The sequence below is a fragment of the Balaenoptera acutorostrata genome, chromosome 2, assembly GCF_949987535.1.
Source record: "Balaenoptera acutorostrata chromosome 2, mBalAcu1.1, whole genome shotgun sequence".
Lineage (NCBI taxonomy): Eukaryota > Metazoa > Chordata > Mammalia > Artiodactyla > Balaenopteridae > Balaenoptera > Balaenoptera acutorostrata.
In genome coordinates, this window is record NC_080065.1 from 102,297,878 (window position 1) to 102,586,235 (window position 288,358).

Below are 288,358 nucleotides of genomic sequence, written 5' to 3' on the forward strand. Positions count from 1 at the left end.
GAAGTTTCTTTCTATATATCAACTGAACCCCAGGCAGAATTTCAGGATGGCTAGTAAAAAAAAATTTTTTTATAAACAGAAGGACACTAACTGATGACTTCTCAGAGAGCTGAGCAACAATCTTCTTTATCACCTTTACCTTCCAGGTATGTTTTCCTGCTTCTGCACTTGGATTCCAGTAAGTTGTGAGGATAGGTCTGTGAGTATAGCCCCATTCTCTGCTTTGGGTTTCTCTCTGGAAATACAAAGATTTTTGTTTGATCCTAGCTTTATAATTCTCTTTTTGTATTTATCATCACTATGTCCTTTTTTAATTTATTATTTTTAAAAATTTATTTTATTTTTGGCTGCGTTGGGTCTTCATTGCTGCACGTGGGCTTTCTCTAGTTGCGGTGAGCAGGGGCTACTCTTTGTTGCAATGCACGGGCTTCTCATTGTGGTGTCTTCTCTTGTTGTGGAACACGGGCTCTAGGTGCCAGGGTTTCAGTAGTTGCGGCACGTGGGCTCAGTAGTTGTGGCTCGTGGGCTCTAGAGCGCAGGATCAGTAGTTGTGGCGCACGGGCCTAGTTACTCCACATCCTGTGGGATCTTCCCGGACCAGGGCTTGAACCCGTGTCCCCTGCATTGGCATGCAGATTCTTAACCACTGCGCCACTAGGGAAGCCCATATCATCACTATGTCTTTTGGACAGAGATAGTATATTGAGAGTGTGAACAAATGGAGACTTAATCGGAAACCAAGCATAGCCATTATTCAGAAAGTTTCAGATTCCTCTTTGCCTAAGATATTGACTTCTGAGACACCACATGAGGATTCATATGTTCAATTCAGTTGTGTTAAAGTGCATGACAATACCCAAAATGAAACTTCACGCTTGAAAATTGGACACCACTGAAGCTATTTAGTAACTATTTAGAAAGCATTATTTTCACCTTGGAAAATAAACATTAAAGTTTATTTATGCTAGTAAAATTATGTTTCCAAAAATGTTACTTCTGAGGCTTAGTTTATCTTAGTATAAACTAGTTGTTCTCTTTCAGGGGTTATGCCCACCCCACCCCAACTGAGGACATTTGGCAATGTCTGGAGGCAATTTTGATTTTTGTGACTTGGGGGGGGTGCTACTGGCATCTAGTGGGTAGAGGTCAGGGATGTTTCTAGACATCTTACAATGCACTGAACAACCCCACATAACAAAAAAATTATTGACCCCAAATTTCAATAGTGTCAAAATTGAGAAAACCTACATCATTTGACTGTACTCACCATACAAAAGCAAAAATCATTTAGGAGCACCTGTTGACACTTTTTTGTCCCCTGAGATTCCGTTACCAAGGCTGTTGCCCCAGAATCATACCCCTGCCCCTCCCTCGAATGGAAACCAGTTGTTCTTATCTAAGTTCAGGAGGAAGCTGCAAAGAGAAAAGCAAGGACTGGTTAGAACAACTAGACCCAAGATGACAGAAGATTTGACTTCCAGTAGACCTTGATCCTCATTATACGCTCATTGTAATACGTTAGCATGCTAAAGGGCCCATCCACCGGCACCATGACAGGTGACGATCGCCTTGACAACAACTGGAAAAGCCCATACAAGGACTGAAAAAGAGTGTTGCATCAGTTCTGTGTCCAAACCACAACCCTGTTCTCAGATAAGACATGAGTATGCCTCCCACTCTTTCCAATTCCCTCCCTTTTACCTCGGCCCTCCTAAACATATGGTGTCTCTGTCCCAATTGGGTTGTGAAGTTGATTTGCGAACTAAATTTGCGCTTCTCCATTCTTTGGCCATTAATGAAAGCTTGTGCTGTTCCAGTCTCAGCATAGGTTTCATTATTGGCTGTGCGAATCTGCGCGGAAAAAGAACCTCCCTGGGTGTCGGCGCCTGGCTAGGACTTTAGTGAGGGTCCAGTTGACCAGTTTGGTAACAGTTCCATTTAGGAGGTCAGCCTGGGGTCCCAGGACTCTGCATTTTTCCAGGTGGTTTCCATCCAAGAGGTCCAAGGATTACATTCTAAGAAATCTTTTTTACCCCTTGCTATTTCTGAAAGCTACTTAAGGATAGGGGCTGCATCCTCGCCTAAATCCAGAAAACGCTTGTTGAGTGAATGACAAAACGATGGATGAAAGTATGAATGAAGTTAGGGGAGTCAATCATTTTACTACACAGGTCCCAGCAGCTCCCGTTACTTCCGGCCGCAGAACTGGCCGGCCCTTTCAAGCCAAGCCTCTTGGGCAGGCTCTCGCCGCGACTGGAGGCATGCTGGACTACATTTCCCAGAGTTCCAAGGGATCGCTGCGCAGGCGCACTTGGAAAACTCGGGCGTCTCTCTCCTCCGCAGAAACTGGCAGGTCGTTGCCGTCCTGCCCCAGCCTGTCCTCCTGTCCTCCTTGTCCCGCAGTCTGAACTCCAGTAGTTCTCCTCGTGTATGTGTGTCGCTGCAGGCTAGACTTATGGCCTCGCCGTTGAGGTTCGACGGGCGGGTGGTACTGGTCACCGGCGCGGGAGGAGGTGAGTACGCGAAGGCTAGAGGGCCGGCGTCCTCCAGCGGTCCGGGATCCGCACGCAGCTGTAGCTGCGATCTCAGCATCTGGGCTGCGGGCAGCGGTGGCGGGGCGGCTTGGGGAGCGAGCGACTGGACTCGGTGGGGTTGAGGGTGGGAGGACGGACAACGATTGTTCTCCGGGCGCCTAATCGGCTGAGGATGGTGAGGAGGGGCTGGCCAGCCTTGAGTGGGGAGCCAGAAACTCCTGGTGCAGCCCACTTCTCCACCCGCCCCCAACCCTGTGGGAGCTTCTCAAGGCTTCAGATCTTGAGAGGAGAGAGGCCCGGCTCGGCTGCGGGTTGCAAAACTAGGTAAAATTCATCCCGACGCCCGTCTGTGCGTATCGATTGCGACTCTTCCTGTTAATAGACTCCCTAGGCCTCTGTCAAGTGTTTTAAACGTGGCGGAAAAGCCGCCTGGGGGCTGGAATCACCCCCGCAGGAGTAGAGATGTCAGCCCCTTGCCTTTGAAAAGTCAATCATCTTTCCCTCTGTCGGATGATTTTAAGTTCTTGAGAGGACCTTCTTTAAAAAAAGGCATCTGATAAGAGTCCTCCTTTTTGGACTTTGTGTGTTTATCAAGCGGATTGCAAACTCCAATGCCTGCAGGACTCAGGCAGGTGATAGAGGAATAAAATGAGAGTGGGGTGGGGGCAGTAGGAAGTAGAGAGCAGAGACCTTTCTGAAGTGAGCCAGATCTTCCTGTATTTCAGAAGCCAAGTGGAGATTGGTTATGTGAAATAACCCTATTTTTATTTCTATTTATTTATTTATGGCTGCATCAGGTCTTTGTTGCGGTGCGCGGGCCTCTCATTGCGGTGGCTTCTCTTGTCGCAGAGCCGGGCTCTAGGCGCGCAGGTTTACTTGCTCCACGGCATGTGGGATCTTCCCGGACCAGGGCTCGAACCCGTGTCCCCTGCATTGGCAGGCGGATTCTTAACCACTGCACCACCAGGGAAGTCCCCAAATAACCCTATTTTTTTTTTTTTTTTTTTTATGTGGGATCTTCCCGGACCAGGGCTCGAACCCGTGTCCCCTGCATTAGCAGGTGGATTCTTAACCACTGCGCCACCAGGGAAGCCCAATAACCCTATTTTTAAAGGACAAAATTTAAGACAAACCACTCATACCCACACGGATGCTTTGCAGTGAGGTTTTACACTATTTCCCACCTGTCCATGATCTCTGTAATCTCCAAGTGCAGGGATGTTGACCTTACGGGCCTTTGATTACCCACTGGTAGTGCCTTATACCTAGAATGGACCTAATGCAGAATTAATATGAATTATATATTAGAAGTCACAAACAGTGGAATTCTGACAGTTAATTCATACGTATTTTCACGTCTCCATTTATAAAATGGATTCACATGCTTCCTTTCAGAAAATATCTTTAGTATTAATTGGTGGCCAAATGTTTTATATCCGTAGCTATATTTATTCTAAAATGATTATGTTTTTGGGAAAACATTTTGTTTACACTTTGCTTTTGATGGAAATAATTAAGTAAAGCACTCATGTTTTAAACCTCTTTTGACAGTGAGTGATTCACAGTATGAAATACATTTTATACCAGGACCTGGTATGCACACACACACACACACACACCATATTTGAAACAAGCTCATGACACGGTACATAGTAAATGCAGTGCACTTTGAACGTTTCTATTCTGTTTCATTAAGTAAATGCAGATTACAACCCACTAAATTGATTTTGTGAAGTATTAATGGGTTGTGACTAGACAGTTCTGAATTTAGCACCTCCTGTTCATGAACTGATCCGTATTTTAAAGAGCCTGGATTATGATACAATTACTAGCCATTAGATTTGAATACTGATCTGGGGCAGATATAATTTTGTGGTAAAGTTGAGACTGTCATTAGGTCTACACTGGGCCATCATTATGAAAGAGAGAGTGAGATCTAATTCCAGTCCTCTCATGAAGACTGTTGTCCTTGAGGTCTTGGGGTTCTCATTTAAGGATACATATCTGTAGAATTGAGGCACTGCTAAACATCCCAGGAGGGTGTCCGTGAATGCCTGCCAGGCCTGTGTCTGGGAATTAGTCTGACTCCAACCCACGCATGTTCTAGAGATGAATAGAAATATCTTTGCACTATTCAGGTGCTGTTGTTTAGCTTGGAATATTGAATAGTTTAATGGGAGACCTGGAAGGAGAGGTTTAGAATTGTCTAGGATTAAGGGAAACAATTTTGCCATGATGGGTGGTATAACGGGAATTCGTATTTATTAGCTGATTGTAGTAGTTGCTGGGGATGTAGTTGTGAGAGTGGTGGAGGTGGGCCGTAGAAGAAGGGAGTCTGGCCATTGTGAATTTGAGATGGTTATAAAATAGCAAGCTGTAGATCTGGAGATAGGGAGAAGTGTGTGAGTAGTTGGAGATTCTGGAGTCAGGAGAGGTTTCGAAGTCATTTGACTTCCTTTGATTGGTAAAGCTAGAAGGTGAAATAGTCCAGGAAGCTAATCTCAGAGGCTCTGTCAACTTGAAGCAGAGAGAAGTCTAACCCACTGAAGAGAGCACTGAACAAGCACTGTGAGAAAAGAATCAACTGATATTTGACAGTGCTAAAGAAGTTAAGGTCAGAAGAGAAGTGGGGGAGAGAGGACGGTTGACAATGAACTTAGGTGTGGGAGAAAGTTAAGACAGGATTTAAAAGAGGATTAAGAGAAAATAGAGGCTCTTGGCTTTACCTTTTTGTGCATTTTGACTGTAAAGATGTGCTGGGCATTGTGGGAAATGTAAAAGAACGACATAATCTCAACCTACAAGGACCTTCTAGTTTAGTTGGGGAGACAAAGACACATAAAGTATTTAAATAATGTTTATGTAAGCACAGATATAAAAACGTTGGAGGACACTTAACGAACCTGTTAATGGACGAGTGGTATTACAGGGAAACCGGGAGGAGAATGTCACTTTTAACATACAGATTTGTGTACAGTTTGCATGGGCCTTTATGGTAAAAGTAGATTACTGACATATCTTTTCAGAGAATTGTATGCTTGGTTTTGAGATAATTCTCTGATTAACTTAGATCAATCTGTACTAGAGACATACCCCATTCCTTTCATCTGACGATTTTCTACTTTGTTACCTTTTTTTTTTTTTTGCGTTCTGGTTATGAGTATTTGATTTCTCTGAACACCTCATGTTTAGAGCAAGTGCTTCAGCCTAGATCTGATAAAATAGGAGGAGACTTGAGTTATTATATTGGGTGGGTTCTCTCTCATCCATTCAGAGTGGATTAAATTTTAAAATAAATTATTTGGTGATCTTTTAGTTTTGGAAAACTTTATAGTTTGGGTTCTTTTTAGAAGAGCCTGATAATTTAGCCATCTCAATATTTGTTTACATGTTTATCAATTAATTCAAATTAAATTTAAACTACCAATTAAATTTATCAATTACATTTTAAAAAACGTGTGCACGGGGCGTCAGGGGCACGAGGCGGCGCCGGCCTGGCGCGGGGCTGCGGCGGCCGCGTGGACCGGCGCCCGGGGCGGCAGAGCGGGGACGGGGCCGTGGTTCCGGAGCGCAGCCCCGCCGGCCCGGCCGAGGCGCTGGGGCGCCGGGGACGCGTGGTGGGCGTAGGGCAGGGGCGCCGGCCCGGGCAGAGGCTGCCGGAGCGCCGCAGGCCTGGAACTCCGCGCGGGTCGCCGGGAGACGACGCCTCCGCCAGGCCCTGCTCGAGCCAGCCCCCGCACCGAGGCGCACTTGGCCGCCCGGTGCCCACGGCGCCCTGGGTCTCAAACCATGCTGGTGTCTGACCAGGCGTTTGTCACGCTGGCTACCAATGACGTCTACTGCCAGGGGGCCTTGGTGCTGGGGCAATCATTGCGGGACCACAGGGCCACCAGGAGGCTGGTGGTGCTGGTCACCCCTCAGGTGTCCAACCTGCTCAGGGAAATTCAGATGATCCACATTGACACCAGAAGAAGTGAAACCCTTCTGCTGACCAGTAACAACGGGAGACATGGAGAATGTTATCAAAGGCTTATCTGGGGGGAAGGACCTGGGCCTGGGCAATTGTAAGGGATGTTCTGTAAAACTGGGCACAATAAATTTCCATGCAAAAAGAAAAAAAACAAAAAAACGTGTGCATGTTAAAATAATTTAAACAATGCAGAAGTAAGCTTTCCACTCCTTGTTGCTAGTTACACAATTCTGTTCCCCAGAGGTAACCACTAATTGCCAGTCTCTTATATAGTCTTCCTGAGATATTCTCTGCCTCTAAAATTTATATGGGCACGTATCCATTTTTGGATGTATAAATTTACACCTCATACCTTTGAGTCTGAATTAAATATTTCCTGTGTGTGGTGATTATGTAGTCAAGGTTCAGAGCAGGATATAGAAACCACTAGATATTTGAAACAGGAAAGGACTTAATTTAAGCAGTTGGGTTTTAGGCAGTTCCTCTTGGAATTCCTTATGGAACAGTATAAAACTGGTCCATTAGGGGAGCCACTACCTCTGAGGCTACCATTGGAACTGCCACAGCCCAAATAGCCACTGGCCCCAGGGATCTAGAGAATGGAAGCTGCCATCCAGAAATTAGGGAGCTAGATCTAGAAGCTGCCACTATACCTGCTTAATACCTAGGAAGCCTCAAGAAATCAGCTTCTTAACCAACAGTAATATCCAAAAGTCACAGTAAGGTGGCTTCTGCCTCATTCCCTCCTTCCACATTTCATGCAAATGCGTTTAATGGTGGAACCCAATTCACATCTAGCGTCCATCCTAGAAGCTAGGTAGAATGATAGGAAATGGTAGGTAGAATAGGTGGAAAATACAGTTTTAAGCTTTCCAACCCCTGAAAGTAGAAGTAGGTGAAGAAGTAGAGGCTGAGAGTACCAATGAAAGCTCTACCTTTGTAATGTAATTAATTGTTCACCAGTTACTTTGCAATAGGGATTGAGTTGAGTGGACCAGAAAAATTGTGCTAACATTTGCTCAACCTTCTGATTTTTTTCTTTTGTTTTCAATAGGATTGGGCCGAGCCTATGCCCTGGCTTTTGCAGAAAGAGGTGCATCAGTTGTTGGTAAGTTGATACATTTTTCTTTTCATTCAGTAGCTGGGAACTAAAATACAGTCTTCACAAGCCAGAGGCCTTTGTATTCACATCAAATAATTTGTTAAGGTCAAATTTCATCACTAATTTTTTCTTGTGCCAGCAAAATTTTTTTCTCCATTGAGGCTAACTTTGTAACTTACTTTTTAAAGTATACTAGTTTCACAGAATTTGCAACTTAATAGAACTGAGAAAGATGAGCCGACATTCATTATATAAAAGGAAATTCTTGAATTTGGTCTATTGTGGGCTGTAATTTTTCGATGTAGAAGACTGGTGCAAGATGAATCCTTGTAAGTGTAAATATATTGATAAGGTAAGAAATAAGTGCATTTTCATAACTAAATGTTTGGAATCAGGGAATGCAAAGTGTTTTCTTTTTAATCTCTTTCATAAAAATTTTTCAAATGGAAGCTTTTATAACAGTTAAAAATTTTTTAATTAAAGGGGCACTTGCATGAATTTTATTATGGGGGGATCAGTTGGAAGATGGTGTATTGAAGAATACACCAAAAGTGGGAGGTTTTAGTAATCTCAGTGGTTTGCCTGATGTACTTGGCAGTTGGTATGGACCTAGGAGTGGATTTGTCTACAGCCAAGTCTTTGTGGGGAATATCTAAATGAGTGCCAGGTAGGTACATAGGGCAGATGTATGGCCCAATATTTATTAATATCTTTCCTGGGCTAAAATTGTTGGCCCACATTATTGTCCTCCCAATCCCAGTTTTCCTACATCTTATCAGGGAATACAGAGAGCCAAATTTCTCCCAATTTGTTTACGGAGATGTGTAATAAAAGACTGAACAAGCAGCCATGTTTTCTAAACAAAGAAGACCTAAGCAGGATATTGAATATACTTTGCTTCCTCAGCATATATCTTTTTTTTTTTTTTCATTCATGAGATATTTATTAAAATAACACATTTCGGGAAAAATATCAATACAGTTGTATACATCATTACTGAAAACTGTATACCATCATACAAAAAAGGATTTTATTTTGGGAAATCAATTCCTAATTTATGGCAAGTTTTACTTTCAGAAATAAAACCACAAAACAACACAATCTAATTCAATCTTAAAGGCTGGCATGCTGAGCAAGGAATGTTCTTATTCTTTGTAGGAGCTCCTTCTTTACACTGTCAGGTACCAGGGCTCTGCCTTTTGGTGTGATTTCAGCCACCAAGTCATCAACAGTAACGTGTTCTAGTCCTTTTTCTTTAATTACCTTTACAGTGTGCCTTCAACTGATCCTTCCAGCCACATTCAATTAATTTAGCTCTCAGCAACTCTTTGAGGCCTTCTCTTTCTCCGGTTTCTATCAACTTTTGGTTAATTGCTGCTCTTATCTGCGCACCTTTGTTCATCTTGCTAACCACACTGTTCGGCTGCCCGGACCTAGCATATATCTTTATGGAAGGGACACAGCGACTTTGGATGTTCCTTGTTTAAGGTCATAGCCACTGGCTGTTAATCCAGTCTACTTCTTGGGGCAAGGACAAATTTTGATATTGTGGTATTTGGTCAGGGTGTGTATAGTTCAGGCCTTTTTTGCCAGGTTTTCCCCAAAATATTTCATGTCAGGGCCTAAAGGCACATGTTGTTACTTTTTTTTTTTTCCTTTAAAAAAAAATATTGTTATTTATTTATTAATACTTAAAACTTTTTATTTATTTACATCTTTTCCACTCAATTCCGTAAGTGCAAGTATCTCATTTTATCTTTTGTATCTCCTAAAGTTCTGAGAATGTTGCCTTTTGTAAAGAAGGGACTTTGTTCATTCCTTCCTTTATTGTTTGCTGTAGCCCTTTTCTGGGGGTGGGGCGGGCTGGGGAGTGGTTGGTGTGTCTTTGAGATTGGTTGAATAAATTTCTGCTTTTTTTGTTGTGACTAAGTTATAATCTTAGTTTATAAACTTGTTTTGTAAAACCTTTTGCAGCAGTATGTGTTTATGTGGATCAGTTTTCCTGTATTTATTTATTACCTTTGAATTTGTTGAACTCAGATTGGAGTTTTTCAGTTCTAAGAAAAAGGTAAACAGGGACAGTGTATCTGTTTATTTTGTCATTGCCTCAGGGATGGTATCGCAGCAAGTGCTTGTGAGAGTCCAAAAAGGCAGAAAATTAGTGTTTTGGGAAAAATATTTACCAAACTAGGCTGGAGAGCCAGATTTAGTTTAGCTTAGTTTATGTGAAAATGTAGAACTTTTCACTGATGGTTTCTACCACTTTTTAGCCTGTGACCTAGCTGTGAACTTTCTGGGCTACCAATGGGTTTTGTTCTTCCCTAACCACCACTACCCTCTGCTTTAACTTTTTTAAAACACAGATGCCCTGAGTCCAGGTTGTATCATGTGCACTAACATTTCTCCTGTGTTAATTTTGTTCTGCTCAGCATATTTTTACCTGAGTAAGCAAAAAATAGTAAAGAGGAGTAAGCAAACCTAGGATTTATGACATCAGAGTATCTTGTTTGTGGAAAAATTACTAATCAGTTAATCCTATGACTAGCTCAGAGGCCAGTAAGAAGTAAGACCTTAAGAAATGGAGTACCTTGTTTCTCATATAAGTCAACTTTTGCTAGGTTATGCCGAGTTAACAGACAAATCTCAATGGTTTATAATAATAAAGGATAATTTCAGGACTTCCCTGGTGGTGCAGAGGTTAAGAATCCACCTGCCAATGCAGGGGTTACAGGTTCGAGCCCTGGTCCGGGAAGATCCCACATGCCGCGGAGCAACTGAGGCCGTGCGCCACAACTACTGAGCCTACACTCTAGAGCCCACGAGCCGCAACTACTGAGCCCGTGTGCCACAACTACTGAAGCCCATGTGCCTAGAGTCCGTGCTCTGCAACAAGAGAAGCCACTGCAATGAGAAGCCCACACACCTCAACGAAGAGTAGCCCCCGCTCGCCGCAACTAGAGAAAGCCCACGCACAGGAAGGAAGACCCAACACAGCCAAAAATAAAAATAAATAAAATAAATAAATTCATAAAAAAAAAAAGGGTAATTTCATACCTACCTGACCTTTCAGCTTCTGGTCAGCTGTGTCTCTGCTTTATGTGTCGTACTAATTTCAGGATCCCAGCTGAAGGAGCAACTTTCATCATGGCTGTTCTTCCGGCAGAAGGAAAATAAAAATGGATCCCCTTGGTGTCTCATAAAGCTTCTGTTTAGAAGTGGCATGTCATTTCTACTCACCTTTCATTGGCCAAAGGAAATCACCTGGCCAAGCCCAAAGTTAAGGGTATCACTTAAGATATTCTCTTCATGTAAATATGATTGCTATGTTTTATATTCCGTAATATAAAGCATTATGGGAGATTTAAATCTGGGTATAAGAACTGCTAAGCCTGTGGCTGATAATTACAACAAGGGACATTTGGTTTCGTACACGTTACATCTTTCAAGAAATGTTCGCACATGTCTGAAGGAAATGTTGGGAATGGAATAGGTTTGAGATTTCCTCAGTAGGTGAGCTGTATCGAGTTCTCTGAATATTAAGTTTTGTCTTGAGGGCGTGAACACAAAGAAGATGGAAGTGTTCCAGCAAGGAGAACCTCTTTTTGGACAGTAAGAAAGGCAGAATGCTTTCTATTCTTGAACTGGAGGAGTAGCATTTTTGGGTAATTGAAACTGCAATCTTTTGAAGTAAGATCGACATGATTTCTTTTCTGTACTGCAGTTGCATAATCACTGGTAAAGATGAGTTACAAGTTCCTGTGGTCTGATGCCAGAGCCTGTGTTTTTAACCGCTGTGTGATCCTGACAGCCAGAAGGTGAACTGCAGTGGGGAAAGTGAATTGTCTTTGAAGTTAGGTCAGGCTATAAATCCTGTTTCTGCTGTCTAATTACATGACCTCTGAATATTAGTAGCCACCTTACCTAATAACTTCCAGGATTATGATGGGGATTAAATGACATCAAGAATTAAAACCTTTTGTAAAGGGGGTAAAAAGCCAATAATAGTGACTGCCTACCGTGTGCTGGGCACTGTGCTCAAGATTATGTCAAAGTGAGCTTAGGGGGCATCCCAGGCTGGCGTGAAGTCATCTAGGGGAACAAAGTGAGAGATGAGAGATCACAGGAGGTCAGGTCATGTAGGATCATTTAGTTCAGAGTAAGGACTGGCTTTTACCCTGATTGAGATGGGAAGCCATTGGAGAGCGTGGGGGAGCAACATGACCTCACTTAAGGTTTAAGTGGATCATTCTGAGTGCTGTGTGAGGAATAGGTTCTAGGGGAGCAGGCGTGGAAGTGGAGAAGTACGTTGGGCATATTGGGGTCTATTATCCTATTAACAATTCTTGTCCACACTTGTGATTTTTTTGTTAAAAAAAAGAAGACGAAGCAGAGAGATCTGTCAGGTTATTGCAGTAATCTACATAAGAGATGGAGGTGATTCAGACAGGTGGTAGGGATGGAGGTGGTGCAAAGAAGTTAAATTCTGGATATATTTTGAAGGTAGGTATGGCAGGATTTGCTTATTTGCTGATGTGGGTTGAAAGAGAGAGAGAAGGATAAAGTGGTGGTTTACCGAGATAGGAAAGACTGGAGGAGGGCCGGATTCGCAGAGAGGGGACATTCCCAGTAGACTTTCAGATGGGGATAGTAGGTAGGCAGTGGGACATAGGACTCTGTAGTTGGGGGGACAGGTTGAAGCTGTGTAAATCTGTTTTCAGTTTCTAGGTGGTATTCAAAGCCAGGAGACTGGATTAGATTACCCAGGTGGTGAGTGCATATAAACAGGAGATAGGGTCCCAGGACTGAACTCTGGAGGGGACTCAGTCTCTCATTTTCAGTTTCTAGGTGGTATTCAAAGCCAGGAGACTGGATTAGATTACCCAGGTGGTGAGTGCATATAAACAGTAGATAGGGTCCCAGGACTGAACTCTGGAGGGGACTCAGTCTCTCATTTTCAGTTTCTTCTCCCTTTAAGGAGACCTTTGATGCCTTCTTGTTGTTGAGACAGATTAAGTCCCTTAAATTAAAGAGCCCTAATTTAAGACGTTGCTTTCTAAACTGTCACAACATTTTGGAGGTCTTCAAATATTTAGATACATTTATGGCCATTCTGGAAAAGACTCTGATGAACTAGGGTGATTGTATCTTTCTACCAAACGTGAAAATAGTATGGCAGCTCTGTGTTTTCCGCCTTTTCTTTGGCTGTCAAGAAGCTTGAGGGTAAACCTGACACTGTCCCCAAATAGAGTAACTACCATTAGCATATGGTTTGAGTAGGCTTCTCTTTCTCTGATGTAACGTTTTCTTAATTTTTCCATTTTTTAATAGTCCTTGCACATTTAAGCCACCTTAAATACTTTTTGGTAGCAGTCAGGACATGAACAGAATACAGGAAGAAATCCCCATTGGGCCCACAGCTCTAAAATCAATGAAATGATTCTTAATGCTATTGTTTGCTATCGGAAACTTTATCAAAATAGGAGGAAAGGCATCAAGCATAGAAAACAGAAATGTCTGGAAGAACATCCAAGAGATGGTTAATAGCAGTTACCTCTGGGGTAAGACAAGGATTAAAACGACTTTTTGAATCTGCAGGGTTTGAATTTCTTGAAAGCATTAAAAAAAAAAAAAAAAGTAGGGCTTCCCTGGTGGCGCAGTGGTTGAGAATCTGCCTGCTAATGCAGGGGACACGGGTTCGAGCCCTGGTCTGGGAAGATCCCGCGTGCCGCGGAGCAGCTGGGCCCGTGAGCCACAACTACTGAGCCTGCGCGTCTGGAGCCTGTGCCCCGCAACGGGAGGGGCCGCGATAGTGAAAGGCCCGCGCACCGCGATGAAGAGCGGTCCCCGCACCGCGATGAAGAGTGGCCCCCACTTGCCGTAACCAGAGAAAGCCCTCGCACGAACCGAAGACCCAACACAGCCAAAAATAAAAATAAATAAATAAATAAAGTAGCTATAAAAAAGTTATTTAAAAAAAAAAAAAAAGTAAATAACCTCTCCAAAAAATAAGTACACTTGTAGTATAATATTGCCCGTGTCATCTTTTTATATGCTTCTCAGATTACTCATTGTAAAGGATGTCACTCACAGAATCAATACATATGCAAGTTATTTTGATTTTGTAAATTTGGAAGCACCATTTTACTTTGGAAATAAAAGTCGTTTATAGATATGTCATTGGTAGTGGATATGACTCAGCTGGTGTCAAACCCTTGGATTGAATAAATATATGAACACGAATATGTGTAAGCACAGTGATAAAGCACTCTTCAAATACAAAGCATTATAACATTATTACTCTTGATAATTAAGTGGCAAGTTAGAAACTGCTATATAAGCAATTTCCCGCACTGAGCTACAGCAAAAAGGACGAACTACTTATAGTAAAGTGAAACAGTAAAGTGAGGGCAGACTTTAAGGGATCTTGAAAGTTAGGCAGTGAATAATTAGGGTTCCACTGCAGATTTTGAGCAAGGGGATGACGTAGTATAAAGGCTGCCTTTGGGCCATTACCCAGCAACAGTCTGCTGATTGCCTGGAAAGATTAAGATTGGAGGCAGAAGACCACCGGGAAGGCAACTGTAGTAATCTGGGCATGAAATTATAGAATAGGAAAGAAATGGCAGTAAACGATTCCTCGAAAGAACTGGAAACTCCTCAGTGCACAAACTGTCTACCTTGCGAGCTTAAAGCACCTAGCACAGTGCTGGATACAGAGTGGGAACAGAGTGAACATTTGAAGAATCATAATGAAATTGATGTCAAGCCTTGATGGCTCAGTGACATGTGCTGTTCAGAAATGGGAGAAAGGAAAGAGTACCTGGGAAATAACTCACCCAGCAAACTGATGTTGAGAAGATGGGACAGTTTGAGGAAGATGATAATCAATTTGCTTTGCTTTTTTTTTTTTTTTCCTATCAAACTATAAGTGACGTATATTCCCTCAGCTGGTTTAGCAGCCCTGATATCAGGAGACCCAAAGCATGTTTCTTGCTCTAGTCTTTGGAGCCAATAGTCAGGGCTGAAGGATAGCAAGAAAGAACAAGAAAACCAACTTCTGAGAGCAAAGTCCTGTACACAAATAGGATTGCTAAAGACAAATCCAGATTTCTCAATCTGGTTTATGTAACAAAACACTGGAAAACAATGTATGTAATGCTCATCAAATAATATTAATGCTCCAATGTTACCTCTGTTTCTCTTTCAACATTTCAATAAAGGAACTTATGATCTGCAACACATATAAAGAATTAAAATCTTTTATAAGTAAGGGACACGTACACATCTGTAAGAAAGAAAAACACCCCAAATGAAACGTGATTTAAGCAGGCAAAACAATAAGAAGTATAAATGACCAATAAGCCCATGAAAATAATGTTACCTTACTAGTGCTCAAAGAAATGTAAATTAAATAATGAGCTACAACTTGTAATCATTTAATTGTTATACTGAAAAGAATGATGATGTCCAGTGTTGGGAGGATATGGGGAAACAGGCATTGTCACAAACATGGTTCTGTTTTCAGGCTTGGATAGCTGATAACTTGATACTTTGTATTTAGGTATCCATTTACCTATTAATAGAGTACTTTTACAGGCTCCAAGTGTGTTTTAGAATTCTCTGGATTCTTATATCCCTGCTCTAGTGGTTAGCATATTGCAGGTATTTAGTAAAATCTTGGGGTGGATTTTTAGTAAAAAACCTTATGTAGTCTTTAGTAGACTATCCAAGTCATTGATTTATTTAAAATGACAGAAATAGGAAAAAGATTTTACATCTTAAAAAAAACAAAACAAAACTCTTCAGAGCTATAAACTGGATTTTATATGGAGGATTTACAAATATATCACTTTGGGGGATATTTTGATGGTTTTAGCTGAAAAGACTCTGTCCTTAACTATCATAATCTTAACCATTTTTACTCCCTAATTTAAAGCTATTTGTTTGACTGGGGTGGCTGATTTACTGTTCCTTCTATATTCTCCCCAAGCACATGTGATTTTTTTTTTTTTTTTTTTTTTTAGTGGAAATAATTAGGATAAAAGAAACTTGTTTACAGCATTAGAGGAGCAGAGTGGTATTGTGGTAGGTCCAGGTTCTAGTCTGAATTTTACCATTTCCTACAGCCTTGGAGCCTGGACAAGCTTTGGAGCCTGGAACAAGTTACATTACCTTTCCTAAACTTTGCTTTTCTGCGAAAATAGGAACAACTGTTCCTGCCAAACTCCTAAAAAGCTGTATGGAGATCAAATGCAGCAATGTACATAGATGGGTCTTTGAAAATGTAAAGTATATACATACCAGTATAAGGCGGTAATGGTATTTTAAAATATTATTGTGATTAGAATTTTAGTCATATATTTAAGCTGAACAGTGTCACATAGTGTGGATGCATTTCTCTTTGTATACAATCTGTTAAGATTGTTGCTATCCAAGCCCTTCAGCGTGTAACCAGTGCTTTTCTAGTTAAGCCTGAAATCCCTGTGATTTAGCTCTGGTGATAGTGGGATAACTGAGTGGGGTCAGTGTTAAGTTTGTACTCTCTAAGGTGGAGACTTGTCTTGAATAAATCTATTCTGAAACTGTTTCACTGCACATCATTGATCTCAATAATTATTTATACAGTCTTCAGTTCTTACCTTTGCTTGCACTTGGTTGCACTTTGAACAGTTTCCACTTGGGGGTAGTGTTTCATTTCACAATTGAACAATTCTTTCTTTACTTTAGTATGGCCTTTGCCAGTTTGCTCTTGAACTTTCCCTTGCTTAGTTAAAAAGGGTCTTAATAGACTGTTAGCCGCATGTTTTAAAATCTTGATTTTTAAAAACTGTTTCCTGTCATTTGAGTAATTGTACAGAAATGAGTAATTAATAGGAATTTAGTCTTGAGAATCTTAACACTTTTTTTTTTAAATCTCTGAGGGATAATGTAAGCCTTTTCCCCATTATTTTGTGTCTTTGCGGCATTTTTTATTTGCAGTAAGGCTGTTAAGACTATATTGTTAGAAAAAATATATCCCAGTCCACATTTTGAAAAACTCATTTCCTTTAAGAGTAAAAGCACATTAGGCTAGCTTTGCTCGGTATCATCCCTGTATCTCCCTTTACCACCCAACCCCACTTGCAGCCCTCACTCCAGCCCCCACCAAAAGAGACCCATTGTTGAAAAGAAAAAAAGATCTTGTGGGTTTTTCTTTTTTCCCCAGGTATGGTAATTATCAATTTGGTAATATTAAGAGACTTTAAATTTTAGTATATACCTCTATGCCATTTATTAATTAGTAATTTTTAAATTGTTATATTCTGCACAGTGTGCAATAACCCTATAAAAATGATCACTTTGCAATGCAAATTAATTCTTTGTCCCAGGTATTTGTTTTAAATTCTGTTTTTTCCAAGTTATTTGGCATTGATCTATATATCTTTTCATTTGTTTTTGCATGTTATTTTGTAAATAATTAAATTATTGTATAAATTACCTTCGTTATCATATTATTTAGTTATGTTGGCTTTTATAAACTTTATGATGCAATTAGTGCATTAGTGTAGTTACCACATACTTAACTTTCAGTAGATTATAAACTCTGAGGATAGGCACCATTCTTATACATCTGTAGATTTCTGTAGATTTCCTTGCAAATAGTAAATGTGCAATTAATGTTTGTATCTATATAATTGGATATAGGGAGATGTTATGTGGTAAGTGTGGTCAGTTGTTAAACATATAAATTACATATATGCTATAATTAGTGACTGAACACATATTAGTTGTGTATGTAATTTTTGACCTCTTTCAATAAATAGTTTTTATTTCTTTTTTTGGTAGACCATGACACACTATGTTTTATAAAAATTCACATGTGCTTCTCCAAGAGTTTAATATTGTGCTTGTTCTTTTTTTTTTTTTTTTTTTTTTTAAAATTTATTTATTTATTTATTTTTGGCTGTGTTGGGTCTTCGTTTCTGTGCGAGGGCTTTCTCCAGTTGCGGCGAGCAGGGGCCACTCTTCATCGCGGTGCGCGGGCCTGTCACTGTCATGGCCTCTCGTTGCGGAGCACAGGCTCCAGACGCGCAGGCTCAGTAGCTGTGGCTCACGGGCCCAGTTGCTCCACGGCATGTGGGATCTTCCCGGACCAGGGTTCGAACCCGTGTCCCCTGCATTGGCAGGCAGATTCTCAACCACTGTGCCACCAGGGAAGCCCCGTGCTTGTTCTTTATCACCATTCCTGTAAACAAAGACCTTCTTGACGTGGAGAAGATATTTCACATTGTGTATTTAACCTTTCTTTCTTTCTTTCTTTCTTTTTAATTATGGTAAGAACATTTAATATGAACATTTAACAAATTTTTAAGTGTACAATACAGTATTATGCACTGCAGGCACTATGTTGTATGGCAGATAAGATCTATAGAACTTATTCATCTTGCATTATTGAAACTTTATGCCCACCGATTAGCAACTCCCCATTTTCTCCTCCCCCTAATCTTTGCAACCACCATTCTACTCTCTGATTCTATGAGTTTGACTATTTTAGGTACTTTGATGTAAGTGGAATCATGCAGCATTTGGCCTTCTGTGACTGGGTTACCATATTATCTTCAAAGCTCATCCATGTCATTACATATTGCAAAATTTCCTTCTTTTTTTAAAGGCTGAATAAATACATTGTATTTATGTACCACATTTTCTTTATCCATTTTTATCTGTCAGTTGATATTTAGATTATTTCTACATCTTGGCTATTGTGAATAGTGCTGCATTGAACATTTGGAGTGCTGTTGTCTCTTTGGTTCCTGATTTCAATTCTTTTGAATAAATACCTGGAAGTGGGATTGCTGGATCGTGTGGCACTTCTAGTTGTAATTTTTTGAAGAATGTCCATACTGTTTTCCTGTGTATTTAATCTTAAAAGTGATCTTTAGGTTTTTTTCTTTTCTTTCTTTTTGCTAAAAGTGGTTTGAATCATGGTCTTTTTCTTTCTAAAAAAGGAGAAGCATTGCACAGTTAAAAATTTCATGACATGAACCTGTGTTTAAATATTTTTCTGCTTCATATCTATATATATATATATATATTCATATCTATATTTAAAAACAAAGAGGCATGTTTTGAAAGTACGTATCTCATGGTGTGTTCAGTAAGATGGGAATATAGTAGTAGGGAATTAGGAAGTTGACTGAAGAAATACACTAATAATATAATTTCATTTCCAACTCATATTTTTAAGGTCTAGAACTGAATTCTTATTTGTTTATTTTTGCATTGCAGTGAATGATCTAGGAGGGGACTTCATGGGAGTTGGTAAAGGCTCCTTAGCTGCTGATAAGGTTGTTGAAGAAATAAGAAGGAAAGGCGGAAGAGCAGTGGCCAACTATGGTACAATATTTGAGAGAACTGTACTGCTTGTTTTATATTTCCTCCACTGATGCTGTTTCTCATGTTAATAAGTATTGAGCAAATATCTTGGCATTCCAGTATAATTATGAAATTAGATTTTACCTAAGTCTGCCAAAGATGTTTAGTGACGTATTTTTTAAACTTTTGATGTAGATTATTTCATGAGTCTAACTTTTATTCAGTTGTCTATTTAATATTTTTAATAATGAGCGCATGATATAATCAGTACATTACTGTAGATGTGAATATGAATATGGTCTTTTCTTAAAAGACCTGCCTTAGCTAAAAGGTCTTATGTATTTCTACAGAGTAACATTAAATTCTTCGTTTTAAAATTGCTTTTAAAAAACATTTCTTAAAGTAATATAGTGTAAGAAGTGAAGTGCCCCCTTTCTGCACCCAGCCTTCATATTACATTCTGCACAGGTGATCATTGCTGTATGCAACTTTCTTATCTTTATGAAAATGTAAGAGTCAAAGTTAGGCATTAGAAATAAAGACAGCAAATACAACCTGTATGTTTGATGTATTGATTCTAATAGTATTTGTAAGGAATCCTCTTGAGTAGATTTACTTTAAAAAGCTAGTGCTTACTGACTTTTCTGCAAATTAGATTGTTTTTATGGACCAGGGAGAAAATTAGATTGCCAGTGACTTTATTCTGAAATTTTAGAGGAAAGGAAATAGGATATGATTTGTTTTGAGAGTTCAAGGGAATAATGAGACAGACATTTTAGTATCTTATTTCCACATTGAGAGTCTAGAAAAATGTTTTCAACTTAAAAAAATTTCTGGGGTTTTAAAACCTATTTTGTAAAGATAAAGATTTCAGACTCTCTTCCCTGCCCCTCAGTTTTGATATTCAACCTGTATCAATCAGGATTCAGTCAAGAAAACAGAAGCCCCTCTCGGTTTTCCAAGTGTGAAGGGTTTTATACAAAGAATTAGAGACTTACCATTGGAAGGTCTGGGCAGGTGCATGTCAGGGAAACTGTCGATGACCATCGCAGCCTGTGGCAGGTGGTTTTCAAGAGCTCACCTGGATGTGCTGTCAGTCTCACATCTGCAGCCTGCTCACAAGATTGCCTGCGTTTACAGTCTCTTCCTACTTTTCCTCCCTTTAAGCGAGTATTTCTTTTTGGCAGATCTAACTCAGGAGCTTATGGGTCCCAGGGAAGGGACCTGGCTCCCGCTGTGATTGCAGAGGAAGTAGAAAGAGGCAATGGTGATGTTGAGTTGACAGCTGACCATTTGACACACAGCTCTGGGGATATGAGCCCTTCTCCTGGGCTGATTAGCAGAAAATCACAAATCCGTAATATTTCATTGAGCTTTTATTTTTGTAGTTAGTATTACAAAAACAGTAGGTTTGTTTTCCAAATGTAGTGATACAGAATTGAACATGCTTTTTCAAATTAAACACGCTTCTCCTTCCCTCCCTCTGAAAGTCTCATTTGCATCCTTAAGGGGAAGTGCTTATGTGGCTATTTAAAATTCAAGAGAAATGAAATAAAATAAATTATTCCATTTGTCGTACTAGCCACACTTCAGGAGCCACATGTGGTTTGTGGTTACCATGTTAGTGCAGAAATAGAGCATTTCCATCCTCACAGAAAGTTCTGTTGGACCATGGTGTCTTGGATATTATTTGTCAAATACTTCTCATTTACCCCCTCTCTCTTTTTTTTTTTTTTTTTGGTAGGTTAAAGGAGTGCCTTAGGGACTAAATTTCTTTTGTAACATGTATCATTTATATTTTAGTTTGTTACGTGCCTGCAATATAAATGTATTTTCCTTGGAAATGAGTTCTGTTGAATGAATAGTATCTGTCATGTGCTCTGAGCCACAGAATTTAGAAGTCGTTTGTAAGGGATATTACTGAAGTTTTGTCCTAATTTCCCTTTCCCTCAGATTCAGTGGAAGCAGGAGAGAAGGTTGTGAAGACAGCACTGGATGCTTTTGGAAGAATAGGTAATGTTTCTTTGCATTTATGGTACTAACAGAGCAGCTTCTACCTTTCTAATGAAATATTTTTTATTTCACTTTTGTTTATTAAAAACTCTTTTTTGGTAATCAAATTTTTAGATTTGTTTTAAATTTTAATTTTTTTACATACCCTAATCTTATTCCACAAAGGGCTTGAGGTGACAGTTTTTATGCATGTATGTGTTGAGTTTGTTTTATATTTTTTTGTACTTTAAGAGCCTTTAAAAAAACTTGTAAGTATTCTCTAAGTTTCCTTTTTATAATAATTTAATCATACCCCAAATATATTTAGAAAATAAAAAATAAATCAGTATTTTGGCAATAGAGGACCCAGTGGAATATTTTAGATAATTATAATGATTCAGATGAAAATGATTCAGTATCTTGCAAATTAATTAAGATGAATTATATAAAATAAAAATCTTCATTTTTAAGAAGCATTTCAAGCATTTCAAATATATTATTTAATTTTCCTGACTTAGTCCCATACATTGTTAGTAAAAGGTTATTGAATTACTAGAGGGAAACTACTGCAGATAAGCCCAACATGTTTATAATCTGAAAAATGTTAATTTTTGTAGTTTGAATGTGTTTCCCCCCCCCTTTTTTTGGTCTAGCATATATGTTTTTCTAGCTATATTTGGTTGAGCTTGTGAGAGACATGTTCACATAGTGTCTGACACAGGGATAGAGACCACAAAGTTTTGAAGTCATAAGGTGAAAATAGCCACAAGATGGTGGTTGAACCTTAAGAAACAATCCCTTCTATTTTATAGTGAGAATGCAATTATGTATGAAGACAGGCCATCAGTTTCTAACTCTAATGGTTTCCTTTCTGGGCTTTTGACTTTTGAGTGGCAAGGAAAAATCTTTTAAACTTTTAACTTTCCCAGTGAATTTTGAAGTTAATTGAGGGATGGTTTACGATTACCACTGAATTCTAAGAACCTAAGAGTTGTGTGACTGCTAATTCTGTAAATAAGCTCACAGAATTTTGGCAGGAGGTAGAGGTGGAAACATTTAGGTATGTAGACTTGAGAGGAAAGCACTGATATAATGGGGTACTTATTGTGCTTTTGTGAATCCGATTTTTTTTTACTATAGGTATAAAATTGTGTTCTGCTAGCACTTGTTACCTATTATATCTACTTTTCCATGGGCAGGGGGGAGGCAGGGAACGCTTTTGAAAGAAATGTGTTGTAAGCAAAGGCAAATTAATATGCTTGCTTTTATATTTGTGACTTGAATATTTTTATATTGTAGATGTTGTGATCAACAATGCTGGGTGAGTATTTCTTTTTAAATTTCCAATAAAGTAATGTACATGCAAACTTTTTTTAAGTGTTGACTTTCTCTTCTCAACATATATAATATCAGTTTTTTAGAATTTTGAGGGACCGTTCCTTTGGTAGAATAAGTGATGAAGACTGGGGTAAGTTATTTTAAATATACGTTCTCTGGAACATACTTATCCATTTAGCCTTCTAATATTTGATACATTTCCACACTTAAGGAAAAACTTGCTTCTACCTATTTTTGCTTCTGCTAATATAAGTGATGAGTAAGCTTTACAACTGAAAATGAACAGTTGGAAGAAAAGGCTTTTGTGACTTTCGTTTCCCTTTTTCTCTTTGAGAGATTGTCAGCGTTTTCTTGCAGTATTAGTTGTTTCTAACAGCCTTTTGCATGCTTGTCTGGCTGTGTGATTCTTATTTCAAGAGCAAGAGTAGGCTATGACTACTGTAAGCAGACAGAAGGAAATGCTAAAAAAATCAAAAGGAAATGCTAAAAAACAAAAACTAAAAACGATGGAGATCTGAGAACTGGGTGGGAAAAACCTAGATATAATTTTGAAACTTCTAATAAGTAGGAAAAATTTCCATTAGGAATGTCATGTTGGAAAGATTGAGTTTAGATGATGAACAGTCACAGTTATAAAATTTTTTTATCCTGTTTGCTCTTTTTTGCCCTTACTTTCATTGGCTATCAGAACTAAAACAAGCATTGGTGGCTGAGACGGTGGCAGGCATGGTAACTGAGATGAATTACATCATTGTTTATAGAGTGTGTTTCTGGGAAATATTGCCAGAAGTTCTTTTGGAAGAAGGAAGATATCTTTCTGACTTAGAATTAAGCAAAGACGGCTTTTAGCTTCCAATTCCCTTGTAATAACTGGAGAAAAAAAGGAGCTGAGAAAGATAGAATTTGTTGGCAGAGGGGACTTAAGTCGGTGCTTTGCTTTGAGCTCTGATGGGGCTGGAGTGTGTCCTCTTCTGGTTTCATCAGAGTAAGATTAAATCTGGAATTGTTTGTTTATCTGCATCATCCTCCAAGTTGTCTGTTCATTAGATTGACATTTCAGAAAGCAGGCTTCTCTGTCTCTCTTTTTCCCTCTTTCCCTCCCCCTCTTTCCTACACCTCCACGCCCCGACCCCCAGCTCTCTCTAACTCATTTGCAAATCCTGTTAAAAATAGGGATTTAGGGATATACTGAACATTTTATAAACATTTCTTGATGAAGAACTGAGTGGTTTTTGATTATGCTTTAACTAACGTTTGTGTTGAGTCCCAATTATATATGTAAAATTCTTGGTTATTTGTATTATGAATTTTTATATAAAATAGGCAAAAATTAAAGATGGCATTGCACTTAGATATGCATAGGCATCGTATTTAGGTGGCATTATATTTGTGATAAAGTTAGATATATTAGATAATAATGTAATCATAAATTATAGGCAAAATAGGTATGAATTATTGATTGGTTATGTAACTGGAACTAAAGCAAAAATGATTACTCGGAGTGCAATGTGACAATAGCTGATTTTGAATGCTAGGTATAAAATGAACATCTTTGTATAAGTAAGTCTTTGCTTATGTTGATTCTGAGATAGGTCTGTCTAAATTTGACAATATTCATGATAAAAATGTCTTGTTTTAGATATCATCCAGAGAGTTCATTTGCGGGGCTCATTCCTGGTGACCCGGGCAGCGTGGGATCACATGAAGAAACAGAAATTTGGAAGGTAGAGTTGTATGTGGCTGTCAAGGGGGATTGGAGATGCCGTGTGTGGGTTCTTATGTACAGAGGAAAAGAATTGCTTTGACGTTGAAAAATATACCTTCAGATATGCACAGGCTTTTTAAATGTAGTTTTGGAAGATGCCTCCCCGTTACATTGGTGTCAGTCATAGATTAGCGAGGTGGACAACTTAGTATTTCTTTTCACCTCCTACTTTTCATTATTAATGATTCTCCTGCTATTCTCTGATATTTTAGCAGTACAAACATTGAGGATTCAGCAGTACTTTATTCTCTAACCAAAATATCATTTTTTGTGCCCAGTGACCAACTGGGGAGAGATGAGTGGCTGTTTTCTACTGGCTATCACTGGTCAGACATGAGTTAGTCTTTGTAAACTAGGAACGGTAAGACTCTTATAGTTGCGTCTGTGTGACTCAGACGTGGCAGACCTAGTAAGTGGCCCCATGCTCTCTAACATAAAAGTTATTCCTGTTAACTCAGGGTTCACACACATCTACTAGAAGTAAATTGCGTGTGATATCTGTTCTTATTGGAGAGTTCTAGTATATCTTGATACTAGCAGTTTCTGAAAGTCAATGATAGGATTTACTTGTTCTACTAAGTAGAGTAAGTGAGATTAGGTCAGATTATGAGATGGTATTATTTAATATGAGGCATTTAATATTATCCAGAAAGGGAAAGGAGCAAAGTTCTGAGGACTAAAGAATTAGAACTTCATGATCTAATATTTCTTACTAAAATTTTAACTTGTAAATTGGCAGTTTATTTTATGTTTATAAATACTTATTGTTTTCAGTACATAATGAATATACATTCTTACACTTGAATTCATTTGATCCTGACCAGGGATTCTTTCTAAAACAATAAAATCTCACAGTTGAATTTTGAGAGATTACTTTTATTATTTATATTAATTTAGATATATGAATCATGACTTTAAGAACCTAATGGCAGTATACAGAGTTGCTTTTGACAGGTATAATAGTAATGAAAAAGAAAAAAAAATGCTTAGAGTTGCAACATTATCAAAATATAGAAAAGATGATGTTGAGAGATTGATTTTCCTTTTAGGATCATCATGACTTCATCGGCTTCAGGAATATATGGCAACTTTGGCCAGGCAAATTATTGTGCTGCAAAGCTGGGTCTTCTGGGCCTTTCAAATTGTCTTGCAGTTGAAGGCGAGAAAAGCAACATTCATTGTAACACTATTGCCCCTACTGCTGGATCACGGTTGACCCAGAACATTTTGCCTGATGGTAAGTAGTTTAGATTTTTTTTAATGCTGTTCCTCACATACCTGTGTGGCGTGAGCTTTGTAAAAGTATTTAATTTTTTGAGTAGCTAAAAAAATTTCCTTACAATTTAAAAAAGCATTATGTGTAGTTTATGTTCATTATAGAAAATTTAGGAAAGCACAAACAAACAAAATATGACCCATAATTCTACCACACTGAAATAAACTTTCTCTTTGTGTAGGTAGACATACATACATTTTTTCTTTACAGAATGAGGTAATAGCATTCTTACTGGTTTAGAATAATAATTATTTAAAACAATTAATAGATTGTTTTTTAGGGCAGTTTTAGGTTTATAGAAGAATTGAGCAGGTAGTAAAGAGAGTGCCCATATACTCCTCCTCCCACACAGTTTTACATCAGTGTGCTACATTTATTACAGTTGATGAACCAGTATTGATCAATTTTTATTTATTTATTTATTTGGCTGCATCGGGTCGTTGAGGCATGTGGGATCTTTCGTTGTGGTGCGTGGGCTTTTCTCAAGTTGTGGCACGTGGGTGTTCTCTCTCTAGTTGCGGCGCATGGGCTTCAGGGTGCGTGGGCTCTATATTTTGTGGCACGCTGGCTCTCTTGTTGAGGCATGTGAGCTCGGTAGTTGTGGCACCCGGGCTTAGTTGCTCTGTGGCATGTGGGATCGTAGTTCCCTGACCAGGGATCGAACCCGCATCCCTGCATTGGAAGGCAGATTCTTTATCACTGGACCACCAGAGAAGTCCCTGATTGATTATCATTAACTATAGTTAATAGTTTACTTTAGGGCTCACTCTTTAGGTTGTATGATTTTATGCGTTTTCACAAATGCATGATGTTATGTACCCACGATTCTAGATCATACAGAATGGTTTCACTCTAAAAATCCCCTGTGTTCCATCTCTTCATCCTCTCCTCTTTTTCCCAAATGACTGGGAGGATTGAAGCTCATTTCTTTTTATCACTACATAATATTACATGGTATGTAGGTGCCACAATTTGTTTTTTCATTCACCTATCGTGGAACATTTTGATTGTTTCCAGTTTTTGACAGTTGTGAGTGAAGCTGCTATAAACATTCATGTGCAGGTTTTTGTGTGGACGTAAGTTTTCAACTCATTTGGGTAAATATTAAAGAGGATAATTGCTGGATTGTATGGTAAGACTGTCTTTAGCTTTGTAAAAATTTCCAAACTGTCTTCAAAAATGGCTGTATTGTTTTTCATTCCTACTAGCAGTGAGTGAGAGTTCTTGTTGCTCCACATCTTTGCCAGCATTTATTATTGTTTATCTTTTGCATTTTAGTTCTTTTAATAGGTGTGTAGGGTATTTCATTGTTTTAATTTGCAGTTCCCTAATGACTTATGATGTTGTGCATTTTTTTCCTGTGCTTATTTGCCATTTATTTGTCTTCCTTGGTGATGTGTCTGTTCTTATTTTTTGCTTATTTTTAAATTGGGTTCTTTGTTTTCTTCTTCTTTTTTGGGGGGGGGTTCTTTGTTTTCTTGTTGTTGAGTTTTAAGAGTTCTGTGAATATTTTGGAAACAAGTTCTTTATCAGATATGTGTTTTGCAAATATTTTTTCCCAGTCTTTAGCTTGTTTTTTAATTCTCTTTAGTCTCTTTCACTTTTGAAGGATAATTTCACTGGGTACAGAATTCTGGGTTGGTAATTTTTTTCTTTCAACACCTGAAATCTTTCACTCCACTCTTCTTTTGCTTACATGGTTTCTGAAGGAAAGTCTGACATAATTCTTTCCTTGTTTCTTTATGCATAAGGTATTTTTTCCCCTCTGTGTTCCTCCAAGATTTTCTCCTTGTTTTTTCTGCAGTTTGAATATAGTATGCATAATAATAGGTGTAGATTTTTGGCAATATTCTACTTGATGTCTTCTGAGCTTCCTGGATCTGCGGTTGGTATCTGTGATTAACTTTGGAAAATTCTCAGCCATCACTGCTTAAAATATTTCTTCTGTTGTTTTCTTTTTTTCTTCTACTTCTGGTATTCCCATTATGTGCCTGTTCTATCTTTTTATTTTAATCAATTAATCGATTAATTTATTTGATTGGGCCGGGTCTTAGTTGCAGCAGGTGGGCCCCTTTAGTTGCAGCTCACAGGCTCCTTAGTTGTGGCTTGCAAGCTCCTTAGTTGCAGCACGTGGGCTCCTTAGTTGTGGCATGCAAACTCTTAGTTGTGGGATCGAGTTCCCAGGCCAGGGATTGAACCCGGGCCTCCTGCATTGGGAGCGTGGAGTCTTAACCGCTGCGCCACCAGGGAAGTCTCAATGTATCTTTTGTAATTATACCACAGTTCTTGGATATTCTATTCCCTCTTATCTTTTTGTCCTTTTTTCTCTTTGCATTTCATTTCAGTTTGGGAAGTTTCTGTTGACATATATTCAAATCAAGCTTACTGATTTTTCATTTCAAAATGTTATATTGTTTTTGTTTTTTAGCATTTCCTTTTGATTTTTTTAGCATTTCCTTCTGTCTGCTTACAGTAGTCATCTGTTCATGTAAGTTGTCCACTTTTCTCCATTAGAGCCCTTAGCATGTTAATCACAGTTATTTTAAACTCCTAGTTTGAAAATTCCAAAATCTCTGCTATATTTCAAGCTGGTTCTGAGGCTTGCTTTGTCTCCTCAGCCTGTACTTTTCTTGTCTTTTAGCATGCCTTGAAATTTTTGTTGAAAACTGAACATGATGTATTGGGGTAGTAGAAAGTGTGGTATACAGAGCTTTATTGTGAGGTTTCATGTTTATCTGGCTAGGGTTAGGTTGCGTTTATTGGTTGCTGTAGCTGTTGGTGTCAGAGGCTACATTTTCCTCTTTGTCGTTGTTTTTGTGTCCCCTGTTGTCTTTGGGTTTCCCTAGGTACTCTTTGTGTTTGCAGCTCTCTCAGTTGTAATCCACTGTTGTTACACTGGAGGCCTGTTGAAGTGTCTGTAAATTATGGCGAGGGGAAGTGTTCTATAATCTTATGATTAAATCCGCAAGTTTTTTAGCAGGTCAAAGTCTCTGGACTCTGAGCTTCAGTAGAGTTTTTTAGCCTTTTTTTTTTTTCTCCCCTTATTTGAGACAGGAAGGCTAGAGGAGTTCCACTAGTCTAATTGCTCTTCCCTTAGGTCAAATAAGGCTCTGGTAGCTTCCCTTGAGGATAGGCCTTTGTTAAGGAGAACAGAATGCTCTGGGCATATTTCAAAATGATTTTGTCTTATTGATTTATTTATTTTGTTACCCTCTCCCTTTTTCTCTGTAACATTTCAAAGCAAATCTTAGATGTTGCATTTCACCTAATAAATACTTGGAAATGTGTCTCTAACAGATATGGACATTATAACCACAATGCCAATATCACACCAAATAAAATAATTCATTAACATTGTCTAATACCAAATTTATATGGAAACTTCCTCGTTATCTAAAAAATATCGTTTTAGAGTTAGTTTATTCCACAATGGTCTAAACAAGGTTCACAGTCGTTTTGTTACTGTATCTCTTAAGTTTTATTTAACATATGATAGTTCATTCTCCTTTTTGAAAAAGTGCCAATTATTTGTTGAAGAAACTGCGAGTTCATTTGTCCTGAAGACTATTCCTCATTCTTGATTTGGATTGCCTTTGCACTTTTGTGGAAAATCAGTTGACCATGTATGTATGTGTGGGTCTATTTCTGGATTGTTTGTTCTGTTGTATTGATCTATGGGCCTGTCCTTTTACCAATACCATGATGTTTTGATTACTATATTTTTATACTAAGTCTTGAAGTCAAGTAATGTGAGTCTTTCAACTTTGTTCTTTGAAAACATGAAATATAAAGTTGTAAATTTAAAAATTTAAATGTATGATTGAGAGCCAATGCTTATTTATTTAGTTATATAAGAAATAGAATACTTGACTGGTGGAAAACTGTATGGTTTTTGATACTCCTGGTTTTAACATATATCTAAAATGAAAATATCTGTAATACTTTAAAAGTAGTTTCTGTGAAACAGTACAAAACAATTGATGAGTGAAATTACTTTAGAATTAGCTGCTTCATGGCATACAAATGCTTATTCACAGTACCATTTTACTTTCCACGTTTGAGCTAACATTCATTTTAGAACTTGGGATTTGTAATACCAAGTATGTACTCGCTAGCTTTTCCTAAGAGCTGTGCCTAACCAGTTTGCTTTAGTGTAGAATAGCTATTTGTACCTGAGATCTATTTTTTTTTTTCCTTTTCTTTTGTCAACAGGGCCATTTAAAAAAGTCCCTTATTTTAAAAAAACTTTATACTCTCATGTCTTATTGAAGGAATTCTTGTTAAAGAACTGGATTATTTAAGTATAATGCTACATATATATGCACAACAGTGTAGGTTACTGGCAAGAAGTAAAGTATCAAAATGTAATGCATAGTCATGAACTCACTGCTCAACCCAAGAATTGGAACATTACTTGCATCTAACTTTATACCTTCTATTCTGTTCCTCTGCTTCATGCCAAGAGATAACCACTATTTAGAATTTTATGCTTATCATTTCTGTGCTAGACTCCTACCTTAGTCACTTTTTGCCATTGGCTGTAGACTTTCTTGGGGAAGCAGCAAGTTTCCAAGAAAATATTGAAAACTTTAGCTTTTAAATTTGCTTTCCTTTGGGAATGTAGCTTCCATTAATTTTGACCTCTAGAGATGTTAGGTCACTGTTTAATGTAGTATCTTTTATGCCCACCAAACCCTAGTGAAAGATGTTTGGAGAATAAGATCTACTTTAGACAAATAATTTAATGTTTCTGGACCTGCTTTCTCTTTTGTAAAGGAAGAGAGTTGTTACAGATCATTTTTAAAAGCCCTTCAGATTCTGAATTCCTGTTATTTTAAATTTTGGTATTTATTACTTTTTCATAGTTTAGAAAAAGCCGAAAATTTATTTTGCCTCAGCGTTTTTCCTCTTTTCCTCTGAAATATTAACTTACAGGCTGTCAAAGGAATTATTTGTTAAAGAACCAGGTGTTATGAGTAATGTGGGGAGACATTTGCAATTTCATTTCCCCCTTTGAAATATATTTGAAAAATGGAAAGTCATGTATGTGACTTACATGTTTCTTACATGAAATGAAACATAATCTTAGGATGAATACCCATGAACTAACTTCCCAAGCTGTATTAGTTATTTACTGCTGTGTAATAAATTACTTCAAATTTTGTGGATTAAAACAACAAGTATATATTATCTCACAGTTTCTGGGGTCAGGAATACTGTAAAGTGAAAGGTTCTTAGAGCTGCTCTTTAATTTACAGGGACTGTAAATGTCATCTTTGTCACTTTAAAATATAAAACTGTATTTTGTCCCTTCACAGTTAAAATTTACATTTATTTGATTCTTTAAAGATTATAAGATGTATTTACAAATCGTGTCTCCTTTGAGCCTTGCAACAACTTAGTAGAATAGGCAGGTAACGCATTTTAATTACCATCTTACAGATGCAGACACACGTCCAAGAGAGTTGAGCGCTGTGCTCAATGCCCTAAATTGCCTACATGGCAGGGCCAGCAGTAAAATCTAGGTGTTCATGCTCCTTGTGTAGTACCTTTCTGCTCTGTTAAGTTGCTCACAGAAGGTATGCAGCAGGAAAATATTTCTTACACTTTGTGACTCATCAGTGACGGTTGCAAGGTCCATTTTACATCATCTTACTGCCATTACAGTTGTCAAGGCTGTTTTGTAGTTTTCTAGCTTCTGGGAGAGCAAAATAGTTTTGGGAATGAATGGTACCTAAGTTCATTATGCTATGTATGCCTTTGCTCACCAGTCTTTGCCAAGGCAGCTTTAACTTGTCTTCTAAACAGTATGTTACCCATCTTGGAAAGGTATATCTGATGCCTTCTATGTTAGAAGCCTGAATACATCCATTGGGATGAAAAGATTCTTCTAAAAGCCTTGGATGTTAATACTAATTATTTATGTATATCTAATTTTTTTCTTATTTATTTAAAAAGTCTCTGAACCTATAATTTTATAAGTGAGGAATTTTCAGAAAGTAAAATGATTGATTGAATATGTATATATTCTTATTGATAGATTTTTTTTTTCTTTTTTTGGCTATTTATTTCAGATCTTCTGGAAGCTCTGAAGCCAGATTACGTGGCACCCCTGGTCCTTTGGCTTTGCCATGAGAGTTGTGAGGAAAATGGTGGCTTGTTTGAGGTATTCTGCACCTTTGCACTTTCTCCCAAAGCAATATTTGTGTAATTAAATATAAAAAATGATTCAAAAATCAGTATTTTCCAGTTGTTCACATTCGTAAAAATCTGCATCAGTTGGTATCACTTGTATATTTTTTAATATTATGTATTTGTTATAATTAAGGAACAAGTATGACTAATGTCCTTTTTTGAGAAAGTAACAGCAACTTTGTAAATTGTTCTTCCCTAGTTCTTCATTTCTGATATTCTTGTCAAATGAAAATGTGACTGGCTGGTTTGATGTGTTTAGTCAGATACAGAAAGTCTCATTTGGTTAGAGATGCTGAGTAGTAAAGTGAAGGGACAGAGGTGATGGTTTAAAGTCAGCCAGGCCAGGTTTTGATTTCTTGCTCTGGTAATTGCTGGCTCGCTGGAATATTGTACAGATTAACCTCCCTGAGTTTTAGTTTTCTTGGGGTTTTGTTGTGAGAACTGGAGATCATATTTTTAAACTCTTAGCATACCTAGCAGTCACCCCTCAATTTTAACTATTATATCAGTATAGCAGGAATTCAGTCTGGGTATGATAGATCAGTAAACACAACTTACTATTTGTATTAACTTTAAAAATAAACTTTGCTATGTTTCCCTATCGCAAAGCTTTACAAGTTTGCTATAAAAATAAAAACCACACATAATCCTACCATCCAGTGAGGTTCAGTTTTCACTCTATAATCAAAGTCCCTTTAGATTTCCTTATGCTGATTTATATATTTTTTGGTCCTCATTTGAGTTTGATCTCTTTTTTCTTTTCTAGCATAAACTGTTATATTTTAGGCCACCCCCCTTTATTTGATTCTCTGTGGTAATATAATAATAAACCTGTTGCATGCGGAATACATGACATCCAAAGATATTTCTTGGTAGCAAAATTACCTGGCTCAGTTTGAAGTGAATGATATATTAGCCTGATGTATTTGAATAAAAAGCTGTTTAGTAAATGAAAAACAGTCTACACCTGTCTATGCAGAGATAGGCACCTCTGCTTTCTTAATCACAGTCGTTGATTGTGAATTGTGGAAAATTAGAGGTGGAAAGAACTTTACAACTCTAGATTTACAGAAGAGAAATTTAATAATATCAAGCCATGTGGAGCTCCAAATTTGGTCTGCCTGTCTTTTATCTCATTAAGGAATTAAACAAAAATTCTTTGTCTTTTACATTTATATTTGTTATTAATTCTGTGAACAAAAATAATATATGCTTTTTGTAGAAAACTTCAAATATATAGGGGAGTTTATAGAGGAAAATAAAAATCACCCACATTACCACTATCGAGAGATAACTCCTATTAATATTTTTATGGATATTCTTTTCCAGTCTTTTATTAGATGTGCATTTTACATGAGTAGTCTTTTTATTTTAGGTATACAATTTACACACATACCCAGACATGCACAGATAACTAGGATAATGCTGTAGATGAAGTTTTGTATGTTGTTCTTTTATTTTACTATATTGTGAACAGTTTTAGTAAGGGACATTTGCTGTGTGAGATTGAGTGCAAAATACAGTAAGAGCGGTGTGTAATATCCTGACTTAAACCTTGAATGTAAATTGACACTTTGTTTGCCAAGTTTTGATAGATATCTAGAGTGGCAGATAGAGATTTTTTGGATCGACTGGAGCTGTCATTTCTAGCACCTGCGAGGAGTTTGCAGCTTGTTGCTTCACTCCCCAAATATGATAAAAGATGATATTTTTCTTGCCTGTTATCAGTACCACTGCCACTTTAACTACTCTGACAGCATCAAGGCCGATTGTCCTGTTCATATACGTAAAGGAATGAGTGATTTTTAAAAAGCCATACCCTTGAGCGTAGAGCCACTGAGAAGTGTGCTGTCTGCTGGTACAGTTTCTTCTGTTATATGCATGTGGAACACTGTAGTTGTGGTGTTTGAAGATATGACAAACAGATTTTCTTACATCAGACATTTTCTTCTGAGGATTTCCTTGAATGTCTTCTAGAAAAAATACCATCTTTCTGTACGGTGATTAATGTATTTGGTCATTTGCCATATTTCTATATAAAGGTGTTTCATTAAAATGAGTATATGTAGTTCATTAAGTCAAATCCTGGCTTTATTTTTCTTTGCTCTTTATTTTTTTTTATTCATTAAGTCTTTCTAGAAGGACATGTATTTCAAGTGATGTGCTGGGCAAATTTGGTATTTATATTGTTTAACCTTCATGGTTACTTCATGAAGAGTGTATTATTATCCTGATTTTATATAAAGGGAATCTTGAGTTTAGGGAAGTCAAATTATTTGACCAGGAATCAGCTAGTCTGTAGAAGAACTGGTATCGCACCTTGGTTTCTGTGCAAAGTCATGCTTTTCTACTACATGCATTTCTGCTATATTGTGTTGCTTTATTTTTCTACTCTGATAACATGAATAGTGCAAAGTCATGCCGGCCAACGGACTTTTGTAGAGCTGCATTATTTTCATCCATTGTCATCTAGCATTCGGATACTCGTAAAAAGATAGCTGCCTGTTTTGTTAATTTCATAAAAATTCTATTAGTAATTTCACATTAGATGGTATAACTTCTTCCTCCTCTTTTTGGTAGGTTGGAGCAGGATGGATTGGAAAATGTAAGTCTCTTTTGGTTTTTGGTTTGCCATACATTATTTCCATATCTTTAAACCTGCATATCCAGGTAGAGCTGGGTAAAGACCTTGTCAAATGCCGAACCATTGGATTTAGTGCACGCATAATCAAACTCAAACATTGTTATAGCAACAGGTCTTCTAAAACATGGAAGTTGTCCTGCAGGCCTGTGGTATTTTCAAGGATCTTTTCAGTTTTTTTCCTATTAGCAGTGCTTATTCAATATTTGTCCTGTCCTATTCAGAACTGGCTGTTTTTTCAGACAGCACAGTCTCTCTTTATATTGATGTTTGTCTTCCCATGTCTCTGGCACCCCACATGCTTGTTCAGCAGAGTAGTGAGTGGGAGGGAGGGCGTTTTTTGAAGATGGGAAGAGCTCTGTCCTAGGCAAGTTCTCCAATTCTCTCAGTGATTCTTTTCTTCCTTGGAGCATGAGACATCAGAAGGAGACAGTGGGGAATCACACTGGACAGCTTTCTAGAAGAGAAATTGCAGCTGATCTATAGAAATTATTCTCCTTCAGCCCAACAGTAAATTCATCTGGCTTAAGTCCTCTTTTCCCCCAGTTCTTAAACCTTGTGAGCTCCAGATTGGATAATTACTTTATGGTGTTTAAAAAAAATTGTGAACATTCCAATATCCCAATTCAAGTTTTCAGTTGGATGCTGGTATCAAAATTAATTGAATTATTTAAAAGGCTGCCATTACTGGATGACATTGTTACAACATATTGTAGAATATTATTAATGACTGTTCTCTAAGTTATGAAGTAACTTATTCAAACATTTTTAAGTGTCTTATGACATCTTTTAAGAAAGGAAGATCAGTTGTTGCAATAAAAGCTGTATATGGGACTTTATCAATAAGAAATCTCTAGAAGCTTCTGTCATTCCCCAGGACAAATCTTCGATTTAGTAATCATCAAAGTCTGACCATTCTGTTTAAATAAGGTTCTGTTTATTCCTCAGGCTTTTGAAAAAAGACACAGTGTTAAAAATTATCTTCATGGAACTTATGCAGCAATGATGATTTTTGTGAATCTGGGCAATCTAGTTGACTTCCCATGGACAAGGAGGAAGAGCAAAGGGAGGAAACGGGAGAATTATGTGGGGTTGTCTGATATATTAATTTGATTATCTGGAGTCTTTGGCCTGTTATCACCACTAGTTTTCAGTTTGCTATTCAACAAAGCTCTACTCTGTTCTGTTACCTTAAAGTGTATTATCTAAGTGATCTGTGGTGACGAAGACAGTCTTTTGGTGTGATTATACATAATTTAACTTTCTGATTCAGCATTTCATCCTACCTTTAGTAGTATCTGGCATAGTCAGAGGAGGGAGAGGTTTTCCCTTCAGCTTCAAATATTAGAAAAAGAAATTTGACATCCTAATGGGTTTGTTATTCTTTTAAAAAAAATTTGTAGTAAAAATCTTTAGAAGTTAGAATCTTTTTTCCAAATTCCATTTTTCTTGAAGTTAAAAAAAAAAATTCAGGGGACTCATGAATTCTGCTTTCTGTCTCGCTCTTAAACTGTGTGTTCAGTATCTTAGTTTTGTTTCTATAACCAGTACGATGGGAGCGGACCCTTGGAGCCATTGTAAGACAGAGGACTCAGCCAATGACTCCTGAGGCGGTGAAGGCTAACTGGACGAAGATCTGTGACTTTGATAATGCCACCAAGCCTCAGAGAATTCAAGGTAAAGAGTCCCAAGTCAGTTCAGTCCTGGTTGGGGAATGAGAGGCAACAAAGCATTCTCTTCTCTTATGGAATTGTCTTCTTAATTGTGATAACTTAGATGCTCAAATCATCTAGAGCACATTTTCTGCTCCAGTAGGTATTAGAACTCTCCAATTTAAGGTATGTATGTTACTCCCACTGTCAGTTTTTCAGTTTTCTTATGATCCTGATTTTTTGGTATATGTGTGATTGAGAGGATGGTAGGAGGTGTTTACCCATTTGTGCTCAATGCATCTATTCCCCATCTGGTGGTTGGTTTCAAAGTCTTGCCTTATCTAATCACATGCTCCTTATCTGACCTGATTTTTCTTTATTTCCCCAAAAGTTTATTTAAGTCTTATATTATTTAGGCTTAGGTCTTTTCTCTCTAGTGAATAGATTTTGCTTTGTTTTAGCACTTTGTCTTTGCTACTGTTTCTCTGCCTTTCTAAGATGCCTCTTATTCCTTTTATCACCTCTGCTAATCTCGGTGCTTCTTTGGAAAAACTCAAGCCCCAGATGTTCAACAAAACCTCCCCAGATATTCTGGGCTTCATTGATCTGTTTCTTAGCTGAACTCTTACAACTTGAGCGTCTAATCATGACTGCTTTCCACTGCTTTTGTTTCATAAGTGTGTGGTTTCTTAGCTGCATAGTAAGTTCCTTTGGAGGCAGAGAATGTATCTTGTATGTCCTTTTGTATTTGGTGCTAGTATAGTGCTGAACTCATAGAAAGGATTTAGTAAATGCTTGTTACCTTGAATTATTGAATCATCTATGATATGCCACAGGAAGAGATGGCCAATAAAAGTCACATTATTTTTTCTAGTATAACTCACATATGTATATAATATATGAAATTTAAAGGACCTTTCTGGGAAGGATCATGAATCAGGATTATTTTATAGAAAAATCTTTTTTTCCCTTCCTAGTATTATATTTAATGTTTGATAGAAGAATATATCTGAAAAATGACTGTTCTTTTTTTTTTTTTTAATCCCAATGTTACTTTCCTGTCTGCTGGTACACTCACTGAAATATTCATTGTACTTTTCTCAATCAGAGGATAACATGATTGTTATGTCATTAGCGGTAGCATTTTCTGTATTCTTTTTTTTGATATTTGAGATAAATTTAGTCTCCGAATAGCAGTCACCTATCAATGAAAATTAGGAAAAGGAAAAAGGAAGAAGTATCTTAAAAACTCTTCTCTGAGGTCAGAATTCCATTTTATTGCCTTAGAAGTATTAGACTAATATAAAGAAAAAGCTAACAATGAATTATATAGTTATAAATGAAAAGATACCCCTAGTATTTGAAGTACAGTTAGAAAAAAAATCTTACACTTTCTGTAGAATCACGACTTTCCAAGCACCCATTTCATCATTCTCATTTTACAGATGATGGAACTAAATCCCAGAAAAGCTGAGTAAGTGGCCCAAGCTTTCTCAGTGTTTGAGCCAAGAGTTAACTCAGGTGGTCTGTCTTTGAGTGCAGTACCGCCAGCCTGTACCGAGGTTACTTTCAGTTAAATAGCATCCCATCTAGGCAGCAGCCTAAATGGGGTGGTAAGAGGAGGATTGGTAGGCAAGAAACCTACCTAGTGTCACCAGGAATGGCAGAGAGCCCTGGTCATCTCACATTCTGTAGTTTAGTTATAGTTTTTGTCTGAGTTTAGAAGGAGGTTTGTTAGAAAGGTCCCAGAGCTTTTGGAACCTTATGGCATATGTGGATACTCTGTGAATCTCCTTTATTAACCTTTTAGACCCCAGAATAGCAGCTTCTGAATTCTGTCCATAGGCACTGGTCATAATGGTGGTTTTCTCTGGAAGAATTTTCAGTAATATTTTCTGAGCAGTTACCTGTACAGAGACCTGGGGGGTAATCTTGACATTGTTGCATCCTGGAGGAGGGGTGATGGTGGGGAGAGAAGGAAAATTGGTTGTCCCTCCACCAGATGGAAATTGCACATCTGTGGACAAGGATCCGACTTTACAGAGTTGTAAAAATCACTCAAAGACTGCAAAGCTCAGAGCCTCTTTGGAATCATAACGTGGGGAGAGTATGTTGGAAACACCCAGTTATCTTTGGTCTGTTCAGAGTCTCACGATTTTTTCCTGCAATAGCCTGACATCATACAGTCAGTTCATGAATGCCAGCGAAGGTTCTGCAGCAGGCTTGCTGGATGTTATAGGAATGATTGTCTAAAGCATTGTAGCTTTTCTTAGTCACGTCTGTAACAAAAGCTTTTTTTTTTTGGAAATAGCTTACATTTATTTGGATTTCACCAGGAGAATGTTAGCTCTTTAGGATATTTGAAAGATGATGCTTTTATGATCTTTATGTAATAGGTTTACCAAAGCACTCTGTCTTATTTAAATTCCAGTGATCCTAAAGAGAAAATTCAGTTCGTTCATCCTTATTTATCCTGAAGTTGATTGACTTGAATCATTCATGATTTAAATTTTTTTTCAGTACAAATGAAATATAGTTCAACTATATAGGAAAAATCTGGAAGTTTGTCCTGTGGGTCACTATTTCAATAGCACTGTAAAATAACTGGCTAGATATTTCACATATGCAAATGCTCTTCCCACACCCTAGTGGGACTGATTTTTCTTTTAATTAATTTTTATTGGAGTATAGTCGATTTACAATGTTGTGTTAGTTCCTGCTGTATAGCAAAGTGAATCCATTATACATATACATATATCCACTGTTTTTTAGATTCTTTTCCCATATAGGTCATTATAGAGTATTGAGTAGAGTTCCCTGTGCTATACAGTAGGTTCTTATCAGTTATCTATTTTATATATAGTAGTGTGTATATGTCAATCCCAGTCTCCCAATTTATCCCTCCCTTTCTCCCTCTCACTTGGTAACCATAAGTATGTTTTCTACATCTATAACTCTGTTTCTGTTATGTAAATAAGTTCATTTGTACCATTTTTTTAGATTCTACATATAAGTGATATCATAGATATTTGTCTTTCTCCTTCTGACTTAACTTCACTCAGTATGACAATCTCTAGGTCCATCCATGTCACTGCAAATGGCATTATTTCATTCTTTTTTTATGGCTGAGTAATATTCTATTGTATATATGTACCACATCTTTATCCATTCGTCTGTTGATGGAAAAAAGCATTATTATTGTTATTTATTCCTTTTTTTAGACTCAATTGGCGGTATAATTGAAGCTCTAAATAAAATAGATTCAGATGGAGGAGTTTCGGCAAATCATACCAGTAATGTGACATCAACAGCTACATCAGGATTTGTAAGTGGAAGAGAAAGCCTAACGCTTTGCCTTCTCTGGAAACTTTTTTCTTTTCTTTCCTTTTTTTCTTTTTTCTTTTCTTTTATGCAAAAAATGCTTTTCCAAGCTATTAATTTATTGTTAAATAGGAAAGGTGAGTGACCATAAAATTTTATAGAACATGTACTGAATGTTTATAAAATTTGAATGAACATAAAGCTAAAATATTAAATGTAACTTTTACTTTCTCTTCTTCAGTGTAATAAACAAGTGTTTTTTTTTTTGTTTTTTGGAGCATTTTTGATAATTGTCCTTCAGTCACTTTCTAACTCTTTAGAAAAGGATATTTAACTTAGTGCCTCTTTTGAGTCATTTCTTTTAAGGAAAAGCATTGATAGGTTGTATTTTGGAAATATTTCAACATGGCTGCAAGTAAAAAGTCTCCCATTGTGTCAGAAATTCTAATAGAGCTGTGGTTATAGCTCTTGTGAAGTTTGCTGATTAACTATCTCCAGTACTTCTTTTTTAAAAAAAAAATTATAGTGCATAAATAATAAGAAATAAGTCATTTGACACATTCAGTTGTGGTGTTTTGTGACTTAGGGGAGACATAGTGATGAAATAAACAATCTAATTGTAACCCTGAGAATATGATCAGTTTATAAATGTGATTTTACTTTAGAGCAGGGGTTGGCAAAGTTTTTTGGTAAAGGGCCAGATGGTAAATATTTTAGGCTTTATGGCCCACGTACTGTTTCTGACACATAATCTTCTTTTTCTTTTTTTAGACCACTCTTAAAAAAATGTAAAAACCATTCTTAATTCTCAGCTGTTGTTTGCTGACTCTTGCTTTAGAATGAAAGTGATCAAAAATTGGACATGATTCTTTTATAACCTAACATATGCTTCACAAATTAGCTAGGCATGTCATCACTAAATAGAAAAATACAATATCCAATTAGATAAAGGACAGTCCTGGGTAGGAGCTTACAGTAAAATCTAATTATAACCAAAACCATTATGAGGGAGTCTGATTTACAAGCATTAAGCAGTGTTTTGCTCATCTGTTTATACTGACTTTTATAAAATAGATCTTATAGAGCCATTCATTATCCCTGTTTATAATAAGTTTTTTTATTTTTTGTAATTTTGAGTAGCTAACAGTCACTGTATTAATAGGCTTTTCCATCAGCAGAGACAGGAAAGTTGAAAATGAGATGTACTATCTGTTAGCAAGAAGCGGGCAAGAAAAAAGTACTTATTTGTAAATGAGGTCTTTTTCCATACATTATAATTGATTTTATTTAAAAAATATAGTGAAACAATTATGATACCCTATCAGATTTAGTAAAATGACATTCTATTCACAAAGCTAAGTATGTAGCAGTTAATAGTTTTGAAAAGTCAGAAATTTAAAGATTTGACAAGAATATCAGTGAAAAAAATAACTTTCTACAATTGTTCCATAGGCTGGAGCTATTGGCCATAAACTTCCTCCATTTCCTTCTTCTTATACGGAACTGGACACTATTATGTATGCCCTTGGAGTGGGAGCATCTATCAAGGAACCGAAAGATTTGAAATTTATTTATGAAGGGAGTTCTGATTTCTCCTGTTTGCCTACCTTCGGAGTTATTCTAGCTCAGAAATCTATAATGGGTGGAGGATTAGCAGAGATTCCTGGGCTCTCAGTCAACTTGGCAAAGGTATGCATAATAAGAAACCTTTATTTTGCTCTTCTTCTCTTTCTTTAAATATGATTGGTAAATGTCACATGCTGTGTGTGTGTGTGTGTGTGTGTGTGTGTGTATGGTGTCTTAATACAATAGTTTATAGTGGTTGATTCAAGGATAAAGATTTAGCATGTCTTTTGATTTTTCTTAAAAAGAAAAAAAGGGTAGAGAGTTAGTTGAAAAGGCAAGCAAAAAGAAGACAACAATAATTATGTACAGTCCATAACCCTGGCATAATGTTATTAATTCTCTCTCTGCCATTACATGCTATTTGACCAAGGGTAAATAACTTCTCTAAGCTTCAGTTTCCTTATGTATAAAGTGGGTATGATAATCCTCACCTGACGATAGTGATGAAGGAGCAAGAGTGAAGAATATTTGAAGCAGAGAGAACAGGTGTAAAAGGCCCTGAGGCAGGTGCATACTTACCTTGTTTTTGGAACAGCAAGGGGGTTGATACAGCTATAGAATGAGCAAGGGGGCAGTGGTAGGAGAAGAGGGCCTTGTAGTCATCATAAGAATTTCACCTCATACTCTGATTAACATGGGAGGCCATTTGTAGTGCTTTGAACTGAGGAGTGGTATGATCTGGCTATGTTCACTCACAGGCTCATTTTTGCTCCTCTGTGGAGAATAGATTTATGGGAGCCAAGCATGGAAGCAGGGAAACCAATTTGGAGTTGATTATGGTAATTCCAGCACTAGTCTGGATATGCATGGAAAGAAAGAGGAGTCAAGGAGGAAGGTTTTTGGTCTGGTTAACTGGGATGATATATATGCATATATACCCATATATTTAGAATTAATTATGTACAATGTATTTAACATGTATAGTAGTAGTAACATGTATGATATATTACTATGTATAATAAAATAGATATATACAGTTACTTTAAGGTGGGGATGATCAGGAGTTGGTTTTGGACAGATTTGAGATGCCTATTCTACATTCAAGTGGAGGTATACAGTGGGCAGTTAAATATGTGAGTTTAGAGTTTGCGGGGGAGGCCCTACTGGGATTCGTAGCATTTAAGTGAGCTTTAAAGACATGAGGCTGGGTGAAATCACCCATGTGTGAATGTAAGTAGAGAAAAGCCTGAGTTTGGTGAGAGGTGAGAGGTGGAAGAGATGAGGAGGAGTGAGCAAGAGAGACTGGGAAGGAGTGGCTGGTGAGGTATGAGGCGTATCAGGAGAGTGTGGTATTTGAGAAGCAAAGTGAATAAATGATTTCAAGAAGGGAGGAGCAAACAATTGTGAGAAGGCTTTGCGGTTATTTTATTTCTTGAAGTAAGGGTCAGACCATGAGTCCAGTTGATAATTGTTGAATCGTAGACTTTTGAACTGATTTCTGTGATTTTGACTGATTGGAGAACCCATTTACTGGAGGATCGATTAGCTCATTGCTGCTCTGAGTCTATGAGAATCTACGGTTATTTTATTAAAGTATTCGATGAAGTTGGGAGGGAGGCAAGAAATAGATGCCAGGCAGTTTGTTGTTTTCATCACTCTCTCATTGTATTTGTTGCATACAGTTCTTCTGTTTGGGTAATGTCAGTACAAACAATTGAAGTAAATGTTTCAGAATTCTTCCTCAGACTTGGAAGGAGTTGGAAATCATGAATAGTGTTCAAAATCTGTCACTGGGAATGATAGCCGTCTTGGGATTTGAATCCCAGTCTTCCTAACCTTGAGCTTCCAGGTCGTATGATAGTGAGGCAGTCCTTCATTTGTCCTCCCATCACTACCCTCACCCATTTTCTTTTTCCCTTCTGGGTTCTGAGGAAGACTGGGAATTAAACTGTCCCATAGCAGTTGAGTGTGGTCATTCGGATATATGGGTCAGGTTTTGTTTTTACTGTCCTATTGTATTCCTACATATATTTTTATATTCTTGCTTTGATACGTTGAAGTTAAGTGGCTCTGAAGTTGCACAGGGTCTTTAGTATTTACTCTTACACTAAGGAAATGTTGACATTGGCAGTGCTTTTACTTGAATGTGGTTGTAAGATTTCTATTAATGTTTTGGTTGTGTCATTTGTATTTGGCAGGTGTGACCTGAAATTACTTTACTAGTACTGACCTATTTGTTCATTTTTATTCAATAGATATTTATTGGATACCTGCTGTGTGCTAGGCGCAGTGACGAGCACTGGAAATACGCCTAGTTTAGTGTCTCCATTGGCAAATAATCCACAGTTATCAGTCAACAAAAATTTATGAATGTCAAGAAAGAACACAAATGTATCTTTTCTATTCTAGAGAGCTGACAGTCTTTAGATTGGGGGACTGATTATTTCTGAATCATATAATTAAGAAGTGGGAGCCAAATAGTTTGAGACAGATAGTTTGGGGGAAGTAGTCGCGTGAACGTGTGGACAGTGAAATGCCACTTGTGATTAGCGGTATCCACAGAAGAAGCTGTGGAAAAAGAAAGTCTACTAATAAAATTTTGCTTACCCTAACGTAGGTTCTTCATGGGGAGCAGTACTTGGAGTTATATAAACCACTTCCCAGAGCAGGTGAGTTCTTGATGGTTTTATTTTCTGACTAACCTTCCAAACTGTGTCAATGTGTTAAACTGGCATAGAGCAACCTAAATAAACTATATTATAAGTTATTCATGTGCATGTCAGCCATTAGAGTAGATTGATGTTAACTAGTACCTATTTTGGTTGCCTTAAACTTTGTCCTATTTGAATAGTCTTATTTAATAAATTACTTCAAAATACTAAACATCTGGTCAACAGTTGAAAGGAGCATATTCTGTGTGTGTCCTAAACTTAGTGATTGTGTATAATCAGTTATGATTCCCATGAATATGATTCTTCATTCTTTTGTCAGGTATTTGTGTTGGTACTGACTTTCAGAACGCAAACAATGTTAAAAGATACAGAATGTCTTGTAATTAACTTTTTTCTATTTTCTTTTAGAGTAAGTAAAACCAAGGCTGTCTTAATAATCAGTTTATTTTTCTCAATAATATCTTACTTGTTCAGTAAATCTTCTCATTATCTTTTCACTTTACTTTGATATGTTTGTTTTATGTTGCTACTCTGATGTCAGAATATTAATTATATACTGACCATGTAAGGTGGTAAAATAAAAAAAAAGTCTTTTTCATTTCACATTATATAATGTAGAGGTCAGCAAATAGCTAGAATTGTACTTTAATTTTTTTTGAGATTTTAATTAAAAAAAAAATTCGTATTGCTTAATGCTGAATAGTTCTGTTTCAGTGTTAGTGTTACTTGTTTCTGGTTGTTTTTGTAGTTCTTCCCTGTTTTTTTCTTCTTTTAGTTTTTTCCTTTGTGGTTTCATGCTTTTCTTTTGCTTGTGTTCCTTTCTCTTTTGTTTTTGGGTATCTGTTGTAGATTTTTGATTTGTGGTTACCATGGGGCTCATAGATGTTGATCTATGACTGTGTTTATTTGTTTTAAACCAGGTAGTCCCTTAAGTTCAAACACATTTTAAAAGCTCTACATTTTTTACTCGCTTCCCCCATACTTTGTGTTTTGTTTTTTTTTTAATTAATTAATTTTTATGGCTGTGTTGGGTCTTTGTTTCTGTGCAAGGGCTTTCTCTAGTTGTGGCAAGCGGGGGCCACTCTTCATCGCAGTGCGCAGGCCTCTCTTGTTGCGGAGCACAGGCTCCAGACGCGCTGGCTCAGTAACTGTGGCTCATGGGCCCAGCTGCTCCGCGGCATGTGGGATCTTCCCAGACCAGGCCTTGAACCCGTGTCCCCTGCATTGGCAGGCAGATTCTCAACCACTGCGCCACCAGGGAAGCCCCCATACTTTGTGTTTTTGATGTCATAGTTTACATCTTCATGTTTATCCCTTTACTGATTATTGTAGTTATACTTGGTTTTACAATTTTTTGTGTTTTAGTCTTTGTACTAGCTTATTTAAGTGGTTGAGCCTCAGCCTTCCCTATATATTTGCCTTTACTAATGGGATTTTTTCTTTTCTATATACTTAATTCTTGTTATAGCTTTTTCTTTTCCACTTAGAGAAGACCCTTTAACATTTCTTTTAGGGTTGCTTTAGTATTGATGCCTATCCAAGAAGTTCTTTATCTCCCCTTCAATTCTGAAGGATAATCTTGCTGGGCAGAGTATCCTAAGTTGTAGGTTTTTCCCTTTCAGCACTTTAAATATACCATGCCACTCCCTTCTGGCCTGCAAAGTTTCTGCAGAACAATCAGCTGATAGCCTTATGGGCATTCCCTTGTATATGCTCTTTGTTTTTCTTTTGCTGCCTCTAGAATTCTCTCTTTAAGTTTTGCCATTTTTATTATGATATGTCTTGGTGCGGGTCTGTTTGGATTCATCTTGTTTGGGACCCTCTGTGTTTCTTGTACCTGGCTATCTGTTTCCTTCTTCAGACTTGGGAAATTTTCAGCCATAATTTCATTAAATATATTTTTACCCCCTTCTCCCTTTCTTCTCCTTCTGGGATCCCTATAATGGAAAGTTGGTATGCATGATGTTACCCCAAAGATCCTTTAAAATGTTCTCATCTTTGTTCTTTTTGCTGTTCTGATTGGGTGATTTCCATTTTCTATCTTCCAGATCACTTATGTGTTCTTCTGTATCACCTAGTGTGCTGTTAATTCCTTTTAGTGTGTTTTTCTTTTCAGTTGTTGTATTCTTCAGTTCTGATTGGTTCTTTTTAGAATTTTCTAGCTCCTTGTTAAAACTCTCACTGTATTCAGCTATTCTTTTCCATAATTCAGTTAGCATTCTTATTACTAATGCTTTGAATTCTTTATCTGGTAAATTGTTTATTTCTATTTCATTAGTTGTTTTTTTCAGGAGTTTTCTCTTGCTCTTTCAGTGGAAACAGATTCCTCTGTCTTTTCATTTTGCTTATCTATTTCTTTATCTATTGAAATTTGGTGAAATAGTTACCTATGGTGGTCTTGAAGGGGTGTTCTTTTGTGGGCATGTCCCTATACAGTCTGCATGTGCCCAGTGGCATTGATGGGAGAGCTGGATTTGATGTGAGCACAACTTATGTCTTTTCTCAAGGTGTGCTGGCAGCTGTCATCTTGGTAGGGGGTGGGGCTGGAGATGGAGGGGTAGGGCCAAGCCAGATGTTAGGTAGAGCTTCCCCTCTGCTTCGTGGCTGTTACCCCACTATTTGGTGCGGGGGCAGGTCCCAAGTTGCTGGAGCAGAAGCCCTGAGGGTCGGGTCTGAGCTGGCTAAGTTTCCTTTAAGTGTGTGCTTCCCCCCCCTCCCAGCACTGGCACCCTTACTCCAGAGGGGAGCAGTGGTGGAGCAAGAGGGGCGGGTGTGGAGCATGGTGACGGTCAGTGACGGTCGGAGCATGGTTTTGTTTTGTTTGTTTGTTTGTTTTAACATCTTTATTGGAGTATAATTGCTTTACAATGGTGTGTTAGTTTCTGCTTTATAACAAAGTGAATCAGTTATACATATACATATGTTCCCATATCTCTTCCCTCTTGCATCTCCCTCCCTCCCACCCTCCCTATCCCACCTCTCCAGGTGGTCACAAAACACAGAGCTGATCTCCCTGTGCTATGTGGTTACTTCCCACTAGCTATGTATTTTACGTTTGGTAGTGTATATATGTCCATGCCACTGTCTCACTTTGTCACATCTTACCCTTCCCCCTCCCCATATCCTCAAGTCCATTCTCTAGTAGATCTGTGTCTTTATTCCCATCTTGCCACTAGGGTCTTCATGACCCTTTTTTTTTCCCCCCTTAGATTCCATATATATGTGTTAGCATACAGTATTTGTTTTTCTCTTTCTGACTTACTTCACTCTGTATGACAGACTCTAACTCCATCCACCTCACTACAAATAACTGCATTTCGTTTCTTTTTATGGCTGAGTAATACTCCCGGAGCATGGGTTTCGTTTGGCATGGCCACCATCAGAGATCTGGGGCCCCTGTGCAGCCACCAGTAATTGCTGCCCCCTCACTGCTCAGTTGCCACGTAGAGTTTGAACCTCCTCAGTGTCTCATGGCTGAGCATTTTCCTCAATCATGGCAGCCCAGAGTGTGAAGCTGCGACACGAGGCTCATGGTGCTGGCGTGTTCTCTCAGCTCAGGCTGGCGACCAGGGCAGTCGTAGGAAACCAGTCAGCTACCCAAGTGGTTTCAGTCTGCCCTCTCTGCCCTGCCTCGGGGGCACGTAAGTGTTCACCTGCTCCCGGAGTCCAGGCTTCCCACAGCCCTCCTGTTAATCCCACTGGCCCTCCAACCAGCCAAGGGGACTCGTGTTCCCCTTGTTGGACACCAGGGCTGGGGCGCCCAATGTGTGACTTGAACTGCTCACTCCCCAGGGAAGGTCTCTTCCCGTGTAATCTCCTTTTTCCTCTGAGTCCCCTCTCAGGGACACAGGTCCTGACCTGATCGCTTTTCTTCCCTTTCTACCCAATTACCGGTGGGTCTTTCTTATAGTCTTGGTTGTACAGGTCTTTCTGTTAGTCTGCACTTAGTTTTCGGTGAGAATTGTTCTACATGTAGATGTATTTTTGATGTGTTTGTTGGTGGGGAGGTGAGTTCCGTGTCCTCCTGCTCCACCGTCTCAGTTTGAGTCTTCAGTTTAGTATTACAGCCTAAGTTTTCACACAGCCCTTTTTTTAACCTGAGGCAGTGTGCAGTGTGTGGTCAGGTGAAGAAGTTTGGCTTTTATTTTAAAGACAATAGATAACCACTGAAGGACTGAAAGGAGAGAATTATATGATCAAACATGGATTTTAGAAAGCATCAACTCTGGCTCATGTTTGTAATGCTTGGATTTTAAGGGAATGAGATAGAGAGAAGGAGATTTTCTAAGAGACTGTTGTAATAATCTAGGTTAGAGACCGTGGTTGATTGAATAGGATTGTGGGCATGGGGATGGATATAAGTGGAGAAATTATAGAGATATGTAGGGAGTGGGCTTGGTGTTTGATTGGATGTGGAGTTGATCACCTGAGGAGATCATCAGCAATTTGACAATTATTTCTTGATTACTTCCTAACTTCTAGGCTTTCTGCTAGGGTTGTGAATAAATGGAGAATGGAAACAAATCTGGACTCTGCCCTCATGGATCCTATAACCTAGTTGGTGGGGAGGGCAGCCAGTAATCAAAAAGCCACACAAATAAATGTACACTTGCAACTATATGTGATGAACATTACAGATGAAACATACATGATACCATTAGAACTTAAAGTAGAAGGATTTGGCATAATGAGGTTGGTAATCAGGTTGACTTTGGGAAAAAATAACTTCAGACGTAATAGGAGAGCATGTTTTAAAGTTGGTCAGAGTGGACATGCAGGTACCTAGTTAGAAGTCTGTTGTGGTAGTTCAAATGAAATGATGGTAGCTTAGGCTAAGGTGGTGGTGGAGAGATGGAGAGAAGTGGGAGAAGCAGAGAGAGATTTAGGAGGTGAAAGTGACAGCAATCTAGGTATCCTTAGCGTTTCTTTTACCATCTTTCACACCCAGGCAGGTACCAAGTTCTTTGATTCTCTCCCTTCAATACATTTAGAATCCTATTTCTGTCCCCCTCACTTTGACCACCATCATCTCTCACTTTCTAAGTGTTCTCTCTGCCTCCATTCTTTTTTTTTTTTTTTTTAAAGAGATTGGAGTTTATTTATTTATTTATTTTTGGCTGTGTTGGGTCTTCGTTTCTGTGCAAGGGCTTTCTCTAGTTGCGGCGAGCGGGGGCCACTCTTCATCGCGGTGCGCGGGCCTCTCACTATCGCGGCCTCTCTTGTTGCAGAGTACAGGCTCCAGACGTGCAGGCTCAGTAATTGCGGCTCACGGGCCCAGCTGCTCCGCGGCATGTGGGATCTTCCCAGACCAGGGCTCGAACCCGTGTCCCCTGCATTGGCAGGCGGATTCTTAACCACTGCACCACCAGGGAAGCCCTAGTTTTGCACTTTTAAGTTAGCTTCAAGTTTTCATCCATTATAAATTGCAAAGAAAACTGACTCTGCACAGTTTTGCATAAATCGAAAGACATACACTTAAAACAAAACAAAACAAAACTTTAAGGCAGTGTCAAATAGCTCCAAAAGCTTTTATCAGTTTGTACTCCATGCAGCAGTGGAAATTTATTTTCTGATGTCTTGCCTTTGATAACACTGATTATTCTCATTATTATAACTATTTTATAGTTATTATTATAATTATTTTAAAAACCAGCGAATAATATATACACAGAGCAAATAAAATAGTATAGAAAATTAAGAAATAAAAAATGTAATTATTCTGTCCTATACAACAACCCCAGGTCTTATTCCTCAGACTTAATTAGTGCTTTTTTTTTTTAATTAATTAATTAAATTAATTAATTTATTTATGGCTGTGTTGGGTCTTCGTTTCTGTGCGAGGGCTTTCTCCAGTTACGGCAAGTGGGGGCCACTCTTCATCGCGGTGCGCGGGCCTCTCACTGTCGCGGCCTCTCCCGCTGCAGAGCACAGGCTCCAGACGCACAGGCTCAGCAGTTGTGGCTCACGGGCCCAGTTGCTCCACGGCATGTGGGATCCTCCCAGACCAGGGTTCGAACCCATGTCCCCTGCATTGGCAGGCAGACTCTCAACCACTGCACCACCAGGGAAGCCCCTAGTGCTACTTTTAACTGCTTCTCTTAAGTTGTTCTGGTGGTTACCTATATAACTCTACTTAATATGATTATTCTTCTGTGTTTTGATTTGTCAAGATTAAACTATTTATTGATTCTATATTTTAAAAGATAAAGAATTAACTTTTACTAACTATATCTCTACTAATTTTATCATACTACTATTTTTATGAATTTAAGTATAGTCCAGTCTCTGTTTCTTCCTTTTATGCTCTCCAACCTTCCCCCCAAATACCACCCCCCTGCAAAGTGGAAAAGTTTCATATTAAAACATTCTTAACCCTAAAACACATTTTTTTTAAAGGTTCGTTTTGCAAAACCAGTATATCCAGGACAAACTCTACAAACTGAGATGTGGAAGGAAGGAAATAGAATCCATTTCCAAACCAAGGTATGGATAACGTAGTTAGAGGTACATTGTTTCGTTACCCTCTTCACTGTATCCTATAATTATGTTCCATCCTAGCATTGTTTTGGTTAATATTATGGATATGAGATAAAACTTAGAAAGTTTTTTTTAAAAAATCAGTGGTAACTTTTAATTGAAAATAAGATGCCTCCGTACCTTGTTTTTTATTTTCTGTTTTTTTTTTTTTTTTTTTTACAGTCCAGGTCTTTTATTTTCTTTACCCCCATCATGCCATGAATTCATAGGGAATGGGCTCCAGCAGTTCAGGCTTCTCTCCATTGGTTCTCACGAAGTGTGCTTCCCTGGGGGGGCAGGCTGGCGCTTCAGCTGAACCCAAGTACCTTTCTCTTTGGCTTCCTTCTTTTTCTGATCATTTTCCTTCACTCGTTTCAGGAAGCTATCTCAGCTCTTAGAGTGCGTAACATGCTCGATACGCACATTAATTCTCTTGGCAAGAATCTTGCCCTTAGCTTGTATGTTTACAATGATGCCAACAGCATGCTGGGTAACATTGTAGACTCTCCCAGTTTCGCCATGGCAACATTTGTGGGGCATTCCTTTTTGAACAGTGCCCGTTCCCTTGATATCTACAATATCACCTTTCTTGTAGATTTGCATGTATGTGGCCAAAGGAGCAGCTCCATGTTTTCTAAAAGGCCTAGAGAACATGTAGCGGGTGCCCCTCCTCTTTCTCTTTGTGTTGGTCATTTTGGCGAATTACTGGAAGATGGAGGTTCTGGCCGAAAAGAAGCTATTTTCTGTTTTTTATTCTCAGCTAAATTGGTGCCTGTCTACATAGCATTTCTGAAAACCCAACCAACCATATCTTTTTGGCTCAACCCATCATTCAAGTTGTTGTCAGAATATAATCTTCAGAAAATTAAAGGCATGACTCTCAGACAGATATAAAATGAAAATGTGACACAAATTAACATCTTATGTCACAGAGTCTGGGCTTAATTAATAGTAAGTAACAAGACAGAGTATATCTCCCTATAGAGTTAAGTAATTTTGGGGTGAGGCTGTTAGCAGTGCTCCAGTAAAATACTAAAAGGACATGCAATCAGCCTTTTATAAGTTTTTTACAGATTATTTTTGTTAATACAATTGACCAGGGTGACACTTTTTGGCCTGATCATTTGTACTACATTGATGGTTTGTGTCGAGCAGTTTAAATACCACCACCAACAATAATAACAGCTTAAAGTTGTCGAGTACCTATAAGCAGGCTATCCCATTATTTCTACTGTGCGTAACAGCTCTACATTTAATTTAGGAAAATCTAGGTTCAGGTCTCCTAAATAACTTGCTCGTGGTCACGTAGAAAGTGGTGGAGCTGGGATAGACACCCAGGTCTGCCTGGCTCAAGGCTTCCTTCCTAGGCCCTAACTTTTTTTTTTGTTTTTTTTACTGTATCATGATTTCTTTTTTTTTTTTTTTTTTAACATCTTTATTGGAGTATAATTGCTTTTGATTGTTGTGTTAGTTGCTGCTGTATAACAAAGTGAATCAGCTATACGTATACATATATCCCCATATCCCCTCCCTCTTGTGTCTCCCTCCCACCCTCCCTATCCCAGCCTTCTAGGTGGTCACAAAGCACCAAGCTGATCTCCCTGTGCTATGTGGCTGCTTCCCACTAGCTATCTATTTTATATTTGGTAGTGTATATATGTCCATGCCACTCTCTAACTTCGTCCCAGCCTACCCTTCCCCCTCCCCATGTCCTCAAGTCCATTCTCTACATCTGCATCTTTATTCCTCTCCTGCCGCTAGATTCTTCAGAACCAATTTTTTTTTCTTTTTAGATTCCATATAAATGTGTTAGCATACGGTATTTGTTTTTCTCTTTCTGACTTACTTCACTCTGTATGACAGACTCTAGGTCCATCCACCTCAGTAAAAATAACTCAATTTCGTTTCTTTTTATGGCTGAGTAATATTCCATTATATATATGTGCCACATCTTCTTTATCCATTCATCTGTCGAAGGGCACTTAGGTTGCTTCCATGTCCTGGCTATTGTAAACAGTGCTGCAATAAACATTGTGCTACATTTGTCTTTCTGAATTATGGTTTTCTCAGGGTATATGCCCAGTAGTGGGATTGCTGGGTCATATGGTAGTTGCATTTTTAGTTTCTTTTTTTTTTTTTTTTTTTCCACACACACACACTGTATTTTATTTTTACAAGAGATAAATAGACTGACACCAAGCATTGTACATGGATGACCACAACAAAAGCAACAATGATTGCAATTACCAAACATGAAACACACTCATACTAGGTCATAATATTGACATTCAGTCCAGTAATCCTCCACTGTAACAGCTCCTTTACTTTGCAGTGAAAATTGATTTGTATATTCTTTGCCTCTGAGTCCTTGTGGGATTTTTTTTTTAATTCAGACAGATAGTCACAAAAATTATACTCATCCTCATCAGTTCACTCAGTCCCATGTAATTAATTTCTTTTTTATCTTGATCTTTTCTTAGCACTTTTATGAGTTCATCAGTTTTTCATTAGAGTTCTGAAAATGCTTATTCATTCAGTTCAGCAGTACAGTCAGTTACCAGAAACCTGTAGTTGTCAGAGTCTTTTCCATGAATTTCTTGAAGATGAAACCCTTTTATAGGAACATATTTGCAAAATCATCAGAGTACACCCAGAACTGTCTGTAAATGACAAAAGACTTAAAAATGACCATGGTTAAAGATTTGATGAAAGTTCATAATAATGCAGTTGACAAGAAAATTAGTTATTTCTGAGATATACATTTTAAAGTAATAACTAGGATTATTACTTATAACATTATACCAGAACATATAAGATTTTTAGAAGTTTCCTGTAATGTCTGAAACATTTATATTAACATATTTCCATACATATTTCCATACAAATACAAATATAAGATTTTTAGAAATTTCATGTAATGTCTGAAACATTTATATTAACATATTTCCATACAAATAACCCAATGAAAGTTTAGTATTAGTTGTTTTGTTTGTTTTTTTATACTGCAGGTTCTTATTAGGCATCAGTTTTATACACATCAGTGTATACATGTCAATCCCAATCGCCCAATTCAGCACACCACCATTCCCACCCCACCGCAGTTTTCCCCCCTTGGTGTCCATATGTCTGTTCTTTATATGTTATAGACTTACTTCTTTGTTGGCTATGTAGTTTGTAACTATTTTCTCCCAGTCTCTAGCTTGACTTCTTATACTCTTAAAAGAATCTTTCACGTAGCAAATGATTTTAGTTTTGATAATGTCTAGTTTACCTATTTTTCCTTTTATGGTTCATCTCTTTCCTGGTTTATTTCAATAGGCCCACTGTTCTCTCTGATTCTGACCTTGCCTCCCAAAAGTCTGTTCTTAACAAAGCAATTAGAGTGATCTTTTAACATGTAATTTCTCATTTAAAACTCTCCAAGCTTCCCATGTCACTCAGAGTAAAAGCCAAAGTTTGAGCAGTAGCCTCTAAAACCCTATATAATTTGGTTCCTCATTATCCCTCTGACTTCCCCTCTTACCACTCTCTCCCTCCCTCAGCCACACTGGCTTTCTTCCTGGTATTCAAACAGGCCAGGCAACCCCTGACCCAGACTCCAGTCTCTTTTTGCCTGAAAAATGTAACCTTGGCTCTAAGCTCCCTTATTGCCCTCAGGTACTACTGAGATGAGGCCCTTTTAGTGAAGCCTTCCATGATCTCCCATTCAGCATAGAAATTGCCCTATTTCCTATAGTCCCATATCCAGTTGCTTGTTTTCTTTTTCATCATGGTACTTGCAAATATCTAACCTACTAGGTATTTTACTTATTTAAAAAAAATGGTCTATCTTCTCCTCTAGAATTAAGCTCCTTGAGAGAAACTCTTTGCATCTTTTTTGTTCTTAAATGTTCAAGTACAGAATCTAGAGAGCCTGGCACATAGTAGGGGCTAAATAACGGTTTCTATAATGAAGAATGGACAGAGAAATGAAGGAATGACAAAAGTATGTCCCAACCTAGCTGGGGCTTGCTGTGATGAACCCATTGGCTCTAGGTTGGAGAACCTGAGCTGGTACGTTTGGAATCATCTTTCCTTTTCTGAGGAGAGGTTCATTTCTTTCAGAAATTCAGGGTCTAAGAAAGATGCCTTAAGAATCATCCTCCTTGGAATGACGGCATTAGAACTTCTAATGAAAGTTCAGCTCCTAAGGAAGTGGTGATTATCACCGGTTGATAACACTCTTTGTTGAATGGTTGGTGAGGAGCATTGTGGTTCCTCATCATTATGGATGGAGGGACCAAGGTGACAGTACCTGAGCTCACTGATCAATCTTAACTTCATTAAAAACCGGACAACTTTTTGTACTTACTGTTGCAAAGCAATAGGAAGGTACACAGCATCACTTATAAAATAATCTTGTAGTAACATGAAATCGAATCTAAATCTAATTAATTCTCTAGCTATAACTACCTGTTTATAAGGAAATCGAGGTAATAGGGAACATCTTAAATGACATCACAGGAATACAATCAACAGACTCCTGTGGAAAATTCTACAGGATAAATTACTTAGTTTCTTCAATAAATCGGTGCCAAATCAAAGGGAGGGAGAACTGTTGTAGACTAAAAGACACATGGACATATTGCAAGGCGTGGACCTTCTTTAGATCTTGATTTCAATAGATCATGTATAAAAAAGACATTTAAACACCTTGGGAGGCAATTGAGTATGGCTTAGTTATTGTGGTAAAAGAAATGATGATTAAATTTGTTGGGCGAGAGAATGATGTTATGTTAGAAACAAGTTTTTATCTGTTGGAGGTAAATACTGTGGCATGTAAGGAGAAATGACATAATGTCTGAGATTTACAATAAAAAACAGCACTTCCCCCACCCTCCCCAAACTCCTAAACCAAAATAAATACACAAAGAAATGAAAGTGTGCAAGTGAGTGAGTGTGTTTGTGTGTGTGTGTGTGTGTAGCAGAAGAAGAATGGCAGACTTTTGATAATTGTTGAAACTGGGTGATGGGTAAATGGTGCTGCATTCCTTTTATATCATTCTCTTTACTTTGTGTATGTTTGAAAATTTCTACCACAAAAAAATTAAGAAAAAAAATCCTCCTTGTCCCTTCTTTTCTAGAGATTTTCCAAGAAGCAGGAAGATTGAATCTCATCAGCAAACCCTCACAAGGCTGAGGTTGTCCTCTCTTCACTCTCTCGGTGCCTGAAACTTTAAGTCATTCTGCAGTGCCTTTTCAAATTGGGACCCGCCTCAGTCCATGTGGTATTTCTAATGAAAGCAGTGACTTCTGGGAGGCTACCTCATCCCGTGCACCAATCTTCCCACTGGATCATCCTGGCCACTACCTCAAAATGAGGTGTCTCTAATTCTAGAGTGGAATCAGGAGGATCCAGATGCATTGCCACTTATAACTGGTATAAATTACAGCCCACAAGCAGAGGTGTGCAAGAAATAGTACGAAAATTTTTTTATAACTCCATGTAATTTGTATTTGAAGCCTTGATCCTGCTGGTGTCCTGTTTGGATTTCCGCCATCCCTATTTGGAAGTCATACAGGGCCAAGGTTTTGAGAGAGTGGGTGGAAGGATGATCATTGTGGACTGGAGCCCACAGTTGTAAGTGTAGATGCCCATCAGCTCGGGGGCCGTGCCTCCTGTAGGTTTGGTGGCTCCTGTGCCATGCGTGGGGCAGGTTGCCCTGATTCTGCTTGTATGCACACTACAGCCATCTCCTTTTGGAATTTTTGCTCCATTTACCCCTCCAGCCACACTTGAGAGGCCTTTTCTCCTCCAGGATTTACAGACATCTCTCTCTGACTTAATTAGCACATTTCAACACTCCAGTAGGGAAACAAGACAGTACCTAATTTCAAAAACCTGCTTCTGTTATGTTTCTGCTCAAGTATCCTCTCTTTTCCATGGAGTTTGGGATTTTAGAAATAAAAGCCAAGATGATCAGCATGCTATTTCTGCTATGCCCTGCCGGGCTCTTCCACTGGCCAGTGAACATAGGGTCTGCTACCCACTTGAATGCAGAAGGGAAAACGTGAAATAAAGGAAGAAAAGGAAAAAAATGAACAGGAAAAGATTAACATCTCAAAGTATCCTGCCACATTTGAAAGATGTGAGAGTTGAATTCATGGGAAAGGTTCTGCTGGGAAAAAGGAGTTGTTCTTGAAAATGGGGTCTGTGCTGTTGCAGAGACTGTTGAACCTAGGTCCACAGAATGCTCTGATGTCATCACTGAGGTTAGAGAATTCTGCTGTAGGCCTGGCAACCTTTGAAACTTAACAGCCCTGGTGAGCACTAAGCAGTACTGCTTGTTCACTAAGTGGTCCAAGTTGTTCAGCCATTTAGGAGACTTGACTATTTTTATTTGTATTGAATCATTTCAACGGATTTCCCAAAAGCCAAGAAGGGCCAACCTGTAGGGAAGAGGAGGAGTTGGACGTGAGGCATCTTCTAAGGGAATCTTCCAGTTGGTACGATGAGACGGCGACAAAAGAGGAAACATCTGGAAAGTGAAGAGTCCCAGGAAACTGCCGAGAAGGGAGGAGGTATGTGGGGGGCAACTTGTGGGGGGAACATGGGTTTCTGCCAAACTGAGCCTTCTCTAGGAAGGGGGGTACTGAGAACGTGTCACCTGTGAAGCAGGGTGCGAGAGACCTTGTCTCACTGATGCTGCCGTATCCACGCAGAGGGTCCCTGTGGTGTGAGACGGCACAGAACAGCCAGGTGCCCCTGGGAGATGGGAGGTCAGCTCCGCTGGTCTGAGGACCCTCTCCTGGGGCTGCCGGGCCTGGAGCTTTGTCGGACTCACAGCAGGCTGCATCCTGCTTGCACAGACCTAGAGGTGCAGCTTTTCTCAGTCCCCGAGTTCTCTCTTATTCTCTTTGATCTTCCCCTGGGGTCACGAGGTGGGGGGTGTGAAGGATGCAAGGATGCTGAGAGAGACCCATGAGCTGCTTGGCCCCTTTTGCCAAAGTGGAAAGAGAAGCCCCATGAGTTGAAGGCCTTGTTGAAAAGTATCTTGAGAAGTGGAATGCAGTTCGAAAGGAGATTGTTTGTCTAGGGATGGTGTCATTGAAAGCAAGGAGGTTTTATTCCTTCGACAGGAAGAATTTCTCAAAGGAGATCAAGGGAAGGGAAGGGCTTTCCAGAGACTGAGCCCGCATGGGCGGGGGTGAGAGATGTCCTCAGGGTCCTGCGGGGAGCTCTGAGAGCCACGGGCCACCTGGTGCCTGCGTGCCTTAAACGTAGGCGAGTAGCTTGCCCTGGGAGAGGGGTGGTCACGTGAGGAAGTGGGGCAGAGTGGAGCCTACCCCAGACTTCCAGCTGGAGGCCTCTGCCCCAGATTAGAGCCCAGTAGCTCCTACCAGGCCTAGGGTCCTGGAGACTAGGATGGGCCCTGGGAGTGGAGGTCTAGACAGCAGGCAGATTTTCAGGCAGTGGCTGGGACAGGCTGGGGAAGGCAATGACTGCCCCTGTCTCACCATTCAGAATATTTTTCTCTATGTTCCAGTGTGTGTGTGTGTGAGTGTGAGTGTGTGTGTGTGTGTGTGGTAGTGGAGAGAAGAGCGGGATGAATGGGGGTAGAGTGCTCATCAGATATAAAGTCTGCATGGTAAAGTTCTTGTCACCCTGCCTGGACCTGGGTGACACTCGGTGTATGTAAGAGTGTGTACAGAATTCTTGTTAGGGGTGTTTTATGAGGCAGTAACTCATACACCCATGTACACTCTGATACAGCAAATATATCACACACCCCACATATAACTTCCTTATTAAACCACACACAGCACATGTAGGTATATACACGCATCACTCCTGTACTACGTTCTCATACAACCCACCTGTGTCACAATCCTCTCCTCCAACACCAAACGCTGGAGATGAGATATGTATATAGACACACACACTATATATATATGACACACACACTATATATATATGTATCTCCTCAACTCTCGCAAACACAGCTAACTTCAGCTATCTCTAAATACCTCTGTAAGAACCAGTCACATGTCATACACACCACACTTCTAACACATTCTTTAGTGATGCCAGACCCGCTTTGTACAAACCACAGTAAAGCACAGTCTCACTAACCCATGTCAGGGTTGCCAGATAAAATATGGGCTGTCCAGTTAAATTTGAATTCCAGATAAACAACAAGTAATTTTTCAGTATGAGTATGTCCCAAATATTGTACGGGCCATACTTACACGAAAAATAAGTAAGACCAAATACTGCATGGGAATACTTACACTACAAAATTATTCTGGGTTTATCTGAAATTGAAATTTAACCGGGTGCCCTGTATTTTTGTTTGCTAAGTCTGGCAACCCTTATATACTTACCGCCAGCTGATGTGTTATATATTGATTGTATTGTTGTTTAGTGTTTGTCTTCCTCTACTAGAATGTGCAGCCTTACCAGAGACTAGAACAATGGAAGAGTGCCGGATACATAGGAGTAGCTGCTTACTGAACCTTGGTGAATGAATGAATGAACACACACCATAAATACAAGCCACACCGTGTGATGAGGAAAAGTTACATGTCCCAGAATTCCTGACTTGTGAACAGAAATCATGCACACAGAGGCCACAGATACAGATACACACATCTGCACTGTGCTCCCCACGCCAACCCCACACTTACCACAGACTTAAGTGATAGACATCACTCACTCTTCACACATACTCACAGTCACCACCTAGGCCCACATTACCCACAAGACACTGACAGAATAAGTATTGATTTTAATTAAATACTGGAGTATCCACTGGGAACCACACTCTCAACTGTGTGTATTCACTGCACCTGACACATGTCAGACCGTCAGTAAATATTTGTGGCCAGAGGATTGAGGAACCCACCCTGAGCCTTTCATTCCTCCCTCAGGAATCTCGAAGTCACAAGAGGATCCCCCTCAGCTTGGATCTCCTGTGGTGGCCCAAGGCTGCAGCCCAGGGGCAGGGGAGGTCCCCTCTGCCTCTGAATACTTCTGTGCTTCTTCTCCACGCAAGCTCATCCGTGGTGGTAAGGGCGCGGGGCTCCTCAGGTGAGGGGCTGCTTGGCTGGGAGGCAGGAGGCACACAGATCCCAGGGAGGCTGAGAGGAAACCCAGGGTCATCAGAGGCGCTGAGGGCTCTGTGGAGGAGCCTGAGCAGGATGGCTGAGCTGTATGAGGGCGTGGATCTCAGCTGAGTCTGGGGGCGTGTGAATCCTGGTACCACCATGGTGGGGAAGTTAAGGAGCAGGGGCCGGAAAGGTCTGGGCTTGAGGTGGAGGGCAGAGGGACCAGATTAAGCATCTTCAGAGGAAAATGTAGGGTTTGCCTTTGCCTTTGCTTCCTGAGAAGGACAGAGTTCTTCATCATAGACCTCCAGCCTGAGAGCAGGACCATCCAGCTGAGGTCCACCCAGCTCACACATACATCCGCTCTCCAGGCACAGCCATTCTCAGTGCACACGTAAACCCCAAGCACGTGATCCACAGTGCTCCTCTCCTACACCCCCATTCCACAAGTAATGCACCACCGATATTCCCAAACTCACACTCCTCGTAGTACACGCATCCTCCCACATCCCTCACATACCACAGCCCTCGCCACCATACTCCACACCCCTGTATACAGACACCGCTCCAGTATCCCCCCACACGCAGATGAAAAGCCCACAGATGACACCAGATACACCACTCCATCCTACGGCCAACAGACACCAAGCTCATGACACAGCTACGTCATGCAAATGTCCCTCTCTCATCTACCACACCTGCTCCCTCAGCTTCCAGCATGGCCCGCGCATGTTATTATGTTTTTAATTTCCTTTCCCAGGAATCTGGAGATTACATCGAGACACTCCCTGGCCTAGAGCAGCCCTAGCCCGGGTTCAGGAAGAAGGGGAGACCGCTCCCCCACCACAGTGTGTCGCCTTCTCATCCCCTTCATTCAGTAAGACCTCTCTGTATACAAACAAAGAGGAAAGAGGCATGAAAATATACTACATGCGGGTGAAAACGATCAAGGGTGTAGCTGTCTCCTGGGAGACAGAGAAACCCTTGGGGTTGCTAGAAAAGCGGCTGAGGATAGAAGAAGTGACCCTTCCTGAGGATGTGCGGGTAGGTTCTCCCCGCTCTGCTGTGTCCACCAGAAACCGCCTGTCTGACAGTGAGCCCACTGGGGCGGAGAAAGAGTGTGAGGAAAGGGCAGAGCCATACAGCCCATCAGGGTCAGCTGCAGTCCAGGAGAGACCCAGGGCCAAGACACCGGACTGGCTGGTGACCATGGAGGCCGGCTTCAGGTGCATGGCCTGCTGCCGGGTGTTCCCCACCTTGGAGATCCTCCGGCAGCACGTGCGGTACGGCGTCCAGGAGGGCTTCAGCTGCCATGTCTTTCATCTCACCATGGCCCAGATGATGGGCGATGTGGAATCCGAGAGCACCACCGAGGAGGAGGCGGAGGAGGAGGAGAGGAGGAGGAGAAGCAAGGAGCAAAGGAGAATGAGGAGGAGCAGCCCACGGGGGAAGACCTCAGCCCGAGGAGACCGTGGAGCCAATGTCCAGGCTGCGTGTTACATTCTCCGAAGGAGAGGAAGTGAGCAGGGGCTTGGGCTGCGGAGGGAGCTGTACCTTCTCCGAGCCAGTCCCATCTCTCCACCCCAGACTCATGCTTCCATAAGGGAGAGTTGGGGGCTTTAGCACCTCAGGGGGAACTGAAGGGGAGATAACCGGCTCCCGTGCTTCTGGCCCAGTCATGTAATAATAAAGTCATGACTGTAAGTGGGAATTGATCCTGAGCTTTTCAGCTTCCACAGGAAATTCTCTTTAGCGAAGAAGTGTTTTTCTCTCTTTTGATTTCCACACAGCAACTGAGATTCATGGGACAAGATCCTAGAAGACGGTGTGGCCTTCTGTTGGAAGAGGTAAGGCTTGAGGCTGGCACAGTCTTCTGAGCCTATGTCACGAGGGCCCCGAGGAGTGTAAGGGAAGGGGCCGCAGAGATGTGCTGGTTTATCTAATGGCTCTGCAGTTGCATCAACTTGGGACACACCCAGCACTTCCAAAGGAATTGACCTCTGTTGACTTAAACAAGAATGTGGAGCGTTTTGACTAGGAGTTTTCTCAGGGTCTGCATGATGGACCTCAGCTCTTAAGAGGACGTACTGCCAGCAGCTCCTTCTCGGCAGAGAGAGCCAGGGGTGGTCTGAAGAGAGGACAGGGGGCCCCGCAGGAGCAGAAGTTTGAGGTCTGAGAGCCTGTGGCCTGAGCTGAGATCTCACCCTGACCAGTGTACCTAGCCTTCTGGGACAAAGGGAAATGTGAAAGGGAGTCAGGTGGAAATGAGGTCCCCCGAGATATGGAAATGTTCCAGAAGCTTCGTTGTGCGGTAGTTGATCTGGAGCCAAGCTCACTGTGGTGTGTGTGGCTCTGAGCTTTAAGGCAACGCTGGAGGGTAACCCCGACCAGCAGAGCTTATAGTGCTTCTTGTCTCTTCCTGTTCTGCCTCATTTGTTTTATCCCTTCCAGGGAGAAGAAAGGACCCTCGGGATAGTAGTAGCAGACAGAGTGCCAGTGGTCTGAAGGAGGATGAAGGGCCCAGCACTCAGTCTAACATCATATGACAGTCTAAATATCATAGGCAATAAAGGGCATTTTCCAAACCTTTCCTGGATGTTTCATTTAATTACATTTATCTATCTATGCATCTATCTATCAGTCATCTACATCTGTATCTTTCAGGGTTCGTGAACAAGCTTTCACATAAGCACTAGGGACGTCCACCAGCATTTTCCAGAAGGAGGCCTGAAAACTGCTGGGGACTTCTCACAAATAGGGAATGGCCACAACCCTTGCCACACAGACTATGTGCGTGGCCCTCCTGACTTACTCCCACTCACTCTGTGAATTGCCCGAGGTCTGAGATGGGGGTGCTGGCTGGAGGCAATGATCACGTGCAGGCTGGATCTCCTCCAGATTCTGATTCTCTTCCTGGGCATGTTGTCCTCAAGCACAGTTTCCATGTCCCTGGCCACACTGATCTCCCTCCTTCAGTCCTTCCCTCCCTCCCTCTCCTGCCTCCTAGTGCAGAGAATACTTTTTACATTTGAGATGAGATGTATATTTTGTTCACAGAATTCTCACCTGTTCTACTGTGGCCTCCGTTTTTAACATTCCAAAGCTGAGAAGTTTCTTTTTTTCTCCCTCATTTCTGCTGAGTCTTTACCTTCCTAATGCAGTGAACTCAGAGTGCCTAGCTGACTGGATGGGGGAAAAAAATCCAGGGAGCAAAGAGAAATAATAAAAAATATATCAGTTAATTTTTCATAGTGTTATCCAACTATATATTTTTAAAAATTAGGAATAATATTAGGAATATTCTCTTTATAAAAAAACTGAATTATTGGGCTTCCCTGGTGGCGCAGTGGTTAAGAATCTGCCTGCAAATGCAGGGGACATGGGTTCGAGCCCTGGTCTGGGAAGATCCCACATGCCGCAGAGCAACTAAGCCCGTGCACCACAGCTACTGAGCCTGCGCTCTAGAACCCCCATGCCAAAACTACTGAGCCCCCGTGCCATAACTACTGAAGCCTGCATGCCTAGAGCTTGTGCTCTGCAACAAGAGAAGCCACTGCAATGGGAAGCCCGTGCACCACAGTGAAGAGTAGCCCCCGCTCACTGCAACTAGAGAATGCCCGCTAGCAGCAACAAAGACCCAAAGCAGCCAAAAATCAATAAATTAATTAAAAAAACAATTATGTTAAGGGGTACAATGTATAAAAGTACAATAAAATTCTCCCTTCATAACCCCCCAACCCCACTGTCAAGACTATTTCCTTTTGTAGAGATTATTGATCACTAGCTGTCTGATTTCAAGACTTTTGGTCCATGAATTTACATATGTAGGTGCTTTATATGTGATTTATAGCTTTACAGAGATTTTTTATTTATAAATTATATCATACCATATCCATTCTAAAATTAACATTTTGATTGGAGATATTTTGATGTCTTTAATATAGAGATTTAGTATAAATCTTTGCTGTAGGTCTATCCCATTTTTTAGGCCAATGTTATTTATTTACTTCTAGTGACAAATCATAATATAATTATTCCCCTATTGATGGACATTTCGAGAAAGATACTCTTTTTCTCCTGCAATTGCCTTGTGACTTAACCTGTTAACCAGATTGTGTTTCTTCTAAGTATTTTTGATTTATAAATTGTATCATACCATATCTATTCTAAAATTAACATTTTGATTGGAGATCTTTTAATGTCTTTTAGATAGGGATTTAATATTAATATTTTAAATAGTCTCCCGTTTCCCTGTGGATTATTGACATTTTAAACTCTGCACTTCAATTTTCCCTCAATACCTGTAATTTTGTCATGGCTATTTCTCTACTTAAAGATGAGTAACTCTATGATTGATTTCTTCATTTTTTCCCATCTCTTTCCAAGGTACTGAGTTTGATTGTGTCTTATGAATTAGTGAAAAATGCTAGTCCTTGAGTCAGGACATTGGGCCCTTTACCAAGTAACTCAACCTATGTGGGCTTCAGCTTCTGTATGCGTGATCAAGAGGCTTGGACTAGCTGACTTTTCAAATGCTGTGTTTCTTTGATTCACTCTCACTTTCTGATCTGCTACTTAAGAAGAGGGTCTGTTCTCATAAAGTAAGAACAGTCTTTTTTTAATCCTTGGGTTGGGCAGAGTTTAATTGGTCATACTCAGTTTGTTATATTTACTTTTACATATGCTTAACTCTAAATAATTTATATAGGTCTTGTGACTTTTTTTTTTTTTTTTTTAATTGCTGACACAGCAAGAGGCTTTATTGGGAAGGAGCGCCCGGGCGGAGAGCAGCAGGGTTAGGGAACCCAGGCGGACTGCTCTGCCACGTGCCTCGCAGTCTCGGGCTTCACGGTAACGGGGTTAGTTTCCGGGTTGCCTCCGGCCCATCACCTCGCTTGGCCTGTAGTCGGCCTCAGGGTCCTTCCGGGTGGCGCGTGCATCTCTCAGCCAAGATGGATTCCAGTGCGAAGGGCTCTGCGAGGTTGGTCGTCTCCGCCGTCTTCTGGCCCCTCCCGAGTCCTGCTGGTTAGTTTTCCTCGGCAGCACCGAGTTCCGTGTCGGGACCTCCTGTTGTGAGACGCCTCAGGCAAGTGGTCATCGTCGTGCCGGGCCGAGGCGGGCGGTTTCGTTCTCTCACAGAATTACACGCAGCTTTTCGAGGACGGGGCTGCAAAGGGGAGGAGAAATGGGGCAACAGCTGGGAGGGAAGTGGGCTAGGAGAGGGTCGTTGTCCTTTAAAGAGAAGAAATAAGACCATGTTTGTGTGGCGGTGGAAGGTTGCAGTGGAGAGGGGAGAGTTGCTGGTGTGTTAAGCACTGAGAGAGGAGATGGGGACCCGGGCCGGAGGTCCCTCTCCGGTACCAGAGGGAGAGGGGACTGAGGCAGAGCGCAGAGGAGGGGGCGGGAGAGGGGCTGTGGGCTTCCCTCCAGTGGCTTCGGCCTCCTCTGTGCAGTAAAAGCTGGTCACCAGTAAGAGGCAGGGAAGGGGCAGGAGCTGGCGGTTTGAGGGCTGGTAGGACCGGAAAAGGCAGAAAACCCTGGAACAAGGGCAGGACTGAGGTGGGGTCATGACTGCCGCTTGGGCAGGAGAGAAACTCCACACAGGAGTGCGTACACCTGCTGCCTTTCCTCCAGCCACGGGCAGGACGCTCAAAGGGAGGAATATGCTGGTGTCTTGGCTGCTTTGTGCCTCAGGGGAATAGGCTCTCACAAGGGAAAATATCAAGAGCAGAGAGTAAAGCTAGAGCCAGACATTATTCCTCTTAGGCTGTCTGTAGTCAGATAGAAGTAGCCTGTCGTCTACCAGTCAGTCCATCAGTCAGTCAGTCAACAAACACTCATCTTACAGACACCTACTAAGCTCCAGGCACTGAGCGGTTGCTGGGGATATTAAACTACTGTCTTTCTTACTAGACTAACTGTTATTTAATGTGGCTGGAGCTCCGTCAGTGAGGACACTCTGGAGAGGGAGCGAGTCTTTCCGCCCAAGGGGAGAGGGCAGAGGAGGATCCCCACCAAGAGCTGCCCACGCTGCTCTCCTGGTTGGACCCTCTCTGTTCCTTGAACACACCTCACGCTGTTCCCTCTGCCCAGGGCCCTCTGCCCTGGCTCTTTGCATGGCTGATGCCTTCGTTATCTCTCACGTCTTATCTCAAAACCCTCTAGGCCTCTACCTTGAGCACCTTTGGACTCTGCCTGGAAGGCTCCTCCCCCACTCACCTGTGGCTTCCTCCCGTGTGTCTGTTCTTTTTTTCCACCTCAGCCTTAAGGAGGTCTAGTTGACAAATAAAATCGTAAGATACTTAAAGCATACGTGCTGATTTGATATACATATACATTGTGGAATGATTCCCCCAGTGAGTTAATTACCATATCCATCACCTCACATATTTACCTTTTCTGTATGTGGGAGAACATTTAAGCTGTACTCTCAGCAAATTTCAATTACACTATACAGTGCTATTAACTAGAGTCACCACGTTTTACATCAGATCCTCAGGCCTTATTCATCTCATAGCTGAAAATTTATACCCTTTTACTTTTACCAACCTCTCCCTATTTCCCCCACCACCAGCCACTGGCAACCACTTTTCTACTCTCGGTTTCTATGAGTTCGCCTTTTTTTTTTTTTTTTTTCACACAGGCACACTGTATTTTATTGACAAGAGATAAATAGACTGACACCAAGCATTGTAAATGGATGACCACAACAAAAGCAACAATGATTGCAATTACCAAACACGAAACACACTCATACTATGTCATAATATTGACATTCAGTCCAGTAATCAATCCTCCACTGTAACAGCTCCTTTACTTTGCAGTGAAAATTGATTTCTATATTCTTTGCCTCTGAGTCCTTGTGGGGATTTTTTTTTTAATTTGAAGCAGAAAATCACTAAAATTATAATCATCCTCATCAGTTCACTCAGTCCCATGTAATTAATTTTCTTTTTCATCTTGATCTTTTGTTAACACTTTTATGAGTTCATCAGTTTTTCATTAGAGTTCTGAAAATGCTTATTCATTCAGTTCAGCAGTACAGTCAGTTATCAGAAACCTGTACTTGTCAGAGTCTTTTCTATGAATTCCTTGGAGATGAAACCCTTTTATAGGAACATATTTGCAAAAGCATCAGAGTACACCCAGAAGTGTCTGTAACTGACAAAAGACTTCAAAAGGACCATGGTTAAAGATTTGATGAAACTTCATAATAGTGCAATTGATAAGGAAATTTAGTTTTTTCTGAGATATAAGTTTTAAAGTAATAACTAGAATTATGAATTATGACATTATACCAGAACATACAAGATTTTTAGAAATTTCACGTAATGTCTGAAACATTTATATTAACATACTTCCATACAGTTAACCCAATGAAAGTTTAGTATTAGTTGTTTTGTTTGTTTTTTTATACTGCAGGTTCTTATTAGTCATCAATTTTATACAAATCAGTGTATACATGTCAATCCCAATCGCCCAATTCAGCACACCACCATCCCCACCCCACCACAGTTTTCCCCCCTTGGTGTCCATATGTCTGTTCTCTACATCTGTGTCTCAACTTCTGCCCTGCAAACCGGCTCATCTGTACCATTTTTCTAGGTTCCACATACATGCGTTAATATACGATATTTGTTTTTCTCTTTCTGACTTACTTCACTCTGTATGACAGTCTCTAGATCCCTCCACGTCTCAACAAATGACTCAATTTCGTTCCTTTTTATGGGTGAGTAATATTCCATTGTATATATGTACCACATCTTCTTTATGCATTCGTCCGTCGATGGGCATCTGGGTTGCTTCCATGACCTGGCTATTGTAAATAGTGCTGCAATGAACATTGGGGTGCATGCGTGTTTTTGGTTTTTTTTTTTTTTAACATCTTTATTGAAGTATAATTGCCTTACAATGGTGTGTTAGCTTCTGCTTTATAACCAAGTAAATCAGTTATACATATACAATATGTTCCCATATCTCTTCCCTCTTGCATCTCCCTCCCTCCCACCCTCCCCATCCCACCCCTCTAGGTGGTCACAAAGCACCGAGCTGATCTCCCTGTGCTATGCGGCTGCTTCCCACTAGCTATCTATTTTACATTTGGTAGTGTATATATGTCCATGACACTCCCGCACCCTGTCACATCTCACCCACCCGCTCCCCATATCCTCAAGTCCATTCTCTAGTAGGTCTGTGTCTTTATTCCTGTCTTGCCACTAGCTTCTTCATGGCCTTTTTTTTTTTTTTCCTTAGATTCCATATATATGTGTTAGCATACTGTATTTGTTTTTCTCTTTCTGACTTACTTCACTCTGTATGACAGACTCTAACTCCATCCACCTCATTACAAATACCTCCATTTCATTTCTTTTTATGGCTGAGTAATATTCCATTGTATATATGTGCCACATCTTCTTTATCCATTCATCTGTCGATGGGCATCTGGGTTGCTTCCATGACCTGGCTATTGTAAATAGTGCTGCAATGACCATTGGGGTGCATGCGTCTTTTTGAATTACGGTTTTCTCTGGGTATATGCCCAGTAGTGGGATTGCCGGGTCATATGGTAATTCTATTTTTAGTTTTTTAAGGAACCTCCATATTGTTCTCCATAGTGGCTGTATCAATTTACATTCCCACCAACAGTGCAAGAGGGTTCCCTTTTCTCCACACCCTCTCCAGCGTTTGTTGTTTGTAGATTTTCTGATGATGCCCATTCTAACTGGTGTGAGGTGATACCTCATTGTAGTTTTGATTTGCATTTCTCTAATAATTAGTGATGTTGAGCATCTTTTCATGTGCTTCTTGGCCATCTGTATGTGTTCTTTGGAGAAATGTCTATTTAGGTCTTCTGCCCATTTTTGGATTGGGTTGTTTGTTTCTTTAATATTGAGCTGCATGAGCTGTTTATATATTTTGGAGATTAATCCTTTGTCCGTTGATTCGTTTGCAAATATTTTCTCCCATTCTGAGGGTTGTCTTTTCGTCTTGTTTATGGTTTCCTTTGCTGTGCAAAAGCTTTGAAGTTTCGTTAGGTCCCATTTGTTTATTTTTGTTTGTATTTCCATTACTCTAGGAGGTGGATCAAAAAAGATCTTGCTGTGATTTATGTCAAAGAGTGTTCTTCCTATGTTTTCCTCTAAGAGTTTTATAGTGTGCGGTCTTACATTTAGGTCTCGAATCCATTTTGAGTTCATTTTTGTGTATGGTGTTAGGGAGTGTTGTAATTTCATTCTTTTACATGTAGCTGTCCAGTTTTCCCAGCACCACTTATTGAAGACACTGTCTTTTCTCCATTGTATATCTTTGCCTCCTTTGTCATAGATTAGTTGACCATAGGTGTGTGGGTTTATTTCTGGGCTTTCTATCTTGTTCCATTGATCTATGTTTCTGTTTTTGTGCCAGTACCATATTCTCTTGATTACTGTAGCTTTGTAGTATAGTCTGAAGTCAGGGAGTCTGATTCCTCCAGCTCCGTTTCTTCTTTTTCAAGATTGCTTTGGCTATTCAGGGTCTTTTGTGTTTCCATACAAATTGTAAAATTTTTTGTTCTAATTCTGTGAAAAATGCCACTGGTAATTTGATAGGGATTGCATTGAATCTGTAGATTGCTTTTAGTAGTATAGTTATTATCACAATATTGATTCTTCCAATCCAAGAACATGGTATATCTCTCCTTCTGTTTGTGTCATTTTTGATTTCTTTCATCAGTATCTTATAGTTTTCTGAGTACAGGTCTTTTGCCTCCTTAGGTATTTATTCCTGGGTATTTTATTCTTTTTGTCGCAATGGTAAATGGGATTGTTTCCTTAATTTCTCTTTCTGATCTTTCATTGCTAGTGTATAGGAATTTCACATCAGGAAGTGTTTTAATATAGTCACTATGAAAAACAGTTTGGAGGTTCCTCAAGTAATTAAAAATAGAACTGCCATATGATCCAGCCATTCCATTTCTGGGTGTATATCCAAAGAGAACAAAATCATTATGTTGAAGAGACATCTGCAGTGTCATGGTCATTGCAGCATTACTTCATAATCAAGACATGGAAACAACCTAAGTGTTGACAGCTAAATGGATAAACAAATTTTGATACACACACACACACATCAGAATATTATTCAGCCATGAATAATTGAACTTTGAATTCATGAGTATTTCATGAATAATTGAACTTCTTTCAATTGATATGTCTGTGAGTTTCATTTATATTGTTGTACGTGGATTTTGATTTTTATTCTCATTGTTACATACTACGATTATGGACATATACCACAGTTTATTTATCCATTCTAGTGCTGATACGCATTAATAGTGTAGTTGGCAGTTTTGGCCTATTATAAACAGTGATGTTATAAACATTCTAGTTCCTATACTTTTGTAATCCATCTATGTATTAGGTGTACACCTAAGAAGGAAGGAAGAAAATAGAGAACAAAATTATATAGTTCTAAAATTAAATGACTTTAAAATATAAATAATAGACGATAGACTCACACATGACCATCTGCTTAAGCAAATAATCTGAAATATTTTCCATTAGATATCACACATGGCTCTACTGATGTTCAAAGAGAGAAAATTTAACCAAATAGACTTCAATGAAATTAAACACATCTTTGTCTGTCTTTGATGATTCAAATGTACCCTGGAAGGACCTTACATATATAAATAAAAGTTGTTAACTTTGGACTGTCACAGTGGTGAAAGACTGTTTAGAATAGATCAGCTTAAGCAGATTGCATTATATAAACTGAAAAAATCCAACTCTGGGGAAATTTTTTAGAGTATTTAAAGTTTTGTCTTTTCATCTTTATTTTCATTTAAGAAAACTTTTTTTTTCTGAAAATAATTGGCTCTGAAAAGTATCTTTTAATAAAGATTTTTAAAAACTGTTTTCTAAACCTCTAACCCATAAAAAAAACTCACTGAATTACAATATGCTGCATTAATTTCCATCTATTGTTAATTTAAAACTCAGTGGATTTTCTTACACTAAACATACTGTGTAACCAGCACTGAGATCCAGAAATAGGTCATTACTGTACTACAGTACTATACGATCTGCAGTTGCTGAATCCATGGATGCAGAACTGTGTATAAGGAGGAACCACATAGAAGGAGGGCCAATTATAAGTTATACTCAGATCTTCAACTGTGTGGAGGGTTGTTCAACAACTCTCTCATTGTTCGAGGGTCAACTGTACATTGTGATTCAGCTTCTCCTTCTGCCAGATTCTGCCTTTCTCACATTCTTCCAGGTGAACTTCCTAAGAGCATTGTCCATTAACTTTCCCATTAAAAAGCCCCATTTTCAGGAAACCCGATCTAAGATAGTACCAGCACAAATCCCAGAACATCCATATGGAGAACTATTAGGCTTGCTAAGGAATGAGGAAAACTATGTGCTGCCGTTGCTGCAGGATTTGGCTAATATGTACCAATATAGCATGAGGAGACAAGAGTAGATGCACAGGATTGTATATGTTGAGGATGCTGAATGAGGGGGAACAGAACAAAAAAGAAAGTTGGGGATGGGGGAGTTTATCAATATGGGAGATAGTCCTGTGAAATAGAATTTAACACTCTGGCATCTACAGTGGGAGATCATGCTATTCTCTCCTAGGATAGCTATTAGAAACATGTAAAAAAAAAATAGTGACACAAAATAAATTAGGTAGGAATGTCGGAGTTATCAGGGCTGATGATGGAAAAAGGATTCCGAAAGAGAGGTAGGTAGGATATATTACATAAAGCTGGATAAACAGCTGACAGTATTTCATGCGAAGGCCTAGAGGACATGCCAGGTGACAGTACTAAGCAAGTAACTGGTGAAAGGGGAACAAAAATTGTTTAGGAGCTCAGGGATGGCTGTTCTCTCTAGGCTATGAATGACAGTAAAAGATGCTGTTTTAGGACTGGGAATCCTGATAGCAATTAATTTGATTGCATCTCAAAATAACAAAGCGGAGATGGTAGTGCTTAGCAATCAAAAGCAAGGTAAGTGCAATGATCACAACGAGCAACAAGATCTGTGTGGCAGATGAGGAAGCTTGACTCACAGTGAGATATAGAAATGGTTAACAGGATATGTTAGTCCTTACAGAAATCTGAATATGCAGCAAGCAAGCATTTTGCATAATATGTACAATCAAAATAAATAAAAATAAATGATAAGGAAGCAGAGGGAAGCTGCCCATTAAAAAGCTGCCCACAATTTTTTCCCCCTAGATTCCAGATGTGATCTGATTCTCAGACCATGAACCCATTGACTGGAAGAGAGGCCTATGATGAAAGATCATTTTTCACTGTGACAAATGTATAACAGTAATTCCCCTGTACTTTACCTAGGTGACCCCTGAACTTTAATTCAGGTGCCTCAGCACTGGGAAAAGGGAAATGTCCAGATCATTCAAGGGTTGATGTAAACATGAACATAGTGAGGAAGAAATTCCATATATTAAAAGGAACAAAATAGAATGTCTAGAACCCAAAATACGTTATGTGCAGATTAAACACCACAGAAAACATATCAGTGAGCTTAAAGACATAACAATAGAAATTATCCATACAGATATATTTAGCTTTGGTGAAATATGGGATGGTACTAAGAACTCTAACAATAGTGTTATTAGAGTTCCAGGAAGGAGGTTTACAGGAATTGAATAAATAATGGCTAATATTTTCCAAATTTGTTCAAAATTATAAGGCTGCATGTCCTAGAAGCTCAAAAAATTCTAATCAAGAAAAAGAAAAGCAAAGGCACATAATTCAAATTTTATAAAATCATTGTTAAAGAGAAAATTTTAAAAGCAGTCAGAGAAAAGAGAGATTAAATGCAGGGGAATAACCATAAGAAAGTTGTTGACTTTTTATCGGAAACAATGCAAACCAGAATATTTTGGAACAACATCTTTAAAATGTTGAAAAAAGGTCTGTCAACCTAAAATTCTATATCCAGAAAAAATATTCTTCAGAAATGAAGCTAAAATAAAAATATGTTCAGGAAAAGAAAACCTTGGAGAACTCATCACCCAAAGATCTGCACAAGAAGAAAATTTATAGTAAATTTCTTCAGGCTGAAGAAAGAGTAAACCAGAGTTTTACTAAGAAATAAAAAATACTGTGAATAGTCACTATGTAGGTAAATTTTTTAAAAATTCCTTCATTTTAAAATTTCTTTAAAGTGTATTTTATTGTTTAAATTATAAAATAATATATTTGTGGGGTTTATGACATATGAAGATGTAGATTATTTGACAATAAAAGTATAAATAAGAGGAGGGCATAATAGAAATATACTGTTATACATTTCTTACATTAAAACTCAAGAGGCATAATATTACTTGAAGAAAGACTGTGATAAGATGCATATTGCAAACCCTAGAGCTCCTACTGCATAAACGTAAAAGTTATAGCTAGTAAGACCATGGTAAAGAAAAATTGAATATTGAAAATATTTAAATAGTCATAAAAAATGCAGGGACGGAGAACAAAAAATATATGGGACACGTCCTCCTCAGCAACATGGCCACCCTCAGACCTCTCATGAAGCCAAAGTTCAAAAAGAGAACCAACAAATCCATCCAGCACCAGTCAGACCGATATGTCATAATTAAGAACTGGCAGAAGCCCAGGGTCATGACAATAGGGTGTGCAGGAGATTCAGGGGCCAGATTTTGATGTCCAACTTTGGTTACTGGAACAACAAGAAAACAAAGCACTTGCTGACCAGTGACTTCTGAAAGTTTCTGTCCACAATGTCAAGGAGCTTGAAATGCTGCTGATCTGGAACATATATTACTGGGCTGTGATTTCTCACATCGTCTCCTCTAAGAACCACAGAGCCATTGTGGAAAAAGCAGCCTAGCTGGCTGTCAGTACCAATCCCAATGCCAGGCTGCACAGCGAAGAAAATGAAGAGGCAGCTTGTGTGCACATTGTATTCGTGTTAATAAAACCATAAAACTCAAAAAAGTATACGTATGGGACAAATTGAAAACAAATAGCTGGATGGTACACTTAGAAACAACCATGTAAATCATTAGATTAATTATAAATGCTCTAAACTTTCTTAAAAAAAGCCAAAGAATATTACACTGGATTTAAGAGCTAAATCCAATTTTATATCATCTGGAGGAAGTGCATTTTAAATATGGAGTTACAGATAGTCCAACAGTAAGAGAATGGGAAAATATACAGAGAAGTCCTCACAACCAGGAATATTGACAAAGATGAGAAGGGGAATTTCATAAAAATAAAAGTGTCAATTCTGAATCCCTGTGAACCTAGTACCAGAGATTCATAAATCTATGAAGCAAAAACTGCAAAAAATCTGCAAACAAAATGAGACAAATCCACATTATAGTTGAAATTTCTGCAGAAAATTACTAAGGATATAAAAGATGTGAATAAAATATCAACCAGCAGGACATACCTGAAATTTATAGAATAATTCACTGAACAATGGAACATACAAAGTCTTTTTAAAGAGCACATTCAACAGGTGGAACAAAAAATAAAATTAATTAATGAATAACTGAAAAAAAAGAAACTGAACAGTTGTTTGGGACACCTTCCATCTGATTTCACATTAAATGGAGGCATATTGTGGAAATGAATCCTTAATGGCTATCCAGACTTTAAAAGTGCTCACATCAGTTATTAAAGCTAATAGGAACAATTTCAGTTTAAAAGCAGGACTTCCTGTCCACTTAATACTACAGTAGTATTGACTACATTACTTGGAAATGCCCTATGTCTAATTTTCCATACCTTAACTGGAGGAGAATATTGTCTCGAATGCAGATGCCTCAGATACCTTGTAATTTTATGTAACCAATTTCAATGGACTTTATGCCATTTTTAGCTTGTCACCTATGTGTGATTATCCCAGAAAACAATCTCTTTTCCCCCAAACTCACTATTTATGTACTTCTTATGTTTAATTACTGAACCTTAGTACTTCCCCATTGAAGAATGGGCTTATAAGTATACTTCCTCATGATTATATGATTTTTAGACTAGATGGTTTATTTGGTAGATTTCCTAGCATCATCTCCCTGGGCTCTAAGTTATTTAATACATTAATTTTGGGCAGTTCATCATGATGAACTGATGGTGTTAATTTTTTATTATAGCCTATTTAGTACTTTCATCCTCTAAGATCACAAAGATTTTCTTTGATATTTTCTTAAACAAATTGTGGTATAGCCAAACCATAAAAAGAAACAAACTACTAGACACACAGCATTGACGAATCTCAAAAAATGTGCTGAGCTACCTAGGACACAAAAGAACACATACCATATGAACCCATGTATATACTATTACAGAAGAGGTAAACCTAATCTATAGTAATCTCTGGCCTAGGCAACAACTGATAACATATCAGTTGTTGCCTAGGCCAGAGGTGAGGGTGGGTAAAATGCAAATGGATACAAGGAAAATTTGGGGGGTGATGGAAATATTCTGTATCCTGATGGGGTTGATGATCATATGGGTGTATACATTTGACAAGCTCATCAAACTGCAAACTTAAAATAGGTGCTTTTTTATTGCATGTAAGTCACACTTCAATAAAGTTAATAAGGAAAAACAAACAGAAAACTATTGTGTAGGGAGAAGAATGGAAGCAGGGAGACTAGCTAAAGTGCTGTGAATAATCTGAGCAATGATGGTTTAAACAGTAGAAATGGAAAACAAGAAGATAAATTTAGGATATGTTTTGAAGGCAAATTTTACATGATACGTGGATAATTTATATGTGTACATTTGGGAGTGGGGATTCTGATGGACAGTGAGAAATAAGGAAAAATCCCTGAAAGTTTGGCTTAAAAAATTGGATAGTGTTATTTATTCAGAACAGTTAATGTGAGAAAAGAGTTTGGTAATTGAGTTCTATGGAGAATCAAGAGTACTATTTTGGCTGTGTTAATTTTAAAATGCTTTTTAAAAAACCTGTGGACAAATATCCAGCAGGGTGTTGGGTATATGATTCTGGAGTTCTAGGGCATGTTTGAATCTTAAGGTACAGATGTGGAAGTGATAGCGGACAAGTTCTATTTCAAGCCATAGGCTTGAAAAAATGTCACCTAGAGAGCCCAGGACATTTAGTGGTGGAGGAGGAGAAAAGGACCAGCGAAGGAGACTGTGATGAAGCAGCTAACAATGCAGGCACTCAGTTACAAGCACATGGGGTCCTAGACATTAAGAGATGAGAGAGTTTTGTGAAGAAAAGTGAGCAGTTATGTTGAAAGCAATGGAAAGGTCTGGTTAAGGAAAGAACGGTGACCACTGGATAAATTTGTGTGTGTGTGACCCTGACAAGATCTTTTTCTGGAATAGAAGGGGTGGAAACTTGATTGGACTGGATGTAGAAGATCATATTGACATGACTCTATATTTGTCAAGAAAACGTACAATGAATTGGGAAGGAATGGAAGAGTGGTGGGAAGATGATTCAGGTCAAAGTCATGGGAGGTTTTATTTGATTTGATTTGAAAAAAACCAGTATTAGTGCTTGTTTGTATGCTGATGGTAATATTCCATCAAGAACTGAGAATTGGTTGAAGCAGGAGAGGGGGTGTTTGAGGAAAGTCTTTGAGAAAACATGGGATGCAAACCCCAAGTGGAGGAATTCGTATTTAATACCATGCTTCATTTTGGGATACATAGCATTATGCTAAGAGAATGTATTGATGTCATTGTGCTCTATGCTTTAATACTCAATTTAGAACTAAAAAAGAAGACTTAGCAAAATAAGATTTGGTTCAAGTTAAGATTTGGTTAACATTCTGTGATTTCTTTTTTGGTTTGGAACACACAATTTTCCCAGTTTTGCCTATCCTTCAGGAATATCTTGCCTTCATTAGATAACTACTCTAAAGTTAAAATGAAAAGAGAGCATTTTCTAAAGGTTATACTATTTACGGTTGTATTTATTGAAGGAAAAAAACTTCTAAACAGTTTTATCCTGTTGGAAAAAATAGTTTCACCTGAGCCACAAATGAGACTGGAAACAAAAGACAGAATCTGAGAATTTGTTTGCAGGGTCTTCTGTTCAAAAGAATACCGTCCTTGAAAAATCTGCAGCCATAGTAACAGCCATTCCCAGTCCTGTGATCTACAGAGCATAGAACCCTGTTAGGTGTCACAAAATTATACACCATTGCACGCCAGTCACTAGTGAAAGGTTGAATTTTTTTTTTTTTCTTTTTTGGTTGCTTTGGGTCTTGGTTGCTGTGTGCAGGCTTTTTCTAGTTGTGGCGAGCGGGGGCTACTCTTTGTTGCAGTGCGCGGGCTTCTCATTGTGGTGGCTTCTCTTGTTGCGGAGCACAGGTTCTAAGTGCACAGCCCTCAGTAGTTGCAGCACATGGGCTCAGGAGTTGTGGCTCGTGGGCTCTAGAGAGCAGGCTCAGTAGTTATGGCGCATGGGCTTAGTTGCTCCGAGACATGGGGCATCTTCCCGGACCAGGGATTGAACCTGTGTCCCTTGCATTGGCAGGCGGACTCAACCACTGGGCCACCAGGGAAGTCCGAAATGTTGACTTTTTATTGTCAGTTCTTGAACAGCCACTAATAATCATTCGGAGCTAAAGACACTCTTCATCTAATGTGGTGAATGGAGCTAATGAAATACTTAAGGGCCAGAGCAAGAAGTGAGGAAAAAAGCTGTGACTTTAAAATCCCCAGAAACAAAGGATGTCTTACAAATGAGAAGAAAACTTGAGACTGTGAAAGCCTGAGGTCGGGTCTCAGGAAAAAAGAAAGTGAAAAAAGCAGATTATTTTCCCAAATACTGGCATTTAAGCTGCTAGTACTTCCACGGGGGTGACCACCAAGGTCGTGAGAGGATCTCCTACTCCTGCTGGTAGATCTGCGGATCTTGGGCTATCCCCTCACTCCTTCTCCTACCTCCTTCAAACATAGATAATAACACTAAAACAGGTGTATCAGCGAGGATCCTTTAGGTGCAAGTCACTGAATAAATGAAAAGTGGCTTCAACAGCGAGAATAATTCGCTACCTCGCATAACAGGAAGTCCCAAGGTCGGCGCTATCAGAGTTGGTTACCTCCTCAGCTCCATGATGTGAGGGCTCCTGGTCACTCTCTCTGGGAGTCTCTTGACTTTCCCCTTTGGGGCACAAAAAGAATACAAGTAGGTCCTAACATAGAGGCCTCACGTGGCAGTGTCAAAGGCAGGAACAAGCAAGTCCCTATTTTATTTCTCCTTTTTTAATTATGAGGAAAACAATCCCAGAGGCCTCTCACTAGACTTTCCTCTTTGTCTTGTTTTTCTAATACTTGACCATGTGTAACAAATCACTGATAAGGGAAATGAAATTATAATGGCTGGCATAGACTGATGAGCATCTACCCCTGGGGGTAGGGAAGCCCCTTAAAGATACACAAAAAACTAGTTCCTAAATAGAGCTGGCTTTCTGCCAGCAGAGCAGAAAGGATAACTGTGACCGCTGAGAAGAGAGGGCAATGCATGCGCAGTGATGAGCAGAGTGGCTGGTGCCCAAATGCATTTAGTAAATATTAGCTGCTATTGTTGTCCTATCAAGCCGCTCTTCTGGGAAACACAATAGAAGACCCCAGCCTCACACCCCAGACTATGTATTCTGACCTCCATCCAATCTGTCATCAAATAGTACAGTTAACCCCTTAGCTGTAGCTTTACTTTCTTTCCTTGACTGTAAATCCTTTTCCCTTGTCGTCCTGTTTGTCTCAAAAAGTGGTAGCTAATGAGTTGTCTGCCTCCAGCCTCATCGATTTTCAAAATTTTTGCATATTGTAGCCAAACTGATCTGTCTTTTTTAAACTTTTTTTTTTAATTTATTTATTTATTTTTATTTTTGACTGTGTTGGGTCTTCGTTTCTGTGCGAGGGCTTTCTCTAGTTGCGGCAAGTGGGGGCCACTCTTCATCGCGGTGCGCGGGCCTCTCACTATCGCAGCCTCACTTGTTGTGGAGCACAGGCTCCAGACGCGCAGGCTCAGTAACTGTGGCTCACGGGCCCAGTTGCTCCGCGGCATGTGAGATCTTCCCAGACCAGGGCTCGAACCCGTGTCCCCTGCAGTGGCAGGCAGACTCTCAACCACTGCGCCACCAGGGAAGCCCCAAACTGATCTTTCTAAAGGCAGATCTAATCATGTCACCATCTTCCTTAAGAGCTTATCACAGTTCCTCATTGCATTACATCTGAAGGTTGACCTCTTCAGGATCATGTCCATGTAGTTGTTCTTCAGTGCAGGTGGAGGGAGGCTCTCTGTCCTTCAGCTCTGCCGTATGGAACATACAGTCCCCTTGGTGCAGCAGGAGAGAAACAGAAGACTCCCAAGTAGGGTCTCCATTGTCCACAAAGAGTGGGGTGCCCAGCCCATCTGTAAGGGGCTGAGAAGCACCATCTTGCATTCACCCGGAAGGGGAGGAGGACATACTTCTAGGGAACACTATTGTAATAGATCCAGAGATGTGCCTCCCGGATCCCCCTTCAAGGAAGGGCTTGCTGCCCAATTTCAGAGAACTTGTCTGTCTCAGTGGCTGAGAGCTGCCTTGTCTGAGGTCACGACTTTCCTGGGGTAGCCCACTTGTAACTGAGTGAGGCAGAGGGATAAAGACATGGCCGTTTTGGCCCATGCATATAACTCCGAGAGGCACTGCTCACTTGAGGATTCCCTGCTGGGGTGGCCAGGGCTTCCTTGTGCTTGCTTCACAGTTGACTTCTTCCTCTTCTCTATCCTGTTTCACCATTTCTTTCATAGGTTTTGATCCTTTATGAACATCTTGTACCGCATACTCTACATGGTATCTGCTTCTGGAAATTACAACCTGCAACAACTAGTAATTTCTAGCAGAAAGTCCTTTAACCCTCAACTCTCTTTTCTGCCTCAATGATCATTATCTAAGTTGATAATTTTTCACTCCAGATTTATAGAAATACAGTTACCTGAATGCATCACCAAAATTTTGCAGATAAAATACAATTTATTAAGTAATTACATGCTGCCAAGTGCTTTTAAAAAAATAAGTTTATTTATTTTATTTATTTACTTTTGGTTGTGTTGGGTGTTCGTTGCTGCGCGCGGGCTTTCTCTAGTTGCGGAGAGCGGGGGCTACTGTTCATTGTGGTGTGCGGGCTTTTCATTGTGGTGGCTTCTCTTGTTGCAGAGCACGGGTTGTAGGTGCGTAGGCTTCAGTAGTTGTGGTGCATGGGCTCAGCAGTTGTGGCACGTGGGCTCTAGAGTGCAGGCTCAGTAGTTGTGGCACACAGGCTTAGTTGCTCCGTGGCATGTGGTATCTTCCCAGACCAGGTATCGAACCCATGTCCCCTGCACTGGCAGGCGGATTCTTAACCATTGTGCCACAAGGGCAGTCCCCAAGTACTCTTTTTTGTTTTGTTTTTCTTTTTTACTCTCTCATTCTCTCTAAGGCTCCCTATGAGTAGATAGATGCGTAGAAGAAAAGTCATCTGCCCAGACCCAATAGTTATTAAACCAGGGAGTTCAGACTCTGATCCTCCTTTGCCCTTTATAACTTTACAGCCTGTTTCCTTTATAACTAGTTTAAACCACCACTGCCTGGAGCACCCTTTCCCTCTTCCCTTTGAGGGGCTCACTGCTACTCACTCAGCTCAGCATCAGTAAATCCAAAAAACTTCCAAAGTTGTCCCCTATCCCTGCATGCACTGTCATGCTGTGTTGCGCCGATAGCTAATACCCAAACATTTATCCCCATCTTGGTACTTATCAATACTGTATGATAGTCGTCGTTGCCTGTCTAGCATCTCTAATGGCTGACTAGTGCCTGGTGCATCCTTCTTTACCTACTTCTCAAAAGGATTTTTAGTGATTTAGTGTCAGCACATCGTAGGTATTGAAAAGTTTTACTGAGTGAATTTAATAATGCTCTTTTTTTTCTCTAGCTTTGCACTAACTCTATCATCCTAGGAGATTCAGTTAAAAGAGGAAAAAATACTGCCATTCTAGAATGTATGCAACAAACATCTGTGAGTCTAAAGGAATTTGGCTCATTAATGTTTCTTTTCCAGTTCTGATAGTTGACTATGCTCGTGGCTGACTACACAGTGTGACGTAGCGCCGATAACTTGGGAAGGGCAGAGGTGTCTAGTGAATGGAGAACTCTTCCTAGACAGAACTATTTTCTGTTCATTTTTTTTCCCCACAAATCCACGTTCAACATCTATGACATGCAAGACCCCTTCAGGGATGACTATCTCAGTCAGTTTAGATAATCACATTCAAGATGTATGTGTGTAACAGGAATTATGATATGAGTATTCACATTCTGGTTCTCTTCCCTGCCCCCCAATACTATCCCCATTAATTTTATTTGCAATTAAGCAAGATGAGGGGAGAAATATTCTGAGCAAAATGTTTTATTGTCTGATAACAAATGAAAATTATGCAAGTGGAAAAAAACTGAACCACTCTACAAAAGAACCATGTTGGGAGACTATAATATCCTTCATGGAACAGTACTTTATTAAAAGCCAGAAAAAATCTTTTATCAATGGTTGCATCCAAAAATCTGCCATTAATCTATGACAGTGATGCCAAGGAGAGTATCATCTTCCAGGTAGAAAGTTCATTTACTTAACTGAATAAAAAGAGAGTATTTTATAGCATTTTTATTTCACTCCTCATTGCTATGTGCTTTAAATAAGACAATTGCCCTTATTTTTCATAGAAAAGTAAAAAAAACACATGTACATTGTCTATGCAATTTAAAATAAAAATATGTACATATTTTATTGACTTCATTTTAATTATTATTAAATAGACAAATATAAAGACATAACATGAGAACCCACTTTGTCTTGCACAATATTTAATAACTATGTCCTATAAATGGGTGTGACCAAGAGAGTTCCACGTTGTGACAAGGTGGGCAAGGTGAAGATTACAAATAACATTTAGTCAATTGTGGGCCTGCAGAAACCAGTGCTCAGGTGAATGTCAAAGTCAGGCCACGTTTCCCAGCTGTGACGACAGCCTTTCTACTCCAGTTTTGGACACTCTTCACATTTTTAAAAGTACACCCACCAGGTCCCCCTCGCTCCCTCCTGAATTTTCTCCTTCCCTTTTTTCTTTGTGTCTTTCTACCTTTCCTTCCATCTGGCTTTCCCTCCAATTCTCTCTCCTTTCTTCAAACGAGTAGCCAGCACCTGCTCTGAGTTCAGCCACATTCTGACCCGGAGGGATACAAAGATGAATAAGTCAGCCGATTATTGTTTCCAGGGGCTTTTATTTTTGCCTCTCTTCTCATTTTAGACTTAACATTTGCTTTCCCATCTATCACAACAGGGCTTCAAACTACTGAAGTTTCTGTAACTGTCTCCTTCCAAATCAAAAAGTTACTCCTTTCTTCTTCCATTGGATCACGTCAGAATATGTCCCACTTATGTGCAAGGGATGCTAATGGAATAAGGATGTCCCTCACAGACAAATTTTCATATTTTCAGCATCCTGGGTTGTGTTTATCCTTAAAGGATATATCTACCTGTAAGAATTGTGGGCTCTAGGTAAGACATATTTTTGAGGATGTAGGTCTTGAGAAAAGGATTTGTGAATGTTGTTCAGAGTTGAGCTCATGGAGAGAGAGGGTTTGGGAAGCAGTTAGTCCTCTGGTCCATTCCCAGCTTGGCCATTTACTAGTTATGTGAAGCTGAGACCCTCGGTTTTCTCATCAGAATTCAGTAATGGGAATTAAATCAGCTGCAATTTGTAAGGTGTTATAAATTAATGTCTGTGTTATAATTCTTAAGCTATTCCTACCCTAAACGTCTTCTCTTTATGTACGTGTGTAAAACCTCATTAATGAGGAGTTGGATCCTTAGAATATATTATTATTATTTCCAGTTGCTTCTCGTTTTTTGCCAGTGTGTATGGCTAAAAAGCAGTGTGATGTGGTTGAGTTGGCTGATTCTACCTCTGAAGACCTGATTGTGAGCCTTTCTTCCCAAATTCACATTGCAGTGTCATTAAATTGATAGCTTGAAATAGGTCATCTTGGGAAAATTTATAGCGTGGAAATTAACAAACACTACAAAAAAAGGCTCTGTTTTCTTCTGGAGGGAGAAAAAAAATTGTTAACCCTTTACTAGCACACCACTGCCAAGAGTCCAGGCAGAGACAGAGAAAATCCTCTTTTTTCTTTTCCCAAATAACAGAATAGGACACTACAAGTCCCGAGTTCCCATTTCCCTATGACTGTGCTTCTGCTAGGAGGGGAACATATTTCCGAATTCTCTCCAAACTCAACTCTACCTTCTGATCAAGGTGGCCTTAATGTTCTCTCCTGCCTTTTGTTTCCGGAGCTGAGTTCAATTTCTCTCCGTGATTGCAGTAGTCTTGACCCCTAAGCAATACTCTTTTTTTTTTTTTTTTTAATTAATTTTTAGTTTTGGCTGCATTGGGTCTTCATTGCTGCACACGGGCTTTCTCTAGTTGTGGCGAGCGGGGGCTACTCTTCATTGCGGTGCGTGGGCTTCTCACTGTGGTGGCTTCTCTTGTTGCGGAGCACGGGCTCTAGGTGCTTGGGCTTCAGTAGTTGTGGCACGTGGGCTCACTAGTTGTGGCTCATACGCTCTAGAGCATAGGCTCAGTAATTGTGGCGCACAGGCTTAGTTGCTCCGCGGCACGTGGGATCTTCCCGGACCAGGGCTCGAACCTGTGTCCCCTGCATTGGCAGGTGGATTCTTAACCACTGCACCACCAGGCAAGTCCCTAAGCAATAGTCTTGAATGAAGTCTTCCTTGCCTATTTAACCCCATCAATGCAGTTTTTCTTTGACACTGTCCCAGTTTTTTGACACTGACAATTCCATTTTTTTTCGCAATATTAATCTCTATTCACACCCCTCTTAAAGCATGTACAATATTTCATGCTCCTAACATGAAGTGCCTCTGAGCTGTCAAATTCTTTGACCATTTATTAGATAGTCTGGCTTATTTTGTCTCTATGATAAAAAAAAAAGGACAGGTTGTCTGATATTTACAGAGAATCCCAGGTAAATTTTATTGGCATCATTTGAAAAGTACTTAGTGGATTCTTTTTTAAATATAAAAACTATTTTCAAAGACCAGATTGAAAAATAGAAAGTTGTTCCCTTTTAGTTCCCCAAACTTCTATCTGGTTCTGCAGGGTATTTCACACAGCTGTGCTTTATGAGAGGCAATGAATTGTATTTATTCAGCAGCTTCTCTGGGGCAGTGAACTCTGAGCTCTTGCTCATAATTAGCATAAGTAAGCAACACATTCCTGGTTGTCAGGCTCTTTTGAGCCTCCAAGTCACCCTCAAGGGAGGCATAACACACACCAGCCTAGAGTGCTTCCACCTATTTCAGCTCTGTGCTTGCTGCCCTACCGATCACTTTAAAATGCAAATATCTCCTTTACTATTTGAGGATTCATGCCTGCTTCTCCCTTTCTCATTAAATTATCCCTCCACCCACCCCACACCAAGGTGGGTCTCTGTGGATTGCAGACCAGTTGCCAAGAACCTTAAGAAGAACTGAAAACCTTTCACTTTCTACCCTGTGTCCTCTCCTTTTTTATTTGCTGTGGTCTCTGTAGCTGAGAACTATTTCTGGAGCAGTGCAGGCTAACAGCCAAGCCTTAGTGTGCTTCTTTCTTCAGGTTTCACCTAAGTAGATCTCAATATCATGCTGGCCTCGGGAATAGAGGCTCCTTAGAATACTTTGCTGCCTTCCCACCTGCCTTTAATGGTAACTAGAAATAGATTTAATGATCTCCAGGTGCATCTATAACCATCCTCAAACAATCTGGTTTTCAATTATTCAGCTTACTGTGGCCAGGGAACAGGACTCACCTTTCTTAGGGAACTGTAAGTTCTACTTCCTATTTCCTCTCCATTTGGGCTCTTTACTGCCCTTCCTGTCCCCTGCCTGCCACCATCAAATCAGGAGAATCTTTGGCTGTCATGGTGTCATGGTAGGAAGTCTATCTCTAACTCTCTGTCTTCAAATCTATTCAGACTCAGGATTTTGCCTTTAGAATCCCAAATGGCTTCTTTTTGCTATAAAATTATTTTCTTTATGAATGTCTCACAGTTTAGGTGCGTGAATGGTGAAAAGGCCACGGTCTTACCAAAAAAAAAAAAAAAAAAAAAAAGACTAAAAGAGGAGAACTTCTGCTGATATTTCAAAATATTGTGCCACCACATAAATACCATGCTGACTGAAGAAGGCATTTTAGTGTAGATGCTGTCTTTTAGTATCTTTAAGCAGAAACCCACTTAAAAGATATAAAAGCCCAAGCTCTACTTTTTATGTTCCTTAACCTCAAATAAAAGGGAAGTTGATTTGGGCAGAGATTAAACATAACAAATACAAAACTCACTTTCCTACCCATAGATGAGTTCCATTTAAAATAAATATTTTTTATCAAATCATCCCATTGTACACTTGAAATATCTTAGTTTTATTTCTCAATTATACCTCAGTAATGCTAAAAACTAGAATAATTTTTTTTCAGGAGCACTTTTGTATTGGTGACTGTAAATTATGATTTAAATCTGGTACAGTCACTGGTAAGTGTTGCTTGAAATGCAGGCAGGGGATAAGCAAGCACTTCATAGAGTTTACAAAATGCAAGTAGGATACTACCACAAAGTCACAGTTGTCTTTCACAATGTGTATTAATATTTGCCTGCTGAAAATTCCATGCATTTTGCCTGTTAATGAAGACCTTTTAAGTTAAAATTCCCTTTCTGAACAGGAATACTGTCCCTATATACTATATATATACACACACACACTAATATTACACTATTATATATCATTATATATACTATTATATTTATGTGGTTTTATAGACATAATATATTTACTATTAAACTAGTTATTTACTATGAAGCTATTTAGCTATCACAATTAAGCAAGTTTTCAAAGAGATTCTTTCCAAATGTGTGCTTCTTTCCACAATACCCATTATAAATATTTCAACAAGGAAAAGAATATGAAATGTTTGCAGACTTCTTGTCCGCAACACATTTTTGTTCAGCAATAATGACTTCAAGGTGTTTCTATTCAAAACTAAAGCTTTGCAGGAAGTTGAAGAGGAAGCCCTTACTCCTTGCCCCTTCATTTCTTTGTGTCCTGAAATTTGTGACTCAGTGCAATGAAAATAATCAGAATGAAACCTTGCCCAGAGGGAAGTCCTCTCAAATGCTGGCGGGGTTCCACTGTCCTCCTCCAGCATCATCCCTCATTTTCTTTGGAATATTGTAAATTTTAAGACCTGCTAGTAGAATCTATATCAAATATGTTTTATTGGGAAAGAGATTTTGAGGTGGAATAAAAGCATATTTTCTTAACCCTTTCATATTCTGATCGATTTACTTTAATCTGGATTAACTAAAATCCCTGAAGACCCTAAGAAATTACATGAGATTTCACCTCAGAGAACATTCTCATATGTTAAACCACAGTGCAATTAGGAAGCCAGGAATGGAGTTTGAGCTCAGTACTCTTGAAGCTGAGAAAAGAAGTTTATTTGCCTTTACACAATTTTCATTCTTTTTGTGGCTTTTCTTAAGTCTCACTCAGGGCAAGATTCTCTATTGCTAATAAGCATTCCCAGTAATTTAGGGCACTGACCTCCTGTTTTCCCAAATAATATTTGTTGGTGCAAATCAAATCTGTTTTTCTCTTATGTTTTCCCCCCCACATTTGCAGGGGCCTATATTGATGTATTTAATTTTGAAAAGTGTTATGGGATACCTTAAAAGAGAGTCAGTCCTTCTCATGCTGAGAAGTTAAACCTAAGATACATATTGTTGAGTTTTAAAGGTATGTTGGGTGGAGTTTGAATCAAAATATAGGCCATGTGGCACATTTGAAATGCACCTTATGCCCTTGGGAGTGCCCCAGAGAGAAGGGTAATCATCTTCCAGAGCAGATGGAATGTTGTGATTAGAGACCCCAGTGACTGTTAATGGTGGGTGGCATGGCATATATATCATGACATTTGGATAGTAAAAACAGATGTTTTTAATAAAATTTTCAGATCAAAGCTCTAAAAGCAGACACTCTAATTTGAATAACTTTGTAGTATGTTTCTGGGTGACGAGTAGCAGAAAGTCATTTTGCAATAGTTAACAGTTTTCCTGAGCTACAATCATCAGGCTCCCTACTGATTAATAAAAACGTGCCAAGTTCTTTGAGGTTAAGTTACTTGGGTAAGTTACTTAAGTTCCCTCAGCATGAATTTTTTATTCGTTACGTGTACACAGGACCTGGCTCTGTAAGCACATGGTAATCACCTGATTTTCAACAAATGAGTGCACACCTACCTTATTAATAGGTAGGTATTTAAAAGGTTAAATGAGATAAAATAATATCATGTAAGCAAAAGTTTCATCACGCACTTGGCATCCATTAAACACTAACCACTTGAGCGTCTGTATCCCTTTTTCACAAAGTGTCTTCACATCGAATACCTTATTTAGACCAGACAATTTCTAGTTTTTATTTAGGGTACATGTTACCTTCATTTTCAAACAAAAGACTGAGATTCAGACAAACTAATTGGCTTTCCAATGTCCATGTGGCCAGTGCATATCTGAGCCTGGAGTAAATATTCAGATAGTCAAGGTTCTGTTTCAGGGCCTAACTTCCAGCCCTGCCACTACTATCCATCTGCTTCCACTTGGGGGTCTGGTTTTCTCCTCTATAAATTGAAGGAGTTGACGTTGTTGGGTGTGGCATCAACTAATATATGGCACGATCCACCACATAGTCTCAGTATCCCACAGCAACATGCATTTACCTAGATCACAAATCCATAGGTCACCTGAGGGTCTCCTGTTCTAGGCTGGGTACATCCCTGGCTGGCTCAGCCCTGTAGGTCTCTAATCCTCCTCCTCAGCTAGCCCAGGCTTACTCTCCTGCTCTGACAGGTGTGAAAGAGAGCAGGCACAATAGCACAAACAGTTTTCTGTTAACATTCCATTAACCCAGGCAGATCATGTGGCAAACCCGAAAGCAAGGGGTAGGGAAGTATCTTCTGTCTCTTTCCTGGGAGAAGGTACTGCCAGGTGGTATGTGAAGGATGTGGATAAGGGCAGGGTAAAGAATTGAGGACATTAATGCCATGTATTTCAACTGCTAAGATTGCTTTTAGCTCCAGCACGTTGTGATTTTCTTCCAATTTACATTTGGTTGGCAGAGTCACTTTTCCTTATTTCTTTTCTTAATGTTTTTCTTTTTTAAAAAAGTGTTATTTTTTAAAATGAATTCTTATTGGAGTATATTTGCTTTACCATGTTGTGTTAGTTTCTGCTGTACAGCAAAGTGAATCAGTTATGCGTATACATATATCCCCTCTTTTTAAGATTTCCTTCCTGTTTAGGTCACCACAGAGCACTGAGTAGAGTTCCCTAGTGCTATAGTGCTATACAGTAGGCTCTCATTAGTTATCTATTTTGTACACAGTAGTGTATATATGTCAGTCCTAATCTCCAGTTCATCCCCCCCCCCAAACCCCTTGGTATCCATAAGTTTGTTCTCCACATCTCTGTCTCTATTTCTGCTTTGCAAATAAGTTCATCTGTACCACTTTTCTAGAGTCTTCATATAAGAGATATTATACGATATTGTTCTCTTTCTGACTTACCCCACTCTGTATGACGGACTCTAGGTCTATCCACGTCTCTGCAAATGGCACTATTTCATTCCTTTTTATGGCTGAGTAATATTCCAATGTATATATGTACCACATCTTCTTTAACCCATTCCTCTGTTGATGGACATTTAGGTGGCTTCCATGACCTGGCTATTGTAAATAGTGCTGCAGTGAACATTGGGGTGCATGTGTCTTTTTGAATTATGGTTTTCCTTGGGTATATGCCCAGTAGTGGGATTGCTGGGTCATATGGTAATTCTGTTTTTAGTTTTTTGAGGAAACTCCATACTGTCCTCCATAGTGGCTGTACCAATTTACATTCCCACCAACAGTGCAAGAAGGTTCCCTTTTCTCCACATCCTCTCCAGCATTCATTGTTTATAGATTTTTTGACGATGGCCATTCTGAACAGTGTGAGGTGATACCCCATAACTTCTTCACACTCTTTTCAGATCAAAATCCCTATATTCTGCATCTAGGAAGGACTAATTATTTCCTTCTTTTCTGTTTAAACAAAAAAACCTGCATCTGTGTGAACCCTGAAAGCATATTCACGATGAAGAAAATATAGTGCTCCAACCTCCTATGAGATTGTCCTTTAATACTGCCTTCTGGAACAATATGTTCAGGGAACAGCAAGATCAACATATAAAAAAAACACAGAATGGCAAACTGACATGAGTTTTCTGCCCTTCAGTGAATTCCTGTTTGCCCTAGGCAACTTGAAAAACATTGACACTAATTATTAGAGAAATGCAAATTGTAATGTTTTTGTGTCTATGTCCATCATTGATATTGACCTATAATTTCCTTTTTTGGTGATATCTTTGTCTGGTTTTGGTATCAGGGTGATGGTGGCCTCGTAGAATGAGTTTGGGAGTGTTCCTCCCTCTGCAATTTTTTGGAAGAGTTTGCCAAGGATAGGAGTTAGCTCTTCTCTAAATGTTTGATAGAATTCACCTGTGAAGCCATCTGGTCCTGAACTTTTGTTTGTTGGAAGATTTTTAATTACAGTTTCAATGTCATTACTTGTGATTTGTCTGTTTATATTTTCTAATTCTTCCTGGTTCAGTCTTGGAAAGTTGTACCTTTCCAAGAATTTGTCCATTTCTTCCAGGTTGTCAATTTTATTGGCATAGAGTTGCTTATAGTAGTCTCTTTTGATCCTTTGTATTTCTGTGGTGTCAGTTGTAATTTCTCCTTTTTCATTTCTAATTTTATTGATTTGAGTCCTATCTCTTTTTTTCTTGATGAGTCTGGCTAAAGGTTTATCAATTTTGTTTATTTTCTCAAAGAACCAGCTCTTAGTTTTACTGACCTTATTTATTTATTGCTATTGTTTTCTTAATTTCTATTTAGTTTGTTTCTGCTCTGATCTGTATGATTTCTTTCCTCCTACTAATTTTGGGGCTTTTTTTTTTTTGTTCTTCTTTCTCTAGTTGCTTTAGGTGTAAGGTTAGATTGTTTATTTGAGATGTTTCTAGTTTCTTCAGGTGAGATTGAATTGCTATAAACTTCCCTTTTCGAACTGCTTTTGCTGAGTCCCATAGGTTTTTGGTCATCGTGTTTTTGTTGTCATTTGTTTCTAGGTATTTTTTGATTTCCTCTTTGATTTCTTCGGGGATCTCTTGGTTATTTAGTAACATGCTGTTCAGCTATCATGTGTTTGTGTTTTTTACGGTTTTTTTCCTGTAATTGATTTCTAATCTCATAGCGTTGTGGTCAGAAAAGATGCTTGATACGATTTCAGTTTTCTTAAATTTACTGAGCCTTGATTTGTGACCCAAGATGTGATCTGTCCTGGAGAATGTTCCCTGTGCACTTGAGAAGAAAGTGTATTCTGCCGCTTCTGGGTGGAATGTCCTATAAATATCAATTAAATCTATCTGGTCTATTGTGTCATTTAAAGCTTGTGTTTCCTTATTTATTTTCTGTCTGGATGATCTATCCATTGGTGTAAGTGGCGTGTTAATGTCCCCCACTATTATTATTATTATTTTTAAAATATTTATTTATTTATTTTCGGCTGCATTGGGTCTTAGTTGTGGCATGCGGGATCTTTGTTGCGGTGCACGGGCTTCTCTCTAGTTGTGGTGCAGGGCTCCAGAGCATGTGGGCTCAGTAGTTGCGGCACGCAGTCTCTCTAGCTGTGGCACATGGGCTCCAGAGTGTATGGGCTCTGTAGTTGCGGCACATGGGCTTAGTTGCCCCACAACATGTGGGATCTTAGTTCCCTGACCAGGGATCGAACCTGCGTCCCCTGCATTGGAAGGCAGATTCTTAACCACTGGACCACCAGGGAAGTTCCCCCCCAGCTATTATTGTGTTACTGTTGATTTCTGCCTTTATGGCTGTTAGCATTTGCCTTATGTATTGAGGTACTTCTATGTTGGCTGCATAAATATTTACAATTATTATTTCTTCCTCTTGGATTGATCCCTTGATCATTATGTAGTATCCTTCTTTGTCTCTTGTAACAGTCTTTATTTTAAAGTCTATTTTATCTGATATGAGCATTGCTACTCCAGCTTTCTTTTGATTTCCATTTTCATGGAATATCTTTTTCCATCCCCTCACTTTCAGTCTGTATGTGTCTCTGGGTCTGAAGTGGGTCTCTTGTAGACAGTGTATATACAGGTCTTGTTTTTGTATCCATTCAGCCAGTCTGTGTCTTTTGTTTGGAGCATTTAATCCATTTGCACTCAAGGTAATTATTGATATATGTGTTCCTATTACCATTTTCTTAATTGTTTTGGGTTTGTTTTTGTGGGTTTTTTTCTTCTCTTGTGTTTCCCACCTAGAGAAGTTCCTTTAGCATTTGTTGTAAAGCTAGTTTGGTTGTGTTGAATTCTCTTAGCTTTTGCGTGTCTGTAAAGCTTTGGATTTCTCCATCGAATCTGAATGAGATCCTTGCTGGGTAGAGTAATCTTGGTTGTTGGCTTTTCCTTTTCATCACCTTAAATGTATCATGCCACTGCCTTCTGGCCTGCAGAGTTTCTGCTGAAAAATCAACTGATAACCTTAGGGGGATTCCCTTGTAGGTTATTTGTTGCTTTTCCCTTGCTGCATGTAATATTTTTTCTTTGAATTTAATTTTTGTTAGTTTGATTAATATGTGTCTTCGTGTGTTTCTCCTTGGGTTTATCCTGTATGGGACTCTCTGTGCTTCCTGGACTTGGGTGGATATTTCCTTTCCCATGTTAGGAAAGTTTTCAACTATAATCTCTTCAAATATTTTCTCAGGGGCTTCCCTGGTGGCGCAGTGGTTGAGAGTCTGCCTGCCAATGCAGGGGACACGGGTTCGAGCCCTGGTCTGGGAAGATCCCACATGCCGCGGAGCACCTGGGCCTGTGAGCCACAATTACTGAGCCTGCGTGTCTGGAGCCTGTGCTCCGCAACGAGAGAGGCCGCGATAGTGAGAGGCCCGCGCACCGCGATGAGGAGGGGCCCCCGCTTGCCACAACTAGAGAAAACCCTCGCACAGAAACAAAGATGCAACACAGCCATAAATAAATAAATTAATAATTAATAAAAAAAAATTTTTTTTCTCAGACCCTTTCTCTTTCTCTTCTTCTTCTGGGACCCCTATAATTTAAATGTTGGTTCATTTAATGTAGTCCCAGAGGTCTCTGAGACTGTCCTCATTTCTTTTCATTCTTTTTTCTTTATTTTGCCCCTCAGCAGTTATTTCCACCATTCTATCTTCCAGCTCACTTATTCATTCTTCTGTTTCAGTTATTCTGCTATTGATTCCTTCTGGTGTATTTTTCATTTCAGTTATTGTGTTGTTCATCATTGTTTGTTCTTTAGTTCTTCTAGGTCCTTGTTAAACATTTCTTGTATTTTCTCAATCCATGCCTCCATTCTATTTCTGAGATTTTGGATCATCTTTACTACTATTACTCTGAATTCTTTTTCAGGTAGATTGCCTATTTCCTCTTCATTTATTTGGTCTTTTAGGTTTTTACCTTGCTTCTTCTTCTGTAACATATTTTTTTGTCATCTCACTTTTTTTGATGAGTGGGGCTGTGTTCCTGTCTTACTGGTTGTTTGGCCTGAGGCGTCTAACACTGGAGTTCGCAGTCCAACGCTGACAGTTGTGTAGAGCCAGGTCTTGGTGCCAGAATGAGGACCTCTGGGAGTCCTCACACCAATTAATATTCCCTGGGGTCTGAAGTTCTTTGTTAGTCCAGCTGTTTGGACTCAGTACTCCCACCACAGGTCTCAGGCCTGACCCTTGTCCTGGGAACCAAGATCCTGCACGCTGCAGGGTGCAGCAAAAAAAAAAAAAAAAAAAAAAAAGAAGGCAACAAACTAAAAGGAGCAGAACAGTAACAAAGAATAAAAAATAAAATAAAGTTAGAAAAATAAAAAATATATTAGAAAAAATAATAATATAAATGAAACAACAACAAGAAGGCAAAACAGAACCACAACAGCAAAAAAAAAAAAAAAAAGAAAAAATGCCAGAAAAGGCCTTTGGGGGTTAGATGGGGGTGCGGGGCTTAGGCAGGGGCAGCTGGGCCTAGGCTCAGTGTGGCTGGAGGGGGTCCTGGAGGGTGGAGGTTCAGGCCCGGGACCCAGCAGGCTTGCCGGGGCCCGAGCAGGTCGGGAAAATGCTGGCTGCATTCCCCTCTGATTCCCTGATCCCCCAAAGTTCTCTCCCCATCCCCACTGATCCCTTCACCATGAGTGGGCCCCTCCGAGCATGGGAACCCCTCCCCTCCCCCAGCTGCCCCTTGAGGTACTGGTTCTCTCTCGCCTCTACTTCTGCTCCCCCCCTCCCTCCCATGCCCCCAGGACATGCGTGACTGGAGGGGGCCCCAGAGGGTGGAGGTTCAGGCCTGGGACCCCAGCAGGCTTGCTGGGGCCCGAGCAAGTGGGGGAAATGCTGGCCACATTCCCCTCTGATCCCCCGAAGGTATCTCCCTGTCCCCGCTGATCCCTTAGTGGTGAGTGGGCCCCTCTGGGTGTTGGAACCCCTCCCCTCCCCCAGCCGCCCCTCAGGAGCACCAGTCCCATCCTGCCTCCACTTTTGCTTCCCTCTGCCCAACCCCCCACGTCCTACCTGGTTGTGCAGGGGTTCCTCCCGTCCCCTTAGGTGTCCAAGGTCCCCCACCAGAGCCTGGTAGGTGCCCTAATTGTGAGAAGATGTGAACTCTGCATCCTCCTACTCTGCCATCTTGACTTCACCTCCCCCCCATCCCTGGAATAAAGCTCCTTGACATGGGTCTTGGTAGTAATTTTTTGAATATGATACTTAAAGCACAAGCAACAAAATCAAAAATAAACAAGTGGGACTACATCAAACTAAAAAGCTTCTGCACAGCAAAAGAAACAATCAACGAAGTGAAAAGACAACCTATGGAATGGGAAAAATATATGAAACCCTATAACTGATTAGAGATTAATATCCAAAATATATAAAGAACTTACACAAATCAGCAGCAAAAAAACCAAACAATGAAAAAATGGGCAAAGAACCTGCATAGACATTTCTTCAAAGAAGATATAAGAAAGACCAACAGGCACATGGAAAAAATGCTCAACATTACTAGTAACTAAGGAAATGCATTAAAACTGCAATGAGACATCACCTCGCACTTGTTAGAATGGCCATTATAAAAAAGACAAGAGATACCAAATGCTGGTATGGATGAGGAGAAAGGGTTTGGTGGGCTTGTAAATTGGTACAGCCACTGCAAAACAATATGGAGGATCCTCAAAAAATTAAAAATGGATTACCATATTACCCAGCAATTCTAATACTTCTGGGAATATATACAAAGAAAATGAAAACTCTAACTCAAAAGATATCTGCCCTCCCATATTCATAGCAGCATTATTTACAATAGCCAAGAGATGGAAACAACCTAAGTGTACATTGATAGATAAAATGAGTAAAGCAGTTGTTGTATCTATACACAAAATGGAATATTATTCAGTCAGATAAATGAGGAAATTCTACTATTTCTGACAATGTATGGACCTTAAAGGCATTATGCTAAGTGAAATAAATCAGACAGAGAATGACAAATACTGTGTCATCTCACTTATATGTGGAATCTAAAAAACAAAAGTCAAACTCATAGAAAAAGAGATCAGACTTGTGGTTACCAGAGGCTGAGGGTGGGGGGAAGGGCAACTGGAGGAAGGTGGTTAAAAGGTACAAACTTCTAGTTATTAGATAAATAAATATTAGGGATGTAATGTACAACTTGATGACTACAGCTAGCACTGCTGTGTGTTGTATAGGTAAGTTGTTAAGAGAGTAAACCCTGAGAGTTCTCGTAACAAGGAGAAACATTTTTTTCCTTTTTGCTTATTTTTTCTTTTTATTGTATCTATATGTGAGCTGAGCCTATTGTGGTAATTGCTTCACAGTATATGCAAATCAAAAAATCAAACCATCCTGCTGTAGACCATAAAGTTATACTATGATGTATGTCAATTATTTCTCAATAATTGGAAAACTGGAAAAAATAGCGAAATAAAAAACCAAACATAAATTAAACTTTTGTTCATTTGAACATTTTCTTTCTGGCTACCTAGAAGATTTCATCTTTTCTTCAATATTCTGTAATTTTACCATTATGTAGTCAGGTTTAGTTTTGTTTGTATTTATCTTACCTGAATATTCTAAAGTTAGATGCTTTATATATTTTTCATCAGTTTTGGTTAATTGTCAGTCATTATTTACTCAAATATTGCTTTTTCTTCATGTTCTCTCTTCTCTACTTTGGAATTCTTACACATCTCTTTGACCTTTAAGTTTTTCCAGTATTTCATGTTTTTATTTTTTCCATGTGCTTATTTCACGTATTTTATCTGACCTATCTCAGGTCACTAATTCTATCATGTGTAATTTGATAATAAATACATTTTTGAAATTCTTAATCTAGTCATTATGTTTTTATTATTATTTTAAAAAATCCATTAGATCATTTAAAATTTTCCATTCATGGCTTAAATTTTCAATCATTTTTTATTACCTTGAACCAAATAAGAATAATTATTTTGAAATCTATTATCTGGAAGCCCTTGGTGTCTGTTTTATAACCTTTGATTTCTCCTGGATTTTGTTCACATTGTCTTGTTTCTTCAAATGCCTGGCCATTTAAAACTATATGCTGGAATATATATGTGTGTGTGTATATATATATATATATATATATATATATATATATACACACACACACACACACATACACACACACATACACATGCACACATATATATTCATATGTATATTATTTTATATATAATATATTCTAGAGTATACTTAAATATGTATATTCAGCATATGTTAAATATATATGTATATGTGAAAGATAATTTAAAGTTTTTAATATAGTATAATATGCATAATATTCATATTATCTAGCATAATATATAATACGCTAGACTTTATATAACACCAGCTGACATTTTTTAAACAATTTTTAAAAATTGAAGTATAGTTAATTTACAATGTTGTGTTAGTTTCAGATGTACAGCAAAGTGATTCAGTTATACATATGTATATATATCTATTCTTTTTCAGATTCTTTTCCATTATAGGTTGTTACAAGATATTGAATATAGTTCCATGTGCTATACAGTAGGTCCTCATTGTGTATCTATTTTATATATAGTGTTGTGTATAGGTTAATCCCAACCTCCTAATTTATCTTCCCCCCATGCCCCCTGCTATCCCGTTTGGTAACCATAAGTTTGCTTTCTATGTCTGTGAGTCTATTTCTGTTTTGTAAGTAAGTTCATTTGTATCATTTTTTTAGATTCCACATATAAGTCATATCATATGATGATTGTCTTTCTCTGACTGACTTACTTCACTTAATATGATATTCTCTAGGTCCATCCATGTTGCTGCAAATGGCATTATTTCATTCCTCTTTTGGTTGAGTAATATTCCATTGTATATATATATATATATATACCATACCTTCTTTATCCAGTTATCCATTGATGGACATTTGGGTTGTTTCCATGTCTTAGCTATTGTAAATAGTCCTGCTGTGAACATTGGGGTACATGTATATTTTTGAATTAGAGTTTTCTTCAGATATATGCCCAGGAGTAGGATTGCAGGATCATATGGTAACTCAACTTTTATTTTTTTAAGGAATCTCTCTACTGTTTTCCACAGTGGCTGCACCAGTTTACATTCCCACCAACAGTGTAGGAGGGTTCCTTTTTCTCCACACCCACTCCAGTATTTATTATTTGTAGACTTTTTAATGATGGCCATTCTGACCGGTGTAAGGTGATACCTCATTGTAGTTTTGATTTGCATTTCCCTAATAATTATCAATATTGAGCATCTTTTCATGTGCCTGTTGGCCATCTGTATGTCGTGTTTGGAGAAATATCTATTTGGGTCTTCTTCCCATTTTTTGTTTGGGTTGTTTGTTTTTTTGATATTGAGCTGTATGAGCTGCTTATATATTTTGGAAATGAATCCTGTGTCAGTAGCATCCTTTGCAAATGTTTTCTCCCAGTCTGTAGGCTGTCTTTTCGTTTTGTTTATGGTTTCCTTTGTTGTGCAAAAACTTTTAAGTGTAATTTGTTTATTTCTGTTTTTGTTTCCATTACTCTAGGAGACAGATCCAAAAAAGTATTGCTGCGATTTATGTCAAAGAGTGTTCTGCCTATATTTTCCTCTAGGAGTTTTATAGTATCCAGTCTTTCATTTAGGTCTTTGATCCATTTTGAGTTTATTTTTGTATATGGTGTCAGAGAATGTTCTAATTTCATTCTTTTACATGACCAGTTTTCCCAGTACCACTTACTGAAGAGACTGTCTTTTCTCCAATGTGTATTCTTGCCTCCTTTGTCATAGATTAATTGACCATAAATGCATGGGTTTATTTCTGGGCTTTCTATCCTGTTCCATTGATCTGTATGTCTGTTTTTGTGCCAGTACCTTATTGTTTTGATTACTGTAGCTTTGTAGTGTGGTCTGAGGTCAGGGAGGATGATTCCTCCAACTCCATTCTTTCTCAGGATTGTTTTGGCTATTCGGGGTCTTTTGTGTCTCCGTACAAATTGTGAAATGTTTTGTTCTAGTTCTGTGAAAAAATGCCATTGGTAATTTGATAGGGATTGCATTGAACCTATAGATTGTCTTGGGTAGTATGGTCATTTTAACAATATTGATTCTTCCAATTCAAGAACAGAGTATATCTTTCCATCTGTTTGTGGGGTCTTTAATTTCTTTCATCAGCATCTTATAGTTTTCAGAATACAGGTCTTTTGTCTCCTTAGGTTTATTCCTCTGTATTTCTTTTGGATGTGATGGTAAATGGGATTGTTTCCTTAATTTCTCTTTCTGATATTTTGTTGTCAGTGTGTAGAAATGCAACAGATTTCAGTGTATTTGTTCTGTGTCCAGCAACTTTACCAAATTCATTGATGAGCTCTAGTAGTTTTCTGGCAGTGTCTTTAGGATGTTCTACATATAGCATCATCCCATCTGCAAACAGTGACAGTTTTACTTCTTCTTTTCCAATTTGGATTCCTTTTATTTCTTTTTCTTCTCTGATTGCTGTAGCTAGGACTCCCAAAACCATGTTCAATAAAAATGGTGAGAATGGTCATACTTGTCTTCTTCCTGATCTTAGAGGAAATGCTTTCAGCTTTTCACCATTGAGTATGATGTTAGCTGTGGGTTTGTCATATATGACCTTTATTATGTTGAGGTATGTTCCCTTTTTTCTCCCTTTCTGAAGTGTTTTTTATCATGATTGGATGTTGAATTTTATCAAAAGATTTTTCTGCTTTTATGCTTTTCTGAGATGATCATATGGTTTTTATTCTCCAATTTGTTAATGTGTTGTATCACATTGATTGATTTGAGGATATTGAAAAATCCTTGCATCCCTGGAATAAATCCCACTTGATCATAGTTTATGATTGACAGTTTTATATCCAACTGAATTATCAATTAATACTGAGGGTGAAATGAAGATATTTTCAAGTAAAATAGGAAGAGTTTATCAACAGTAATCTCTGTTGGTGCTGCATTGTGTTCCCTCAAAATTCTTCTGTTGAAACCCTGACCCCTAGGACCAGAAAATGTGAGTGTATTTAGAGATAGGGCCTTTAAAATGAAGATTAAGTGAAAATGAGGCTGTTAGAGTGGGCCCTAATCCAATCTAACTGGTGTCATGTAAGAAGAGGAAATTTGGACGTACAAAGGGACACCAGGGTATCTGCTGCAAGAAAAGACCATGTGAAGACACAGTGAAAGGCAGCCATCTGCAGTCATTAGGAGAGGCCTCAAAGGAAACCAAACCAATCGACACCTTGATCTCAAACTTCCAACCTCTCCAACTGTGAGAAAATAAATTTCGGTTTTTTAAGCCAGTAGTCTGTGGTATTTGTTATGGCAGCCCTAGCAAGCTAATGAAGATTCTTATAAGAAGTACTAATACTTTAACTCCTAAATATTTTCAAATCGCATCACACATATAAAATATTCCTGCAGTATTCTGACAGAAGTACACAGGGGTTGGGGCGCTGAACAACACAGGGGTTGAACAACCCCTTGAACAGCACAGGGGTTGGGGCGCTGACCCTCTGTGCAGTTGAAAGTCCTCATATAATTTATAGTTGGTCCTTCATATCCATGGTGCCACACCATGGATTCAACCAACCTCAGATCTTGTAGTACTGTAGCATTTACTATTGAAAAAAAATTCACCCATAAGTGGTCCTGCACAGTTCAAACTCATGTTGTTCAAGGGTCAACTCTAGATAAGAATGGTCACAGGCCAGAGATCAGCCAGGGGGTTCTAGCCATTCTGTTCTCCACAGCCACACTAAGCGTTGAGGATATCAATATTTCATGCACATCTGTAACCCATTCATGACACCTCATCTGGGAAGCTCTTTTCTAAAGGATAAACTTCAGGAAGAAGTAAAATGATCTCATAAGGAATGTCTGACATTCATGGAGGAAGTTTCTTTCTATATATCAACTGAACCCCAGGCAGAATTTCAGGATGGCTATTAAAAAAAAATTTTTTTATAAACAGAAGGACACTAACTGATGACTTCTCAGAGAGCTGAGCAACAATCTTCTTTATCACCTTTACCTTCCAGGTATGTTTTCCTGCTTCTGCACTTGGATTCCAGTAAGTTGTGAGGATAGGTCTGTGAGTATAGCCCCATTCTCTGCTTTGGGTTTCTCTCTGGAAATACAAAGATTTTTGTTTGATCCTAGTTTTATAATTCTCTTTTTGTATTTATCATCACTATGTCCTTTTTTAATTTATTATTTTTAAAAATTTATTTTATTTTTGGCTGCGTTGGGTCTTCATTGCTGCACGTGGGCTTTCTCTAGTTGCGGTGAGCAGGGGCTACTCTTTGTTGCAATGCACGGGCTTCTCATTGTGGTGTCTTCTCTTGTTGTGGAACACGGGCTCTAGGTGCCAGGGCTTCAGTAGTTGCGGCACGTGGGCTCAGTAGTTGTGGCTCGTGGGCTCTAGAGCGCAGGATCAGTAGTTGTGGCGCACGGGCCTAGTTACTCCACATCCTGTGGGATCTTCCCGGACCAGGGCTTGAACCCGTGTCCCCTGCATTGGCATGCAGATTCTTAACCACTGCGCCACTAGGGAAGCCCATATCATCACTATGTCTTTTGGACAGAGATAGTATATTGAGAGTGTGAACAAATGGAGACTTAATCGGAAACCAAGCATAGCCATTATTCAGAAAGTTTCAGATTCCTCTTTGCCTAAGATATTGATTTCTGAGACACCACATGAGGATTCATATGTTCAATTCAGTTGTGTTAAAGTGCATGACAATACCCAAAATGAAACTTCACGCTTGAAAATTGGACACCACTGAAGCTATTTAGTAACTATTTAGAAAGCATTATTTTCACCTTGGAAAATAAACATTAAAGTTTATTTATGCTAGTAAAATTATGTTTCCAAAAATGTTACTTCTGAGGCTTAGTTTATCTTAGTATAAACTAGTTGTTCTCTTTCAGGGGTTATGCCCACCCCACCCCAACTGAGGACATTTGGCAATGTCTGGAGGCAATTTTGATTTTTGTGACTTGGGGGGGGTGCTACTGGCATCTAGTGGGTAGAGGTCAGGGATGTTTCTAGACATCTTACAATGCACTGAACAACCCCACATAACAAAAAAATTATTGACCCCAAATTTCAATAGTGTCAAAATTGAGAAAACCTACATCATTTGACTGTACTCACCATACAAAAGCAAAAATCATTTAGGAGCACCTGTTGACACTTTTTTGTCCCCTGAGATTCTGTTACCAAGGCTGTTGCCCCAGAATCATACCCCTGCCCCTCCCTCGAATGGAAACCAGTTGTTCTTATCTAAGTTCAGGAGGAAGCTGCAAAGAGAAAAGCAAGGACTGGTTAGAACAACTAGACCCAAGATGACAGAAGATTTGACTTCCAGTAGACCTTGATCCTCATTATACGCTCATTGTAATACGTTAGCATGCTAAAGGGCCCATCCACCAGCACCATGACAGGTGACGATCGCCTTGACAACAACTGGAAAAGCCCATACAAGGACTGAAAAAGAGTGTTGCATCAGTTCTGTGTCCAAACCACAACCCTGTTCTCAGATAAGACGTGAGTATGCCTCCCACTCTTTCCAATTCCCTCCCTTTTACCTCGGCCCTCCTAAACATATGGTGTCTCTGTCCCAATTGGGTTGTGAAGTTGATTTGCGAACTCAATTTGCGCTTCTCCATTCTTTGGCCATTAATGAAAGCTTGTGCTGTTCCAGTCTCAGCATAGGTTTCATTATTGGCTGTGCGAATCTGAGCGGAAAAAGAACCTCCCTGGGTGTCGGCGCCTGGCTAGGACTTTAGTGAGGGTCCAGTTGACCAGTTTGGTAACAGTTCCATTTAGGAGGTCAGCCTGGGGTCCCAGGACTCTGCATTTTTCCAGGTGGTTTCCATCCAAGAGGTCCAAGGATTACATTCTAAGAAATCTTTTTTACCCCTTGCTATTTCTGAAAGCTACTTAAGGATAGGGGCTGCATCCTCGCCTAAATCCAGAAAACGCTTGTTGAGTGAATGACAAAACGATGGATGAAAGTATGAATGAAGTTAGGGGAGTCAATCATTTTACTACACAGGTCCCAGCAGCTCCCGTTACTTCCGGCCGCAGAACTGGCCCTTTCAAGCCAAGCCTCTTGGGCAGGCTCTCGCCGCGACTCGAGGCATGCTGGACTACATTTCCCAGAGTTCCAAGGGATCGCTGCGCAGGCGCACTTGGAAAACTCGGGCGTCTCTCTCCTCCGCAGAAACTGGCAGGTCGTTGCCGTCCTGCCCCAGCCTGTCCTCCTGTCCTCCTTGTCCCGCAGTCTGAACTCCAGTAGTTCTCCTCGTGTATGTGTGTCGCTGCAGGCTAGACTTATGGCGTCGCCGTTGAGGTTCGACGGGCGGGTGGTACTGGTCACCGGCGCGGGGGGAGGTGAGTACGCGAAGGCTAGAGGGCCGGCGTCCTCCAGCGGTCCGGGATCCACACGCAGCTGTAGCTGCGATCTCAGCATCTGGGCTGCGGGCAGCGGTGGCGGGGCGGCTTGGGGAGCGAGCGACTGGACTCGGTGGGGTTGAGGGTGGGAGGACGGACAACGATTGTTCTCCGGGCGCCTAATCGGCTGAGGATGGTGAGGAGGGGCTGGCCAGCCTTGAGTGGGGAGCCAGAAACTCCTGGTGCAGCCCACTTCTCCACCCGCCCCAACCCTGTGGGAGCTTCTCAAGGCTTCAGATCTTGAGAGGAGAGAGGCCCGGCTCGGCTGCGGGTTGCAAAACTAGGTAAAATTCATCCCGACGCCCGTCTGTGCGTATCGATTGCGACTCTTCCTGTTAATAGACTCCCTAGGCCTCTGTCAAGTGTTTTAAACGTGGCGGAAAAGCCGCCTGGGGGCTGGAATCACCCCCGCAGGAGTAGAGATGTCAGCCCCTTGCCTTTGAAAAGTCAATCATCTTTCCCTCTGTCGGATGATTTTAAGTTCTTGAGAGGACCTTCTTTAAAAAAAGGCATCTGATAAGAGTCCTCCTTTTTGGACTTTGTGTGTTTATCAAGCGGATTGCAAACTCCAATGCCTGCAGGACTCAGGCAGGTGATAGAGGAATAAAATGAGAGTGGGGTGGGGGCAGTAGGAAGTAGAGAGCAGAGACCTTTCTGAAGTGAGCCAGATCTTCCTGTATTTCAGAAGCCAAGTGGAGATTGGTTATGTGAAATAACCCTATTTTTATTTCTATTTATTTATTTATGGCTGCATCAGGTCTTTGTTGCGGTGCGCGGGCCTCTCATTGCGGTGGCTTCTCTTGTCGCAGAGCCGGGCTCTAGGCGCGCAGGTTTAGTTGCTCCACGGCATGTGGGATCTTCCCGGACCAGGGCTCGAACCCGTGTCCCCTGCATTGGCAGGCGGATTCTTAACCACTGCACCACCAGGGAAGTCCCCAAATAACCCTATTTTTAAAGGACAAAATTTAAGACAAACCACTCATACCCACACGGATGCTTTGCAGTGAGGTTTTACACTATTTCCCACCTGTCCATGATCTCTGTAATCTCCAAGTGCAGGGATGTTGACCTTACGGGCCTTTGATTACCCACTGGTAGTGCCTTATACCTAGAATGGACCTAATGCAGAATTAATATGAATTATCTATTCGAAGTCACAAACAGTGGAATTCTGACAGTTAATTCATACGTATTTTCACGTCTCCATTTATAAAATGGATTCACATGCTTCCTTTCAGAAAATATCTTTAGTATTAATTGGTGGCCAAATGTTTTCTATCCGTAGCTATATTTATTCTAAAATGATTATGTTTTTGGGAAAACATTTTGTTTACACTTTGCTTTTGATGGAAATAATTAAGTAAAGCACTCATGTTTTAAACCTCTTTTGACAGTGAGTGATTCACAGTATGAAATACATTTTATACCAGGACCTGGTATACACACACACACACACACACACACACACACACACACGCACCATATTTGAAACAAGCTCATGACACGGTACATAGTAAATGCAGTGCACTTTGAACGTTTCTATTCTGTTTCATTAAGTAAATGCAGATTACAACCCACTAAATTGATTTTGTGAAGTATTAATGGGTTGTGACTAGACAGTTCTGAATTTAGCACCTCCTGTTCATGAACTGATCCGTATTTTAAAGAGCCTGGATTATGATATAATTACTAGCCATTAGATTTGAATACTGATCTGGGGCAGATATAATTTTGTGGTAAAGTTGAGACTGTCATTAGGTCTACACTGGGCCATCATTATGAAAGAGAGATTGAGATCTAATTCCAGTCCTCTCATGAAGACTGTTGTCCTTGAGGTCTTGGGGTTCTCATTTAAGGATACATATCTGTAGAATTGAGGCACTGCTAAACATCCCAGGAGGGTGTCCGTGAATGCCTGCCAGGCCTGTGTCTGGGAATTAGTCTGACTCCAACCCACGCATGTTCTAGAGATGAATAGAAATATCTTTGCACTATTCAGGTGCTGTTGTTTAGCTTGGAATATTGAATAGTTTAATGGGAGACCTGGAAGGAGAGGTTTAGAATTGTCTAGGATTAAGGGAAACAATTTTGCCGTGATGGGTGGTATAACGGGAATTCGTATTTATTAGCTGATTGTAGTAGTTGCTGGGGATGTAGTTGTGAGAGTGGTGGAGGTGGGCCGTGGAAGAAGGGAGTCTGGCCATTGTGAATTTGAGATGGTTATAAAATAGCAAGCTGTAGCTCTGGAGATAGTGAGAAGTGTGTGAGTAGTTGGAGATTCTGGAGTCAGGAGAGGTTTCGAAGTCATTTGACTTCCTTTGATTGGTAAAGCTAGAAGGTGAAATAGTCCAGGAAGCTAATCTCAGAGGCTCTGTCAGCTTGAAGCAGAGAGAAGTCTAACCCACTGAAGAGAGCACTGAACAAGCACTGTGAGAAAAGAATCAACTGATATTTGACAGTGCTAAAGAAGTTAAGGTCAGAAGAGAAATGGGGGAGAGAGGACGGTTGACAATGAACTTCGGTGTGGGAGAAAGTTAAGACAGGATTTAAAAGAGGATTAAGAGAAAATAGAGGCTCTTGGCTTTAACTTTTTGTGCATTTTGACTGTAAAGATGTGCTGGGCATTGTGGGAAATGTAAAAGAATGACATAATCTCAACCTACAAGGACCTTCTAGTTTAGTTGGGGAGACAAAGACACATAAAATATTTAAATAATGTTTATGTAAGCACAGATATAAAAACGTTGGAGGACACTTAACGAACCTGTTAATGGACGAGTGGTGTTACAGGGAAACAGGGAGGAGAATGTCACTTTTAACTTTACATACAGATTTGTGTACAGTTTGCATGGGCCTTTATGGTAAAAGTAGATTACTGACATATCTTTTCAGAGAATTGTATAGCTTGGTTTTGAGATAATTCTCTGATTAACTTAGATCAATCTCTACGAGAGACATACCCCATTCCTTTCATCTGATGATTTTCTACTTTGTTACCTTTTTTTTTTTTTTTTGCGTTCTGGTTATGAGTATTTGATTTCTCTGAAAACCTCATGTTTCGAGCAAGTGCTTCAGCCTAGATCTGATAAAATATGAGGAGACTTGAGTTATTATATTGGGTGGGTTCTCTCTCATCCATTCAGAGTGGATTAAATTTTAAAATAAATTATTTGGTGATCTTTTGGTTTTGGAAAACTTTATAGTTTGGGTTCTTTTTAGAAGAGCCTGATAATTTAGCCATCTCAATATTTGTTTACATGTTTATCAATTAATTCAAATTAAATTTAAACTACCAATTAAATTTCTCAATTACATTTTAAAAAACGTGTGCACGGGGCGTCAGGGGCACGAGGCGGCGCCGGCCTGGCGCGGCGGCCGCGTGGACCGGCGCCCGGGGCGGCAGAGCGGGGGCGGGGCCGTGGTTCCGGAGCGCAGCCCCGCCGCCGCCGCCCGGGCCGAGGCGCTAGGGCACCGGGGACGCGTGGTGGGCGCAGGGCAGTGACGCCGGCCCGGGCAGAGGCTGCCGGAGCGCCGCAGGCCTGGAAGTCCGCGCGGGTCGCCTGGAGACGACGCCTCCGCCAGGCCCTGCTCGAGCCCGCCCCGCGCCCAGGCGCACTTGGCCGCCCGGTGCCCACGGCGCGTTGGGCCTCAAACCATGCCGGTGTCTGACCAGGCGTTTGTCACGCTGGCTACCAATGACGTGTACTGCCAGGGTCCTTGGTGCTGGGGCAATCATTGCGGGACCACAGGGCCACCAGGAGGCTGGTGGTGCTGGTCACCCCTCAGGTGTCCAGCCTGCTCAGGGAAATTCAGATGATCCACATTGACACCAGAAGAAGTGAAACCCTTCTGCTGACCAGTAACAATGGGAGACATGGAGAATGTTATCAAAGGCTTATCTGGGGGTAAGGACCTGGGCCTGGGCAATTGTAAGGGATGTTCTGTAAAACTGGGCAGACTAAATTTCCATGCAAAAAGGAAAAAAACAAAAAAACAAAAAAACGTGTGCATGTTAAAATAATTTAAACAATGCAGAAGTAAGCTTTCCACCCCTTGTTGCTAGTTACATAATTCTGTTCCCCAGAGGTAACCCCTAATTGCCTGTCTCTTATATAGTCTTCCTGAGATATTCTCTGCCTATACAATTTATATGGGCACGTATCCATTTTTGGATGTATAAATTTACACCTCATACCTTTGAGTGTGAATTAAATATTTCCTGTGTGTGGTGATTATGTAGTCAAGGTTCAGAGCAGGATATAGAAACCACTAGATATTTGAAACAGGAAAGGACTTAATTTAAGCAGTTGGGTTTTAGGCAGTTCCTCTTGGAATTCCTTATGGAACAGTATAAAACTGGTCCATTAGGGGAGCCACTACCTCTGAGGCTACCATTGGAACTGCCACAGCCCAAATAGCCACTGGCCCCAGGGATCTAGAGAATGGAAGCTGCCATCCAGAAATTAGGGAGCTAGATCTAGAAGCTGCCACTATACCTGCTTAATACCTAGGAAGCCTCAAGAAATCAGCTTCTTAACCAACAGTAACATCCAAAAGTCACAGTAAGGTGGCTTCTGCCTCATTCCCTCCTTCCACATTTCATGCAAATGCGTTTAATGGTGGAACCCAATTCACATCTAGCGTCCATCCTAGAAGCTAGGTAGAATGATAGGAAATGGTAGGTAGAATAGGTGGAAAATACAGTTTTAAGCTTTCCAACCCCTGAAAGTAGAAGTAGGTGAAGTAGAGGCTGAGAGTACCAATGAAAGCTCTACCTTTGTAATGTAATTAATTGCTCACCAGTTACTTTGCAATAGGGATTGAGTTGAGTGGACCAGAAAAATTATGCTAACATTTGCTCAACCTTCTGATTTTTTTCTTTTGTTTTCAATAGGATTGGGCCGAGCCTATGCCCTGGCTTTTGCAGAAAGAGGTGCATCAGTTGTTGGTAAGTTGATAAATTTTTCTTTTCATTCAGTAGCTAGGAACTAAAATACAGTCTTCACAAGCCAGAGGCCTTTGTATTCACATCAAATAATTTGTTAAGGTCAAATTTCATCACTAATTTTTTCTTGTGCCAGCAAAATTTTTTTCCCCATTGAGGCTAACTTTGTAACTTACTTTTTAAAGTGAACTAGTTTCACAGAATTTGCAACTTAATAGAACTGAGAAAGATGAGCCGACATTCATTATATAAAAGGAAATTCTTGAATTTGGTCTATTGTGGGCTGTAATTTTTCGATGTAGAAGACTGGTGCAAGATGAATCCTTGTAAGTGTAAATATATTGATAAGGTAAGAAATAAGTGCATTTTCATAACTAAATGTTTGGAATCAGGGAATCGAAAGTATTTTTTTTTTAATCTCTTTCATAAAAATTTTTCAAATGGAAGCTTTTATAACAGTTAAAAATTTTTTAAATTAAAGGGGCACTTGCATGAGTTTTATTATGGGGGGATCAGTTGGAAGATGGTGTATTGAAGAATACACCAAAAGTGGGAGGTTTTAGTAATCTTAGTGGTTTGCCTGATGTACTTGGCAGTTGGTATGGACCTAGGAGTGGATTTGTCTACAGCCAAGTCTTTGTGGGGAATATCTAAATGAGTGCCAGGTAGGTACATAGGGCAGATGTATGGCCCAATATTTATTAATATCTGTCCTGGGCTAAAATTGTTGGCCCACATTATTGTCCCCCCAATCCCAGTTTTCCTACATCTTATCAGGGAATACAGAGAGCCAAATTTCTCCCAATTTGTTTACGGAGATGTGTAATAAAAGACTGAACAAGCAGCCAGGTTTTCTAAACAAAGAAGACCTAAGCAGGATATTGAATATACTTTTCTTCCTCAGCATATATCTTTTTTTTTTTTTTAATTCATGAGATATTTATTAAAATAACACATTTAGGGAAAAATATCAATACAATTGTATACATCATTACTGAAAACTGTATACCATCATACAAAAAAGGATTTTATTTTGGGAAATCAATTCCTAATTTATGGCAAGTTTTACTTTCAGAAATAAAACCACAAAACAACACAATCTAATTCAATCTTAACGGCTGGCATGCTGAGCAAGGAATGTTCTTATTCTTTGTAGGAGCTCCTTCTTTACACTGTCAGGTACCAGGGCTCTGCCTTTTGGTGTGATTTCAGCCACCAAGTCATCAACAGTAACGTGTTCTAGTCCTTTTTCTTTAATTACCTTTACAGTGTGCCTTCAACTGATCCTTCCAGCCACATTCAATTAATTTAGCTCTCAGCAACTCTTTGAGGCCTTCTCTTTCTCCGGTTTCTATCAACTTTTGGTTAATTGCTGCTCTCATCTGCGCATCTTTGTTCATCTTGCTAACCACACTCTTCGGCTGCCCGGACCTAGCATATATCTTTATGGAAGGGACACAGCGACTTTGGATGTTCCTTGTTTAAGGTCATAGCCACTGGCTGTTAATCCAGTCTACTTCTTGGGGCAAGGACAAATTTTGATATTGTGGTATTTGGTCAGGGCGTGTATAGTTCAGGCCTTTTTTGCCAGGTTTTCCCCAAAATATTTCATGTCAGGGCCTAAAGGCACATGTTGTTACTTTTTTTTTTTTCCTTTAAAAAAAAATATTGTTATTTATTTATTAATACTTAAAACTTTTAATTTATTTACATCTTTTCCACTCAATTCCGTAAGTGCAAGTATCTCATTTTATCTTTTGTATCTCCTAAAGTTCTGAGAATGTTGCCTTTTGTAAAGAAGGGACTTTGTTCATTCCTTCCTTTATTGTTTGCTGTAGCCCTTTTCAGGGGGTGGGGCGGGCTGGGGAGTGGTTGGTGTGTCTTTGAGATTGGTTGAATAAATTTCTGCTTTTTTTGTTGTGACTAAGTTATAATCTTAGTTTATAAACTTGTTTTGTAAAACCTTTTGCAGCAGTATGTGTTTATGTGGATCAGTTTTCCTATATTTATTTATTACCTTTGAATTTGTTGAACTCAGATTGGAGTTTTTCAGTTCTAAGAAAAAGGTAAACAGGGACAGTGTATCTGTTTATTTTGTCATTGCCTCAGGGATGGTATCGCAGCAAGTGCTTGTGAGAGTCCAAAAAGGCAGAAAATTAGTGTTTTGGGAAAAATATTTACCAAACTAGGCTGGAGAGCCAGATTTAGTTTAGCTTAGTTTATGTGAAAATGTAGAACTTTTCACTGATATTTTCTACCACTTTTTAACCTGTGACCTAGCTGTGAACTTTCTGGGCTACCAATGGGTTTTGTTCTTCCTTAACCACCACTACCCTCTGCTTTAATTTTTTTAAAACACAGATGCCCTGAGTCCAGGTTGTATCATGTGCACTAACATTTCTCCTGTGTTAATTTTGTTCTGCTCAGCATATTTTTACCTGAGTAAGCAAAAAATAGTAAAGAGGAGTAAGCAAACCTAGGATTTATGACATCAGAGTATCTTGTTTGTGGAAAAATTACTAATCAGTTAATCCTATGACTAGCTCAGAGGCCAGTAAGAAGTAAGACCTTAAGAAATGGAGTACCTTGTTTCTCATATAAGTCAACTTTTGCTAGGTTATGCCGAGTTAACAGACAAATCTCAATGGTTTATAATAATAAAGGATAATTTCAGGACTTCCCTGGTGGTGTAGAGGTTAAGAGTCCACCTGCCAATGCAGGGGTTACAGGTTCGAGCCCTGGTCCGGGAAGATCCCACATGCCGCGGAGCAACTGAGCCCGTGCGCCACAACTACTGAGCGTACGCTCTAGAGCCCACGAGCCACAAGTACTGAGCCCGTGTGCCACAACTACTGAAGCCCATGTGCCTAGAGTCCGTGCTCCGCAACAAGAGAAGCCACTGCAATGAGAAGCCCACACACCTCAATGAAGAGTAGCCCCTGCTCGCCGCAACTAGAGAAAGCCCACGCACAGGAAGGAAGACCCAACACAGCCAAAAATAAAAATAAATAAAATAAATAAATTCATAAAAAAAAAAAAGGGTAATTTCATACCTACCTGACCTTTCAGCTTCTGGTCAGCTGTGTCTCTGCTTTATGTGTCGTACTAATTTCAGGATCCCAGCTGAAGGAGCAACTTTCATCATGGCTGTTCTTCCGGCAGAAGGAAAATAAAAATGGATCCCCTTGGTGTCTCATAAAGCTTCTGTTTAGAAGTGGCATGTCATTTCTACTCACCTTTCATTGGCCAAAGGAAATCACCTGGCCAAGCCCAAAGTTAAGGGTATCACTTAAGGGCTTCCCTGGTGGCGCAGTGGTTGAGAATCTGCCTGCTAATGCAGGGGACACGGGTTCGAGCCCTGGTCTGGGAAGATCCCACATGCCACGGAGCAGCTGGGCCCGTGAGCCACAATTGCTGAGCCTGCGCGTCTGGAGCCTGTGCCCCGCAACGGGAGGGGCCGCGATAGAGAAAGGCCCGCGCACCGTGATGAAGAGCGGTCCCCGCACCGCGATGAAGAGTGGCCCCCGCTTGCCGCAACTGGAGAAAGCCCTCGCACGAACCGAAGACCCAACACAGCCAAAAATAAATAAATAAATAAATAAATAAATAAAAATTAAAAAAAAAAAAAAAAAAAAAAAAAGAAAAGAAAAAAGGGTATCACTTAAGATATTCTCTTCATGTAAATATGATTGCTATGTTTTATATTCCGTAATATAAAGCATTATGGGAGATTTAAATCTGGGTATAAGAACTGCTAAGCCTGTGGCTGATAATTACAACAAGGGACATTTGGTTTCGTACACGTTACATCTTTCAAGAAATGTTCGCACATGTCTGAAGGAAATGTTGGGAATGGAATAGGTTTGAGATTTCCTCAGTAGGTGAGCTGTATCGAGTTCTCTGAATATTAAGTTTTGTCTTGAGGGCGTGAACACAAAGAAGATGGAAGTGTTCCAGCAAGGAGAACCTCTTTTTGGACAGTAAGAAAGGCAGAATGCTTTCTATTCTTGAACTGGAGGAGTAGCATTTTTGGGTAATTGAAACTGCAATCTTTTGAAGTAAGATCGACATGATTTCTTTTCTGTACTGCAGTTGCATAATCACTGGTAAAGATGAGTTACAAGTTCCTGTGGTCTGATGCCAGAGCCTGTGTTTTTAACCGCTGTGTGATCCTGACAGCCAGAAGGTGAACTGCAGTGGGGAAAGTGAATTGTCTTTGAAGTTAGGTCAGGCTATAAATCCTGTTTCTGCTGTCTAATTACATGACCTCTGAATATTAGTAGCCACCTTACCTAATAACTTCCAGGATTATGATGGGGATTAAATGACATCAAGAATTAAAACCTTTTGTAAAGGGGGTAAAAAGCGAATAATAGTGACTGCCTACCGTGTGCTGGGCACTGTGCTCAAGATTATGTCAAAGTGAGCTTAGGGGGCATCCCAGGCTGGCGTGAAGTCATCTAGGGGAACAAAGTGAGAGATGAGAGATCACAGGAGGTCAGGTCATGTAGGACCATTTAGTTCAGAGTAAGGACTGGCTTTTACCCTGATTGAGATGGGAAGCCATTGGAGAGCGTGGAGGAGCAACATGACCTCATTTAAGGTTTAAGTGGATCATTCTGAGTGCTGTGTGAGGAATAGGTTCTAGGGGAGCAGGCGTGGAAGTGGAGAAGTACGTTGGGTATATTGGGGTCTATTATCCTATTAACAATTCTTGTCCACACTTGTGATTTTTTGTTAAAAAAAGAAGAGGAAGCAGAGAGATCTGTCAGGTTATTGCAGTAATCTACATAAGAGATGGAGGTGATTCAGACAGGTGGTAGGGATGGAGGTGGTGCAAAGAAGTTAAATTCTGGATATATTTTGAAGGTAGGTATGGCAGGATTTGCTTATTTGCTGATGTGGGTTGAAAGGGAGAGAGAAGGATAAAGTGGTGGTTTACCGAGATAGGAAAGACTGGAGGAGGGCCGGATTCGCAGAGAGGGGACATTCCCAGTAGACTTTCAGATGGGGATAGTAGGTAGGCAGTGGGACATAGGACTCTGTAGTTGGGGGGACAGGTTGAAGCTGTGTAAATCTGTTTTCAGTTTCTAGGTGGTATTCAAAGCCAGGAGACTGGATTAGATTACCCAGGTGGTGAGTGCATATAAACAGGAGATAGGGTCCCAGCACTGAACTCTGGAGGGGACTCAGTCTCTCATTTTCAGTTTCTTCTCCCTTTAAGGAGACCTTTGATGCCTTCTTGTTGTTGAGACAGATTAAGTCCCTTAAATTAAAGAGACCTAATTTAAGACGTTGCTTTCTAAACTGTCACAACATTTTGGAGGTCTTCAAATATTTAGATACATTTATGGCCATTCTGGAAAAGACTCTGATGAACTAGGGTGATTGTATCTTTCTACCAAACGTGAAAATAGTATGGCAGCTCTGTGTTTTCCGCCTTTTCTTTGGCTGTCAAGAAGCTTGAGGGTAAACCTGACACTGTCCCCAAATAGAGTAACTACCATTAGCATATGCTTTGAGTAGGCTTCTCTTTCTCTGATGTACGTTTTCTTAATTTTTCCGTTTTTTAATAGTCCTTGCACATTTAAGCCACCTCAAATACTTTTTGGTAGCAGTCAGGACATGAACAGAATACAGGAAGAAATCCCCATTGGGCCCACAGCTCTAAAATCAATGAAATGATTCTTAATGCTATTGTTTGCTATCGGAAACTTTATCAAAATAGGAGGAAAGGCATCAAGCATAGAAAACAGAAATGTCTGGAAGAACATCCAAGAGATGGTTAATAGCAGTTACCTCTGGGGTAAGACAAGGATTAAAACGACTTTTTGAGTCTGCAGGGTTTGAATTTCTTGAAAGCATTAAAAAAAAAAAAAAGTAAATAACCTCTCCAAAAAATAAGTACACTTGTAGTATAATATTGCCCGTGTCATCTTTTTATATGCTTCTCAGATTACTCATTGTAAAGGATTTCACTCACAGAATCAATACATATGCAAGTTATTTTGATTTTGTAAATTTGGAAGCACCATTTTACTTTGGAAATAAAAGTCGTTTATAGATATGTCATTGGTAGTGGATATGACTCAGCTGGTGTCAAACCCTTGGATTGAATAAATATATGAACACGAATATGTGTAAGCACAGTGATAAAGCACTCTTCAAATACAAAGCATTATAACATTATTACTCTTGATAATTAAGTGGCAAGTTAGAAACTGCTATATAAGCAATTTCCCGCACTGAGCTACAGCAAAAAGGACGAACTACTTATAGTAAAGTGAAGCAGTAAAGTGAGGGCAGACTTTAAGGGATCTTGAAAGTTAGGCAGTGAATAATTAGGGTTCCACTGCAGATTTTGAGCAAGGGGATGACGTAGTATAAAGGCTGCCTTTGGGCCATTACCCAGCAACAGTCTGCTGATTGCCTGGAAAGATTAAGATTGGAGGCAGAAGACCACCGGGAAGGCAACTGTAGTAATCTGGGCATGAAATTATAGAATAGGAAAGAAATGGCAGTAAACGATTCCTCGAAAGAACTGGAAACTCCTCAGTGCACAAACTGTCTACCTTGCGAGCTTAAAGCACCTAGCACAGTGCTGGATACAGAGTGGGAACAGAGTGAACATTTGAAGAGTCATAATGAAATTGATGTCAAGCCTTGATGGCTCAGTGACATGTGCTGTTCAGAAATGGGAGAAAGGAAAGAGTACCTGGGAAATAACTCACCCAGCAAACTGATGTTGAGAAGATGGGACAGTTTGAGGAAGATGATAATCAATTTGCTTTGCTTTTTTTTTTTTTTCCTATCAAACTATAAGTGACGTATATTCCCTCAGCTGGTTTAGCAGCCCTGATATCAGGAGACCCAAAGCATGTTTCTTGCTCTAGTCTTTGGAGCCAATAGTCAGGGCTGAAGGATAGCAAGAAAGAACAAGAAAACCAACTTCTGAGAGCAAAGTCCTGTACACAAATAGGATTGCTAAAGACAAATCCAGATTTCTCAATCTGGTTTTTGTAACAAAACACTGGAAAACAATGTATGTAATGCTCATCAAATAATATTAATGCTCCAATGTTACCTCTGTTTCTCTTTCAACATTTCAATAAAGGAACTTATGATCTGCAACACGTATAAAGAATTAAAATCTTTTATAAGTAAGGGACACGTACACATCTGTAAGAAAGAAAAACACCCCAAATGAAACGTGATTTAAGCAGGCAAAACAATAAGAAGTATAAATGACCAATAAGCCCATGAAAATAATGTTACCTTACTAGTGCTCAAAGAAATGTAAATTAAATAATGAGCTACAACTTGTAATCATTTAATTGTTATACTGAAAAGAATGATGATGTCCAGTGTTGGGAGGATATGGGGAAACAGGCATTGTCACAAACATGGTTCTGTTTTCAGGCTTGGATAGCTGATAACTTGATACTTTGTATTTAGGTATCCATTTACCTATTAATAGAGTACTTTTACAGGCTCCAAGTGTGTTTTAGAATTCTCTGGATTCTTATATCCCTGCTCTAGTGGTTAGCATATTGCAGGTATTTAGTAAAATCTTGGGGTGGATTTTTAGTAAAAAACCTTATGTAGTCTTTAGTAGACTATCCAAGTCATTGATTTATTTAAAATGACAGAAATAGGAAAAAGATTTTACATCTTAAAAAAAAAAAAAAAAAACTCTTCAGAGCTATAAACTGGATTTTATATGGAGGATTTACAAATATATCACTTTGGGGGATATTTTGATGGTTTTAGCTGAAAAGACTCTGTCCTTAACTATCATAATCTTAACCATTTTTACTCCCTAATTTAAGGCTATTTGTTTGACTGGGGTGGCTGATTTACTGTTTCTTCTATATTCTCCCCAAGCACATGTGATTTTTTTTTTTGTTTGTTTTTTTTAGTGGAAATAATTAGGATAAAAGAAACTTGTTTACAGCATTAGAGGAGCAGAGTGGTATTGTGGTAGGTCCAGGTTCTAGTCTGAATTTTGCCATTTCATACAGCCTTGGAGCCTGGACAAGCTTTGGAGCCTGGAACAAGTTACATAACCTTTCCTAAACTTTGCTCTTCTGCGAAAATAGGAACAACTGTTCCGGCCAAACTCCTAAAAAGCTGTATGGAGATCAAATGCAGCAATGTACATAGATGGGTCTTTGAAAATGTAAGGTATATACATACCAGTATAAGGCGGTAATGGTATTTTAAAATATTATTGTGATTAGAATTTTAGTCATATATTTAAGCTGAACAGTGTCACATAGTGTGGATGCATTTCTCTTTGTATACAATCTGTGAACATTGTTGCTATCCAAGCCCTTCAGCGTGTAACCAGTGCTTTTCTAGTTAAGCCTGAAATCCCTGTGATTTAGCTCTGGTGATAGTGGGATAACTGAGTGGGGTCAGTGTTAAGTTTGTACTCTCTAAGGTGGAGACTTGTCTTGAATAAATCTATTCTGAAACTGTTTCACTGCACATCATTGATCTCAATAATTATTTATACAGTCTTCAGTTCTTACCTTTGCTTGCACTTGGTTGCACTTTGAACAGTTTCCACTTGGGGGTAGTGTTTCATTTCACAATTGAACAATTCTTTCTTTACTTTAGTATGGCCTTTGCCAGTTTGCTCTTGAACTTTCTCTTGCTTAGTTAAAAAGGGTCTTAATAGACTGTTAGCCGCATGTTTTAAAATCTTGATTTTTAAAAACTGTTTCCTGTCATTTGAGTAATTGTACAGAAATGAATAATTAATAGGAATTTAGTCTTGAGAATCTTAACACTTTTTTTTTTAAATCTCTGAGGGATAATGTAAGCCTTTTCCCCATTATTTTGTGTCTTTGCGGCATTTTTTATTTGCAGTAAGGCTGTTAAGACTATATTGTTAGAAAAAATATATCCCAGTCCACATTTTGAAAAACTCATTTCCTTTAAGAGTAAAAGCACATTAGGCTAGCTTTGCTCGGTATCATCCCTGTATCTCCCTTTACCACCCAACCCCACTTGCAGCCCTCACTCCAGCCCCCACCAAAAGAGACCCATTCTTGAAAAGAAAAACAGATCTTGTGGGTTTTTCTTTTTTCCCCAGGTATGGTAATTATCAATTTGGTAATATTAAGAGACTTTAAATTTTAGTATATACCTCTATGCCATTTATTAATTAGTAATTTTTAAATTGTTATATTCTGCACAGTGTGCAATAACCCTATAAAAATGATCACTTTGCAATGCAAATTAATTCTTTGTCCCAGGTATTTGTTTTAAATTCTGTTTTTTCCAAGTTATTTGGCATTGATCTATATATCTTTTCATTTGTTTTTGCATGTTATTTTGTAAATAATTAAATTATTGTATAAATTACCTTCGTTATCATATTATTTAGTTATGTTGGCTTTTATAAACTTTATGATGCAATTAGTGCATTAGTGTAGTTACCACATACTTAACTTTCAGTAGATTATAAACTCTGAGGATAGGCACCATTCTTATACATCTGTAGATTTCTGTAGATTTCCTTGCAAATAGTAAATGTGCAATTAATGTTTGTATCTATATAATTGGATATAGGGAGATGTTATGTGGTAAGTGTGGTCAGTTGTTAAACATATAAATTACATATATGCTATAATTAGTGACTGAACACATATTAGTTGTGTATGTAATTTTTGACCTCTTTCAATAAATAGTTTTTATTTCTTTTTTTGGTAGACCATGACACACTATGTTTTATAAAAATTCACGTGTGCTTCTCCAAGAGTTTAATATTGTGCTTGTTCTTTTTTTTTTTATAAATTTATTTATTTTTGGCTGTGTTGGGTCTTCGTTTCTGTGCGAGGGCTTTCTCCAGTTGCGGCGAGCGGGGGCCACTCTTCATCGCGGTGCGCGGGCCTGTCACTGTCACGGCCTCTCGTTGCGGAGCACAGGCTCCAGACGCGCAGGCTCAGTAGCTGTGGCTCACGGGCCCAGTTGCTCCACGGCATGTGGGATCTTCCCGGACCATGGTTCGAACCCGTGTCCCCTGCATTGGCAGGCAGGTTCTCAACCACTGTGCCACCAGGGAAGCCCCTTACTTGTTCTTTATCACCATTCCTGTAAACAAAGACCTTCTTGACGTGGAGAAGATATTTCACATTGTGTATTTAACCTTTCTTTCTTTCTTTCTTTCTTTTTAATTATGGTAAGAACATTTAATATGAACATTTAACAAATTTTTAAGTGTACAATACAGTATTATGCACTGCAGGCACTATGTTGTATGGCAGATAAGATCTGTAGAACTTATTCATCTTGCATTATTGAAACTTTATGCCCACCGATTAGCAACTCCCCATTTTCTCCTCCCCCTAATCTTTGCAACCACCATTCTACTCTCTGATTCTATGAGTTTGACTATTTTAGGTACTTTGATGTAAGTGGAATCATGCAGCATTTGGCCTTCTGTGACTGGGTTACCATATTATCTTCAAAGCTCATCCATGTCATTACATATTGCAAAATTTCCTTCTTTTTTTAAAGGCTGAATAAATACATTGTATTTATGTACCACATTTTCTTTATCCATTTTTATCTGTCAGTTGATATTTAGATTATTTCTACATCTTGGCTATTGTGAATAGTGCTGCATTGAACATTTGGAGTGCTGTTGTCTCTTTGGTTCCTGATTTCAATTCTTTTGAATAAATACCTGGAAGTGGGATTGCTGGATCGTGTGGCACTTCTAGTTGTAATTTTTTGAAGAATGTCCATACTGTTTTCCTGTGTATTTAATCTTAAAAGTGATCTTTAGGTTTTTTTCTTTTCTTTCTTTTTGCTAAAAGTGGTTTGAATCATGGTCTTTTTCTTTCTAAAAAAGGAGAAGCATTGCACAGTTAAAAATTTCATGACATGAACCTGTGTTTAAATATTTTTCTGCTTCATATCTATATATGTATATATATTTTTTCATATCTATATTTAAAAACAAAGAGGCATGTTTTGAAAGTACGTATCTCATGGTGTGTTCAGTAAGATGGGAATATAGTAGTAGGGAATTAGGAAGTTGACTGAAGAAATACACTAATAATATAATTTCATTTCCAACTCATATTTTTAAGGTCTAGAACTGAATTCTTATTTGTTTATTTTTGCATTGCAGTGAATGATCTAGGAGGGGACTTCATGGGAGTTGGTAAAGGCTCCTTAGCTGCTGATAAGGTTGTTGAAGAAATAAGAAGGAAAGGCGGAAGAGCAGTGGCCAACTATGGTACAATATTTGAGAGAACTATACTGCTTGTTTTATATTTCCTCCACTGATGCTGTTTCTCATGTTAATAAGTATTGAGCAAATATCTTGGCATTCCAGTATAATTATGAAATTAGATTTTACCTAAGTCTGCCAAAGATGTTTAGTGACGTATTTTTTAAACTTTTGATGTAGATTATTTCATGAGTCTAACTTTTATTCAGTTGTCTATTTAATATTTTTAATAATGAGCGCATGATATAATCAGTACATTACTGTAGATGTGAATATGAATATGCTCTTTTCTTAAAAGACCTGCCTTAGCTAAAAGGTCTTATGTATTTCTACAGAGTAACATTAAATTCTTCGTTTTAAAATTGCTTTTAAAAAACATTTCTTAAAGTAATATAGTGTAAGAAGTGAAGTGCCCCCTTTCTGCACCCAGCCTTCATATTACATTCTGCACAGGTGATCATTGCTGTATGCAACTTTCTTATCTTTATGAAAACGTAAGAGTCAAAGTTAGGCATTAGAAATAAAGACAGCAAATACAACCTGTATGTTTGATGTATTGATTCTAATAGTATTTGTAAGGAATCCTCTTGAGTAGATTTACTTTAAAAAGCTAGTGCTTACTGACTTTTCTGCAAATTAGATTGTTTTTATGGACCAGGGAGAAAATTAGATTGCCAGTGACTTTATTCTGAAATTTTAGAGGAAAGGAAATAGGATATGATTTGTTTTGAGAGTTCAAGGGAATAATGAGACAGACATTTTAGTATCTTATTTCCACATTGAGAGTCTAGAAAAATGTTTTCAACTTAAAAAAATTTCTGGGGTTTTAAAACCTATTTTGTAAAGATAAAGATTTCAGACTCTCTTCCCTGCCCCTCAGTTTTGATATTCAACCTGTATCAATCAGGATTCAGTCAAGAAAACAGAAGCCCCTCTCGGTTTTCCAAGTGTGAAGGGTTTTATACAAAGAATTAGAGACTTACCATTGGAAGGTCTGGGCAGGTGCATGTCAGGGAAACTGTCGATGACCATCGCAGCTTGTGGCAGGTGGTTTTCAAGAGCTCACCTGGATGTGCTGTCAGTCTCACATCTGCCGCCTGCTCACAAGATTGCCTGCGTTTACAGTCTCTTCCTACTTTTCCTCCCTTTAAGCGAGTATTTCTTTTTGGCAGATCTAACTCAGGAGCTTATGGGTCCCAGGGAAGGGACCTGGCTCCCGCTGTGATTGCAGAGGAAGTAGAAAGAGGCAATGGTGATGTTGAGTTGACAGCTGACCATTTGACACACAGCTCTGGGGATATGAGCCCTTCTCCTGGGCTGATTAGCAGAAAATCACAAATCCGTAATATTTCATTGAGCTTTTCTTTTTGTAGTTAGTATTACAAAAACAGTAGGTTTGTTTTCCAAATGTAGTGATACAGAATTGAACATGTTTTTTCAAATTAAACACGCTTCTCCTTCCCTCCCTCTGAAAGTCTCATTTGCATCCTTAAGGGGAAGTGCTTATGTGGCTATTTAAAATTCAACAGAAATGAAATAAAATAGATTATTCCATTTGTCGTACTAGCCACACTTCAGGAGCCACATGTGGTTTGTGGTTACCATGTTAGTGCAGAAATAGAGCATTTCCATCCTCACAGAAAGTTCTGTTGGACCATGGTGTCTTGGATATTATTTGTCAAATACTTCTCATTTACCCCCTCTCTCTTTTTTTTTTTTTTTGGTAGGTTAAAGGATTGCCTTAGGGACTAAATTTCTTTTGTAACATGTATCATTTATATTTTAGTTTGTTACGTGCCTGCAATATAAATGTATTTTCCTTGGAAATGAGTTCTGTTGAATGAATAGTATCTGTCATGTGCTCTGAGCCACAGAATTTAGAAGTCCTTTGTAAGGGATATTACTGAAGTTTTGTCCTAATTTCCCTTTCCCTCAGATTCAGTGGACGCAGGAGAGAAGGTTGTGAAGACAGCACTGGATGCTTTTGGAAGAATAGGTAATGTTTCTTTGCATTTATGGTACTAACAGAGCAGCTTCTACCTTTCTAATGAAATATTTTTTATTTCACTTTTGTTTATTAAAAACTCTTTTTTGGTAATCAAATTTTTAGATTTGTTTTAAATTTTAATTTTTTTACATACCCTAATCTTATTCCACAAAGGGCTTGAGGTGACAGTTTTTATGCATGTATGTGTTGAGTTTGTTTTATATTTTTTTGTACTTTAAGAGCCTTTAAAAAAACTTGTAAGTATTCTCTAAGTTTCCTTTTTATAATAATTTAATCATACCCCAAATATATTTAGAAAATAAAAAATAAAGCAGTATTTTGGCAATAGAGGACCCAGTGGAATATTTTAGATAATTATAATGATTCAGATGAAAATGATTCAGTATCTTGCAAATTAATTAAGATGAATTATATAAAATAAAAATCTTCATTTTTAAGAAGCATTTCAAGCATTTCAAATATATTGTTTAATTTTCCTGACTTAGTCCCATACATTGTTAGTAAAAGGTTATTGAATTACTAGAGGGAAACTACTGCAGATAAGCCCAACGTGTTTATAATCTGAAAAATGTTAATTTTTGTAGTTTGAATGTGTTTCCCCCCCCTTTTTTTGGTCTAGCATATATATTTTTCTAGCTATATTTGGTTGAGCTTGTGAGAGACATGTTCACATAGTGTCTGACACAGGGATAGAGACCACAAAGTTCTGAAGTCATAAGGTGAAAATAGCCACAAGATGGTGGTTGAACCTTAAGAAACAATCCCTTTTATTTTATAGTGAGAATGCAATTATGTATGAAGACAGGCCATCAGTTTCTAACTCTAATGGTTTCCTTTCTGGGCTTTTGACTTTTGAGTGGCAAGGAAAAATCTTTTAAACTTTTAACTTTCCCAGTGAATTTTGAAGTTAATTGAGGGATGGTTTACGATTACCACTGAATTCTAAGAACCTAAGAGTTGTGTGACTGCTAATTCTGTAAATAAGCTCACAGAAATTTGGCAGGAGGTAGAGGTGGAAACATTTAGGTATGTAGACTTGAGAGGAAAGCACTGATATAATGGGGTACTTATTGTGCTTTTGTGAATCCGATTTTTTTTTACTATAGGTATAAAATTGTGTTCTGCTAGCACTTGTTACCTATTATATCTACTTTTCCATGGGCAGGGGGGAGGCAGGGAACGCTTTTGAAAGAAATGTGTTGTAAGCAAAGGCAAATTAATATGCTTGCTTTTATATTTGTGACTTGAATATTTTTATATTGTAGATGTTGTGATCAACAATGCTGGGTGAGTATTTCTTTTTAAATTTCCAATAAAGTAATGTACATGCAAACTTTTTTTAAGTGTTGACTTTCTCTTCTCAACATATATAATATCAGTTTTTTAGAATTTTGAGGGACCGTTCCTTTGGTAGAATAAGTGATGAAGACTGGGGTAAGTTATTTTAAATATACGTTCTCTGGAACATACTTATCCATTTAGCCTTCTAATATTTGATACATTTCCACACTTAAGGAAAAACTTGCTTCTACCTATTTTTGCTTCTGCTAATATAACTGATGATGAGTAAGCTTTACAACTGAAAATGAACAGTTGGAAGAAAAGGCTTTTGTGACTTCGTTCGTTTCCCTTTTTCTCTTTGAGAGATTGTCAGCGTTTTCTTGCAGTATTAGTTGTTTCTAACAGCCTTTTGCATGCTTGTCTGGCTGTGTGATTCTTATTTCAAGAGCAAGAGTAGGCTGTGGAAGAGAGTCTGAGGCACTAAAAACGATGGAGATCTGAGAACTGGGTGGGAAAAACCTAGATATAATTTTGAAACTTCTAATAAGTAGGAAAAATTTCCATTAGGAATGTCATGTTGGAAAGATTGAGTTTAGATGATGAACAGTCACAGTTATAAAATTTTTTTATCCTGTTTGCTCTTTTTTGCCCTTACTTTCATTGGCTATCAGAACTAAAACAAGCATTGGTGGCTGCGACGGTGGCAGGCATGGTAACTGAGATGAATTACATCATTGTTTATAGAGTGTGTTTCTGGGAAATATTGCCAGAAGTTCTTTTGGAAGAAGGAAGATATCTTTCTGACTTAGAATTAAGCAAAGACGGCTTTTAGCTTCCAATTCCCTTGTAATAACTGGAGAAAAAAAGGAGCTGAGAAAGATAGAATTTGTTGGCAGAGGGGACTTAAGTCGGTGCTTTGCTTTGAGCTCTGATGGGGCTGGAGTGTGTCCTCTTCTGGTTTCATCAGAGTAAGATTAAATCTGGAATTGTTTGTTTATCTGCATCATCCTCCAAGTTGTCTGTTCATTAGATTGACATTTCAGAAAGCAGGCTTCTCTGTCTCTCTTTTTCCCTCTTTCCCTCCCCCTCTTTCCTACACCTCCACGTCCCGACCCCCAGCTCTCTCTAACTCATTTGCAAATCCTGTTAAAAATAGGGATTTAGGGATATACTGAACATTTTATAAACATTTCTTGATGAAGAACTGAGTGGTTTTTGATTATGCTTTAACTAACGTTTGTGTTGAGTCCCAATTATGTATGTAAAATTCTTGGTTATTTGTATTATGAATTTTTATATAAAATAGGCAAAAATTAAAGATGGCATTGCACTTAGATATGCATAGGCATCGTATTTAGGTGGCATTATATTTGTGATAAAGTTAGATATATTAGATAATAATCTAATCATAAATTATCGGCAAAATAGGTATGAATTATTGATTGGTTATGTAACTGGAACTAAAGCAAAAATGATTACTCAGAGTGCAATGTGACAATAGCTGATTTTGAATGCTAGGTATAAAATGAACATCTTTGTATAAGTAAGTCTTTGCTTATGTTGATTCTGAGATAGGTCTGTCTAAATTTGACAATATTCATGATAAAAATGTCTTGTTTTAGATATCATCCAGAGAGTTCATTTGCGGGGCTCATTCCTGGTGACCCGGGCAGCGTGGGATCACATGAAGAAACAGAAATTTGGAAGGTAGAGTTGTATGTGGCTGTCAAGGGGGTTTGGAGATGCCGTGTGTGGGTTCTTATGTCCAGAGGAAAAGAATTGCTTTGACGTTGAAAAATACACCTTCAGATATGCACAGGCTTTTTAAACGTAGTTTTGGAAGATGCCTCCCCGTTACATTGGTGTCAGTCATAGATTAGCGAGGTGGACAACTTAGTATTTCTTTTCACCTCCTACTTTTCATTATTAATGATTCTCCTGCTATTCTCTGATATTTTAGCAGTACAAACATTGAGGATTCAGCAGTACTTTATTCTCTAACCAAAATATCATTTTTTGTGCCCAGTGACCAACTGGGGAGAGATGAGTGGCTGTTTTCTACTGGCTGACACTGGTCAGACATGAGTTAGTCTTTGTAAACTAGGAACGGTAAGACTCTTATAGTTGCGTCTGTGTGACTCAGACGTGGCAGACCTAGTAAGTGGCCCCATGCTCTCTAACATAAAAGTTATTCCTGTTAACTCAGGGTTCACACACATCTACTAGAAGTAAATTGCGTGTGATATCTGTTCTTATTGGAGAGTTCTAGTATATCTTGATACTAGCAGTTTCTGAAAGTCAATGATAGGATTTACTTGTTCTACTAAGTAGAGTAAGTGAGATTAGGTCAGATTATGAGATGGTATTATTTAATATGAGGCATTTAATATTATCCAGAAAGGGAAAGGAGCAAAGTTCTGAGGACTAAAGAATTAGAACTTCATGATCTAATATTTCTTACTAAAATTTTAACTTGTAAATTGGCAGTTTATTTTATGTTTATAAATACTTATTGTTTTCAGTACATAATGAATATACATTCTTACACTTGAATTCATTTGATCCTGACCAGGGATTCTTTCTAAAACAATAAAATCTCACAGTTGAATTTTGAGAGATTACTTTTATTATTTATATTAATTTAGATATATGAATCATGACTTTAAGAACCTAATGGCAGTATACAGAGTTGCTTTTGACAGGTATAATAGTAATGAAAAAAAAAATGCTTAGAGTTGCAACATTATCAAAATATAGAAAAGATGATGTTGAGAGATTGATTTTCCTTTTAGGATCATCATGACTTCATCGGCTTCAGGAATATATGGCAACTTTGGCCAGGCAAATTATTGTGCTGCAAAGCTGGGTCTTCTGGGCCTTTCAAATTGTCTTGCAGTTGAAGGCGAGAAAAGCAACATTCATTGTAACACTATTGCCCCTACTGCTGGATCACGGTTGACCCAGAACATTTTGCCTGATGGTAAGTAGTTTAGTTTTTTTTTAATGCTGTTCCTCACATACCTGTGTGGCGTGAGCTTTGTAAAAGTATTTAATTTTTTGAGTAGCTAAAAAAATTTCCTTACAATTTAAAAAAGCATAATGTGTAGTTTATGTTCATTATAGAAAATTTAGGAAAGCACAAACAAACAAAATGTGACCCATAATTCTACCACACTCAGCTAAACTTTTTCTCTTTGTGTAGGTAGACATACATACATTTTTTCTTTACAGAATGAGGTAATACCATTCTTACTGGTTTATAATAATAATTATTTAAAACAATTAATAGATTGTTTTTTAGGGCAGTTTTAGGTTTATAGAAGAATTGAGCAGGTAGTAAAGAGAGTGCCCATATACTCCTCCTCCCACACAGTTTTACATCAGTGTGCTACATTTATTACAGTTGATGAACCAGTATTGATCAATGTTTATTTATTTATTTATTTATTTATTTGGCTGCATCGGGTCGTTGAGGCATGTGGGATCTTTCGTTGTGGTGCGTGGGCTTTTCTCAAGTTGTGGCACGTGGGTGTTCTCTCTCTAGTTGCGGCGCATGGGCTTCAGGGTGCGTGGGCTCTATATTTTGTGGCACGCTGGCTCTCTTGTTGAGGCACGTGAGCTCGGTAGTTGTGGCACCCGGGCTTAGTTGACCCTCGGCATGTGGGATCGTAGTTCCCTGACCAGGGATCGAACCCGCATCCCTGCATTGGAAGGCAGATTCTTTATCACTGGACCACCAGAGAAGTCCCTGATTGATTATCATTAACTATAGTTAATAGTTTACTTTAGGGCTCACTCTTTAGGTTGTATGATTTTATGCGTTTTCACAAATGCATGATGTTACGTACCCACGATTCTAGATCATACAGAATGGTTTCACTCTAAAAATCCCCTGTGTTCCATCTCTTCATCCTCTCCTCTTTTTCCCAAATGACTGGGAGGATTGAAGCTCATTTCTTTTTATCACTACATAATATTACATGGTATGTAGGTGCCACAATTTGTTTTTTCATTCACCTATCGTGGAACATTTTGATTGTTTCCAGTTTTTGACAGTTGTGAGTGAAGCTGCTATAAACATTCATGTGCAGGTTTTTGTGTGGACGTAAGTTTTCAACTCATTTGGGTAAATATTAAAGAGGATAATTGCTGGATTGTATGGTAAGAGTGTCTTTAGCTTTGTAAAAATTTCCAAACTGTCTTCAAAAATGGCTCTATCGTTTTTCATTCCTACTAGCAGTGAGTGAGAGTTCTTGTTGCTCCACATCTTTGCCAGCATTTATTATTGTTAGTCTTTTGCATTTTAGTTCTTTTAATAGGTGTGTAGGGTATTTCATTGTTTTAATTTGCAGTTCCCTAATGACTTATGATGTTGTGCATTTTTTTCCTGTGCTTATTTGCCATTTATTTGTCTTCCTTGGTGATGTGTCTGTTCTTATTTTTTGCTTATTTTTAAATTGGGTTCTTTGTTTTCTTCTTCTTTTTTGGGGGGGGGTTCTTTGTTTTCTTGTTGTTGAGTTTTAAGAGTTCCATGAATATTTTGGAAACAAGTTCTTTATCAGATATGTGTTTTGCAATATTTTTTCTCAGTCTTTAGCTTGTTTTTTAATTCTCTTTAGTCTCTTTCACTTTTGAAGGATAATTTCACTGGGTACAGAATTCTGGGTTGGTAATTTTTTTCTTTCAACACCTGAAATCTTTCACTCCACTCTTCTTTTGCTTACATGGTTTCTGAAGGAAAGTCTGACATAATTCTTTCCTTGTTTCTTTATGCATAAGGTATTTTTTCCCCTCTGTGTTCCTCCAAGATTTTCTCCTTGTTTTTTCCGCAGTTTGAATATAGTATGCATAATAATAGGTGTAGATATTTGGCAATATTCTACTTGATGTCTTCTGAGCTTCCTGGATCTGCGGTTGGTATCTGTGATTAACTTTGGAAAATTCTCAGCCATCACTGCTTAAAATATTTCTTCTGTTGTTTTCTTTTTTTCTTCTACTTCTGGTATTCCCATTATGTGCCTGTTCTATCTTTTTATTTTAATTAATTAATCGATTAATTTATTTGATTGGGCCGGGTCTTAGTTGCAGCAGGTGGGCCCCTTTAGTTGCAGCTTGCAGGCTCCTTAGTTGTGGCTTGCAAGCTCCTTAGTTGCAGCACGTGGGCTCCTTAGTTGTGGCATGCAAACTCTTAGTTGTGGGATCTAGTTCCCTGGCCAGGGATTGAACCCGGGCCTCCTGCATTGGGAGCGTGGAGTCTTAACCGCTGCGCCACCAGGGAAGTCTCAATGTATCTTTTGTAATTATACTACAGTTCTTGGATATTCTATTCCCTTTTATTTTTTTGTCCTTTTTTCTCTTTGCATTTCATTTCAGTTTGGGAAGTTTCTGTTGACATATATTCAAATCAAGCTTACTGATTTTTCATTTCAAAATGTTATATTGTTTTTGTTTTTTAGCATTTCCTTTTGATTTTTTTAGCATTTCCTTCTGTCTGCTTACAGTAGTCATCTGTTCTTGTAAGTTGTCCACTTTTCTCCATTAGAGCCCTTAGCATGTTAATCACAGTTATTTTAAACTCCTAGTTTGAAAATTCCAAAATCTCTGCTATATTTCAAGCTGGTTCTGAGGCTTGCTTTGTCTCCTCAGCCTGTACTTTTCTTGTCTTTTAGCATGCCTTGAAATTTTTGTTGAAAACTGAACATGATGTATTGGGGTAGTAGAAAGTGTGGTATACAGAGCTTTATTGTGAGGTTTCATGTTTATCTGGCTAGGAGTTAGGTTGCGTTTATTGGTTGCTGTAGCTGTTGGTGTCAGAGGCTACATTTTCCTCTTTGTCGTTGTTTTTGTGTCCCCTGTTGTCTTTGGGTTTCCCTAGGTACTCTTTGTGTTTGCAGCTCTCTCAGTTGTAATCCACTGTTGTTATACTGGAGGCCTGTTGAAGTGGCTGTAAATTATGGCGAGGGGAAGTGTTCTATAATCTTATGATTAAATCCGCAAGTTTTTTAGCAGGTCAAAGTCTCTGGACTCTGAGCTTCAGTAGAGTTTTTTAGCCTTTTTTTTTTTTCTCCCCTTATTTGAGACAGGAAGGCTAGAGGAGTTACACTAGTCTAATTGCTCTTCCCTTAGGTCAAATAAGGCTCTGGTAGCTTCCCTTGAGGATAGGCCTTTGTTAAGGAGAACAGAATGCTCTGGGCATATTTCAAAATGATTTTGTCTTATTGATTTATTTATTTTGTTACCCTCTCCCTTTTTCTCTGTAACATTTCAAAGCAAATCTTAGATGTTGCATTTCACCTAATAAATACTTGGAAATGTGTCTCTAACAGATATGGACATTATAACCACAATGCCAATATCACACCAAATAAAATAATTCATTACCATTGTCTAATACCAAATTTATATGAAAACTTCCTCGTTATCTAAAAAATATCGTTTTAGAGTTAGTTTATTCCACAATGGTCTAAACAAGGTTCACAGTCGTTTTGTTACTGTATCTCTTAAGTTTTATTTAACATATGATAGTTCATTCTCCTTTTTGAAAAAGTGCCAATTATTTGTTGAAGAAACCGCGAGTTCATTTGTCCTGAAGACTATTCCTCATTCTTGATTTGGATTGCCTTTGCACATTTGTGGAAAATCAGTTGACCATGTATGTATGTGTGGGTCTATTTCTGGATTGTTTGTTCTGTTGTATTGATCTCTGGGCCTGTCCTTTTACCAATACCATGATGTTTTGATTACTATATTTTTATAGTAAGTCTTGAAATCAGGTAATGTGAGTCTTCCAACTTTGTTCTTTGAAAACATGAAATATAAAGTTTTAAATTTAAAAATTTAAATGTATGATTGAGAGCCAATGCTTATTTATTTAGTTATATAAGAAATAGAATACTTGACTGGTGGAAAACTGTATGGTTTTTGATACTCCTGGTTTTAACATATATCTAAAAAGAAAATATCTGTAATACTTTAAAAGTAGTTTCTGTGAAACAGTACAAAACAATTGATGAGTGAAATTACTTTAGAATTAGCTGCTTCATGGCATACAAATGCTTATTCACAGTACCATTTTACTTCCCACGTTTGAGCTAACATTCATTTTAGAACTTGGGATTTGTAATACCAAGTATGTACTTGCTAGCTTTTCCTAAGAGCTGTGCCTAACCAGTTTGCTTTAGTGTAGAATAGCTATTTGTACCTGAGATCTAATTTTTTTTTCCTTTTCTTTTGTCAACAGGGCCATTTAAAAAAGTCCCTTATTTTAAAAAAAAACTTTATACTCTCATGTCTTATTGAAGGAATTCTTGTTAAAGAACTGGATTATTTAAGTATAATGCTACATATATATGCACAACAGTGTAGGTTACTGGCAAGAAGTAAAGTATCAAAATGTAATGCATAGTCATGAACTCACTGCTCAACCCAAGAATTGGAACATTACTTGCATCTAACTTTATACCTTCTGTTCTGTTCCTCTGCTTCATGCCAAGAGATAACCACTATTTAGAATTTTATGCTTATCATTTCTGTGCTAGACTCCTACCTTAGTCACTTTTTGCCATTGGCTGTAGACTTTCTTGGGGAAGCAGCAAGTTTCCAAGAAAATATTGAAAACTTGAGCTTTTAAATTTGCTTTCCTTTGGGAATGTAGCTTCCATTAATTTTGACCTCTAGAGATGTTAGGTCACTGTTTAATGTAGTATCTTTTATGCCCACCAAACCCTAGTGAAAGATGTTTGGAGAATAAGATCTACTTTAGACAAATAATTTAAGTTTCTGGACCTGCTTTCTCTTCTGTAAAGGAAGAGAGTTGTTACAGATCATTTTTAAAAGCCCTTCAGATTCTGAATTCCTGTTATTTTAAATTTTGGTATTTATTACTTTTTTATAGTTTAGAAAAAGCCGAAAATTTATTTTGCCTCAGCATTTTTCCTCTTTTCCTCTGAAATATTAACTTACAGGCTGTCAAAGGAATTATTTGTTAAAGAACCAGGTGTTATGGGTAATGTGCGGAGACATTTGCAATTTCATTTCCCCCTTTGAAATATATTTGAAAAATGGAAAGTCATGTATGTGACTTACATGTTTCTTACATGAAATGAAACATAATCTTAGGATGAATACCCATGAACTAACTTCCCAAGCTGTATTAGTTATTTACTGCTGTGTAATAAATTACTTCAAATTTTGTGGATTAAAACAACAAGTATATATTATCTCACAGTTTCTGGGGTCAGGAATACTGTAAAGTGAAAGGTTCTTAGAGCTGCTCTTTAATTTACAGGGACTGTAAATGTCATCTTTGTCACTTTAAAATATAAAACTGTATTTTGTCCCTTCACAGTTAAAATTTACATTTATTTGATTCTTTAAAGATTATAAGATGTATTTACAAATCGTGTCTCCTTTGAGCCTTGCAACAACTTAGTAGAATAGGCAGGTAACGCATTTTAATTACCATCTTACAGATGCAGACACACGTCCAAGAGAGTTGAGCACTGTGCTCAGTGCCCTAAATTGCCTACATGGCAGGGCCAGCAGTAAAATCTAGGTGTTCATGCTCCTTGTGTAGTACCTTTCTGCTCTGTTAAGTTGCTCACAGAAGGTATGCAACAGGAAAATATTTCTTACACTTTGTGACTCATCAGTCACGGTTGCAAGGTCCATTTTACATCATCTTACTGCCATTACAGTTGTCAAGGCTGTTTTGTAGTTTTCTAGCTTCTGGGAGAGCAAAATAGTTTTGGGAATGAATGGTATCTAAGTTCATTATGCTATGTATGCCTTTGCTCACCAGTCTTTGCCAAGGCAGCTTTAACTTGTCTTCTAAACAGTACGTTACCCATCTTGGAAGGGGATATCTGATGCCTTCTGTGTTAGAAACCTGAATGTCTCCATTGGGATGAAAAGATTCTTCTGAAAGCCTTGGATGTTAATACTAATTATTTATGTATATCTAATTTTTTTCTTATTTATTTAAAAAGTCTCTGAACCTATAATTTTATAAGTGAGGAATTTTCAGAAAGTAAAATGATTGATTGAATATGTATATATTCTTATTGATAGTTTTTTTTTTTTTTTTGGCTATTTATTTCAGATCTTCTGGAAGCTCTGAAGCCAGATTACGTGGCACCCCTGGTCCTTTGGCTTTGCCATGAGAGTTGTGAGGAAAATGGTGGCTTGTTTGAGGTATTCTGCACCTTTGCACTTTCTCCCAAAGCAATATTTGTGTAATTAAATATAAAAAATCATTCAAAAATCAGTATTTTCCAGTTGTCCACATTTGTAAAAATCTGCATCAGTTGGTATCACTTGTATATTTTTTAATATTATGTATGTGTTACAGTTAAGGAACAAGTATGACTAATGTCCTTTTTTGAGAAAGTAACAGCAACTTTGTAAATTGTTCTTCCCTAGTTCTTCATTTCTGATATTCTTGTCAAATGAAAATGTGACTGGCTGGTTTGATGTGTTTAGTCAGATACAGAAAGTCTCATTTGGTTAGAGATGCTGAGTAGTAAAGTGAAGGGACAGAGGTGGTGGTTTAAAGTCAGCCAGGCCAGGTTTTGATTTCTTGCTCTGGTAATTGCTGGCTCGCTGGAATATTGTACAGATTAACCTCCCTGAGTTTTAGTTTTCTTGGGGTTTTGTTGTGAGAACTGGAGATCATATTTTTAAACTCTTAGCCTACCTAGCAGTCACCCCTCAATTTTAACTATTATATCAGTATAGCAGGAATTCAGTCTGGGTATGATAGATCAGTAAACACAACTTACTATTTGTATTAACTTTAAAAATAAACTTTGCTATGTTTCCCTATCGCAAAGCTTTACATGTTTGCTATAAAAATAAAAACCACACATAATCCTACCATCCAGTGAGGTTCAGTTTTCACTCTATAATCAAAGTCCCTTTAGATTTCCTTATGCTGTTTTATATATTTTTTGGTCCTCATTTGAGTTTGATCTCTTTTTTCTTTTCTAGCATAAACTGTTATATTTTAGACCACCCCCCTTTATTTGATTCTCTGTGGTAATATAATAATAAACCTGTTGCATGCAGAATACATGACATCCAAAGATATTTCTTGGTAGCAAAATTACCTGGCTCAGTTTGAAGTGAATGATATATTAGCCTGATTTATTTGAATAAAAAGCTGTTTAGTAAATGAAAAACAGTCTACACCTGTCTATGCAGAGATAGGCACCTCTGCTTTCTTTTTTTTTTTTTTTTTAATTCATTTATTTATTCATTCATTTATGGCTGTGTTGGGTCTTCGTTTCTGTGCGAGGGCTTTCTCTAGTTGTGGCAAGTGGGGGCCACTCTTCATCACGGTGCGCGGGCCTCTCACTGTAGCGGCCTCTCTTGTTGCGGAGCACAGGCTCCAGACGCGCAGGCTCAGTAATTGTGGCTCACGGGCGTAGTTGCTCCGCGGCATGTGGGATCTTCCCAGACCAGGCCTCGAACCCGTGTCCCCTGCATTGGCAGGCAGATTCTCAACCACTGCGCCACCAGGGAAGCCCACCTCTGCTTTCTTAATCACAGTCGTTGATTGTGAATTGTGGAAAATTAGAGGTGGAAAGAACTTTACAACTCTAGATTTACAGAAGAGAAATTTAATAATATCAAGCCTTGTGGAGCTCCAAATTTGGTCTGCCTGTCTTTTATCTCATTAAGGAATTAAACAAAAATTCTTTGTCTTTTACATTTATATTTGTTATTAATTCTGTGAACAAAAATAATATATGCTTTTTGTAGAAAACTTCAAATATATAGGGGAGTTTATAGAGGAAAATAAAAATCACCCACATTACCACTATCGAGAGATAACTCCTATTAATATTTTTATGGATATTCTTTTCCAGTCTTTTATTAGATGTGCATTTTACACGAGTAGTCTTTTTATTTTAGGTATACAATTTACACACATACCCAGACATGCACAGATAACTAGGATAATGCTGTAGATGAAGTTTTGTATGTTGTTCTTTTATTTTACTATACTGTGAACAGTTTTAGTAAGGGACATTTGCTGTGTGAGATTGAGTGCAAAATACAGTAAGAGCGGTGTGTAATATCCTGACTTAAACCTTGAATGTAAATTGACACTTTGTTTGCCAAGTTTTGATAGATATCTAGAGTGGCAGATAGAGATTTTTTGGATCGACTGGAGCTGTCGTTTCTAGCACCTGCGAGGAGTTTGCAGCTTGTTGCTTCACTCCCCAAATATGATAAAAGATGATATTTTTCTTGCCTGTTATCAGTACCACTGCCACTTTAACTACTCTGACAGCATCAAGGCCGATTGTCCTGTTAATATACGTAAAGGAATGAGTGATTTTTAAAAAGCCATACCCTTGAGCGTAGAGCCACTGAGAAGTGTGCTGTCTGCTGGTACAGTTTCTTCTGTTATATGCATGTGGAACACTGTAGTTGTGGTGTTTGAAGATATGACAAACAGATTTTCTTACATCAGACATTTTCTTCTGAGGATTTCCTTGAATGGCTTCTAGAAAAAATACCATCTTTCTGTACGGTGATTAATGTATTTGGTCATTTGCCATATTTCTATATAAAGGTGTTTCATTAAAATGAGTATATGTAGTTCATTAAGTCAAATCCTGGCTTTATTTTTCTTTGCTTTTTATTTTTTTTTGATTCATTAAGTCTTTCTAGAAGGACATGTATTTCAAGTGATGTGCTGGGCAAATTTGGTATTTATATTGTTTAACCTTCATGGTTACTTCATGAAGAGTGTATTATTATCCTGATTTTATATAAGGGGAATCTTGAGTTTAGGGAAGTCAAATTATTTGACCAGGAATCAGACAGCTAGTCTGTAGAAGAACTGGTATCGCACCTTGGTTTCTGTGCAAAGTCATGCTTTTCTACTACATGCATTTCTGCTATATTGTGTTGCTTTATTTTTCTACTCTGATAACATGAATAGTGCAAAGTCATGCCGGCCAACGGAGTTTTGTAGAGCTGCATTATTTTCATCCATTGTCATCTAGCATTCGGATACTCGTAAAAAGATAGCTGCCTGTTTTGTTAATTTCATAAAAATTCTATTAGTAATTTCACATTAGATGGTATAACTTCTTCCTCCTCTTTTTGGTAGGTTGGAGCAGGAAGGATTGGAAAATGTAAGTCCCTTTTGGTTTTTGGTTTGCCATACATTATTTCCATATCTTTAAACCTGCATATCCAGGTAGAGCTGGGTAAAGACCTTGTCAAATGCCGAACCATTGGATTTAGTGCACGCATAATCAAACTCAAACATTGTTATAGCAACAGGTCTTCTAAAACATGGAAGTTGTCCTGCAGGCCTGTGGTATTTTCAAGGATCTTTTCAGTTTTTTTCCTATTAGCAGTGCTTATTCAATATTTGTCCTGTCCTATTCAGAACTGGCTGTTTCTTCAGGCAGCACAGTCTCTCTTTATTTTTTTTTTTTTTTTTTTTTTTAAATTTTTATTTATTTATTTATTTATTTATTTTTGGCTGTGTTGGGTCTTCGGTTCGTGCGAGGGCTTTCTCTAGTTGCGGCAAGTGGGGGCCACTCTTCATCGCGGTGCGGGGACCGCTCTTCATCGCGGTGCGCGGGCCTTTCACTATCGCGGCCCCTCCCGTCGCGGGGCACAGGCTCCAGACGCGCAGGCTCAGCAGCTGTGGCTCACGGGCCCAGTTGCTCCGTGGCATGTGGGATCTTCCCAGACCAGGGCTCGAACCCGTGTCTCCTGCATTAGCAGGCAGATTCTCAACCACTGCGCCACCAGGGAAGCCCTCTCTTTATATTGATGTTTGTCTTCCCATGTCTCCGGCACCCCACATGCTTGTTCAGCAGAGTAGTGAGTGGGAGGGAGGGCGTTTTTTGAAGATGGGAAGAGCTCTGTCCTAGGCAAGTTCTCCAATTCTCTCAGTGATTCTTTTCTTCCTTGGAGCATGAGACATCAGAAGGAGACAGTGGGGAATCACACTGGACAGCTTTGTAGAAGAGAAATTGCAGCTGATCTATAGAAATTATTCTCCTTCAGCCCAACAGTAAATTCATCTGGCTTAAGTCCTCTTTTACCCCAGTTCTTAAACCTTGTGAGCTCCAAATTGGATAATTACTTTATGGTGTTTAAAAAAAATTGTGAACATTCCAATATCCCAATTCAAGTTTTCAGTTGGATGCTGGTATCAAAATTAATTGAATTATTTAAAAGGCTGCCATTACTGGATGACATTGTTACAACATATTGTAGAATATTATTAATGACTGTTCTCTAAGTTATGAAGGAACTTATTCAAACATTTTTAAGTGTCTTATGACATCTTTTAAGAAAGGAAGATCAGTTGTTGCAATAAAAGCTGTATATGGGACTTTATCAATAAGAAACCTCTAGAAGCTTCTGTCATTCCCCAGGACAAATCTTCAATTTAGTAATCATCAAAGTCTGACCATTCTGTTTAAATAAGGTTCTGTTTATTCCTCAGGCTTTTTAAAAAAGACACAATGTTAAAAATTATCTTCATGGAACTTACGCAGCAATGATGATTTTTGTGAATCTGGGCAATCTAGTTGACTTCCCATGGACAAGGAGGAAGAGCAAAGGGAGGAAACGGGAGAACTATGTGGGGTTGTCTGATATATTAATTTGATTATCTGGAGTCTTTGGCCTGTTATCACCACTAGTTTTCAGTTTGCTATTCAACAAAGCTCTATTCTGTTCTGTTACCTTAAAGTGTATTATCTAAGTGATCTGTGGTGATGAAGACAGTCTTTTGGTGTGATTATATATAATTTAACTTTCTGATTCAGCATTTCATCCTACCTTTAGTAGTATCTGGCATAGTCAGAGGAGGGAGAGGTTTTCCCTTCAGCTTCAAATATTAGAAAAAGAAATTTGACATCCTAATGGGTTTGTTATTCTTTTAAAAAAAATTTGTAGTAAAAATCTTTAGAAGTTAGAATCTTTTTTCCAAATTCCATTTTTCTTGAAGTTAAAAAAAAAAATTCAGGGGACTCATGAATTCTGCTTTCTGTCTCGCTGTTAAACTGTGTGTTCAGTATCTTAGTTTTGTTTCTATAACCAGTACGATGGGAGCGGACCCTTGGAGCCATTGTAAGACAGAGGACTCAGCCAATGACTCCTGAGGCGGTGAAGGCTAACTGGACGAAGATCTGTGACTTTGATAATGCCACCAAGCCTCAGAGAATTCAAGGTAAAGAGTCCCAAGTCAGTTCAGTCCTGGTTGGGGAATCAGAGGCAACAAAGCATTCTCTTCTCTTATGGAATTGTCTTCTTAATTGTGATAACTTAGATGCTCAAATCATCTAGAGCACATTTTCTGCTCCAGTAGGTATTAGAACTCTCCAATTTAAGGTATGTATGTTACTCCCACTGTCAGTTTTTCAGTTTTCTTATGATCCTGATTTTTTGGTATATGTGTGATGGAGAGGATGGTAGGAGGTGTTTACCCATTTGTGCTCAATGCATCTATTCCCCATCTGGTGGTTGGTTTCAAAGTCTTGCCTTATCTAATCACATGCTCCTTATCTGACCTGATTTTTCCTTATTTCCCCAAAAGTTTATTTAAGTCTTATATTATTTAGGCTTAGGTCTTTTCTCTCTAGTGAATAGATTTTGCTTTGTTTTAGCACTTTGTCTTTGCTACTGTTTCTCTGCCTTTCTAAGATGCCTCTTATTCCTTTTATCACCTCTGCTAATCTCGGTGCTTCTTTAGAAAAACTCAAGCCCCAGATGTTCAACAAAACTCCCCAGATATTCTGGGCTTCAGAAGATCTCTTTCTTAGCTGAACTCTTACAACTTGAGCGTCTAATCATGACTGCTTTCCACTGCTTTTGTTTCATAAGTGTGTGGTTTCTTAGCTGCATAGTAAGTTCCTTTGGAGGCAGAGAATGTATCTTGTATGTCCTTTTATATTTGGTGCTAGTATAGTGCTGAACTCATAGAAAGGATTTAGTAAATGCTTGTTACCTTGAATTATTGAATCATCTATGATATGCCACAGGAAGAGATGGCCAATAAAAGTCACATTATTTTTTCTATTGTAACTCACATATGTATATAGTATATGAAATTTAAAGGACCTTTCTGGGAAGGATCATGAATCAGGATTATTTTATAGAAAAATCTTTTTTTCCCTTCCTAGTATTATATTTAATGTTTGATAGAAGAATATATCTGAAAAATGACTGTTCTTTTTTTTTTTTTAATCCCAATGTTACTTTCCCGTCTGCTGGTACACTCACTGAAATATTCATTGTACTTTTCTCAATCAGAGGATAACATGATTGTTATGTCATTAGCGGTAGCATTTTCTGTATTCTTTTTTTAGATATTTGAGATAAATTTAGTCTCCGAATAGCAGTCACCTATCAATGAAAATTAGGAAAAGGAAAAAGGAAGAAGTATCTTAAAAACTCTTCTCTGAGGTCAGAATTCCATTTTATTGCCTTAAAAGTATTAGACTAATATAAAGAAAAAGCTAACAATGAATTATATAGTTATAAATGAAAAGATACCCCTAGTATTTGAAGTACAGTTAGAAAAAAAATCTTACACTTTCTGTAGAATCACGACTTTCCAAGCACCCATTTCATCATTCTCATTTTACAGATGATGGAACTAAATCCCAGAAAAGCTGAGTAAGTGGCCCAAGCTTTCTCAGTGTTTGAGCCAAGAGTTAACTCTGGTGGTCTGTCTTTGAGTGCAGTACCACCAGCCTGTACCGAGGTTACTTTCAGTTAAATAGCCTCCCATCTAGGCAGCAGCCTAAATGGGGTGGTAAGAGGAGGATTGGTAGGCAAGAAACCTACCTAGTGTCACCAGGAATGGCAGAGAGCCCTGGTCATCTCACATTCTGTAGTTTAGTTATAGTTTTTGTCTGAGTTTAGAAGGAGGTTTGTTAGAAAGCTCCCAGAGCTTTTGGAACCTTATGGCATATGTGGATACTCTGTGAATCTCCTTTATTAACCTTTCAGACCCCAGAATAGCAGCTTCTGAATTCTGTCCATAGTCGCTGGTCATAATGGTGGTTTTCTCTGGAAGAATTTTCAGTAATATTTTCTGAGCAAGTTACCTGTACAGAGACCTGGGGGGTAATCTTGACATTGTTGCATCCTGGAGGAGGGGTGATGGTGGGGAGAGAAGGAAAATTAGTTGTCCCTCCACCAGATGGAAATTGCACATCTGTGGACAAGGATCCGACTTTACAGAGTTGTAAAAATCACTCAAAGACTGCAAAGCTCAGAGCCTCTTTGGAATCATAACGTGGGGAGAGTATGTTGGAAACACCCAGTTATCTTTGGTCTGTTCAGAGTCTCACGATTTTTTCCTGCAATAGCCTGACATCATACAGTCAGTTCATGAATGCCAGCGAAGGTTCTGCAGCAGGCTTGCTGGATGTTATAGGAATGATTGTCTAAAGCATTGTAGCTTTTCTTAGTCACGTCTGTAACAAAAGCTTTTTTTTTTTTTTTTTTTGGAAATAGCTTACATTTATTTGGATTTCACCAGGAGAATATTAGCTCTTTAGGATATTTGAAAGATGATGCTTTTATGATCTTTATGTAATAGGTTTACCAAAGCACTCTGTCTTATTTAAATTCCAGTGATCCTAAAGAGAAAATTCAGTTCGTTCATCCTTATTTATCCTGAAGTTGATGGACTTGAATCATTCATGATTTAAATTTTTTTTCAGTACAAATGAAATATAGTTCAACTATATAGGAAAAATCTGGAAGTTTGTCCTGTGGGTCACTATTTCAATAGCACTGTAAAATAACTGGCTAGATATTTCACATATGCAAATGCTCTTCCCACACCCTAGTGGGACTGATTTTTCTTTTAATTAATTTTTATTGGAGTATAGTTGATTTACAATGTTGTGTTAGTTCCTGCTGTATAGCAAAGTGAATCCATTATACGTATACATATATCCACTGTTTTTTAGATTCTTTTCCCATATAGGTCATTATAGAGTATTGAGTAGAGTTCCCTGTGCTATACAGTAGGTTCTTATTAGTTATCTATTTTATATATAGTAGTGTGTATATGTCAATCGCAGTCTCCCAATTTATCCCTCCCTGTCTCCCTCTCACTTGGTAACCATAAGTTTTCTACATCTATAACTCTGTTTCTGTTATGTAAATAAGTTCATTTGTACCATTTTTTTAGATTCTACATATAAGTGATATCATAGATATTTGTCTTTCTCCTTCTGACTTAACTTCACTCAGTATGACAATCTCTAGGTCCATCCATGTCACTGCAAATGGCATTATTTCATTCTTTTTTTATGGCTGAGTAATATTCTATTGTATATATGTAGCACATCTTTATCCATTCGTCTGTTGATGGAAAAAAGCATTATTATTGTTATTTATTCCTTTTTTTAGAATCAATTGGCGGTATAATTGAAGCTCTAAATAAAATAGATTCAGATGGAGGAGTTTCGGCAAATCATACCAGTAATGTGACATCAACAGCTACATCAGGATTTGTAAGTGGAAGAGAAAGCCTAACGCTTTGCCTTCTCTGGAGACTTTTTTTCTTTTCTTTCCTTTTTTTCTTTTTTCTTTTCTTTTATGCAAAAAATGCTTTTCCAAGCTATTAATTTATTGTTAAATAGGAAAGGTGAGTGACCATAAAATTTTATAGAACATGTACTGAATGTTTATAAAATTTGAATGAACATAAAGCTAAAATATTAAATGTAACTTTTACTTTCTCTTCTTCAGTGTAATAAACAAGTGTTTTTTTTTGTTTTTTGGAGCATTTTTGATAATTGTCCTTCAGTCACTTTCTAACTCTTTAGAAAAGGATATTTAACTTAGTGCCTCTTTTGAGTCATTTCTTTTAAGGAAAAGCATTGATAGGTTGTATTTTGGAACTATTTCAGCATGGCTGCAAGTAAAAAGTCTCCCATTGTGTCAGAAATTCTAAGAGAGCTGTGGTTATAGCTCTTGTGAAGTTTGCTGATTAACTATCTCCAGTACTTCTTTTTTAAAAAAAAATTATAGTGCATAAATAATAAGAAATAAGTCATTTGACACATTCAGTTGTGGTGCTTTGTGACTTAGGGGAGACATAGTGATGAAATAAACAATCTAATTGTAACCCTGAGAATATGATCAGTTTATAAATGTGATTTTACTTTAGAGCAGGGGTTGGCAAACTTTTTTGGTAAAGGGCCAGATGGTAAGTATTTTAGGCTTTATGGACCACGTACTGTTTCTGACACATTATCTTCTTTTTCTTTTTTTAGACCACTCTTAAAAAAATGTAAAAACCATTCTTAATTCTCAGCTGTTGTTTGCTGACTCTTGCTTTAGAATGAAAGTGATCAAAAATTGGACATGATTCTTTTATAACCTAACATATGCTTCACAAATTAGCTAGGCATGTCATTAGCATGTTAATCACAGTTATTTTAAACTCCTAGTTTGAAAATTCCAAAATCTCTGCTATATTTCAAGCTGGTTCTGAGGCTTGCTTTGTCTCCTCAGCCTGTACTTTTCTTGTCTTTTAGCATGCCTTGAAATTTTTGTTGAAAACTGAACATGATGTATTGGGGTAGTAGAAAGTGTGGTATACAGAGCTTTATTGTGAGGTTTCATGTTTATCTGGCTAGGAGTTAGGTTGCGTTCATTGGTTGCTGTAGCTGTTGGTGTCAGAGGCTACATTTTCCTCTTTGTCGTTGTTTTTGTGTCCCCTGTTGTCTTTGGGTTTCCCTAGGTACTCTTTGTGTTTGCAGCTCTCTCAGTTGTAATCCACTGTTGTTATACTGGAGGCCTGTTGAAGTGGCTGTAAATTATGGCGAGGGGAAGTGTTCTATAATCTTATGATTAAATCCGCAAGTTTTTTAGCAGGTCAAAGTCTCTGGACTCTGAGCTTCAGTAGAGTTTTTTAGCCTTTTTTTTTTTTCTCCCCTTATTTGAGACAGGAAGGCTAGAGGGGTTCCACTAGTCTAATTGCTCTTCCCTTAGGTCAAATAAGGCTCTGGTAGCTTCCCTTGAGGATAGGCCTTTGTTAAGGAGAACAGAATGCTCTGGGCATATTTCAAAATGATTTTGTCTTATTGATTTATTTATTTTATTACCCTCTCCCTTTTTCTCTGTAACATTTCAAAGCAAATCTTAGATGTTGCATTTCACCTAATAAATACTTGGAAATGTGTCTCTAACAGATATGGACATTATAACCACAATACCAATATCACACCAAATAAAATAATTCATTAACATTGTCTAATACCAAATTTATATGAAAACTTCCTCGTTATCTAAAAAATATCGTTTTAGAGTTAGTTTATTCCACAATGATCTAAACAAGGTTCACAGTCGTTTTGTTACTGTATCTCTTAAGTTTTATTTAACATATGATAGTTCATTCTCCTTTTTGAAAAAGTGCCAATTATTTGTTGAAGAAACTGCGAGTTCATTTGTCCTGAAGACTATTCCTCATTCTTGATTTGGATTGCCTTTGCACTTTTGTGGAAAATCAGTTGACCACGTAGGTATGTGTGGGTCTATTTCTGGATTGTCTGTTCTGTTGTATTGATCTCTGGGCCTGTCCTTTTACCAATACCATGATGTTTTGATTACTGTAGTTTTATAGTAAGTCTTTTTTTTTTTTTTTTTTTTTATAATTTTTTTTTTCCCCTACTTTATTTATTTATTTATTTTTATTTTTGGCTGTGTTGGGTCTTCGGTTCGTGCGAGGGCTTTCTCCAGTTGCGGCAAGCGGGGGCCACTCTTCATTGCGGTGCGGGGACCGCTCTTCATCGCGGTGCGCGGGCCTTTCACTATCGCGGCCCCTCCCGTTGCGGGGCACAGGCTCCAGACGCGCAGGCTCAGCAGCTGTGGCTCACGGGCCCAGCCGCTCCGCGGCATGTGGGATCTTCCCAGACCAGGGCTCGAACCCGTGTCCCCTGCATTAGCAGGCAGACTCTCAACCACTGCGCCACCAGGGAAGCCCTATAGTAAGTCTTGAAATCAGGTAATGTGAGTCTTCCAACTTTGTTCTTTGAAAACATGAAATATAAAGTTTTAAATTTAAAAATTTAAATGTATGATTGAGAGCCAATGCTTATTTATTTAGTTATATAAGAAATAGAATACTTGACTGGTGGAAAACTGTATGGTTTTTGATACTCCTGGTTTTAACATATTTCTAAAAAGAAAATATCTATAATACTTTAAAAGTAGTTTCTGTGAAACAGTACAAAACAATTGATGAGTGAAATTACTTTAGAATTAGCTGCTTCATGGCATACAAATGCTTATTCACAATACCATTTTACTTTCCACGTTTGAGCTAACATTCATTTTAGAACTTGGGATTTGTAATACCAAGTATGTACTTGCTAGCTTTTCCTAAGAGCTGTGCCTAACCAGTTTGCTTTAGTGTAGAACAGCTATTTGTACCTGAGATCTAATTTTTTTTTTCCTTTTCTTTTGTCAACAGGGCCATTTAAAAAAGTCCCTTATTTTAAAAACTCTTTATACTCTCATATCTTATTGAAGGAATTCTTGTTAAAGAACTGGATTATTTAAGTATAATGCTACATATATGCACAACAGTGTAGGTTACTGGCAAGAAGTAAAGCATCAAAATGTAATGCATAGTCATGAACTCACTGCTCAACCCAAGAATTGGAACATTACTTGCATCTAACTTTATACCTTCTATTCTGTTCCTCTGCTTCATGCCAAGAGGTAACCACTATTTAGAATTTTATGCGTATCATTTCTGTGCTAGACTCCTACCTTAGTCACTTTTTGCCATTGGCTGTAGACTTTCTTGGGGAAGCAGCAAGTTTCCAAGAAAATATTGAAAACTTGAGCTTTTAAATTTGCTTTCCTTTGGGAATGTAGCTTCCATTAATTTTGACCTCTAGAGATGTTAGGTCACTGTTTAATGTAGTATCTTTTATGCCCACCAAACCCTAGTGAAAGATGTTTGGAGAATAAGATCTACTTTAGACAAATAATTTAAGTTTCTGGACCTGCTTTCTCTTCTGTAAAGGAAGAGAGTTGTTACAGATCATTTTTAAAAGCCCTTCAGATTCTGAATTCCTGTTATTTTAAATTTTGGTATTTATTACTTTTTTATAGTTTAGAAAAAGCCGAAAATTTATTTTGCCTCAGCATTTTTCCTCTTTTCCTCTGAAATATTAACTTACAGGCTGTCAAAGGAATTATTTGTTAAAGAACCAGGTGTTATGAGTAATGTGGGGAGATATTTGCAATTTCATTTCCCCCTTTGAAATATATTTGAAAAATGGAAAGTCATGTATGTGACTTACATGTTTCTTACATGAAATGAAACATAATCTTAGGATGAATACCCATGAACTAACTTCCCAAGCTGTATTAGTTATTTACTGCTGTGTAATAAATTACTTCAAATTTTGTGGATTAAAACAACAAGTATATATTATCTCACAGTTTCTGGGGTCAGGAATACTGTAAAGTGAAAGGTTCTTAGAGCTGCTCTTTAATTTACAGGAACTGTAAATGTCATCTTTGTCACTTTAAAATATAAAACTGTATTTTGTCCCTTCACAGTTAAAATTTACATTTATTTGATTCTTTAAAGATTATAAGATGTATTTACAAATCGTGTCTCCTTTGAGCCTTGCAACAACTTAGTAGAATAGGCAGGTAACGCATTTTAATTACCATCTTACAGATGCAGACACACGTCCAAGAGAGTTGAGCGCTGTGCTCAATGCCCTAAATTGCCTACATGGCAGGGCCAGCAGTAAAATCTAGGTGTTCATGCTCCTTGTGTAGTACCTTTCTGCTCTGTTAAGTTGCTCACAGAAGGTATGCAGCAGGAAAATATTTCTTAACACTTTGTGACTCATCAGTCACGGTTGCAAGGTCCATTTTCCATCATCTTACTGCCATTACAGTTGTCAAGGCTGTTTTGTAGTTTTCTAGCTTCTGGGAGAGCAAAATAGTTTTGGGAATGAATGGTACCTAAGTTCATTATGCTATGTATGCCTTTGCTCACCAGTCTTTGCCAAGGCAGCTTTAACTTGTCTTCTAAACAGTATGTTACCCATCTTGGAAAGGTATATCTGATGCCTTGTATGTTAGAAGCCTGAATATATCCATTGGGATGAAAAGATTCTTCTAAAAGCCTTGGATGTTAATACTAATTATTTATGTTTATCTAATTTTTTTCTTATTTATTTAAAAAGTCTCTGAACCTATAATTTTATAAGTGAGGAATTTTCAGAAAGTAAAATGATTGATTGAATATGTATATATTCTTATTGATAGATTTTTTTTCTTTTTTTGGCTATTTATTTCAGATCTTCTGGAAGCTCTGAAGCCAGATTACGTGGCACCCCTGGTCCTCTGGCTTTGCCATGAGAGTTGTGAGGAAAATGGTGGCTTGTTTGAGGTATTCTGCACCTTTGCACTTTCTCCCAAAGCAATATTTGTGTAATTAAATATAAAAACTGATTCAAAAATTAGTATTTTCCAGTTGTTCACATTTGTAAAAATCTGCATCAGTTGGTATCACTTGTATATTTTTTAATATTATGTATATGTTATAATTAAGGAACAAGTATGACTAATGTCCTTTTTTGAGAAAGTAACAGCAACTTTGTAAATTGTTCTTCCCTAGTTCTTCATTTCTGATATTCTTGTCAAATGAAAATGTGACTGGCTGGTTTGATGTGTTTAGTCAGATACAGAAAGTCTCATTTGGTTAGAGATGCTGAGTAGTAAAGTGAAGGGACAGAGGTGATGGTTTAAAGTCAGCCAGGCCAGGTTTTGATTTCTTGCTCTGGTAATTGCTGGCTCGCTGGAATATTGTACAGATTAACCTCCCTGAGTTTTAGTTTTCTTGGGGTTTTGTTGTGAGAACTGGAGATCATATTTTTAAACTCTTAGCATACCTAGCAGTCACCCCTCAATTTTAACTATTATATCAGTATAGCAGGAATTCAGTCTGGGTATGATAGATCAGTAAACACAACTTATTATCTGTATTAACTTTAAAAATAAACTTTGCTATGTTTCCCTATCGCAAAGCTTTACAAGTTTGCTATAAAAATAAAAACCACACATAATCCTACCATCCAGTGAGGTTCAGTTTTCACTCTATAATCAAAGTCCCTTTAGATTTCCTTATGCTGATTTATATATTTTTTGGTCCTCATTTGAGTTTGATCTCTTTTTTCTTTTCTAGCATAAAGTGTTATATTTTAGACCACCCTCCTTTATTTGATTCTCTGTGGTAATATAATAATAAACCTGTTGCATGCAGAATACATGACATCCAAAGATATTTCTTGGTAGCAAAATTACCTGGCTCAGTTTGAAGTGAATGATATATTAGCCTGATTTATTTGAATAAAAAGCTGTTTAGTAAATGAGAAACAGTCTACACCTGTCTATGCAGAGATAGGCACCTCTGCTTTCTTAATCACAGTCGTTGATTGTGAATTGTGGAAAATTAGAGGTGGCAAGAACTTTACAACTCTAGATTTACAGAAGAGAAATTTAATAATATCAAGCCGTGTGGAGCTCCAAATTTGGTCTGCCTGTCTTTTATCTCATTAAGGAATTAAACAAAAATTCTTTGTCTTTTACATTTATATTTGTTATTAATTCTGTGACCAAAAATAATATATGCTTTTTGTAGAAAACTTCAAATATATAGGGGAGTTTATAGAGGAAAATAAAAATCACCCACATTACCACTATCGAGAGATAACTCCTATTAATATTTTTATGGATATTCTTTTCCAGTCTTTTATTAGATGTGCATTTTACACGAGTAGTCTTTTTATTTTAGGTATACAATTTACACACATACCCAGACATGCACAGATAACTAGGATAATGCTGTAGATGAAGTTTTGTATGTTGTTCTTTTATTTTACTATACTGTGAACAGTTTTAGTAAGGGACATTTGCTGTGTGAGATTGAGTGCAAAATACAGTAAGAGCGGTGTGTAATATCCTGACTTAAACCTTGAATGTAAATTGACACTTTGTTTGCCAAGTTTTGATAGATATCTAGAGTGGCAGATAGAGATTTTTTGGATCGACTGGAGCTGTCGTTTCTAGCACCTGCGAGGAGTTTGCAGCTTGTTGCTTCACTCCCCAAATATGATAAAAGATGATATTTTTCTTGCCTGTTATCAGTACCACTGCCACTTTAACTACTCTGACAGCATCAAGGCCGATTGTCCTGTTAATATATGTAAAGGAATGAGTGATTAAAAAGCCATACCCTTGAGCGTAGAGCCACTGAGAAGTGTGCTGTCTGCTGGTACAGTTTCTTCTGTTATATGCATGTGGAACACTGTAGTTGTGGTGTTTGAAGATATGACAAACAGATTTTCTTACATCAGACATTTTCTTCTGAGGATTTCCTTGAATGGCTTCTAGAAAAAATACCATCTTTCTGTACGGTGATTAATGTATTTGGTCATTTGCCATATTTCTATATAAAGGTGTTTCATTAAAATGAGTATATGTAGTTCATTAAGTCAAATCCTGGCTTTATTTTTCTTTGCTTTTTATTTTTTTTGATTCATTTAGTCTTTCTAGAAGGACATGTATTTCAAGTGATGTGCTGGGCAAATTTGGTATTTATATTGTTTAACCTTCATGGTTACTTCATGAAGAGTGTATTATTATCCTGATTTTATATAAGGGGAATCTTGAGTTTAGGGAAGTCAAACTATTTGACCAGGAATCAGACAGATAGTCTGTAGAAGAACTGGTATCGCACCTTGGTTTCTGTGCAAAGTCATGCTTTTCTACTACATGCATTTCTGCTATATTGTGTTGCTTTATTTTTCTACTCTGATAACATGAATAGTGCAAAGTCATGCCGGCCAACGGAGTTTTGTAGAGCTGCATTATTTTCATCCATTGTCATCTAGCATTCGGATACTGGTAAAAAGATAGCTGCCTGTTTTGTTAATTTCATGAAAATTCTATTAGTAATTTCACATTAGATGGTATAACTTCTTCCTCCTCTTTTTGGTAGGTTGGAGCAGGATGGATTGGAAAATGTAAGTCTCTTTTGGTTTTTGGTTTGCCATACATTATTTCCATATCTTTAAACCTGCATATCCAGGTAGAGCTGGGTAAAGACCTTGTCAAATGCCGAACCATTGGATTTAGTGCACGCATAATCAAACTCAAACATTGTAATAGCAACAGGTCTTCTAAAACATGGAAGTTGTCCTGCAGGCCTGTGGTATTTTCAAGGATCTTTTCAGTTTTTTTCCTATTAGCAGTGCTTATTCAATATTTGTCCTGTCCTATTCAGAACTGGCTGTTTTTTCAGACAGCACAGTCTCTCTTTATATTGATGTGTGTCTTCCCATGTCTCCGGCACCCCACATGCTTGTTCAGCAGAGTAGTGAGTGGAAGGGAGGGCGTTTTTTGAAGATGGGAAGAGCTCTGTCCTAGGCAAGTTCTCCAATTCTCTCAGTGATTCTTTTCTTCCTTGGAGCATGAGACATCAGAAGGAGACAGTGGGGAATCACACTGGACAGCTTTCTAGAAGAGAAATTGCAGCTGATCTATAGAAATTATTCTCCTTCAGCCCAACAGTAAATTCATCTGGCTTAAGTCCTCTTTTTCCCCAGTTCTTAAACATTGTGAGCTCCAGATTGGATAATTACTTTATGGTGTTTAAAAAAAATTGTGAACATTCCAATATCCCAATTCAAGTTTTCAGTTGGATGCTGGTATCAAAATTAATTGAATTATTTAAAAGGCTGCCATTACTGGATGACATTGTTACAACATATTGTAGAATATTATTAATGACTGTTCTCTAAGTTATGAAGGAACTTATTCAAACATTTTTAAGTGTCTTATGACATCTTTTAAGAAAGGAAGATCAGTTGTTGCAATAAAAGCTGTATATGGGACATTATCAATAAGAAACCTCTAGAAGCTTCTGTCATTCCCCAGGACAAATCTTCAATTTAGTAATCATCAAAGTCTGACCATTCTGTTTAAATAAGGTTCTGTTTATTCCTCAGGCTTTTTAAAAAAGACACAATGTTAAAAATTATCTTCATGGAACTTATGCAGCAATGATGATTTTTGTGAATCTGGGCAATCTAGTTGACTTCCCATGGACAAGGAGGAAGAGCAAAGGGAGGAAACGGGAGAATTATGTGGGGTTGTCTGATATATTAATTTGATTATCTGGAGTCTTTGGCCTGTTATCACCACTAGTTTTCAGTTTGCTATTCAACAAAGCCCTATTCTGTTCTGTTACCTTAAAGTGTATTATCTAAGTGATCTGTGGTGATGAAGACAGTCTTTTGGTGTGATTATATATAATTTAACTTTCTGATTCAGCATTTCATCTTACCTTTAGTAGTATCTGGCATAGTCAGAGGAGGGAGAGGTTTTCCCTTCAGCTTCAAATATTAGAAAAAGAAATTTGACATCCTAATGGGTTTGTTATTCTTTTAAAAAAACATTTGTAGTAAAAATCTTTAGAAGTTAGAATCTTTTATCCAAATTCCATTTTTCTTGAAGTTAAAAAAAAAAAATTCAGGGGACTCATGAATTCTGCTTTCTGTCTCGCTCTTAAACTGTGTGTTAAGTATCTTAGTTTTGTTTCTATAACCAGTACGATGGGAGCGGACCCTTGGAGCCATTGTAAGACAGAGGACTCAGCCAATGACTCCTGAGGCGGTGAAGGCTAACTGGACGAAGATCTGTGACTTTGATAATGCCACCAAGCCTCAGAGAATTCAAGGTAAAGAGTCCCAAGTCAGTTCAGTCCTGGTTGGAGAATCAGAGGCAACAAAGCATTCTCTTCTCTTATGGAATTGTCTTCTTAATTGTGATAACTTAGATGCTCAAATCATCTAGAGCACATTTTCTGCTCCAGTAGGTATTAGAACTCTCCAATTTAAGGTATGTATGTTACTCCCACTGTCAGTTTTTCAGTTTTCTTATGATCCTGATTTTTTGGTATATGTGTGATTGAGAGGACGGTAGGAGGTGTTTACCCATTTGTGCTCAATGCATCTATTCCCCATCTGGTGGTTGGTTTCAAAGTCTTGCCTTATCTAATCACATGCTCCTTATCTGACCTGATTTTTCCTTATTTTCCCAAAAGTTTAGTTAAGTCTTATATTATTTAGGCTTAGGTCTTTTCTCTCTAGTGAATAGATTTTGCTTTGTTTTAGCACTTTGTCTTTGCTACTGTTTCTCTGCCTTTCTAAGATGCCTCTTATTCCTTTTATCACCTCTGCTAATCTCGGTGCTTCTTTAGAAAAACTCAAGCCCCAGATGTTCAACAAAACCTCCCCAGATATTCTGGGCTTCAGAAGATCTCTTTCTTAGCTGAACTCTTACAACTTGAGCGTCTAATCATGACTGCTTTCCACTGCTTTTGTTTCATAAGTGTGTGGTTTCTTAGCTGCATAATAAGTTCCTTTGGAGGCAGAGAATGTATCTTGTATGTCCTTTTGTATTTGGTGCTAGTATAGTGTTGAACTCATAGAAAGGATTTAGTAAATGCTTGTTACCTTGAATTATTGAATCATCTATGATATGCCACAGGAAGAGATGGCCAATAAAAGTCACATTATTTTTTCTAGTATAACTCACATATGTATATAATATATGAAATTTAAAGGACCTTTCTGGGAAGGATCATGAATCAGGATTATTTTATAGAAAAATCTGTTTTTCCCTTCCTAGTATTATATTTAATGTTTGATAGAAGAATATATCTGAAAAATGACTGTTCTTTTTTTTTTTTTAATCCCAATGTTACTTTCCCGTCTGCTGGTACACTCACTGAAATATTCATTGTACTTTTCTCAATCAGAGGATAACATGATTGTTATGTCATTAGCGGTAGCATTTTCTGTATTCTTTTTTTTGATATTTGAGATAAATTTAGTCTCCGAATAGCAGTCACCTATCAATGAAAATTAGGAAAAGGAAAAAGGAAGAAGTGTCTTAAAAACTCTTCTCTGAGGTCAGAATTCCATTTTATTGCCTTAGAAGTATTAGACTAATATAAAGAAAAAGCTAACAATGAATTATATAGTTATAAATGAAAAGATACCCCTAGTATTTGAAGTACAGTTAGAAAAAAAATGTTACACTTTCTGTAGAATCACGACTTTCCAAGCACCCATTTCATCATTCTCATTTTACAGATGATGGAACTAAATCCCAGAAAAGCTGAGTAAGTGGCCCAAGCTTTCTCAGTGTTTGAGCCAAGAGTTAACTCAGGTGGTCTGTCTTTGAGTGCAGTACCGCCGGCCTGTACCGAGGTTACTTTCAGTTAAATAGCCTCCCATCTAGGCAGCAGCCTAAATGGGGTGGTAAGAGGAAGATTGGTAGGCAAGAAACCTACCTCGTGTCACCAGGAATGGCAGAGAGCCCTGGTCATCTCACATTCTGTAGTTTAGTTATAGTTTTTGTCTGAGTTTAGAAGGAGGCCCGCATATCTAAGGTTTGTTAGAAAGGTCCCAGAGCTTTTGGAACCTTATGGCATATGTGGATACTCCGTGAATCTCCTTTACTAACCTTTTAGACCCCAGAATAGCAGCTTCTGAATTCTGTCCGTAGTCACTGGTCATAACGGTGGTTTTCTCTGGAAGAATTTTCAGTAATATTTTCTGAGCAGTTACCTGTACAGAGACCTGGGGGGTAATCTTGACATTGTTACATCCTGGAGGAGGGGTGATGGTGGGAGAGAAGGAAAATTAGTTGTCCCTCCACCAGATGGAAATTGCACATCTGTGGACAAGGATCTGACTTTACAGAGTTGTAAAACCACTCAAAGACTTTGCAAAGCTCAGAGCCTCTTTGGAATCATAACGTGGGGAGAGTATGTTGGAAACATCCAGTTATCTTTGGTCTATTCAGAGCCTTTCATGATTTTTTCTTGCAATAGCCTGACATCATGCAGTCAGTTCATGAATGCCCGCGAAGGTTCTGCAGCAGGCTTGCTGGATGTTATAGGAATGATCGTCTAAAGCATTGTAGCTTTTCTTAGTCATGTCTGTAACAAAAGCTTTTTTTTTTTCTTTTTTGGAAATAGCTTACATTTATTTGGATTTCACCAGGAGAATATTAGCTCTTTAGGATATTTGAAAGATGATGCTTTTATGATCTTTATGTAATAGGTTTACCAAAGCACTCTGTCTTATTTAAATTCCAGTGATCCTAAAGAGAAAATTCAATTCGTTCATCCTTACTTATCCTGAAGTTGATGGACTTGAATCATTCATGATTTAAATTTTTTTTCAGTACAAATGAAATATAGTTCAACTATATAGGAAAAATCTGGAAGTTTGTCCTGTGGGTCACTATTTCAATAGCACTGTAAAATAACTGGCTAGATATTTCACATATGCAAATGCTCTTCCCACACCCTAGTGGGACTGATTTTTCTTTTAATTAATTTTTATTGGAGTATAGTTGATTTACAATGTTGTGTTAGTTCCTGCTGTATAGCAAAGTGAATCCGTTATACGTATACATATATCCACTGTTTTTTAGATTCTTTTCCCATATAGGTCATTATAGAGTATTGAGTAGAGTTCCCTGTGCTCTACAGTAGGTTCTTATTAGTTATCTATTTTATATATAGTAGTGTGTATATGTCAATCCCAGTCTCCCAATTTATCCCTCCGTGTCTCCCTCTCACTTGGTAACCATAAGTATGTTTTCTACATCTATAACTCTGTTTCTGTTACGTAAATAAGTTCATTTGTACTATTTTTTTTAGATTCCACATATAAGTGATATCATAGATATTTGTCTTTCTCCTTCTGACTTCACTCAGTATGACAATCTCTAGGTCCATCCATGTCACTGCAAATGGCATTATTTCATTCTTTTTTTATGACTGAGTAATATTCTATTGTATATATGTACCACATCTTTATCCATTCGTCTGTTGATGGAAAAAAGCATTATTATTGTTATTTATTCTTTTTTTTAGACTCAATTGGCGGTATAATTGAAGCTCTAAATAAAATAGATTCAGATGGAGGAGTTTCGGCAAATCATACCAGTAATGTGACATCAACAGCTACATCAGGATTTGTAAGTGGAAGAGAAAGCCTAACGCTTTGCCTTCTTTGGAGACTTTTTTCTTTTCTTTCCTTTTTTTCTTTTTTCTTTTCTTTTATGCAAAAAATGCTTTTCCAAGCTATTAGTTTATTGTTAAATAGGAAAGGTGAGTGACCATAAAACTTTATAGAACATGTAATGAATGTTTATAAAATTTGAATGAATGTAAAGCTAAAATATTAAATGTAACTTTTACTTTCTCTTCTTCCGTGTAATAAACAAGCGTATGTTTTGTTTTTTGGAGCATTTTTGATAATCGTCCTTCAGTCACTTTCTAACTCTTTAGAAAAGGATATTTAACTTAGTGCCTCTTTTGAGTCATTTCTTTTAAGGAAAAGCATTGACAGATTGTATTTTGGAAATATTTCAACATGGCTGCAAGTAAAAAGTCTCCCATTGTGTCAGAAATTCTAAGAGAGCTGTGGTTATAGCTCTTGTGAAGTTTGCTGATTAGCTATGTCCAGTACTTCTTTTTTTAAAAAAAAATTATAGTGCATAAATAATAAGAAATAAGTCATTTGACACATTCAGTTGTGGTGTTTTGTGACTCAGGGGAGACATAGTGATGAAATAAACAATCTAATTGTAACCCTGAGAATATGATCAGTTTGTAAATGTGATTTTACTTTAGAGTAGGGGTTGGCAAACTTTTTTGGTAAAGGGCCAGATGGTAAATATTTTAGGCTTTATGGACCACGTACTGTTTCTGACACATAATCTTCTTTTTCTTTTTTTAGACCACTCTTAAAAAAATGTAAAAACCATTCTTAATTCTCAGCTGTTGTTTGCTGACTCTTGCTTTAGAATGAAAGTGATCAAAAATTGGACATGATTCTTTTAGAACCTAACATATGCTTCACAAATTAGCTAGGCATGTCATCACTAAATAGAAAAATACAATATCCAATTAGATAAAGGATAGTCCTGGGTAGGAGCTTACGGTAAAATCTAATTATAACCAAAACCATTATGAAGGAGTCTGATTTACAAGCATTAAGCAGTGTTTTGCTCATCTGTTTCTACTGACTTTTATAAAATAGATCTTATAGAGCCATTCATTATCCCTGTTTATAATAAGTTTTTTATTTTTTGTAATTTTGAGTAGCTAACAGTCACTGTATTAATAGGCTTTTCCATCATCAGAGACAGGAAAGTTGAAAATGAGATATACTATCTGTTAACAAGAAGCGGGCAAGAAAAAAGTACTTATTTGTAAATGAAGTCTTTTTCCATACATTATAATTGATTTTATTTAAAAAATATAGTGAAACAATTATGATACCCTATCAGATTTAGTAAAATGACATTCTATTCACAAAGCTAAGTATGTAGCAGTTAATAGTTTTGAAAAGTCAGAAATTTAAAGATTTGACAAGAATATCAGTGAAAAAAATAACTTTCTACAATTGTTCCATAGGCTGGAGCTATTGGCCATAAACTTCCTCCATTTTCTTCTTCTTATACGGAACTGGACACTATTATGTATGCCCTTGGAGTGGGAGCATCTCTCAAGGAACCGAAAGATTTGAAATTTATTTATGAAGGGAGTTCTGATTTCTCCTGTTTGCCTACCTTCGGAGTTATTCTAGCTCAGAAATCTATAATGGGTGGAGGATTAGCAGAGATTCCTGGGCTCTCAGTCAACTTGGCAAAGGTATGCATAATAAGAAACCTTTATTTTGCTCTTCTTCTCTTTCTTTAAATATGATTGGTAAATGTCACATGCTGTGTGTGTGTGTGTGTGTGTGTGTGTGTGTGTGGTGTCTTAATACAATAGTTTATAGTGGTTGATTCAAGGATAAAGATTTAGCATGTCTTTTGATTTTTCTTAAAAAGAAAAAAAGGGTAGAGAGTTGAAAAGGCAAGCAAAAAGAAGACAACAATAATTATGTACAGTCCATAACCCTGGCATAATGTTATTAATTCTCTCTCTGCCATTACATGCTATTTGACCAAGGGTAAATAACTTCTCTAAGCTTCAGTTTCCTTATCTATAAAGTGGGTATGATAATCCTCACCTGACGATAGTGATGAAGGAGCAAGAGTGAAGAATATTTGAAGCAAAGAGAACAGGTGTAAAAGGCCCCGAGGCAGGTGCATACTTACCTTGTTTTTGGAACAGCAAGGGGGTTGATACAGCTATAGAATGAGCAAGGGGGCAGTGGTAGGAGAAGAGGGCCTTGTAGTCATCGTAAGAATTTCACCTCATACTCTGATTAACATGGGAGGCCATCTGTAGTGCTTTGAACTGAGGAATGGTATGATCTGGCTATGTTCACTCACAGGCTCATTTTTGCTCCTCTGTGGAGAATAGATTTATGGGAGCCAAGCATGGAAGCAGGGAAACCAGTTTGGAGTTGATTATGGTAATTCCAGCACTAGTCTGGATATGCATGGAAAGAAAGAGGAGTCAAGGAGGAAGGTTTTTGGTCTGGTTAACTGGGATGATATATATGCATATATACCCATATATTTAGAATTAATTATGTACAATGTATTTAACATGTATAGTAGTTACATATGATATATTACTATGTATAATAAAATAGATATATACAGTTACTTTAAGGTGGGGATGATCAGGAGTTGGTTTTGGACAGATTTGAGATGCCTAGTACACATTCAAGTGGAGGTATACAGTGGGCAGTTAAATATGTGAGTTTAGAGTTTGCGGGGGAGGCCCTACTGGGATTCGTAGCATTTAAGTGAGATTTAAAGACATGAGGCTGGGTGAAATCACCCATGTGTGAATGTAAGTAGAGAAAAGCCTGAGTTTGGTGAGAGGTGAGAGGTGGAAGAGATGAGGAGGAGTGAGCAAGAGAGACTGGGAAGGAGTGGCTGGTGAGGTATGAGGCGTATCAGGAGAGTGTGGTATTTGAGAAGCAAAGTGAATAAATGGTTTCAAGAAGGGAGGAGCAAACAATTGTGAGAAGGCTTTGGGGTTATTTTATTTCTTGAAGTGAGGGTCAGGCCATGAGTCCAGTTGATAACTGTTGAATCGTAGACTTTTGAACTGATTTCTGTGATTTTGACTGATTGGAGAACCCATTTACTGGAGGATCGATTAGCTTATTGCTGCTCTGAGTCTATGAGAATCTACGGTTATTTTATTAAAGTATTCGATGAAGTTGGAAGGGAGGCAAGGAATAGATGCCAGGCAGTTTGTTGTTTTAGTCACTCTCCCATGGTATTTGTTGCATACAGTTCTTCTGTTTGGGTAATGTCAGTACAAACAATTAAAGTAAATGTTTCAGAATTCTTCCTCAGAGTTGGAAGGAGTTGGAAATCATGAATAGTGTTCAAAATCTGTCACTGGGGATGATAGCCGTCTTGGGATTTGAATCCCAGTCTTCCTAACCTTGAGCTTCCAGGTCGTATGATAGTGAGGCAGTCCTTCATTTGTCCTCCCATCACTACCCTCACCCCTTTTCTTTTTCCCTTCTGGGTTCTGAGGAAGACTGGGAATTAAACTGTCCCATAGCAGTTGAGTGTGGTCATTCGGATATATGGGTCAGGTTTTGTTTTTACTGTCCTATTGTATTCCTACATATATTTTTATATTCTTGCTTTGATACATTGAAGTTAAGTGGCTCTGATGTTGCACGGGGTCTTTAGTATTTACTCTTACACTAAGGAAATGTTGACATTGGCAGTGCTTTTACTTGAATGTGGTTGTAAGATTTATATTAATGTTTTGGTTGTGTCATTTGTATTTGGCAGGTGTGACCTGAAATTACTTTACTAGTACTGACCTATTTGTTCATTTTTATTCAATAGATATTTATTGGATACCTGCTATGTTCCAGGCGCAGTGACGAGCACTGGAAATGCGCCTAGTTTAGTGTCTCCATTGGCAAATAATCCACAGTTATCAGTCAACAAAAATTTATGAATGTCAAGAAAGAACACAAATGTATCTTTTCTATTCTAGAGAGCTGACAGTCTTTAGATTGGGGGACTGATTATTTCTGAATCATATAATTAAGAAGTGGGAGCCAAATTGAGACAGATAGTTTGGGGGAAGTAGTCGCGTGAACGTGTGGACAGTGAAATGCCACTTGTGATTAGCGGTATCCACAGAAGAAGCTGTGGAAAAAGAAAGTCTACTAATAAAATTTTGCTTACCCTAATGTAGGTTCTTCTTGGGGAGCAGTACTTGGAGTTATATAAACCACTTCCCAGAGCAGGTGAGTTCTTGATCGTTTTATTTTCTGACTAACCTTCCAAACTGTGTCAATGTGTTAAACTGGCATAGAGCAACCTAAATAAACTATATTATAAGTTATTCATGTGCATGTCAGCCATTAGAGTAGATTGATGTTAACTAGTACCTATTTTGGTTGCCTTAAACTTTGTCCTATTTGAATAGTCTTATTTAATAAATTACTTCAAAATACTAAACATCTGGTCAACAATTGAAAGGAGCATATTCTGTGTGTGTCCTAAACTTAGTGATTGTGTATAATCAGTTATGATTCCCATGAATATGATTCTTCACTCTTTTCTCAGGTATTTGTGTTGGTACTGTTTTTCATAACGTAAACAATGTTAAAAGATACAGAATGTCTTGTAATTAACTTTTTTCTATTTTCTTTTAGAGTAAGTAAAACCAAGGCTGTCTTAATAATCAGTTTATTTTTCTCAATAGTATCTTACTTGTTCAGTAAATCTTCTCTATCTTTTCACTTTACTTTGATATGTTTGTTTTATGTTGCTACTCTGATGTCAGAATATTAATTATATACTGACCATGTAAGGTGGTAAAATAAAAAAAAAGTCTTTTTCATTTCACATTATATAATGTAGAGGTCAGCAAATAGCTAGAATTGTACTTTAATTTTTTTTGAGATTTTAATTTAAAAAAAATTTGTATTGCTTAATGCTGAATAATTCTGTTTCAGTGTTAGTGTTACTTGTTTCTGGTTGTTTTTGTAGTTCTTCGCTGTTTTTTTCTTCTTCTTTTAGTTTTTTCCTTTGTGGTTTCATGCTTTTCTTTTGCTTGTGTTCCTTTCTCTTTTGTTTTTGAGTATCTGTTGTAGACTTTTGATTTGTGGTTACCATGGGGCTCATAGATGTTGATCTATGACTGTGTTTAGTTGTTTTAAACCAGGTAGTCCCTTAAGTTCAAACACATTTTAAAAGCTCTACATTTTTTACTCAGTTCCCCCATACTTTGTGTTTTTGTTTTTTTTTTTTAATTAATTAATTTTTATGGCTGTGTTGGGTCTTCGTTTCTGTGCAAGGGCTTTCTCTAGTTGTGGCAAGCGGGGGCCACTCTTCATCGCGGTGTGCAGGCCTCTCACTATTGCGGCCTCTCTTGTTGTGGAGCACAGGCTCCAGACGCGCAGGCTCAGTAATTGTGGCTCACGGGCCCAGCTGCTCCACGGCATGTGGGATCTTCCCAGACCAGGGCTCGAACCCGTGTCCCCTGCATTAGCAGGCAGATTCTCAACCACTGCGCCACCAGGGAAGCCCGCTGCCTCCATTCTTGCTCCCTTCAGGTCTGCTCATCTCACTGCAGCCAGAATATTATTTCCAAAATGCAAGTGTATTTGTCACTTCCCTGTTAAAAACCCCAGATGGCTGTTCATAGACTTCAGGATGAAGTCAGAAACTTTTCATATAATCTAGCTTCTCCCAGTCTCTGCATACTCCAGTCTTGCCACATACTTAGACACTATTTTATGAGGCAGGGGTCATGCTGAAGTTTCTGGCTTGGCAGTTGGGTGGATAGTACCATTCATTCGTATAGGGAACAAAAGAGAAAAACAGGTTGGAGAAAAAGATTATGAGTTCACTCCCAAATAATTGTTAATCCATCAAGACATTACCAGTTAAATAATGGAACAGTCCCTAAAAGAACAGAGTAGTTAGAAAGAAACACTGTCTAACTGAAGCCCATAGAGTAGAGATTTGAGAAGGAATGGGGTAGCTGGTGTTGGCTGTATGCTTAACAAGTGTTCATTGAATGATTGAAAATTGTTACTTTTTACAACCTAATGTATCAGAATTATTGATGTTTCAAATTTGGTGACTCAGGTATTCTGATTGCTTTTAATGTTTATGATTCAACATTATATTGAAAATTATTCTAAATCATGATTTTTTAGTTTTACTGAACTTACAGTGGAAGTTATGTTAATTTCTCTCATGTCTTCATATAACTTATGGTCTTTAAAACAGTCTCCTTATTTATTTATTTATTATTTATTTATTTACTTTCCATTTTTAGGAAAATTAAAATGTGAAGCAATTGTTGCTGACGTCCTGGATAAAGGATCCGGTTTAATAATGCTTATGGATGGTAACTCATTTCTAGTTCTTATAATAATATTGTTAGATTCATAGGCTTTGTATGTAACATAATACTTTATCACAGAAGTTGATTAATAAGTTTCTATTTATCTTCCAATTGTGAGAAAGCAAGATTAGTGTTCTAAAAATTCATAAGCTTTTTTAGAAAATACGGGAGGAGGGGGTGGAGTAGATTGGGGTAGAGGTCCAGAGAGTGGGACATTTCAGGGGATTTGTAACAACATAACCAAAGCACAGAGGTGAGAAATGTGGCTGGTATAGCAAACATAGAGGAGAATTATGCTTCCTAGAGTATGTTTTTTGGCAGGAATGAATACATAGACTGCCCTCAGTTGATAATTAGGCTACGTTGTAGATACTCTTTTCTGTGTTAGCTCTTTGGAACTTCAAACGTATTTGACCCCTGAATCCTTCTTATAAATGGTAGTTAGGTTCTTAACCTTGCACATTCAAACCTATTGAACTTATAATGGGGTTTAAACACCATAACCACATTTTATTTGCAGTGGAAAAAAAGATGATAGTAGTTTAATGAATGTTGAAATACTAGTAACTAAACATAAGCCAAAGATACATTGCTTAGAATTTATTTGTTTTAAAGTTTAAGAACAATAGAAATAGATAAACATTATAAAAAATTTTGGAAATAGCAGTGGAAAGTTTTTGTCTGGTATTTGGAATATAGGCTTTATCATTTTTGTTCTAAATACATAGGAGGTTATACTGAATATATTGTTTTGGAACTTGCCTTGTTTTTACTTAATAATATATTGAGAACATTTTTAATGCTCTTAAATATTTTTCTACTACATTGTTTTTGTTAACTCATAGTTTACAAGGTAAACTATGTATTTCATCATAGACACATAGAACATGTGTCTGTTCTCTCTCTTTCCCTCTTCCTCCTTACCCCTCTTCTTTCTTTTTTAAGGTTTTGGTATTTTCTTACCACTCCAAATATTGGCTAACATTTGGCTGGAACTCTCCTGGTTTTCTTTTAGTCTTCTCACCATTCTACCAAACGTCTACCACAAAAAAGTTGTGCAGTAACCTTAGCTTTAATTTTTACTATTCTTTCTTGATCTACTCCATTTATTTAGCTATAGCTTGGTAATGGGTAATAATGTATTAGAATTTGTAGATAAAATATAGATGAAATTAGATATCCAATTTTCTGTGTAATAAGGATAAAAGTCTTATTTTAAATGCAAATCACCATGACTTCCCTTATTTTTTGTTATAATTATATTTTTCCTTATTATACAATTCAAAATCATATTCCTAGTATTATAGTGCTGGTGATTTAGGTGATGCTCAAACTGTCACCAGGAAAGTAGTCAGTAGAAAGAGGGACAGCTGTCTTTCATTCATTACTTGCTTACTTATTCACTAACTTGCTCAGTCACATCGTTTGTTCATTGATTTACTAATTAATTTAATACATATTTATTAGGTGCCTTTTCTGTCCCAGTTACTATTCTAATTGCTGGGAATATGATGGTGAGCAAAAAAGCCGTGATCCTGCCCTCCTGAAGCTTATACCTTCATTCTCACTTATTTCTTCTTTTACATTCCAGGCTCTATTGAGGACTTCAGCAGAATGTTTGAAAATTTGGGAGTGTGGTTATCTGTATTTTATTTTAATTTTTTAATTTTATTGAATTATTGAATTTTAGTGGATTTACAATGTTGTGTTAAATTCTGCTGTACAGCAAAGTGATTTAGTTATACATATATACATTCTTTTTCATATTCTTTTCCATTATGGCTTATCACAGGATATTGAATATAGTTCCCTGTGCAATACAGTAGGACCTTGTTGTTTATCCATCCTATATATAATAGTTTCCATCTGCTAATCCCAAACTCCCAATCCATCCCTCCACCACCTTCCCTTCCCCTAGGCAACCACAAATCTGTTCTCTATATATCTGAGTCCGTTTCTGTTTCGTAGATATGTTCATTTGTGTCATATTTTAGATTCCACATATAAGTGATATCATATGGTATGTGTCTGTCTCTTTCTGACTTCTCTTGGTATGATAATCTCTAGGTGCATCCATGTTGCTGCAAATGGCATTATTTCAGTCTTTTTTATGGCTGAGTAATGTTCCAGTGTGTGTGTGTTTGTGTATCACATCTTCTTTATCCGTTCATCTGTTGATGGACTTTTAGGTTGTTTCCATGTCTTGGCTATTGTAAATAGTGTTGCTATGAACATAGGGGTGCATGCATCTTTTTGAATTATAGTTTTGTCTGGATATATGCCTAGGAGTGGGATTGCTGGATCATATGGCAATTCTATTTTTCGTTTTTTGAGGAACCTCCATACTGTTTTCCATAGTGGCTGCACCAATTTACATTCCTACCAACAGTGTACAAGGGTTCCCTTTTCTCCACATCCTCTCCAGCATTTATTATTTGTAGACTTTTTGATGATGGCCATTCTGACTGGTGTGAAGTGATACCTCGTTGTAGTTTTGATTTGCATTTCTCTAATAACTAGTGATGTTGAGCATCTTTTCATGTGCTTATTGGCCATCTGTATTTCTTCTTTGAAGAGCTGTCTATTTAGGTCTTCTGCCCATTTCTCGATTGGGTTGTTGTTTTTTTGTTGTTGAGTTGTATGAGCTGTTTGTATATTTTGGAAATTAAGCCCTTGTCGGTCACATCATTTGCAAATATTTTCTCACAGTCTGTAGGTTGTCTTTTCATTTTGTTTATGGTTTCCTTTGCTGTGCAAAAGCTTGTAAGTTTGATTAGGTCCCATTTGTTTATTTTTGCTTTTATCATAAGTGGAGTTTTTATCATAAATGGATGTTGAATTTTGTCAAGTGCTTTTCTGCGTCTATTGAGATGATCATATGATTTTTATCCATACATTTTGTTAATGTTTGGTGTGTGACATTGACTGATTTGCAGATGTTGAACCATCCTTGGATCCCTGGGATAAATGCCACTCGATCATGGTTATAATCCTTTTATGTATTGTTGAATTTGGTTTGCTGATATTTTGTTGAGGATTTTTGCATCTGTGTTCATCAGTGATATTGGCCTGTAATTTCCCTGTGCCATTCTTGTCTGGTTTTGGTATCAGGGTAATATTGGCCTTGTAGAATGAGTTTGGAAAAGTTTCCTCCTCTTCTAATTTTGGAAGAGTTTGAGAAGGATTGGTATTAATTCTTCTTTGAATGTTTGGTAGAATTCACTTGTGATGCTGTCTGGTCCTGGACTTTTGTTTGTTGGGAGATTACTAATTCAGTCTCCTTACCAGTAATTAGTCTGTTCAGGTTTTCTATTTCTTCATTATTCAGTCTTGGGACATTGTGCATTTCTAGGAATTTATTCATTTCTTCTAGGTTATCTTATTTATTGGTGGTATTCATAGTAGTCTCTTGTGATCCTTTTAATTTCTGTGATATCAATTGTAACATTTCCCCTTTCATTTCAGATTTTATTTGTTTGTGTTTTCTCTCTTTTTTTCTTGGTCAATCTAGGTAAAGGTTTGTCAATTTAGTTTGTCTTTTTAAAGAACCAGCTCTTAGTTTCATTGATCGTTTCTATAGTTTTTTTAGTCTCTGTTTCCTTTATCTCTGCTCTAACATTTGCTATTTTCTCTCTTCTACTAACTTTGGGCTTCATTTGTCTTCTTTTTCTAGTTCCTCGAGGTGTGAAATTATGTTGTTTGAGACTTTTCTTGTTTCTTAAGATAGGCATTTATTTCTATGAATGCCCCTTTAAGAACTGCTTTTACTGCATCACATAAATTTAATTTAGGGTGATTCATTGTTATGCCAGTTGAATTTTAACAAACCAAATGGCAGTCTTTTTTTTTTTTTTTTTTTTTAATGAAGTCCCTGATCCTAAACCTCAAAGACTACAACTATAACTACTTTGGTGCAGATTTTTTCAGATGTTTTTCTAGGTGAACACACACATACACACAAACATAATTTCTCTCTCTCTCTCTTTTTAAAATTTATTTATTTTTATTTATTTATTTTTTTATGGCTGTGTTGAGTCTTCGTTTCTGTGCGAGGGCTTTCTCTAGTTGTGGCAAGTGGGGGCCACTCTTCATCGTGGTGCGCGGGCCTCTCACTGTCGCGGCCTCTCTTGTTGCTGAGCACAGGCTTCAGACGCGCAGGCTCAGTAATTGTGGCTCACGGGCCCAGTTGCTCCGCGGCATGTGGGATCTTCCCAGACCAGGGCTCAAACCCGTGTCCCCTGCATTGGCAGGCAGATTCTTAACCACTGCGCCACCAGGGAAGCCCCCAAATGGCAGTCTTTTAATGTTTGTCTTTTATAATTGTGCTTGAACAGCTTAGTGTCCTTCCAAATAGAAATAGCATAGTAAAGTTAATCAAATGCCACTACATATTAATGAATGAAATTGTTGAATATATACCCTAGATGCTTAAAGCATATTAAGAAAGTGACCTTTTAATTACCTTATTAACCCACCTCTGTCAATCTTAATGGTCAGAGAGCTACTGGTATCCAGACTTAGTAGCTTCTTATTAGTCCTCATGCTCCTTAACCTTTTTGTAATATTTAATATTACACCATGTTGTGTACCATCATGCTGAGTGCACCATCCTTTTTAATTCTTTATTTCCCTTTTATTCTTCGGTGAGAAATATTTTACCTTCTTAAATGAACCTATGAGTTAATCTCCCTGACTTCTGCTTGTCTCTTTGGTAATTTCCTCTGTCTACCTGTCTTTTCAGAATTTTTGATTGAGGTTTCAGCCTTCTCCACTTTTTGGTAGGTGTTTTCTTCCTGGGTGATTTCATTTACTGCCTTATCTTCAACCATCACCTGAGTATTCATAACTCTGAGTCTGTTATCTTCAACTCTGATCTTGCCATATCATATAACAATTCCATAGGTCCACCCACAGTGCCAAATGGTTACTAGACTGTTGTCATATATAGTTGACCCTTGAACAATGTGGGTTTGAACTGCATGGCTCTACCTATACTTGGGCTTTTTTTCAATAAATGCATACTACAGTACTATACCATTTGTATAGTTGGTTAAATCCACAGATATGGAAATACAGATATGGAGGGCTGAGGGCCGACTGTAAAGTTATGTACGAGTTTTCAAATGCATGCAGGGTTGGTGCCCTTAACCCCCTTATTCCCATTGTTCAAGGGTCAAGTGTAGTTACTGCAGATACATGTTCAAAATAAACCTGTGATCTTCCTCTCCACTCCTAAATGTGCATCTTTTCTTATTTTGTCTTAGTTAAGAACATCACCTTTTGCTGAGTTAAACTAAGAAACCAGAGTTATCCTTGACTTTTCTCTTCCTCACACCCCATATCCAGTCCTTCACCAACTCTTACCACTTCTATTTCCTGAATATTTAAGGATTTTACTCTATGCTCCTCCTACCCAAGTACTTGTACCCTAGTACCTCACACTTGATAGCTCATTTTAGTGGCTTTCCGACTGCTTTCCAGTCTTTCATTACCACCCTCTTGCCACCCACTTCCCTGCAGCCTCCAGAGGTTAACACATCTGAACATGTGACTTCCCAACTTAGAAACCTGCGATGATTCCTACTTGGTCATCTTACTGTCAGACTGTTCAGCATGGTTCAAGTTTGCATCATTTGGGATTCTTTCAGTGGCAAGTAATAAAACCAATTCAAATTGGCATAAAACTTTTTCATATAACGGAAAAAAGTCTAGATGGGTAGGACTGGCTATGAAGGGAAATCATTGAATGAGTCAGTGTTGTCCAGGCCATCTCTCTGCCCGCTTTATCCACAGGCTCCATGTGGTAACCACCCTGGCAGCTCCAAGTTATTCTCATTGTGGTCACAAGATGGCAGCCAAGAGGTACAGCCTCATAGTCGCATCTCAAATCAAGCAGCAGAAGAGAGACCACTGGGTTCTCCCAAAAGCCCCAGTGAAGACCTTATCTGGTCTCAGTAGCTGTTATTGATTATAAGCCAATCCCTGAACTCATCACTGTAGCTAGAGATTGTGGGTATGCTGATTGGCCTGCATCTATACATGTAGCAAAGGATAGTGTGTTGGGGAGCCCCAAGACTTTCCCCAGATTTGGTGATTTGTCAGGAGGCCCACAGAACTCACCATATAGTCATACTTATGACTTATGAATTTGATTTATTATATCAAAATATACAAAGCAAAATCAGAAAAGGGGAAAGCATGCATGAATAAGTCCAGAGGAAATCAGGTAAAAGCTTCCAAGAGTTCTTTCCCTGTGGAGTCATCCAGGACATGCTTAATTTTCCCAGCATCAAATCATGACGGCATGTGAAATGTCTACCAAGACTCAGCGTCTGAGGTTTTCATCAGGAGACTAGTCACGTAGGCGTCTTCTGCCAGAGTGCATACCAAAATTCCAGACTTCTAAAAGGAAAGCGGGTATTTAGCATCAACCACATTGTTTGTGCAGTTTGTGCACAGGGAACCACTCTTCTCAGTGAGGGAACATTGGGAAACTTCTCAAAATTTTAAGTTCCCAGATGTCAGCGAAGGGCCAGCCTTGCAGGCGAACCTTTCTAAGGACAGCAGCCTCGGGCCTGACACGGTAACTCTTCTGCACTGATAGGATCAGCCCCAGCCAGACCACAAGGCCTGAGGGTGAATCAGCGATGACACCAGAGGAAGTTTAGAGCATGGGGTGCCACATCTCAGAAGTCTACCCTAAGGTTTCTGTGCCTTTTCACCTCGTCACCTGGCAAACTCCTCTGTATCCTTCAGCCTCCCCAGCGTGGTCCCTGTGCGAAGCTATTCGTAACCCACGCTAGTAGAACAGCCTCTGTTTGCTGCTCGCAGGACTCTGTGTGTGTATTTTAAAGCAAACCATCTGAGAAAGCCGAATTGTATGTTGGAGAGAAATAGATTTGAATAATAATCTATTTAATAAGAATACTACCCCAACATTAACTTTATCCTTGAAGTCAATGACTATTGCAGCAAAACTAAACGATAATCCAATGCCGTGGAGAAATTCTGAAGTTGAGAAACCTCAAAAGCTGAAAGTTAAGGAAGGTGATTTTCTGAAGAGCAGAAGGTTTTAGGTCAGTGTGGACTAAGCTATTTAAGGGGGGAGAGGAAAGACAATAACCCATTCAAAAACCCATAAGTAGGCAAAATAGAAAAACTGCAAGTGTCCACTAAAAATCTAGATTTATATTACATGTGTCTGCAGTATATTGGCTGAAGTTGCCTGGTAAGTGACATCTAGCTATCAGGGTTATCGTAGCTTAAAAAATAAAAAGATATCTGAGGAGGTGAAATGTTGAGGCACTAAAATTCAAAATTTGCTCATGGGACAGCTGTTGATGGCCTCATGGAGAATCCGTCTTTTAGACAGTTCGGTTGCATAACTTTTGAGTCCACAGCTGATAAGAGTCAGAAAACAGAAGTAGAAAACGCCGTGAGTTGGGGCAGTGTTGGCCAGGGGAAGTTTTTGAAGGCAGCATGGAAGAAGACATAAAATTATGTCTAAAAAGTATCACTTCAAGTGAGTTTTATGTGAAGGGAGATTGAACAGCTCTGTCTTCCTTAGTGTCTTTTGAAGTTACAAGCATGTCAGTAAAGAACAACGATGGGTTAAATCAGCTGTCAGCAAACATTTTCTGTAAAGGGCTAGAGAGTAGTATTCTAGGCTTTGTAGGCCACATATGGTCTCTGTAGCATCTTCTTTTTTTAAAAACAGCTTTGTAAAAAAAGGTAAAAACCTGTCCAAAAACAGGCCAGGGTTGCGGGGGGCGGGGGGAGCGGTGGATATGGCCTTCAGGCATAGGTGCTGAGAGTGCCAGTTTAGAAAACAAAATATTGAACCGTCACCTTTATTTGCTTTGAACAATTATGAAAATATGAATTCATATGAATTATGGAAGTGTGAAAGGCCCTCTCCCACTCCCGCACCCAGGCAGGTAAAACCACACGGCACACGCACTGGCTGTGCCCCCACCAGCCACACGCTGCACTCCCTGTGTCGGCGAGTGGCACCAGCATCTACCCAGTTTTCCAAACCAGCAACTCCAGTATCCCCTTGATCTTCCCTTTTCATCTCCATCAACATTCACGAACCACTACCCTCTATTTAAACATTACTGTTTTAGACATTTCAATTCTTCTGAACTGTTTTCTTAGACAAAGCTTTTAGGGGTAGGATTATTGGGTCAAAGGGTAAGAGCAGCTTGTGACAGTCCTATACAGCCAAGAGGTTTCATTTGTGCTTATCCCACTTTGGGAGGTGAGGAAAGGAGAGCAAACATGTCAGCATGTTTATGAATGGCGAGTTCTGTCATAAAAAACAAAAGTCTTATACAAAAAGCCTTATACAAGTCAATGCCTGTGGACTGCAACAGTCCCTTAGTTCCTAATGTGACTAAATCTTGTATCACCAAGCAAGAGAAAGCAATTGAAGCAATATGACTTAGACCTCTGATTCAAATGAGGTGTCTGTGGAAGTAAAGTGGGCAGGAAGTGCGTACTGCTGTGTGCAGATGCTGGGCCAGGAGGAGCAGGGCCCTGCATCTGATTAGGAACCCGTCATCATCAGAAGATACAGTCCTGTTCACAGACTGTATCATAAGAAGGTGGGTAGTACTGTGTGTTTCAGCGATCTGACTCTTTTGCCTTTTTGAATAATCAACTGAAGTTGGGGTTCCGTGGCAACCAAGCCTCAGTCCAGAGTGAGCCATCACTTTGGCCCATGTCCCAAGGGAGGACACCTGGGCAGTAAGAGTATTTCACCTTAGATTTCAGATTGGGAGATTAGAGAGAGGGGCTTTTGGTACCACTACCTTCTGGCCCACTGTCCCCTATAAAAATAGACCTGTCTTCTTTTTCCTCTGCCCAGTAAAGGGTACTCAAGTTTATTGGCCTGTGGAGGTGAGTTAGGACAGATTGGAATAAACCATTTCCCCTCACTCTTCACCTTTCAGCCTAATGTGTGAGCTATTCCAGATATATGGTTTTTGCTACATGTAACCATACTGATTCCCAAATAACAATTTTCAAGCCCACCAATGGATAGTCAGTTAATGACTGTTTATTGAACTCCTAATGTGCACTGGGCATTAAAGATTTAGATGGGAATAAGGAAGAGAGAATATCTGATCTTAAGCAGCTCATTGCATGAGTGAATCCAATTTTACTGTTACTTCTTAATGATTATTATCATTAAAAGGAATTCTTATTCTTTAGCAGATGTTCAGTGGTTTCTCTGGTTTGATTTAAATTGCATTTTAAAATTAATTAGAGAATGAACATTTTTCCATGAGTTGTTTAAGGAGTATGTATTTCTCCACGTGTGAATTGTCAGTTTCTATTCTTTAGAGTTGACAATTGAAAACAAAAAAATTCATTTGACAGATGGCAGTGAAACTCCGAGAAGTTGATGAGTTGTCCCAGGTCATACTGGGAGAGGTGTAAGAGTCAGACCAAGAAACAAACTCACCATCTCCTAGTTTGTGTTTGTTCTACTATGCATTCCAAGCAGTATCTTTAAACATATCTTTCCATCCCTATCTTTTAAGGTAATATGATTTGTCTTAAAATAGACTCCTTAATTAAGGAGATTGGGGATCCGAGAAGCGCTGTGTCTATAAAGCTAGCAGTACTTTTGCTCTGTAACTTTGGAATTATAGAAAATTATCTAACTAAAGGTGAAATAGGAGAAGGCTGGGTATTGTATAATTAATTGGACCAGAGAGGCCAATCTTTGGCATTTTTTATTTCTAATTCTTGCAGAGTTGAAAATATGCTTCTCACTTGTACCTTATACCTTCTTTCTTTATGTATTGAAGTTTCATTCCCTAAGTGCCTTTTTACAAAACCTTAGGGACTCATCTCTTCTGGACCTCCACCCCTCCTCCAATATCCAAACCAATATTCTTTGTATTTTTCTGATAAAATCTTGTAGTTGACAAAGTCAACTTCTTTCTTGAATTAATTAGGCTTATAACTATAACTATTATAAAAGAATAATGCTTAGAGGCCTAAGACATGGTCTATTAACTCCAATTTCCATACAGTAGCTCATCTTTATCTTCTTTGTATATCTAAAAAGTAAAATTATTACTACTGTAAACATATTGAATTGCTGTAGGACTATGACTTTATCACACAGCCATTTAAAAAAAAATCCCAAGTTACAAATCTCCAAAATTAAGTTAATTAAAGTGTTTAGTTGATTTTCATTTCATAAATTCAGTGAAAATTGGCTTAATTGCTTATTCAGTAATTAGACTACAACAGAAAATATTGACATTTCATATTCTTTGTAAAGGCATTGAATTTTGTAAATTGTGTTCACTTTAACTCACCTGAAAATCAGTTCGAGACATAGGAAAGCAAATGAAAACTTCAGAAGTTTTTAAAAATTTACTGTATTGAAGTATAGTTGATTTACAATGTTGTGTTAATTTCTGCTGTATAGCAAAGTGATTCAGTTATTCATATATATACGTTCTTTTTCATATTCTTTCCCATTATGGTTTATCACAGGGTACTGAATATCGTTCCCTGTGCTATACAGTAGGACCTTGTTGTTTATCCATCCCATATATACTAGCTTGCATCTACTAATCTCAAACTCCCAATCCATCCCTCCCCGCCCCACCTTCCCCTTGGCTACCACAAGTCTGTTCTCTATGAAAAACTTCAGAAATTATGATAATCAAATGGGTCTGCTTTCATACTCAATTTCACTTCTATATCTCAAAGATTGAGTTTCATCATGATATTTTATTCTAAGGAGAACGTTAGAAAGTTACCTGATATAATAATGCATTGATTGGTGTAGTTGAAATAAAGAGATTATCTATTGCTAAAATGGATTAACTAACATCACAACTCAGGAACATATGCAGGCAACTAGTAATAGCTCCCTAGTTTTATGAGCCCCCTTACATACTTAGGCTTAATTTTATTCGCTTTCTGACTTGAAACAGCCAATGATAAGGAAGGGAATAGTTGCCCTTGGCTGAAAACTCAAGTCCTTTTGCTGCTGGTAACTTGCATGAAAACTGGGCAAGCATTCTCTAGGCTGGTTTCCTAGTTGTTAAGAGCTTGAACTAGGTCATCACCAGAAGGTCTTCTGGTTTCAAGATTTTAGGAGTCTATAAACATTAAAGTTCCAATCTTCCTTTGAAACCAATTATTTCACTTTATCAAGTAGGAATAATACTGTATATAGATGTCCAATGAAAACCAGTGATGAAAAAAGAGAATTGGCATAGTCAAGATGTCAGCAGTCTTGGTGGAAAGAAGGTGGCGGGGGCCTGGGTTTTTCAGCCTCTTTGGTCACCTTTCATTTAATATTTGATTCAAAGAGTCTCCGTCCTGCTTACAATGCGAACTCCCATGTCCCTACCAACATGTCCAAGTATTCTTGGGGAGGGGAGCAGTGGTTAATAGTTTTTCTAGTCATCTTTTGATATAATTTTCTGACTTCATTGAATTAGCAGTCTCTCATCTCTCCTTATTCAGTTATTCCCTTCTTTTATCATTGCATTGGATCTAAATGCAGAACAGCATTCATTTTTGCTCATATTTTATCCCAAACCATTTACACAAGGTAGTTATGTGTACTAGACCAGGAATGAAGCATTAGGATTAACACAGAGGGTTTACCTCACAGCTTAGCCCAGTAGGCTACTTGTGGAATATACTAGATGCTCTGGTTCTTAGTAGTGCCTTTGCCACTCCCACTGTTGAAAAGCCCCAAATAGGCTGACTCCTCTCACGTCTGCCTTCCTTACCTCCCACGTCTCCATGCTTAATAAAGCCAATATACCTAACAGTTTAGCTCTGTTTCTCAACCAGGCCATTGGAGCTCTTTTCACAGCTAGGGAGGATTTCAGTGTATATGCCTAAACAAAGATAATTCTTTCTCTAAAAGGAATTCTGCCTCTCCCTTACAAATATTTTTTTCCTTTGGGGCAAAGTAGGATGGCAAGTTAGGGAGAAGTGAGTAGGGAAACTTGGAGGCAGCTTGGGAAGAGGATGCTGGGACAGGGAACTAGCATCCCTGAGTTGCCCACCAGCTGCAGGACCCAGTGCCAAGGGTTTTACAAGTATTATCCCAGCTAATCATCACGACAAGCCTACGAAGTAGATAATATCATCATCCCTATTATAAAGACAAGGAGACAGGTTTGGGGAGGTTCAATAACTTGTTCAACAGCATATAGCTAAGTGGCAGATCTGGGATTTGGATACAGGCAATCTTTGTAAATCACTATGAAACACTGCTGCCTTATCCATTATGCCGGCGCCCCACATACATGATTGCATTCTATTCCTGTGAGTTATGTGCAATTTTCATCATTTTTTCCAAAGAGAAAACTTTCCCAAAGTCACAGAGTTAGGATGTAGTGGCGCCAGCAATCAAACCCAGCTCACGTCACTAATCTCCTAAGTCTGTGTGGCATGTTGCCTTGATGGGCTTTCCATTTAAAATATTGATATACCTATACTTTTCCTTGGGTTTAACAAGCAGAATTTATAATGATCCCATTAAAAATTTGCCAGGTTTTATAGTAAACATCACAGAGTTGATGCCTAAGGACATTTATTTTCAAAGTTTACAGTGTGAGCAATAGAAAGAATAGGAGAAAGTGCATCAAAGAAGATTAAAGAAAACACTTTCAGATAGTAAAAATACCATTGGGCAAGAAATACACATACTTAGGATTGTGAGGTATGGGTATTGTTCTAATTTTGGAATTCCAAACCCATGGATTCTGGTAAGAAACATTTTACCGGGTACTTCAACTTGTCAAAAATAAACGGACTGGCAAGTATGAAAACATGCATTGTCATTTATGTTAAACATTGCAGTGAAAATACTGAATTTTCATTGTCTTTTAAAATTACTGTGCCCACAGAAACATTTTACACATAAAAATTATGGAAATGGTAATAAGGATGTTGAGTCTGTTTTTAAAAATGAGCTTAATAGAGAAATTAAGAGAATTTAAAATCAATAAAATGAAACATCAGTCAATATCCATCCCACTGGATGCTTGAATTCCTTTTTTGATGTACCTGGTGGGTGTTTGTGCCGCCTTTTCTTGGTTACCTCTAGTGATAGAGAACTCTGTTTTTCCGAAGGCAGGGAGGGACTTTCGTAGGAAAACAGGCTGTGCTAAGTGTTACATAATTGAGTGTAATGATGAAATATGTTTTCTGGTATAATCTGTTGATTTTTTTGTTTTTGCTTAATGAAGCAGGAGAGATTAAATTCCTCCTGTAGAGTTGGTTCAAATTGTTTTCAACAAACTTATGGTTACTGAACGGGAAAGGGGGGTGGGGGAGAGGGATAAATTAGGAGGTTGGGATTAACATATACACCCCACTATATATAAAATAGATAACCAACAAGGACCTACTGTATAGCACAGGGAACTATACTCAATATTTTGTAATAACCTATAAGGGAAAAGAATCTGAAAAAAATAGATATATATGTATGTATAACTGAATCACTGTGCTGTACACCTGAAACCAATACAACATTGTAAATCAACTATATTTCAATTGAAAAAAAAGATACATTGTACAACACAGAGAATATAGCCAGTATTTTGTAGTAACTGTAAATAGAAAATAACCTTTAAAAATTGTATAAAAGTAAAAGAATTAAAAATTTTTTTCAAAAGAACTAATAAAAATAAATAAATACATAAATATATAAAATCAAGCCACACCCCGCCAAAAAAAACCCCACAAACAAATCCTTTTCAAAAGGGAAGGAATATGAACTAAGGGGAACAATGTTAGCCTTGGAGTCAGGAGGCCAATCCCAACTTCACACAGTGGTGGGTCTGAGAGCCAGTCCTGTGATTCCTGAGCATCCCTCCTCTTGGCTGTTTTCTTGGTGCATCTCTTGGGGTTGTTTTAAGAGTTAGATGAAAATGAATGTGAAATATGTTTTTTTAATAGATCTTTATTGGAGTATAATTGCTTCACAATACTGTGTTAGTTTCTTTTGCACACCAAAGTGAATCAGCCATATGCATACACATGTCCCCATATCCCCTCCCTCTTGAGCCTCCCTCCCACCCTCCCTATCCCACCCCTCTAGGTCATCGCAGAGCACCGAGCTGACCTCCCTGTGCTATGCTGCTGCTTCCCACTAGCTAACTGTGAAATATGTTTTAATAAGACCACTTTATAGTTCTGTGCTTTATGAGTCATTAAATTGGGAGAGACAATGCTCTAAATGTAGTCAGATGAGTGTAGAGTTCAGTGATGCAGGAGCTTTGCTTACTTATACAGGGGTTGTCAGGCCCTGGAGCACTTGCAGGCAAGAGTTTGTCTGTGTGGGGGTGTGGGGTGGGTCCTGGTTGTCAAAGTTCTGATGCCAGGAGAGGGAGCACGTGTTCCAGTCTACCTGCAGATGGGTTGGATCTTTCTTTCTGGTAGGAGATGCTCCCAGCTTCCCTTCCCTGAAGCTCTCTGTCCCAGATTCATTCCATCAGCCCCTGGGGACCCCCTACAACATATTGGCTGGTTCCCTTGAGGGCTGAGGTCCTGATCTGATTTCAGCAGGTTGATCATGGCTTTGGGACCCCACCCAGCTCTGTTCACTTTTCCTAGGGTGAGACTTTACTCCTCATCTGATGGTGAAGGGCCTGCCCTTATGGGGCAGATTTCTGGGACTCACCCATTACCCATCTGCTTTCTATCATTGCTGGCTTAGTTGTCTCAACCGTATCTTCTATGTTTTGGATTGGATTCACCTAATACCAAACCATTTCCCAAACATGCCTCTGTTTTCTAAACTTCTGAGACAGTATGTCTTAGACCTGTGGTTTTCAAAATATGGTCTCTGCAGGCTCTTCAATAAGTGGTGCTGGGAAAACTGGACAGCTACGTGTGAAGGAATGAAATTAGAACACTCCCTAACACTGTACACAAAAATAAACTCAAAATGGATAAAAGACCTAAATGTAAAACTGGATACTATAAAACTCTTAGAGGAAAACAAGAAGAACACTCTTTGACATAAATCACAGCAAGATGTTTTTGACCCACCTCCTAGAGTAATGGAAATAAAAACAAAAATAAACAAATGTGACCTAATGAAACTTAAAAGCTTTTGCATAGCAAAGGAAACCATAAACAAGACAAAAAGACAGCCCTCAGAATAGGAGAAAATATTTGCTAACTAAGCAAGGGATTAATCTCCAAAATATACAAACAGCTCATGCAGCTCAATATCAAAAAAACAAACAACCCAATCCAAAAATGGGCAGAAGACCTAAATAGACATTTCTCCAAAGAAGACATACAGATGGCCAACAAATGCATGGAAAGATGCTCAGCATCACTAATTATTAGAGAAATGCAAATCAAAACTACAATGAGGTATCACCTCACACCAGTTAGAATGAGCATCATCAGAAAATCTACAAACAACAAATGCTGGAGAGGGTGTGGAGAAAAGGGAACCCTCTTGCACTGTCGGTGGGAATGTAAATTGATACAACCACTATGGAGAACAGTATGGAGCTTCCTCAAAAAACTAAAAATAGAATTACCATATGACCCAGCAACCCCACTACTGGGCATGCAGCCTGAGAAAACCATAATTCAAAAAGAGTCATGTACCACAATGTTCATTGAAGCTCTATTTACAATAGCCAGGTCATGGAAGCAACCTAAATGCCCATAGACAGACGAATGGATAAAGAAGAAGTGGTATATATATACAATGGAATATTACTCAGCCATAAAAAGGAACAAAATTGGGTCATTTGTAGAGATGTGGATGGACCTAGAGACTGTCATACAGAGCGAAGTAAGTCAGAAAGAGAAAAACAAATATCGTATATTAATGCATATATGTGGAATCTAGAAAAATGTTACAGATGAACTGGTTTGCAAGGCAGAAATAAAGACACAGATGTAGAGAACAAATGTAGGGACACCAAGGGGGGAAAGAGGGGTGGTGGGATGAATTGGGAGATTGGGATTGACATATATACACAAATATGTATAAAATAGGTAATTAATGAGAACCTGCTGTATAGCACAGGGAACTCCACTTCGCTGTACAGTAGAAACTAACACAACATTGTAAAACAACTGTACCCCAATTAAAAACAAACAAAAAACAAACAAAAAAACTAAAAGTAAAAAAAATGAAAACAAAATATGGTCTCTGGACCAGCAGTATTCGTGTCTCCTGGGAATTTGTTAGAGAGGCAAGTTTTGGGGCCCAACTTCAGACCTACTGTATCAGAAGCTCTTAGGATAAGGTCTCGCAATCTCCCTCCAGGGGATTCTGGTGCACATTACTGTTTACGCACCCCGTCCTGGACTGTCTGGTTGCCCTCCGTGAAGGCAGATTAGGCCACTTCATCTCCCCCTCCTCCCTGTACTAGTCCGAGAGTAGAATTTCTGCCTGGGGTCAGGTTTCACTCTATCTCTACCATCCTGTTGCTCAAATCCATCAAAAGGATCATGATTATTTCTACATATAAATAGTCCAGGTTAAGTAAGATTACCATGGGAGCATAACGAGCCACGTATTCTGGTGCTGTGATTTACAGACATCCATCCTGACCTGAACTAACTGGGTACTAATTCTGCAATGGCAGACAACATGCAATTTTTTAAAAAACAAAAGAAATGCCACAGGAGGGAGTGGTGGGGATGGTGGAGGAGCTCAAGGGTTTGAAGTCCGCTAGGATATTACCCTATATCACACTTAGGATAACTTCCCTGTACTTCCTTTTTCTTTCCTCTTATTTTTTCCTTCTGTTCTAGTTCTGATTTTCTTTCTTACAGGAGCAGATGAGTAGTTTGACAATGCTACTGGCTAATGAAAAGAAGAGAGCATTACCTTATTTATAGACTTTGGGCATTACTACCTAGCGGCTTAAATGTGAAAGCTGAGGTATGTCTTCATGATTGCTACTTAATTTTCTCAGGAATAACTAAGTAGGAGCTACAACATCTTTGTTTAGCAGCTATGGTTTTCATTAAATTTAATTAAGTCTCCCAGAAGCTTTAAATTTAGGGTAACTTCAAAATTCTGGTGGCTTCTGCTAAGTATAATTATATTCGCTTTACAGCTGCCATGGTTTGGGAAAGCTGGCCTGTCAGACTTAAAAATCTTTAACAAGTTCACCAGTACTTTGGTTTCAGAGAGTCCATTTCCAAGCTCAGCCCTCCCTTCCCTCTCTCCTTTCCTCCCTCCCTCACTCCCTCTTTCTTTCTTCCCCTTTTGCAGAAGGCTGTGGCTAATGTGAACTTAGCAAAAGCTGCCCAGTTATGCTTACAACCTCACTAATGAGTTGAGGTCAACATTTCTGAGGTTACTTTTGCCAGAAGGATTCTAAGACAGTCTTGGTTGACCACTGGGGTAAGTTGGGGTCCCTGAGTTCACTAGATTCTGTGTCCAAAGAACCAAGTGGACACAAGGCCTGGAGAGGATGAGAACAAGGGTCTGAGGCTGCCTTAATGGCAAACACTCACTGCCAGATTGGAAGGAGACTTAAGTGCCTGGAGCTCCCCCTCACCTTCTGTTTAATCCTTTTTCCTTTGAAATAAGTACATCCTTTTTAAATCTAGATTTAGAAGGGACTGTGCAAATTTGCTCTGAAGGTAGTGCAGTAACATTGCAGAAAGCCTTTTGATGTAACCATCAGTGTTTTCCAAATGACAAACTGTGTCATGAGAAGGAATTTGCTCCAGGTCGGTTTTCTGAACCCTCACCTGTGCAGTCCTGCAAACTGAGGTGGGCATAGGGAGGAGGAGGAGGAGGAAGAGGAGTTATTAAACAGCTACAGTGTGCAAAACTGGTCCTCCAGGCTCCAAGATTTTCATACCTCTTCCTCAGAGGTCCCAGAACAATTGCATTTTTGTACTTGTGCTGTAGTTTCATATCAACATTTTTCTCGCCTAGCTAAGAGTATAATGTATCATTGCAAAGGTAATGAGAGAAGGTTGTCAGGAGTTTGATGAAGTTCAAAATTGTTTTTGTACTCTTGATATCAGCTACACTTCCCTGGGTCTGAACACAGATTATCCAGGTCAATTCTATTTCTTTCGAAGTAAACAATTTTCAAGTTGCAAGCAGATGCCTGTACCACTTGTGTACATTCTATTTGATTCCAGCTGTAATCCTGGGCACATTTAATGACATGCATAATTGTTATGATGATCTGTTGTCACTGGGGATAAATATCAAGCAGTTGAATAATTTGCCTTAATTAGTACTGTTTTAATACAGCTAAACAAACCAAATGTTTTTAAGTTTTGTTTCCCTTTGATAGTTGTTCAGTATCTATAATCATATTACTATAATCATTTTTTCTATATTATTAGTTTTCCTGCTATCCATACAAAATAGAAATATTTCTCTCCAGTTCAGGATTGAATATGGACTGGATGTTAGATGATATCAAGGAATTTTATTAAGGGTAGCAGTGGTGTAGTGCTTATGTAAGAAAATGTTCTTACGTTATAGAAATGCACACTGAATCATGTAGGACTGAAGTGATATGCTAGTTGATTATACTATTCTTTTGTACATATTTGAACATTTTCATGATAAAAAACTCATGGATTGGAAGAATTAATATTGTTAAAATGACCATACCATCCAAGGTAATCTACAGATTTGATGAAATCCCTATTAAAACACCACTGGCATTTTTCACATGACTGGAATAAATAATTCTAAATTTTGTATAGAAACACAAAAGACCCTGAATAGCCAAAACAATCTTAAGAAAAAAAGAACAAAACAAGAGGTATCATCATACTCCCTGAGTTCAAGCTAAACTACAAAGCTTTAGTCATCAAAACAGTATTGCGCTGGCACAAACACAGGGACATAGATGAATGGAACAGAATAGAGAGCCCAGAAATGAACTCACACTTACATGGGCAATTAATCTATGACAAAGGAGGCAAGAAGATAGAATGGGAAAAAAGACAGCCTCTTCAATAAATGGTGTTGGGAAAACTGGACTACTTTCTCACACCTTATACAAAAATAAACTCAAAATGGATTAAAAACTTAAATGTAAGACCTGAAACCATAAAACTCCTAGAAGAAAACATAGGTAGTATGTTCTTTGACATTGGTCTTAGCACTATTTCTTTGGATATGTCTCCTCAGGCCAGGGAAACAAAAGCAGAAATAAACAAATGGGACTACATCAAACTAAAAAGCTTTTGTACAGTGAAGGAAACTATCAACAAAATGAAAAGACTGCCTATTGAATGGGAGAAGATATTTGCAAATGATATATCCAATAAGGGGTTAATATCCAAAATATACAAAGAATTCATACAATTCAATATCAAAAAAACAAACCACCCAATGAAAAAAGGGGCAGAGGACCTGAATAGAAATTTTTCCAAAGAAGACAAATAGATGGCCAACAGACACATGAAAAGATGCTCAACATCACTAATCACCAAGGAAATGTAAATCAAAGCCACAGTGAGATACCACCACCTCACACCTGCCAGAATGGCTATCAAAAAAACAACAAATAAAAACTGTTGGTGAGGATGTGGAGAAAAGTGAATCCTTGTGCACTGTTGGTGGGGATGGAAATTGGTGCAGCCACTATGGAAAAGAGTATGGAGTTTCCTCAGAAAAATAAAAAGAAAAATAATGTATGATCCAGCAATTCTACTTCTGGGTAGTTATTCAGAGAAAATGAAAAATTAGTTCAAAAAGATGTATGTACTTCACTGTTCATTGTAGCATTATATACAATAGCCAGGTTATGGAAGCAACCTAAGTGCCCATGAATAGATGAATGGATAAAGAATATGTGGTATATATACACACACACACACACACACACACACACACACACACACACACACAATGGAATATTACTCAGCCATAAAAAAGAATGAAATCTTGCTATTTGTGACAACATGGATGGACCTAGAGGGTATTATGCTAAGTGAAAAAAGTCAGACAGAGAAAGACAAATACTGTATGATTTCCCTTTATGTGAAACCTAAAAAACAAGACAAATGAACCAACATAGCAAACCAGGAACAGAATCATAGATACAGAGAACAAATGGGTGGTTGCCAGAGGGGAGGGAAGAAGGGGGATGAGAGAAATAGGTGAAGGAGATTAAGAAATATGAACTTCCAGTTACAAAATAAATGAGTCACAAGTATGAAATGTTCAGTGTGGGGAATATAGTCAATAATAATGTAATATCTTTGTATGGTGACAGATGGCAACTAGACTTATTGTGGTGATCATTTTGAATGTATAGAAATATTGAATCACTATGTTGTGTAATGGGAACTAACATAGTGCTGTAGGTCAATAATACTTCAAAACCGAACAAACTCATAGAATAAGAGATCAGATTTGTGGTTACCAGAGGCAGGGGTGAGGAGAGGGGGCATCTGAAGGTGGTAACAAGGTACAAACTTCCAGTTATAAAATAAATAAGTACTAGGGATGTAATGCTCAACATGATACATATGATTAACACTGCTGTATGTTATATATGAAAGTTGTTAAAGTAAACCCTAAGAGTTCTCATCACAAGGAAAAAATTTTTTCTTTTATTTTGTATCTATATGAGGTGATGGTTGTCACTAAACTTATTGTGGTAATAATTTCATGATGTAGAAGAGGCAGATCTTTACGCTGTACACCTTAAACGTAGTTAGTGCTGTATGTCAATTATATCTCAATAACATTGGAAGGAAAAAAAAATTAGCCCCCTCATACACGTGCACGCCATAATGCAAAGCTACCGCATTTGATCCGCACACACAGAGTGATCCCGACCCCCTCTGCCCAGTTTGAAAAGATGAGCAAGGAAGCCTAGAAAATGCTAGGGTTACTCTGCAGTCCTTGCGACAACCAGAAACACCCCCATGTGTCCAAATGAGCCTAGGAGGCTGGCATCTGAGTACTTGGTGCAGGGCTGGGTGGGGTCAAAGGGTGGGAAAGGAAAGGAAACCCTCTGCATTCAGGCTGAGACTGCACGAGATATTCGTGCTGGGGGAAGAAGGGCTCCAGTCCCTGAGGCTGTGTTTCTGGGGCACTGCTGTCCTGTGGCTCTTGCCTCCTACCCATCACATTCCCCTCCATTTCCAGAAAGTGGTTCTTAGGTGCTCCCTACAAACTCCATCTACTTGCTGATGGCTAAAATCCCCGTAAGGGGAGAAAGCATTTCAATCTCTAATCCATGATAAGATATATAAAAGTAAACACCTGGTTGAGATGAAGCATTGGCATTCATTTACCCTGAGGTCTCATCAGTCAACAAGTGTTAAGTGTGGAAATGAGAGCTTTTCCTAACGAGAGGGGAAGAAGGTGGTGAGGATGGTGCCTGGAAAGTGGAATAGGCCGCTCCTGACTCATTCTGGTCTGTGTGTGGACTGACAGAGGCCCTCCTTGCTTCTGTGGCCTCTGGCGCCTGACGTAGGGAAGACCCTGAGGGAAAGCCCTGAGGTGTGCTTCTGAAGCAAGAAGCCTTCCTGTTCTATTTGGCCAATGGAAATCAATTTCATTGCTCTACAGTATGAGGTTTTCCTTTTTCCAAATGTGACAGGGGAAGAGGCCTTAGAGGTTCAGAGACGGCAAGTGTAAATTAGGGAGCTAGAACCAGACAATGGCAAGCATGGCTGACACGTGTCCTCCATCTACTTAGGTGCTAGGATGGCGACATCATTTTGGCTATTTTAACCACTGAGTTTTCCTCTCTGACTCTGTTACGTGGAGACTGGGCTGCACAAGTGAAACAGGTGATCTCTGATACCTAATACAGTGTGTTTTTACCTTGTATTAACAAGGTGCTTTTAAATCCTTGCTCTTTACCATAAATTAATTGTAGTTGTTAATATGCTTTGGCATTGTCTTAAATCATTGTGTTAGCTGTGAGAAGATCATTCAGAAAGGGTTTTTTTTTGTTTTTTTTTTGTTTTGATAAAGATTACCCATGATTGCTCCCTGAACTATCTCACATACAGTATTAGACATAAGGTAATCTGTACATGATTTTGCTCCATGACCAAAAAAACAGTGCTTTGTGCAAACCTGCTTTGTGCCAGGGACTCTAATAGAGCCTAAGCTATGTTTTAAGTGTCTTGTAAATGGCTTGGAGTGCAGAGGAATAAATTAAGATGACTCTAAGGGGATGTGAGTCCAGCCACATTCTCACCTTTCCTGCTCTTATGCTTTCTCTATTGCAGTCGTTAGTCTACTGAGGACGTGTTTTTACCTCTCAGAATTGTTCACGAGCTATTAAAGTGTTTGCAATAAGAGAGGCTAATACCAGATTGCCCCCTCCCTCTGAGTATGGAGAGGTTTTAAAATGAAGAGGGACTTACTGACTTGCTAGTAAATGTTGAACTCTTAAAAGTGCTTTAGAGAAATCATGACCTGGTGAGCAGTTGGCATCTGCCTTCGGAAAAGGAGCTAAGTTTTTCCTTCATTGGGCTTTTATCCGAATCAGAAGATCAGTAACAGTGATGTGATACTGAGACAAGGGCAACAGTGCTCTAGTAATGAAGCAGAGGGAATGTGGAAAATTCTGAAAATCTTGGCAAGGGAAAAGGATCCAGGATCCAGAATCCAGAAGGCCACAGAATCAGTAGCAGTGACTTTAGCAAGTGATTATGGAATCCAGGATCTCTAGAGTAGGTGAGGGCTGCAAATGAATTCTTGAGGGTTTTAGCTGTTTTTCTAACCTTTTTAACCTTAAAGTTGGTGTGTGTTGAGAAAAGTCAGTATCTTTCCAGATTGGAGGTTAGTGCAGAGGGATTTATGCAGCGGTTTTCAGGTCGTGGTCATGGCATCAGCGGCATCAGCATCATCCAGGAAATTGCTAGAAATGCAAATTCTTGGGCCCAGATCAGACCTACTGAATCAGCAGTTTGCTTTAACAAGTTTCCAGGTGATTCTGATGCCTGCTTAAGTAGGAGAGCCACCTGTCTACATCCTTTCAGTGGATCCCACCCATAGGTGTGTGGGATTTCCAGAACTCTTTGTGAATCGGTGAGATTGGAGCTTGGTTTGTAAGCTCTCGTGTAGTGAATGAGTAAATAGGAGGTTGAGTTTTGGCAGCTAAAGTTGGCCACAGATTTAAGAACAAAATTTCTTTTTCTAAAAATCTGGAGATATTTTGCCTCTTCAGTACAAAATATTCCTGAAACTAAGAAGGAAAGTACTGACTTAAAATGGAAAAGGAAAAAAGGGTGATTCTGGGAAACACCAGGACACACACCTGACTGGTTATTAGTTGACAATATGAAAATCACTGTGCCCCAAAGAAAACTTATTTGATGATATTAAATGAAATTTTATCCAAATGAAAGCATATGAAAAGGAAATATGGATGGATAATTACCATGAAATTGTTGAATTTCAGTAAAGGCAATTTTTCATTTGTAGAAATGACATTTTTAACTCTGTACCAGCTCAGAGAAACCATCAGCAGGAAGAGTCATGGGAGTTTTAGTCATTTTTAGCCTTGGATCAGTTATATAACATGTTTGTGATGCGAATCAAATGGTATAAAGATTAAATATGAAGGCCCTCTTGCAAATTGTTTTATGTGTAACGTGTTCTTCACGTTAAGGTCAATTCATTCGGTAATATAAGGAATTCCAATGAGAATATGGAATTTTATGAATATTTTCTTTCATCAATGTAACAAGAATTTAAGTGACTACCATGTGGACAGCATAGTAATAGTGTTCTCACCCTTCCTCCAGACAATGTTAGGAAGAGTCAGCCACATTCAGGGGGTGGTGGTGATGGGATGAACTGGGAGATTGAGATTGATATATATACACTAATATGTATAAAATAGATAACTAATAAGAAAAAGCTGTATAAAAAAATAAATAAAATAAAATTCAAAAATTCAAAAAAAAAGAAAGAAAGAAAGAAAAAAAAAAGAGCCACATTCATATGAAGGGTGAATAAGATTTTTTGACCACAGAGATACACCGCTATGGAAAAGATACAAAATTAAAAGTAACCGAACTTTACCTCAAGCCAAACCAAGGCTTTTGAAAATGAGAACCCTTATATGCATAAAGGAGAAACCATATACAAAACTAAAAATATCACCTTAGGAATGCCTTACCTTTGAGTTACGGGGCTCTTAATTTTCTAAAATTACCCCTTCCCTTGTGTGGATATTATATGCTGAGCTAACGATTCCTTATTGAGCATCCTTTTTGGCTGAATAGCTTCCCTATCAAACTATCCCAGAATGGTCAAGACTGAAATTGATTTTTAGAAGATTGGGTGTATCAGACACTGACTAAAAAAGGATTGCCCAGTTCCTCATATGTCCACTCTATGACTTATTCTTCCCATTATATGTTTTAGAAATCAATTGTGAATCAGGTTTCCGTGAGTCATTTTTGTAAACAATAGTCTTTTGAATCTTCTTAATAAAATATGTGCTTTCTGCCACTAGATGTCTAGAAAAAAATGGAGTAATATATCTTCCTCGCAGCTCTAGTGAGGATTCTTTTATGTTAATATTCTTTTAAACAAATGAAGCTTCAGGATAAAAGTTCATTCAGCAATGTCTATGGGAAATAAATGATAAGCCACAGGCCATATTCAGAAATGCAATCAGAAAAGAAGGCTAGCTTTTAACTTAGGGCTGGTTTTTAACTTTGTGGGACATAAAGTCATCCTAGAAGGCTGGCGATAGGTAACTACATACATACATAATATTTATATATCTAACATACATATCTAACTAGGCAAAAGTACTTCTTCCCATGGCAGGCCAAAGTCAGTATGGGAAGAAAACCTTCATTGTATTTAAACAGTGAGAATATGTGAGATTAAGACTTTGGAAGGCAGAATGTGGGAATAAACGTTAAAATGAGAGGGCTTCCCTGGTGGTGCAGTGGTTGAGAGTCTGCCTGCCAATGCAGGGGACACGGGTTCGAGCCCTGGTCTGGGAAGATCCCACATGCCGTGGAGCAACTGGGCCCGTGAGCCACAATTACTGAGCCTGCGTGTCTGGAGCCTGTGCTCCGCAACAGGAGAGGCCGCGGTAGTGAGAGGCCCGCGCACCGCGATGAAGAGTGGCCCCCGCTTGCCACAACTAGAGAAAGCCCTCACACAGAAACAAAGGCCCAACACAGCCATAAATAAAAAAATAAAAAATAAAAATTAAAAAAAACGTTAAAATGAGAGGAAGAGGATCTATTATTTCAACTATAAGCCGAGTGTTTGTATACATTATATCATATAGTCCTCAAAAGAAGCTTCAAGGATAATATCTCCATTTTACAGATGAAGTACCAACAGATCAGGAATATCCTCAAGATCATGGACTAAAAATAGGGGTTTATTGTAGAAATCTTATCAAAGACCCAAATCTTCGGTGCTGGGATGGTAAAGTCCAGGCAATGCCAGAGCTCTGATGGGGTAAACAGTTGATAAAAACATACGTAAACTGACTGGCACTATTCCTCATTTACTGCCTCCTCTCAATGCTGCTATTCCCTGAGTTTACTCATAAAATCTTGGCCAAAGAAATTGTTCAAAGGAGGTGGATAAAAGTCCAGTATCCAGAATATATAAATAACTCTTACAAATCAACAATAAAGAGACAAATAATCCAAATAAAAACGGGCAAAGAATTTGAATAGACCGTTATCCAAAGAAGATATACAAATGCCAATAAGCATGTGAAAAGATGCTCAACATCATTTGTCATTAGGGAAATTCAAATCAAAACCATAATGAGATACCCCTTCATAGCCACTAGGATGTGGAGAAATTGAAACCCTTATTCATTTTGCTGATGGGGATGTAAAATGGTGTTGCCACTGTGGAAAAGTTAGGCAGTTCCTCAGATAGTTAAACATAGATTTATCACATGACCCAACCATTTGACTCCTAGTTATATACTCGGAAGAACTGAGAACATATGTCCACACAAAAACTTGTACATGAATGTTCGTTGCAGTATAATTCATAATAGCCCAAAAGTAGAAACTCAAATGTCCATCAACTAATGAATGGATGAACAAAATATGCTATATGCCTGCAATGGAATAATATTCCACCATAAAAAGGAAGAGGCACTGATATCTGCTACAACGTGGGTAAACCTTTAAAACGTTATGCTGAGTGAAAGAAGTCAGCCATAAAAGGCTACATATTGCATGATTCCATTTATGTGATTGATCCAGGATAGGAAATTTATGGAGACATAAAACAGATCAGTGAGCAAGAGAAGGAAATGGAAAATGATGACTAATGTGTATGGGTGCTCTCTTGGGGTAACAAAAATGTTCTGAAATTAAATAGTGATAATAGTTGCACATTCTTGTGAATATACTAAAAGACCAGTGAATTGTACACTTTAAAAAGGATGAGTTTGATGGTATATGAATTATATACTAATAAAAAAACCCTTTATAGCTCAATAAAGCAATAGAAAAATTAACAAAATCAAAGGCTGTTTCTTTGACTAGATAAATGAGATTGACAAACTCTAACAAAAATGTCGAGGAAAAAGAAGGTCGATAAAATTAAATATGATACAGAAAGAGAATGGTCAAATAAATACAGATACAACAGGAATATTAAAACAAATAATAAAAGATTAGAGAAACATCTCACAGTAGTATGAGCTTGATATATCAGGAATGATGACGTATCCTGCCCGTGTTCTCAAATGGCTGTGGGCTTAAGGTTTTATCTTTCCTGGGAGGGCCATGTTGGGGGTGTGAGGGTAGGGTTGGGGGGCAACAGCAATCTTTGAAGGGGCCTCAAAGGGAGAAGGAGTCCCTTTAGCCCAAATCTGCAGCAATGGGCAACCAGCGAACTGGGAAATTCCTAGCATTTCTGCCAGTGACCTGGAAGTTTTGGCTAGCCTGGGTCCTAGCATTGTTACCGTCTATAATGAAGCCCGAGTGGACAGTTACCACTAGATGGCATCACAGTGCAGCTAGCCAGGATGAATTTGAACTGTGCAACTCTGCAACTCTCGGTCCGTGGTTTAGAAGCTCGTCCTGGACACTTCATTTAGTCTCACAATTAAACATCTCTTCATTTACATGGCTAATTTCTAATGTTTGTATTCTACTTATCCAATTATGGCTTTTTCTCTACTGTGAATGACTGTATGTGAGAGAACTCAAAATGTAGATGAAGTGGATACATTCCTTGAAAAATATAAAATGTCACAACTAGCACAAATATAGAAAACTTGAATCGTACATATGAAATCAATTGAAATGGCATTTAACAACTTCCCCTCCCTGGAACCCCAAGCTTAGATTGTTTTACAGGTAAATTCTAAGAAACTTTCAAGAAACAGTTGTTTTCTAACCTACACTGGATATTCCAGACAATGGAAGAGAAGAAAAACTGCCTGACTCATCTTATGGACCCAGAGTAAGAACTAAGCTTCACAGTGTGTCTGTGAGCGCACCCTCTGCCAGGAGGGGCGGCTGCCTCAGCACCGGGCAGACATTGGAGCCTGGCCTTTGCCCACTGAGTCCAAAAATGTGTCACCAAGGTGCCAGGTTCTTCCCGCTCCCTTCTTCCTCAACCTCCCCAGCAGACGAGAGCTCCGGGTACTCAGGATGAGAGACCTCGGCTGGTGTGTGGAGACTCCAAGTCACACCAGGACCTCCTGATTAGAGGAAACTGAGGCAGAGAGAAGGGACTGCACCACTCCCTCCTAGGGCAGCTGGGTGAGAAAGCCCTTCCTTGGTCTGCGTTGAAATCTGCTTCCCTGGGGCGCTCCCTGAGAACAAGACCTGCTTGAGCCGCCCAACTGGGAAGGTAAACAACTGGCTGGGAAGAAACAGGGTCTCCTGATCTATCTGTGGTGCTAAGGTTAAAGACTGAGGTCTAGGGAGGTACTGGCTACCACACACTGGGGACTTGAAGCAGATGAAGGACAGACCAAGATAGTGAAGGGTCTTGATTGGAGGAGCCAATGGCAGCTGGGTTAGCTGTTTAGCATACAGCTGCTGTGGCTGGATAGCACAGGATATGAACGGTGTTGGGAAAATCCCATATTAGCCAGAGGCTTCTCTGTTATACTGATATCATTTGTCTATCAATCCGCATGTAGGAATTTCTGCAAGACAGACTGTATCTAGGAGTTAATTTATCCAAGACTGCACATGCTCTATGGGGAAAAAATTAAAATGTAAAGAAAAGGCATAAAGGATGATCTGAATAAATGGAGAAACATTTCCTGCTCTTGGATGAAATGACTAATATAATGAAGACGGCAATTTTCCCTAAATTATCTATAATTTCAATTCAATCCTGATAAAAATTCTGTTTGGATTTTTTGATGAATTTGATAGCCTTTACTTGAACATTTATACAGAATAATGAAAGTCCACAAATAGTACACCAATATCTTTTTAAAAATTGTAAACACATGAGAGCTATGCTCCTAACAAATGTGCGGTACAGTATTGCTAACTATAAGCAGAATGTTGTACAGCCGGTTTCCCGAACTTTTCCATAGTCAGCCAAGTTTGCAAAAGAAAAGTAAACGGAATAACATTCCCTGGCAGATATTAAGACATGCTACAAAGCCATAGTAATGAAAACAGTGTGATATTGGTACAAGGACAGACAAATCGATCAATGGAACAGAATAGAGAGCTCAATGTGATTTGTATATTGAGTGGAAATTAATATATCGTAAAGGTGGCACCACAAGTCAATGGGGAAAGGAAGGATTGTGTAGTACACTACTGGATGGACAGGCACATTATACAGAGAAGAATAAGATTGACCTTGTTATAACACTATATACAAAGGCAGATTCCAGATGAATGAAAGACCTAAATGTGAAAGTTTAAACTATCCAGTTATTAGAAGAAAATGTACAATTTCTTTGTGATCTTAAGGTGGGGAAGGATTTATTAACTAAATCCTCAAATGTGAAATCTTTAAAAAAAAAGTTGATTTCGATTACACCTGGGCAATGTTATTGTTGATACAATGATTAGAATGTTAACAGACATTATAAATAAAGTGCTAATGCCAACAAGGGACTGATATCTGAAAACTATTGCAAATTAACAAGAAAGAGGTACAAACTCTAGTGGAAAGTGGTGAAGTATGGGAAAAGAAAATTTACAGAATACATACAAAATTTTACAAGAACATATGCAAATCAAAGAATATACATTGTTTATGAAGAGGCAGAGAAATGCTGGTAGGCCATGGGGATTTACAAATATACATGTGAAGAGACAAAGGAGTTAACGAATAAATAAGAGAGGAGTCTGTGTGGACCAATAAACTGAGTCCCACCAACTGAGGCCTGTAATCTCAGTCTTCCAAGGAGACCCAAAAAGAAAAGGAAAGCAAAAAAAGATTGAAGATATCTGTCTTTTTTAAAGCTCCAAACCCACCCTTTCTTTCTAGTTTTATCCCTTGAGGCTCTGTAAATATCTTCTCATTAAATAGGTAACTTCAGAGGCTGTCTTTTTTTTTTTAACGTCTTTATTGGAGTTTAATTGCTTTACGATGTTGTGTTAGTTTCTGCTGAATAACAAAGTGAAACAGTTACATGTATCAGAGGCTGTCTTGATGATTATCTGAAGTGATGTATGTAGGGCAGCTGGCACAGAGTATATACTCAAATGCTAGTTTCCTCTTCCTCACTTTAATGCTTTCTTTTTCATCCCCCTTCCCCCTACCAGTTCTTTATTTGAACCTTCAAAAGTTTTTCACTGTTGGGTTCATTTCTGTTTTTCTCTATCGCTTTTGAAGCGTGGTCACGTATTCTCTCCTACAGGTGTGTCTCCTGATTAACCCTCTTCTGGAGATCTCATGTCTATGGATGCAGCCTGGGAGAGCACGAGGGGTTTCTGAAGCCATGTCACCCTGATGACTCGGGTGGAGTTCTTGCCCCCCAGCCCTCCATCCCTACCCCAGAAATCTATCATGTAACTCCTGCTGCTAGCGAACGCCCTTTCTCTCCCATCCTCGTGCTATACTTTCTTAGCCCCAAGGAAAAAAGGTTGTGGATACCTGTTGGATTTCATTTTGTTCAGTTTGCCCTCAGCCTGTCAATTGTGCTATCAAAGAAGCTCTCCAGGTTTGTGTCATTCCAGAATTTGATATACGTATTGGGTAGATTTCCATGGTGCTTCTGGGCAGAACAAGGACAAATTGAGGGATGGTACAAAACGCAGGTTTAACTTCAACGTAGGGAAAACTTGGAAAAATCAGAATGGTCTCAACATGGAATGGGTTTCCATGGAGGGTAGTGAATTCCTTGTCAGTGGAGATGTTCCGCGTGTGGCTGCTTTATCAAGGGGGGGGGGGGGGTGGAGTCCCGTGGATCTCGACCCTCCTGTCACATTAGAATCATCTGGGGAGTTGTTTAAAGCTCCCTGTGCTTGCCCCTTTCCCTCGTTTAGTCTTCTTTAATTGGTTCCACATGGGAGCAGACATCAGATTTAAAGCTTAAAACTCCCCAGGTGATTCCAATGTGCCCCCAGAACTGAGAGAGTCTACTGTAGAAAAAAAATTAAAGTTAAGAAAGTTGGGTCTGACAACCTAAAACTCTTCCTTTCATCTTGGAAATGATATTATTTTAACTTCCTATTTGGTATCGAGTCGGTGCTTAGGTGCTTTTGGACGCTGACCTCCTTTTCCTCCCCATGTTTTCTTTCAACTAAGCTCTCCCCCGTGTCCACCCAGAACATCTTTGTGGAAGACAGTTGGTTGCCTCTCCTGTGACCCCTCTTCCTCTTGGGTGCTGGTGTGTTTTGCTCCCTTTGAGATCAGTTGCCTTAAAGTGCTCTGTTGCCCTCACACACTGGAAATCACAGCACTTTCTCCAGAGGGACAGTTTTCTGTAGAACTGGCCATTTTAAATAGTAGCACAAGATTGAAGAAAACACATTTAAATGTGGAAAGGCCATTGACAGTAGCCGTAAGTGTAAATTTTCTGTTTTTGGGCCCATATGTTGAACTGGTTTAAAAAGCCCCAGATTCTTGTTTACTTAGTTGGAAAACACATTAAGGAATGATTACAGGGGCCTCCATTTAGGGGCGCTTGTTAATTATCTGCTTCCTGCAGAGAAAAGATGAGGTTGGGTGGAGGAAGGGCATAAAGGCAGAGAGAGAGAGAGAGAGAGGAATCAACTGCAGGACCCCAGCCTGTAATAGAGGTAATGACCTGAAGTCCCCTCATCACAGAGTCTACATCCTGTTTTTCTGTCGAGTGAACTTATCTTGAAATCTGAGATGCCCCTTCCCCTTTGTCCTTTTCAGACTGGCTGTCTGCTCTTTCCTTCTTTTTAGCTGCCTTGAGAGCACTGGACACAGTGCCATTCTATAGAGTTAATTCTTATGTCTCTTGCTTCCTTTCAAGAAAAAGATCAGGGCTTGACATTATGACAGGTCTCCTCAAAGACCTGTGAGAGGGTAAAGTTCTTTAAAATATAATCATTTGCTTCTAGGCGAATAGCAGCAATTCTTGTTCCCAAACTTTAACCTTCCAACCATTAAATGTTAAATGTAAATAAGATAAACCTTTATAGTGCCTTAAATACCTTCCTTTAAAAAATTTCTTTCTCAGATAAATTTTCCCACCTAGTTTCATGGATTTCTTTCCTTAACCTGACAGTTGGCCATATTTACTCCTTCCTAAATTCTTTTTTTTTAATTGAAGTATAGTTGATTTACAATGTTGTGTTAGTTTCCGGTGTACAGCACAGTGATTCAGCTCTCTATTTTTTCAGATTCTTTTCCCTTATAGGTTATTACAAAATATTGAGTATAGCTCCCTGTGCTGTACAGTAGGTACTTGTTGGTTATCTATTTTTTAAAATTTTTGTTTATTTTTAAAAATTAATTTATTTATTTATTTTTGGCTGCATTGGGTCTTCGTTGCTGCGCCCAGGCTTTCTCTAGTTGCGGCGAGCGGGGGCTACTCTTCGTTGCAGTGCATGGGCTTCTCGTTGCAGTGGCTTCTCTTGCTGCAGAGCACGGGCTCTAGGCGCGCAGGCTTCAGTAGTTGAGGCACGCGGGGTCAGTAGTTGTGGCTCGCAGGCTCTAGAGCGCAGGCTCAGTAGTTGTGGCGCACGGGTTTTGTTGCTCCGCAGCATGTGGGCTCTTCCCGTACCAGGGCTCGAACCCGTGTCCCCTGCATTGGCAGGCGGATTCCTAACCACTGTGCCACCAGGGAAGCCCCTACCTATTTTATATATAGTCGTGTGTACATGTTAATCCCAGACTCCTAATTTATCGCCCCCATCCCCTTTGGTAACCATAAGTTTGCTTTCTATGTCTGTGGGTCTATTTCTATTTTATAAATAAGTTCATTTGTATCTTTTTTTTTTAGACGGCACATATAAGTGATATCATATGGTATTTGTCTTTCCCTCTCTGGCTTGCTTCACTTAGTATGATAATCTCTAGGTCCATCCATGTGGCTGCAAATGGCATTATTTCATTCTTCTTTATGGCTGAGTAATATTCCATTGTACATTGTATATATGTATCACATTTCTTTATCCATTCATCTGTCTATGGACATTTAGGTTGCTTCACTCTTTCCTAAATTCTTAAAATGGGGTGCATGGGAGTATAGTTTTTAAGCCACAAAGAAAATTTTGTTTGTCTGTTACCTCACTGATAAGCGCTTCTGTTTTTTGCTGGGTCGGCTTTATTGAGCTAAGGCTGAAATGCAATGCTCTCCACTCAGCCATCGCATTGCCCTTCTGGAACCGAAGTTACTACGTCACCCTTGGCTGGAACTCTGGATTCAGAGGAGAATCTGAAGGATGGTAACAGGGGCTTTGTAGTTATGGAATTATACCCTTTCCTTGAGCGAATAGAGAAAAGCACAAGCTTGTGTTTATGTTGGTCATTTTTAACTCATATCCTTTTGGGGGGGGACATTAAAATGCTGCTCATGAAACACAGAAGTGCTAGGCTTCAACTGTGTGCCTTCAGCACAGTTGGCTGACATGCAGTGCCCAGCAGGCTTCTAGAGCAGCGGTCCCGACCATTTTGTCACCAGGGACTGGTTTCGTGGAAGACAATTTTTCTACGGACCGGTGGCGGGGGGTTGGGGGGAATGGTTCAGGCAGTAATGTGAGCGATGGGGAGCGGCAGATGAAGCTTTGCTCGCTCGCTGCTCACCTCCTGCTGTGTGGCCTGTTCCTAGCAGGCTGCGGACCAGTTGGGGACCCCTATTCTAGAGAACAAACCAGGATGATGGGGTTGAGGAGTTTCACTTTTGGCTTAGCTTTGTTTGACATCCAAAGATTTCATTTTAGAAGTTTGGTGCCCCAAAGGTCTAGAGATGGATAAGTGTTTATGGCTCCAGGAAGCTCTCAGCGGTTCTGAACTCCCTTATGAATCATTTGTGTGACTGTAAGAACTAGGCTTAAAGAACTTCCTAGACAAGAGTCAGTACCCCTTGGCCTGGTGGAGGCTGATGATGTTGGCATGACCATGTGACAGATGCACCACCTCCTTAAAGCTTTTGGGAGCCTTTCCTCAGTGGAAGGTGCTCTTACCCTGGAGAAATGGGGACTATTAAATTAGGAGGAATTGTGGTGTCTTGGCCCAGCATCCAGTAAGAGGTCCTCAGAGCAGCACAGCTACCCCACCTCTGGGTCCTAGCTACCTGGAACTTTTGGTTAACTTAAAAAAAATCACCAAACAAAATCACACACACAAATTAGCTCATGCTGAATGGGTGGCAGCTAGCAGGAATCATGTTAGCAGATATGATGGAAATGAGTTTTATTAATTATATAATTTTGAACTATCTGAATTCAGCTAGTTACACCAGACCCATTTGATGAATCAAGAGATCATGAGTATGAATAATGCCTTGGTATACACTTGCCTTATTTCTGAGTAAAGTTCCATGTTTATATGATAATCATTGATCTTCTCTCGCTACCATTATCAACAGTTCAAGCAGTCTTCCCAATTATGTTTTTATTTTCTTGTGACCTACTTCTGAAAAAATGTAGATTCCTTTGATCTAGACTATGATGGTCTTGGACCTGCTCTGCCTGAGTTCCTTTTTTTTTTTTGTCCTTCTGCTGCTGTGCTCTCTATCACGGAGGGGCTGACCCACGAAGGCTGTGGTTTACCAAAGTCTTGTGTTTGCTAGCTTCTCACTGACTTTAGCCAGTGGAGGCACTGGTGAGATCCCCAAGGGAGGTTGGGAGAAGCCAGGGTATTTTCCCTCCTCCCTCTGCCTTGGGCTGATGCTCTGGCAGCAGGTGAATTTATCACGTGGCTCCAGCTCCCACTGTACAGGCTCTGCGTGCGTCAGGCTTTGTTGGCTGATGGACTGTCCTGAGTTCCAGCAGTACCACCTCTTCTCTTTGTTCTCCACCCTAAAGGTGGTATTGGCATCCTGTTGTTGCTAATATCTGGGTTATGGCATCATCACCTGTTCGACTCTCAGCTTCTCCATCACCTGTGTTACCCATTCTGTGCCTTCAATCCCCTCTGTTTTAAATACTTGCAGTGGTACATAATCAACCTCCTCGTTTTGTAAAGAGGAATTTGAAGTCCAGAGAGATAAAAGTGTGCTTCCTAAGGCTATCTGGAAGTCAAACTTCTAGCATTTCAAGCACTGACAATGCGGTTAAGAATCCAGAAGAAAACAGTAATTTCTTTGATGTGAGTAGCTATCTGAAAATGCTTACACTAATGCCCAAACATCAGCCCCCCAAGCAGACACTCATTAAGCCTATTATTTCTGTTTTTTGCAAACAATTATTCAAGTTGTTGTCACTAAAATTCTCCTGGAAACTGGTGCTCATATTTGCCTGGTGACAGCATTGCTCCCAGGCTGTTGTTTCATTGACTAGAGCTCTCATAGCCTGGAATGGTGGTGAATGTATCTCCCCAGGCACCTAATTTACTGTTAACTAGAGACTCAGCCAGTGGAATCTGAGTTGATAATTTATAGAAGCACAGAGAACTGAAACCCCCAAACACAGGACTAAATAAATTAGTGGTTTCATTTTCCTGACACAATGAGAAGCCAGAAATGGGGAGTTGCCGGCAGTAATCCCAGCTTAACGATGTCGGGGCTGAGACCTTCACTGTGGTGGTGGCCATGCAGGTCTACTGCTTAGATCTTCCTTCAAGGAAGAATTTGCCGTCTTGAGAGACTCCAAATGCAACGCTTTCAGGATCTGCCTCAGCTTTTGATGCAGGGCCACACTTTTCCCAGGCAGCCCCCAAGTAATGACTGAGCATAGCAGAAGACACTGGGGCATGGCCATGCTCTCTGATATAGGATTCATCAAATGGACAGTCTCTGCTCTGGAGGTTCCTGTTGGCTTTGCTGAAATTTTGTGAGATTTGCATCTTAATTCAAGGCTCCTCTTGTTCAATCCTGCCTTCTTCCCCCTTTCCTCTCATAAGCGTGGTCAGATTTTCAAATCAGAAAATCTGAAGGCCTTTGTGGCCCAATCCCCTACCCCCCTCCAATACCACTTTTGATCTTTACCCTCCCAATAATGCCAGAGTTGCACTCCTAACTCTGATTCAGTGTCTGCTTCCTGGAGGTCCTGACAGCACTTCTCTTGGCCCTTCCCTACTATTTTTTTTAAGTTAAATATAGCTGATGTATAATATTATATGTTACAGCTGTACATGTAGTGATTCACAATTTTTAAGGGTTATACTCCATTTATAGTTATTATGATATATTGGCTATATTCCCTATGTTGTATCCTTGTAGCTTATTTTATTTTTTCATTAAAAAGAATTTTTTAAAATAAATTTATTTTATTTTAAAATAAGTTGGGTCTTTGTTGCATTGGGTCTTTGTTGCTGCACACGGGCTTTCTCTAGTTGTGGTGAGCAGGGGCTACTCCTTGCTGTGGTGCACGGACTTCTCATTGCAGTGGCTTCTCTTGTTGCAGAGCATGGGCTCTAGGCACGCAGGCTTCAGTAGTTGTGGCACGCGGGCTCAGTAGTTGTGGCTCGCAGCCTCTAGAGTGCAGACTCAGTAGTTGTGGTGCACAGGCTTAGTTGCTCCGCGGCCTGTGGGATCTTCCCGGACCAGGGCTTGAACACATGTCCCCTGAATTGGCAGGTGGATTCTTAACCACTGCACCACCAGGGAAGTCCCAAAATTTTTAAAAAATTTTATATTGGAGTATAGTTGATTTACAATGTTGTGTTAGTTTCAGGTGTACAGCAAAGTGATTCAGTTATACGTCTACATGTATCTATTCTTTTTCAGATTCTTTTCCCATTTAGGTTATTGCAGAATATTGAGTAGAGTTCCAGATACAGTAGGTCCTTGTTGATTATTTTATATACAGTAGTGTGTATATGTTAACCTCAACCTCCTAATTTATCCCTCCCCCTCCTTTCCCCTTTGGTAACCATAAGTTTGTTTTCAAAGTCTATGAGTCTGTTTCTGTTTTGTAAATAAGTTCATTTGTATCATTTCTTTTAGATTCCACATATAAGTGATATCTTATGATATTTGTCTTCCTCTGTCTGACTTACTTCACTTAGTATGATTATCTCTAGGTCCTTGTAGCTTACTTTATGCATAACAGTTTGTACCTCTTTGTCCCCTACCCCTATATTGCCCCTCCCCCTTCCCTTTCCCCAGTGGTAACCACTAGTTTGTTCTCTGTATCTGTGAATCTGTTGCTTTTTTGTTATATTCACTAGGTCGTTGTATTTTTTAGGTTCCACATATAAGTGATATCGTACAGTATTGTCTTTCTCTGTCTGACTTATTTCACTTAGCAGAACATGGATCCAGATCCATCCATGTTGTTGCAAATGGCCCTTCCCTTCTATTTACTCGAGGCTGTAGAATGGTGCTCCCACCGGCAGCATCTCAGCACTGTGCCCATGCTTCAGCAGAATGCAGCACTACCAACTGATTCCGTTTTTCTTTTAGGAAATTTTACTGTTTTCATTTCTTAGGCCAGAACTGTGTTGTATAACTATAGCAACCACAAGGGAGGTGGGGAAATGATTTTTGTTTTAGCTGAACGTATCACAGTCCCAACAAAATTGAATTCTGCTACTGAGAAAGAAGAAAAGAATAGGTATTTTGTAGGCAACAAGGAGTTTTTGGCCCACTTTATTTTCATATCTGGAAAACCTTTTTTTAAAATTGAAACATAATTGATGTATGCTATTATGTTAGTTTCAGGTTACTACATAATAATTTGACATTTGCATACATTATAAAATGATCACCATAACTCTAGTAGCCATCTGTACATGTACAAACTTTTTACAATATTACTAACCATATTCCTTATGCTGTATATTATATTCCTGTGGCTTATATATTATATATTATATAACTGGAGGTTTGTACCTCTTATCTTCTACACCTACTTCACCTCCCCACCCCTCCTTCTGGCAACCACCTGTTTGTTCTCTGTGTGTATGATTCTGTTTTCATTTTGTTTTGTTTGTTTTTGTTTTTTAGGTTCCACATATAAGTGAGATCAGGTGGTATTTGTCTTCCTCTTTCTAACTTATTTCACTTAATATAATACCTTCTAGGTCCATCCATGCTGTTGCAAATGACAAGATTTAATTTTTTTATGGCTGAGGAATATTCCATTATAATTTTGTAATATTCCACATCTTCTTTATACATTTGTCTATGTCTATCTTAGGTTGCTTCCATACCTTGGCTATTTTAAATAATGCTGCAAGAAACATTGGAGTGCATATATCTTTTCAAATCAGTGTTTTTGTTTTCTTTGGATAAATACCCAGAAGTGGAATTGCTGGATTGTATGGTAGTTCTATTTTTAATTTCTTTAGGAACCTCCATACTGTTTACCATAGTGGCTGCACCAATTTACAGTCCCACCAATGAGGCATGAGGATTCCCTTTCCATATCCTTGCCATTACATGTTATTTGTTATCTTTTTGATGATAGCCATTCTGGCAGGTATGAGGTGGTATTGCATTGTGGTTTTGATTTGCATTTCCCTGATGATAAGTGGTGTTGAGCATCTTTTCATGTGTCTGTCGGCCATCTGTTTCTCTCCTTTGGGAAAATGTCTATTCAGGTGCTCTGCCCATTTTTTTAATTGGGTTATTTGTTTTTTTGATGTTGAGTTGCATGAGTTCTCTATATATTTTGGATATTAACCCCTTGTCAGATATATTGTTTGCAAATATATTTTCCTATTCAGTAGGCTGCCTTTTTGTTTTGTTGATAGTTTTCTTTGCTGTGCAAAAGCTTTTTAGTTTGATGTAGTCCCGTTTGTTTTATATTTATTTTTGTCTTTGTTTCCCTTGCCTTTGGAGACATAACCAAACAATTATTGATAAGATCAGTGTCAAAGAGCATATTGTCTGTGTTTTCTTCTGGGAGTTTTATGGTTTCAGGTCTTACACATAAGGCATTAACCCATTTTGAGGTTATTTTTGTATATGGTGTGAGAGAGTAGTCCAGTTTAATTCTTGTTGCATGCAGTTGTCCAGCTTTTCCAACACCATTTATTTAAGAGGCTATCTTTTCCCATCATATTTTCTTGGCTTCTTTATTGTAGAATAATTGTTCATATAAATGTAGGTTCATTTCTGGACTCTCCATTCAGTTCCATTGATGTATGTGTCTGTTTTTGTGGCAGTACTATACTGTTTTGATTACTATAGTTTTGTAGTATGGCTTGGAATAAGGGAGCATGATACCTCCGGTTTTGTTCTTCTTTCTCAAGATTGTTTTGGCTATTTAAGGTCTTTTGTGCTTGCATACAAACTTTAGAATTATTTGTACTAGTTCTGTGAAAAATATCACTGGTATTTTGATAGATATTGCATTGAATCTGTAGATTGCCTTGGGGAGTATGGTCAGTTTAACAATGTTCATTCTTCCAGTCTATAAGCATGGTATATTTTTCCATTTGTTCGTGTTGTCTTCAGTTTCTTTCATCAATGTCTTACAGTTTTCCAAGTACAAGTCTTTTACCTCTTTGGTTAGATTTATTCCTATGTATTTATTCTTTTGATGCAATTGTAAATGGGATTGTTTTCTTAATTTCTCTTTTTGATAGTTCATTGTTGGTGTATAGAAACACAACAGATTTCTGTATATTAATTTTGTATCCTGCAACTTTACTGAATTTATTTATTAGTTCTGATTTTTTTCGGTGGCATCTTTACGATCTTCTATATATAGTATTATGTCATCTGCAAACAGTGATAGTTTTACTTCTTTCTTTCCAATTTGGATTCCTTTTATTTCTTTTTCTTGTCTGATTTCTGTAGCTAGTGCTTCCAATACTATGCGGAATAAAAGTGGTGAGAGTGGGCATCCTTGTCTTGTTCCTGATCTTAGAGGAAATGGTTTTAGCTTTTCGCTGTTGAGTATGATGTTGGCTGTAGGTTTGTGATATTTGGCCTTTATTATATTGAGGATATTCCCTCTCTACCTACTTTCTGGAGAGTTTTTACCCTAAGTGGATGTTGAATTCTATCAAAAGCCTTTTCTACATCTATTGAGATAATTATATAGTTTTTGTTCTTCAGTTTGTTAATGTGGTGTTCACCTTATTGATTTGTGGATATGGATCCATCCTTGAATCCCTGGAATAAATCCCACTTGATCATGGTGGATGATCCTTTTAATGTATTGTTGAATTTGGTTTGCTAATATTTTGTTCAGGATTTTTGCTTATATGTTCATCAGTGATATTGGCTTGCAATTTTGTTTTTTTGTGGTGTCTTTGGTACCTCGTTTTGGTATCAGGGTAATGCTGGCCTCACAATGAGTACCTTCCTCTGCAATTTTGAGGAATAGTTTGAGAAGGATAAGCATTAACTCTTCTCTAAATGTTTGGTAGAATTCTCCTGTGAAGCCGTCTATTCCTGGACTGTTCTTTGTTTGGAGTTTTGTTTGTTTGTTTATTACTGATTCAATTTTATTCCTGGTAATTGGTCTGTTCATATTTTTTATTTCTTCCTGCTTCAGTCTTGGAGGAATGTGTGTTTCTAGGAATTTATCCATTTCTTCTAGGGTGTTCATATTTTTAGCATATAATTGTTTGTAGTAATCTCTTATGATCCTTTGTATTTTGGTGATGTTTGTTGTAACTTTTCTTTCCTTTCTGATTTTAGTCACTTGGGCCCTATCTTTTTTTCTTGGTTAATCTAGCTAAAGATTTATCAATTTTGTTCATCTTGTCAAAGCAGCTCTTAGTTTCATTGATCTTTTGGTTTTTTAGTCTCTATATTTCATTTATTTCTGCTCTGAGCTTTATGATCTTTTTCCTTCTATTAATTTTGGGTTTTGTTTTTTTCTTTTTTTATTCCTTTAGGTAAAGTTAGGTTGTTTATTTGAGATTTTTCTTGTTTACTGAGGTAGGCTTATATTGCTATAAACTTCCCTCTTTAAACTGCTTTTGTTGTGTCCCATAGAGTTTGGATCATTGTTTCCATTTTCATTTGCCTCCAGGTATTTTTTGATTGCCTCTTTGATTTCTTCAGTCACCCATTGGTTGTTTAGTAGCCTATTGCTTAGCCTCCACATGTTCGTGTTTTTTTGTAGTTTTTTTTTGTAGTTGAGTTCTAGTCTCATAGCATTGTGGTCAGAAAAGATGCTTGATATGATTTCAATATTCTTAAACTTGTTGAGAGTTGTTTTATGCCTAGCATGTGATCTATCCTGGAGAATGTTCCACGTGAACTTGAAAAGATTGTGTATTCTCCTGCTTTTGCATGAAGTGTTCTATAGATATCTATTAACTCCATGAGGTCTAATGTGTCATTTAAAGTGAGTGTTTCTTTATTGATTTTTCTGTCTGGATGATCTGTCCATTGATGTATGTGGGATGTTAAAGTCCCCTACTATTATTGTGTTATTGTTGATTTCTCCCTTTATGTCTGCTAATATTTGCCTTATATATTGAGGCGCTCCTATTTTGGGTGCATATATATTTACAATTGTTATATCTTCTTCTTGGATTGATCGATGATCATTTTGTAGTGTCCTTCTTTGTCTCTTGTAACAGTCTTTATTTTATTTATTTAATTTTATTTTTAAAATTTTTATTTTATATTGGAGTATAGTTGATTAACAATGTTGTGTTAGTTTCAGGTGTACAGCAAAGTGATTCAGTTATACATATACATGTATCTATTCTTTTTCAAATTCTTTTCCCAATTAGATTGTTATAGAATATTAAGCAGAGTTCCCTGTGCTATACAGTAGGTCCTTGTTGGTTATCCATTTTAAATATAGCAGTGTGTACATGTCAATCCCAAACTCCCTAACTATCCCTCCTGCCACTCTTCCCCCCCTGGTAACCATAAGTTCATTCTCTAAGTATGTGAATCTCTTTCTGTTTTGTAAATAAGTTCATTTGTATCATTTTTTAAGATTTCACGTATAAGCAATATCATATGATATTTCTCTTTCTCTGTCTGACTTACTTCACTCAGTATGACAATCTCTAGGCCCATCCATGTTGCTGCAAGTGACATTATTTTATTCTTTTTAATGGCTGAGTAATATTCCATTGTATATATGTACCACATCTTTTTTATCCATTCTTCTGTCGATGGACATTTAGGTTGCTTCCATGTCTTGACTATTGTAAACAGCACTGCAATGAACATTGTATCCTTTTGAACCATGTTTTTCTCCAGGTATATGCCCAGGAGTGGGATTGCAGGATCACATGGTAGCTCTCTTTTTAGTTTCTTAAGGAACCTCCAAACTGTTCTCCATAGTGGCTGCACCAATTTACATTCCCACCAACAGGTTCCCTTCTCTCCACACCCTGTTCAGCATTTATTGTTTGTGGATTTTTAACAGTCTTTATTTTAAAGTCTATTTTGTCAGATTTAAGTATTGTATTTTGGCTTTCTTTTAATTTCCATTTACGTGTAATATCTTTTTCCATCCCCACACTTTTATTCTGTGTGTCATTAGATCTGAAGTGAGTCCCTTGTAGGCAGCATATATACGGGTCTTGTTTTGTTTAATCCATTCAGGTACCTTATGTCTTTTGACTAGAACATCTAGTCCATTTATATTTTAAGTAAGTATTGATAGGTATGTACTTTTTGCCATTTTGTTAATTGTTTTGGGGTTGTTTTTGTAGTTCTTTTTTTTTTCTTCTTTTGCTGCCTTCCCTTGTGATTTGATGGCTACCTTTATATTGTGTTTGGACTCCTTTTTCTCTATTTTTGTATCTATTTTTGTATCTGTTACAGGTTTTTGTTTGTGGTGACCATATATATATGTGTTTATTTTAAGTTGGTGATCTCTTAAGGTTGAATGCATTCTTACAACACTGCATTTTTACTCACCCGCTGTTGCCCTGTGCATGCTTAATGTTTTTGACATCATATTTTACATCTTTTTATGTATCCCTTAATTACTTATTGTGGATAAAGATGATTTTTACTACTTTTGTCTTCAGCCTTCCTACTAGCTTTATAAGTAATTGATCTCCTACCTTTACTGTATGTTTGCCTTTACCAATGGAATTTTTCCTTTTATAATTTTTATATTTCTAATTCTGGTCTTTTCTGCTTAGAGAAGTCCCTTTGACATTTCTTGTAAGGTGGGTTTAGTGGTGCTGAGCTCTTTTAGCTTCTGCTTGTCTGTAAAACTCTTTATCTTTCCTTTATATCCGAATGACAGCTTTGACAGGTAGAGTTTTCTTGGTTGTGATTTTTCCTTCATCACTTTTTCTTTAATAATTTTTTTTTTTTTTTTTTTGGCTGCGACGTGTGGCTTGTGGGATCTTAGTTCCCCGACCAGGGATTGAACCCAGGCTCTCGGCAGCGGGAGCATGGAGTCCTAGCCACTGAACTGCCAAGGAACTCCCTCCTCTCATCACTTTTAATATACCATGCCACTCCCTTCTGGCCTGCAAAGTTTCTGCTGAAAAGTCAGCTGATAGTCTTATGGGAGTTCCCTTGTGTGTAACTAGCTGCTTTCCTCTTGCTGCTTTTAAGACTCTCTCTTTATCTTTAATTTTTGCCATTTATTTTTTTTTTTTTTTTTTTTTAAAACACATTTTTTAAATATTTATTTATTTATTTATTTTTGGCTGTGTTGGGTCTTCGTTTCTGTGCGAGGGCTTTCTCTAATTGTGGCGAGCGGGGGCCACTCTTCATTGCGGTGCGCAGGCCTCTCACTGTCGCGGCCTCTCTTGCTGCAGAGCACAGGCTCCAGATGCGCAGGCTCAGTAGTTGTGGCTCACGGGCCTAGTTGCTCCGCGGCATGTGGGATCTTCCCAGACCAGGGCTCGAACCCGTGTCCCCTGCATTGGCAGGCAGATTCTCAACCACTGCGCCACCAGGGAAGCCCCATTTTTGCCATTTAAATTACAGTGTATCTTGGTGTGGACCTCTTTGGGTTAATCCTGTTTGGGACTCCCTGTGCTTCCTGGAACTGGATGTCTGTTTCCTTCTCTCAGCTTAGGAAAGTTTTCAGCTATTATTTCTTCAGATAAAGTCTCTGTTCCTTTCTCTCTCCTACCTCTAGGACCCTTATAATGTGAATGTTCCTACTCTTGATGTTGTCCCAGAGGTGTCTTAAAGTATCCTCATTTAAAAATGTCTCTTTTCTGTTCACCTTCAGTGATTTCCACTACTCTGTCCTCCAATTCACTGAGCTGTTCCTCTGTATCATCTGATCTACTGTTGATTCCTTCTAGTGTATTTTTATTTCAGTTATTGTGTTCTTTAGCTCTGTTTGGTTCTTCTTCATATTTTCTTTTTGTTAAATTTATCACTGTGTTTCTCTATTCTTTACCTGAGTTCATGAAGCATCTTTATGATCATTACCTTGAACGTTTTATTGGGTAGACTGCTTATCTCCACTTCATTTAGTTCTTTTTCTGATGTTTGTCTTGTTTATTCATTTGGAATATATTTCTTTGTCTCCTCATTTTGCCTAATTCTCTGTTTATTTCTATGTATTCAGTAGATTGGTTATGCTTCCCAATCTTGGAGAAGTGGCCATATTAGAGACATCCTATGGGGCCTAGCAGCACGTTCCCCTCTGGTCTTCAGAGATATATGCTTTAGGGGTACCCTTATGTGGGCTGTGTGGGCCCTTCTTTATGGTGGGGCTGACTATTGTGGGTGTGCTAGTAGACGGGGTTTGACCACCACCCGCCCCCAGCCAGGTTGGCTGCCAGGCTCACCTTGTGCAGCAGATGCTGACCTGCTGGTGGGTGGGGATAGGTCTCAGCATGGCTGGCTGTGTGGCCTTGTGGGTCCTGGGGCCAGTGTTGGCTCTCTGATGGTCAGGGCTGGGTCCCTTGTAGGCTGGCTGTGGGGCCGAGGAGGGTCGGGGCTGGTGCCAGCCCACTGGCACTGGGTGGGCCGGTAAGCCCCTGGTGCTAATAAGCTAGCAGGAGGACTCCAAAGTGGTGCTTACCAGTACCAGTGTCCTCATGGTGGAATGAGCTCCCCAAAATGGCTGCCACCAGTGTTTATGTCCCCAGGGGGAGTCCCACTAGCCTCTTGCCTCTTTGGGAGGCTCTCCAAGATCAGCAAGTGGGTCTGACCCAAATTCCTTTCAAATGACTGCTTCTGCACAGGGATTTAGAGTATGTGAAATTTTGCATGTGCCCTTTAAGCTATTTACCAGAGCCCTCTGGCTCTCCCATATACAAGTTCTGCTGGCCTGCAAAGCCAGGTGTTCTGGGAGCTCATCTTCCCAGTGCAGGAACCCCTGGCTGGGGAGCCCCATGTGGGGTTTGGAACTCTTGCTCCTTGGAGAGAACCTCTGTAGTTGTGGTTATCCTTCCAGTTGTGGGTCACTTACCCCAGGGGTATGGCTCCTGAGTTTACTACATCTCCACTCCTCCTACCCATCTCATTGTGATTTTTTTTTTTAACTTATTTATTTTTGGCTGCATTGGGTCTTCATTGCTGCGTGCGGGCTTTCTCTACTTGCAGTGAGTGGGGGCTACTCTTTGTTGTGGTGCGCGGGCTTCTCATTGCGGTGGCTTCTCTTGTTGCAGAGCACAGGCTCTAGGCACACGGGCTTCAGTAGTTGTGGCATGTGGGCTTCAGTAGTTGTGGCTCACAGGCTGTAGAGCACAGTCTCAGTAGTTGTGGCTCACGGGCTTAGTTGCTCTGCCGCATGTGGGATCTTCCCGGACCAGGGATCGAACCTGTGTCCCCTGCATTGGCAGGCGGATTCTTAACCACTGCACCACCAGGGAAGTCCTCATTGTGATTCTTTATATTTTTAGTTGGGAAATCTTTTCTGCTAGTCTTCAGGTCATTCTCATCAATAGCGTCTCTGTAAATAGTCGTAGTATTGGTGTGCCCATGGGAGGAAGTGAGCTCAGGGTGAGCTCACCTCTTCCTACTCCATCATCTTAGCTACACCTCCTCATTTCTGGAAAATCTTGAGTTTATGAAAGCAAAATGTCTGTTGATAACATAGATGGTAGTCAGGCGTGAGGAAGAGACGGCTGACCATTGGCTCTTTGGTATAGTTTGGGGAAAGGTTTTTGCCACTGGAAAGCAGAGGAAAGAAAGATGATGAGTCTCCATTAGTCAGTTCATGGTTATGATAGGAATCCCTTGGTCTAAGCTAGTGTCCTTCTGTAACACGTAAGGAAACTGAGGCCTAGTGAGAGTAAGCCTTCTTACTTGAAGTATTTATTGAGCACCTACGAGTATATATTGTAAATGCTTGGGATTCATTAATGAGCAAAACAGGTGCTAAGGCCCCACCAGCAGGGGCAGGATGGGTGTTGGAAGCCAGGTGTCTTAAATGCCCATTGCTGTATTGCTCAGGGCCAAAAGGACCGTAGCTTTAAGGTTATTTAAAATTCATGTAATGTAACTATTATGACTGGAATCCATCAGAGGTTTGCCTGGTTGCTTTGAGAGGTATTGGGAGATTCTGAAACAATCCTTTTGCCTTGTGAATCTGATTGACCTCCAGGCCATTGATAATATCTGCTGACTACCTCCCATATCCCAACCCGCAATCTTGTCTTGTCTTTTTCTCCTCTCAGGTTTTTTCTACCCTGTAAAGGGGAGGGAGCCAGAGCTGACAAATTAAGTCTCATTTCTCCTTTCAAACAATACTTGAAAGGGAAATAACCCATTTGGTAGGTAGGTAGGTATCTTTAGGAATTTGCCTTAAGTTGACAGGTTACTTTTGAACAAAACGTGAAAAAAGGGATTGAGAACTATTTTGAACAACCATATCTAAATGTTCATAACAAAGAGTTTGTCACATTCTTTTTGGAGAAAGATATCTTTTCTAATGATGCTACCATTATTTAAAACACTTTGGAATTCTTCCTATCTTACTGGTTTCAGAACCACTTCATAAGTTACACAAGAAGGTTGGTGTCATTACTTCATAGGAAGATTCCAGTTGATCAAAAGACCATTTACCTTATTTTCCAGATCTGGCTCTGAATGTCTTTGTCTATTCTCCAAATCAAATCTACCCATAAATGATGAAAAGTTGTCACCACTGAGTCTATGTCATAAACTAAAGGGAAATTTAAAAGAGGTGTTCAGAAATATTTTGAATAAAGGCGATATTGTTGGAGTAAAATTACAGACTCCCGAGGTGTCTAGTTGGAAAAGGTATACCCTTTATTTTGTCAGGTATTGAATCACCTACTCTATGAGCAGTCCAAATATATATTCAGGTAATCTGCCCTATTCAAATCTAAGTGAGTATTTTTTAAAATTGAAAAAATTTTAACTATTATTTTTATTGACTGAAAGATTCTTTAAATTCTACTATGCTTTACAATTTTCAAAAGTTTCATACACAAGATTTCATATAATCCCATAATAATCCCATATTTAATCCCCTACCCCTATAATGCCCCTCCCCCTCACTCTCCCCACTGGCAACCACCAGTCTGTTCTCTACATCTGCTAGTCTGCCTGCTTTTTGTTTTATTCACAGTTTGTTGCATGTTTTAGATTCCACACATAAGTGTGGAAATCTTTACTTAACTTTGTTCCATTAACATTTCTCATTTTTTAATGAAACACCTGTTAATGTCCTTCAGAACATTAGTTTGAGAGACATACCATTAAACTGATTATTTCTATCACAGATTGAAGGGGCTGTTCTAGAATTTGATGAAGTTAAGAAATGTTATACAGTTAAACATGTCCATTCCCAGCTCGTAAAAATATTCCAGAGAAGCTAATTCTAATGCTAGAATCAGAATCTGGCAAGGATGAAATGATGTAGAAGTTGGCAAGAGGTTATGCTATGGTAATTAAAAGGTTTTTCCATGTTAAGCACAGATCATTTTCAGAAAACGCTGAGAAGTATTTGTTTTGAATTCCAAGGAAAATTAAAGAAAATGTAATTACAATATACTCAAAATGTACTTCAATTTTGAATAATCTCTCTAGGGATATTATATAAATGTAGTATTTGATCTTTTGCTTCAAGATAATATTTATGGCTGCTGTGAAAAGAGAGAGAGATTTACAGTAATGATATCAGTGTTATTTTACATTAAATACACTAATGCCAAATTGGTTATTACCAGAGTCAAATTAGCATACCAGGAGCAGATGGAATGGAAACTTCTGGAAATGAAGACTAAAAACAGCCATGGGAGCTGGCCCTCCCTTCTGGAGTTTCTGTACAGCATCATTCCTCCTTGGAATCCCGACTCCTCCGCAGTCCCACCATGCTGTTCTCCCTGTCTATGTGGATTGACATATTGTCCAAAGCTTAAGTTTTATCACAGTTACCACCTCCTCCATGGAGTCTTTTCTGATCTTCTCCAGGGGCCTGTTACTGCACTGGGGAGTTTTGTATTTCTGTTTGTCTTATGACATTTCATTCTGCCTTGGTTATGGTATATGTTAATCTTGTCAAGACCATTTCATGCAACCCACACGCCACCTTGAAATCCTTGTTTGCATCTCTTATATTTAGCCAACACACAGCTAGTGTCCAGTATTTATGAAATGAATAGTGAAAAAAAAAAAACCCCAAACACCCAGCTACTTCCTATAAGTACTCTCATAGCGAGAGCAACTGGTAAAAACAAAATGGGCATCTGAGGACAGTCCCCTCATTGTTCTGTGTTGGCATTAGCATTAATGGTCTCCCCAGGACACCAGTTTGTACTCCAGGAAGAACTTAAAGTCTGTAATTTCATCATTGTGTCTCTAAGAGTCAGTTCTAATTTAACCAGCAGAATATTTCTCAGTATTTCTGTGGCAGGGACTGTTTTTTTTTTCTTTTTTTTAGTGTGTTATTACCTTAAGATGTGTAAATTCTTGGCAGCTGTCTGGATTAAATAAATAAACAGAAACAAAGGATGATATGAAATAAGAACATTTAAAAGGTCCATTACCTCTTGACTTTGAGCAATTGCCTAATTACCTCAAGTTCAAAGCTAATTTATGGAATCCCACGTAATAATGACTTACATTTGTCTAGCGATAGGAGGTTTCTAAGGTGCTTTCATCTGTGGCATTCATTCAATCAATCAACTAGTCAGTCAATTAACAAATCAATCCTTCAACAGACATTTCTTTAGAGCTTATTACATAACAAACATTGGCAAGCATGGTTTGGGGATTTCTAAAATAAATAAGACAAAGGTACTGCCCTGTAAAAGTCTTCAGTCTGGTGAGGGTAGACAGAAATATAGACAAATAAATGAGGGAATTCCCTGCTGGTCCAGTGGTTAGGACTCCGTGCTTCCACCGCAGGGGGCCCAGGTTCCATCCCTGGTCGGGGAACTAAGATCCCCACAAGGCGCACGGCCAAAAAAAAAAAAAAAAGCAAGTAAATGACGGAAACGTGATCGAAGCTTGTGTACACCTCAGTGGTGGAGGCAAAGGTGGCGAGTGGGCCATTCTCATTAAGGGAGGGGGAAAGTGGACAGGAGAGCATTCATAGAGGAGCAGTCATTAAGTGAAGTCTTATCTGATTCTTAGTAGTGTCACTATTATACATGGTTTACAGCTGAGAACCTGACTTGGGCGTGAAGCATCTTCTCTGAGGTGACCCTGCTCTTAAGATTTCAGAAGCAGCTTGCATCCCACTGCACAGCGTCTCTCCTGCACCCCCTGAGATTCCTGGAGTGTGACTCTCGTGTTCTAGTAGTGATGAGAAAGGGAAGGTAAAGCCAGAGAGCCGGAAAATCTCTGGCTTTATGCCAGAGAGGGTTATGTTTATGCAAAATGAGCTTGGTTCCCAGAGTAAGAAGAAAAACAACTTGATTGAAAATGTTATTCATCCATAAAGAAAGGGAGAAAGCCAAACCCAAAGGCAGGGTTTAGAGCTGGAAACAATGGCTTTGTTAAGATTTACAGGCCTGTGGGATTTCTCAGTTGCATAGGGTATTAAGGAAAGTTGTTTGAAAAATATTCAAATTACGTTGACATCGTTTTCCCTAGGCAATATGGAAACTCACTTTTTGGTGGTTGGGCCTCTATTAACATAAAACTTCGGAGGAAATGAGGTTTAAAAGGATGACCCACTTCTTCTGCTGTCACCACCCACACACTCCAATTTAATTTCTTCCTTATTCTGTTCACTAAAAGTCACTAGTTTCTTTCATGGGATGGATGCTTCTCTCTAGTCGTACTTCTGGTGTGTGGGGCCACCTTTCACTAGGTTGGTGGCATGTTGATTTGTATCAAGTGCCTTAAGACGCCCACATTCATTTAAGACCACAATGGCAAGAGTAACTTAACATTGGCACATATTTTCTTTTCTCTCTGAAGGAGAGCTTAATAGCGGATGTTAGAATGTAACATCATACAGAGGTTTCTAATATGAGCCAGAACTGCCCAGATACTGTGATTGAAGGGGATTTGGTCTTTTTCTTTGCCTTTGTACTTCATGTCATCACATAAGAGTTAGGAGCTGGAGTGATACATTTTATAAATTATTAAATTGTAAATTTAATAATTAGGGAAGCAGGTATTTTAACTTACCTGAAAACAAAGTTCCATTACTCCAGTGGACTAGGTGTCCCCTTATGTTTATAGTAATTTACAGGTTAGAAGATGTTTCAAATACTCTCTTTTGGCCCTCACAAGAACTCCAAGGGGAGGCATATGAAATCTTTTTAACTGCAAATTTTTTTTTTAACTCATGAGGAAACTGAGACCCAGACTGGTTAAGGCTAGGCTTTAGCTAATAATAATGCTTTTTGGTGTATCTTCTGGACTAGTGTTGCTTAGTTCTGTTAAAAGATAAACTGAGGCATATTCAAATTTTAAGAGTTTATTTCAGCAAAAATTGATTTGAATCAAGCAGCACCAGATGGGAGATGGTTAAGATGCTCCCCATACAGGAGCTGGGAGAAAGACTTTTGTAGAGAAGATGCAGGGGAAGCAAAGCGAGGGAATTATCCGATTGGCTGAAGCAGTTGCATTATTTGGAAAAGCTGAGTTGGCTGTCTGCGATTGGTTGTCCTTAGGTTTCACTTTCTTAACCTTGAGGCATTACAGACTTAGGTTTTGGTTGGCTTATGTAGGCTGCTAATGTATTAGAGCCACCTCAGTCAAATGGTCTCCTTGTTTAATTGATTTAACCGTTCTTCATATTATATTGCTTCTTTGCAGAGAAATTGTCTCATGGACACACACGGTGCCTCTAGTCCTGACCTTCTATTTCTCAAACGTGTGTGATTAGTTGCAAGGGAACCTTCGTGAGAAAATGCATGATTCTTTACCAGCCCATCCCACTTACAAGAAAAGTAGTACAAATCATATATCCCAGTGGTACAGTAGTTTGAATTACTTTAATATACAAAGAGCAGCACATAATTAAATTCTAAGAATCAAGAATCGTATTTCTTTTACTGGGAACACCTGCGTCAGAAGAGATTTAGTCTGGATGAATACAGCCCACTAGGGATCCTCATTACAACACTGTGTGCAGATTAAATTGTAGAGAAATAACAGAAGGAGGTGATATTACCAATGTCAACCCATTTTCTCAGGCCACGCTAGCCTGGAGTTTTAAAAGGGGTCACAGCAATGGTAATAACCCATATTTTTAGCTTTTTATCTCTTTGGCTATTACAAATCTCCATGTCCTCCCCACCCAGCCCCAGCGGAGTCCCAGGGGTTGTCTCCTACATGTGCTCCAGTTCTGCCCGCCTCCTGTGGGTTCCATGATGCGTTTCCTTCCTCCCCTGCTTCAGCCCCCGTGGTGGTAGGCTGGTTGCCCTCATAGGGGACACAGATTTTGCTCTCAGTTGGCAGCCTTCCCGGGTACCGTTCTTGCCTCTGCCTCTGATTTCTTTCTTGGAGTTCTTGATGTGAGCCAGGCAGAAGCGGGACATGCAGTCTTCTCCCTTTTGGGATGTGCGTGGATTTCATAGCAGGGCAGCACTGTTAGTATGCCTTCTCTTTATTTTTAGATGGACAGCCTTCTCTTTTTAGCACTGAGTCCATGAGGGTAGGTAGGCCATGGACAGAGTGGGGGAACATTAAAACTATATTAAGACCATCACCTTGTCCTCCCCTTGGTTCCTCATGAAAATACTTATTAGTGTTTTCTGGCAAACACTAATACCTATTAGCTGCCAGAGGAGCCCAGAATTTCAGCACAAAATAGAGCCTAGACTCAAGCTTAGGGGACCCCAAATATCAATATTTGTGTTCACCCTGGGGCTGATTTTTTTCGCCTTCTATTTTTCTGTGCTCTCTTTCTTGTACTCTTGGCTTCTGTTTCTTTGGTTACTTGAAAAAATTTTTTAAATCTTAGTTATTGAAGTGAAAACTGCTTTGAAAGGGAGAACGCCCTAGGTGAGATCTATCTCCCTGATTGAAGGGAAAGAAATGAAGGAGATCCACTGAAATAAAGTGAGTATTTCCAATCAGAAGGGGAATATTCTACGTCCCTCAGTGGTGAGTGACACCAAATCAGCTGGAAAGGGCTCTCATTCCTAGAGCTAAGGAATAAGGAATCTAGAGCTCACTGATACTGTACATACAAAACAAAACAAATCTAAACTGCGATATAAAAGCAGCGTTTAAAATTAACCAAGGGAGGCAGAGCTTCCTGGATTTGGATTTGTGGGTGGCAAGTATCTAGGTGCACTGCCCCTATTTTACTGTCCAGAGTGAGGTAATAGTCCCTGCTCTGAATTGGGATTTTTGGGGGGAGACATTCTCTCCCTTTACATTCCCAGCATCTTCCTAAACCATCCTGAGTCCTCGTCTTTTCTTTATTCTCACTTTATTAGAACCTCAAAGAGGATCAGAGGTCACCTGACAATTTGAACTCTGTTTGTAGGAAGGTGTTTCTCAATCAAGACAACACTTAAAAGGCAGCATGACCTGGGGAAAAGAATGTAGTCATCTGGGTATCAGGAGACCTGGAATTTTCTTTTCTGATAACTGTGCCACCTTACCAGGGAAGCTCCCTTCTCTACCTCTCATCCCTGCTCTCCCCCTCTGCCTCTGTGGGTCTGTTTCTTTGTAAACAGGTTTTATCTACGTGATCCCTCCTTCTCTAAAGTTCTGAGTATATAATTTTGAAAAGCTCCTCCCACCCAAGGAGTTTCTTCAGACCCCAAGGAAAAGTCTCTAGTTGGGAGGGGAGATGTTTTCCCCTACATTTATTGAGCACCTCGTATGTAACAGGTGCAAGTCACCATTCAAAGCGTCCTTTATGTGTGTCATTTAATCCTTAATGATGATGGTAACACACACTTATATAGCACTTCCTCTGTGCCAGACTCTGTTCTAATTAGTTTACATACATTCACCCATTTAAATCCTCATCATGAAGTGTATGAAGTTGGTATTATTATGATCTTCCTTTTGTAGGTGACCACTGAACCTTAAAGGAGAAACAAACATAGTGCCCTAGGGCCTAAGGCTGACCTCAATATTCATAAACCAGGACAGGACAATCATCTTCTCTTGACAGATGAGGAAGATGGGGTTCTAACAGGCTAAGGAAAACTGCCCACAGTCACAGAACAAGTAAGTAGCACACTTGGAAATCAAACTCACATCTAATTTGTTCCAGAGCCCACATTCTTTCCATTTTGCTGCTTTTCCTCCCAGAGACGTTTTTGCTTTGTCATAAACCGCAGAGCAGAGCATGGCACTTTTAATGAAGGAAGAGTTTGCCAAATGAAAAGCAGATTAATGAGATATTTGGGATGCTTTGCAGTAAATAAATCTCTTTCAGAATTCTCATCTTCTCCCACTCCCATCATTAAAGCCATAACAGTAACAATTACCTCAGCCTGGTTGAGGCCGTGTGGGAGTGTCTGTTGCCCTGGGAAGACACTGGGGACCCACAAAACTTTCCTTGAGCTGACTGAGCCATAGGTCAGAAATTGGATATATCAGAGTTTGGCTTTCCCTATCAGAGCCTCGTCTTGCCCCTCCTGTTTCTGGCTGTGTCTTGAAACGCGGTTACTTGAGGAGAGAAATAGAGCTTAAAATCGGGTCAACATTAAGAATATTAGAAATGTCAACGTCAACCTGTTTTCCGAGACTTAGAGCACCATTTGAACACGATTGCCCGAGACTTGAGTAGAGTCTATCTTTTTGCTTTTTTATAATAGGTAATCTTAGCTATTCCCTGGGAATTAAAAAATATCCCTTTGAAACTGAGAGGCCAGAGCAGAAATGTAATTATTTCTATGTGATATACAACTGAATTTAAAGCCAAATGCTCACATTTCTATTCAAGAGGAATGTGTGTCTACTTACGCTGGTGTTGAGGGTCTGGGGGATGTGAAGACAAGCAAGTCCCAGGCCCTTTCTCTAAGAGCTAGGTATCTACTAAGGGAAATGGGGTGTAAGCTGTAATAATCTGTGCTGCGAGGGGAAACATACCATGTACTGCCCATCTGCCACAGACCAGGCATTGTGTCAAGTACTTTATACAAGGACATGGCAAGATGGGTGTATTAGCCCCATTTCTAGGTGAGGAAAGCAAGACTCAGAATAAGTTGTCCTGGGCCAACAGCACTTTATGAATATGGCTGATTCAGACTCAGGTGGCTCTAATGACAGACCTGCACTCTTTGCCCTAGGATTTACTGTTAATTAGGCAGGATCCATTTAATGGTTTAACGTATTAGGTATCCTTCATGGGATTTAAAGATTCACGAAATTAGCTCACCAAGTTGTGTAACGTTTTGAGATGACAATTTTTGACCTGGGGTATTTTGAGGAGTCTTGGGCAAATCAAATAATTTTCAGCTTTTTCAAAGGAATGTACAAAACAGAAAACTTTACCCATTTCTTGTGCTTTTATGTTGGTGGGGTGAGGCTTATGGATGGTCTTTGGTTGAGGGATAGAAGAGGTCTGGATAACCCAGACAGCTACATTACTTGGTAAGAAATAGTGGTTTTGAAGTATGACTTGGCTACTTTAAAGTGGCTGTATCAGCCCCGTAGCAGTTAGCAGTTGGATGCGGCTACCAAAAAGCCAGTCTTAAGAGTAGTATCTCTGGTGGGGGAGGTAAGAACCCCACTCTACTTCGCCTTGGTCAGACCTTAGCTGGAATACTGTGTTAAGTTCTGGGGAATGTAGACTAAGATAAATATAAAGCAACTAGGACACATGCAGGAGAAAGTTTGGATCACAGTGGGGAAATGAAATCTGGACGTTTGGGGAAATAGGGCTGTGCAGCTGAAGAAAAGGCTTGAAGGGCTGAGATAACAGTCTTCAAACATTAGAAGGATTGTCTTATGGAAGAGGAATGTTGATTTTTTTTTCTCTGTGGCCCTAAAAGATGCAACCGGAAGCAACAGGCTCTGGGGAAGTGGATTTGTCCTTACAAGGAAGAATTTTTTGTTATATCTGCCTAAATATGTTTTATCTGCCTAAACATGTTGAGATTTTTTTTGTTGTTTTAGAAAGTGGTGGATTCCCAGTCCCTGAAGGTCCTAGGACATGTGCCAAGTAATTACTTGGTGGAGCCATGGCAGAGGAAATTCAAAGGTACCACGGATTGGATTTCACAAGCATCAAAGTCCTTCCCAACCCTGAGCATCTCAGTACCTGTGGACTGTCCTTCCGGGCTTTGCCTCCACCTTTGTCACTAGGGTTGGGGTATGTTTTGGGGAGATGGATAGATGGATGGGTGACGGGGAATAGGAAGAATGTACAATGGCAAAGCAGTTACTTGGTCCATTCAAATTTGGTCTGCCATTTAAAAATTTTGCCTTTCCTATGTACTCATTTGCTTGCCTTAAACTCTGGGCACCTGGAGGCCTTTGCTGTAACTGTGATCCTCAACATAGTACCCCATCTCATGCAATTGGGTTCTTATAAATGTTATTTGACAATGATTTTTATCAGGTATCAAGTATTGTCAGGCTCCAATAGTAAGCGAATCTAACTTTGCTGTATGTACAAACTGTAGGTTTGTAAAGCTTGTGGCTGCCTCCCCTCTCAGGGGAAAGACAGAACCTGAATTCTTTTCCAAAATTTCAGTGAGATGGAAATTTCGGGGCACCCAAGAGATGGAGAACCAGTCAACGGGCTTCACACTTAAAAGTAGCCTTAAAAATTACCTATATGCTAGTTGCACTACTCCCAGCTCCCTGTCAGGTAGCAATCTTCAACTGTTTTGCAAGATCTCTAGCTCTTTTTATCCAATTCAGGACTGAAAGTGATTGACAGAAGGTTTTTGCTCATAGTCTACAGCTGAACTCTTGTGTCAACAGTAAATATTCCAGCAGAAGGAGTGGGGGTTTGATCATTTTACTGCTTTCTGCAGGGCAGACTCTGTGAGCTCATGGCAACATCTAATCTTCAGTGACCCCAGTTGTCACACCCAGGAGTCGGTTTCTCTCTAATCCTTTTCAGAGCTATGAACAGCAGGGAAACATGATTTATAGACCAAGAGGCATTTTAATCATGGGATTTGTGAGCATTTCATATTCCCTTCCTCATGATGGATACACTGCCCATCCTTTGGAAGAGACACTAAGATGTCGGTCAGATCCTGTTAACCTCATTTACTTCCATGAATTCATGTCAAGTGTATTAGGTTCATGCAGGAGATTTTCAAAACCCTACCAAATGGGTTTAGAGGAAGATGGGGCTAACTTCAGATTACTTCTTTAGGCCAGAGGTTTTCCTAGGCACCAGTAATCATCTGATTCTGCTTTCTAAGGCTGCTTGCTTTACTTACAATTCATACGTAGAAGCTAAGTCCCTGATGGAAAGGTGTTCTTTACAGTTGTGGGTTTTACCTCAATCTCTGGGCTCCTTTAAAAATAAACTTCGAATATTCTTCTCAACCCTAGTTATTTGAACTCTCTGAGTCTCAGCTCAGTTTATTAACATTCTTAATTTGCAGTGGATCTGTATGTCTTATGTCCTTAATACATTGCTTCACACAGGGACACCAGCTCAGGAAGATTTCGTCTGTTGCAAATTTATGAGGAAGTTGAATATTTATTTTTGGTACTTTTTCACCACCTCCCCAACATCTACCTCCTGACCAGATACCATTTCTTCTTTTTCCTGTCTCTACATTTCCAATCCCATTCAAAAATGGCCCAATCCTCAGCCTGTTTTCCCCTAGTCCTTGCTAAAACAATGGCTGATGATGGTTTAAATTAAGGCACCACTTCTCATGAGGTTCCTTGTATTTTAATAAAAATCTTTGAAGGGTAAATATTCAAAGTACTGCTTCTCTATGGTTAAATTTTAGGCAGTGTAAAAAACAGTTTTAGATGGAGATGAAGGGAGTTGGGTGGATTACACAGGACATGGGATGAACAGGGCTGTCACTTTTGTTCAGTCACATGAACATGGTGACAGGCAAGCATAAATGCAGAGATGGCATTTCTATGCTGGTGTGGGGAAAAAGAAGAGAGGCCACTGGTCAGGACATTGTTTGGCCTAGGGAGGAAGAAGATCGAGTACTTTGGCAATTTATTTAAGCTTTTGTTTTTTTGCGGGATAGGGGAGCAAGTAGGGGAGCTCATACTTGAAGCCGAATCCGGCATCTGTACCCTAACACCGAATTAAATCTCAAGACAGAGTTTTGGGTGAAGTAGAAAAGAATAGCTTTATTGCTTTGCCAGGCAAAGGGGGCTAGAGCAGGCAATTGCCCTCAAAACTCTGTGTCCCTGACCCGGAGAGGGTTGTGAGGAGTTTTATAGTAATCGGTCAAAGAGGAGGGCGTGATCAGCTCATGGACATTCCTCTGATTGGTTGGTGGTGAGGTAAGTGGGAGTCAGCATCATCAACCTTACGGTTCCAACTGGTTCTGGGGTTTGTGTGTTTGTGGGTAGCAGTTAACTTCTCCCCTCTGGTGGGGCTTTCAGTATCTGCAAAACAGCTCAAAGATATTGTTATGTGTATCCCTTGAGGGGGAACCAGGACCCTGCCCCAAGGCTGCAGTATTGTTTCTTTTGACTATTCCTCCCTTGTCTGCATCCCCTCCCTTCCCTAATCAGCAACTATTTGAACCTTCTCGTTGGAACTCAGGGAAGGTCATGGAGGCTGAATGAAGCCTATTTCCTGTAATCAAGAAATGGGGGACACCGATATAGGCTTTTGTGCCCAGGAGCCCCACAGAGTCCTGCTAGGGATCATACTCAGTGCAAGGAGATGTGGAAAATCCAGAGATAAGGAATCTTGGCCTCTACTTTACAAGGGATCCTACTCTATGTTGTGGGGGAAATCAGACACATTCATGAAGAGTCTGCCCGAGTGGAGAATGGGAAAAGAGTTATCACAGAGGTACAACTAGCATGCTGGGAAAATGCTGGGTCCATTCTCACTGGGATATCTGGAAGGGCTTCCTGTAGAAAGTGGGATTTTTTTTTTTTTTAATATTTATTTATTTATTTATTTATTTATGGCTGTGTTGGGTCTTCGTTTCTGTGCGAGGGCTTTCTCTAGTTGTGGCAAGCGGGGGTCACTCTTCATCGCGGTGCGCGGGCCTCTCACTATCGTGGCCTCTCTTGTTGCGGAGCACAGGCTCCAGATGCGCAGGCTCAGTAATTGTGGCTCACGGGCCTAGTTGCTCCGTGGCATGTGGGATCCTCCCAGACCAGGGCTCGAACCCGTGTCCCCTGCATTGGCAGGCGGATTCTCAACCACTGCGCCACCAGGGAAGCCCCGAAAGTGGGATTTTAATTGAACTTTGAAAAATTATACTTTTGAAAGAAATGACTTGAGTAAGCGCCTGTCCTCTGATGGAGGGAGGGAAGTCTGGCCTAGTTGAGTGGAGGCGAGAAGGTGAGTGTTATACTTAGTCTGGAAAACTCAGCAGGGTCTTCAATCCTAGGGCTTTGAATGTTCGGTTGAATATTTTAGGTTTTATTCTTCTCGCATTGGGAAGCCATTTAAGATTTGAGCAGGGGAATAATATTCTTAAAGAAAATAACTATGACCAGGATGAATTGAAGGGAGGGAGGAACGACATACTCATTTGTCTACAATTTGGGGAAGAGAGGAAGATTATCTCTAATTCATTAGATGTGCATTGTATCAGCAGGAGCAAAATAAGCAGCATATCTTGATACATAAATCCTCCTCCCATATATGCATTCTTTTTCACCAGGGAGCAAGTATTTGGCAGCCAAGTTATCTTTAAAGTAATAATAAGGAAGCTATTTGGAATAAGTGTTTCAGAACCATTTGTTACTTTGCACAGACCTATGAACAAATAGGATTGAGCTAAAGCATTTACAGTGGTATGTGGTTCTGCAGGGGCTGCCACACTATTATATATACTTTTATCTTGGCTAAACTCTAGCTGTTGCCACTGCTATTACTCAAAGAACTGAAGTGTCAACAAGCTAATCAAAATAGCAAAGTGGGAGTCAAGAGTTTTTCCGCCTGTTTCTTAACGTCTTAGGAAGATTGTTTCCTTTTTATTCCCTATATTCAGAACATAAAAGCCTCCCAGACATCTAATCTTTACTAGGTCAAACATTTCAAAAGGCAGTGGGATTATTTTCCAGTTGCTTTTCAGTTTAAGGCAAGTGTTTTAGGGGCTTCCAAAGCCTCCCTACTGAATCAATTTATGGAAAAAAAAATGAAGTAAAGGCATTATTAACCCAACTACATTGTCTTGGTATAAAAGTCCTAACATAGCATAGTGGGAAAAGGTTCTGAATCATGACCTAAGTGATCTGAGTTCTAGACCCAGTTTTGTGAATGCATAGCTTGATGGTTTTGTCAAGTGTCATATTTAACAGGGAGGGATTAGAATTTTTCTGTATGGTTTCTGTACTCTTCAGTAGTATTGTTCACAATGATTTTTGCCTAAGGAGTCTAGAAAATGGAGAGACACATGATAATGTTGCAGGAAGAGGGACCTCTTCCAGGGCCCAAGAGTGGGCTCTTGTCTACCACTCAGAAATGAATTTTCTGAGGAGACACACGTGCTGACAATGCAAGAGACTTTATTAGGAAGGGGTGTCCGGGCGGAGAGCAGCAGGGTAAGGGAACCCAGGAGAACTGCTCTGCCATGTGGCTCACAGTCTCAGGTTTTATGGTAATGGGGTTAGTTTCCGGGTTGTCTCTGGCCGATCATTCTGCCTCAGGATCCTTTCTGGTGGTGCACACATTGTTCAGCTAAGATAGGTTCCAGCGAGAAGGATTCTGGGAGGTTGGTAGGACATATGGACTGGAGTCTCCTCTCTCCTTTTGACCTTTCCTGAATTCTTCCGGTTGGTGGTAGTTTGTTAGTTCCGCGTTCCTTACCAGGACCTCCTGTTGTAAGATAACTCGTGCAAGTGGTTACTATCGGGCCTGGTCAGGGCAGGCGGTTTTGGGCAGTGGTTTCCCTAAAAAGAAGATGGTGGTCAACAATTTTGGGTGGAAGTGATGTGTGTTACTTTTGGGCCAGAACTCACACTGGCAGTGTGAGGCTCCAGAACTCTTTCTCTCTACAAAGATGACTGAGAGAGGTGGCTTCGTCAAGCTGGGGGCAGGAATGAGGAGAGCGGAGAGCAGAACGCCTAGCCAGCCCATGTGCAGCCCATGCACAAGGAGCGGGAAATGAACCTTTGTTGTTTTAAACCCCTGAGATTTGGAGGAATTATTTGTGACAATAAAATGTCAAGCTTATTCTTGATTGATACGGTCTTCAAAGAGTATCACTGGGATGCATAGGGAAAGCCCCATGGATATGGAAGATCCTTCTTTTTCCTAAATTAAAGTTTAAGTGTTCTATACATAAATGTCAAAGCTGCTTTGAGGGGAATTGTTTCCTATCATTGGAAATACTGAAATATGGACTGGGCAACCTCTTGAAGGCAGTGCTGTAGAAATTGAAGGCAGTTGTGTGATATAATAGGAAATAGATATTTGGTCTTCAATGTTTCTGGCACAGAGCTCCTAAAACCCTTGGAATTTCCTAAGTGCTGAGAGCAATAAAGGTGTCTAAGGACGGAGGCTGGTTGCTAGTGGAGCCAACCAAGTGATTAGAGGGTTGGAACTTTCATTCCCACCCCTCTGAAGAGGTCAGAGGGGCTGGAGGTTGAATCATTCGCCAAAGGCAAATGATTTAATCAATCATGCTTATGTTAATAAGCCTCCATAAAAACCCAAAAGGAGGGGGTTTGGATTGCTTCTGAGTCAGTGAACATGTGGAGATATGAGGAGAGTAGCATGCTCGGAGACCATGAAAGATTTAGACACTTTCCCTATGCCTTACCTTATGCATCTCTTCCATCTGGCTATTCCTGAGTCTATATATATATAAAACTTGTAATATGTAGTAAGTAAAATGGTTATCTAGTAAGTAAAGTGTTTCTCTGAGTTCTGTGAACCCGCTTTGTGTGAATGGATTAATCAAGCCGAAAGCAACATCTGGTTGGTCAGAAGCAAGGATGGAAACCTGCATTATTTGCTACTGGTGTCTGAATGTGTGTGTGTGTGTGTGTGTGTGTGTGTGTGTGTGTGTGTGTGTGTGTGTGGTAGGAGCAGTCTTGTAGGACTGAGCCCTTAATCTGTGGAATCTGACGCTATCTTTGTGTAAATAGTGTCAGAATTGAGCTGCATTTGTACAACACTCAGGTGGTGTCTGATAATGGCTTGGTGATACGGGGAACCCCCTGTCCCTCCACATTGGACTTGGTACTACAGCTGACTCTTGAACAACGTGGGTTTGAACTGCGTGGGTCCACTTATGGGTGGATTTATTTCAGTAAATACACATCCTTAGATTCAACCAAATGTGAATCAAAATTTCTATCCATGGTTGGTTAAGTCTGCGTATGCGAAACTTGTGGATAAGGAGGGCTGACTATATTATGCCATTGTACATAAGGGACTTGAGCATCTGTGGATTTTGGTGTCTGCAGGGGCTCCTGGAACCAATCCCCTGAGGTTACTGAGAAACGGCTATAGAATCTTAGGTTGGAACAGAGAAGTTCATGGTCCATTTGAGGTTAAAAGTATTCAGAGTTACAGCTCCTGAGGGTAACTGTTGCGCCTCACCTTTGTGCAGCTTGTATGGTTTATGAAGTGTTTTCTCCAGTGTTAACTTACTTGCTCTTCCGTGGATAGCAAAATGTTTCTTCACTGTACCTTTCATAGTGACTTGACAGGTGCTAAGAAAAATTTGTTTGGAGAAGCAAGCTAATTTTTTACCTGAATCCCATAGCTATTCTGATAGATGAGTGGTGATATCTCATTATGGTTTTCATTTTCATTTTCCTAATGGCTAGTGATATGAAACATCATTTCATGTGCTTATTTGCGATTTGTATATCCTTTTCAGTGAAGCATTTCTTCATATCTCTTGTCCATTTTCTAATCAAATTGTTTATTTTCTTACTGTTGAGTTTGAGCGTTCTTTATATGTTATAGACTTACTTCTTTGTTGGCTATGTAGTTTGTAACTATTTTCTCCCAGTCTCTAGCTTGACTTCTTATACTCTTAAAAGAATCTTTCATGTAGCAAATGATTTTAGTTTTGATAATGTCTAGTTTACCTATTTTTCCTTTTATGGTTCATCTCTTTCCTGGTTTATTGCAATAGGCCCACTGTTCTCTCTGATTCTGACCTTGCCTCCCAAAAGTCTGTTCTTAACAAAGCAATTAGAGTGATCTTTTAACATGTAATTTCTCATTTAAAACTCTCCAAGCTTCCCATGTCACTCAGAGTGAAAGCCAAAGTTTGAGCAGTAGCCTCTAAAACCCTATATAATTTGGTTCCTCATTATCCCTCTGACTTCCCCTCTTACCACTCTCTCCCTCCCTCAGCCACACTGGCTTTCTTCCTGGTATTCAAACAGGCCAGGCAACCCCTGACCCAGACTCCAGTCTCTTTTTGCCTAAAAAATGTAACCTTGGCTCTAAGCTCCCTTATTGCCCTCAGGTACTACTGAGATGAGGCCCTTTTAGTGAAGCCTTCCATGATCTCCCATTCAGCATAGAAATTGCCCTATTTCCTATAGTCCCATATCCAGTTGCTTGTTTTCTTTTTCATCATGGTACTTGAAAATATCTAACCTACTAGGTATTTTACTTATTTAAAAAAAATGGTCTATCTTCTCCTCTAGAATTAAGCTCCTTGAGAGAAACTCTTTGCATCTCTTTTGTTCTTAAATGTTCAAGTACAGAATCTAGAGAGCCTGGCACATAGTAGGGGCTAAATAACGGTTTCTATAATGAAGAATGGACAGAGAAATGAAGGAATGACAAAAGTATGTCCCAACCTAGCTGGGGCTTGCTGTGATGAACCCATTGGCTCTAGGTTGGAGAACCTGAGCTGGTACGTTTGGAATCATCTTTCCTTTTCTGAGGAGAGGTTCATTTCTTTCAGAAATTCAGGGTCTAAGAAAGATGCCTTAAGAATCATCCTCCTTGGAATGACGGCATTAGAACTTCTAATGAAAGTTCAGCTCCTAAGGAAGTGGTGATTATCACCGGTTGTTAATACTCTTTGTTGAATGGTTGGTGAGGAGCATTGTGGTTCCTCATCATTATGGATGGAGGGACCAAGCTGACAGTACCTGAGCTCACTGATCAATCTTAACTTCATTAAAAACCGGACAACTTTTTGTACTTACTGTTGCAAAGCAATAGGAAGGTACACAGCATCACTTATAAAATAATCTTGTAGTAACATGAAATCGAATCTAAATCTAATTAATTCTCTAGCTATAACTACCTGTTTATAAGGAAATCGAGGTAATAGGGAACATCTTAAATGACATCACAGGAATACAATCAACAGACTCCTGTGGACAATTCTACAGGATAAATTACTTAGTTTCTTCAATAAATCGGTGCTAAATCAAAGGGAGGGAGAACTGTTGTAGACTAAAAGACACATGGACATATTGCAAGGCGTGGACCTTCTTTAGATCTTGATTTCAATAGATCATGTATAAAAAAGACATTTAAACACATTTGGAGGCAATTGAGTATGGCTTAGTTATTGTGGTAAAAGAAATGATGATTAAATTTGTTGGGTGAGATAATGATGTTATGTTAGAAACAAGTTTTTATCTGTTGGAGGTAAATACTGTGGCATGTAAGGAGAAATGACATAATGTCTGAGATTTACAATAAAAAACAGCACTTCCCCCACCCTCCCCAAACTCCTAAACCAAAATAAATACACAAAGAAATGAAAGTGTGCAAGTGAGTGAGTGTGTTTGTGTGTGTGTGTGTGTGTGTAGCAGAAGAATGGCAGACTTTTGATAATTGTTGAAACTGGGTGATGGGTAAATGGTGCTGCATTCCTTTTATATCATTCTCTTTACTTTGTGTATGTTTGAAAATTTCTACCGCAAAAAAATTAAGAAAAAAAATCCTCCTTGTCCCTTCTTTTCTAGGGATTCTCCAAGAAGCAGGAAGATTGAATCTCATCAGCAAACCCTCACAAGGCTGAAGTTGTCCTCTCTTCACTCTCTCAGTGCCTGAAACTTTAAGTCATTCTGCAGTGCCTTTTCAAATTGGGACCCGCCTCAGTCCATGTGGTATTTCTAATGAAAGCAGTGACTTCTGGGAGGCTACCTCATCCTGTGCACCAATCCTCCCACTGGATCCTGGCCACTACCTCAAAATGAGGTGTCTCTAATTCTAGAGTGGAATCAGGAGGATCCAGATGCATTGCCACTTATAACTGGTATAAATTACAGCCCAGAAGCAGAGGTGTGCAAGAAATAGTACGAAAAATTTTTTTATAACTGCACGTAATTTGTATTTTAAGCCTTGATCCTGCTGGTGTCCTGTTTGGATTTCCGCCATCCCTATTTGGAAGTCATACAGGGCCAAGGTTTTGAGGGAGTGGGTGGAAGCATGATCATTGTGGACTGGAGCCCACAGTTGTAAGTGTAGATGCCCATCAGCTCGGGGGCCGTGCCTCCTGTAGGTTTGGTGGCTCCTGTGCCATGCGTGGGGCAGGTTGCCCTGATTCTGCTTGTATGCACGCTACAGCCATCTCCTTTTGGAATTTTTGCTCCATTTACCCCTCCAGCCACACTTGAGAGGCCTTTTCTCCTCCAGGATTTACAGACATCTCTCTCTGACTTAATTAGCACATTTCAACACTCCAGTAGGGAAACAAGACAGTACCTAATTTCAAAAACCTGCTTCTGTTATGTTTCTGCTCAAGTATCCTCTCTTTTCCATGGAGTTTGCGATTTTAGAAATAAAAGCCAAGATGATCAGCATGTTATTTCTGCTATGCCCTGCCGGGCTCTTCCACTGGCCAGTGAACATGGGTCTGCTACCCACTTGAATGCAGAAGGGAAAACGTGAAATAAAGGAAGAAAAGGAAAAAAATGAACAGGAAAAGATTAACATCTCAAAGTATCCTGCCACATTTGAAAGATGTGAGAGTTGAATTCATGGGAAAGGTTCTGCTGGGAAAAAGGAGTTGTTCTTGAAAATGGGGTCTGTGCTGTTGCAGAGACTGTTGAACCTAGGTCCACAGAATGCTCTGATGTCATCACTGAGGTTAGAGAATTCTGCTGTAGGCCTGGCAACCTTTGAAACTTAACAGCCCTGGTGAGCACTAGGCAGTACTGCTTGTTCACTAAGTGGTCCAAGTTGTTCAGCCATTTAGGAGACTTGACTATTTTTATTTGTATTGAATCATTTCAACGGATTTCCCAAAAGCCAAGAAGGGCCAACCTGTAGGGAAGAGGAGGAGTTGGACGTGAGGCATCTTCTAAGGGAATCTTCCAGTTGGTACGATGAGACAGCGACAAAAGAGGAAACATCTGGAAAGTGAAGAGTCCCAGGAAACTGCCGAGAAGGGAGGAGGTATGTGGGGGGCAACTTGTCTGGGGCACATGGGTTTCTGCCAAACTGAGCCTTCTCTAGGAAGGGGGGGACTGAGAACGCGTCACCTGTGAAGCAGGGTGCGAGAGACCTTGTCTCACTGATGCTGCCGTATCCACGTGGAGGGTCCCTGTGGTGTGAGACGGCACAGAACGGCCAGGTGCCCCTGGGAGATGGGAGGTCAGCTCCGCTGGTCTGAGGACCCTCTCCTGGGGCTGCCGGGCCTGGAGCTTTGTCGGACTCACAGCAGGCTGCATCCTGCTTGCACAGACCTAGAGGTGCAGCTTTTCTCAGTCCCCGAGTTCTCTCTTATTCTCTTTGATCTTCCCCTGGGGTCATGAGGTGGGGGGTGTGAAGGATGCAAGGATGCTGAGAGAGACCCATGAGCTGCTTGGCCCCTTTTGCCAAAGTGGAAAGAGAAGCCCCATGAGTTGAAGGCCTTGTTGAAAAGTATCTTGAGAAGTGGAATGCAGTTCGAAAGGAGATTGTTTGTCTAGGGATGGTGTCATTGAAGGCAAGGAGGTTTTATTCCTTCGACAGGAAGAATTTCCCAAAGGAGATCAAGGGAAGGGAAGGGCTTTCCAGAGACTGAGCCCGCATGGGCGGGGGTGAGAGATGTCCTCAGGGTCCTGCGGGGAGCTCTGAGAGCCACGGGCCACCTGGTGCCTGCGTGCCTTAAACGTAGGCGAGTAGCTTGCCCTGGGAGAGGGGTGGTCACGTGAGGAAGTGGGGCAGAGTGGAGCCTACCCCAGACTTCCAGCTGGAGGCCTCTGCCCCAGATTAGAGCCCAGTAGCTCCTACCAGGCCTAGGGTCCTGGAGACTAGGATGGGCCCTGGGAGTGGAGGTCTAGACAGCAGGCAGATTTTCAGGCAGTGGCTGGGACAGGCTGGGGAAGGCAATGACTGCCCCTGTCTCACCATTCAGAATATTTTTCTCTATGTTCCAGTGTGTGTGTGTGTGAGTGTGAGTGTGTGTGTGTGTGTGTGTGTGTGTGTGTGGTAGTGGAGAGAAGAGCGGGATGAATGGGGGTAGAGTGCTCATCAGATATAAAGTCTGCATGGTAAAGTTCTTGTCACCCTGCCTGGACCTGGGTGACACTCGGTGTATGTAAGAGTTTGTACAGAATTCTTGTTAGGGGTGTTTTATGAGACAGTATCTCATACACCCATGTACACTCTGATACAGCAAATATATCACACACCCCACATATAACTTCCTTATTAAACCACACACAGCACATGTAGGTATATACACGCATCACTCCTGTACTACGTTCTCATACAACCCACCTGTGTCACAATCCTCTCCTCCAACACCAAACGCTGGAGATGAGATATGTATATAGACACACACACTATATATATATGACACACACTATATATATATATGTATCTCCTCAACTTTCGCAAACACAGCTAACTTCAGCTATCTCTAAATACCTCTGTAAGAACCAGTCACGTGTCATACACACACACCACACTTCTAACACATTCTTTAGTGATGCCAGACCCGCTTTGTACAAACCACAGTAAAGCACAGTCTCACTAACCCATGTCAGGGTTGCCAGATAAAATATGGGCTATCCAGTTAAATTTGAATTCCAGATAAACAACAAGTAATTTTTCAGTATGAGTATGTCCCAAATGTTGCATGGGCCATACTTACACGAAAAATAAGTAAGACCAAATACTGCATGGGAATACTTACACTACAAAATTATTCTGGGTTTATCTGAAATTGAAATTTAACCGGGTGCCCTGTATTTTTGTTTGCTAAGTCTGGCAACCCTTATATACTTACCGCCAGCTGATGTGTTATATATTGATTGTATTGTTGTTTAGTGTTTGTCTTCCTCTACTAGAATGTGCAGCCTTACCAGAGACTAGAACAATGGAAGAGTGCCGGATACATAGGAGTAGCTGCTTACTGAACCTTGGTGAATGAATGAATGAACACACACCATAAATACAAGCCACACCGTGTGATGAGGAAAAGTTACATGTCCCAGAATTCCTGACTTGTGAACAGAAATCATGCACACAGAGGCCACAGATACAGATACACACATCTGCACTGTGCTCCCCATGCCAACCCCACACTTACCACAGACTTAAGTGATACACATCACTCACTCTTCACACATACTCACAGTCACCACCTAGGCCCACATTACCCACAAGACATTGACAGAATAAGTATTGATTTTAATTAAATACTGGAGTATCCACTGGGAACCACGCTCTCAACTGTGTGTATTCACTGCACCTGACACGTGTCAGACAGTCAGTAAATATTTGTGGCCAGAGGATTGAGGAACCCACCCTGAGCCTTTCATTCCTCCCTCAGGAATCTCGAAGTCACAAGAGGATCCCGCTCGGCTTGGATCCCCTGTGGTGGCCCAAGGCTGCAGCCCAGGGGCAGGGGAGGTCTCCTCTGCCTCTGAATACTTCTCCTGTGCTTCTTCTCCACGCAAGCTCATCCGCGGTGGTAAGGGCGCGGGGCTCCTCAGGTGAGGGGCTGCTTGGCTGGGAGGCAGGAGGCACACAGATCCCAGGGAGGCTGAGAGGAAACCCAGGGTCATCAGAGGCGCTAAGGGCTCTGTGGAGGAGCCTGAGCAGGATGGCTGAGCTGTACGAGGGCGTGGATCTCAGCTGAGTCTGGGGGCGTGTGAATCCTGGTACCACCATGGTGGGGAAGTTAAGGAGCAGGGGCCGGAAAGGTCTGGGCTTGAGGTGGAGGGCAGAGGGACCAGATTAAGCATCTTCAGAGGAAAATGTAGGGTTTGCCTTTGCCTTTGCTTCCAGAGAAGGACAGAGTCCTTCATCATAGACCTCCAGCCTGAGAGCAGGACCATCCAGCTGAGGTCCACCCAGCTCACACATACATCCGCTCTCCAGGCACAGCCATTCTCAGTGCACACATAAACCCCAAGCACGTGATCCACAGTGCTCCTCTCCTACACCCCCATTCCACAAGTAATGCACCACCGATATTCCCAAACTCACACTCCTCGTAGTACACGCATCCTCCCACATCCCTCACATACCACAGCCCTCACCACCATACTCCACACCCCTGTATACAGACACCGCTCCAGTATCCCCCCCACACGCAGATGAAAAGCCCACAGATGACACCAGATACACCACTCCATCCTACGGCCAACAGACACCAAGCTCATGACACAGCTACGTCATGCAAATGTCCCTCTCTCATCTACCACACCTGCTCCCTCAGCTTCCAGCATGGCCCACGCATGTTATTATGTTTTTAATTTCCTTTCCCAGGAATCTGGAGATTACATCAAGACACTCCCCAGCCTAGAGCACCCCTAGCCCGGGTTCAGGAAGAAGGGGAGACCGCTCCCCCACCACAGTGTGTCGCCTTCTCATCCCCTTCATTCAGTAAGACCTCTCTGTATACAAACAAAGAGGAAAGAGGCATGAAAATATACTACATGCGGGTGAAAACGATCAAGGGTGTAGCTGTCTCCTGGGAGACAGAGAAACCCTTGGGGTTGCTAGAAAAGCGGCTGAGGATAGAAGAAGTGACCCTTCCTGAGGATGTGCGGGTAGGTTCTCCCCGCTCTGCTGTGTCCACCAGAAACCGCCTGTTTGACAGTGAGCCCACTGGGGAGGAGAAAGAGTGTGAGGAAAGGGCAGAGCCATACAGCCCATCAGGGTCAGCTGCAGTCCAGGAGAGACCCAGGGCCAAGACACCGGACTGGCTGGTGACCATGGAGGCCGGCTTCAGGTGCATGGCCTGCTGCCGGGTGTTCCCCACCTTGGAGATCCTCCGGCAGCACGTGCGGTACGGCGTCCAGGAGGGCTTCAGCTGCCATGTCTTTCATCTCACCATGGCCCAGATGATGGGCAATGTGGAATCCGAGAGCACCACCGAGGAGGAGGTGGAGGAGGAGGAGAGGAGGAGGAGAAGCAAGGAGCAAAGGAGAATGAGGAGGAGCAGCCCACGCGGGAAGACCTCAGCCCGAGGAGACCGTGGAGCCAATGTCCAGGCTGCGTGTTACATTCTCCGAAGGAGAGGAAGTGAGCAGGGGCTGGGGCTGCGGAGGGAGCTGTACCTTCTCCGAGCCAGTCCCATCTCTCCACCCCAGACTCATGCTTCCATAAGGGAGAGTTGGGGGCTTTAGCATCTCAGGGGGAACTGAAGGGGAGATAACCGGCTCCCGTGCTTCTGGCCCAGTCATGTAATAATAAAGTCATGACTGTAAGTGGGAATTGATCCTGAGCTTTTCAGCTTCCACAGGAAATTCTCTTTAGCTAAGAAGTGTTTTTCTCTCTTTTGATTTCCACACAGCAACTGAGATTCATGGGACAAGATCCTAGAAGACGGTGTGGCCTTCTGTTGGAAGAGGTAAGGCTTGAGGCTGGCACAGTCTTCTGAGCCTATGTCACGAGGGCCCCGAGGAGTGTAAGGGAAGGGGCCGCAGAGATGTGCTGGTTTATCTAATGGCTCTGCAGTTGCATCAACTTGGGACACACCCAGCACTTCCAAAGGAATTGACCTCTGTTGACTTAAACAAGAATGTGGAGCGTTTTGACTAGGAGTTTTCTCAGGGTCTGCATGATGGACCTCAGGTCTAAGAGGACGTACTGCCAGCAGCTCCTTCTCGGCAGAGAGAGCCAGGGGTGGTTTGAAGAGAGGACAGGGGGCCTCGCAGGAGCAGAAGTTTGAGGTCTGAGAGCCTGTGGCCTGAGCTGAGATCTCACCCTGACCAGTGTACCTAGCCTTCTGGGACAAAGGGAAATGTGAAAGGGAGTCAGGTGGAAATGAGGTCCCCCGAGATATGGAAATGTTCCAGAAGCTTCGTTGTGCGGTAGTTGATCTGGAGCCAAGCTCACTGTGGTGTGTGTGGCTCTGAGCTTTAAGGCAGCGCTGGAGGGTAACCCCGACCAGCAGAGCTTATAGTGCTTCTTGTCTCTTCCTGTTCTGCCTCATTTGTTTTATCCCTTCCAGGGAGAAGAAAGGACCCTCGGGATAGTAGTAGCAGACAGAGTGCCAGTGGTCTGAAGGAGGATGAAGGGCCCAGCACTCAGTCTAACATCATATGACAGTCTAAATATCATAGGCAATAAAGGGCATTTTCCAAACCTTTCCTGGATGTTTCATTTAATTACATTTATCTATCTATGCATCTATCTATCAGTCATCTACATCTGTATCTTTCAGGGTAAGCTTTCACATAAGCACTAGGGACGTCCACCAGCATTTTCCAGAAGGAGGCCTGGAAATTGCTGGGGACTTCTCACAAATAGGGAATGGCCACAACCCTTGCCACACAGACTATGTGCGTGGCCCTCCTGACTTACTCCCACTCACTCTGTGAATTGCCCGAGGTCTGAGATGGGGGTGCTGGCTGGAGGCAATGATCACGTGCAGGCTGGATCTCCTCCAGATTCTGATTCTCTTCCTGGGCATGTCGTTCTCAAGCACAGTTTCCATGTCCCTGGCCACACTGATCTCTCTCCTTCAGTCCTTCCCTCCCTCCCTCTCCTGCCTCCTAGTGCAGAGAATACTTTTTACATTTGAGATGAGATTTATTTTTTGTTCACAGAATTCTCACCTGTTCTACTGTGGCCTCCGTTTTTAACATTCCAAAGCTGAGAAGTTTCTTTTTTTCTCCCTTATTTCTGCTGAGTCTTTACCTTCCTAATGCAGTGAACTCAGAGTGCCTAGCTGACTGGATGGGGGAAAAAATCCAGGGAGCAAAGAGAAACAATAAAAAATATATCAGTTAATTTTTCATAGTGTTATCCAACTATATATTTTTAAAAATTAGGAATAATATTAGGAATATTCTCTTTATAAAAAAACTGAATTATTGGGCTTCCCTGGTGGCGCAGTGGTTAAGAATCTGCCTGCAAATGCAGGGGACATGGGTTCGAGCCCTGGTCTGGGAAGATCCCACATGCCGCAGAGCAACTAAGCCCGTGCACCACAGCTACTGAGCCTGCGCTCTAGAACCCCCATGCCAAAACTACTGAGCCCCCGTGCCACAACTACTGAAGCCTGCATGCCTAGAGCTTGTGCTCTGCAACAAGAGAAGCCACTGCAATGGGAAGCCCGTGCACCACAGTGAAGAGTAGCCCCCGCTCACTGCAACTAGAGAATGCCCGCTAGCAGCAACAAAGACCCAAAGCAGCCAAAAATCAATAAATTAATTAAAAAAAACAATTATGTTAAAGGGTACAATGTATAAAAGTACAATAAAATTCTCCCTTCATAACCCCCCAACCCCACTGTCAAGACTATTTCCTTTTGTAGAGATTATTGATCACTAGCTGTCTGATTTCAAGACTTTTGGTCCATGAATTTACATATGTAGGTGCTTTATATGTGATTTATAGCTTTATAGAGATTTTTTATTTATAAATTATATCATACCATATCTATTCTAAAATTAACATTTTGATTGGAGATATTTTGATGTCTTTAATATAGAGATTTAGTATAAATCTTTGCTGTAGGTCTATCCCAGTTTTTAGGCCAATGTTCTTTATTTACTTCTAGTGACAAATCATAATATAATTATTCCCCTATTGATGGACATTTCGAGAAAGATACTCTTTTTCTCCTGCAATTGCCTTGTGACTTTACCTGTTAACCAGATTGTATTTCTTCTAAGTATTTTTGATTTATAAATTGTATCATACCATATCTATTCTAAAATTAACATTTTGATTGGAGATCTTTTAATGTCTTTTAGATAGAGATTTAATATTAATATTTTAAATAGTCTCCCGTTTCCCTGTGGATTATTGACATTTTAAACTCTGCACTTCAATTTTCCCTCAATACCTGTAATTTTGTCATGGCTATTTCTCTACTTAAAGATGAGTAACTCTATGATTGATTTCTTCATTTTTTCCCATCTCTTTCCAAGGTACTGAGTTTGATTGTGTCTTATGAATTAGTGAAAAATGCTAGTCCTTGAGTCAGGACATTGGGCCCTTTACCAAGTAACTCAACCTATGTGGGCTTCAGCTTCTGTATGCGTGATCAAGAGGCTTGGACTAGCTGACTTTTCAAATGCTGTGTTTCTTTGATTCACTCTCACTTTCTGATCTGCTACTTAAGAAGAGGGTCTATTCTCATAAAGTAAGAACAGTCTTTTTTTAATCCTTGGGTCGGGCAGAGTTTAATTGGTCATACTCAGTTTGTTAGTTATATTTACTTTTATATATGCTTAACTCTAAATAATTTATATAGGTCTTGTGACTTTTTTTTTTTTTTTTAAATTGCTGACACAGCAAGAGGCTTTATTGGGAAGGAGCGCCCGGGCGGAGAGCAGCAGGGTTAGGGAACCCAGGCGGACTGCTCTGCCACGTGCCTCGCAGTCTCGGGCTTCACGGTAACGGGGTTAGTTTCCGGGTTGCCTCCGGCCCATCACCTCGCTTGGCCTGTAGTCGGCCTCAGGGTCCTTCCGGGTGGCGCGCGCATCTCTCAACCAAGATGGATTCCAGTGCGAAAGGCTCTGCGAGGTTGGTCGTCTCCGCCGTCTTCTGGTCCCTCCCGAGTCCTGCTGGTTAGTTTTCCTCGGCAGCACCGAGTTCCGTGTCGGGACCTCCTGTTGTGAGACGCCTCAGGCAAGTGGTCATCGTCGTGCCGGGCCGAGGCGGGCGGTTTCGTTCCCTCACAGAATTACACGCAGCTTTTCGAGGACGGGGCTGCAAAGGGGAGGAGAAATGGGGCAACAGCTGGGAGGGAAGTGGACTAGGAGAGGGTCGTTGTCCTTTAAAGAGAAGAAATAAGGCCATGTTTGTGTGGCGGTGGAAGGTTGCAGTGAAGAGGGGAGAGTTGCTGGTGTGTTAAGCACTGAGAGAGGAGATGGGGACCCGGGCCGGAGGTCCCTCTCCGGTACCAGAGGGAGAGGGGACTGAGGCAGAGCGCAGAGGAGGGGGCGGGAGAGGGGCTGTGGGCTTCCCTCCAGTGTCTTCTGCCTCCTCTGTGCAGTAAAAGCTGGTCACCAGTAAGAGGCAGGGAAGGGGCAGGAGCTGGCGGTTTGAGGGCTGGTAGGACCGGAAAAGGCAGAAAACCCTGGAACAAGGGCAGGACTGAGGTGGGGTCATGACTGCCGCTTTGGGCAGGAGAGAAACTCCACACAGAAATGCGTACACCTGCTGCCTTTCCTCCAGCCACGGGCAGGACGCTCAAAGGGAGGAATATGCTGGTGTCTTGGCTGCTGGGGAATAGGGTCTCACAAGGGAAAATATCAAGAGCAGAGAGTAAAGCTAGAGCCAGACATTATTCCTCTTAAGCTGTCTGTAGTCAGATAGAAGTAGCCTGCCGTCTACCAGTCAGTCCATCAGTCAGTCAGTCAACAAACACTCATCTTACAGACACCTGCTAAGCTCCAGGCACTGAGCGGTTGCTGGGGATATTAAACTACTGTCTTTCTTACTAGACTAACTGTTATTTAATGTGGCTGGAGCTCCGTCAGTGAGGACACTCTGGAGAGGGAGCGAGTCTTTCCGCCCAAGGGGAGAGGGCAGAGGAGGATCCCCACCAAGAGCTGCCCACGCTGCTCTCCTGGTTGGACCCTCTCTGTTCCTTGAACACACCTCATGCTGTTCCCTCTGCCCAGGGCCCTCTGCCCTGGCTCTTTGCATGGCTGATGCCTTCGTTATCTCTCACGTCTTATCTCAAAACCCTCTAGGCCTCTACCTTGAGCACCTTTGGACTCTGCCTGGAAGGCTCCTCCCCCACTCACCTGTGGCTTCCTCCCGTGTGTCTGTTCTTCTTTTCCACCTCAGCCTTACTGCGGTCTAGTTGACAAATAAAATCGTAAGATACTTAAAGCATACGTGCTGATTTGATATACGTATACATTGTGGAATGATTCCCCCAGTGAGTTAATTACCATATCCATCACCTCACATATTTACCTTTTCTGTGTGTGGGAGAACATTTAAGCTCTACTCTCAGCAAATTTCAATTACACTATACAGTGCTATTAACTAGAGTCACCACGTTTTACATCAGATCCTCAAGCCTTATTCATCTCATAGCTGAAAATTTATACCCTTTTACTTTTACCAACCTGTCCCTATTTCCCCCACCACCAGCCACTGGCAACCACTTTTCTACTCTCGGTTTCTATGAGTTTGCCTTTCTTTTTTTTTTTTTTTTTTTCACACAGGCACACTGTACTTTCTTTTTACAAGAGATAAATAGACTGACACCAAGCATTGTAAATGGATGACCACAACAAAAGCAACAATGATTGCAGTTACCAAACACGAAACACACTCATACTATGTCATAATATTGACATTCAGTCCAGTAATCCTCCACTGTAACAGCTCCTTTACTTTGCAGTGAAAATTGATTTCTATATTCTTTGCCTCTGAGTCCTTGTGGGATTTTTTTTTTTTAATTTCAAGCAGAAAATCACAAAAATTATAATCATCCTCATCAGTTCACTCAGTCCGATGTAATTAATTTTCTTTTTCATCTTGATCTTTTGTTAACACTTTTATGAGTTCATCAGTTTTTCATTAGAATTCTGAAAATGCTTATTCATTCAGTTCAGCAGTACAGTCAGTTACCAGAAACCTGTACTTGTCAGAGTCTTTTCTATGAATTCCTTGGAGATGAAACCCTTTTATAGGAACATATTTGCAAAAGCATCAGAGTACACCCAGAACTGTCTGTAACTGATAAAAGACTTAAAAAGGACCATGGTTAAAGATTTGATGAAAGTTCATAATAGTGCAAATGACAAGGAAATTTAGTTTTTTCTGAGATATACGTTTTAAAGTAATAACTAGAATTATGAATTATGACATTATACCAGAACATACAAGATTTTAAGAAATTTCACATAATGTCTGAAACATTTATATTAACATATTTCCATACAGTTAACCCCATGAAAGTTTAGTATTAGTTGTTTTGTTTGTTTGTTTGTTTATACTGCAGGTTCTTATTAGTCATCAATTTTATACAAATCAGTGTATACATGTCAATCCCAATCGCCCAATTCAGCACACCACCATCCCCACCCCACCGCAGTTTTCCCCCCTTGGTGTCCATATGTCTGTTCTCTACATCTGTGTCTCAACTTCTGCCCTGCAAAGCGGCTCATCTGTACCATTTTTCTAGGTTCCACATACATGCGTTAATATACGATATGTGCTTTTCTCTTTCTGACTTACTTCACTCTGTATGACAGTCTCTAGATCCTTCCATGTCTCAACAAATGACTCAACTTCGTTCCTTTTTATGGGTGAGTAATATTCCATTGTATATATGTACCACATCTTCTGTATCCATTCATCTGTCGATGGGCATCTGGGTTGCTTCCATGACCTGGCTATTGTAAATAGTGCTGCAATGAACATTGGGGTGCATGCGTCTTCTTGTTTTGTTTTGTTTTGTTTTGTTTAAAAAAATCTTTATTTAAGTATCATTGCCTTAGAATGGTGTGTTAGCTTCTGCTTTATAACAAAGTGAATCAGTTATACATATACAATATGTTCCCATATCTCTTCCCTCTTGCATCTCCCTCCCTCCCACCCTCCCCATCCCACCCCTCTAGGTGGTCACAAAGCACCGAGCTGATCTCCCTGTGCTATGCGGCTGCTTCCCACTAGCTATCTATTTTACATTTGGTAGTGTATATATGTCCATGACACTCCCGCACCCTGTCACATCTCACCCCACCCGCTCCCCATATCCTCAAGTCCATTGTCTAGTAGGTCTGTGTCTTTATTCCCGTCTTGCCACTAGCTTCTTCATGGCCTTTTTTTTTCCCCCTTAGATTCCGTATATATGTATTAGCATACTGTATTTGTTTTTCTCTTTCTGACTTACTTCACTCTGTATGACAGACTCTAACTCCATCCACCTCATTACAAATACCTCCATTTCATTTCTGTTTATGGCTGAGTAATATTCCATTGTATATATGTGCCACATCTTCTTTATCCATTCATCTGTCGATGGGCATCTGGGTTGCTTCCAAGACCTGGCTATTGTAAATAGTGCTGCAATGACCATTGGGGTGCCTGCGTCTTTTTGAATTACGGTTTTCTCTGGGTATATGCCCAGTAGTGGGATTGCCGGGTCATATGGTAATTCTATTTTTAGTTTTTTAAGGAACCTCCATATTGTTCTCCATAGTGGCTGTATCAATTTACATTCCCACCAACAGTGCAAGAGGGTTCCCTTTTCTCCACACCCTCTCCAGCGTTTGTTGTTTGTAGATTTTCTGATGATGCCCATTCTAACTGGTGTGAGGTGATACCTCATTGTAGTTTTGATTTGCATTTCTCTAATAATTAGTGATGTTGAGCATCTTTTCATGTGCTTCTTGGCCATCTGTATGTGTTCTTTGGAGAAATGTCTATTTAGGTCTTCTGCCCATTTTTGGATTGGGTTGTTTGTTTCTTTAATATTGAGCTGCATGAGCTGTTTATATATTTTGGAGATTAATCCTTTGTCCATTGATTCGTTTGCAAATATTTTCTCCCATTCTGAGGGTTGTCTTTTCGTCTTGTTTATGGTTTCCTTTGCTGTGCAAAAGCTTTGAAGTTTCGTTAGGTCCCATTTGTTTATTTTTGTTTGTATTTCCATTACTCTAGGAGGTGGATCAAAAAAGATCTTGCTGTGATTTATGTCAAAGAGTGTTCTTCCTATGTTTTCCTCTAAGAGTTTTATAGTGTCCGGTCTTACATTTAGGTCTCGAATCCATTTTGAGTTCATTTTTGTGTATGGTGTTAGGGAGTGTTGTAATTTCATTCTTTTACATGTAGTTGTCCAGTTTTCCCAGCACCACTTATTGAAGAGACTGTCTTTTCTCCATTGTATATCTTTGCCTCGTTTGTTATAGATTAGTTGACCATAGGTGCATGGGTTTATCTCTGGGCTTTCTATCTTGTTCCATTGATCTGTGTTCCTGTTTTTGTGCCAGTACCATATTGTCTTGATTACTGTAGCTTTGTAGTATAGTCTGAAGTCAGGGAGTCTGATTCCTCCAGCTCTGTTTTTTTCCCTCAAGACTGCTTTGGCTATTTGGGGTCTTTTGTGTCTCCATACAAATTTTAAGATGATTTGTTCTAGTTCCATAAAAAATGCCATTGGTAATTTGATAGGGATTGCATTGAATGTGTAGATTGCTTTGGGCAGTATAGTCATTTTCACAATATTGATTCTTCCAATCCAAGAACATGGTATATCTCTCCACCTGTTGGTATCATCTTTAATTTCTTTCATCAGTGTCTTATAGTTTTCTGCATACAGGTCTTTTGTCTCCCTAGGTAGGTTTATTCCTAGGTATTTTATTCTTTTGGTTGCAATGGTAAATGGGAGTGTTTCCATAATTTCTTTTTCAGATTTTTCATCATTAGTGTATAGGAATGCAAGAGATTTCTGTGCATTAATTTTGTATCCTGCAACTTTACCAAATTCATTGATTAGCTCTAGTAGTTTTCTGGTGGCATCTTTAGGATTCCCTATGTATAATATCATGTCATCTGCAAACAGTGACAGTTTTACTTCTTCTTTTCCAATTTGTATTCCTTTATTTCTTTTTCTTCTCTGATTGACGTGGCTAGGACTTCCAAAACTATGTTGAATAATAGTGGTGAGAGTGGACATCCTCGTCTCGTTCCTGATCTTAGAGGAAACGCTTCCAGTTTTTCACCGTGGAGAATGATGTTTGCCGTGGGTTTGTCGTATATGGCCTTTATTATGTTGAGGTAGGTTCCCTCTATGCCCACTTTCTGGAGAGTTTTTATCATAAATGGGTGTTCAATTTTGTCAAAGCTTTTTCTGCATCTATTGAGATGATCATATGGTTTTTATTCTTTAATTTGTTACTATGGTGTATCACATTGATTGATTTGCATATATTGAAGAATCCCTGCATCCCTGGGAGAAATCCCACTTGATCGTGGTGTATGATCCTTTTAATGTGTTGTTGGATTCTGTTTGCTAGTATTTTGTTGAGGATTTTTGCATCTATATTCATCAGTGATATTGGTCTGTCATTTTCTTTTTTTGTAGTATCTTTGTCTGGTTTTGGTATCAGGGTGATGGTGGCCTCATAGAATGAGTTTGGGAGTGTTCCTTCCTCTGCAAATTTTTGGAAGAGTTTGAGAAGGATGGGTGTTAGCTCTTCTCTAAATGTCTGATAGAATTCACCTGTGAAGCCATCTGGTCCTGGACTTTTGTTTGTTGGAAGATTTTTAATCACAGTTTCAGTTTCCTTACTTGTGATTGGTCTGTTCATATTTTCTGTTTCTTCCTGGTTCAGTCTTGGAAGGTTATAGCTTTCTAGGAATTTGTCCATTTCTTCCAGGTTGTTCATTTGATTGGCATAGAGTTGCTTGTAGTAGTCTCTTAGGATGCTTTGTATTTCTGTGGTGTCTGTTGTAACTTCTCCTTTTTCATTTCTAATTTTATTGATTTGAGTCCTCTCCCTCTTTTTCTTGATGAGTCTGGCTAATGGCTTATCAATGTTGTTTATCTTCTCAAAGAACCAGCTTTTAGTTTTATTGATCTTGGTATTGTTTTCTTTGTTTCTATTTCATTTATTTCCGCTCTGATCTTTATGATTTCTTTCTTTCTGCTAACTTTGGGTTTTGTTTGTTCTTCTTTCTCTAGTTTCTTTAGGTGTAAGGTTAGATTGTTTACTTGAGATTTGTCTTGTTTCTTGATGTAGGCTTGTATAGCTGTAAACTTCCCTCTTAAAACTGCCTTTGCTGCATCCCATAGGTTTTGGATCGTCGTGTTTTCATTGTCATTTGTCTCTAGGTATTTTTTTATTTCCTGTTTGATTTCTTCAGTGATCTCTTGGTTATTTAGTAACGTATTGTTTAGCCTCCATGTGTTTGTGTTTTTTACGGTTTTTTTCCCTGTAATTCATTTCTAATCTCATAGCGTTGTGGTCAGAAAAGATGCTTGATATGATTTCAATTTTCTTAAATTTACTGAGGCTTGATTTGTGACCCAAGATGTGATCTATCCTGGAGAATGTTCCGTGCGCACTTGAGAAGAAAGTGTCATCTGCTGTTTTTGGATGGAGTGTCCTATAAATATCAATGAAATCTATCTGGTCTATTGTGTCATTTAAAGCTTCTGTTTCCTTATTTATTTTCATTATGGATGATCTGTCCATTGGTGTAAGTGAGGTGTTAAAGTCCCCCACTCTTATTGTGTTACTGTCGATTTCCTCTTTTATAGCTGTTAGCAGTTGCCTTATGTATTGAGGTGCTCCTATGTTGGATGCATATATATTTATAATTGTTATATCTTCTTCTTGGATCGATCCCTTGATCATTATGTAGTGTCCTTCCTTGTCTCTTGTAACCTTCTTTATTTTAAAGTCTATTTTATCTGATATGAGTATAGCTACTGCAGCTTTCTTTTGATTTCCATTTGCATGGAATATCTTTTTCCATCCCCTCACTTTCAGTCTGTATGTGTCCCTAGGTGTGAAGTGGGTCTCTTGTAGACCGCATATAGATGGGTCTTGTTTTTGTATCCATTCAGCCAGCCTGTGTCTTTTGGTTGGAGCATTTAATCCATTCACGTTTAAGGTAATTATCGATATGTGTTCCTATGACCATTTTCTTAATTGTTTTGGGTTTGTTTTTGTAGGTCCTTTTCTTCTCTTGTGTTTCCCACTTAGAGCAGTTCCTTTAGCATTTGTTGTAGAGCTGGTTTGGTGGTGCTGAATTCTCTTAGCTGTTGCTTGTCTGTAAAGCTTTTGATTTCTCCATCAAATCTGAATGAGATCCTTGTCGGGTAGCGTAATCTTGGTTGTAGGTTCTTCCCTTTCATCACTTTAAGTATATCATGCCACTCCCTTCTGGCTTGTAGAGTTTCTGCTGAGAAATCAGCTGTTAACCTTATGGGAGTTCCCTTGTATGTTATTTGTCGTTTTTCCCTTGCTGCTTTCAATAATTTTTCTTTGTCTTTCATTTTTGCCAAGTTGATTACTATGTGTCTCGGCGTGTTTCTCCTTGGGTTTATCCTGTATGGGACTCGCTGTGCTTCCTGGACTTGGGTGGCTATTTCCTTTCCCATGTTAGGGAAGTTTTCGACTATAATCTCTTCAGATATTTTCTCGGGTCCTTTCTCTCTCTCTTCTCCTTCTGGGACCCCTATAATGCGAATGTTGTTGCGTTTAATGTTGTCCCAGAGGTCTCTTAGGCTGTCTTTATTTCTTTTCATTCTTTTTTCTTTATTCTGTTCCGCAGCAGTGAATTCCACCATTCTGTCTTCCAGGTCACTTATCCGTTCTTCTGCCTCAGTTATTCTGCTATTGATTCCTTCTAGTGTAGTTTTCATTTCAGTTATTGTATTGTTCATCTCTGTTTGTTTGTTCTTTAATTCTTCTAGGTCTTTGTTAAACATTTCTTGCATCTTCTCGATCTTTGCCTCCATTCTTTTTCCGAGGTCCTGGATCATCTTCACTATCATTTTTCTGAATTCTTTTTCTTGATTGTTGCCTATCTCCACTTCATTTCATTGTTTTTCTGGGGTTTTATCTTGTTCCTTCATCTCGTACATAGCCCTCTGCCTTTTCATCTCATCTATCTTTCTGTGAATGTGGTTTTAGTTACACAGGCTGCAGGATTGTGAGTTCTATGTAATTTTATCCCACGTATAGATTCGTGTTACCACCACCACGATCAAGATACAGAACTGTCTCATCACTACAAAAGAACTCTCTCATGCTACCTGACTCTCTGTACTCACACCCATTCCCACTCCATTCCCCTCCCATCCCTAGTAACCAATCATCTGTTCTCCACCTCTACAGTTTTATATCTTTGAGAATGTTTTGTAAACAGAATCACACAGTATGTAGCTATTTGAGATTGACTTCTTTTTCAGTAAGCATAACGCCCTTGAGATCCATGGGCATGCTGCATGTATCAGTAATTCATTCCTTTTTATTACTGAGTAGTATTCCATTATATGGATGTATTAGAGTTTATTCAACCATTCACCCATTGATTGACATTTGAGTTGTTTCCAATATTTTCCTATAAATAGAGTTTCTATGAATATTTGTACACATATTTTTGTGTGCAATGAGTTTTTGTTTCTCTGAGATAAATGCCCTAGCTTGTGATTGTTGAATCCTATCATAAATACTGCAAAAAACATTTTCCAGAGTGGTGATGCCGTTTTACATTCACACTGGCAATGTATGAGAGATCAAGTTTCTCCACATCCTTGTCAGCATTTGTCATAATCACTATTTTTAATTGTAGTTGTTCTAATAGGTATGTAGTGATAGCTCATTGTGATTTTAACTAATGACGTTGAACATCTTTTCAAGCTCTTAATATTGTGTTTCCTTTTTTGTTTTAAATTTTCATTCATTTCCTTCTGTCCTTTATTTTATTCCATTCTCTCCTCCTCCTCCTCTCCTTCCCCCTCCTCCTCCTCTTCTCAGTAAACTTATTGAAGTATAACATACATATAGAAAAATCATAAGGGTACAGTGCTAGAATTTTCTCACAAAGGAAACACACCTATTAACCAGCAGTCTGATGAAGAACATTTCTATTACCCAGAAATCCCCACCCAAGGCATCCAGTATTTTGACTTCTAGCACTAGATTAGTTTCACCTGTTTTTGAACTTCATATAAATGGAATCATTCAGTATGTACTCCTTTGTGTCTGGCTTCTCTTACTCATAAGATTCATCAAGTATTCTCTTGAATCGTCTCTAAGAGTGACTGACTGCCAACTTTAGGCAGCTAATACCATGTGGAGACTCTCCAAAGTATGTTGTGGAATTAAAAGAGCCAACCAACAGTAGTTCTGATGCCTGATAAACACCAGTGACCAAATAATATTGTGGGATGATGATGATGGTGGGATGAATTCTGAATTATAAACTACTGAGCCAAACTCCTACCCTCTCCACCTTCTTGATCCACTTTTCAAGGGAGTAAGAGCTGATTTTAGGAGGGATAGCTTTGGTAGTGGGGAAGTAGATATTATCAAAAGCAAGACTAATGAGTTGGAGCAGGCATCATACTTCCCTGAGAGGTGTTGAACCATCACCATCAGCTTCTTGGCATCTCAAGAAGGGGCACTCCTAAAGGTAGAGGCCAATTGCCTGACCTGTGCCTCCTAACCCCCTCCCCCCTTTCCTCACGCTTAGCAACTCTGCTGCTATAGTTATAATTTGAAAACCCTACCTACAAGTGAGAGTGGATGAGGGAAACTTTGATGGAAGTTCTTACAGATGACAAAACTGTTCTTTGCTCCAGGAAAGACAAAGTGGCACATTGAGGGTTATTTCAGTCAAGATCCCACATGCTGCAGAGCAACTAAGCCCGTGCGCCACAACTACTGAGCCTGCACTCTAGAGCCCGCGAGCCACAACTACTGAGCCCGTGTGCCACAACTACTGAAGTCAGCATGCCTAGAGCCCGTGCTCCCAACAAAAGAAGCCACCACAATAAGAAGCCTTCTCACCGCAACGAAGAGTAGCCCCTGCTCTTCGCAACCAGAGAAAAGCCTGCGTGCAGCAACGAAGACCCAACACAGCCATAAATAAAATAAAATAAATAAATTTATATTAAAAAAAAAGATTAGTTCTTGCAGAGATAGAATGGCTGTCTCTGAATTTAATCCTTTCCTGTGTTCTTCTGAATTTTCTGTCCCTTCTGCAGATATCTTATATTGATCATCTTGGGATTCAGACTTTCCCACCCTGGATATGATTCTATCGTGAACCATTTACTGGGGCTAAAATAACACAGCTGTCTTATATCGTACTTTTTCACTATGAGGTATGTGATGTTTATCCTCTACTTTATAGAAGAGAAACTAACACTGAAAAGATAAGAAAATTTCCCAGTGACTCAGCTGGTAAGTGGCAGAGCCAGGACTTGAACCCAGGACTGATACCGAGAGCCCTACACTGTACAGCACCCTACAGCTCCCAGAAAATGGGTAGGTGGCCGAGTTGAATCCTGAGGATTCTCCTTCTCTAGTTTCAGATGTTCAATGGCAGAATGTTCTGTGATGGGTCAAAGAAAGTTGCTGTCAAAAAATTACCTAAATCATCTTAGTCCTGTCCTTACCTATGTGAGGCTTGTTCATGCATATCCAAATTCGAATGCTGACAATTATTACAAGTAACGACTAGCTTGTTACTGACAGCAATAAAATGGAGATCCATACTGTCATGTCCACAAATCAGATGACTGGGTTAATAAACATCTGGGTGAGGGAGTCACTTGCAAGCTGTGACCTTGTGCAGGTTACTATTTTCTCCATCTCTTGTTATTTTTATCTGTTAAGTGAACCTAATTGCAATACTTAAATAATCCATGTAAAGCACTTGGGTAAAGAAGAGTGTTTAGCATATAATAAGGGCTCGATTCCTGTTAGCTGCCGCCATCACCTTCATCATCATCATCATCATCATCATCACCACCACCTGGAGAATGTGTACAGGGATGCGGAGGTGATGGGAGTGGTTTTTAGTGTGACCTGAGGCCACATCGCTGGACTAAGATACCTCTGTAGTTAGTAGCTGCCTTTTCTAAGAAAATGCTTGCTGTTGAATTTTAGATTTGAAACTAAAACCATCATCCAGGCTGTTTTATGAAGAAGGAATCAGATGCACAGAGAATTTATTTAGGAGACTTAATACTTGAGGCCTTTTAAATTAGCAGTTTATATTTGAGGAAGATTCGTATTTGGAGATAAATGTTGATCTTCATTTTGAAAATATTCACTACTATCATGTTGCACCTTTCTCTTTACTTTTGAAATGTAATAACATATTCAACCAAGGGTACCAGGGCTGTGCTAATGGTTTCATCCAACCAGAGCCACATTCCGTCTTAGCAGTTCACTGGCTCCTTTCAACAATGACTCCTCTCATTCACCGGTGCCAGGCTGAGGTCATGTTCTCGGTGTATCCCAGCTCTAAGAAAGGTGACTGGTTTGTTCCTTCTGCATCACCCTTGTCCCTGGCTGTAGATTTGATACCAATTCCATGTACACTGTATGTAAACCATATGGACACCATCTGAGAAGAACCTTTCTCCTGTGTTAGCTCTTCAGCATAAGCTGAAAGCTTCTGAGCCTGCTTGCCTCTGGCTCCTTTAGTCTCTGTTATGGCTCCTTTATTTTAAATCCTGGAATTTCCAAGGTCATGGCAAAGTGAATGTGGGGAAAGAGGGATGATTGATACTTGTTACATTGCTCTGAATTCACAGGTATTGACTCTGGCATAACTTAATTGTTGAGTGAGAGATGCTTTATATTAACTCTTTAAATCTATATTTTGCCCGAACTTAGGACCTCTGCCCGTAGGTTGGCAATCGTTATCTGGCCGTGATTTTAGGAATTGTTCTGATTTCTAATGTTACGTCATGTTGTCACTCATGGGCCCAGAGTTTAGTTAAGAGTATGTGTAGTTGAGTCCCTAGGCTCATAGGGTATTAGGACCTAACATCGTTTACGTTGTGGTCATTTACATTTTGTTGCTCAGCATCCATTCTCTTTCTGTCGTTAACAACATCCTGGTTTCTCTGTAGGACAGCAGTGCCACCTCTCTCCAGCTCTCTATCCAGATGCAGATGGTAACTCTGATGACAGTTGGACACATGACCTGGGTCTGGTCAATCAGAGCATGGCCTCCCCTTTGTGCCAGTGATTGATTCAAGAATGAACATGTAATGCAGCTGTGCAATCAGGCTCAACTGTAAATCATCCTATGACTTTTGCTAGAGATACAGGGAAAGAATTCTTCTGTCTTCCCCCTGGACTTGAAACTATGAGGCTATGAGTCTGGAGCTTCTGACAGCAAATGTGCTTCCTTGAGGAGAGAGGCAGCCTGAGAAAGAAAGGAACCTGGAAAGTGGAGGGATGGAGAGATGGAGAGAAGGTGAGTCCTGATGCTATCATCTGAGGCAGTACTTCCAGCCTCACCTGCAGTCGCCTTCCCCTGGACTTCTCCAGTTTCAGGAGCCAATACATTTAATTTTTTTGCTTAAGCCAGTGTGAGTCAAGTTTCTTTACTGTAACTGAAAGAGTTCTGATTGATACAAGATGATTTCTAGGTTGGTTTTATATTCCCTGTGGAAAGTTCTTGCTCTTTTAGAGAAGGGAGAGGGAACCTAAGAAAACTTAGTGCCGGGAAACTTTGCCTAGAAACAGACTAGTTGGCACCTGACCTGGTCAGTGGAGACAGACCAGCTAGAACTCAGAATTGAAGTCTGTCCTAAAGTATCATGAGAATATATTGATTCAAATTAAGGTTTATTATTTTTAAGCATTTTCAATCACTGAAAGTATTTTGGAAGACTGCAAAGTGGCCTAAGGTTAAGAAAACAAGCTTCGTAGTTGAAGCTTGGGAATGTGATTTCATTTCTTTGAAACTTCTTTTCTTTCATTTCATTTCTCAGTTTCCTCATCTATATAATGGGCATATCCAGTGCCTATCTCAAATAATCACTAAGGCACATAAAACATTCATAGCAGGATGTCTAGTATATCCTCACTAAGTAGAAGCTATCACTCTTAACAATGCTCTGACCTTTTCCTTTTTGGATTGTGTGATGCGTCATATTATATCTTTGAGCCAGAACTGAGTCAAAATAATGTAAACTAGAAGGACAAACTCTCTAGAAAGAGGATATTAGGGTTTTTAAACATTCCTTAGGCTGACTAAAATTTGTTTGCTAGCTCTTCCAAGTTGGTAAGTAAAGGGAAATCTAAGTACTGGTTGTTTTCTTATATTTAGTGAAGGACCAAGTTATCTAACTGAGTTCCTCTTGTTTAAGGTTGCTCTAAGTTGTCAATGACAGTCCTCCTGATGGAAGTAAGAGTTCAGGCCAAGCTTTACCTCCTGGGCACTTAAAAACAAAATGAGAAAAAAAAAGATAACACAAATCAAAACCCTAATCAAAACCAATCTTTATTTAGTACCTTGTGCCTGGCACTACGCTAAACTCTCTCTGTGGACCATCATGTCTCCATCACAACTCTAGAGGGTAGGAACTCTTATCACCATTTTACAGGTGAGAAAACTCAGGCTCAGAAAGAAAGGACTGTTAAAGGGCACACAGTTGGTATGTGGTGGAGCTGGGGTGGTAGCTGCCCTTTTAACCACACACACTGCTCCTTGCCTGTGCGCTCTCCAGCCTAGCAGGATGGGAGTCCTCACCCTTCAGTTCCTGAGCCCACATTTTTTCACGGTAGGTCTGAGAGCATCAGGAGACCTAGTTCCTAGGAGTCAGTACCCCCAGGATCATCCAAAAGGCTGATAGTGGGATGTTCCAGGGGCAAATGACACACTGTGGGGGCAGAACTGGATCACTCTGAGGAAAAAGAATGTCTTTCCTGGAAGAATTGTTATATTCTCGTTATATCTGCTTGCTGCTCTGAAAATTGGGAGAAGATGTCTCACTGTGGAAGGACAATCACTCTTTCCTAGTGAACCACTCAATAATTGATTTGATTACATGTGGTTAATATGGGAACCACATGTGGGTAAAAAGTATCGACTCTTTTAATTTATTTTTTTTTAAATACAATGCTGAAAGGAGGGAACAGAGATGTTTATTTGAAACAAATGATTTATTTTACATGAATTTTGTACAGATGACATGCCTTGTTCTAAGATGAATTTAAAACAGTGGTAATGAACACCCTCCATCACCCTGACCATCCTTGAAGTTTCCCCTATCACCATGATGCCTATTATCTGAGGTCATTTTTGTTGCTGTCAGATGTTATCATTGGCTTGGCTTGTCTCCCTGTGATGTGTGTGTGTGTGTGTGTGTGTGTGTGTTGTGTGTGTATGGTGGGGGGGGTGACTTGGTGACAATAGAAATTAACAAAAGGTATGAGCAGAGACTGACACAGTATTGAGCAAATGGATACTAATGATCCTCCTCACACAGCAATGACCTGGTGTGTGGTTGTGAATAGTCAGGGCCACCACACTGCACAACACCAAGGGCTCCATCTGCACTAGATTCAGACATCCAAGGTTCCCTGGAAGCCAAATGGGCCTGTGCAGGATATGATAGAGAGGGAAGGCCTGAAAAGTGGTGGAGGTAGACACATGTTACTTCTTGGCTTCCCAGAATTCATTTACACTATTTCTTTCTTTAAAAAAAAAAAAAAAAAATTATTTATTTATTTGGTTACACCAGGTCTTAGTTGCAGCAGGCTGCCTCCTTAGTTGCAGCAGGCAGGCTCCTTAGTTGTGACATGCAAACTCTTAGTTGTGGCATGCATGTGGGATCTAGTTCCCTGACCAGGGATTGAACTCAGGCCCCCTGGATTGGGAGCGTGGAGTCTTATCCACTGTGCCACCAGGGAAGTCCCCATTTACTCTATTTCTAATAGCTTCTCACATTAACTGGGAATCTACTCTTCTCCTACTCTCAATGTAGATCTAATTTCACCCCCAGCTCTAAACGTGGCCTGTGACCCAGGTCTGACCAATCAAAGCTTCATATTCCCCTGACTGCAGAGATGGATCATGACAAGCCACCGGGACTTCACGTTCCTTTGCTGAGGCTTCTGAGAGAGAGCTTGACTTAGAGACTTGGCCTGTGTACCAGGCTGGCCTGCTTCTCAGGCGTTTCTGAGCTTTTGGGGCCCAACTGTAAAATCTTGTTGACTTGAGCAGATCTAAAGCTAGGAAGGAACACTGATACAATGGCAGGAATACAAGTATGTGGTGAGTTGGAGGCATATATTTCTTCATAATAAATGAGCATTGTAGAAGAGGGACCAGTGTTCATAGCAGAAAAGTGTTAGGGAGAGGAGTTTTGGGATTGTATCATGAAACGTTCTGGATCTGAAGTCTGTTGGAAGATTCCAAGATTCAAGTTGTGACGTGTCTCCCGAGTTGCAATTAGCTCCCCCAAGCTTTCAAGATTGCTGTTGTACAGGGCCATGGCTGTATTCTCATTCCTTTAGCTAGCTGAATGTTTTCAGGCCAAAAGATTTCGCCATTGCTCTTTCTTCAGCCATCTGGAGTCATCTTCAGTCTTTAAGACATCTTGGTTATGGTTTTTCCCATCTCCCAACCTTTCTCCCAGCACCGTGACTAGATTAAGCTTTGCCTCTGACAATGTTTTTTAAAAATTCACATTTCTATTCAGTACAACACTTTGAACTCTTTGGAGAAGAGTTATCATAGAAATCTAGTAAAAGAGGGAACTCTTGCGGCAGTGATTTGATAATTTATTTTCAAGAAAAGTTTTAAATCGTAGTTTTGAAACCTGTTCTGTTGAATCCAAACAGGATTAGTAAGCATCAGTCAGGACTCAAGGAATCACATTTCTGTGGTCACAGTCATAAGTTATCTCCCATTGTATTTACTCTTCCCTGTATTTTTTGCCTGACATTCTGCCTGCAGCGTCTGACTAACTCTGATGAGGGAAAGCTATCTTATTCAGCTCTATTCATCATTTTTTTTCCCAGGCTGTGCTAACAATGAAAAAAATCCCCAAACCCCCTGTATGGTTAATTGGGTATAATGTGTTACCATTTATGAGGCTCGGAGTTTTAGAACTTCCCCAGGCGCAAAGGACTCAGCAATGATCGTGGATTATAACTGAGGATTTCTATTTATGTCATTCCAAGAAAGGTGTGTTTTCTTAGGCTCAAAGTCTGACCTTTCTCTGCTTATTGAGCGCTTACTGGTGGCCTTTGAAAGTTACTCATTGGCCACTGTATTACCTAGTTACTTTAGTGCTGTGGCAAGTTAATTCAAGAACTACTTGAGGGGCTTCCCTGGTGGCGCGGTGGTTGAGAATCTGCCTGCCAATGCAGGGGACACGGGTTCGAGCCCTGGTCTGGGAGGATCCCACATGCCGCGGAGCAACTAGGCCCACGAGCCACAATTACTGAGCCTGCGCGTCTGGAGCCTGTGCTCCGCAACAAGAGAGGCCGCGATAATGAGAGGCCCGCGCACCGCGATGAAGAGTGGCCCCCGCTCTCCGCAACTAGAGAAAGCCCTCGCACAGAAACGAAGACCCAACACAGCCATAAGTAAATAAATTAAAAAAAAAAAAACTACTTGAATCACTGAACATTGCATGTATTCTCATAAACCAGATATTTGGGCCTGGGTGGTGAATCAGAGAGCAGAGACAGGCACTGAAGGGTGTCTTCAACCATGAGACAGGAACCCACTTCTGTGTGAATCGGTATCTGGGAGCACTCCTCTGGAAAGTCAGCCTGGGACAGCACAGGAGAAGTAAGCTGCTCCCGGTTCTATTTTCTTCATCTCTACAGAGAGATCTGCAGGTATTGGGCCTGCCTTTGGCCAGAAGAAAGTCTCTCTCTGGATTATTAGAAGAGGTAAGAGTGTGGGGGGAATAGAAACAGCAAAAGTTCTGTTTTCTCCAAAATGCTAGAGCCTAGCCCTAAACATACTGAATGAGATGTTTTTGTGGCTCTTTACTCCCTCTTGTGGCGACGTGGTGCCACTGTTTTCTAACTATCGTGGACCTTCGTGTTTCCACCTGAGGCAGAAATCACCAAATTGTTTAACATATTCAGGTTGGATGTAACTATCCAATATGGCAAAGAGCAGAGGTTCCATGCTACATTTGGACACATCTCTCAGAGAGTTAAGGGATTCATCTGTTAAAAGTTGTAAATAAGCATGTAGATCCACTGTTCCCACCGAGAGATGGTTTCACAAATACTTTTTCCCCAAATGTTGGACTAGTATGGGGATTTTAGAATCTGCAGATGAGGGCTTCCCTGGTGGCGCAGTGGTTGAGAATCTGCCTGCTAATGCAGGGGACACGGGTTCGAGCCCTGGTCTGGGAAGATCCCACATGCCGCGGAGCGGCTGGGCCCGTGAGCCACAATTGCTGAGCCTGCGCGTCTGGAGCCTGTGCCCCGCGACGGGAGGGGCCGCGATAGAGAAAGGCCCGCGCACCGCGATGAAGAGCGGTCCCCGCACCGCGATGAAGAGTGGCCCCCGCTTGCCGCAACTGGAGAAAGCCCTCGCACGAACCGAAGACCCAACACAGCCAAAAATAAATAAATAAATAAATAGAATCTGCAGATGAGAAAAAGCACCAGATTTCACCCTTCCATTCCACTTGAGGGTAAATAGTATAAAGTTTCCCTACAAAAAAAAAATGTAGAATCTGAATTCATATATCCATTCCAGTGATATTTTATCAATCTGTATATAACATGATATCACCTATATACGTATTTTACTGTGAGCGTTAATAAATATTCTTTATTTTAAATTTTGCACATTGCACTTTAACATGACATCCAAACATTTCTCAAGTGGATGCCTACTTTGTAAAACCGTCTATTCAGCTCATTGTCATTTCTGTACAGAAGTATAAGTAAATATATGTGATATAATATGTGCAGTAATCCTGGAATTATTTTATTTATCAGATATTTTGGCCTCTATTCTATACTCCACTCTGCAGTACAGGGAGGAGTGGGATAAATGGCACAGTGTAATTGGGAGGTCTCTCTCGTTTAAAAACTGGAATGGAATGGGCAGCTGTACAAGAGAATGTGCCAGAAGTAGATTCTATTTTTGTAGTAAAACGAGCTGGCAGCACATTTTATAGTGCTGTGCATTGCTTTAGGATCATTCTCAAAAAGCAAAAAGAGCATCCATTTGTGTTGCTCAGTAGTCTTAGTACTCTGGTAAATTACGCTACAATGAAACGAGAGTAGACTCTTTCCAGGCACAGACTCTATAAAGGGCATCCTTTCACTGATGTGGCTGGTTGGGCATGGTCAAGGTAGCTGTAAACACTCGTCTTCCCTGGTGTGGTAGGCAAGCTCCAAGATAGCTTCTGTGATCCTCCCTCCCCCATCTTGATATTCACACCCTTGTGTAATCTCTCCCTTTTGAGTGCGGGCTGGATTTATTGATTTGCTTCCAATGAACTGCATTCCACAGCAGTAATGGGATGTTATTTCTAAGATTAGGTTTCAAAAAGACTGTGGCGTGCCAAAACTTGGAAGTAACCAAGATGTCCTTCAGCAGATGGAACGGTAAATAAACTGTGGTACATCCAGACTATGGAATATTATTTAGTGCTAAAAAGAAGTGAGCTATCAAGCCATGAAAAGACATGGAGGAACCTTAAGTGCATGTTCTAAGTGAGAGAAACCAATCTGAAAAGACTCCCCACTGTATAATTCCTACTATATGACATTCTGGAAAGGACAAAAAAGAAAAAAAAAAATGAAGACAGTAAAAAGATCCGTGGTTGCCAGGGGTTAGGGAGAAGGAGGGATGAACAGGCAGAGCACAGAGGATTTTTAAGGCAGTGACACTATTCTGTATGGTACAATAATGGAGGATACATGTCATTATACATTTGTCAAAACCAATAAAATGTACCATACCTAAACGTGGACTTTGGGTGATAATGTTGTGTCAATATAGGCTCATCTTGTAACAAATTTACCACTCTGGCAGGGGATGTCCACGGTGTGCGTAGTTGTACATGTGTCAGGGAAGGGGTTATATAAGAACCCTCTGTACTTTTTGCTCTATTTTGTTGTGAACCTAAAACTGCTCTAACAAATGAAGTCTATTAAAAAAAAAAAAAAGAGGCTATGGCTTCTGTCTAGGTGCCTTCTCTTGCTCTCTCATTTGCTCACTCTGAGGGAGGACAACTGCCAAGTTGTGAGGAGCTTTCTGGAGAGGCCCACGTGGCGAGGAACTCATGTCTCCAGCCAATAGCCAGCAAAGACCGGAGGCTTGCCCGTGGCCACAGGAGTGGGCTCAGAGTGGAGCCTCCCCCAAATGGGCCTTGAGATGACTGATGCCAGTCGACACCTTGATTACAGCCTTGTGAGAGACATTTTGAGAAACTCTGAGTTGGAGGTACCCCGTTAAACCAGGCCCAGATTTATGACTCATAGAAACTGAAATAATAAACAAATGTTTGTGATTTTAAACTGTCTAGGTTTTGTAGTAATTTGTTGTGTAATGACAGATAACGAATAAACTTGTTAAGCCACCTGTCATATACAAATGTTGAAGAGATTCTTTAATACTGAGAATTAGATGGAAAGTACTGAACCTATGGTTCACGCCAGGGACTCTACCCACGGGTAAGCATAAATATATCCAACCACCTGTGACTACAGGTTATAGTCTCTGTGTTGTTCTAGAGTAAACCTTCCGTTCCTCTGCATAAAAGGAAGAAAATTAAATTTTACTGAGCATTTACTACTTACTAGGCACTTAAATGATATCTTTTAGGAGGAGATTATGGGCAGTTAAAAAATTTATCCAAGTCTATGAAGATAGAAAGAGAAGAAGATGGGATTAAAATCGAGGTGTCGGACCTCCCTGGTGGCACAGTGGTTAAGAATCCACCTGCCAGTGCAGGGGACATGGGTTCGATTCCCTGGTCCGAGAAGATCCCTCAGGCTGCAGAGCAACTGAGCCCGTGCGCCACAACTACTGAAGCCCGCGCACCTAGAGCCCCTGCTCTGCAACAAGAGAAGCCACCGCAATCAGAAGCCCAGGCACTGCAGCGAAGAGTAGCCCCCGCTCGCCACAACTAGAGAAAGCCTGCACGCAGCAACGAAGACCCAATGCAGCCAAAAATAAACAAATAAAATAAATAAATAAATAAATAAATAAATAAATAAATTCATTTAAAAAAAAATCGAGGTGTCACTTCCAAGTAAAAATAACTTGTATCACTCTTTCCAGAACTTTTCCTTGCATTTTCTCATTCTATATTTTCCACTAATCTGTGTTAAATCATTAGGCTTTCCTCACAGTCTACAGTCATAGTGGGGTATTTTATACACATTTTTCTCAGTAACTGATAGAACAAGCAGGCAAAATATCAGTAAGGATATAAAAGGCTTGAATAATATGATCTGCAAACTTAACCTAATAGCCATGTATAGAAGCCTGAGCCCCAGACTGCAAATCGCACATTCTTTTCAAATATACATGGAATCTTTACTAAAATTGAATCAAATTTTACTAAAATTGGGTCATAAAGCCAACCTCAATATGTTTAAAAGGATTGAAATCAGAGTATGCTCTCTGATAATAAGGCATTCAGCTCAAAATCAACAACAAAAAGATTACTAGGAAATCCCCATATATTTGATATGAAGAAATATACCTGTAAATAACTCATGCATCCAGAAAGAAATGATCATGGAAATTAGAGAACATTTTAAGCTGGAAAATCTCAAAGTTTTCTAGGAGTAAAAAGTTTTCTAGGAGGAAAAGAGAAGCAAGGTTGTGGATTATAATGATGAGTCATGGTGTCTAAGCAAGACAGAGAGGAAGACAGAAAGAGGCTCTGGGTGTCCAGAGAGACACGGAGGGACACATTGGAAGTTGCCATGATAGGGAAGGATTCTGCAGCGGGAGTACTTGAGCTGGAAAGGTTTGGATGTGAGATTGCCAAAGTGGTAACTGGTAACGAACGTGTCCAGGGTGTGACTATAGCAAAAAGTTGCCAAAGCTGACTGGATAAAAAAGTCACTGGAAGTCAGGGCATTAAGCAACTAGGAAGCAGGGCATTGGCTGGATCATGCACAGGGCTTCTAAAGTCTCCAAGCAGAATGAAAGGAGCTGAGGTGAAGAGTCACGTAGCAGGAAATAAGCCATGTGATGAGTGAGAGGTTGTGAACAGGAAGGAGGAAGATTGAAAGCAATGAGATGTGAAAGTGGGTAGTAAATCCCAAGTGGCTCAACTGTCATGGGAGTAGGTGTCCAGGATAATCCAGGTTACTCTTAAAGCACATTTCATCAGGTATATTCTACAAAGAAAGACAAAACTGGCAATAGCTCACTGTATACTAAAACTGGCTGTAGCTCCCTATATACTAAAACTGGTTTTCATAGTTTAGACAATGCATAGAATTATCAATTGCTTCCCACTGGGAGAAACCAGCCAAGTTCTTACTCTTTTTTTTTTTTTTAACCCTTTTAAATAATTCAAGTATAGTTAATTTACAATGTTGTGTTTCAGGTGTATAGCAAAGTGATTCAGTTATACATATCTATCTATTTTTCAAATTCTTTTCCATCATAGATTATTACAGGATATTGAATATACTTTCCTGTGCTATACAGTAGGTCCTTGTTATTTATCTATTTTATATACAGTAGCGTGTATCTGTTCATCTCAACTCCTAATTTATCCCCCCACCCACCTTGGTAACCATAAGTTTTGTTTTCTCTGTCTGTGAGTCTCTTTCTATTTTGTAAACAAGTTCATTTATCAAGTTCTTACTCCCTATTTGGGTTTTCTCAGCCTCACAATCAGCTTTACTTACTGTGCCTCTTTTCAGTCTTACCAACTTCTCCCTAAGAGGTTTTGCTCACTGCACGATACACACGACTGCTTGCGGTTTCTCTAAGGGAGATATACATCCTGTAATTCAGGTTTGTGTCTGAAGCAGAGTTCACAAGCTCCACAGATATTGTGCTTAATTCAGAGTGATGCAGCTGCTTGTAACTGAGAGGGTTTTAAGCTACACAACATATGGGATTTTATGGAGCTTAAATTGTTTTTAGAAGTTATTCATTTGTATAATTACACAAGTAGCTTTTCAGGTAAAAAACAGAAAAAGCCAAAGTCCCCTTGATCATTGCCATGGTCCCAAATCATGCCCAGAACTAACTACTTAATCAGGTGATATGTTCTCCTGGGCTTTTCTCTACGTATTTACATTCTTATAAGTGCACAGAGGGGAATATGTAGTTTTGCACAACGGATCATTTTACTCCCCCGCTTCTGACACGCTCTGCATTATAACTAGAATAAAATCCATACTTTCCACTGTGGCCTCCAAGATTCCACACAATCCGGTCCCTGCCTCCCTCTGTGACCTCCTCTTGTGCCAGGAGGTGTGACGGTGTTCTCCCCACAGGGCCTTTGCATGTGCTGTTCATGCTGCTTGGAGAGTTCCGTCACAATCCTTGCTTGACCGTTTCTTCTCAACTTTCAAGTCTCAGCTCAAAATTCATCTGCTCATAAGCCTTTCCTGGATGCCCTCTCTAAATTAGTACTTCCCTCCTCTGTCTCAACTTTCTATCTCTTTTGAATCCTGTTACCTTGTTTCAGGCAACAGAGTTCTACCACTGGGGTTTGAATCCTCTCTTTACTCCATGCTAGCTAAATTACTTCACCTTTTTGCGCTTTAGGTTTCCCATCGAAAACTGAGGATAATTATGCACTTACTTTTTAGGGTGTTATGAGTTAATATTTGTAAACCATGAACAAGTTGCCTAGAACGTAATGCGCTCTGTTTGATAAATTGATACAATTTTTCCTTAGCACTTGCAATGAGAGGAAATCATTTCTTCCTTTGCTGTTTATCCTCTCCCTTCTCCAGAATGTAAGATCTGTAAGTGCAGGGACCTTGTCCATTCTGTTCTTAGGCCAAGAAGAGTGCCTGACTCATAGCACCCTTAATAAGTAAAGGCTGAATGCATGAATATTCAGATCTTACCTCCTGCATAGGGTTCTGAGTGCACAAGAGGTAAGTTTTTTTGTTTTTTGTTTTTTTTAACTTCTGGCTGCATCTCACTGCATGTGGGATCTTAGTTCCCTGACCAGGGATTGATCCCGTGCCCCTTGCAGTGAAAGTGCGGAATCTCAACCACTGGACAGCCAGGCAAGTACCAAGAGATAAGTTTAAAATGGAAAACATGGTCCTGCTTTTATTAAAAACTTAACTTTAATACACTGTCCACCACTTAGTGCTATCACCATATCTTGCCCTGTTATACTAGAAATGGACGTAACTCCTCTAACCTCCAAAGTAGGCCTAACCCAGCTGCAATACTCTCTTGTGTCTTACTTTTCCAAAGAGCACAGCAGAGCAAAGACTGCTAACATATCCTGCCCACTGTCCGCAGCACATGGTGGGATGTAGCTCCAGGACCTTGCTTCAGATGTGCAAGATCACCCATCCATTAAACCATTGATGTTTCTATTGCTGAAAAAACAAACAAACAAAAAACAAAGAGCACCGCATACAGAAGGTCAGTGTAGTAGCAGCCTCACTGCTAGAAAAACACTAGCAGCAGTTATCATAAGCAAAAATGACATTCCCAGATTCCAGCACAATCCAGACCTGTACTGCAGTTGCCAGCCAATTTATTTAGGATTATCTGCGGGATGGAGGAAAGAGAAAAGTTCTTGTTTAAGCCTGTCAGGTTACTAGTCATACTGTGCTGGTTGGCCAGGGTCTGTGAACCTAAACTCTACTGGGAAAAATCTTCTGTAGAGAGGTTAGTTGTGCTTTCATGCGCTCCTCTTGCAGAAACCCAAGCTTTCTCCAGCTGTGCTGTAGCTACTGTCACCACCAAGATGGTGGGTGCTTCAGAGGTCCAGTAAGGCCACATGGACATAAACTTTCCTACTCTGAAAGATGCATTTAAAAACGATTTTTTTCCTGCAGATATTTTCTTGCTGCATTAGGTCCAAACTGGGTCATCTATCCAAGGCTAAGAAACAAGATAAAAGAGAAAAAAAATTAGCAAAAAATCCATTAGATTGCTACCTACTAAACTGAGCTTGAGGAAAAGCCAGGTCTGAGGTGTTTCGTTCCTGGTGCTATCAATGGATCTTTTTTTTTAAATTGAAGTACAGTTGATTTACAATGTTGTGTTAGTTTCAGGTGTACAGCAAAGTGATTCAGTTATACAGACACATATATCTATTTTTTTTAGATTCTTTTCCCTTATAAGTTATTAGAAAATATTGAGTATAGTTCTCTGTGCTATACAGTAGGTCCTTGTTGGTTATCTATTTTATATTTAGTAGTGTGTATGGGATAAATTAATGAGTCTTAAGTTCATGCAAATTACAGCTGCCTTTACAGTATAGGGTCCCCTAGAGAACATCTTGTGATTCCAGGGAAAAAAATTCTATCTCCGTCCAAGGCTTGATTCTGACTTATGCAGTATGAGTTCCTGGAAAGCCTGTGTTGGTTCCCAAATGAATCCATTTTCGTATTAAACTTGGCTACTGTGGTCTATATGTGCTCAATCACCCTGCACAGCTGCAATCTCAAACCAGCTGCAGCTCAGTGACAGCTGACAGAATTACTATGAGAGCCAGTGAGTGAGGTCGGGGGCTCTGCAGCCAGGAACCACGCCCCAATCATGCCACAGGTGGTCTAGTGAAGACACCGTTCTCCTTGCAGCTGGATACTAGACGCCACCACTCACCTTTAACTGGTACCTTTAAGTCTCTTCTTCTGGCTCCCCCCACAAGAACGAGGACATGAGAACAAGCTAAGAGCATTAGAGAACAGTGTACACGAATAAAGCAACCCTCTTTGGCAGTGTATCATACACCTCACTCTGTGACTAGCCAGAGCCCAGCTGTGAGTCTGGGAAGTGGTGTATTAGCTTCCCAGCAATGGCTGAGAAAGCCTTCATTCTCGCTCTTGTGGGCCTGTGGCTGAGCACACCTCATGGAAGATCACAGTTGGGTTGATTTTGCACTGACATTTCTGAAAGTAAGAATAACGCACACAACCTTTTTTTTCTTTTATTCTTTTTGCAGTTTTTTTTTTTTTTTTTTTGTAAACAGAAGAACGGGATTATTGGAAAGATGACAACGCAAGACTGAAGCAAATACCCCGCATGAAGATCTGGGTGCTTGTGCCAGGTGGAGCTTGGCGACGGAGCCGATACTCAGCTTGCTCGGCTCCCTCGTGAGATTTCGTTTGAAGAAGTTTGGCGCTGCTCAGTCGCCGTAGCTACACCCTTCGCGGAAGCGACCGGGAGCGTGGAGACCACAGTTTACTGAGTTGTCTCACTGGCTTACCGTTGATGGCCATGCCCAAGGCTCACTTTTACACCTTGATTCGAGTCTGCATTCGGAATGCCCGCGGACTTCCTTGTGCCCAGTAAGCAAAGAAGCTCGCCGTTGGCCTGGTGCTAGGATAGCGTCACGGGTACACGCGCCTTTGTAGGGAGCAGGGGGCGGGGTGACAGGGGCACCAACCCTCCGGGAGAAGAGGGCCCCGCCTCCAGGCCACGCACCCCCCTGGTTGGAGGCAGCGCGGGGGCGGAGCGAGGTCCTGGCTCAAAGCCTAGGAGTGACCTTTCTTATTACAAGGGCTTTCTTATCTTTCAGCGCCCTGGAGGCTAGCCTTTCGGGGTTTCGGTGAGCCCCAGAATTAAGGGGTACAACGTCAAAAGGCAGATGTGGACAAAGGGCTAAGAGTGCAAGGGGCTGGTGTAGGGGCGAGCTTTCAGTGACGGGACTGCGTTGGAGATTTAGGCTTGAGTTACAGAGAGACTTTTCTTGCTCTGCCTGAGAGTTGAAACCAAACTTTCAGAGTTGTAGAACCATAGCTGTCTGTTTGGCATCTCCAGCCATAGCTTCACTTCGCTTACTGTAGGCAGTTTGCCCAAAATTGAAATCGTGTTCCCTCCAAAAGCTGATCTTCTCCCACTATTCCTTATTTTGATGAATGGCCCACCATAACCTAGATTCTCAAGCCAGAAATATGGGGGTTATTTCTGTCGTTCTTCTCGTACATCCTATTAATCAAAAAGACCTATTGACTCCATTTCCAAAAATAGGTAACTGATAAGAACCTATGTATAGCATAGGGACCTCTACTCGATACTCTGTAATGCCCTATATGGGAAAAGACTCTAAAAAAGAGTGACTATATGTATATGTATAACTGATTCACTTTGCTGTACAGCAGAAACTACACAACATTGTAAATCAACTATATGCCAATAAAAGTTAATTTTAAAAAAAATCTCCAAATTACCCTCTCTTCAACATTTCCTCTGCATTACTTCTGGTCTCAATTTTTCCCAATAGGTTTCTATCTGTTACCCCTGCCCACGTACAATCAATTCTCAATTATGGGGCAGAGTGATCTTTCCATGATGTAAACATTTCTCTGGAGTAATCCTGCTTAAAATATTTTAAGCACAAAATTCAAACACCTAAATGTGCTCTGACTCTGCTTGCTTTCGTGCCCAACCCTGTCTCCAATCTAGCTAGTACTTCTGTTGCCTGAAGAGTATTCAGTATAGTTCCCTGTGCTATACAGTAGAACCTTGTTGTTTATCCATTTTATATATAATAGTTTACATCTACTAACCCCAAACTCCCAATCCATCCCTCCCCACCCTCCTCCCTCTTTGCAACCACAAGTCTGCTCTATGTCTGTGGGTCTGTTTCTGTTTTGTTGATAGGTTCATTTGTGTCATATTTTAGATTCCACATATAAGTGATATCATATGGCATTTGTCTTTTTCTTTCTGACTTACTTCACCTAGTATGAGAATCTCTAAGTCCATCAACGTAGGAAGCAACAAAATTAAGAACCATTAAAAGATACTGCCTATGGGCAACTTGTGTGTCAACATACGTTAATGGGTGTTTTTTATGTGCATGTGCTTAGTTTGCTCTGCTCAACCTCTTTGTACTTACACTTTTTCTTATCAGTTCCAGAGGAAAGAGAAAAGCTGGAATAGAAATTCAAAACAATAAGAAAATCATACATGGGTTGCTTTGTCTGTTAGTGCATAGACTCTGGCTTGAGAAAAGGTTTTGAAATTAATTTTAGAAAAGATTATCAAAGAGAACTTTAATAATGCGCTTAATATTTGCAATGTCTACAGCACATAGCTCATTGTGTTTACTTTTTCTGATTTTGATCAGCCTGGTTTAATAAATGAAAACTATTAGGATACTGGTTCATTTATGTTAGTTCATTAGCTATAACTTAACATTTGCAAACATTTCTGTTAACCTCAGAAATTAGAATTTAAACTTGATGTGATGCAGTATTAATGTTTCTTAATTTTTGTTGAGAAGAGAAAAAGAACTGCTTATCTATAGACGATGTTGAAAGGTTTGTGATTTTCCTGTGTCATTTTATGTATTTTATTTTTGCTATTTCCTGATTATCTTTTTCAATGCTTCTCGTTTTATTTTGTTGTGAATCATTTCATGGGAGAAGGCATAGATTTTTACCAAAATTTGTTTCCAGGAACTTGACTTTTATCAATGAAACATTTTAAAAAAACTTTTATTTCAGTTGTTTTTGCTTTTTGTTTGTTTGCTTTGTTTAGTTTTTCGTTTGTTGGACAAACACTAAGTAATTTTATATGGACTAAAAAGTAACTTCAACAATGACTCTCTGTATAGTTTGACAACTTCTCTGATTTAAGGAGAAGAGCTATGATGGTGTGACTCTGGAATGTCACATATAAATGTGGGTAAGTTCAGACACAAACATATTCCAGATACCTCCTCTCAGAGGATATTACTTCTTCAACCTCCACTCCCCAGGAAGCTACTTAACGTGTTACAGGAGTGATGCTGGCCTCTTAAGTCCGATAGATTTTAGCTCAGATAGTGGCTCTGATGCCCATATTAGGGTAATTGCAGGAACATGTTTCTTTGTTATTGGAATATGGTATGTTAATAACTTATTTGGTTGGGTGGTGGGATATAAACAGAAAAACCCACATGGCTTCTACATACAGTTTCTTTTCTTTTGGAGAGATGGTATAGAGTAAATATTAAAACTTCAAATGAGACAGATCTGTTTTACTTTTTACTAATTCCATTATTCCCTCAAATTGTTTCACTTCCCTGAACTTAAGTTTCTTACTTAAGATATGTGGGAAAGGTAAACACTGAATACTCTGGCTATATAATATTGTTATTTCGGACACATCAGCTTTCCTAGGCAAATATCAATTGCATTCAACAAATAGACGATAGTATTTGTTAGGCAGGTTTTACAGCAATACTGAGAAGTAACAAATCTAACATTTGTTTTAATTTTTTTAATGTTTTTTTATTGTGGTAAAGTCACGTAGTATAAAACATACTATTTTAACCCTATTTAACCATACAGTTCAGTGGCACTAAGTACATTCACATTGTTGTGCAGCTCTCACCGTCATCCATCTCCTGAATTTTTCACCTGCCTAAACTGAAACTCTGTCCCCATTAAACACTAACTCCCCATTCCCCCTCCCCCACCCCCCCCACCTCCCGGCCCCTGGTATCTACCAATGTACTTTCTGACTCTATGAAGTTGACTATTCTAGGTACCTTGTGTAAGTGGAATCAAACAGTATTTGTCTGCACCTAATGTATATTGGAATGCATTTTTAAGGTTAACTTAATATATGTCCTGCAAACAGATTGTACCTTCTTTCCGCCCCCACCCCCCTGTGCTATACAGTAGGCCCTCACCAGCCATCTACTTCATACATAGTAGTGTACATATGTCAATCCCAATCTCCCAATCCATCCCACTCCCCTCTCCCCACTTGGTGTCCATACGTTTGTTCTCTACATCTGTGTCTCTATTTCTGCTTTGCAAATAGGTTCATCTGTCCCATTTTTCTATATTCCACATATATATGTTAACATATGATATTTGTTTTTTTCTTTCCGACTTACCCCACTCTGCATGACAGTCTCTAGGTCCATCCACATCTCTGCAAATGGCACAGTTTTGTTCCTTTTTATGGCTGAGTAATATTCCATTGTCTATATTTACCACATCTTCTTTATCCATTCCTCTGTTGATGGACATTTAGGTTGCTTCCATGTCCTGGCTATTGTAAATAGTGCTGCAATGAACATTGGGGTGCATGTATCTTTTGGAATTATGGTTTTCTTTGGGTATATGCCCAGGAGAGGAATTGCTGGTTCATATGGTAATTCTATTTTTAGTTTTTTAAGGCACCTCCATACTGTTCTCCATAGTGGCTGTATCAATTTACATTCCCACCAACAGTGTAGGAGGGTTCCCTTTTCTCCACACCCTCTCCAGCATTAATTGTTTGTAGATTTTTTTTTTTTTTTTTTAAATTTATTTTATTTATTTATTTATTTGGCTGTGTTGGGTCTTCGTTTCTGTGCGAGGGCTTTCTCTAGTTGCGGCGAGCGGGGGCCACTCTTCATCGCGGTGCGCGGGCCTCTCACTGTCGCGGCCTCTCTTGTTGCGGAGCACAGGCTTCAGACGCGCAGGCTCAGTAGTTGTGGCTCACGGGCCCAGTTGCTCCGCGGCATGTGGGATCTTCCCAGACCAGGGCTCGAACCCGTGTCCCCTGCATTGGCAGGCAGATTCTCAACCACTGCGCCACCAAGGAAGGCCCGTTTGTAGATTTTTTGATGATGGCCATTCTGACTGGTGTGAGGTGATACATCATTTTGGTTTTGATTTGCATTTCTCTAATAATTAGTGATGTTGAGCATCTTTTCATGTGTTTGTTGGCCATCTGTATGTCTTCTTTGGAGAAATGTCTATTTCAGCCTTCTGCCCATTTTTTGATTGGGTTGTTTGTTGTTTTGATTTTGAGCTGCGTGAGCTGTTTGTGTATTTTGGAGATTAATCCCTTGTCAGTTGCTTTGTTTACAAATATTTTCTGCCATTCTGAGGGTTGTCTTTTTGTCTTGTTTATGGTTTTCTTTGCTGTGCAAAAGCTTTTAAGTTTAATTAGGTCCCATTTCTTTATTTTTATTTTCATTACTGTAGGAGGTGGGTCAGAAAACATCTTCTGTGATTTATGTCAGAGTGTTCTGCCTATGTTTTCCTGTAAGTGTTTTATAGTGTCCGGCCTTACATTTAGGTCTTTAATCCATTTTGAGTTTTTTTGTGTGTATGGTGTTAGGGAGTGTTGTAATTTCATTCTTTTACATGTAGCTGTCCAGTTTTCCCAGCACCACTTGTTGAAGAGATTGTCTTTTCTCCATTGTATATTCTTGCCTCCTTTTTCATAGATAAGGTGACCATAAGTGCGTGGGTTTATCTCTGGGCTTTCTATCCTGTTCCACTGATGTATATTTCTGTTTTTGTGCCAGTACCATACTGTCTTGATTACTGTAGCTTTATAGTATAGTCTGAAGGCAGGGAGCCTGATTCCTCCAGCTCCGTTTCTTCTTTTTCAAGATTGCTTTGGCTATTTGGGGACTTTTGTGTTTCCATACAAACTGTAAAATTTTCTGTTCTAATTCTGTGAAAAATGCCACTGATAATTTGATAGGGATTGCATTGAATCTGTAGATTGCTTTTAGTAGTATAGTTATTATCACAATATTGATTCTTCCAATCCAAGAACATGGTATATCTCTCCTTCTGTTTGTGTCATTTTTGATTTCTTTCATCAGTATCTTATAGTTTTCTGAGTACAGGTCTTTTGCCTCCTTAGGTATTTATTCCTGGGTATTTTATTCTTTTTGTTGCAATGGTAAATGGGATTGTTTCCTTAATTTCTCTTTCTGATCTTTCATTGCTAGTGTATAGGAATTTCACATCAGGAAGTGTTTTAATATAGCCACTATGAAAAACAGTTTGGAGGTTCCTCAAGTAATTAAAAACAGAACTGCCATATGATCCAGCCATTCCATTTCTGGGTGTATATCCAAAGAGAACAAAATCATTATGTTGAAGAGACATCTGCAGTGTCATGGTCATTGCAGCATTATTTCATAGTCAAGACATGGAAACAACCTAAGTGTTGACAGCTAAATGGATAAACAAATTGTGATACACACACATACACATCAGAATATTATTCAGCCATGAATAATTGAACTTTGAATTCATGAGTATTTCATGAATAATTGAACTTCTTTCAATTGATATGTCTGTGAGTTTCATTTATATTGTTGTACGTGGATTTTGATTTTGATTCTCATTGTTACATACTACGATTATGGACATATACCACAGTTTATTTATCCATTCTAGTATTGATAGGCATTAATAGTGTAGTTGGCAGTTTTGGCCTATTATAAACAGTGATGTTATAAACATTCTAGTTCCTATACTTTTGTAATCCATCTATGTATTAGGTGTACACCTAAGAAGGAAGGAAGAAAATAGAGAACAAAATTATATAGTTCTAAAATTAAATGACTTTAAAATATAAATAATAGACGATAGACTCACACATGACCATCTAAGCAAATAATCTGAAATATTTTCCATTAGATATCACGCATGGCTCTACTGATGTTCAAAGAGAGAAAATTTAACCAAATAGACTTAAATGAAATTAAACACATCTTTGTCTGTCTTTGATGATTCAAAAGTACCCTGGAAGGACCTTACATATATAAATAAAAGTTGTTAACTTTGGACTGTCACAGTGGTGAAAGACTGTTTAGAATAGATCAGCTTAAGCAGATTGCATTATATAAACTGAAAAAATCCAACTCTGGGGAAATTTTTTAGAGTATTTAAAGTTTTGCCTTTTCATCTTTATTTTCATTTGAGAAAACTTTTTTTTCTGAAAACAATTGGCTCTGAAAAGTATCTTTTAATAAAGATTTTTAAAAACTTTTTTCTAAACCTCTAACCCATAAAAAAACTCACTGAACTACAATATGCTGCATTAATTTCCATCTATTGTTCATTTAAAACACAGTGGATTTTCTTAAACTAAACATACTGTGTAACCAGCACTGAGATCCAGAAATAGGTCATTACTGTACTACAGTAGTATACGATCTGCAGTTGCTGAATCCATGGATGCAGAACTGTGTATAAGGAGGAACCACATAGAAGGAGGGCCAATTATAAGTTATACTCAGATCTTCAACTGTGTGGAGGGTTGTTCAACAACTCTCTCATTGTTCGAGGGTCAACTGTACATTGTGATTCAGCTTCTCCTTCTGCCAGATTCTGCCTTTCTCACATTCTTCCAGGTGAACTTCCTAAGAGCATTGTCCATTAACTTTCCCATTAAAAATCCCCATTTTCAGGAAACCCGATCTAAGATAGTACCAGCACAAATCCCAGAACATCCATATGGAGAACTATTAGGCTTGCTAAGGAATGAGGAAAACTATGTGCTGCCATTGCTGCAGGATTTGGCTAATATGTACCAATATAGCATGAGGAGACAAGAGTAGATGCACAGGATTGTATATGTTGAGGATGCTGAATGAGGGGGAACAGAACAAAAAAGAAAGTTGGGGATGGGGGAGTTTATCAATATGGGAGATAGTCCTGTGAAATAGAATTTAACACTCTGGCATCTACAGTGGGAGATCATGCTATTCTCTCCTAGGATAGCTATTAGAAACATGTAAAAAAAAATAGTGACACAAAATAAATTAGGTAGGAATGTCGGAGTTATCAGGGCTGATGATGGAAAAAGGATTCCAAGATTCAGAAAGAGACGTAGGTAGGATATATTACATAAAGCTGGATAAACAGCTGACAGTATTTCATGTGAAGGCCTAGAGGACATGCCAGGTGACAGTACTAAGCAAGTAACTGGTGAAAGGGGAACAAAAATTGTTTAGGAGCTCAGGGATGGCTGTTCTCTCTAGGCTATGAATGACAGTAAAAGATGCTGTTTTAGGACTGGGAATCCTGATAGCAATTAATTTGATTGCATCTCAAAATAACAAAGAGGAGATGGTAGTGCTTAGCAATCAAAAGCAAGGTAAGTGCAATGATCACAACGAGCAACAAGATCTGTGTGGCAGATGAGGAAGCTTGACTCACAGTGAGATATAGAAATGGTTAACAGGATATGTTAGTCCTTACAGAAATCTGAATATGCAGCAAGCAAGCATTTTGCATAATATGTACAATCAAAATAAATAAAAATAAATGATAAGGAGGCAGAGGGAAGCTGCCCATTAAAAAGCTGCCCACAATTTTTTCCCCCTAGATTCCAGATGTGATCTGATTCTCAGACCATGAACCCATTGACTGGAAGAGAGGCCTATGATGAAAGATCATTTTTCACTGTGACAAATGTATAACAGTAATTCCCCTGTACTTTACCTAGGTGACCCCTGAACTTTAATTCAGGTGCCTCAGCACTGGGAAAAGGGAAATGTCCAGATCATTCAAGGGTTGATGTAAACATGAACATAGTGAGGAAGAAATTCCATATATTAAAAGGAACAAAATAGAATGTCTAGAACCCAAAATACGTTATGTGCAGATTAAACACCACAGAAAACATATCAGTGAGCTTAAAGACATAACAATAGAAATTATCCATACAGATATATTTAGCTTTGGTGAAATATGGGATGGTACTAAGAACTCTAACAATAGTGTTACTAGAGTTCCAGGAAGGAGGTTTACAGGAATTGAATAAATAATGGCTAATATTTTCCAAATTTGTTCAAAATTATAAGGCTGCATGTCCTAGAAGCTCAAAAAATTCTAATCAAGAAAAAGAAAAGCAAAGACACATAATTCAAATTTTATAAAATCATTGTTAAAGAGAAAATTTTAAAAGCAGTCAGAGAAAAGAGAGATTAAATGCAGGGGAATAACCATAAGAAAGTTGTTGACTTTTTATCGGAAACAATGCAAACCAGAATATTTTGGAACAACATCTTTAAAATGTTGAAAAAAGGTCTGTCAACCTAAAATTCTATATCCAGAAAAAATATTCTTCAGAAATGAAGCTAAAATAAAAATATGTTCAGGAAAAGAAAACCTTGGAGAACTCATCACCCAAAGATCTGCACAAGAAGAAAATTTATAGTAAATTTCTTCAGGCTGAAGAAAGAGTAAACCAGAGTTTTACTAAGAAATAAAAAATACTGTGAATAGTCACTATGTAGGTAAATTTTTTAAAAATTCCTTCATTTTTAAATTTCTTTAAAGTGTATTTTATTGTTTAAATTATAAAATAATATATTTGTGGGGTTTATGACATATGAAGATGTAGATTATTTGACAATAAAAGTATAAATAAGAGGAGGGCATAATAGAAATATACTGTTATACATTTCTTACATTAAAACTCAAGAGGCATAATATTACTTGAAGAAAGACTGTGATAAGATGCATATTGCAAACCCTAGAGCTCCTACTGCATAAACGTAAAAGTTATAGCTAGTAAGACCATGGTAAAGAAAAATTGAATATTGAAAATATTTAAATAGTCATAAAAAATGCAGGGACGGAGAGCAAAAAATATATGGGACACGTCCTCCTCAGCATCATGGCCACCCTCAGACCTCTCATGAAGCCAAAGATCAAAAAGAGAACCAACAAATCCATCCAGCACCAGTCAGACCGATATGTCATAATTAAGAACTGGCAGAAGCCCAGGGGCATGACAATAGGGTGTGCAGGAGATTCAGGGGCCAGATTTTGATGTCCAACTTTGGTTACTGGAACAACAAGAAAACAAAGCACTTGCTGACCAGTGACTTCTGAAAGTCTCTGTCCACAATGTCAAGGAGCTTGAAATGCTGCTGATCTGGAACATATATTACTGGGCTGTGATTTCTCACATCGTCTCCTCTAAGAACCACAGAGCCATTGTGGAAAGAGCAGCCTAGCCGGCTGTCAGTCACCAATCCCAATGCCAGGCTGCACAGCGAAGAAAATGAAGAGGCAGCTTGTGTGCACATTGTATTCGTGTTAATAAAACCATAAAACTCAAAAAAGTATACGTATGGGACAAATTGAAAACAAATAGCTGGATGGTACACTTAGAAACAACCATGTAAATCATTAGATTAATTATAAATGCTCTAAACTTTCTTAAAAAAAGCCAAAGAATATTACACTGGATTTAAGAGCTAAATCCAATTTTATATCATCTGGAGGAAGTGCATTTTAAATATGGAGTTACAGATAGTCCAACAGTAAGAGAATGGGAAAATATACAGAGAAGTCCTCACAACCAGGAATATTGACAAAGATGAGAAGGGGAATTTCATAAAAATAAAAGTGTCAATTCTGAATCCCTGTGAACCTAGTACCAGAGATTCATAAATCTATGAAGCAAAAACTGCAAAAAATCTGCAAACAAAATGAGACAAATCCACATTATAGTTGAAATTTCTGCAGAAAATTACTAAGGATATAAAAGATGTGAATAAAATATCAACCAGCAGGACATACCTGAAATTTATAGAATAATTCACTGAACAATGGAACATACAAAGTCTTTTTAAAGAGCACATTCAACAGGGGGAACAAAAAATAAAATTAATTAATGAATAACTGAAAAAAAAGAAACTGAACAGTTGTTTGGGACACCTTCCATCTGATTTCACATTAAATGGAGGCATATTGTGGAAATGAATCCTTAATGGTTATCCAGACTTTAAAAGTGCTCACATCAGTTATTAAAGCTAATAGGAACAATTTCAGTTTAAAAGCAGGACTTCCTGTCCACTTAATAGTACAGTAGTATTGACTACATTACTGGGAAATGCCCTATGTCTAATTTTCCATTCCTTAACTGGAGGAGAATATTGTCTCGAATGCAGATGCCTCAGATACCTTGTAATTTTATGTAACCAATTTCAATGGACTTTATGCCATTTTTAGCTTGTCACCTATGTGTGATTATCCCAGAAAACAATCTCTTTTCCCCCAAACTCACTATTTATGTACTTCTTATGTTTAAACTAATTACTGAACCTTAGTACTTCCCCATTGAAGAATGGGCTTATAAGTATACTGCCTCATGATTATATGATTTTTAGACTAGATGGTTTATTTGGTAGATTTCCTAGCATCATCTCCCTGGGCTCTAAGTTATTTAATACATTAATTTTGGGCAGTTCATCATGATGAACTGATGGTGTTAATTTTTTATTATAGCCTATTTAGTAGTTTTATCCTCTAAGATCACAAAGATTTTCTTTGATATTTTCTTAAACAAATTGTGGTATAGCCAAACCATAAAAAGAAACAAACTACTAGACACACAGCATTGACGAATCTCAAAAAATGTGCTGAGCTACCTAGGACACAAAAGAACACATACCATATGAACCCATGTATATACTATTACAGAAGAGGTAAACCTAATCTATAGTAATCTCTGGCCTAGGCAACAACTGATAACATATCAGTTGTTGCCTAGGCCAGAGGTGAGGGTGGGTAAAATGCAAATGGATACAAGGAAAATTTGGGGGGTGATGGAAATATTCTGTATCCTGATGGGGTTGATGATCATATGGGTGTATACATTTGACAAGCTCATCAAACTGCAAACTTAAAATAGGTGCTTTTTTATTGCATGTAAGTCACACTTCAATAAAGTTAATAAGGAAAACCAAACAGAAAACTATTGTGTAGGGAGAAGAATGGAAGCAGGGAGACTAGCTAAAGTGCTGTGAATAATCTGAGCAATGATGGTTGAAACAGTAGAAATGGAAAACAAGAAGATAAATTTAGGATATGTTTTGAAGGCAAATTTTACGTGATACGTGGATAATTTATATGTGTACATTTGGGAGTGGGGATTCTGATGGACAGTGAGAAATAAGGAAAAATCCCTGAAAGTTTGGCTTAAAAAATTGGATAGTGTTATTTATTCAGAACAGTTAATCTGAGAAAAGAGTTTGGTAATTGAGTTCTATGGAGAATCAAGAGTACTATTTTGGCTGTGTTAATTTTAAGATGCTTTTTAAAAAACCTGTGGACAAATATCCAGCAGGGTGTTGGGTATATGATTCTGGAGTTCTAGGGCATGTTTGAATCTTAAGGTACAGATGTGGAAGTGATAGCGGACAAGTTCTATTTAAAGCCATAGGCTTGAAAACATGTCACCTAGAGAGCCCAGGACATTTAGTGGTGGAGGAGGAGAAAAGGACCAGCGAAGGAGACTGTGATGAAGCAGCTAACAATGCAGGCACTCAGTTACAAGCACATGGGGTCCTAGACATTAAGAGATGAGAGAGTTTTGTGAAGAAAAGTGAGCAGTTATGTTGAAAGCAATGGAAAGGTCTGGTTAAGGAAAGAACGGTGACCACTGGATAAATTTGTGTGTGTGTGACCCTGACAAGATCTTTTTCTGGAATAGAAGGGGTGGAAACTTGATTGGACTGGATGTAGAAGATCATATTGACATGACTCTATATTTGTCAAGAAAACGTACAATGAATTGGGAAGGAATGGAAGAGTGGTGGGAAGATGATTCAGGTCAAAGTCATGGGAGGTTTTATTTGATTTGATTTGAAAAAAACCAGTATTAGTGCTTGTTTGTATGCTGATGGTAATATTCCATCAAGAACTGAGAATTGGTTGAAGCAGGAGAGGGGGTGTTTGAGGAAAGTCTTTGTGAAAACATGGGATGCAAACCCCAAGTGGAGGAATTCGTATTTAATACCATGCTTCATTTTGGGATACATAGCATTATGCTAAGAGAATGTATTGATGTCATTGTGCTCTATGCTTTAATACTCAATTTAGAACTAAAAAAGAAGACTTAGCAAAATAAGATTTGGTTCAAGTTAAGATTTGGTTAACATTCTGTGATTTCTTTTTTGGTTTGGAACACACAATTTTCCCAGTTTTGCCTATCCTTCAGGAATATCTTGCCTTCATTAGATAACTACTCTAAAGTTAAAATGAAAAGAGAGCATTTTCTAAAGGTTATACTATTTAAGGTTGTATTTATTGAAGGAAAAAAACTTCTAAACAGTTTTATCCTGTTGGAAAAAATAGTTTCACCTGAGCCACAAATGAGACTGGAAACAAAAGACAGAATCTGAGAATTTGTTTGCAGGGTCTTCTGTTCAAAAGAATACCGTCCTTGAAAAACCTGCAGCCATAGTAACAGCCATTCCCAGTCCTGTGATCTACAGAGCATAGAACCCTGTTAGGTGTCACAAAATTATACACCATTGCACGCCAGTCACTAGTGAAAGGTTGAATTTTTTTTTTCTTTTTTGGTTGCTTTGGGTCTTGGTTGCTGTGTGCAGGCTTTTTCTAGTTGTGGCAAGCGGGGGCTACTCTTTGTTGCAGTGCGCGGGCTTCTCATTGTGGTGGCTTCTCTTGTTGCGGAGCACAGGTTCTAAGTGCACAGCCCTCAGTAGTTGCAGCACATGGGCTCAGGAGTTGTGGCTCGTGGGCTCTAGAGAGCAGGCTCAGTAGTTATGGCGCATGGGCTTAGTTGCTCCGAGACATGGGGCATCTTCCCGGACCAGGGATTGAACCTGTGTCCCTTGCATTGGCAGGCGGACTCAACCACTGGGCCACCAGGGAAGTCCGAAATGTTGACTTTTTATTGTCAGTTCTTGAACAGCCACTAATAATCATTCGGAGCTAAAGACACTCTTCATCTAATGTGGTGAATGGAGCTAATGAAATACTTAAGGGCCAGAGCAAGAAGTGAGGAAAAAAGCTGTGACTTTAAAATCCCCAGAAACAAAGGATGTCTTACAAATGAGAAGAAAACTTGAGACTGTGAAAGCCTGAGGTCGGGTCTCAGGAAAAAAGAAAGTGAAAAAAGCAGATTATTTTCCCAAATACTGGCATTTAAGCTGCTAGTACTTCCACGGGGGTGACCACCAAGATCGTGAGAGGATCTCCTACTCTTGCTGGTAGATCTGCGGAGCTTGGGCTATCCCCTCACTCCTTCTCCTACCTCCTTCAAACATAGATAATAACACTAAAACAGGTGTATCAGCGAGGATCCTTTAGGTGCAAGTCACTGAATAAATGAAAAGTGGCTTCAACAGCGAGAATAATTCGCTACCTCGCATAACAGGAAGTCCCAAGGTCGGCGCTATCAGAGTTGGTTACCTCCTCAGCTCCATGATGTGAGGGCTCCTGGTCACTCTCTCTGGGAGTCTCTTGACTTTCCCCTTTTGGGCACAAAAAGAATACAAGTAGGTCCTAACATAGAGGCCTCACGTGGCAGTGTCAAAGGCAGGAACAAGCGAGTCCCTATTTTATTTCTCCTTTTTTAATTATGAGGAAAACAATCCCAGAGGCCTCTCACTAGACTTTCCTCTTTGTCTTGTTTTTCTAATACTTGACCATGTGTAACAAATCACTGATAAGGGAAATGAAATTATAATGGCTGGCATAGACTGATGAGCATCTACCCCTGGGGGTAGGGAAGCCCCTTAAAGATACACAAAAAACTAGTTCCTAAATAGAGCTGGCTTTCTGCCAGCAGAGCAGAAAGGATAACTGTGACCGCTGAGAAGAGAGGGCAATGCATGCGCAGTGATGAGCAGAGTGGCCGGTGCCCAAATGCATTTAGTAAATATTAGCTGCTATTGTTGTCCTATCAAGCCGCTCTTCTGGGAAACACAATAGAAGACCCCAGCCTCAGACCCCAGCCTCACACCCCAGACTACGTATTCTGACCTCCATCCAATCTGTCATCAAATAGTACAGTTAACCCCTTAGCTGTAGCTTTACTTTCTTTCCTTGACTGTAAATCCTTTTCCCTTGTCGTCCTGTTTGTCTCAAAAAGTGGTAGCTAATGAGTTGTCTGCCTCCAGCCTCATCGATTTTCAAAATTTTTGCATATTGTAGCCAAACTGATCTGTCCTTTTTAAACTTTTTTTTTTAATTAATTTATTTATTTTTATTTTTGACTGTGTTGGGTCTTCGTTTCTGTGCGAGGGCTTTCTCTAGTTGCGGCAAGTGGGGGCCACTCTTCATCGCGGTGCGCGGGCCTCTCACTATCGCAGCCTCACTTGTTGCGGAGCACAGGCTCCAGACGCGCAGGCTAAGTAACTGTGGCTCACGGGCCCAGTTGCTCCGCGGCATTTGAGATCTTCCCAGACCAGGGCTCGAACCCGTGTCCCCTGCAGTGGCAGGCAGACTCTCAACCACTGCGCCACCAGGGAAGCCCCAAACTGATCTTTCTAAAGGCAGAACTAATCATGTCACCATCTTCCTTAAGAGCTTATCACAGTTCCTCATTGCATTACATCTGAAGGTTGACCTCTTCAGGATCATGTCCATGTAGTTGTTCTTCAGTGCAGGTGGAGGGAGGCTCTCTGTCCTTCAGCTCTGCCGTATGGAACATGCAGTCCCCTTGGTGCAGGAGGAGAGAAACAGAAGACTCCCAAGTAGGGTCTCCATTGTCCACAAAGAGTGGGGTGCCCAGCCCATCTGTAAGGGGCTGAGAAGCACCATCTGGCATTCACCCGGAAGGGGAGGAGGACATACTTTTAGGGAACACTATTGTAATAGATCCAGAGATGTGCCTCCCGGATCCCCCTTCAAGGAAGGGCTTGCTGCCCAATTTCAGAGAACTTGTCTGTCTCAGTGGCTGAGAGCTGCCTTGTCTGAGGTCACGACTTTCCTGGGGTAGCGCACTTGTAACTGAGTGAGGCAGAGGGATAAAGACATGGCCGTTTTGGCCCATGCACATAACTCCGAGAGGCGCTGCTCACTCGAGGACTCCCTGCTGGGGTGGCCAGGGCTTCCTTGTGCTTGCTTCACAGTTGACTTCTTCCTCTTCTCTATCCTGTTTCACCATTTCTTTCATAGGTTTTGATCCTTTATGAACATCTTGTACCCCATACTCTACATGGTATCTGCTTCTGGAAATTACAACCTGCAACAACTAGTAATTTCTAGCAGAAAGTCCTTTAACCCTCAACTCTCTTTTCTGCCTCAATGATCATTATCTAAGTTGATAATTTTTCACTCCAGATTTATAGAAATACAGTTACCTGAATGCATCACCAAAATTTTGCAGATAAAATACAATTTATTAAGTAATTACATGCTGCCAAGTGCTTTTTAAAAAATAAGTTTATTTATTTTATTTATTTACTTTTGGTTGTGTTGGGTCTTCGTTGCTGCGCGCGGGCTTTCTCTAGTTGCGGAGAGCGGGGGCTACTGTTCATTGTGGTGTGCGGGCTTTTCATTGTGGTGGCTTCTCTTGTTGCAGAGCACGGGTTGTAGGTGCGTAGGCTTCTGTAGTTGTGGTGCATGGGCTCAGCAGTTGTGGCACGTGGGCTCTAGAGTGCAGGCTCAGTAGTTGTGGCACACAGGCTTAGTTGCTCCGTGGCATGTGGTATCTTCCCAGACCAGGTATCGAACCCATGTCCCCTGCACTGGCAGGCGGATTCTTAACCATTGTGCCACAAGGGCGGTCCCCAAGTACTCTTTTTTGTTTTGTTTTTCTTTTTTACTCTCTCATTCTCTCTAAGGCTCCCTATGAGTAGATAGATGCGTAGAAGAAAAGTCATCTGCCCAGACCCAATAGTTATTAAACCAGGGAGTTCAGACTCTGATCCTCCTTTGCCCTTTATAACTTTACAGCCTGTTTCCTTTATAACTAGTTTAAACCACCACTGCCTGGAGCACCCTTTCCCTCTTCCCTTTGAGGGGCTCACTGCTACTCACTCAGCTCAGCATCAGTAAATCCAAAAAACTTCCAAAGTTGTCCCCTATCCCTGCATGCACTGTCATGCTGTGTTGCGCCGATAGCTAGTACCCAAACATTTATCCCCATCTTGGTACTTATCAATACTGTATGATAGTCGTCGTTGCCTGTCTAGCATCTCTAATGGCTGACTAGTGCCTGGTGCATCCTTCTTTACCTACTTCTCAAAAGGATTTTTAGTGATTTAGTGTCAGCACATCGTAGGTATTGAAAAGTGTTTACTGAGTGAATTTAATAATGCTCTTTTTTTTCTCTAGCTTTGCACGAACTCTATCATCCTAGGAGATTCAGTTAAAAGAGGAAAAAATACTGCCATTCTAGAATGTATGCAACAAACATCTGTGAGTCTAAAGGAATTTGGCTCATTAATGTTTCTTTTCCAGTTCTGATAGTTGACTATGCTCGTGGCTGACTACACAGTGTGACGTAGCGCCGATAACTTGGGAAGGGCAGAGGTGTCTAGTGAATGGAGAACTCTTCCTAGACAGAACTATTTTCTGTTCATTTTTTTTCCCCACAAATCCACGTTCAACATCTATGACATGCAAGACCCCTTCAGGGATGACTATCTCAGTCAGTTTAGATAATCACATTCAAGATGTATGTGTGTAACAGGAATTATGATATGAGTATTCACATTCTGGTTCTCTTCCCTGCCCCCCAATACTATCCCCATTAATTTTATTTGCAATTAAGCAAGATGAGGGGAGAAATATTCTGAGCAAAATGTTTTATTGTCTGATAACAAATGAAAATTATGCAAGTGGAAAAAAACTGAACCACTCTACAAAAGAACCATGTTGGGAGACTATAATATCCTTCATGGAACAGTACTTTATTAAAAGCCAGAAAAAATCTTTTATCAATGGTTGCATCCAAAAATCTGCCATTAATCTATGACAGTGATGCCAAGGAGAGTATCATCTTCCAGGTAGAAAGTTCATTTACTTAACTGAATAAAAAGAGAGTATTTTATAGCATTTTTATTTCACTCCTCATTGCTATGTGCTTTAAATAAGACAATTGCCCTTATTTTTCATAGAAAAATAAAAAAACACATGTACATTGTCTATGCAATTTAAAATAAAAATATGTACATATTTTATTGACTTCATTTTAATTATTATTAAATAGACAAATATAAAGACATAACATGAGAACCCACTTTGTCTTGCACAATATTTAATAACTATGTCCTATAAATGGGTGTGACCAAGAGAGTTCCACGTTGTGACAAGGTGGGCAAGGTGAAGATTACAAATAACATTTAGTCAATTGTGGGCCTGCAGAAACCAGTGCTCAGGTGAATGTCAAAGTCAGGCCACGTTTCCCAGCTGTGACGACAGCCTTTCTACTCCAGTTTTGGACACTCTTCACATTTTTAAAAGTACACCCACCAGGTCCCCCTCGCTCCCTCCTGAATTTTCTCCTTCCCTTTTTTCTTTGTGTCTTTCTACCTTTCCTTCCATCTGGCTTTCCCTCCAATTCTCTCTCCTTTCTTCAAACGAGTAGCCAGCACCTGCTCTGAGTTCAGCCACATTCTGACCCGGAGGGATACAAAGATGAATAAGTCAGCCGATTATTGTTTCCAGGGGCTTTTATTTTTGCCTCTCTTCTCATTTTAGACTTAACATTTGCTTTCCCATCTATCACAACAGGGCTTCAAACTACTGAAGTTTCTGTAACTGTCTCCTTCCAAATCAAAAAGTTACTCCTTTCTTCTTCCATTGGATCACGTCAGAATATGTCCCACTTATGTGCAAGGGATGCTAATGGAATAAGGATGTCCCTCACAGACAAATTTTCATATTTTTAGCATCCTGGGTTGTGTTTATCCTTAAAGGATATATCTACCTGTAAGAATTGTGGGCTCTAGGTAAGACATATTTTTGAGGATGTAGGTCTTGAGAAAAGGATTTGTGAATGTTGTTCAGAGTTGAGCTCATGGAGAGAGAGGGTTTGGGAAGCAGTTAGTCCTCTGGTCCATTCCCAGCTTGGCCATTTACTAGTTATGTGAAGCTGAGACCCTCGGTTTTCTCATCAGAATTCAGTAATGGGAATTAAATCAGCTGCAATTTGTAAGGTGTTATAAATTAATGTCTGTGTTATAATTCTTAAGCTATTCCTACCCTAAACGTCTTCTCTTTATGTACGTGTGTAAAACCTCATTAATGAGGAGTTGGATCCTTAGAATATATTATTATTATTTCTAGTTGCTTCTCGTTTTTTGCCAGTGTGTATGGCTAAAAAGCAGTGTGATGTGGTTGAGTTGGCTGATTCTACCTCTGAAGACCTGATTGTGAGCCTTTATTCCCAAATTCACATTGCAGTGTCATTAAATTGATAGCTTGAAATAGGTCATCTTGGGAAAATTTATAGCGTGGAAATTAACAAACACTACAAAAAAAGGCTCTGTTTTCTTCTGGAGGGAGAAAAAAAATTGTTAACCCTTTACTAGCACACCACTGCCAAGAGTCCAGGCAGAGACAGAGAAAATCCTCTTTTTTCTTTTCCCAAATAACAGAATAGGACACTACAAGTCCCGAGTTCCCATTTCCCTATGACTGTGCTTCTGCTAGGAGGGGAACATATTTCCGAATTCTCTCCAAACTCAACTCTACCTTCTGATCAAGGTGGCCTTAATGTTCTCTCCTGCCTTTTGTTTCCGGAGCTGAGTTCAATTTCTCTCCGTGATTGCAGTAGTCTTGACCCCTAAGCAATACTCTTTTTTTTTTTTTAAAATTAATTTTTAGTTTTGGCTGCATTGGGTCTTCATTGCTGCACACGGGCTTTCTCTAGTTGTGGCGAGCGGGGGCTACTCTTCATTGCGGTGCGTGGGCTTCTCACTGTGGTGGCTTCTCTTGTTGCGGAGCACGGGCTCTAGGTGCTTGGGCTTCAGTAGTTGTGGCACGTGGGCTCACTAGTTGTGGCTCATACGCTCTAGAGCATAGGCTCAGTAATTGTGGCGCACAGGCTTAGTTGCTCCGCGGCACGTGGGATCTTCCCGGACCAGGGCTCGAACCTGTGTCCCCTGCATTGGCAGGTGGATTCTTAACCACTGCACCACCAGGCAAGTCCCTAAGCAATAGTCTTGAATGAAGTCTTCCTTGCCTATTTAACCCCATCAATGCAGTTTTTCTTTGACACTGTCCCAGTTTTTTGACACTGACAATTCCATTTTTTTTTTGCAATATCAATCTCTATTCACACCCCTCTTAAAGCATGTACAATATTTCATGCTCCTAACATGAAGTGCCTCTGAGCTGTCAAATTCTTTGACCATTTATTAGATAGTCTGGCTTATTTTGTCTCTATGATAAAAAAAAAAAAGGACAGGTTGTCTGATATTTACAGAGAATCCCAGGTAAATTTTATTGGCATCATTTGAAAAGTACTTAGTGGATTCTTTTTTAAATATAAAAACTATTTTCAAAGACCAGATTGGAAAATAGAAAGTTGTTCCCTTTTAGTTCCCCAAACTTCTATCTGGTTCTGCAGGGTATTTCACACAGCTGTGCTTTATGAGAGGCAATGAATTGTATTTATTCAGCAGCTTCTCTGGGGCAGTGAACTCTGAGCTCTTGCTCATAATTAGCATAAGTAAGCAACACATTCCTGGTTGTCAGGCTCTTTTGAGCCTCCAAGTCACCCTCAAGGGAGGCATAACACACACCAGCCTAGAGTGCTTCCACCTATTTCAGCTCTGTGCTTGCTGCCCTACCGATCACTTTAAAATGCAAATATCTCCTTTACTATTTGAGGATTCATGCCTGCTTCTCCCTTTCTCATTAAATTATCCCTCCACCCACCCCACACCAAGGTGGGTCTCTGTGGATTGCAGACCAGTTGCCAAGAACCTTAAGAAGAACTGAAAACCTTTCACTTTCTACCCTGTGTCCTCTCCTTTTTTATTTGCTGTGGTCTCTGTAGCTGAGAACTATTTCTGGAGCAGTGCAGGCTAACAGCCAAGCCTTAGTGTGCTTCTTTCTTCAGGTTTCACCTAAGTAGATCTCAATATCATGCTGGCCTCGGGAATAGAGGCTCCTTAGAATACTTTGCTGCCTTCCCACCTGCCTTTAATGGTAACTAGAAATAGATTTAATGATCTCCAGGTGCATCTATAACCATCCTCAAATAATCTGGTTTTCAATTATTCAGCTTACTGTGGCCAGAGAACAGGACTCACCTTTCTTAGGGAACTGTAAGTTCTACTTCCTATTTCCTCTCCATTTGGGCTCTTTACTGCCCTTCCTGTCCCCTGCCTGCCACCATCAAATCAGGAGAATCTTTGGCTGTCATGGTGTCATGGTAGGAAGTCTATCTCTAACTCTCTGTCTTCAAATCTATTCAGACTCAGGATTTTGCCTTTAGAATCCCAAATGGCTTCTTTTTGCTATAAAATTATTTTCTTTATGAATGTCTCACAGTTTAGGTGCGTGAATGGTGAAAAGGCCACGGTCTTACCAAAAAAAAAAAAAAAAAAAGACTAAAAGAGGAGAACTTCTGCTGATATTTCAAAATATTGTGCCACCACATAAATACCATGCTGACTGAAGAAGGCATTTTAGTGTAGATGCTGTCTTTTAGTATCTTTAAGCAGAAACCCACTTAAAAGATATAAAAGCCCAAGCTCTACTTTTTATGTTCCTTAACCTCAAATAAAAGGGAAGTTGATTTGGGCAGAGATTAAACATAACAAATACAAAACTCACTTTCCTACCCATAGATGAGTTCCATTTAAAATAAATATTTTTTATCAAATCATCCCATTGTACACTTGAAATATCTTAGTTTTATTTCTCAATTATACCTCAGTAATGCTAAAAACTAGAATAATTTTTTTTCAGGAGCACTTTTGTATTGGTGACTGTAAATTATGATTTAAATCTGGTACAGTCACTGGTAAGTGTTGCTTGAAATGCAGGCAGGGGATAAGCAAGCACTTCACAGAGTTTACAAAATGCAAGTAGGATACTACCACAAAGTCACAGTTGTCTTTCACAATGTGTATTAATATTTGCCTGCTGAAAATTCCATGCATTTTGCCTGTTAATGAAGACCTTTTAAGTTAAAATTCCCTTTCTGAACAGGAATACTGTCCCTATATACTATATATATACACACACACACACTAATATTACACTACTATTATTATACTATTATATATAATTATATATACTATTATATTTATGTGGTTTTATATACATAATATATTTACTATTAAACTAGTTATTTACTATTAAGCTATTTAGCTATCACAATTAAGCAAGTTTTCAAAGAGATTCTTTCCAAATGTGTGCTTCTTTCCACAATACCCATTATAAATATTTCAACAAGGAAAAGAATATGAAATGTTTGCAGACTTCTTGTCCACAACACATTTTTGTTCAGCAATAATGACTTCAAGGTGTTTCTATTCAAAAATAAAGCTTTGCAGGAAGTTGAAGAGGAAGCCCTTACTCCTTGCCCCTTCATTTCTTTGTGTCCTGAAATTTGTGACTCAGTGCAATGAAAATAATCAGAATGAAACCTTGCCCAGAGGGAAGTCCTCTCAAATGCTGGCGGGGTTCCACTGTCCTCCTCCAGCATCATCCCTCATTTTCTTTGGAATATTGTAAATTTTAAGACCTGCTAGTAGAATCTATATCAAATATGTTTTATTGGGAAAGAGATTTTGAGGTGGAATAAAAACATATTTTCTTAACCCTTTCATATTCTGATCGATTTACTTTAATCTGGATTAACTAAAATCCCTGAAGACCCTAAGAAATTACATGAGATTTCACCTCAGAGAACATTCTCCTATGTTAAACCACAGTGCAATTAGGAAGCCAGGAATGGAGTTTGAGCTCAGTACTCTTGAAGCTGAGAAAAGAAGTTTATTTGCCTTTACACAATTTTCATTCTTTTTGTGGCTTTTCTTAAGTCTCACTCAGGGCAAGATTCTCTATTGCTAATAAGCATTCCCAGTAATTTAGGGCACTGACCTCCTGTTTTCCCAAATAATATTTGTTGGTGCAAATAAAATCTGTTTTTCTCTTATGTTTTCCCCCCACATTTGCAGGGGCCTATATTGATGTATTTAATTTTGAAAAGTGTTATGGGATACCTTAAAAGAGAGTCAGTCCTTCTCATGCCGAGAAGTTAAACCTAAGATACATATTGTTGAGTTTTAAAGGTATGTTGGGTGGAGTTTGAATCAAAATATAGGCCATGTGGCACATTTGAAATGCACCTTATGCCCTTGGGAGTGCCCCAGAGAGAAGGGTAGTCATCTTCCAGAGCAGATGGAATGTTGTGATTAGAGACCCCAGTGACTGTTAATGGTAGGTGGCATGGCATATATATCATGACATTTGGATAGTAAAAACAGATGTTTCTAATAAAATTCTCAGATCAAAGCTCTAAAAGCAGACGCTCTAATTTGAATAACTTTGTAGCATGTTTCTGGGTGACCAGTAGCAGAAAGTCATTTTGCAATAGTTAACAGTTTTCCTGAGCTACAATCATCAGGCTCCCTACTGATTAATAAAAACGTGCCAAGTTCTTTGAGGTTAAGTTACTTGGGTAAGTTACTTAAGTTCCCTCAGCATGAATTTGTTTATTCGTTACATGTACACAGGACCTGGCTCTGTAAGCACACGGTAATCACCTGATTTTCAACAAATGAGTGCACACCTACCTTATTAATAGGTAGGTATTTAAAAGATTAAATGAGATAAAATAATATCATGTAAGCAAAAGTTTCATCACGCACTTAGCATCCGTTAAACACTAACCACTTGAGCGTCTTTATCCCTTTTTCACAAAGTGTCTTCACATCGAATACCTTATTTAGACCAGACAATTTCTAGTTTTTATTTAGGGTACATGTTACCTTCATTTTCAAACAAAAGACTGAGATTCAGAGAAACTAATTGGCTTTCCAATGTCCATGTGGCCAGTGCATATCTGAGCCTGGAGTAAATATTCAGATAGTCAAGGTTCTGTTTCAGGGCCTAACTTCCAGCCCTGCCACTACTATCCATCTGCTTCCACTTTGGGGTCTGGTTTTCTCCTCTATAAATTGAAGGAGTTGACGTTGTTGGGTGTGGCATCAACTAATATATGGCACGATCCACCACATAATCTCAGTATCCCACAGCACCATGCATTTACCTAGATCACAAATCCATAGGTCACCTGAGGGTCTCCTGTTCTAGGCTGGGTACATCCCTGGCTGGCTCAGCCCTGTAGGTCTCTAATCCTCCTCCTCAGCTAGCCCAGGCTTACTCTCCTGCTCTGACAGGTGTGAAAGAGAGCAGGCACAATAGCACAAACAGTTTTCTGTTAACAGTCCATTAACCCAGGCAGATCATGTGGCAAACCCGAAAGCAAGGGGTAGGGAAGTATCTTCTGTCTCTTTCCTGGGAGAAGGTACTGCCAGGTGGTATGTGAAGGATGTGGATAAGGGCAGGGTAAAGAATTGAGGACATTAATGCCATGTATTTCAACTGCTAAGATTGCTTTTAGCTCCAGCACGTTGTGATTTTCTTCCAATTTACATTTGGTTGGCAGAGTCTCTTTTCCTTATTTCTTTTCTTAATGTTTTTCTTTTTTAAAAAAGTGTTATTTTTTAAAATGAATTCTTATTGGAGTATATTTGCTTTACAATGTTGTGTTAGTTTCTGCTGTACAGCAAAGTGAATCAGTTATGCGTATACATATATCCCCTGTTTTTAAGATTTCCTTCCTGTTTAGGTCACCACAGAGCACTGAGTAGAGTTCCCTAGTGCTATAGTGCTATACAGTAGGCTCTCATTAGTTATCTATTTTGTACACAGTAGTGTATATATGTCAGTCCTAATCTCCAGTTCATCCCACCCCCCCCAAACCCCTTGGTATCCATAAGTTTGTTCTCCACATCTCTGTCTCTATTTCTGCTTTGCAAATAAGTTCATCTGTTCCACTTTTCTAGAGTCTTCATATAAGAGATATTATATGATATTTTTCTCTTTCTGACTTACCCCACTCTGTATGACGGACTCTAGGTCTATCCACGTCTCTGCAAATGGCACTATTTCATTCCTTTTTATGGCTGAGTAATATTCCAATGTATATATGTACCACATCTTCTTTAACCCATTCCTCTGTTGATGGACATTTAGGTGGCTTCCATGACCTGGCTATTGTAAATAGTGCTGCAGTGAACATCGGGGTGCATGTGTCTTTTTGAATTATGGTTTTCCTTGGGTATATGCCCAGTAGTGGGATTGCTGGGTCATATGGTAATTCTGTTTTTAGTTTTTTGAGGAAACTCCATACTGTTCTCCATAGTGGCTGTACCAATTTACATTCCCACCAACAGTGCAAGAAGGTTCCCTTTTCTCCACATCCTCTCCAGCATTCATTGTTTATAGATTTTTTGACGATGGCCATTCTGACCAGTGTGAGGTGATACCCCATAACTTCTTCACACTCTTTTCAGATCAAAATCCCTATATTCTGCATCTAGGAAGGACTAATTATTTCCTTCTTTTCTGTTGAAACAAAAAAACCTGCATCTGTGTGAACCCTGAAAGCATATTCACGATGAAGAAAATATAGTGCTACAACCTCCTATGAGATTGTCCTTTAATATTGCCTTCTGGAACAATATGTTCAGGGAACAGCAAGATCAACATATAAAAAAAAACACAGAATGGCAAACTGACATGAGTTTTCTGCCCTTCAGTGAATTCCTGTTTGCCCTAGGCAACTTGAAAAACATTGACACTAATGATTAGAGAAATGCAAATTGTAATGTTTTTGTGTCTATGTCCATCATTGATATTGACCTATAATTTCCTTTTTTGGTGATATCTTTGTCTGGTTTTGGTATCAGGGTGATGGTGGCCTCGTAGAATGAGTTTGGGAGTGTTCCTCCCTCTGCAATTTTTTGGAAGAGTTTGCGAAAGATAGGAGTTAGCTCTTCTCTAAATGTTTGATAGAATTCACCTGTGAAGCCATCTGGTCCTGAACTTTTGTTTGTTGGAAGATTTTTAATTACAGTTTCAATGTCATTACTTGTGATTTGTCTGTTTATATTTTCTAATTCTTCCTGGTGCAGTCTTGGAAAGTTGTACCTTTCCAAGAATTTGTCCATTTCTTCCAGGTTGTCAATTTTATTGGCATAGAGTTGCTTGTGGTAGTCTCTTTTGATCCTTTGTATTTCTGTGGTGTCAGTTGTAATTTCTCCTTTTTCATTTCTAATTTTATTGATTTGAGTCCTCTCTCTTTTTTTCTTGATGAGTCTGGCTAAAGGTTTATCAATTTTGTTTATTTTCTCAAAGAACCAGCTCTTAGTTTTACTGACCTTATTTATTTATTGCTATTGTTTTCTTAATTTCTATTTAGTTTATTTCTGCTCTGATCTGTATGATTTCTTTCCTCCTACTAATTTTGGGGCTTTTTTTTTTGGTTCTTCTTTCTCTAGTTGCTTTAGGTGTAAGGTTAGATTGTTTATTTGAGATTTTTCTAGTTTCTTGAGGTGAGATTGAATTGCTATAAACTTCCCTTTTAGAACTGCTTGTGCTGAGTCCCATAGGTTTTTGGTCATCGTGTTTTTGTTGTCATTTGTTTCTAGGTATTTTTTGATTTCCTCTTTGATTTCTTCAGGGATCTCTTGGTTATTTAGTAACATGCTGTTCAGCTATCATGTGTTTGTGTTTTTTACGGTTTTTTTCCTGTAATTGATTTCTAATCTCATAGCGTTGTGGTCAGAAAAGATGCTTGATACGATTTCAATTTTCTTAAATTTACTGAGCCTTGATTTGTGACCCAAGATGTGATCTGTCCTGGAGAATGTTCCCTGTGCACTTGAGAAGAAAGTGTATTCTGCCGCTTCTGGGTGGAATGTCCTATAAATATCAATTAAATCTATCTGGTCTATTGTGTCATTTAAAGCTTGTGTTTCCTTATTTATTTTCTGTCTGGATGATCTGTCCATTGGTGTAAGTGGCGTGTTAATGTCCCCCACTATTATTATTATTATTTTTAAAATATTTATTTATTTATTTTTGGCTGCATTGGGTCTTAGTTGTGGCATGCGGGATCTTTGTTGCGGTGCACGGGCTTCTCTCTAGTTGTGGTGCAGGGCTCCAGAGCATGTGGGCTCAGTAGTTGCGGCACGCAGTCTCTCTAGCTGTGGCACATGGGCTCCAGAGTGTATGGGCTCTGTAGTTGCGGCACATGGGCTTACTTGCCCCACAACACGTGGGATCTTAGTTCCCTGACCAGGGATCGAACCTGCGTCCCCTGCATTGGAAGGCAGATTCTTAACCACTGGACCACCAGGGAAGTTCCCCCCCAGCTATTATTGTGTTACTGTTGATTTCTGCCTTTATGGCTGTTAGCATTTGCCTTATGTATTGAGGTACTTCTATGTTGGCTGCATAAATATTTACAATTATTATTTCTTCCTCTTGGATTGATCCCTTGATCATTATGTAGTATCCTTCTTTGTCTCTTGTAACAGTCTTTATTTTAAAGTCTATTTTATCTGATATGAGCATTGCTACTCCAGCTTTCTTTTGATTTCCATTTGCATGGAATATCTTTTTCCATCCCCTCACTTTCAGTCTGTATGTGTCTCTGGGTCTGAAGTGGGTCTCTTGTAGACAGTGTATATACAGGTCTTGTTTTTGTATCCATTCAGCCAGTCTGTGTCTTTTGTTTGGAGCATTTAATCTATTTGCACTCAAGGTAATTATTGATATATGTGTTCCTATTACCATTTTCTTAATTGTTTTGGGTTTGTTTTTGTGGGTTTTTTCTTCTCTTGTGTTTCCCACCTAGAGAAGTTCCTTTAGCATTTGTTGTAAAGCTAGTTTGGTTGTGTTGAATTCTCTTAGCTTTTGCGTGTCTGTAAAGCTTTGGATTTCTCCATCGAATCTGAATGAGATCCTTGCTGGGTAGAGTAATCTTGGTTGTTGGCTTTTCCTTTTCATCACCTTAAATGTATCATTCCACTGCCTTCTGGCCTGCAGAGTTTCTGCTGAAAAATCAACTGATAACCTTATGGGGATTCCCTTGTAGGTTATTTGTTGCTTTTCCCTTGCTGCATGTAATATTTTTTCTTTGAATTTAATTTTTGTTAGTTTGATTAATATGTGTCTTCGTGTGTTTCTCCTTGGGTTTATCCTGTATGGGACTCTCTGTGCTTCCTGGACTTGGGTGGATATTTCCTTTCCCATGTTAGGAAAGTTTTCAACTATAATCTCTTCAAATATTTTCTCAGGGGCTTCCCTGGTGGCGCAGTGGTTGAGAGTCTGCCTGCCAATGCAGGGGACACGGGTTCGAGCCCTGGTCTGGGAAGACCCCACATGCCGTGGAGCAACTGGGCCCGTGAGCCACAATTACTGAGCCTGAGTGTCTGGAGCCTGTGCTCCGCAACGAGAGAGGCCGCGATAGTGAGAGGCCCGCGCACCGCGATGAGGAGGGGCCCCCGCTTGCCACAACTAGAGAAAACCCTCGCACAGAAACAAAGACGCAACACAGCCATAAATAAATAAATAAATAAATAATTTTAAAAAATGTTTTTTTCTCAGACCCTTTCTCTTTCTCTTCTTCTTCTGGGACCCCTATAATTTAAATGTTGGTTCATTTAATGTAGTCCCAGAGGTCTCTGAGACTGTCCTCATTTCTTTTCATTCTTTTTTCTTTATTTTGTCCCTCAGCAGTTATTTCCACCATTCTATCTTCCAGCTCACTTATTCATTCTTCTGTTTCAGTTATTCTGCTATTGATTCCTTCTGGTGTATTTTTCATTTCAGTTATTGTGTTGTTCATCACTGTTTGTTCTTTAGTTCTTCTAGGTCCTTGTTAAACATTTCTTGTATTTTCTCAATCCATGCCTCCATTCTATTTCTGAGATTTTGGATCATCTTTACTACTATTTCTCTGAATTCTTTTTCAGGTAGATTGCCTATTTCCTCTTCATTTATTTGGTCTTTTAGGTTTTTACCTTGCTTCTTCTTCTGTAACATATTTTTTTGTCATCTCACTTTTTTTGATGAGTGGGGCTGTGTTCCTGTCTTACTGGTTGTTTGGCCTGAGGCGTCCAACACTGGAGTTCGCAGTCCAACGCTGACAGTTGTGTAGAGCCAGGTCTTGGTGCCAGAATGAGGACCTCTGGGAGTCCTCACACCAATTAATATTCCCTGGGGTCTGAAGTTCTTTGTTAGTCCAGCTGTTTGGACTCAGTACTCCCACCACAGGTCTCAGGCCTGACCCTTGTCCTGGGAACCAAGATCCTGCACGCTGCAGGGTGCAGCAAAAAAAAAGAAAAAAAAAAAAGAAGGCAACAAACTAAAAGTAGCAGAACAGTAACAAAGAATAAAAAATAAAATAAAGTTAGAAAAATAAAAAATATATTAGAAAAAATAATAATATAAATGAAACAACAACAAGAAGGCAAAACAGAACCACAACAGCAAAAGAAAAAAAAAGAAAAAATGCCAGAAAAGGCCTTTGGGGGTTAGATGGGGGTGCGGGGCTTAGGCAGGGGCAGCTGGGCCTAGGCTCAGTGTGGCTGGAGGGGGTCCTGGAGGGTGGAGGTTCAGGCCCGGGACCCCAGCAGGCTTGCCGGGGCCCGAGCAGGTCGGGAAAATGCTGGCTGCATTCCCCTCTGATTCCCTGATCCCCCAAAGTTCTCTCCCCATCCCCACTGATCCCTTCACCATGAGTGGGCCCCTCCGAGCATGGGAACCCCTCCCCTCCCCCTGCTGCCCCTTGGGGTACTGGTTCTCTCTCGCCTCTACTTCTGCTCCCCCCCTCCCTCCCATGCCCCCAGGACATGCGTGACTGGAGGGGGCCCCAGAGGGTGGAGGTTCAGGCCTGGGACCCCAGCAGGCTTGCCGGGGCCCGAGCAGGTCGGGAAAATGCTGGCTGCATACCCCTCTGATTCCCTGATCCCCCAAAGTTCTCTCCCCATCCCCACTGATCCCTTCACCATGAGTGGGCCCCTCCGAGCATAGGAACCCCTCCCCTCCCGCAGCTGCCCCTTGGGGTACTGGTTCTCTCTCACCTCTACTTCTGCTCCCACCCTCCCTCCCATGCCCCCAGGACATGCGTGACTGGAGGGGGCCCCAGAGGGTGGAGGTTCAGGCCTGGGACCCCAGCAGGCTTGCTGGGGCCCGAGCAAGTGGGGGAAATGCTGGCCACATTCCCCTCTGATCCCCCGAAGGTATCTCCCTGTCCCCGCTGATCCCCTAGTGGTGAGTGGGCCCCTCTGGGTGTTGGAACCCCTCCCCTCCCCCAGCCGCCCCTCAGGAGCACCAGTCCCATCCTGCCTCCACTTTTGCTTCCCTCTGCCCAACCCCCCACGTCCTACCTGGTTGTGCAGGGGTTCCTCCCGTCCCCTTAGGTGTCCAAGGTCCCCCACCAGAGCCTGGTAGGTGCCCTAATTGTGAGAAGATGTGAACTCTGCATCCTCCTACTCTGCCATCTTGACTTCACCTCCCCCCCATCCCTGGAATAAAGCTCCTTGACATGGGTCTTGGTAGTAATTTTTTGAATATGATACTTAAAGCACAAGCAACAAAATCAAAAATAAACAAGTGGGACTACATCAAACTAAAAAGCTTCTGCACAGCAAAAGAAACAATCAACGAAGTGAAAAGACAACCTATGGAATGGGAAAAATATATGAAACCCTATAACTGATTAGATATTAATATCCAAAATATATAAAGAACTTACACAAATCAGCAGCAAAAAAACCAAACAATGAAAAAATGGGCAAAGAACCTGCATAGACATTTCTTCAAAGAAGATATAAGAAAGACCAACAGGCACATGGAAAAAATGCTCAACATTACTAGTAACTAAGGAAATGCATTAAAACTGCAATGAGACATCACCTCGCACTTGTTAGAATGGCCATTATAAAAAAGACAAGAGATACCAAATGCTGGTATGGATGAGGAGAAAGGGTTTGGTGGGATTGTAAATTGGTACAGCCACTGCAAAACAATATGGAGGATCCTCAAAAAATTAAAAATGGATTACCATATTACCCAGCAATTCTAATACTTCTGGGAATATATACAAAGAAAATGAAAACTCTAACTCAAAAGATATCTGCCCTCCCATATTCATAGCAGCATTATTTACAATAGCCAAGAGATGGAAACAACCTAAGTGTACATTGATAGATAAAATGAGTAAAGAAGTTGTTGTATCTATACACAAAATGGAATATTATTCAGTCAGATAAATGAGGAAATTCTACTATTTCTGACAATGTATGGACCTTAAAGGCATTATGCTAAGTGAAATAAATCAGACAGAGAATGACAAATACTGTGTCATCTCACTTATATGTGGAATCTAAAAAACAAAAGTCAAACTCATAGAAAAAGAGATCAGACTTGTGGTTACCAGAGGCTGAGGGTGGGGGGAAGGGCAACTGGAGGAAGGTGGTTAAAAGGTACAAACTTCTAGTTATTAGATAAATAAATATTAGGGATGTAATGTACAACTTGATGACTACAGCTAGCACTGCTGTGTGTTGTATAGGTAAGTTGTTAAGAGAGTAAACCCTGAGAGTTCTCGTAACAAGGAGAAACAGTTTTTTCCTTTTTGCTTATTTTTTCTTTTTATTGTATCTATATGTGAGCTGAGCCTATTGTGGTAATTGCTTCACAGTATATGCAAATCAAAAAATCAAACCATCCTGCTGTAGACCATAAACTTATACTATGATGTATGTCAATTATTTCTCAATAATTGGAAAACTGGAAAAAATAGAGAAATAAAAAACCAAACGTAAATTAAACTTTTGTTCATTTGAACACTTTCTTTCTGGCTACCTAGAAGATTTCATCTTTTCTTCAATATTCTGTAATTTTACCATTATGTAGTCAGGTTTAGTTTTGTTTGTATTTATCTTACCTGAATATTCTAAAATTAGATGCTTTATATATTTTTCATCAGTTTTGGTTAATTGTCAGTCATTATTTACTCAAATATTGCTTTTTCTTCAGGTTCTCTCTTCTCTACTTTGGAATTCTTACACATCTCTTTGACCTTTAAGTTTTTCCAGTATTTCATGTTTTTATTTTTTCCATGTGCTTATTTCACGTATTTTATCTGACCTATCTCAGGTCACTAATTCTATCATGTGTAATTTGATAATAAATACATTTTTGAAATTCTTAATCTAGTCATTATGTTTTTATTATTATTTTAAAAAATCCATTAGATCATTTAAAATTTTCCATTCATGGCTTAAATTTTCAATCATTTTTTATTACCTTGAACCAAATAAGAATAATTATTTTGAAATCTATTATCTGGAAGCCCTTGGTGTCTGTTTTATAACCTTTGATTTCTCCTGGATTTTGTTCACATTGTCTTGTTTCTTCAAATGCCTGGCCATTTAAAACTATATGCTGGAATATATATGTGTGTGTGTATATATATATATATATATATATATATATATATATATACACACACACACACACATACACACACACATACACATGCACACATATATATTCATATGTATATTATTTTATATATAATATATTCTAGAGTATACTTAAATATGTATATTCAGCATATGTTAAATATATATGTATATGTGAAAGATAATTTAAAGTTTTTAATATAGTATAATATGCATAATATTCATATTATCTAGCATAATATATAATACGCTAGACTTTATATAACACCAGCTGACATTTTTTAAACAATTTTTAAAAATTGAAGTATAGTTAATTTACAATGTTGTGTTAGTTTCAGATGTACAGCAAAGTGATTCAGTTATACATATGTATATATATCTATTCTTTTTCAGATTCTTTTCCATTATAGGTTGTTACAAGATATTGAATATAGTTCCATGTGCTATACAGTAGGTCCTCATTGTGTATCTATTTTATATATAGTGTTGTGTATAGGTTAATCCCAACCTCCTAATTTATCTTCCCCCCATGCCCCCTGCTATCCCGTTTGGTAACCATAAGTTTGCTTTCTATGTCTGTGAGTCTATTTCTGTTTTGTAAGTAAGTTCATTTGTATCATTTTTTTAGATTCCACATATAAGTCATATCATATGATGATTGTCTTTCTCTGACTGACTTACTTCACTTAATATGATATTCTCTAGGTCCATCCATGTTGCTGCAAATGGCATTATTTCATTCCTCTTTTGGTTGAGTAATATTCCATTGTATATATATATATACCATACCTTCTTTATCCAGTTATCCATTGATGGACATTTGGGTTGTTTCCATGTCTTAGCTATTGTAAATAGTCCTGCTGTGAACATTGGGGTACATGTATATTTTTGAATTAGAGTTTTCTTCAGATATATGCCCAGGAGTAGGATTGCAGGATCATATGGTAACTCAACTTTTATTTTTTTAAGGAATCTCTCTACTGTTTTCCACAGTGGCTGCACCAGTTTACATTCCCACCAACAGTGTAGGAGGGTTCCTTTTTCTCCACACCCACTCCAGTATTTATTATTTGTAGACTTTTAAATGATGGCCATTCTGACCGGTGTAAGGTGATGCCTCATTGCAGTTTTGATTTGCATTTCCCTAATAATTATCAATATTGAGCATCTTTTCATGTGCCTGTTGGCCATCTGTATGTCATCTTTGGAGAAATATGTATTTGGGTCTTCTTCCCATTTTTTGTTTGGGTTGTTTGTTTTTTTGATATTCAGCTGTATGAGCTGCTTATATATTTCGGAAATGACTCCTGTGTCAGTAGCATCCTTTGCAAATGTTTTCTCCCAGTCTGTAGGCTGTCTTTTTCGTTTTGTTTATGGTTTCCTTTGTGTGCAAAAACTTTTAAGTTTAATTTGTTTATTTCTGTTTTTGTTTCCATTACTCTAGGAGACAGATCCAAAAAAGTATTGCTGCGATTTATGTCAAAGAGTGTTCTGCCTATGTTTTCCTCTAGGAGTTT

General features: G+C 39.3%; 3 protein-coding genes, 1 long non-coding RNA gene and 4 pseudogenes across 5 annotated transcripts; 6 read left to right on the forward strand and 2 right to left on the reverse strand.

The window, feature by feature from the left end:
• Positions 1-2,325: 2,325 nt before the first annotated feature.
• On the forward strand, positions 2,326-55,519 carry LOC114237000 (peroxisomal multifunctional enzyme type 2-like). The gene is made up of 15 exons (XM_057540362.1): positions 2,326-2,513; positions 7,559-7,612; positions 18,875-18,982; positions 20,915-20,974; positions 22,253-22,274; positions 22,375-22,421; positions 23,931-24,015; positions 25,106-25,293; positions 31,407-31,498; positions 34,108-34,132; positions 35,717-35,845; positions 39,042-39,145; positions 40,594-40,830; positions 43,325-43,376; positions 55,398-55,519. Exons 1-15 carry the CDS (start codon positions 2,456-2,458, stop codon positions 55,517-55,519), a joined length of 1,383 nt encoding a protein of 460 aa, XP_057396345.1. The 5' UTR covers positions 2,326-2,455.
• LOC130707267 (transcription and mRNA export factor ENY2-like) lies at positions 8,631-9,040 on the reverse strand (annotated as a pseudogene).
• A 58-nt stretch (positions 55,520-55,577) lies between the features above and the next one.
• Positions 55,578-60,785, forward strand: LOC130707268 (protein FAM170A-like; annotated as a pseudogene).
• Positions 60,786-107,240: 46,455 nt separating this feature from the next.
• On the reverse strand, positions 107,241-107,535 carry LOC130707265 (transcription and mRNA export factor ENY2-like; annotated as a pseudogene).
• An 8,177-nt stretch (positions 107,536-115,712) lies between these two features.
• LOC130707126 (peroxisomal multifunctional enzyme type 2-like) lies at positions 115,713-139,492 on the forward strand. The gene is made up of 12 exons (XM_057540363.1): positions 115,713-115,722; positions 117,249-117,383; positions 119,314-119,373; positions 120,651-120,672; positions 120,773-120,819; positions 122,289-122,373; positions 123,459-123,646; positions 129,767-129,858; positions 132,791-132,815; positions 134,750-134,878; positions 138,079-138,182; positions 139,418-139,492. Exons 1-12 carry the CDS (start codon positions 115,713-115,715, stop codon positions 139,490-139,492), a joined length of 972 nt encoding a protein of 323 aa, XP_057396346.1.
• Positions 139,493-147,325: 7,833 nt separating this feature from the next.
• LOC130707345 (peroxisomal multifunctional enzyme type 2-like) lies at positions 147,326-152,541 on the forward strand. The gene is made up of 3 exons (XM_057541518.1): positions 147,326-147,448; positions 150,665-150,768; positions 152,213-152,541. Exons 1-3 carry the CDS (start codon positions 147,370-147,372, stop codon positions 152,495-152,497), a joined length of 468 nt encoding a protein of 155 aa, XP_057397501.1. The 5' UTR covers positions 147,326-147,369; the 3' UTR covers positions 152,498-152,541.
• Positions 152,542-157,025: 4,484 nt separating this feature from the next.
• LOC103009456 (uncharacterized) lies at positions 157,026-221,430 on the forward strand. 2 transcript variants are annotated; one of them, XR_009006772.1, is made up of 6 exons: positions 157,026-157,099; positions 173,909-174,017; positions 174,354-174,485; positions 209,869-210,027; positions 211,924-212,119; positions 220,831-220,912. It is a non-coding gene; the product is annotated as an uncharacterized LOC103009456 (long non-coding RNA). The 2 variants fall into 2 exon arrangements; XR_009006773.1 differs by lacking the exon at positions 157,026-157,099 and having other exon boundaries at positions 173,143-174,017; positions 211,924-212,008; positions 220,831-221,430.
• A 7-nt stretch (positions 221,431-221,437) lies between these two features.
• Positions 221,438-226,334, forward strand: LOC130707127 (protein FAM170A-like; annotated as a pseudogene).
• The last annotated feature ends 62,024 nt before the right edge of the window (positions 226,335-288,358 follow it).

Bases quoted from the DNA above. Each gene is read 5' to 3' on its own strand.
- LOC114237000 (XM_057540362.1), top strand. From the start codon at position 2,456: ATGGCCTCGCCGTTGAGGTTCGACGGGCGGGTGGTACTGGTCACCGGC. The intron at 34,133-35,716 runs GTAAGTCTCTTT...TTCTATAACCAG, and splicing joins AGCAGGATGGATTGGAAAAT to TACGATGGGAGCGGACCCTT. The intron at 40,831-43,324 runs GTATGCATAATA...ACCCTAACGTAG, and splicing joins TCTCAGTCAACTTGGCAAAG to GTTCTTCATGGGGAGCAGTA.
- LOC130707126 (XM_057540363.1), top strand. The intron at 123,647-129,766 runs GTAAGTAGTTTA...TATTTATTTCAG, and splicing joins CCAGAACATTTTGCCTGATG to ATCTTCTGGAAGCTCTGAAG. The intron at 138,183-139,417 runs GTAAGTGGAAGA...GGGTTTCCCTAG, and splicing joins CAACAGCTACATCAGGATTT to GTACTCTTTGTGTTTGCAGC.
- LOC130707345 (XM_057541518.1), top strand. From the start codon at position 147,370: ATGACTCCTGAGGCGGTGAAGGCTAACTGGACGAAGATCTGTGACTTT. The intron at 147,449-150,664 runs GTAAAGAGTCCC...TCTTTTTTTTAG, and splicing joins CAAGCCTCAGAGAATTCAAG to ACTCAATTGGCGGTATAATT. The intron at 150,769-152,212 runs GTAAGTGGAAGA...ATTGTTCCATAG, and splicing joins CAACAGCTACATCAGGATTT to GCTGGAGCTATTGGCCATAA.